The sequence below is a fragment of the Brachyhypopomus gauderio genome, chromosome 4 (assembly GCF_052324685.1).
Source record: "Brachyhypopomus gauderio isolate BG-103 chromosome 4, BGAUD_0.2, whole genome shotgun sequence".
In the NCBI taxonomy this organism is placed as follows: Eukaryota; Metazoa; Chordata; class Actinopteri; order Gymnotiformes; family Hypopomidae; genus Brachyhypopomus; species Brachyhypopomus gauderio.
In genome coordinates, this window is record NC_135214.1 from 2,739,876 (window position 1) to 2,974,385 (window position 234,510).

A 234,510-nucleotide genomic window follows, 5' to 3' on the forward strand; every position below is an offset into this window, starting at 1 on the left:
GTGGGACAAGAGTGCTTTTTTCCCTGAGGCTTATGTGAAAATATACCAAATATATAATGCCGTTGACGATGCAATCAAAAGTTCCAAAGACTGCACGTTGAAGGAATGTTACAAAAATATTGCATGGGCAGGATAGCATTGTCCAGCAGGACAACGTTGTCCATCTACCATCAATGTCTTCTCCTTTGGCTTCAAAACACTATCCACTATTTCCAGTGACCTAAAATCTGATGTCAGGGACAGGTTTAGCTGTGTGTTAGGGACAGGTTTAGTTTTGTGTCAGGGACAGGTTTAGCTGTGTGTCAGGACCAGGTTTAGCTGTGTATCAGGGACAGGTTTAGCTGTGTATCAGGGACAGGTTTAACTGTGTATCAGTGACAGGTTTAACTGTGTATCAGGAACAGGGTTAGCTGTATGTCAGGGACAGGGTTAGCTGTGTATCAGGGACAGGTTTAGCTGTGTGTCCAGGACAGGTTTAGCTGTGTATTAGGAACAGGTTTAGCTGTGTGTCTGGAGACAGTGGTGCTATGCATTTTTGGTCCATGTTTTGAGGGTGGGGATTCCATTTCTACATGTTTCTGAGAAAGTCCTGAAGGCTGGATGTTGCTGGCCAAACACTCCAGCAACGTACGTGTCCATTCTGAACTTTTAGCTTCCCATAAATGTCAAAAACATGAATCACATCTGTTCAAGAGATGCCATTTAAACAGATAAAACTCTATTAGACGGCTTCACAGATACACTGCATTACTTTTACAGATGTGCATTAACAGTATGTGGGCGTGCAGATGACTTTGTGATTACTTATCCATGTTGGTAATTAGACTACTTTAAAAAGCATGACTGAATGGGTACTGATTTACATTCAGGCAGTGCGCTTATGGGTAAGATGTGAGGATTCTGCGTGGGCAGCTGATGGCGTGGAAGCGTTCACTCTCTGACACTGTCCAGGGAAACTGAACACACTGCGGTGGCAAACATGAGCCGTGTTCAACAACACAGGCACCACACACCCTATTGGTGTCACAAACAAGCTTCATTTCAGCACATGCCCCAAACACTCCAACTGTAATGGAAATATTTAGTCGTTCTTCGTTAGAGATCACTGAAACACTGATTAATAACCCCACTTTGGAAGATTAAATGTGTAGCGTGACCAAGGTAAACACAGAGCCCCGATAACTGAACCCACTGAGCGCGGCGACTGTAGACACTCCGCACATGGAAATCGTGGCTTAACGCTACTCGTGAAAAGGTCCTGGAAATGAGCGTGAGTGATTTGTGAAGCCACCGCTCCATCAGTAACAAACTGAACACCAATTAACATGTTGTCCATGTAGGCAGGTCGCGTGAAACAAAATGCTGGAGCACAGATGTAAGTGAAACAAATCTTGATGGATTATTTCCTAATTGATTATTCCTGCTTTATGGAAATTGCTCTTTTAAAAACATTATGATAGGACTCAAACATGGGTTCGTGTTCAATCTCATATGATGGGTTTCTAATCTTTCTAAGTTTCTAATGATGCGAGCTTAGTCTCTGATTCATTTTATGAAAAAGTGGTTAGGATATGGTGATAAATGTATCTTCTTGATAATGACTAGCTGTTGATAGTGGGGGTAAATACCAGTGAACTCAGTCAGCCACTTACTCATCAAATGAGAAACAGAGACCCCGACTGCTGTAACCATCAGTCTGTTTTCCCCACACACCTTTCCCACCTTCATCAGTCTGCTGGCCACAGAGCCGGAGAGCCAGGCCTGTGCTCAAACATGAAGCTGAAGCTGAAGCAACAAAAGTTGCAGGTATTGTGTGTCGTTCGGTACCTCTTTCCATCCTTGACATCTCAGAGAGACTGGTCTATGGGTGTCTCGACAGCTACGGGGGCAGAATGATCTGGGCCACCACGGCTGGCCGTCTCAGGGGGACAGAACTCTGTCTGTGTCACCTGTCACACTTTCACAAGTAGCCACATGTCTCTCACCGCTGTGTCCTAGGATGGGAGGCTTTTAAATACCCTAGTAGCACTACCACAGAAATGATACCTTATGCTGAAGTCTGTCCTTGGTTAGTGCAATTGATGGAATCTAAAATCCCTATCGTGACAAATATGTTTGATGTTTGCACACAGCAACAGGCAAATAAGATCGCCTTTTTGACTGCACTAGGTTGACATTATTGCAACAAACTTGTTCAGGGGGAAAAAGCCTGAACAAATTAATATGACTGGAAAAATGTTTTATTGTGGTTAATACATATATGGAAATAATGATTTATAATAAAAAAATCTGTGGGCAAATACTGACAGCATATTGGATTAAAATATTTACAACAGAATATTAAAGGTATAAATAGATAAATAGTATAGATATTATAAATTAATGTGATTGGGGCTCAGGGTAGAAACACTGATTGGCTGTTTATTATAATAGTCTTAATTCACTGATATAACAGTTTTAATTAGCTGTTTATTATAATAGTCTTAATTCACTGAAATAACAGTTTTAATTAGCTGTTTATTATAATAGTCTTAATTAGCTGTTTATTATGGGAATATTCATACTGCTTGAATATTAAAAGCAATAAAATAACATTTACATCAATGATTGCCTTTCACTGGAATTTTAAATGAAGAGGTGGTTCAGACACTTTCTCAAAACGTCTGTCATACAGTCCCCTAATAGCCACACACTTCTGAAAACTTTTCCCCAGATTACGAAAGTGATACCCACTCAGTTGTGATCAGTACAAACTTAATGCCATACCAAACAATACGTCTGCCGGCACGCTGACACGCAGAGTGAACGATGGGTTGTAGGACGAAGGGATGCTGGGAAAGTTCTACTCTCATTTGGATGGTGAAGGGAATTCCCCCCTGTAATTTCACTGCTGTTTCAACAAAGACACATCAGCAAACCCTAACAGTGCCTATTATGAGCACCATGGAAATTATTCAAATTTGTGCTGAAGAAACTAAGACATGCTGATTTAAAAATCAAGCTTCCTTGATCTTATTTTATCTTATAGTTTGAGCACACAGTTATCTTTCCATTCCAAGAAATTCCCCTTGTCACAAGCTATTTAAATATTAGAGTAGGATATGTATATAAACAGAGAGGGGGGGGGGGGGGTTTAAGGTGCACTTTTAAAGTTAGAAGATATTAGCACAATTAAAAACATAATAATATGAGCTCAACATAGCACACATTACAGTGGTATTAATCATCAACAAAATCTTAACTTTATGATAACAACATCATGCATTACTGTGGTATCAATCATCAACAAAATACAAATTTTATAATCTCAACATAACATGTATTACAGTATCATATTGTTGTGATCACAACATCATGCATTACTGTGGTATAAATCATCAAGAAAATGCTTGAATCTCGGTATTACAGTGGTATTAATCATAAACCAAGTGATAATGTTAAGATCTGAACATAGAACGTACTACAGTGGTATCAATCATCAAAAACATCACAGAGTCTTAGCAAGACTCATGGTCTTCACGAGGAAAATGGTGCCTGCTTTTGAAAAACATTAGCTTTCCTCAAAACACTCTCTCATCTGTTCTTTCCTCTTCAGTGTACAGGATTGCACAAAGTCAAAGCCCAACATTTTAAACTAAACAAAAGCACTAATTCTTTGATTGGACATCTAAAGTACCTCTGGATTGATGTCTCACCAAGCTTGACCTCCCATGGAAACTGACACTTCCATTTTAGAGTTTAAAAGAGCAGATGATTTACTCAAGGGCAAAGTTTCACATAATCTGAAGCAGAGTCACTGAATTAGCATAGAAACTGATCCAGAGAGAAAAATAACATTTCATACAAAAGTCATAGAGATAGAATTAAAAAATAAAAGTCATAGACAGAATACAAAAATAAAAGTCATAAAGAGATTGAATTCAGAAATAAAAATCACAAAGAGATAGAATAAAAAAATAAAAGCCACTACAAAAGATTCCATGAATACCCCAGATTCATATATTTCAACACATATCTTTCATAAAACAGAGCAAATTTAACTACATGTGAGCAAACTACTACTTGTGAACAAATACCCTGAGAGTTTGCTTACATAAAGCATGTAATGTCTCCCGTGTTTTATCTAATTGTACTGATGTGGCTTTTAGTGCAATTTCTTTTAATTTTCTAATTCAATTGCATTTAACTACCCATATTTCAATGCTTTATCGATGCTAAGGAGAAAGTTACTTAGAATGAGAATATTGCTCTCACATTCAAACAGGCAGCCAGGTACCCCTAGATTTCATGTGAAGAATAGCTCTTGAATTGCTCTTGAGTGGTGTGTGTCACTTTTCCACTTGTTTGCTTTAGATATTCTTCTCACCTGCTGTTTTCTGGTGGGAGGACCTTCTGAGGGGTGTAACGACTGGCAAAAACCAACATGGTTTTAACGACAGCGAAGATCACAGATAAGCAGCAAAGAGACCCGCCTGTCACAACTGTCTGACAAGGAGACAATACTGGAGTGAGAGGCCGGGGAGGAGGGGGGGGGGGGGGTGCTCTGTGGTTTAGACACACCCCAAACGCAGAGTTCCCGCCACCAAAATCCAGTTCCTCTTGTCAAACAGTTATCCAGCCACAGTGGAGTTCACCTCACACAGTACCCAACAAGCCCTCAGCGCCCCCACCACCAAAGACATACTGGACATGCAGACCGGTAAATGAGATCAAACAACTGCAAGAGTGACGTTCTCACCCTGACTGTTATGTGCGTACGTATAAGGTGAGCTCTCCGTCTGGGCCACTGGGCCACGCCAGATCCTAGATGTCCCCCTGTCACGCTCATCATTCCGCTTCAGAATCTAGAGTCAGCGCAACTCACACACAGAAGGATGCTTTCATCAAACATACCGGTCACTACCGATGCAGAGGATGGCTAAACGTAGCTCAAGTGTAATTCAGTGTGTAAGAAAGGCTGATCTTACATCTGAAGTGATTATTATTTCCACTCTGCTCTATAGGGGACTTTTATATACATGCTGGACGTGATATGTGACATATATTGGGTGAAATGTATATAAATGTATAGTGTTGTTGCCCTAGCAGTCCTCCTTTATGCAATCTAAGCCAAAGTATTCTGCACATGCTTCCAAAAACTGTAAAGTGTGGCTTTTTGTACAGGGCAACTGAGTCCTGACAGGACCCTAAGGAGAGAGAATTCTGAGGAATGCTGACCCCCATCACCCCCGTCCACACACACACACACACACACACACACACACACACACACACACACACACACACACACACACACACACACACACTCGTCCTGTGTAGGAAACCTCCCTTTTTGGTTTTCCATCACCACCTAACCCTCCCTCACCCCTCCTCCACCACCTCACACAGTACATAACTCTCTCTCTCTCTCTCTCTCTCTCTCTCTCTCTCTCTCTCTCTCTCTCTCTCTCTCTCTCTCTCTCTCTCTCTCTCTCTCTCCGAGTGACCTATGACTGTGATCGCTTCACTTTTCCTCCTGTGGGGGGTTTTATGTGGGGTTCCCTGGCCGGCGTGGCCCCCCCTTCCCCCGACGGCACCCTGGGCGGACTCTTCTGATGGCCGAGTCAAAGCAGCTCTCTTCTCCCGTGCTCTGACTCACGGGGTGTGTCGCTTCCAGACCTCCACACTGCCGCTGTGTCTCCGGAATTAATGGATGGAGAAAGAAAATCTCCACCCGACATTTCCGGAGAAATTGTGATTCTTTCTTTCTCTCTCTCTCTCTCTCTCTCTCTCTCTCTCTCTCTCTCTCTCTTTTTAGCGCTAACAAAATTCCCGAGACCAAAACGGGAAGCACGTGAAGGATTCCTGCTCAGGTGCAACTGCACATATCGTAGCAACCACGGAGCCTATTTAAAGCAGGGTCTTGTGTTTAGAGAGGTGTCAGCCTGTTGTGATCGTGGAGAAACGGAGGTATCATGGGGCAGCACGGAGGGAGAGAGCTGGCAGGAATTAAGTCGCGATTTCACACATCAGCACACACTGCAGCTACGACGTGTGCCGAGATTCTGACTTTCCCTGCTTTCTGCTTCAGACTGCATAGTTACATCACTATTTCAAATTCAAACATCATAATACAGCTGCATGTCACAGTGCTGCAGAGTTGAGACACAAATGAAGTAATTACATGTTAAAAGAGTTTGAGATCCCCACAGCCCTTTACAGCACATCTAATGGCCGGGGGGGGGGGGGGGGGGGGGTGTGGGCTGTGTGGCACTGAGGGAAATACAGGCTGTAGAAACATTCCCCCAGAACACTCACATCTTTCCTTCTGCACATGGAGGAGCAGAAACCTTGAGCATGGCTCCAGACCTAGCCTGTGTCAGAGAATGTGTGTGTGTGTTTGTGTGTGTGTGGCTGGTGGCGTGGGTGTGTGGGTTTGGTTGGGCCGGGTGGGTGTGTGCAGCTGATGGGTGGGCTGTCAGTTGCGGAGGGGAAGAGAAGGGTGGAGGAGGACGTGGGTGGGTGCGTAGTTGAGAGCGGGTGGGTGAGGGCTGCAGGAAGTTCTCGCAGGGGCGAGCGTTTGAGCATGCATGCGTGGGTTCATGGTAAGGGCGGGGGAGGGCAGAGGGGCAGGGGAGGAAGTCTCCGTTGCTGGTGGGTACCACCCACCCAAGGTCCGTCGCCCATCCACCAATGGGAGAGCAAGCTGAATCACACACTGCTGAATCACGGTGGGGAGTGGTGGAGGTAGTCACTACACAAAGTGATCCTCCATCACTTCTGTTTCAAACTCAGGTTCTCCTTTCAAACGACGACGCTCGCTCTCTACCAAACGTTAGCAGTACCGCTCTACATCTTCTCTTAGCCCAGACAGTTTCCACCTCTAAAAAGTGACTTGCCTCAAAGTCCAACATAAAGAAAACCGGCAAGGCCACTGGCATAAAAAAATAACCCACTGAAAAGATGAAAGGTGACAGCGAAACCGTATGTTCTGTCATCCTGCCCTTTCACTTTAAACAACACGATCGTGCCGAGCTGAGATTTCACTTCAAGTATTTTTTCGCAAAGCCACAGCGCTGTAACCAACCAGAGTGGCGCTTCAGCGCAGCAAACACCCCAGCCCGGGTTCCTGGTCCCTGGGCCCCCCGGTGCAGAGAGTCCCTGCGGAGCTCAGCGGGTGTGCTGGCGGCCATGAAATGGCAGTGGGGGACCCAGAAAAGAGGCCACACCGTCGGGTGCTGCACCATCACCCCCCGCGCACCGCCTTTCACCAGGGCCACGGGAAACGCAGAGCAACGCCCACAGAGTGGCCCGGAGTGGCCCGGAGCGGCCCAGAGCAGCGGAGGATGAAAGTGAGTGGAACTTTGGGTACGCAGCCAAAGTGTCACCCACGAGCAGCCGGGAAACCACAACCAATTATGCAGAGAGAGAGAGAGAGAGAGAGAGAGAGAGAGAGACAGAGAGAGAGAACGTGATGACATGCTCTGGGAGGCAGGAAATGGAAAAGTAAAACAGTAGCAGACAGTAGACCTGCCAGGGTTTATTATTTATGGAGATATTATGTTTTGTGCTGTCCATTTCTCAGTTTGTACTTTTATTGTTGTTGCTGAAGGCGTAGAGTGTGGCGTAGGCGGAAGGCGTAGGCACAGGTGTAGGGTAAGGTGGGTAGAGTGTGGCGTAGGCGGAAGGCGTAGGCGCAGGTGTAGGGTAAGGTGGGTAGAGTGTGGCGTAGGCGGAAGGCGTAGGCGCAGGTGTAGGGTAAGGTGGGTAGAGTGTGGCGTAGGCGGAAGGCGTAGGCGCAGGTGTAGGGTAAGGTGGGTAGAGTGTGGCGTAGGCGGAAGGCGTAGGCGCAGGTGTAGGGTAAGGTGGGTAGAGTGTGGCGTAGGCGGAAGGCGTAGGCGCAGGTGTAGGGTAAGGGGGGTAGAGTGTGGCGTAGGTGGAAGGCGTAGGCGCAGGTGTAGGGTAAGGGGGGTAGAGTGTGGCGTAGGCGGAAGGCGTAGGCGCAGGTGTAGGGTAAGGGGGGGGGAGAGCACGGCTGACAGGTGTGCGTTGGTGAGGTGGAGAGGTGAAGGTGCACACCTTGCTCCAAATATTGACACAGACCATCATGAGCATGATAATCACGGGAACTCGGGCCAACCGTCTTCGCAGGACTCGATCTACAGCGGACCAATGGCTTCTTGGCGCATTTGCATTTGCACTTGCACTTGTCAATGGTTCTTTCCACCACCGTCACGTTTATGAATGATCTTATCTCTGGAAAGTACTTTTCTTTCTTTTTTTTAAAGTCAACATGGCTTTCAAGTCAGAATGGCCAGAGCTTCATGTACCGGGTACACATGGAACACTGTTCCCGCCCACTCATCAACCTTTAACATGCCTCTGTGTGACCTCACCGTTTTAGTGCTGCAGATGCCAGATTAAAAGCCTGTGTAGAAGTGCATGGCCTCTATCTGCTGTCTTTCAGAACATAAACCATTGCCTCAAGCCTAAAGCCTTCATTTAAGCCTAATGCGGTTGCCATGGGCCTCCGTCGTTTCTCTCTTTGAAAACCGTGAGGATCCGCGGCGCTGTAGGAATGTTGTCGGTGGCTGTTAGGTGTGTGTGTGTGTGTGTGTGTGTGTGTGGTGAGCCCGCGAGAGAAGGGACGCTAATGGCTAGCAGTGGATTTACATGCTTTGTTGAACATAATAGGGGAAGTAGAGGGGCCGTGAGCTTGGAAGGGGCAGCTATACTGCCCCCCCCCCTCCAAACCACCCCCCCACAACCCCCCCATGAAAACAGGAGACCCGTCACTCATCACAAGTGCCTCATTATCAGGCACAGACAGTTGTGAGCGAGTTGCCACCACGTTCAGCTACAGGAGCCTCACCACCACCACGTTCAGCCAAAATAAAGCACACCATCTGAACAGAACACCGCCAAGACCGTGGACCGAGAGAGTACGGAGAACCATACGCAGTCTCTAGGCAACAGTCCCTCACACCCCATACACCCTGAGCAGGATTTCCCCACATTTGGTGATTCGTCTCGAGGAGACCGTTTTGCTAAATTTCCTGAAGAGTGTAGATTTGTCTTCAATGGGAAGGAATTTGCGCATTGAAAGGGCCTCTAAACTGTACGCTACCTGTTGTAGCAATTTATAGGAGCGGCATTCATGCTTCATTCACAGACCTATGAGTGCTGATCGAGTGGCTCTTTCGTAAACAAAGCATTTGATGTCAGCTGTTGATGAGATTTATTACAGTGAGAAGATTGTGATGCATCAGCTCTATTGATACACCTGACCACGTTCACAAGCATTCACCAGCCACACATACACAACTAATGTATATACATATATACATATGTAAAATAGTAGATTTTACATATATAATTAACAGTAAAATTCCACATATTATACGTATATTTTCTATCATACTTATCAAAGTTTTTTCCATAATCAATGCAAAAAAGACTATAGTTCAATTTCCTAGTACAATTAGTCATAGAAATATACACATTTGCTAATCTCATATTGTGAGTTTGTATATATATGTGACCCCATTTGTTGGATTATCTGTGAACCTCTAGACTAGAGTCATTCTCTATGATAACCTCTCTTACTCACACAGATGTGTGAATCTTTAGTGAGATCAGTAGTGAACCTACATGCACACCAAGGCATTTGATTTGATGCACGGTGCGGAGGAAATATCCCAGATCACAGATCATAGATCACAGATCACAGATCCTCCAAGGATCAAACATGGAGATGTCAAATGTTGGTTGATTCTTGGGGTCGTTACACCTACACAAGCATGGCAGGATGCTACAGCCTTGCCAACAAGATTTTTGGAAGAACTGACAGAATAAAACTCCTACAATTATCAAAACAAACTCCAAAGATCTGGAAATTTCTAAACTGCAGTGAAACTTTGATTCAAACTGGGTTGAGTGATTAGACGGGATCAAAACAAGACTGCAATGAAAGTTAGAGATAATCAGAAAAAAACCTTTACTGTAAGGTGACAAAATCCCCAACATGTGGCATTGAACTTCGCTCTGTAAGGTATGGTGGTGGACCTACAAAATTGCATTTGCTGTTTTATATCCAGAGACCCTAAGAAATTACTTAGGCCGCTTCTACTGATCTGAGGCCAGCAGCTTATTAGACCGAATCCCAACAGTCAAGTGAATAACTCACGTCTTACATAAAGGAACAGGGATTTCTGTATTGCACTAATAGCCCACAGGCTGAACTTAGAACGTCTATGTCTCCACTCCTGTGCTGTTACTGCATTCTTGGTGTGGAAGTGGCACTGAATAAAGTAGGAATAAAATAAGCTGCTAAAGGGGAAGAAGCTGTAATATTTTATGTAATAAACCTTAAGGGAAAAGCATGATGGTCGCACGGACAGACTAGAGAGGTGCAAGCCTGCCTGGACATCTGTTGCTCTACTAAAGCCCGTGTTTTCCTCCAAGTATTCTGAGATGCTCCTCCACACTTCGTGGACTTTGTGAAGGGGGCACGTAGCAAACCTTCTTCTCCCGGACTGATGGTGCTGGCATGCTAGAAGACAGACCTACAAGACTGGGAACTGGCTCCGACTAATATTTGCTAGGAAATCGGTATAATTCATGAAACAATTTTTATTCAAAAAAAAATTATTGACGAGTTTTAAATATTGCTGGCTGCTGCCAGAGAAAATAAATCCTTTGGGTGCTAATAATATATGAGTCTTTGGCTCTATGTACGGAATCACAGACATTTGTTATCTCATTTCAAATTTCTGTCCTAAATGTGAAGTATAACCAGCTTTCGGCCATTTTGTTCGTTTTCTTTAAATGCACACACATGCACGCACAAACACGCACAAACACACACACACACACACACACACACACACACACACACACACACACACAGCGGGGGTGTTAGATTCACTGAATGCCAAATTGAAATGCACTCAGTGGATTAGCTCTATCTGAGAGAGGAGTGCCTGAGAGAGCTTGCGTTTGCCTGCGGAGAGGTGACCCGGGTCCGTCATGATTGCAGCCTCCCGGTTGTGTTACGCAACCGGGCCACAAGTGCAGTCAGACAACTCCTACAGCTGTTTCATGCCGGAGTCACGACTCCAACGTGTAGGCTCGGTGCTGCCTTTTGTCCGCTACCGCACCGGGTTTTTTTCTCTCTCCCTCCTCTGCGCGCCGGCCTATCGCGGGCCCCCATCCGCCCCCGCTAGCTGGGTGGTGTGGTGAGCCCCTCTTTTCAAAGCGAGGGGTTTTCAGATGGAGATGGAGGTGGTGGGGTGACCCTTCGGCCGAGCGTGGGCCGCGCCTTTGGGGGGGGACATGGGCTGATCGAACGCTCCACGTCTCCCCTCGGGCAGTAATGTTATATAACGCTTCAGACAGCACACAAGGGCCACAAAAAAAACTCAGCTGACCCTCGTGGCTATTATAGAAATGCGGCTCAGACAATAAGTACAGCATGCGAACGCTAAAGGCAAGTAAGGGGCTAATGAATAAATATTAAGCAAACCCCCACCACCTTGTTTGTTCCCAGCTAGCGACAGAAAAAGAATGTATAAAACCTTCCAGGTGATACATGCCGTCTTTGTCCTGATGGTAACGCTCTGTGTGCGTGTGCGTGTGTGTGTGTGTGTGTGTGTGCGAGTGTGTGGTGCATGTGTGTGCGTGTGCGTGTGTGTGTGTGTGTGTTTGTGCGAGTGTGTGGTGCATGTGTGTGCATGCGTGGGTGGGCTGTAGACTCCGTATTATTTCCAGTTCAACTATTCCTTCTCGTGAAAAGTGTTGTTGTGTGGTGTCTGGGGCTTGTTCGCCGTTGTGCATCACTTTTGGTTGCTCGCTGAAATGTCTCAAGGACAGAGCATGAGCCACAAGTGAGGCGGATGAGAACTCCCTTCGTCTCAGTTCATGAGAGCGTGATGAAAACTGAGAAAAGGACCTAGTATACTTTATTGTGGTATTAATACTGGCCAGAACGCTAGAGTTTGCAGGACACTCCACATGTTGACCTGTCTGCTGGACAACTACGAGCTTCTAGACTGACTCAGTCTGTGATGGACAAAAGGCATCTCTGCAGCCGTGAACCCTTGTTTGAACATTAGTGTTTGCTCGTACAGGTCTGCTGTGCCTGGATGCTTCTGTCCATGCTACTTGCTGCATTATGTCTCTGTGCTGTCTCTGCCGTTAACATGACTGGACAAAGGGGACACTATGGCATTTAAGGGACTGGCGTCTGCGTTCCCATCCTGTTACAATTTGCACCGCCCACACACCAACCACCATCAGTTCAAATTTGCATAAGATATTGGCCTTGAGCACTAGAGATCCGATGCTCTAGAACGTTTGACTGAATAATATTTGTACTTTCATTAGATAATTACACACTGGCTTGGATCTTGTGAACTCTTGTGCAAATTGTAAACTCACATTAGAAGCACGTTGAGGCAAATGCTTTTTTGTTTAGTTTGTTTTCTATGTTTAGCTAGTGTTAGGAGAATTCAGTTCGATGTGACATATTTCTGTGTTAAGAGTAAGGTGAGCTCAGTTCTTATTTTTTTTATTTCTTTGTTATGTTAGCAGCTTCTCAGCCTCTTAGTTTATGTTTGATTATCATTATGCCATTGCTTGTACCTGCTCAGTCTTTGATTCTAGCTGTGAAAACCTCTGACTTCAAAACGTAATATTTTCCTTGATCACGAGTTTAGTGCATTTGTTATTTAGTCTAGAAGCAAAGAATAATACGGTGTTGTGGTCTGAGCTACAACAGACTGAAATAACTTTATACCAATCCTGTACAGGATGTCTTATAGTTGTCAAATCTGGATATAAAGGCTGTTTATTTTCATAGTAGCTCTGCTAACAACCTTCTTAGGATGCCATGCTACACAAATCCATGCAGCTAGCACACTGCGTCTGTTTGTCTCGAATGCCTGACAGCTCCTGTCTGATGGACACATTCCCTTTATTTGGTGTACATCCTTTACAACTGGCATGTTTGGCACTTAAACTCACAGTTTGGAGTTGTTTTTAATGTCTAATTAACCAGGGTGTGCTTATTTGTTTTTGATTTTTGTTTAGGTTTTTTATCATTTGAATATAAAAATATAATAAAAATATGTATAGGCTACATTGGAACTGAATGTATATGAATCTTATTTTACATGTCAGTTATCTTTGTGATGACTTCCTGGTTGAATCTGTATATAAAACATCTAGACTTCATTGATTTGTTGTGGTAAAATGTGCATCAGATATTCTGGTATGATCTTATGTTACTCCAGCTCTATAAATAGACGTTGGGTTGATATTACACTCATGGTTAATAAGGTTACAGTATCAGGCCATTGATCAAACTCCATAGGCAGATGTAGGGAGTAAAGACTTCATCTTCACGTTCTCATCCTGAGAAAACCTGAAGGGAATTAATCAAGTATTACATCACATTTCAAATGTTTAATAATCTTATGGGAAGTGGCGGTGCATGAGGGATTTAGTATTTCCTGTAGTTACATGTCTGGAAAAAATGGTGTCTGATTCACTGGTTATAGCTAGGACACAGGTTTTGAAGACAATTAAAGATCTATTAAACTTTCTGAACAATTTTGAGCAAGAGGGGGTCTGCAATCAGTTTGACAGTGATGATAGAATTGGCAATGTCTGATTATTCAGTCCATATTGTAATGTGTCGGTTGTCGGTCAGAGGAGAGAAAGCGCAGATTTCTCCATAAAAAAATGCAGATTTATCAAAAGTTCCACAAAAGTTGACAGGCAGGAGAATGGACAAGCAGTCCAACACCAAACAGGACTGAGCAGGACCACCGAGGGGGGGGGGGGGGGGGGGGGGGGGGGCAGAAGGAGAAAGACAAGACAGTCTAACAGGATCAACAAAGGTTTGTTTGTTTGCCTGGCAAGTCTGATCAGTGGACTGCAAGGGGTCATTACAGTAAAGTTCAAGATATCTAACGCAGGCATCAAACACTGTTTCTCTGGGACCAGACCTCTGCCACACCATCAGGTACCACAAGTAACCCCCATATCACCACATGGACTGGACATTGTATACAGAATCACCATCCATCTCCAAGGGAGAAGAGGTATCAGGGAGAATCCCATAAGCCAAGGGACCAGGAGGAACTAGTCTGAAGAACGACACATGGATGCTAGGTGGCATGTTGTAAGTATTTGGCAACAATAACTTCTAGGTGTTGTTGGTGATTTGTTCCAGGATCAAGAGCCCAACATAATACGGTCTTAGTTTACAAGAGGGATCCACAGACCGGTCACCCGGTTTGTCACCATGGTTTGTTTTCCATTTTCTTTATGTTTTCTGGACCCTTTTGTCAGGCTGGTGTTGTGTGGAAGGAACAGGGGCTGATAGACTAAGGCACGCTGGGAAGAGGTAAGACCAGAGGAAGCATTATGCAATGAACTCTGGGCATATTGCACCCAGGGGAGGTTTTTGACCAACTCAGATGGTTTGTCATGACAATGGCTGCAAAGAAATCTTCCAAGCTCCTGCTTGTCCATTTCACTGGGGATGAAATTCAGAAGAAAGACCGATGGTCACATAAAGTTTGGTCATGAATGCTTTGAAACGTGAAACATGTGTAATGAACATTGGTCGCTGTCAGTCATGACCGCTTCAGGCACACCAAAATATTGGAAGACACACATAAATCAGCAATATGATATATGATATAATATACACGTGAGGTTGGCAATATGATATAATATTTAATATGATATACACGTGAGGTCAGCAGTATGACATAAATCAGCCCACTGGTGTGATGAAGCTACACGATCTAGACGAGTGGAGTACTACTACTAAAATGGTGATGAAGCTCTCAGAAACGGCAATATGAGTCACTAAATCCACTATGACCATGTTTGGGAACCAGAAGAGGCTGTTGTTTGCTTGCAGGTGTTTGCCAGGTGTTTTTGAGATCTGTTTTACGTGCAGCCCACCGGTTTTTGGCTTCTAGGGCTTTTTGTGTTCTTTTGATACCTGGATGATCTGTGGCAAAGGTCACTTTGGTTGGCACTTTGGTTGGTGAGAATGTAGCGGGAGCGAGCTCGGGTACTGGTTGACGTTTCATATAACTGGTGCTATCAAACAACAAGCTGGTGGAATAGAGACCCACGTGAGCTCTGGAGAGCGCACGCACCAGACTGACAAGAGATCTTGAAATCAAATCAAAGTAAAAAAAAACAGAGGCCACCTTACTTATCCATGGTTCATCCTCTTCGCTGTTTGGACATATGGCAACTGTTTTTATGGTCCATGAGAATCAAGAATGGCACAGAGGTCCCCTCAAGCTAATGTCGCCATGCCTCCAGCACAGGTTTGATGGCCAGTGATTCCTGGTCTCCTACGTGATAAATCCTTTCTGCAGGGGACAGTTTTTTGTAGCAGAATATACATGGATACATTTTTGAAGAGAAACCATGACTGCAAGACAGTATAGCACCTACACTGACATGAGAACACTGACACCACCTCCATCGTGAATTGGTTTGAAGGATCCGGACTCTTCAACATGGGGGGCAATGGGGAGATCTGGTTTTAATGACTGAAATGTCCAGCTTGGTATGTCTTCCCTTTAAGATGGCAGAAAAAAGGGGTCTGTAATAGAGATGAATCCTTGCATCAAATGCATGTAAAACATTTGTAAACCCCAAGAATTTCCAGTTTGTGTCCTGGTCAAGTTCATCTAATTTTCTTTGGTCAAATTTTGTCCCTCACAGGCTGAAGATGTAGCCGAAGAAAGAACTGGAGGTTTGGTGAAACAGTATAGCTGGTTGCCTTGCTTTACATGCTAAATATGTAGCTGTAGGTTAGGTGAACATCACAGTGTTATCAATGTAATAAAACAGCCACCCAGCATGTACCACAGGACTTTATAGAAAAATAACTGGAAAACCGAAGGGAAAATAGACTGACCATAAGGGAATGCAAGATATTCATAATGTCCAGTGGTGGGAAAAAACCCTTTTCCAACATTCTCTTTCACATATCCTAATCAAATTGTATGCATGTCTGAGATTAGATTATGTGAAGTGCATGGCTGCACACAACTGTTCAACATGTACCAGGGGCAAAGGATATCAGTACATTTTGAGCACAGAGTTCAGACCAAGATAATCTGTACTTGCTTTTAGATCACTGTCTTTCTCAGGAATGAAGAAAAAACATCTGATTCAGACAAAGGAATGCCAGGTTAATCCATTTTGCAGTGTGTGTAGTCCTCCATTACTTTAGTTTCAGACGGAGAGGAAAGATAAACCGTTGGACGTGGAAGGTGCCTGCCAGCAGACACTCAACCCACCCATACAGGCGCATGAATTATTTGAAGTGCAACTTGTCAACATTTTAGGTTGCTTTGGTGTTGTGAGAAAGTAACACAGCGGATGCTTGAGTTGAGGGACTTGTGTTTTCATAGGTTTTACACTTTATTTAACTCAAGAGAGAATTATCAAGCATTCTCTAAGACAAGCAGATGTATTTAAGAAGATTAGCAATATTGGACTATTATGGGTTTGTTGCCAAGGGAAACCTAGAAGGATCCTAATGGACATTGTTTGATTATTTGACTGTTTGATCGTTCCATCACCTACTGAATGATCATCACGTGCATGTAATGATGGGGGATTTTGGAGCTGGCATATGGGAATGGAGAGAGAGAGAGAGAGAGAGAGAGAGAGAGCACACTGATCTCTCATTGATAGAATTCCCTGCTGCTACGAAAGCTAAGAACATAGACATATATTGTCTGAGTGCCCAGGAGAAGACACAGGTACTGGAAAACATCATGAAACCACTCATGATATCAATAGCGAGAGGGCTTACTCGACATGGAGATCTTGTGTTTAGGAGACATGGATTCAACTGGGCAGTTGGCATCGCCACAATAACGACATAAGCCAAGCTGGGCTTGTCGACATTCCTCAGCAAGCACGAGCTGAGTAATGCCTGTTTACATGGGCTTAAGCTCTGCTGCACGTGGGACAGGCAGAAGAGCATGTTTAAGTCTTATCATGCAGTCTTTCAGCCATAGCTCCAAATGGATTACCTTTCTCACGAGGTCGTCTATGGACAGACGAATACGCAAGCCTACAAGCTCTATTTGCGCCCCCTTTTGAGAGATGGTTCAGAATGCAGGTTCATTCCATCCACGTCCTACAGACAAGGTTGTAGAGTAGAGCCTCGTCTGCTGCAGGCTGTGTACTTGTCTCGATTCTATGAGAGTTTTATCCTGCATCATTGCCCACTTCAGGATAATCAAAGACATTGTTCAATGAAATTGTAAGACAGCCTGCAGCTGTCGTCTTGCCCACACCGCTGTGGCCCGAACTAAGGTTCTGCCAGTATGCAGAGATGGAGCAGCGGCTATCTTAGTAGAAACCGTTCCTGATGGGGAACGTGCAAAGAAGAGCAAACACCGAAGCGTGATCCCTTTAAACTTTGCATGGGTAGCGTGGAACTTGTCAAGCTTGTAGTCTTGTCAGGGCAGGGCAGGGAGAGACAGGCGTGGCTGCAGGTTACAGAGGTGGAGCGGGAGTCCCGCTGGGCAACCCAGGAGCTTGGAGTTGCCGTAACACGTGCCGGATTTCCACCGTGCATGAGCCTATGCATGTACTGGGTGAGCTCTCTGTGATAGTCTCCTAACTGGCGTCGTTACTCTGGGAACGAGTCAGTGTTGAGCTCAGCACTGGAGACACCAGTGTGCATTGTTCACATGCTGCATCCATGTGAAAAGCACAGATTATTCAACCTTCCACAAAAGATGACAGGCAGGAGGATGATCCAGCGGCCAAATGACAAACACGCACGTGGGATCAATAATGGAATGCAAAATTGAAAAGTCAAGACAAAGCCCAATATCAAAACCAGGGGCCATCAGGAAAGAAACAAATGGAGGCAAAAATAAATAAATAACCAAACCAGCAAGGTCAAAAAGACAAAAGGCCAAAAGACAAAAGGCATGGTGATGGTGACTTGGGATGGGCACAACAGACTTTGCACAGGAGTGTTTGTGAACAGAGCTTATAAAGAGTCCAGGTAATGATCCATAAGTGCAATGAGAGGGTGTGGCGGGGGGGTAGTAGACCGGCAAGACTGATCTGTGGAGTGCAGTGGGTGTGACACATGTCACATTTTATCGTTCAGAGTCACTGCTCTGCTAATGTCTATTGATTTCAAAAATCACATTAAAGAAACTATTTGAATCAAATGTTAACCCCATGCTTTGCCTTTAACAAGCTCACACAAAATACAGTAGGTAGGAGCTAGAAAATTTTGATTTGATATCACACGATGTCACATTGTAAGAAAACTTACAGCTGCTAATCGTGTCCCGGCCCTAGCGTCAACTCTAACTTTTTATATTTATTCCTGAAAATTCGTCAAAATTTACAGTCATGTTTGTTTTACTGCCATGTTGGTGTTATCACTATTCCAATAGCATTACTTCACTGAAATTCATTTGCCATAGAGTTTCATTCGTGTGAGTAGTGGTTGAAAAGAAACACGTCACTGAATTAGGATGGATACCTTCGAGAAATGAAGAAAGTCATTGCTTTGACTTGCAAGCTGTACATTTCTGTTCTTCATCTTGCACAGGGAGAAGCTATTCTTTTACAAGGGAGCATTCTCTCCACTGGTGACTCACAAAGTAGGTTTCTCTTTCTTTCAAATCATAAAATCTGTGGCGAAACGCATTTTGTTTGCATTAACACATAATATTTCTTTTAACAGTGAGGTAGCATATTTTTTTAAGCAGGAGCTGACTATTCCAGTATAAAAACAATGTGGGCAGTGCAGTGCTGATAGAATGATAAATCTTGGGTGTTTTATCTGATGTACAGAGTGAGTCAGGCCGTTAATCGTCACCTGTGTGAGACAGGAATTTAACCATGAATGTATATTAAGAGAGAACATGAACCGACTGAATTCCTCTTGTTTGTCTTGAATGAACTTGTGGAGAATCTGATTACGCTTTAATGTGAGAGCTATTAAAGGCATAGCGGAAGAGGACACTTGGGGAGGGAAAATTAACGATTTTTTAAAATTGTGAATACATGTTAGTAGGCGAAAAAAAGTTTCAGGTAAATATAACCCATCATCCTCCGTGAATCAAGTTTGCATCATCCTGAATCTGAACTGTCCACCAGCAGTCTACAGTGTACAGCAGTCTACAGTGTACAACAGTCTACAGTGTAAAACATGGCAGACCCTAATCCAGCCTGTTCATTTGGTCTCGTAATGACTTTGAATTAGTTCATGTATAAAGGTCGTATGATGGAAACTGTACGATTTTGACATCCCGAAATCTGCAGCTGTTGTTGGTGCTGTGTGTATTTATATAAGCAATATATTTGATGTGTTATTTATTTATCATTTACTTACTAACCTTTTTATATGTAGGCATTTGTGTGTATTAGCCACTGAACAGTGTACATCAAATATTTTGAGGGATTGGTGAATGTTTATGTACAATAAAGGTCCACCAGAAAGGGTTTGTGTATGATCTGGCTTTCTTCTTTTAACTGTAAAATTGTATAACTGTAATTCTTTATTCTGTGAGGATGGCTACTGACTCAAGGGTGAGCACATGTGGGAGTGTGTAGTGTGTGTAGTGTGTAGAGTGTGTAGTGTGTGTTCACAAAGCACAAATGCTATGCAGAGAGAGTCACGTTAATTGAGCCAATAAGCCCCATTTGAAGAATAGTGATTTGTAACCCTACAGCTGGGTCTCCACACCGATCTGTCCCTTTCTGTAGGACTCTGGATGCTCGTCTTCTCCATCCAGACAGATACACAGCCAGACACACAGGTTAGCACAGCGGCGTACGGGGTGGTCACGGGAAGAGAGGTTTTCCAGTTAGACCACCTCCAGATCAGGTGCCTCTGTGCTCATTCACAGAGAGTCAAGCAGAGCCCCAAACAAAGGCGTTCTGAAGAGGAATGTATACAGAGCGGCCTGGTTTGGTGCCTCACACACATCCCTTCCCACATAAATTACACAGAGGCATGATTACCCTCTCACTTCCTCTGTTTACCCTGCCCGTGGTGATGAATGAGTGTAAAGGCACTCCCCTCCTTCAGCACTGACCACAGATCAGCAGATCCGAGATGGAGGAGACACCAGTGGCTTGCTGGTGTCTCAGACTGGGCTGCCTGCTAAGTGCTATGCCAACACCACCCCACCCCCCCCCCCCCCCCCCCCCCACCCCCACCCCCAGACTCCCATGTCATTATACAATAACTACAGTGCCTGGACATACAGCTCATTTCATTTGTTAGTCCAGCACGCACGGGAACGCGTCTAATTATCGTCTCCGTCCTGAATCCAAAATGCCGGCTGCGCTAGCCAGTCCAGGAAAGCTCGTTGCCTGGGCTACGGGTATTTGGAAGGGAATTGGCAGAGGAGGAGAGAAGATGAAAGTGTGGAGAGAGGCGTCATCTCCGTGCCTCCTCACCAGCTGCTCGGGAAGAGCTTGGCGCTCCACCGTCGGGGCACGGAGAGTGGGCCGCCTTGGCACGGGTACTTCTGGGCAGGGTCAGGGGTGAGCGCTCCGGGGACAGCCGTGAGGGGGAGTCCGTGAGGGGGCCGCGAGGAGCACGAAAGGCTCAAGTGCTGTAAGCTAGGTGGGAAGTTCAGCTTCAGAAAGAGAAGTTACACTGAGAAAGGCTGATGCAGCCAGAGCGAGATTTTAGCACACCGGTGTGTGTGTGTGTGTGTGTGTGTGTGTGTGTGTGTGTGTGTGTGTGTGTGTGTGTTTCATATCTGTGTCAGTGTGTATTTATTCAGAGAGAGTTCTCTGCCATGCTAATCACAGTAGGACACACAGCAGGATTTACACTATTCAGCTGTTCATTTTGGGCTGTTAGAAGAAGCTAGAAGATATTTGATTGAATATTAAATGTCCTTTTTACCTCCATAAATGCTCCTTCTGGGATATAAATCATATAGGTTCATGAACACACTTCCAGCACCACGCCACCGATGTCACACGTAGCAGGCATTATTCCCACGCCAGTCATCTGGGCTGAAGGAAACGTGAGTGATTTGTGACATTTGATGGTCTTCTTATTTTGTAAGCTCAGTACAGCTCTGTGAAGCCAGCAGCCGTATTAAGGAGGACCATATAGAGAGATGCAGCGAGTTGTAAACGAGTCGACGACCGCGTCTCTCCCTCCAGCGTTCATAGCCAGACGCCGGTTCTCTTCCTCCGCACCACACGCCTGGATAATGGGGGCACCTTCAGAACGGCGGCCTTCTGCGGGGGGGGGGAGTCGCTTCACCGCCCGCGTTACGTCGTCGCCCGGCTGGGTGCGTGTACCAGGAGGATCAGCCCGGAGACTCGGTGGATCACGGTAGCATGGCGCGTCTGCGAGGACAGGGAATGACGGAGGGAAAATAAAATCAGCAAAAAAAAATATCCAGGTCACATCGAATAGCTGTAAAGGATAAAGGGAATTTCTCTCTGTTTGGGGGGGGGCTGGTTTGCAGTGAGTCAAATGAGCTGTCTTTCTCCTTCAGTTGCCGTGGGGGATTATAGGGACGTGGCAGAGAGCCAACAGGCGTCTTTCTCTCGCACGTGAACCGTACCCTGATATCCGCACGGCCCTGGCATCTGCTGTTCAGGACAGTCCTGGCTGTACTGCACGAGTCCCAGTAAGATCACGTGCGCTGGTACCGCTCACCCGGCTAATGAGGCCGAACCCACAGCACGTGTTCACCTGTGCACCTCCAGGCGCGAGCCAAGGCCTCCGAGCACAGGCACCTTCTCCAAACCTCCCTTATTGCACTGCAGGCAGAGCTAAAGGGGTTTAGTGATGCTGAGGGGGACGCGGTGATTTATAGCCGGATGCAGGACGCGAGGAGTGTGAGAGGGGCAGCCGGCCAGATGAAGCCCCCTGTCCTCACATCAAACGCGCTGGGCGTCTTGTTTGTAGCGCGATCACGCCTCCGATGTCACATTCTCCAAAAAAAGTAAAAATTGCGGTGCTGGGAGCCGGCTGACAATTTTGAAATGACCAAGAAGAGAAGCAGTGATGGGGGGGGGGGGGGGGGGGGGGGGGAGCAGAAGAGGAGAAGTTCTATTCTTCTCCCTGCATGTCGAACGCCTCAGCTGTGGATTCCTGGGTTAGGGGCGACACGTGGCAGCAGAGAACACCTGGCTGAGGTGAATCAGGCAGAGAGTATAATTGCTCTGACATTTAATAATGATGAGCTAACTGCTCTGGCTATGGGAAACGTTTTTGGCATATATTAGCAATCATGTCAAAACATTTTACTTACACTTAGTCAGACTCATGCACTGTGAGACTCTTGCAGTGGTGTCGTGGGGTGACGCCCCAGCGCACTGCTGGTAGGTGGCGGACACTCTTCAAGCCTCCTGCGTTTTATCTGTCATGCTTCTCTTGGCAAGAATGTGTACCATTGACTCTAGAACATCTGAGTCTGAATTTATTTATGATGAAGACAACAGACTTCAAATGGTCTTCATACACAGGAAATGTATAATTGACGCCTGTCAGTCATTTTCAGTTTATAGTTATAATGGTAACACATCCTGGTATGAGCAAAAATCTAAAAAATAAACTTACTCTAAATGTCTTAATAGCAGTAAATACTATCATTGTATCATTGTGTCATTGTTGATGTTATTATGGACTGTCAATGAAACAAAAAAAATGCCCATTTGGTAAGAAATCTAAAGGGGTTAACTCATCATAGCTGTATTTCTGCCATATACTGTCTCTTTTTAAAATGTCCAACTGTGTCATATTGTGTCCTGTTGTGTTTTCAGTTTCTTCCCATCATAGTGATTCTTACTTTTAAAAAATGACCACAGAGAGAATTTCTCGTGTACACTCTGTGGGTGAGGAGACAATACACACGTCTCCCTTTCCTGGAAACCCAGACGCTGCTGATGTCACACTTCAGTAAAGTGCGTTCATTCTCTCACAGGTCAGTGGTAGCACCAACTGCCAAAAACATTATCTCACAATACAGTAACTGTTTCCATCGCCGATTTTGTCCTGTTGTCAAACACCCATTGTTAATTTTTTGCATTTACATTTTGGAAAATTGTAAATAAACAACAACAAGTATGTAAGGATTTTTTTTTTTTTTATCTGCCAACCATTTCTGTACTTTTTTTTCCAAATGTTTGAAGCTTAAAGGGGCCTACACGTTAACATAAAACAACATGAGAGTGATCTGAGGGTTAACCTTTGCTAACATTGTGATGTCAGTGCAGTTTAATTTGTATGTGGGATTGGGAAATTCTCAAAGTGGATTTTTTGATGATGGTTTTCTGCATAAATCTCTCTCTCTCTCTCTCTCTCTCTCTCTCTCTCTCTCACTCCTTTTCTGTCCCTCTTTCTCTTTCAATCTTTTTTCCTCCCATCACTTACATACAGTCAAATGTAGTGAGAGCCCTAGAAACCATGGCTGTTGCTAGGGTAACTGAAGCGAGTCTGTAGAGCTGACGGCCGTGATCATCTGTCCTTAAGAGGAGTCCAAACAGACGTGATGGTCACTGCGAGACGAGCTTCCATTAGCTTCACCATTTCCCAGCAAGTCTGCTCTGACAGGCCAAAATTGCACAAGATGTGGCACAACGGTGAACTTGATATGATGATTGAATTATACTTTGTCAAAGGAGGAAAACACAGTGCATACATATCACAGGATGAGCAAATGACACTGACTGGGGCTTTTACTGTAGCAGAGCACGCATGACGAATCATGGCACATGTTACTTGTCTTAATCTGAATTTCATTCTTTTTTTTTAAAGTATACTGACATTATAAAGTAGTACTAAGAGAGAAGTATGAAAAAAAAACCTTGCTTTTGATTTTTAGAGAAAGCTGAATATTGAAGACTATATTTGCCGAGTTCTGACAGAGCGGAGTGGTGAGGTGGGGAGAGGTATTTCTACATGTCGCTGTGTCTAAGTGTGTCATTCTTTAATGGCAGCTGAGTGGGTTGCTGCACATTCTCTGGCCTTATTCACGGAGATGGCGTGGGCGGGTAATTCATGTTTGTATTCACAAGATTTACCTAAGGGGGAAACGATTTATTATACACTCTCTTTGAAATCAGTGACTAATTGTTTTCTCTCTCCTTTTTTTTTTTGCTTCTCTGATGCATGGTCCATTTCTTGATTGCAGATTTTCTGGTGCGGGGGAAGGGGCATAGGGAGGGGGGCGGAGTTGGAGGGTGGGGGGCGGAGTTGGAGGGTGGGGGTGGTGGTGGTTGGTTGCTCACTGCGGGCGAGAGAAGCGACGCACGCAATACAAAGCGATCACCTTTGGGCTGCAGGCCTTGGCGTTTTAGCGCAAGGATTTTTCCCATTCTTCACCTTGCAGAAAAGACCGGCACAGGTCTTGCACGATCGGCACATACACAAGCCATGAGTCATTCAGAGAGAAAGTTCTGTCATTACTGGCATGCAGAGCCTTTGCTAAAAGGAGCAAAAGACAGCCAGGTTTCAGAGCCACACTGCACTCTGTTGCTGCTATTACAAAAAACGTCAGCTAATGTGTGCTAATAAACGTGCCCACTACATGGAAGAGATCGCACTGTTTTAGCTTATGATTTTATGATTTTATGCAGTGTTTAAGCTGTTTACAGCTGAGCCTTGAATTGCTTGAATTCTTACAGGAGTCACAATGTTATATTTTGTTAAGGAAACGATGCGGTGAGTGTGAGGAGATTTTCAGGTAAGTTTCACACTTTAGCTAAATCTGATATGACATTTGAAAGCAAAATGCATCCGCCTCCCCGTCTGATTTACACACTAAACAATGCAGACGCACATGCATACATACAAAGAGAGCTGCTGTAACATGTGACCTGCTTCAGCGAATCACGAAACTCGGAACACTTGCAACAAAGGCCCAGATGCCTGAGACTGCCGCAGAGTGCCCACGCCAAGAGCAAACAAGCCAGCCAAATTCAAACGGCAAATTACAACTGAACACCAAATGAGTCATCTGGGTTGAAGTTTGTCAAAATTTGTGAATGAATGTGACTTCAACAATGCCCTTGTCTTGAACCCCCCCCCCCCGCCATCTATTGAGAGGGACACTGAGGGCCTGGTGAAGTAAAGACATGCTAGCATGGAGGAAGACAAACACTACACATTCCACAATGACAGAAGTGGCATAACCCTCCTGCATGCATGAACCCGTCTGTCGGAGGCCGACGTCTCCGTCCTACCTTGGGCCGGCACGCCTGGCATTTTAAATCATTAAACGGGACGAGCCTCGAATGCAAATCTCAAATGCAAACACCCTCAGACGTTTGGCGTCTTTTCTCGGCAGAATTTTTGTGGCCGTGCCACTGCGGTACGTGCCTTAACGTACGCCACCTGGTGATGTTCAGACTGCAGTGTTTTTACCGAGAGAGAGTCTTGTTGTCCCGTACGCCAAGCTCTTTACGTGGAGATATGCGCGAGTTCCAGAAAGCTGTCTTCCGCGCAATAAGAGGCCAGGAGTTGGAGATGATTCAGAGAGAATAGTCTGTACCCGCACAGTGAATGTCATTAGCAAGACGTGGAATGTCCCCAACCTGAGAACTGACCTAATCACACTCAGCAGTCATGCAGGAGATACACAGTCATCTCCATCACCAAGTTCTAAAAGCATACCGACTGTTCAGATACGTACACATCTTATCATCTGTATCATATCATACAACCTTTTGCTACCATATTGTATGTTTTGAACTGCACATGCACGCTTTGGACAGTTTGAGCCTTCAGCAAAGAGTCAAAACAAACAAACAAAGCGTCAGCAGTATTTGGGTCACCGAGGGCACGGAGTCAGTGACTAAGCAGTTTTAGCTGTGATGATTACATGTGACGTATGTTTGTCACTGACCATGGGGTCAGTGCAGTAACCTGTGTGTGTGTGTGTGTGTGTGTGAGTGTGTGTGTGTGTGTGTGTGTGTGTGTGTGTGTGTGTGTGTGTGTGCGCACGCGTGTGTGTGTTTGTGTGTGTGTGTGAGTGTGTGTGTGTGTGTGTGCACGCGTGTGTGTGTTTGTGTGTGTGTGTGTGTGTGTGTGCGTGCGTGTGTGAGTGTGTGTGTGTGTGTGTGTGGGTGTGTGTGTGTGTGCGTGTGTAGCAGGCCAATGTCCTCCCAGTGCTGGAGGCCTCGGCACCAGACAGGCCTGTAGCAGCACCATCCAAAGTCAACATTGGTGAACAAACAGCATTGAGAGGCTGGAGCCACACTTATCAGTGCTGTTGATCTGCTAAACAACAGTGACGTTCAGCATACGTGGGTCCTGTGGCAGAACCAGCCGGAACCAGCCGGAGAAGAGGCCATCCGTCGCTGGTCTGGGCTCCATCCGTGCGGTCAGGGGCTGGTCACTCTCCAGCCATTGTGACCTATAACACAGGTGTCCTCTCATAAGCCACCATGCCCTCGGTCTGGTCCCTAGTGTTTGTTATCATGCACATAAAGGGCATCTCACCTGCACACAGGCCTGTCTGTCAGTGAAGGCGAGATAAACAATAAATCAGGTTCATCAGGAATCAAAGGCATACCTCAGAACACTTGCTTACCCTCTGATGATATGACAAAGTAACAGTTCATCACCCTTACTGAGCAAAATACTTTTTAAAAACATTCCAGGGTATTTGGGTATGTTTACAGTGCCAAAATAAATCTCAGAATGGCATAGTTGTGGTGGCATGTTGCTTAAACATGGCATGCTAAAGTTTAAACATGTGCAAAGGGGCGAACCAGTGGGCATAGCTGACCACAAGAATGAAAGAGTGGGAGGGGAAGGCTGGCCTGTGTTCTGATGCTCCACCAATCAGGCTGGCCTGTGTTCTGATGCTCCACCAATCAGGCTGGCCTGTGTTCTGATGCTCCACCAATCAGGCTGGCCTGTGTTCTGATGCTCCACCAATCATGCTGTCATCTAAGGTGATGAAACAGAAGAAGGCACATTACAGAGCCATTTTGTGTTTTTGTAATAGCACAAAGAGCCCTTAGGAAAGCAAATCGAAATCACAGCCTCAGGCCTGTTACCCGTGTTCCTCACTGAGGAAGATCAGCAAGTCATCATGGCCAAACGTTAGACCCATTCTAACGAGACTGATAGACTCAATTCGTCCGGCAGAATTCTGAGGCCCCGTGAATTTTTATCCAGCAGAATTCTGAGGATCAGTGTGTCGGGACCAATGGCAGCTTCTGTGCGATTGTAACGTGATCCAGAGCTCCAGTTACATCTCTACACATCTGCATCTAATACAAATGGAAAGTACACACTCACAAGTGGTTTAACTGAGAAGACATTCTTTCAGCCGCCCTATCAAACTATTATTTGACCAGCACTGATTCAGTCCACCTTCTCAAACTGAATCATATATCTAATATTTGTTTAAAATAAAAAATAATTTATTACAAAAAAAGTATCATTTCCTCATTGAGATGGTATGACCCAGTGCACTGAGGTTATATATCGAACACGCCTTATGTCATGTATTCTTCTTAAGGTGTTGGTCCAGTGTAAGGAATCTCTGACCTAATTTGCCATGCATAGATAAGATAAAGGTAAGTGCTTTACTGCAGAGATATGCTTAGCCATGAGGCATACACAAAGTGCAGGACGTTAGTACAAAATCTGAAGCACTCTTTGCAATTAAAGCTCAAAATTATGAGCTTTAGCTTAGAAAGATAACGCTGTAGGTTGTCTGAAAAGCTTGTTAGCTGCAAAATACAATGTCTGGTATTCTTTTACCATAAACTCCATCTAAGTTCAATGCTTGATTGCATCATTGACTTTATTGACCTTTTTTCTCTTAATATATCTATTTTGAGTATAAATCCATTCTGTCTCAATAAAATATCCAAAGTACAAAAATAATAAAAACAAAAGAAATTCAACAAAAAAGGTTATCGCAAAGGTTACAGGTGACGCACTGACTGCCTGTCTGAGCTAAACCCCTCGATGTTCAGCTTTCTGTGGTGAGCGTCAGGAGACTGGTGCTCTTATATAATACATGGCTTAAAAAGACCACGCTCTCTGCCCTGCACAGAGGACCTCCGTCGGGTCACTCGGGGGTATAAAGGGTGGTTGGAGGCTGGAGTGGTCCTGGCTGATCCACTAAGGGTGAGCTGATAAAGGCTGAGGCCCTGTTTACGTGGCCAACGGGAAATGCTTTCGGCACTCACCTTTCATGTGCCCATAATCAAATGGTATCAAAGGCCATGCAGGAAAGAATACCAGTGATAAGGATCCCTCCCCCCTTTCCATTTTGCTAGTCACAGGTCTATTTTATCGGCTCCGGCTGCTTTGAAGTATTTCACGAAGGTGACATGGTTATAAAAGATTTCTGAATATTGACCAAGTCAGCCTACGCACTACGTGAACATGCAGTTCTCCTTACTGCCTAAAACCAGCTTGAACTACTCATCACCGGTTGCTCTATGTAATATGTCACATTCCTCTATATAATACCTAGTTAAACACACTAAATTTCTGATTTCTAAATCAATTTAGAAATGATCAACATTATTAAAAAGAAAAAATAAATAACTATATAATAATAATAATATTCAAATTATTATTTATTTAGTTTGTTTTTTGTTTTTTACAAACCTCTCAGTTATTGGGAACCACAAATATGTAAAGTCAGAAGAAACCAAAGCACCATAAAAACCAAGCTGTCTAGTTCTGCTAAGATATTACTGAAAATATCACCACATCTTCCAGCAGTCTGGTTTCACAGTTTAGCCTCACTGGATCAAATGTCATTTCCAAAGGTTCCAGCACATTGTGGAGTCTTCAGCTATCAGCTAATTGCCCCTCTGCTAAAGATGCACAGCATGGGGCTGGTAAAGCCAAGCATGAGTGGGGTCACTGGTGAGCAGACCTTCAGGTTTTCTAGATGCCCCACCCCACCTTCTTAAAACAACCCCACCTGTTTGCCCCTGGTAATTTATTAAAGCCCTAATGTTCTGCATATTCTCCACTATGTCTTTAACCCTGTAGAAGCACAAACATAAATGACACGCTGAACACGTGTGTGTAGTACGCACTGAACACATGTAGTACATGTGGAAAGCGTGTGTGCAGTACACCCTGAACACCTGTGTGTAGTACACATTGAACACACGTGTGTAGTACATGCTGAACACATGTGTAGTACACGCTGAACACATGTGTGTAGTACATGCTGAACACATGTGTGTAGTACATGCTGAACACCGGTGTGTAGTACACGCTGAACACACGTGTGTAGTACATGCTGAACACATGTGTAGTACACGCTGAACACATGTGTGTAGTACACGCTGAACACACGTGTGTAGTACATGCTGAACACATGTGTAGTACACGCTGAACACGTGTGTAGTACATGCTGAACACATGTGTGTAGTACATGCTGAACACCTGTGTGTAGTACACGCTGAACACCTGTGTGTAGTACACGCTGAACACACGTGTGTAGTACATGCTGAACACATGTGTAGTACACGCTGAACACATATGTGTAGTACATGCTGAACACATGTGTGTAGTACATGCTGAACACCTGTGTGTAGTACACGCTGAACACCTGTGTGTAGTACACGCTGAACACACGTGTGTAGTACATGCTGAACACATGTGTAGTACACGCTGAACACATGTGTGTAGTACATGCTGAACACATGTGTGTAGTACATGCTGAACACCTGTGTGTAGTACACCCTGAACACCTGTGTGTAGTACACGCTGAACACACGTGTGTAGTACATGCTGAACACACGTGTGTAGTACATGCTGAACACATGTGTAGTACACGCTGAACACATGTGTGTAGTACACGCTGAACACCTGTGTACAGTACACGCTGAACACATGTGCAGTACATGCTGAACACCTGTGTGTAGTACACGCTGCTCACATGTGTGTAGTACACGCTGAACACATGTCTGTAGTACACACTGAACACGTGTGTAGTATACGCTGAACACATGTCTGTAGTACACACTGAACACGTGTGTAGTACACACTGAACACATGTGCAGTACATGCTGCTGCATAATCTGAACATGGTGCAGATCACTTGGGGCAAAGTTCAAATACTTTCAACCTGAACATAAACATAATACATCATGATATATTACCAAAATATTTGCTCTTTCTTTGTATGTGTTCATTGAAGTGTTGTAATGTAGGCAGAACAAAATGTGTCAAAAATATGGAAAAAATAAAAATAAAAATCTACAATCTATTTCTATATTAAAACACCTGAACAAACAATGATTGGAAAAGTTTGCAAAAGACAAGAGCTCATGACACACCGTCATGAGATGACATGCCATGACAACTCTCGGAATGTTGATGAGAAGCAAAACTGCATTGCTCAGTCTCTCGGTGTTTGGAAAATGCAATTCCTGAAAGCTAATCAGTGCAATGTTGTTGTGTTGAAACAAATGGGTTCTCTGAGGTTCTCCGAGGTTCTCTGAGGTGTCACTGTACCATCTTTCTTTTCAGCTTCTTCTCCCCGGGGCGACATCCTCCCAGCCAGTCTGCTTGTCTCAAGTGGGTCTTTTACATGAAAGCCGTGACATCTCAATGGCGTCAACGTCAATCAGATAGCAGAACTGAGAGCTAGCTTCTGTCGGTCAGAGGTGGGCAGCATGTGTGGGCCTGAATAATGAGGCCACCACCACCTACCCCCCCCCCCCCCCCCCCCCCAACAACCACCCCAACCCCCCCTCGCTCGCCACTGTGACCAACGCTGCCGGATGTCATCCACGTGTACCAGCGCTGGAGATGCCTCGGGTTAACGAGGGCTCGCTGGGATCGACTCCCAGCTCCTGACCCACCGGCCGGTTATGTGCTGGCGTAAACGGGCCGTGTGGTGCCGAGGAGGTTAGATCTGCTGCACCACCACCAGAAAGATCTGGGTTGACAAACCAATGAGTCCTACAGGTAAAAATTAAACAAATTAGAGTATTTGCCATTGGATATTTGTCTTGATATTTAAGATGCAGCAGAACAAAAAATGGAATATGTGTATATGTGTGTGTGTGTGTGTGTGTGTGTGTGTGTGTGTATGTGTGTGTGTGTGTGTGTGTGTGTGTGTGTGTGTGTGTGTGTGTGTGTGTGTATGTGTGTGTGTGTGTGTGTGTGTGTGTGTATGTGTGTGTGTGTGTGTGTGTGTGTGTGTGTGTGTGTGTGTGTGTGTATGTGTGTGTGTGTGTGTGTGTGTGTGTGTGTGTGTGTGTGTGTGTATGTGTGTGTGTGTGTGTGTGTGTGTGTGTGTGTGTGTGTGTGTGTGTGTGTATATGTGTGTGTGTGTGTGTGTGTGTGTGTGTGTGTGTGTGTGTGTGTGTGTGTATATGTGTGTGTGTGTGTGTGTGTGTGTGTGTATATGTGTGTGTGTGTGTGTGTGTGTGTGTGTGTGTGTGTGTGTGTGTGTGTGTGTGTGGGATCTGGGCACGAGGCAGCACCCTCCCCACAGTCATGTTCCCACAGCTGGGCAGGGCTGCAACAGGGCAGGGAGCCTCAGGAATGTGTTCCTCTACTGGGACTGTGGGGAGGAGACCAGTCCCTTGCTCTGCTACCAGCAGGATTATGTGCATTCGTTTAAACCTGTACTTGATAATGTCTTGCATGTGTGCAAAACAAACATTCTGTACATGTCACGTAGCTAAGATGTTAGCAGAAAACACCGTTTAAACAGATCATTTCATTCGTCGTGCTGCACCAGAGCGATTTGCTGTTTTGCTTTTCAGAGGCAAGTGTGATCTTTAAAGAAGCGCACAAATTCTTCAGGTTATGGTCAGTGTCATGGGCCAAACACCAAATGATCAAGGGCGAACAACTAACACTGCGACACTGTGCTGAGGATACAGAAGATGCCCAACTGAATTTTCACAGCCACTGCCTGTAAGGCAAAGAGAACTCAATATTTTTCTTCTTAAAAAAACAACAAAAAAATAAAAATAAAACAAGATAAATAGTTATGGTCTCTAAAGTGAGTTTGCTGGCACAGGAATGTAAAAATGCCACAACTGGCTTCCCTTCCAGCTACAAAAGAAGGGAAAAAAAAGGAGACCTTGGTGTTTTTCTCTCTTCAACACCTCTCTCTTCCCCCTCATGGCTCCATTCAAAGCTGTCTGTCTCTTCATCCTTCTTATTTGAAGTAGAATTAGCTTCCAAAAGTGTGGCATTGTTTCCCACGGCAGGCGTTGTAAGGTTATTAATGTGTGGGTGTAGTTTCGATCAGTCAGGTAGACCAGGTTTCTGTTAACGTGACTGCATACCTTTTAGCCAGATCGGGCCACACAGCGATCTGTGGAATTCTCTGCATGCCTGTCATACTCACGGCACTTTTCCAGAGAGCAAGCAGGGCTCACCCCCACCGTCTCCGCCTGCTTTTTGCATTTGCATTTGCCAGTCAAAGGTCAGATCTATCAGTATTCACAAACTGTTGGCACACTGAATTTAAACCACGTAATTCCTTCCTCTCACGGTTATCTTCATGTGTAAGAGCAGATGAATAGATGCCATTAAAGCATCTGGATTTCGGGCGGACCTGTGGTGTGTATGTTCACCAAATGCAGGGGCCTTAATGAGATTTGTGCCTGTTACCTGACTCCCTAATCACAGAAAAGAAGTTGCATTTTTTTGCCATTTTACCCAGGATGACGGAAGTAACGTTATTTATTAGGTATACATTCTCTGTATTACATAACATATGCATAACACTGAGCACAATGGCAAATATTCACATTCTCATGAAACAGACATTTAAGAGTAATGTTTGTCCTAAGATGGCCTTAGTAATTCTCACTGTCAGTGTCTTTTCCCTAGTAAGGCTTGCTGAGCATGGCCCAGTACAAGTTCATACAAGAAAGCCCTGTGAAATCCCACATTCAACCATTCAGCCGTTGGCGCTTCCTTTCATCAGCAGTGCACTAAGTTTCATGGCCACGTTTCCATTAATCAGTTCGTGATTGCACAGAAAAGGTCCCTTTTCCATTTTGCCCTTTTCACTCGACTCTGAAGACATGGGTGATTAGCCTCTCAGCTCACATACCACAACCCACACTGTAAAATCACTTCACTAAAGCAAATGTTAATTTCTAATGTCACTGTGCACAGTCACCGACCAATGGTAATACCTCGTTAAATCCTAATGCTTTCGTGGATAAAATATTTAGCCTCTATCCAGTGCAACATTTATGTCAATAACATTTAATTATAACATGAACGAAAAACCTTCACTCATTCCCCATTTTTGACCATGGAAGTCTTTTTTTCCATCCACAATCATTAATGAAGCACAGAAAAAAAAAACAGAGAACCCAGAATGTGAATAAAACCATCTCCGTGTGTCTATTGTCACCGGCACAAAAAAACCTCCTTCCAGATAAAAGTCTTCTTTGCTCCTCCGATTCTTTCTGAGCCTCTCGATGGAGGTGATTGAATCGCCCTGTTCTTTCCCGCAAAGGCCTACCTTGTTTAATCCTTTACGTGGCGGGTCACTCTGCTAGCGGATGCTGTGTAAACACTGCGGGCCCTTGATGCGGGGGCTCCCAGAGAAAAGTGCAGGGGCCAGGGGTTATGGAGTCTCCCAGCCCATGGGAACAATGGGTCTTTAGAATGTAAGGGCACTGGTGCACTGACCCCTGGCAAATAAGAACCATGTTTTGGCATTCCAGCCTTGATTGGCACTTTGTGGCTGGACAAATCTCAAAGGGACACAGGAAATGCTACTTTTGTAATGGGTTATATATTAGAGCGGCATTTTCTCTTTTTGAAGGATGGGAAATTCTTGGGCGACACTAAGGAAAAGCAGCCTGTTACTCTGCGGGCTGAGGTTAACCAGGAACAAGTGATGTTAGTTAACAGGTAAAACCTCTGGAGGCCTCAGAGAGATTACTGCTTTAGCATTTCTTTCCTTTTCTGGGTTTTTTTTTTCCTCTCTACCAGCAGAAATGGGAAATGTCTCTCTATTTCTGCATTTCTCCCTGACATGACAGCACATGGCAAGCTCATTTTAATCTGGATCGTGTGTTAAATTTGTTAAACATTTGCTAAATTTCTTACACAAAAAAGTCACAGCTGCTACAGCTGCTATTAAGTTCACCTGGTGTAGATATAAAGACCACCAAACTACAACTACAAACTACAACTTCTGCTGTGCACTTTAACTGAAACAGGAATTTTGCACATAGTCTCGTTCCAAATTAAGTGGAGAGCTAAAACAGAAAAAGGAGGGACTGTATTACTGTCAAATGACTTACAGGCTACAGTGCGTATGGCTTTGATACTGTAGGTCAAATCAATAGCTAAACCTCTTGACCCAGGGGTAAGAGACATCACTTCGTAAAGAGACAGCTCCCACTTCCTGGGATCTGAGGAAACAGTTAGCCATTGCTAGCCAAATGCATACCTGCAAATTCTCTTTAGCTGTTTGTCATTCCTATTGTAATAACATACATAATGAATAGGACTACAAGGGAAAAAAAATAAGAAAACTGCATTTCCCATAAGCAGCATCACCTCCCAAAACACGGCAGAAAACAAGTTTCTGCTAAATTTAGGTGAGAACCTCAGAAGTCAATGCCCCACAATAGTGACCATCACTAAGCAAAAGCAATGTATCCCATGCATCGACAAGCACACACACAACACACTCTCTCTCTCTCTCTCTCTCTCTCTCTCTCTCTCTCTCTCTCTCTCTCTCTCTCTCTCTCTCTCTCTCTCTCTCTCTCTCTCTCTCTCTCTCTCTGGAATGCGACCTGGGGGGAAACTACAAAAGCAGACCCATCTTCTCGTAAATTAAACAAAAGTTGTCACATTCCCACTGTCTCAGCCCATTAAATCCTAACCGAGACATGGGAACAGACTTGGACAGGACCAACCGCAGTCGCCCCCCCCCCCCCCCCCCCCCTCCGACACCCCTCCACCCTCCTCTCTCCTGGTTCCGCACGCCACACACACCTCCACCCTCCCTTCTCCACGAGTGGGCTGCGTGCGGCGAGGCAGCTGGGGGAACCATCACCTGCTTCGCGGCCTCTGACCGTGTGTTCCGTCCGCCGGTGCAGCCTCACTGCCGAGCTACCGAGCGCAGGACCGGATGAAGGCATCGCAGAATGTGTGAAATCGGGTCCGTGATTTCGCCCTCGTCTGCTGGCAGAAGATAAAGGATGGTGAGAGTTCCTCTGTAAGACCTCCATAGCTCACAAGGCGAAGGTGGGTACATGGACAGGGTGTTTAGAAGGAGGGCAGAGGTGGGAAACAGGCAGACGAGAGTGGCACAGACAGCCCGACTGTGACTCACCATTAGGGTTCAGCGCTTGGAGAAAGCTGCATATCAAAAAACCGAGTCTGTCTGGTCCACATTCACATACAGACTCATCACAGGTGATCTGATCTCTTCTAATACTAATAATATAATAAAACAGAAGGCAAAACCTCAAAGGAGCAGAGGTTAAGAGGTATGTGACTAAAGTCTCAGAGATTTCACAGCTGCTTAATACCTGCACGTTCTAAGCAGACACACCTACCTTGATGTCTTCAGGAACAGAACGGGCTGGGTGCATTTGGTCCATTTCTCGATGATTTGGTAAATGTCCCAAAGACTGAAACTGGATTAGTCATGGCTGATTCTGTCCTCTAGAAGGCCTTACTGGGAGGTGCAAATGCTCAAAACCATTGCTCACATATTTATTAAAGTCTTAATATGAGACCGTAGTCTCTGTTTCAGACTCATCCCAGGTTTCCCAGTACTAGAGCAGAAAGTGTCCATTTCTCCAAAGAGTTATGGTCTCTTTATGGGGCTGTGAGTGAACTCTGACATCCTGGGAGAGCTTTTAAAATGCCTCTGTAATCCCTTGTTTGAGCTGCCTGGAAGCGACTTGTCAATGCCTATCAGTGGCCAGTGACTGATACCTTGTGTGGCGACTCAAAGTCAGGCAGGCAGCGTAATCGGGAAAGTGAGATTGCGACGGCCTACAATTATTAATTTCGCAGCGAGGTGTTTTCGGACACGGCCCTGCTGCAGAGAGCTCCGGAGGCGGTACCAGGGGTAGTCCGCATGCCATCCCAGATGAATGAGGAAGGAATCCTCTTTTAAAACAAACCGAGCTGCTATCGAGCCTCTCGCCGTGAGAAGCTAGGGACGTTAAAGCATGGCTGACAGAAGGCAGAGCAGTCTGGGCTGAGCTCGTACGGCCCACCGTGCCTGCCTTTAAGAGCCCTTACTGGGCTGTAACGCTCATCTTTGAAGAACATGCCAAGGTATGCATGCACTTTGGGGAGGGGGGGGGGGGGGGGACCCGAGATAACTGGGGATATGACTCAACATGTTCTGTTTACGCCACAATAAGAGTCTGGATCCTGAGGAGCGCATGTCTGGAGGGGGGGCAGGACTGAGTGAGTCTGGGAGGGGGCAGGACTGTACCTGGGGTAAAGTGGCAACACAATAGAAAGAAAAACATTTTTGGTTATGTTGCGGTGAGCTCATGAAAACGGAGTGTTTTAATGCTAAAACAAATGATAGACTATTTAAGACTGTATTTTTGGTGAGAAGTGAGTATTAATCAAACGCTTATTAGCTCAATGCATGAAGGGTGTGGTGTTTCGAAAAATTAAAGCAAAATAAATGTATGACTGAAGTGAGGGCCAGCAATACTCGTTTGATGTTTTTATTGCTGTTGTTTTTGCTGCACCGACCTGGGTTTTTGTGTTACCATCCACACACCATCCGCTAGGCAGGTCCTCAACTACAGGTCCTCAACTACAGTGATGGTTCATGTGACAGAACTGACAGAAGAGAAACTTTTATTCGCATTCAAACATCCTGTATGCAACATCGCCATCACCTGTCAGCACTCCATAATGCATTGGCAAACAAACAAATAAAATATGGCTTCACCCTACATTTACTCTTAACTACACAAAATGGTAGACTAGACCTATGTTCACTTTCGTCGCTTAAAAGCAAGATTAAACTGTTTCCTCTATAAACGGACATGTACCAACAGATAAATTGTATGCTTTTAGAGTGACAAATGTTCTAAACCCTCATCACAAGATGATGTGTGACAACCGTGAAACCAGGCACTGAATTCCCCATCGATGTGTCTTAAGGACACTGATAGAACTATTAGAAAGAATTAAGTCCAGATCTTAACTAACACCTCTGCATCCAGTGTCAGTGCATGTCATGTCTAATAGTTTATTTGGTTGTTCGTTTGGATATTTATTTATTTAAGAGATTCTGCATAAACACTCTATGGCAAATTATTGATGTAGTCTATTCATTTACTGCGGAATAAATCCACTCTATCCAGCGAAATAAGGGCAAACAAACCTAAAAGCAGCAGTATTTCTGTGGTCTATCTTCAAGGACTTAAGTATAGCTCGTCGTTTAAAGTTTTACTTACCATGATTCCTTAAAATAGAAGGGAAACAGAATTGGGATAACGTATGTTTATGAGTGTTGGAGGTTATTGTCTGCAACTGATCATTGGATATTCCCAGAAACGTTCAAGCAATTTGTTATCAAATTTGAACCAGGAATTTCGCACGACAGGCAGGTTCGTTAATAGTTAATTCGGTCAGTGTTGGATTTATCAGCATTTGCAGGTTGCTCGAACGAATAAACAACGCACAAAGTGTGCAGAGGCGGTTCTGGTGGGTCATAGGTAATATCATATCATTATATTCTGTGGTATGTTTGTATAGGCCTATATGCCACAATTTAGCTATTCATCGTGATTATTTAAAAACTGTTACACACGTAAAATATGCCACTGGAAGCCTTTTGCGGAACTTACATTGTATCTTCTGTATACCTGGAAGATTAACGCTGGTCATTCACCAGGTGGCAGCACTAACGCACGAAACTACGATCATTACATGTCATCATTAACTGCAAGGCGAGGTTTAACAGTTTAATGCTTCCACTAAGAGATGTGACCTTCACCGTGTTAATCAAATCAAATCTTTATGACATAAAACATTTGTAAAGAAATCAACGTTTGGAAACGTTCCCAAACCAAAACATTCTGAACCTTAGTGGACCATATTTATCATATTTTTATACGGTTTTATGCGGTATACTGTTTTGTAATGTTATTTGAATGCCTGCCGTAAAAAAACTAATGTAGCCTACCAGAACATTTGAATTGTAACGCCTTGATGGGTAATTCATTTATTTTAGGACGGTAATAATAGAAACAACATAATCAAAAATATCTTAAACATATACGCAAACTGGTATCTTCATAATGTAGCTCAGACTGTTGAGTAAAGCTGATCTGAAAAAATTTGATCTGTAACTTGTTAACTCGTTTTATAGAATCTTCTGATAAACAAGAAAAAATATTTCATGAACGTTAAGAAAAACCAACACGCGGAACATTTACTTAACATTAATAAATAACATTCCTCTAACATTAGGGCAACATTGTTTGAAGTCGCTAGTTGTGGAAATGTATTTAACAAATATGAAAAGCCTATGAAAAGATAATTTGACTTGGCTTTATATGGGTGTGAAACTGGCGCCATGAAAAGTTATTCTACACGATTATTCGAATAGTCAGATGGCAACTGTTAACTATCTCTCCCGAGTCATCCGTCGAGTCCGAACATTAAATGGTCCAGTGTAAAACACGAATGCTCTGTGCTACATGTCTTTTTTTTTTTACTTTGGATCGAATCTGTTCACATCAAAAAAACGGTCCTAATGTGAAGGAATACCAGAACACAAGCCTGTTTTACAGACGTTTTCCATCTGTCCCAACCACGGGTTGAATGAGAGAATGAGTCACGTGAAGACTATTTGCCAGATCACTTCCATACTAGTCACTGGGAAGCATCTAGAAGACAACGCACCAGTCAAGAGGGCTGTTGGTTTTTCATCTGTCACTCTGACTAGGCTGTTATTAGAGCCATTTCGGAGTAAATGCAGAACGAATGAATGAGTGATTTGAGTCGATGAATAAACAAAGAACGAACGAATTTATTTGAGGAATTAAAAAAACTCAAAACACTGCACGACAACCATTACATACACATATATATACATGAAGAATAAAAACACAGCAATGCCCTAATTCTTATTTTCATCGTGGGAAAAGGCGGAAGGAGCAATACTAACACAATGCAGTGCAGAGGCTGAGAGAGAAAAATCGGAAAATCTACAAATTTTTTAAATACATTTCAGTTGTCAACATACGCTCTTTGTCTCAGTAGTAAATTTGATATTTCTTTAACTGGTAACCACAGGAGAGAATGCTACATTGAATGCTACTAAGAGGTTGTCCTGTTCTGTTTGACATTCAAATGTAAAAGAAAAATGTAAATTCACCCAAACGTGTTAACTTGTGCTACAGAAGCAGGAAAAAGACTTTACGTTTGATCCCTCCGCCCACACGCCTCCAGTCACACCTGTGGGATGACAGATCCCTCCGCCCACACGTCTTCAGTCACACCTGTGGGGACGCTCTCAATCCCGACGCCATTTTCTGTCGCTTGCTAACATGTGTAGCCTACAGCACTTTTATTTTCATCTGCAGTAACATCTACCAGGCAATCCCACCATAGTACAAGAACATATCAATATTGTTCTAGTCTTATTTTCCTCGTTTCAAATGTGAATATTATACTCACCATCCACACCATGAACAACCTCTATATAGAAACATGTTGTTGATATACAATTAGCGACATCTAGCAATGTACAGTTTCCAAAGAACACCAGAGGGGTTTCACCTCAGTGGTCAGATTCTGTCCACGCGTTTGCTGGTGCCTGGATATATCTGGGTGTTGGGACCATTCATGACCAAGCAGTGACCTCGACAGATGAACAAACCGTAACACCACTGCCATGTCTAGGCCAAACTCCGCCACAACAGCACTGCTGTGGCATTGTCAGCGCTGTGCTGAGTGGCCTGCCACTCAAGTCATCCCCCCAGCAGTGTTCATGCTGTCAGAAAGTGGCCGGCTGTGCAGGGGGGTGATGGACAAAGGGCACACTGTTCATTGTAACGGCCAGGCAGCAGTGTGTAAGTGCACACCTATAAAATGCGGCTGCAATAACCCGAAGCTAATAAAGTAGGCTGTGAGGCGCGTGGTGATAAAGCGAGTGGTGAGTGCCAAGAAAAGTGTAAATGTACATGTAAATGAGAAGAAGAATCTCTGACTCTTTTTTTTAATTTATTTTTAATTAGGGTCTCTGAACTCTGTCTGTGTGAGGCAGGTTTTTCTATGAAACCCAACACAAAAACATTTCTCAGTATGGAACATATTTCCACTGGTTTAATAAGTCAATCTTAGCCTGGGGACGAGCTGTGAGTACTCCGTAATGGAGTGATATACCGGGAGAATTGGGAAGAAGAGGTCTGTGTTTATACTGTGCTTCAGCAAACACTGGAAAGGTCAAACACCCTCAAGGAAGCCCATGGTGCCAGTAACACCTTTGTGTGAAATAGGTCATCATGATTTTATGGCTTTCTGTATCCAACTTATATTTATAAGATCATATATATATATATATATATATATATATATATATATATATATATATATATATATATATATATATAGCCTATATATATTACAATAGGATATACAAGGATATTTTATATATATATATATATATATATATATATATATATATATATATATATATATATATATTACAATAGGATATACAGTATAAAGTGCATTAATATGCATTGGGTGTGATGTCCTGATGTCCTGGAGTAAAGTTCATTATATCCTTGACATTCCAGTCAGTACAATATGTGGTACAATGTGTTCATTTAAATAGTAATGTAGCATGAAGAAGATCACAAGGATCATATGAGGAATAGTAACACAGGTGTGTGTGTTTGTGTGTGTGTGTGTGTGTGTGTGTGTGTGTGTGTGTGTGTGTGTGTGTGTGTGTGTGTGCGTGTGCGTGTTGCTGCTGTTATCAGTTCATGATAAAGATTTCCTTCTTTTCCAGCTGTGGATTTTTATGAATGTAGTTAAAGTTCTTATGGGGGAAGCTTTGCTGAGGAAGGGAAGGTTCACCCTTAAAATGGATTTCTTCACATTTGCCATGATTCATTCAAGGCTGGTGTCTGGCTTCATGAGTCACACATCTTCTGTGATTAAAAGCTTCAGTATTGGAAAGAATGTCTAGAGTGAGTAAGATGAATGAACTCTCTTTGTCAGTGTTGGCCTGAGTAGTTGGTGAACCCTGTGTGCTACTCTTGTAAAGTTATCATAGCAGAGGGCTGCTACATGCATTAGTAATCGTCAGACCGCATAATGTGAAATGCAAGAGGATGGGAAGTGGTCTGGTTATGCTATTAATTCTAAAGCACTAGCAAATTTCCTTCATATGACTGTTAGTCTCGTGTCACTCTGAGACCATGGCTGTTCTAAATAGAGAGCTAAAATGCTCGAAATGATATCAAAAGTACAAAGTTGATGCTTTCTGTCCACAAGAGACATGATCACACAAGTCAAGCCATCTTGAACAAGGGGAGCTTTTGGAGAAGAACTGAAAGCATTTTGGCTACATGCCCGTCTAAACAAGCAAAAATAGAGCCTCTCCAATTTTTACATATATAGCATTTGTTATATTTGCTGTGGTCTTGTAAAGTTAAATGTTTTGTTCATTAGTCTTTGAAGGACGGCATATTCTGTTTGTTAAAGACCAAAAGGATCAGATCGGCAAGTTGCATATGGTTTTAATCCTGCTTTCTCCAGAATTATTGGCACTTTTTAAACATAAGTGGATGTTTTTCTGTTAATTTCTTTGATATTACACAGGAAATGTGTGAGAAATAAAACCTTTCAATGAGGTAATTCATAGTCATAAGCACATCCTATTGTAGTAAGCTCCAGGGGCTGTAGATGAAAGTCTGGTTGTCTTCGTCATGACACGGGGTCACGATTGGGTCTTCTGCTTGGACCGTGGTAAAAGTGTCCTACAGAATGGGTGCTGTCTTAGCCTAAAGCTGTGGGCTGAGCTGAAGGGCTAGGGTTCTTGAAAAGGACTTCAATGAAGACATGGTCTCTAGTCCTTTTATGTGTGCTCCCACCTGCTCTAGTATTAGGAGAGAAGGTTCGGTGCTCTTAGCTTGAAGATTCAGCACTCTTCACTTACAGATAGAGTGCTGTCATCTTGAAGACTCAGTGTTGTCATGATGATTCAGCACTGTTAGCTTGAAGATTCATAGGTGTTATCTTGAAGATTCATAGGTGTTATCTTGAAGATTCATAGGTGTTATCTTGAAGATTCAGAGCTGTTATCTTCAAGACTGAGCAATGATTGCTCAGTGCTGTTATATTGTCACAGGGAGACAATATTTATAGAAGGATTCCCTTAAGTCAGAAGTATTTTTGGGGTTTGTTTTGTTTGTTTTGTTTTCATCAAGAAATTTACCTAACTGAAAGATCAAACTGATAAACTTCCACTTCTTCATTTCTTTTTTTCTCATTTTCACAATCATTTTGATGGTTTCTGAACATTGTGATATATCACTTGGGATTCTTGGGATCAGAAAAATAAAATGCAACAATACGTACACTTGCGCCCATGCACACGATGCTTTTGATCTTAACCATTCCCATCATTCCCAGGTCGTCAGTACAAAAAACCCACAATACACCACCAGAGAGACCCTAAACCACCATCCACAGGTCCTGCACTCTCATGACTGTGGAAAACAGCAGTGTTCATTCAAGTGATTGTGTTCCTCTGCGGTTACATTTGGCTGTACTGCATGTTATGTGATTTTGAGGGTTTGAGGGATTTTCAGGGCCAGTATTTCAGAGTCTGGGTGCTGTTCCTGGATCAGCTGAGCGTTTTAGCGCATGGGGACTAGAGAAATGTTTACGCAGATGTACGTGTGAACTTGCGCCGTGGTGAATAATCTGCGATGCCTACACAGGAAGTGCATTACTATACTCTCTTCGTGCATTTAAACGACAAACAGATCATATCCAAGACTGCAGAGTGGTGAGAGGGTTAGGGACAGCATACAATAATTGAACATCATCATACAACATCTTCAAGCGACACAAAGTCAGTGCTGGATTTTCCATACGCTAAACACTGTTTGCAACGTCTAAATCTGCCCCATGTTGAGAGGTGCTGTACTCTGGGGCTCAGTGCTGCCGTGACTGCCTGCCTGTCAGTCCCATGACGAGGAGCGAAACCACTGCTGATGGGTCTCATTAGGGATGCTCAACAAACTAGCGTCATCTCCGCAGACCTTCACATGTGACCGTTTTAATTTCACGAGAGCAGTAGATCCTCTGACAGGACCAACCAGCTAAGTGGAGTGTTTAACCTTAGGAAATAAGTCGGCATTTGTCATACGAGTTACCTTAGCATGTCAGTTGACTCTTATTTATTCACACTTTTCTGGTTTGATGTATGTCTGTACAAAAAAAAACAGCATGCAGTGGTAAGCCTGGATATTCAATGATTTAGAAAAGATGTCTATTTCTGTTCAATTACATGTGGATCAAGCTATAATGAAGCAACAGTGAAGTCATATACAAAGCATCTCATGCAATAGTACCAGACAATGAGAGAGGAGAGGAAGAGATAATTCAGGCCCTTCGATGCCATGATTGCATAAGCAAGCCACACTGAACACGAGAAGATGTGGAACAGATATTTGGAGTAAAAAAATATGGGAACCTGGGTGATTTATTCACACTGATTCAAAGCTGGTGTCATATTCACCGTGTTTCTAATATTCGTGCTCCAGTATGACTCATGGTCTTACTATGTCCTTGAGTGGGTCTTTTCACTCGGATACCTTTCTTTAAGGGTAGTGTGTCAGTGAGATAGATTCAAATGGATTTTTTTTTACAATTTTGTCTAAAATGTCTAAACAGAGTTGTCTTGTTTCATATTAACATTATTATTATTAATAATATTGCATGCCATGCCATGCCATACCTTTTTTCTAGATTTCACCTATCTGATACATATCTGATCTTTTACTTAAAATATTATTAGAAAATCTAATATTTTAGATGGAACATGATATTTGATAAAATAGCATTTGATAAAATGGCTCGAACATTCAATAAATGTTCGAGCCATTTTATCAAATGCTATTTTATCTTTTCATGTTAAAGAGAAAATAAACTGCGTTAAAGCTTAGGATTACACAATGACTTAAGGCTTAATATGCCTGTCACTCAAGGGATGCAATTAGGAATGCATGTGATGAAACAAGTAAGTGAACTGCACATGCTCTCTGCATACACCAGAACATGCACACGCAAGATATAACTAATCGTGGTGAAAACATAGATCATGTTCATACCACTCAGCTAATCTGATGCAGCTAATCAGTGATCGGCACACTTTGTACACTAATGGCCTTAACTGTATAGTTCACTAGTTAATAAATTGTAGAACTGGATACTAATACATGCCAAAATGAAAACTCAAGGGTAGCCATGTGTGTGTGTGTGTGTGTGTGTGTGTGTGTGTGTGTGTATGTGTGTGTGTGTGTGTGTGTGTGTGCAGTACTGGTCACTCGTCTTCGGAGCTTTGAATGGAATGTTGTTCTAATGCCTGGATGTGGAATGCTTTGTGCAAACACAGCGTGGTTCGAGAGTACATTTTCAAAATGTAAAACCACCCCCTTCCCCTATGGCAAAACAAACTGATAATTCTCAGGAGAGATTATACCACAGATAAAATGTTCTTTAATTTTAGGACACTGCTGGGAATGCGTAGGAATGTTAGCGTTCTTTCATATCTGTCAGTGGTGGTCCATACTGGCTATCCAGTAACACTGGAATATTAATTGTTTAAACAAACAACAAAGCCAGGCAAAAGTCACAAGGAGCTTCCAGGAAAATCTCTTTTTAGGCCACTGCTGAGAGTATCATGGTAACCCAGAAACCTCTATGAAAAAACTGAACTGCATTTCCGTGTTTTTGTTTGGGTGGAGTAGATACCACTAGACACTGGTTAAAGGGGAGTGTGCTGGTGTAACAGAGATACTGCAACCTGAATCTGCAGGTGATTGTCTGTCAGTGTCTAGAAAAGGTTTTGGCTGACAGAATGATGAATCTTCCCTCCCTCCTTCCTGGTGGACAAAAAGTAAGATACATGCTTACATGCATGCATCTAAAAAATGAGTACTAAATCTATTTTCATTTATTTATTTTCCTTTTAATCACCAATTCCCTAATGCCTTGTATATGGAGCAAAGTTTCTCACAAGCATTCATATGCAAAATTATTATAAACAGAAATAAATATTCTAAGAATGTTTATTTTTCAAATGCTACTGATAAAATCTCATCGATTTTGACATTGCTACACTGCAACCATAATTTCTGGAGATTTCTGTACAGTATATTTACTCGCCTGTCAGAGGATTTTTCATGAAGAGGAATAAACCCCTTTGATAGTGGTGGCCCAGAGGGAGATAGAGGCAAGAGGAGGCTAAGAGTCTTTTTTCTCCATCACCACTCAAGGGGAACTCGAGAAACAAAAACTGACGATGCGGCCGTGACAATTCAAAGCATCTGGAGACGTGTGTGAGACGTGTGTGAGACATGCGACGGATCTCCAGACCAGAACGGCAGGCAACACGCAGCACTGATGGCAGGAACCTCAGGGCGAGAATAATAGGGAGAATAAAAGAGGGCAAACAAGGAACAGGTGTGCGTGTGTGTGTGTGTGTGTGTGTGTGTGTGTGTGTGTGTGTGTGTGTGTGTGTGTGTGTGTGTGTGTGTGGTGGTGGGATGTCCCTCCTGCTGTGTGACCGGCGCACCGTGGAAACAACAAGCGAGTAATCAATGTCCTCACTGATGGTATAGTAAACCACAGGAGTGTGTCATCCATGCAGGATGTTAGTCATCACACTGTAACCTTGGTTACCACAAATCGCTACAATACACGATGCTGCACAAACGCACTGGGCTTTATCATAACCGGGGGAAAGAAAAACGAGTGATTTGTCTTCACATAATTAAATAATATCATAGCAGTGCATGACTACCACAGAAGAGGGAAAACAATGACCTTAATGGGTAACACAAAAACATCGTTTGAATAGCCAATCAGGGACAGGCTACAGAGGATGGAGGCGTGTTTACTGTTTTTAAATGGACCACACGGTTGCCCTATATTTTATCTAGAAGAATTCAAATAGGCTGTGATTTTCAATGTAAATTGCCTGTTCTCAACTGTGTTGCTGCTCTGCCTTAGTGAAAGAATATGTCAGTTAAAGGAAATATCCCAGATATGCATCGGTGTGATGTCATCAGCTTAATATTGTGTACATTTCTATATATACTTTCTATATATAAACCTACTATCTCTCTCTGTCTCTTGCTCTCTCTCCTTCTCCCTCTCTCTTGACGGATTGTCCAAAATGTCCTGTTTCTTTGTGAAGCCTCGTGTATTTCACTACAATTTTGAGTATTTCTACATCTCTAACCGCAGTGTACTGCAGGTCCTCACTCAGTGTTATGGTGTATTGGTGTGTATAGGTAATTCTGTGTATTTGTGAGCAGATGTCACACAGCAGCTGTGCCCACAATACATTACTGATAAAATCATCAAAGCATTACAGTTCTGTAGTTTCTTTACAAAGAGAGAAGGCACATTTTTGTTTGTTTGTTTTTATGATGTATTTTGTAAGTTTGATTTTATGATGTATCTTCCTAGTGTAATTATATAATTCTAATGCCATTTCTGTTGCCAATACAGTTCACCTTGAACACCATCAGTCGTGGTAACCTGTGTGTGTGTCGCGGGATGCAAACAGCAGAGGCTGGAGAAAATTATTAAGTGTTTGTCCTAAAAAAGTGCAAGCAATAGGATTAACAGTAATAGTACTTGTAAAAATGTAAAACGTAAACATTAGCACAGTTCGGCTCACAGCGTTTATTTGTTCTTGTAGAGACAACAAACCGTACAGTACAGACCACTAATGTAAGTGGGGCATCAGCTCTGTGGTGCGGTCAGGTCCATAAAACCCAAGCTGAAGGATTCAGCGTTGGCTCTGTTCAGCCATCCCACTCTGGCTGTTTTGGCAGACCCCAGACCGGGGGCATCTGTGGGCTTAGCAGCCTGGCATTACATAATAAATAATGAGTTATTTCTCCGCTAGAAGCTCCACTTCAGAAACAAGCTGTTAACTGTTATCTAATCAGAAGGCCTAGGACTTTTATCTAATCAGAAGGCCTAGGACTTTTATCTAATCAGAAGGCCTAGGACTTTTATCTAATCAGAAGGCCTTGGACTTTTATCTAATCAGAAGGCCTAGGACATTTATCTAATCAGAAGGCATAGAACTTTTATCTAATCAGAAGGCATAGGACTTTTATCTAATCAGAAGGCATAGGACTTTTATCTAATCAGAAGGCATAGGACTTTTATCTAATCAGAAGGCCTAGGACTTTTATCTAATCAGAAGGCCTAGGACTTTTATCTAATCAGAAGGCCTAGGACTTTTATCTAATCAGAAGGCCTAGGACTTTTATCTAATCAGAAGGCCTAGGACTATTATCTAATCAGAAGGCCTAGGACTTTTATCTAATCAGAAGGCCTAGGACTTTTATCTAATCAGAAGGCCTAGGACTTTTATCTAATCAGAAGGCCTAGGACTTTTATCTAATCAGAAGGCCTTGGACTTTTATCTAATCAGAAGGCCTAGGACATTTATCTAATCAGAAGGCATAGGACTTTTATCTAATCAGAAGGCATAGGACTTTTATCTAATCAGAAGGCATAGGACTTTTATCTAATCAGAAGGCCTAGGACTTTTATCTAATCAGAAGGCCTAGGACTTTTATCTAATCAGAAGGCCTAGGACTTTTATCTAATCAGAAGGCCTAGGACTTTTATCTAATCAGAAGGCCTAGGACTATTATCTAATCAGAAGGCCTAGGACTTTTATCTAATCAGAAGGCCTAGGACTTTTATCTAATCAGAAGTAAAAGCAAAAATACGACAACAAAAACAAAAAAATTACAAAAAATATGAGCATGGCAAAATATAGCACTATTGATAAGATTCCAAACACAAGGGATTCAAACATGTTGCTTTGATGAAACTCAAAACATGGTGGGCCTTTGTTAATAAAGGTTAGGAGATTTTCCAAATCTTGGCTTCACATTACATTTGGAGTGCTTGACTAGGATCCTGGCTCTTCCCTCTTCATTTGTGTTCTGGATGTGGGCGCATGAACAGGAGTGTAACATGTGTGTCTATTTTTCCTAAAGTTAACCGGAATATGATCTCACATCTGGACACAAGAGCAGCTGTGTGCTGAATAGAAAGGGCCCTGTTTCATCGCTGGGTGTAGTCGGGGCTGGTGGAGCTGACCTTATATGCGCTGTAGGCAGCTCTACCTCAAAAGAACCCTTTGGCAAGCTCTCAGTTCTTGTGAAAGCTTTTTACAGCTAGCTGCTGTACAGCTGTAATATAGAGTACCTTCTGCACAGCTATCAGCAATGCTTAACGCAGAACAAAGACTTCCTGTTAGGTGACAGACAAGCCAAGCCAGATCACCAATGCTATGTTGGAATCCTGTGTGTAGTTCTGTTTAATCAATTAAAACCTTTACAAGGGTATGGTTTTCCTGAGGGTACGGGTTTACCATGGTCTATGAATGTAAGCTTTCCTCACACCCCATTTGGCCATAGCTACAAATGGCACCAAACTCTTGGACTTGCTTCACTTCTACGCCATTATCAGTAAAACTGAGAGACCATTGTAAGGTTTTACAGCACCTCTCCTGGACTACTATAGCCCACACTGCCACGCTGGGTTTGGATTAAATGCTATAAAACAAGTGCCTTGATTATCCGAGGAAATGGACAAGCTGTGCGTTTTGGCAATAAAACACCTTAAAACACTTTTATCTAACACAACAGTGAAATCTGTGGTCATTAAAACACCTTCATCTTACACGATGGTCTAATCTAGGGTCATTATAACACCTTTATCTAACACAACGTAACAGCCGGGGATTGTTTTGAGTTTGTTTTCTCCTGATGTCGCGTCTGACAGCCAGGGCTTAGACGTTAGCTCACTGCCATACACTACAATATAGGGTTCAGTATTATATTGTAATCACTTGCTATTTATTAATTAAAAAGGTTAGAAGTGCTGTCTCTGGGATAACACATATGAACAGGACATCTGCAGAGATGCATATCTTCACAGCACTGATGTAGTCATTATCTGGATGGAAATATTAACAGTTTGTAACTGATGACTGACTGGAACACTTGGATATTTTATATGTGTTTGCATTTAGAAGAACTGGTTGATAAATGATTGCCTTTATATATGCCTGTGATCATTTAAAAACCATCTCCACCAAATACAAAGAGACATATTTAAAGCATCAGGAGGTCATTATACACTGAACATGCAGAAAATATGGTGCTAAAAATTAAGAGTTCAAGAAAAACCTCTTGGAGCAATCAATTAACAATACAACTGATTCACAGGAACCTGGACACACGATGTGAACCTCTGTTGTAAAAGCACCTTGTGCTTGAAGTCTGACAGTAGACATGACAGGGGTGTGGCCTTGGTCATGTGATTCACCCGCAGGAGAGGCTGAGGACGGGCCAGGACCACCAGATGAGCCACAGTCTCAGACTTTAGACTTTTCAGGAAATGCTCTTGCGATGATGGTGTTGATAGTTCGCATTTGGCAACCTTCATCCCCAGACCCTCTGGCAGGCGAGAGTAAACACAAATGGTTGACACCTTGCATAGACTGGAGTTTCCTTTGGTCGGGGACAGGTTTTATAAGGCTGGTCTGCACTCATTGACCATCTGGGCCATGTTACTGCTTGTCAAGGTTCAGCCGGGGACAGGCAGAGATTTACAGCGCTACTGTTTGCGAATCTACACCGTATTCAGCATTCAAGGAAGTCAGAGAGACTGAGATCTGTTTCCCATGTGCTGTGCTATCTGGCTTAATCTGTGCATTGAACAGCAAGAAAAATAAACAGGCTGATGACGGACTTGGTACCAAAACATTTGTGCTTTATCAGTGAGTCTAATAAATACATTGTAAATTATAGGAGTGCTGACTGTTCTCACCATTAATGTGTGCATTGCAATCAAGTTTGCAATCAAGTTTAGGCAGAAATTAGGCTTAATCTGCATATAGCAGTCATGTTTATGCCGGAATTAGACTTAATCTGTGCATAGCAATCTAGCTTCTCTATGCATCACTGGATCTTCAGACACAAATGGCTAAAAAGATGGTTTTGATAGCCTTCTTTCTTGAGTGCATAGAAAGATGTAAATTCAACATTTGCAATATTTTGGATGTAAAGTGAGAGACAATATCTCATTTACAACTAAGTAGTATTTACACTATTTAACTAAACCTGACCTTATTAGTTCTGAGCTCAGGAGATGAAATCTAGATTTTTTGTGTTGTTTGTTTGATTTTTGCATACAGCATCTTTATTTTATTGTGCTGAAGTTGTAGGAAGGTGCTTTTTAACAAAGTACTTTTCAGAGAATAGGCGAAATATTATAGAATACATATATAAAAACTGCAGAACTATTATAAAGTTCAAATGCAATTTAGAAAAACTGCAATAAAAAAAGACAAATACCTAAAATTGTAACGGACAAAGAACATGTGGGGGAAAAGGAGAAAGCAAACACTGTGCATCTGAAGCATTTTTATGAAACAAATGAAAACTAATAAAAAAAACAAAACGTGAAATAATGAAACAAATAAAAGCCAGTGTAACTTCAGTGACTGACAAGCATTCGTGAAAACAAAAATTATAAAAGGCAAAACATAATAAGAACCCACAGGTGGTGTGGTGAACGTGAGGGAGGTGTGGTGAGAAATCAAACAAATACACATGAATCAGAGGATGGCAGCAGAGGCCACACCATCAATGGAGCCCCTAACTAGTCAACTCAGTGCAAGGTCAGCACCTCCTTTCACTGACGGGGCTCAGCTGGGTGAACACAAGCTTGAAGAACAGGTTAACATGCCCCTGGGCAGCCCGACAGACCCCCCTCCCCCTCCCTAGAGTCAAGGGGGTACTGGAATCTGCAGCCTTAGGTGCTGAAGGTCTAGGTAGTGGCTCTTCCCCTGGAGTGGTGCTCACGTTCCTGGAAGAGGTCTTCTGGTGTAAGAAGCAACGGATGTGAGATGGAACCTGAAGGTCGTTTAGAAGTGCCGTGTGGTCGCGAGGCTGGAGTCCACACGAAAATGTTTCATTAAAATATCTGCGTTAAGATAATCGCAAATTTATCATTGGATATGATTATGGTTAGGATCATCAAAAAAGCTTTCATGGAATGTGTTTATGGAAACAAAGCCTTTTTTTACTCTGATAACATTGTGTATACTAGATTCATAAAGCTGTGAATTGATCAAAGTTGTTGTAAAGAACATAGAGGAATGTAACATTGAACTTCTTTCTTGTCTTCCTGTTATGTTCCTAGGTCATGCAATCAGGGACCAAGCACTAAAGTGAGTTTATTTGCTTTGTGAGTTTATGTTAAGAATCTGCACAAGATTGACATTATTCACTGTTTCTAAGCCACCGTTTTCCTCTTCTTCTCAGAGATGTTCTCAGTGCAATGTCCCTGTTTGCACCTCCCAGCTGCAGAGGTTCAGACACTATATTACGGACTGTTGTCTGAGCAGTGAACTCAAAATGAGAGTTTTAATTAGTTTAGCATCAGTAGGAGGAATTTTCATTATTTCCAGCTGCTCACTTTGTCACACTGCTTCAGAATCCCTTAAGGGAAGAAAAGACCATCTCAGCCTACCATGACTGTCACCGAAAGTGCTGAAATAGCTTTTTTCTTTCTTTTTCCCCTCTTTCTGTGCTTTGGGCTCTTAAGACAGGTTTTCACAGGCCTGACGGAAAATGGTTTGGAGCAGAGAAGCTCAGAATGACACGGTGAGCACTGTGAAGAGTCCCATGCTAGGAGCCAGGCTGAACTTGGCTCCTTTCTCCATCGGTGTGCAAGCAAGCAAGCACCAAGATGGTCCTGCTGACCCCTAGCAATGTTAGGCACTGTGGCATGCAGTTGGAATGAAACGTCTTGATCTGAGTAAATATATCCTTGTATGACAAATACATTATAGTCAATAATGCAAACTTATCATGCAAACAATTATCCTTTGTTTTCTAGTCTAGCCACATCAGAAACATAAGCCTTGCTGTAAAACTAAACAAAGCCGTATTAAACTGCTGCTATTCTGTCTTGAGCCTAACTGATTGATGTAAATTTGCCTATTTTTCTCCGCAATTGAAATGTGTCCTCCGCTTTTTACCCATCTGCACACAACACACACACTAGTTATTACTAGGGGAGTGTGGTGCCCAGAGCGGTGGGCAGCCCTAGCCCGGCGCCCGGGGAGTAGTTGGGGTTAAGTGTCTTGCTCAAGGGCACCTCAGTCATGGCCTCAGTTCTGGGAATCGAACCCACGACCCTCCGGTCACAAGACCTGTTCCCTACCACCAGATCATGACTGCCCTACAATATTTTCGCTTGACATCCAACATTTGAGTATAGAAACGAGATTTTCTTTCATTTGTGTGAAATCTGTGAATTCGGACTCAAGTCACTGATAGTAATGTCAATGGGAGGTTTTTTGCGTTCCGTGGGTTGCCAGGTATCAGAAAAAACGGCAAAAATGTCTTAACGTAAAGCCTACCTAATATAAAGTCTCTAATTACGCCTAGTGTTAGTAGTATTCAGAGCTCCGTGTCATCATTACTTGTTTTATTATGTTAGTACTTTTGTTCCTAATAGTTCTGGTTTGGACCACTTATTGAAATAATCGAGTCTAATGGCTATTGAAGCTATTTACAATCATCTAGTAGTTAAACGTATATCTGAAATGTAGGGAGGATTTGTTGTGAGGATTTACAGTCATGTAAACTGGCAACCCTGGGCTGCAGGGGTTGGTTCTAGCAGGGTGAACGGAGGACTCGGAGACTGAGGTTATTATGCTAGCCTGTGTGGGGTAGCTTTCTTTGATAAAAACCTGAAAACACTTTTCCGTTACTTTTTTTTCAGTTTTCGTCAAAAAGTGGACAGACCCCACTCCGCTCCGGCTTTTTCGTGCAACTCGAAGAACGAACTAAAGTTCGGAAAAGTTCGGGGGAAAGTCTTTGTCTCGCTTACGCTGAATATCGAGGATAGTGGATTGCGCTCTTTCAGGTGAACTGAAAACCACATTACTTCGTTCTGGGTCCAAAGACCGTGTGATATTATATAGAGTGAAATGGGGGGCAAATAGCGCTTTTTCCTTTGTGAAGCTACCAATGGCCCATCCACGGATCAAATGAATGCCACGTAAATTTGCAACAGAAATCACTGAATGTGCAAGAAATGTTCTCCAAATTAAGGCAAAGTTACAGGTAACGGCGCTGAACGTGCATGCTGTGCGTAAAACAAATGTTGTAAGTTAAATTATAACTGGTTTTCGTAATCAACTTGTTCTTTAAACCTGGAATCTGTCCTTAACGAACCAGATTAGATTTGCTTTTAATTCGGAGTGGTAGAGTGTGTATCTGAACTCAGTCATGGTCTGAAGTGTTTTCGGTGCCAGTCCTCGGAATTTGTTTGACCCGGAGGAAAATAAACTCCCACCAGTCCTATGACACTTTGTTTGATTTTTTTCCGAGAACCTGCGTGAATTTGTAAATATGAGGGTGAGACACATGCTGGCCATCGTGTTGTTGTGCCTGCTGGCATGTGAGGTGTGCGCGTCAGAGAGCGTCTCACCTGGCAAACAAGCACACCTCAGGCGCGTGCCCGCACGACGCGCGAGACTACACAACGCCGCGCGACCACCGGGCCTTTTAACGCGGGAGGGCTCGCGCTCCCGGGTCACCGACGCACAAGAGGAAATGCAGGGAGACGAAAGCACGAGCGCCACTAGGACAGGACAGGCGAGGAGAGTGATGGCGCGGAACAGACCCGTGCAGGGTGGGGTCCACGACGATGGCATACCTGGAGCGCGCGCTGTGGTGTCTCGCATGCCAGTTAGCGCCGGTTCCCCAAACCTCCTGGCGTCATTTGCGGGGAAGAACCGCCTGTTGGTCATCTCGGCTCCCCATGAGTCTGACGGCTACTACAGACTTATGATGAGCCTTCTTAAGCCAGACGTTTACTGTGAGCTGGCCGAGCGGCACGTGCATCAGGTTGTGATGTTTCATCAGGAAGGGGAGATGGGGGGGAAGATTAGACGAATTACAGACGAAGGCAAAGTCATGCAGGAGCCGTTGGACATAGCCCTGATCCCCAGGCTCATGAACTTCCTCAAGTTAGAAAAAGGGAAGTTTGGAATGGTGCTTCTGAAAAAGACCCTGCAGGTCGAGGAACGCTACCCATACCCAGTCAGACTGGAGGCCATGTATGAGGTGATAGACCAATCGCCCGTTCGCAGGATGGAGAAGATGAGGCAGAAGGGCTTTGTGCAGAAATGTAAGGGAGCAGGGGTGGAGGGACAGGTGGAGGATGGACAGGTGGTGGAGGGTGTTCCCAGCACGGGCACCCAGGTGGACTTGCCTACCGAGAGGCGACCAGAGAGAAAGGAGTTCCATAAACCAAATCGAAGACCAACCCACGCCACAACCACGCCACGTACCACTACAACGACAGCTAAAGCTACTACTCCAACCGTCCGGCCAACCACAAGCATCACAACCCATCCACCTCCCACCACCGCAACCGCCCGTGCTACAACAACCACCCGTGCTACAACAACCACCCGTGCTACAACAACCACCCGTGCTACAACAGCCTCCACGCGGGCCACCACCGTCTCCCCGAGGACGAGCAGAGCTCATACAGGCCTCCAGTGGATCCCCTCGCCCAAGACTACAGTTAAGTCTTCCTATTACCACCGTAGGGACCGGCCCCAGTCCAAAAAAAACGCCTTCGCGTCCACCACCCCAGCGTACTCTTACACGAAGGCCAGCACTGGGAAATATGGGGACAATCGCACTGACAGAAAGGACGACAGTCGCAAACAGGCTGGTGGTCTTCCCAGTCAGCACAAACCCGGCAAAACAAAACCACCCAAGAAGAAGAATGGCGATAAAGCACTGAGCAATGTATATGAGGACAAGCACGACGTGGGCAGACCCACAGACACGTACCCCAAAGAGAGAGAGGCTGAGGTCACTCCCACCAAAAGAGTCAAGAGCAACCCAGAGAAAGCGGAGAAAAAAAAGAAAAAGGACAAATCAGACAAGTCGACTAAGAAGGACAAATCAGAGAAGAGAATAAAAGAAGGAAAGGGACAAAAGAAGAACGGAAAGAAAGATTCCAAGACCCATGAAAAGGAAAAAGAAGAGTATCAGAAGCCTACAAAGAAGCCACAACCTACCAAAGGAGCTCTGGCTACGTTCTTGGAGTACTTTGAGAACAGAAGGCGGCTTATTGTAAGTATAAAAACCGGAATTGTTTGATACTGTTTGGTTCAGCAAGAGTTAAGTAAACAACTATAGTTCTCCGATGTATGCCCCATGGTCAAGTGCATTTATTTCAACACATTCAACTCATGTCAATATCTTTGTTTCTAGCTGATTACAGCCCCAACAGAAGAACATGGCATGTATGTACAACAGAGGGATGAGTACCTGGAACACGTGTGTGAGATGGCCATCAGGAAAGTCTCCATCATCACATTCTTTGGCAGCTTGGTCAACAGCACCATGAAAATTGACCATTACCAGCTTGGTGAGCCAAAGTTTCCATTGCTGGAATACTGTTATCATAACTTTATCGCCTTTTTTTTGTTCCCAGTACAGTGGTAGAAATGGAGTGTAATTCATCTTTACCTTTTTCACCACAGTAGAAAATCTCTCATTTTTATGTATTTGATCTCTCATCTGCCTTAGTCGTATGGGCTTATATCACCTGTTTAAAGGAGACTATGGAGAATATAGATGGCCTAGTGTACTGGTATTTAGGTGTACTGGCTTTTAAGCTTCCATTGCATTCCACTGCCAAACTAAACCAGGACCGCCCAGGAGCAGAACTCTGTGACATTTACAAAACGCAGCGCCCACTTCCTGTTCTCTCAGCACTTAATTGGTCTGCGGTTTAAAACTATTTGCTACTGGGCCAAACAGAGGTCATTTTCAGTGGCCCTTTGTTTTGTGTGGCGTATTGAGAGATTCAGAATGATACCCCTGCAGGAAGTCCCCTTTGATCTGTCTGTTGGCCTTTGGCTGTGAGCGAAAGCAGTGCCGCTTCAGACAGTGACCTCATGTGACATGGAGTGCGACAGAATGAGAACCTGGAGTTTGTTGTGAAACTGTAGGCGGCAGGGTTAGCAACTGTTGCAGAGAACTGCTAGATCAACCAATCAGAAGCAGAGGGCAGTGCGCCCTGGGGGCACCCCGGTCTATCCTGGCACACATCTCCCTTGGTTCATCGCAACAGACATGGGCAGAAGTGTGTTTCTGCCATGGATATCCTGACTCCGTGCTCGGAGAGTTTGAGCTCACAAAGACCCAAAGTCTCGGTTCTTGGCATAGCAGGCTCCTTTTAGAGAGGGTATTTATATACCTTCTTAAGAACTGGCTTTTATAACTAACATGACGAACGTGTAAACATTTATCAGATTTGCCAAAGTGTGGAGGTGGCAAGAGCATAAAGAATGAATTCAGAAAATTAAAAGAGTCTAGACTAAGAAGATATCCATATAAACATTATATAGTCTTTATATAAAGTCTTTATGTCCTTAGTTTCTTTATGCACAGTAATCTCAGACTGCACATGAATGCTAAATGAAATGACAATGGAGCCCGAACAGCAGCCTTTAATAATATATAAATATAATAAATATAATAATGAATAAATAATAATAATAGTAATAATAATGATAATAAACTTTGAATCCTGAGAGTGCTGTAAGCCAGAACTTCTGCATGTTAAACAGAGATGACATCACCTTGTCGGCAGTGGGCGGTCTAGCTCGTGTTCCAGTTCCCTGGCTGCTTTGGGTCATGTGACTATATGGCCGCTTCACTTTCCCTGTTCCACCTCTGTGGGTGAGGGGCACGTGAAGAAAGAGTAGGAGTGGAGCTGGATCAGGTGTTTACATGACCTCACTGTCCACCCACACCAGCGTCCACCTACATCCGACAGACGCCGAGCTGAAACTGGAGGATTCAGGCGCTGAGCACCTCGGTGTTGGGCTGGTTCACTGTTGGGTCCGGGCTAGTGCTGTGTGTGTTTTGGACTTTGACTCAGTGCTGAGTCTGAGTCTCAGCATGATGGGGGCTTCTGCAGGACTGAGTCGGGCAAGCTGAGTGGACCTGGGCCGATCTGGGCCACCAGCCCACCGGACCTGAAGCCAGTGCATGAGCAGGGCAGAAAGGAAGCGTGTCTGCCTGAATCAGCGGTAGCTCCCCAACCACAGTTAAAGGGCCATTACTGTGGTTCTATGTAGTTACACAACTACAGCAGCCCTTTTCATTGGGTGCGTCCACACTCTTTCATTTTCTAGCTCTGTCGTGGCTATGATGCCATTCACCATAACAGGGCGTTGTATTCGCTTACTATTTCAAGGACGTATAATAAGCAGCAAGCTTGCAAATGGTAGCGTGTGCCATTACTCAGACTAGCCGCACACCCACACACTTAAGGCTTATGCTACGCTAGTGGCTTATGCTAGTGGCTTATGCTAGTGGCTTATGCTAGTGTCCCATCAGCCTCACATTTAACCCCTCCAGCCTCCTGTGGTCACATCCATCCACGTGGGGCATTTTTAATCTTATTTTGGATGAGAGAGGAAGCTGTTACCCCTGGAGAAACATTCTAAAGCACTGGGGCACCACTGTATGTGCTGTGATTTTCCATGTAGACTAAAAATGACTGAAACAACAACAGCTATCAGGGAAGGCAATCAGAAACCGCCAGTTATGGTTTGAACTGGATGTCAAACACAGACAAATCAAAAACAGTAGAGCAGTCATGTGTTGTCCTACACACAATATGTGTGTGTTGTGCTGACTGGATTAACTCTCTTCACAGAGAACGACAGACCTATGAAAGGTCTAAGTCAAGAAGACCTGGTGAACCAGGACCTCATCACAGACCTGAGGAAAGAGTTCGGGATGACCTACAATGATTTCTACATGGTCCTCACTGATGTGGACATGAAATGGAAGGTAAAAGGATATGGTCAAATTCATAATAATTTATTCAGCATGGTCAAATGACAAGCCAGTGATAATAATGACTCAATGATTTACCTCACTTACCTCATTCTATAAAATAAATCCTTTAGTTATTATCTCTGTTCATTTATTAGTTCACCATAAGCCCTGGAATGTCATGCGTGCCTTTGACTAATATATTAATGTTGCAATAAACTGTTGTGTAAGAGCATTTGGAATACAATTGAACTTCAGAGCTGCCAAGAAAATATTTTTGGATTTGAATTCACACTTCTAGTACCCCTAGAGTTTCTAAACATTGGCTGAAGTTCCTGCTGGCTTTGATGTTAAGTGGAGAGCTACACTACCGTGTTGCTCAATGTACACGGGAGACCTTCTCCCATCAGCCTGCAATAGGAGACACCACATTCTTTGGCATCTGGCACATCACATTTACATCACGTTCCATTTCGCTAGCGACCCTCAGTAGTTCTCAACGGTGTGTTTGTGTGTGCTTGCGTGAAAACGAGGGCCTGTTTGGCAGCCCGTGTAAACAAAGAGCCCAGTGTGCAGGCCGGCTCGGAGACGCCTGGGTCCCTCAAACCTGCCCCCAGCCGTGGCGAGACACCCCCAAAGCAGTGCGCTTGCCCTCAGTGATGCAGTGTCAGCCAGAGGCTGTTCTCCCTGCAGCTCTGATGTATTCATTCAAAGGCTTTTTGAGATGGGATCGTAAGAAGAATGAGAGGCGAAGAGGGAAATTGGATATCTGTGTCTTTTTTCTCTGCTTTGGGTCTGGCTCTCACTTGAATCGCCTGTTTCTTGTGGTTTGTAGAAGAATCTTGAGAATTCTCTGGAGATGTGTTGTTGTGATGTGCCAAGTTGCACACATAATGTTAGGTTAGGCGTCCTGTGTCAGGCCACTCAGAAGGCACGAGAAAAGGTATTCAGACGCCTTTCACCCATTTGCATCCTCTTCTTGTTTCTGTGCTCCGTGTATTTGCAGCAATTCTATGAGGTGCCGATCGCTATGAAGGCGGTGTTTGACTATATCGACACATTCTCCTCTCGAATCCGGGACATGGAGCAGCAGAAACGTGATGGGGTGTCGTGTAGAAAGGAGGACAAACCACGATCACTGGAGAACTTCCTATCCAGGTAGCATGGACCCTTCACTGGGGAATGGACGTGTTAAGAAATTCCATTGAAATGCAAACACGCAGGTCACTCATTTGTTTATTTGATTTATTCCATGGATTCTGCGTGAGTTATATGCTCTAAAGTATGAAGCTCGTTCAGTGTGCAGTCATGTATGATTTGGGAATTACATGCTTAATTCCATAGCAAGAGGACGTCCTGTTCCCATTGAACAAGGCCACTGTGGTTTCAGAGGGATTTTTTTTTCTGTGCACGGTTGCATTATTTTTCATTAATCTCATAATGATCACTATGCACCTAGATGTAAGTCGTATCCATGGTTACAGTCTTGCGGTTCTTTTGATCTGTGATCTCAGGTTCCGCTGGAGACGTAGATTGTTTGTGATCTCAGCTCCCAACGATGAAGAGTGGGCGTATCAGCAACAGCTCTATGTGCTGTCCAGTCAGGCATGTAACATGGGTAGGTCTCACATGTAACATGGGTAGGTCTCACATGTGACATGGGTAGGTCTCCATGTAACATGGGTAGGTCTCACCGGTCTTTACAGACATGTAATATGGGTAGGTCTCACATGTAACATGGATAGGTCTCACCAGTCTTTACAGACATGGATAGGTCTCACCGGTCTTTACAGACATGTAACATGGGTAGGTCTCACATGTAACATGGGAAGGTCTCAGCAGTCTTTACAGACATGGGTAGGTCTCACCAGTCTTTACAGGCATGTAACATGGGTAGGTCTCACCGGTCTTTACAGGCATGTAACATGGGTAGGTCTCACCAGTCTTTATAGACATGTAACATGGGTAGGTCTCACTGGTCTTTGCAGGAATGTAACATGGGTAGGTCTCACCAGTCTTTACAGACATGTAACATGGGTAGGTCTCACTGGTCTTTACAGATATGTAACATGGGTAGGTCTCACTGGTCTTTACAGTCATGTAACATGGGTAGGTCTCACTGGTCTTTACAGGCATGTAACATGGGTAGGTCTCAACGGTCTTTACAGGCATGGGTAGGTCTCACCAGTCTTTACAGGAATGTAACATGGGTAGGTCTCACCGGTCTTTACAGACATGTAGCATGGGTAGGTCTCACTGGTCTTTACAGGAATGGGTAGGTCTCACTGGTCTTTACAGACATGTAGCATGGGTAGGTCTCACTAGTCTTTACATTTTAATCACTTTATATTTACATTTTAATGACTCTCTTCCCATGCATTGACCAACTTAGAATGCATGTGTGTACAAGGGAAAAAGTTTTAATTCAAGTCATTAATTTTTGTCAAAGGCAAGTGAAATGAAAGCCATTGTTACTGTACCTTAAACCCAGCAAGACAGCACAAATTCTGTTATATGTAACCTGTGAGTCCTTCAATTTATAATTTTTGAAGTATTATATAAAAGGTATTATAACTAAAGTATTAACAGGACTGTTACTGTGAACACTGGGCATGTAACAGCAGCCACATGGTTTTAAAACGTTCCTCTGTGATGAAGGGTTATATCATTATATGTTCTTACATTCTGGGTCTGGACAGCCCTCACCGTTTTTATGGTTGCCTAGTTTACACGGCCACACTCAAGCCTGCTGATGGTAGGGTGTGGCTGTGGTGATTTCACTCCTGCACACAAAAGAAAGACATTTTCCCCAAATGGTATCCGTGGACGTCATCGTATTCCTGGTCTTAAACTGCTTATTTGTCTGTTTTAAAATTAGTCAGCACAATTAGTGCTGGTTTAGAAAATATTAAAGACAGTTGGTCATCTTTACATGCTGTAATAAGCCTACATTTCCAGTTTAATAGCTACACAAATTATACTGTATATTTCAATCAATCAATCAATCAAATTTTATTTATATAGCGCTTTTTACAACAGTTGTTGTCACAAAGCAGCTTTACAAGTGCCGAGTCCTAGCCCCCAGTGAGCAAGCCAAAGGCGACAGTGGCAAGGAAAAACTCCCTAGTTTTTTGCATGAGGAAGAAACCTTGAGAGGAACCAAGACTCAGGGGGGGAACCCATCCTCCTCTGGCCGACACCGGTCACCATGACAACAACAACAATATAGACAGAATGTAGACAGAATGTAAAAGATGCAATAATGTCCATTTAGACCGAAAAATATGTAATAATGTCCATCATGGTGTAGGCATCCGGTTAGGCAGGAGGTGGCCGGCCAGGATGGATCGCTTGTCTCTCCTCATCTCATTATTCCTCAAGCAGGCGGGCAGCCATGTGGAGAAATGAAACAGGGAAAATTAGCTCTGTATGAGGACATATACAGGACAGGTAAAATTATAAACATTTCTGGAGTGTGGCAGCAACTCCGGCACTAAGTTAAATTATTACAGCCTAGCTAAAAAAAAAACAGGTTTTATATCACGAGTGTGGCATGTACTCTAAATCATGTAAAGTAATATTTAATCATAATAAAGTCAAAGTTAGTGACTTTAGTGGATAAATTGACTGGTCTTAGTGATTTTTAAGATGATTGTTTGCTCCAGATTAGTCAAGTCCTCGTATCTCCCAAACAGCAGCATCCTGAGCTTTATCTTCAGTCAGGCAAAGCCAGTTGTTAAAAAATGATGAGAACAGAGAACATTATTTTGGAACGCACAACTTGGATTGTAATGACTAGCCTATGAAGTTCAGGGCCAACAATGTCCCCAAAGAGCAAGTGGCCAATGGGCTTTGATGCATCAAAACTGGACTTCCAAGAAGTGGGGGGGGGGGGGGGGGGGGAGGTTCTGGGGTCAAACAAATCCATGTTCCTATGACATCATTCTTGTGGAATGAGCTACTTGATTGTGTGGAGGCCTCCTGTTTGATGTCAGCAGCACAAGCCAGTGGTGGCAGTGTGATGTTTTTCCAACATTAGGGCCCTTAGTTCCTGCTGAAGAATGTCTGGCTCATTCGTTGCTCCTCAAATTCAATATTTCGCAGCTGCTCTTTGAATGGACGCACAATAATGCCCCATGATACAAGTCACGCCTCATAACAGAGTGCCTGCAGGACGATGGCAGTGGGTTTCCGTTGCTTCCGTGGCTTGCTGTTTGCAGCAGGAGGCCGAACACATGCATTTGAAATCCTTGTCCAAGCACATTCAGGCAGGCCATAGGAGCACAACACACATTAACACAAACTAGGTAATGCACTACGTAGGTGTGCCTAATGACAATTGTAATTACACAAATTACTTAAAATAAATACTGTAATATACTGTATGGAAACAGTTGAACAGAGGAACAAGGTTAACGTTGTGATAATTAGTTGACAAATGTTTCTCCTTCTAATTGAAATCACATCGATTAATTACCGCAGCTGTGAGTGAATGTGAAGTTCACCTGCCTTGTGTACAGTCACCAAAACTCTGAGGACATCTAGGAAAATGAGTCCACACTTAGCAAAAACGTAAATGTTCAAACGTGCTAATTGGATGTTGTTAGTAGCGTGTAATAATGTTGTAATGTGTGTGTGTTTGCAGGGCTTCGTCATATATCTGTCCTGAAGCTAGTGGGGACCGACATGCCAGATATGGGAGGAGTGTTGGAGCTGTATCCCATTAATGGTGAGCGTCTTTACGCAAAGAATCTTGCCCATCAAACTGCTTCGAATTATATGACTGAATCTAAACCACAATACACGGTTTGTTGCTTTGTCGTCACCACCCCAACGATGCCCTTTTCTCCAGAAATACTACAGCAGTGTTAGAGTCTGAACAAACAGCTACCGGTCGGCCTCGGATGGGTGACCGTGTGCTTAACGCGATCTTGCGCTGCCGTGCTGTAATGAAAAACAGTCATGTGGGTTTGCTCAGCATACACGTGTTCAGGAGCTGCTTTCTGAGGGTAAGATCAGAGCTTTCCAGCCCCCAGAGGGTGGGTGGGTGGTGGTGGTGGTGGTGGTGAGGGCCTCACGCTTCCCCGCAGGCTGGACAGCGCTCAAAGTGGGAAAAGGTTCCAGAAGGTTCCAGCAGTTTCCAGCGATGGCTGAAACCGCAGACGTTCTTTGGTGTGCTTGTGCAGCATGCGTCTGAAAAGCTGAATCAGCAGGTATGAAGGACACGGCGTCCGTGACATTGACGGATCGAGCAGCTGTTTGAGTGAGCAACTCAAATAGGGATGACTACAGAAGCGGTCACCAAATCCTCCCTCCCCCACGAGCCATGAAAATACAGTTAAACTCTGTGGACACAAAACTCTTTCCAACACACATCTGTGTTTCACACGCGTGGACAGGGAATGTTTTCTTGCATTTTTGCGTTACATAAAAAGCACAGTGTTCCTCTCCTTAACCCATCCTGATACCTGAACGTCCCCGGGTGCTTCAGGCATTGCTGCATTAAACACAGCGACTGCTCTGTTAGCCTTGCCACTTCAGTATAAGAGCGTGTGGTCTTAATGCCTGATTCTAATCTAACATCAGCCCTTGTTGTGCGTCCCAGGCACTGCCGGGGTCGAGCGGGAGGGCATATCTGGCATGCTGGTGAAGGACATCCGGAACTACTTCCAGGTCAGCGCTGAGTACTTCTCCATGTTGCTGGTGGGCAAAGATGGCAACGTGAAGTCCTGGTACCCCTCACCCATGTGGTCCATGGCCATCGTCTTCGACCTGGTGGACTCCATGCAGCTACGCAGGCAGGAGATGGCTATCCAACAGAGCCTCGGTATGCGGTGCCCAGATGACGAGTACGGCGGCTACGGCTACCCCCACGGCTACCACGAGGGCTACCAGGACGGCTATCACCAAGGATACGGTTACTGATGGGCACTGGACAGAAATTCAGGGTCAGAGGTCACCCTTCACTTCCTCTTCAGGGTTTTTTTTTCCATCAGTTGTTTTACAGCTTATGGTGCTGGAATATACCTGTTCCTTTCCCTTCCTGAGGATGTATAGTGTTTAACACTTATAGACATATCTTTTGTAGAAAAAAGATGATAAACGTATGTATTTATTGGATATTTTCTTTGAGTCATCATTTTTGAGGATCAACACCTGCTTTGTTGAGGAAGCTTATTTTTATTATTACTCTATTATAAAGCACTGTTGCTTATATACTGTATCCTTATTTAAGTAATGATGCCAATAAAAAAAAAGTCTTATTTTATAAATGGTTCTTGAACTTTTTGGCAAAACACCAGTTTCACAATGAAGTGACAGGCTTTTTTCCACCAGTGTCTACATAGATCACTTCAGTTCCATTTCAATTCCCTTTACTAGATCACCCCCTGATGGACCTCTTATGTTTTGCAGTCCTTCACAACTCTGCATGCAAGACCTCCACACTTTAAGATCACTTTGTACAATCACACTGTTTATCACTTTATTAGAAATGTATATATAGCTTTGTTCTTACCCCTTTAATATATTCATTTGGACAATCTGATTAATTTAATCCAAATTCAAAATAGTTTATTTTTCGTAACATTTAGTGATTTAAAATTTTTTTAAGTTTAATGTACTAACTTAATTTTCATTAGACTGCTGTTTCTCAAATCAGCCTAATGAATGTTAGTGACGGGACCAGATCAACTCTACACATTTATCTCATTTGCATCATGGCAAGTAAAATGCACTGAAGAAATATCAGGAATGATCTAATTGATCCAAGCAGCTTCTTGTCCAAGTTAAATTGAAAGGTCATGCAACGGTTTTGCAGTATATAAAATATTTTCACAATCTTCTCAGTCAGGTCAGAGGTTAGGTAAACAAAGTGAACTGCTTGGTTAAAAATTGAATAACCCACGTAACACAGCAAGACTGATGTTGGGAGAACCATGCTTTATAAAAAATAAAAATAATCCTCTGCTGTACTCAAAATGTCTGGAGCACAGAACTGTTCATGAGCAGATTTATTTCAAGTGTTCTCCTAAAGTACCAAACAAAAATGCAAGCATTTCTGAGGTGAAGAGATGAAACGAATATTGCACAACGTTACCTTTCGAAAACTCCCCTGAAAGCATGCAGTAAACAGGAAGGAGGCAAGACGTGTAATACATGCAACGCAAAATGTAAACCAACATTTTGTAAGCAGTGCCTTAAAAATGCTCCCAAATGATATTAAAAAAGTACAAAATTCAAAGTGGCAACAACCGCAACATTTCTGTGTACCCTCCCCATTACAGCAAAATGCAAACAAATGCAGGTAGATTAATCAGTGAAGAGTAATTCATGTTTTTGAGGAAGGAAGTAGTAATGGAAGTACGAGAGGATGGAATAATGTAACACTCCACACATGTTGAGAAAGGAAACCTGCACATCACCCTGAACACCAATCACCCGTCCGTCAGCTTTCAGTGCTCTTAGCTGGACCATTTCCTAATTGCTGTTTTTTTTATTTCAGAAGGTTCAATGCTTGCAAAGAACTGGCACTTCAGATCAGACCTTTCAAAGACCTGGCACTTCAGGTCAGACCTTTCAAAGACCTGGCACTTCAGGTCAGACCTTGCAAAGACCTGGCACTTCAGGTCAGACCTTGCAAAGACCTGGCACTTCAGGTCAGACCTTGCAAAGACCTGGCACTTCAGGTCAGACCTTGCAAAGACCTGGCACTTCAGGTCAGACCTTGCAAAGACCTGGCACTTCAGGTCAGACCTTTCAAAGACCTGGCACTTCAGGTCAGACCTTGCAAAGACCTGGCACTTCAGGTCAGACCTTGCAAAGACCTGGCACTTCAGGTCAGACCTTTCAAAGAACTGGCACTTCAGGTCAGACCTTGCAAAGACCTGGCACTTCAGGTCAGACCTTGCAAAGACCTGGCACTTCAGGTCAGACCTTTCAAAGACCTGGCACTTCAGGTCAGACCTTGCAAAGACCTGGCACTTCAGATCTTCTCAGATTTAAAAAGTAGGTCAAACAGCATTACACACATAGATATCATACATACATTAATGTCATGTTTAACTCATATCAGCAGTCCATACAGTGTTTACACAGATAGAGACGCAGCTCCAGCAGGAGAACCACAGCGTTGTCCACACAGGCTCACAGAGACTCTTCAGAATCGCTCTCTGTGTTGGATTTTGTCAGTCTCTGTAACTCCTCCCCGTCCTACAATATGAACGGAAAATTAAGTTGAATCCAAACATATAAATCAAACACTGATCAAGAGATGTGTGTAGCATGAACGTCTTAACCTGATTGCGATTCTGTGTATTCACAAAAATCGTAGGCTCTGGAGTCATCTAATCAGCTAACTGCTAAAACAGTTTAAAATGAATCCTTTCTATCTATGATTATTAATTTCTTCTCTTTTTATTCAATTCCCAGTATTACATTTTATCTAATGAAGTCATCCAAACTATACCCAACCTGCTTTGAAATGCTATTTTGTTAGAAACAGCTCTGATTCGCCTTTTTCTAAATCATAATCAAGGGACACCTTGACACAAAGGAAACACCAGGGGTGTCTATATGATTAAACTGAAACCATAAAACTATGGCTCAGATAAATCATAAAAACATATCTGCATTCAGCCTGCAAAAATACACAAACAAGTGTTTATTTATTTGCTTATCTGCTTGCTTGCAGGTAGCAAAAAATCGATGTTGACCATTGATTAAGATGCAGTAGATTGCGAGCCGCCTGAAGTGTCCTGCGATGGTGAGCCAGGGCCCTTACCCCTCGCGACCTCTCGAACACCTCGCCGTTGATGACCCGCAGTCTCTCCTGCTGCAGTGCCAACTCCGGGTCCGCGGGCCGGCTGCTGTGGTAGATGAAGATGGCCAGCAGCACCACGGGCGCCTGCAGGAAGAAGTCCGGCGATGGGTGGAAGTCGAAGAGGAAGAGGGAGAGAGCGGTCACCACCACCGTGGTCAGCTGGCCCGTCAGCACGTGGAACATGTTGTCGCGGAACTTGAGGATGAAGGCGACGGAGAGGCCCAGTGCGGCCGTGACGACGACGAGCCCGGCCGAGCGCAGGCTGTGGCCGTAGAGCAGGCCGCAGCGGAGGGTCCGTGTCCGTGACTCGCCGTGCAGCACCAGGGTCAGCCCGTTGAAGGCCAGGCCAAACACGTACAGCTTACTGTTCTGTACGAAGATGCTCTCGGCCAGCTGCTCGCCCTCCTTCAGGATCTTCTCGTTGTAGATGTTGGCGAGCGCCGACGTGAAGCACTGGACCAGCAGCAGGGCGTAGCCCAGCCCCGACCCGCGAAGCAGCCGCGCCAGACGCCCGTCCCACAGCTCGGCCGCCCAGCCCAGGGAGGAGCTGTGGTTGCCATACGCCGTCTCCACACCGCTGACATTTAGGCAGCCATTGGGTTGGCCGGAGGTGTGCGCCGGGTGTAGGCCGTGCAAGGTGTGCTGGTTGGCGCCGGTGCCGATAGTCAGGGCCACGATGGAGAGGAAGAGGATGATGAGGGAGGCCCACTGCACCCATGACAAGCGCCTCCTGCAGTGTGCGGCGTGTAATTAACGCAGCAGCAGGAGAGAGCAGACACGGTGATGATCTACGTCGTGCGACCCATCAGGTATTAAACAACCATTTTGGCTAAATTGGGAAGTACAACTAACTAGTTCTTACTTACTTCAGAACAACCCGAAACAGAATCGCTGTGGTAAGAATGACCACGTTGGAAAACAATACGGCCATAGCCTGAGAAAGACAACAGAGCAAAAATAACACAAGCAAATATATTCAAGGTCCGTATTCACAGACACGCTAAAACAAGTGGCCCATATTAACATACAGCTGTTACAGGTCCCTAGCAAGAGCATGTGCATCACATTAAAAGCCACTGAAGTCATTCTTACAGGCTGCAGGTAGGTCATCACATAGAAGATAATGAGGTTGTCAAGGAAATACAGGAATGCAGGAACTGCCCACTTTAAACAGCTTAGAAGAGATGTACCCGAGGAACATCCCAGATCTTTATATGAGCGACCATCTGCAAAACAAACACACACCAAAGGACACAGAGAACTATACATTAAAGCAATGCAGCCGCCATCATTACTGGAGCAAAAACCATGTGGTTAAATGTGAGGACAGGACGCCATGACTTGGGTTGAGTGTGAAATAAAATTCAGTAAATTCACATCTACAAAAGACCTTCTGATATCTGTTTTTAATGGTTTAGACGGTTTCTGTGACTCAAAAGCAATGACCAAGACTCACCTCGAATGATAACTCGAACTGACATCCCTAAACACAACACCAGTTTGATGGCTTCTGCCATTAAATTCACAGACGCTGGGATAAAATCATACTTGTTATCTGGAAAAGAGGGCAGTACAAAAAGCTCATTGCCAGGTCACCACTGTCCTACTCTATTCCATAAGTTCAACCCACTTCTTCATTACCACTCAGGTAGTACATATTCACTACTGCAAGGTTGGCAACATACTTCAGGTAAGTACCAAATCAAGGTCACCTTCATTGGCAGAGAACTTGAGCAAGAGGATGCGGCTGGTGCCCAGCGTGACGAAGCCCAAGCCCAGAGCCAGCGTGTAGACAGAGGAGCGCGTGCCCAGCCAGGAACGAGGACGACGGCAACAGCAGTGTGATGAAGATGAAGATGGAGCCATTCTGCAGCACGTACGGGGGCTGCACACACACACACACACACACACACACACACACACAAACATACATAAAGAAATAAATACGAATGGTGGTGGTAGGGTGTGATCACAGGTGAAGATCACGGGAGGAAACGGGTAAGAAGTAACCGTTAAACTACAGTAGCTTCATACATGTATTTTGTATTCTTGGCCATCAGTGCTGTTGTGAATCATTATACACATGATAAGCCAGACACAAACAACGCCACCAAACAGGTTTGATTATCAGACGGGCCTTGTGATCAAAGATGACACACACTGTCCGGGTTCAATCACCTGTGGTTTCACCTGCAGGGCTTCACTCTGTCATCGATGGTGTTAGATGGCGATGAACCACCTGTATACACACACACACACACACATACATATCACACACCGCACACACATAACACAACACAACACACACACATATATCACACCGCACATACATTACACATCAAACACACACACACACATACATACATATCACACACCGCACACACATAACAACACAACACACACACATATCACACCGCACATACATCACACAACACACACACACACACACACACACACACACACGTTTCGCTTGCGGACTGAACTTCCACTGCTATACTCGACTTGCAAGCAAGAAACAAGTCTGACTACATGGCTAGCTAACTAGCTCATTAATAGACTGCAATTAATAGACCACAAAAACACTAGTTTGTTTAATCTACACCAAATCAAAGGTGTCGTTAACCTCCCACAGAAGAAACGATGGACTCAGTGATTCAGTCTCCACCAGCAGCGACCTGCTCATCACACCCCAGCCAGGCTAACCAGCTAGCTGACGCTTCAAAACACACCAACAAACTGGAAATGTGTTACAAGATACGTTATGTCATCTGCATCGCACTCTCCAGTAAAGAGAGTACAAGCGACATGAAAAACACGGCCGGCACGGTGCAGTGACAAAGCAGCTTTAGGTGAGCTTTTTAAAACTTTACCTGTCCACACACTCTTCTCTCAACCTGCTCCAGACAGCCGACACGTCACTGCGCATGCGCAGCGCAACCACTTCGTCATTAGGTCGTGCAGATTCGAGCGTAAGTGTTTTCCCTTTCCACAGTTTAAATATTTGTCTAAACAGAACAAAATTATTATAAATTATTATATTGTATTATAAAACATATTTTATAGAAAATGTGGCTGTGTGGCATGAAACAAATGTTCTAATATTGCGTTGGACAAGTGTTCTGTGGGATCAGATGTATTTTACTCTTTCTAAAGGTCTATGTGTCTGTAAAATATTTATCTAGAATAAAAATCAGTTTTTTATTATATTTGAATATTGTTGAGTATACTTATTTTTTTTTTAGGACAAATTAATCCTAGACATCAGGGCCCTACTATGAATCACATAAATGTAAATTTAGAAAGGGATTTATGTTTAGAAAAGCATTTGTTTTGGATCAGAGCACTTATTTTCAACTTTTATATTAACTTATTTTTCAAATTTTCCCAGTCTATGTGGCATTTTATTATATTAAGCAATATTTGTGCATGTCATTAAACCGCCACTTCTAAGCACAAACACATTTTCAAAATGCCTCAAGGGCAAATAATGATAAATTCCCAAATAACTCAATTTTGAGTCAACTGAAAATTTTGTTATTTAAATTGGGCAAGTAAATGTATTAATGAACAGAACAAGTTTCCTGCTTACTTTAATATGTCAGACATTTTGGTATGTTTTCACAGGAATATATTTTTAAGAGAAGATACCTGGTGCCTCAGTTCTATTTAGTGCCTCGTAGCCTTTAGAAGGAAAGTCATAAACATCCGTTGAAACAAACACTCACCATAAACTTTATATAAACACTTACCTTGTACCAACACTCTCTGGCCATGACACACACACTTTTGATCAGATATGGTATTTCTAGGTGTTTCTAAGTGACCAAGGAGTGCTTTTAATACAAGTGCAGGGAAAAATGTTAAAAGTAGTTTAAAATAATTCTATAATTTACAACATTCAATTATCAGTTAGACACATGGTTATATATCGAATTCTAATATATTTTATCATTAAATACTCAAGCATAAAATGAGCGAAGGCACAATATGTAGTCAGTAGTAGATTCTGTTTCCCAGATTTCTGTTATCATACTTTGAAAGAGAAAATTTTGTGTTATTTCCTAATTCAGCCAAATATGGGAAATGTGGATTTGAGTGCTATTAATATTTATCTAAAGATGTATATTGTTCTGGGATATGCTTGTCATCTTTCAGACTTTGAAATGTGCATAAACAACATTGAGAAGCTGTAACTAATCCACAAGATATAAACGTATTTCAGTTATATGAACAGTTCGACTTAAGGATTTCATGAAAGAAGGATTACATTATCTAGATAATTTATCTATATTTTAACCATTCATTTAGCTAGGTGCTGCCATACGTTCTTATATGCTACAGTTAGCTGAACAAAAATCACGTGGTTTCTGATCTGAGGTCACGAAAGAACATAGGTCATTGTTCAGGAAAAACATGTTGAAACTCTGTGTGTGTGTGTGTGTGTGTGTGTGTGTGTGTGTGTGTGTGTGTGTGTGTGTGTGTGTGTGTGTGTGTGTGTGTGTGTGTGTCTGTGCGCCCGCGAGTCTCAGTCTGACTCTGGAGGATGAGAAACTGCAGAGGAGGGAGAGAGAGATAAAGTTAATTGTAGCCTTGACATCAATATCAAACGTTTCTACGCTCTAGAAGAGTCAGTCTCCACCTGAAGGTACGGGCTGAGATATGAGGCCTCTCTCCTGGCCAGCGGCGTGCTGTGCTCCCCTGGCTCTCCTGCTTGCTCTGGTTCACTGTGGGACAGCAGTGGAGAGACACTACTACATCGCTGCAGTTAACATTAACTGGGATTACGGGGATCAGAGGTATTTTCATGTTTTGGTTCCAGATGTATTTTTCTCTTTTCCCCTCACAGATATATTTGATATACTGGTCAGTTCTGATCATCATTTTTGGAATTGATACTGAAGTACGATAGCTTAATTAGGCAAAATACGCATATACTCTTTTTGAAATGACAGTCAAATTAAGTGTAAATGAAAAATAAAATAAAAGCCTGCTTATTTTATATAAGATAATCTGCTGTCAAGATTGTCTTTATAGAAACCCAAAGAAAACATTCTTTTGTGTGCTGTGCATTTTATGAGTTAGACTGATTCTGTAAACTCAGTAATGATGAACAGTAAATGTTGCAGTGACTGTTTGCTTATTTCCCAGACAAGGATCCACCTTTAAAAAGACAGTTTACAGGGCGTATGATGCCGATTTCCAACATGCTAAGACTCATCCCTCATGGTTAGGTATTAAGATCTGTTTCGTCACTTTAAATAGTATAGCTAAGTAGTCACAATAATCGCAAAAGCCACTAAGAGGAATTCCAAGATCTGCAGGACTTGAAAACCTGTAGTTAATGAACACTGTCTCCAGGGCTGCTTGGACCTACACTGTATGGGCAGGAAGGAGACACTCTGGTTGTCACGTTCAGGAATCTGGCAGACCATCCTTGTACCATCCACCCACATGGCATCGCTTACGGAAAGCAGTCAGAAGGTGTGTAGACCCACCATCTGTAGACCCACCATCTGGCTGTGTCTAAATAGCACAAACAGCACGTCAGAAACACCATGAAGTTGCAATCGGGCTCTGTGGGAGCACTACGGTTCTGTCTTTCTTTAGTTTGTACTTTTCAAGGACAAAGCAAAAAAAGATTAGCGGCTGTAAGACCATTGTGTACATTATTTTAGTGCTGGTTCTTTAGTTAGGTAAACGACTGCCTGCACGAAAGGGTGTATTTGCCCTTTTTATACTTATTAACCAAAGGCTATGGACCTTAGTCCAAAATGAAGTCAGGGGGAAAAAATCATTTGTTCAGCCCAGTGAAGATCTGACACACTTCTCTCCTGTATTTTAACCTGGAATACCAACTTATTCACACAATGCTACTGAATAAGCTAAAGAACAGCTGTGCTGAGTCCTACTGGCAATGAACTCCTGATTAGCTGTGGCTTTTCACTGGCGTCCCCTCTCCCCTGTAGCATACAGGTGCTGGAACGTTCTGTCTTTCCCAGTTTCCTGTGGACAGGGGGGCAGACGTGTTGCTTATTCAGCGTTTTAATCAAACAGAACGTGTCGTTTGATGACACACAGTACACATTCGTTTTCACTGGATGCTCTTCTAGTCGTTTACATCTGCCATGCCAGCACAATGAGGGGATCATTGTGTCATGAAAGCTGTTGATGTCAGACAGCTTAAGTAAATGTGTTATGCAAAGTTTGCTGAGGTTAGAACACTGTGCTACAGTGTGCACATCAAAATATTTAAAGTTACTTGTTTAGCTGAGTAAACAACTTGCAAACATGAAGAGGCGTATTTACCTTTTTCATACATATTAACCAAAACCATTACCTAAGTCCAAAACAAGACCAAAAAAATCATTCATTCCCTCTCACAAATTTTTGATATTTTCGCTTGCGACATAATATAGCCATTTCTCCTCGCCATTCCTGTTGCCTGCTGAATGTGTAAACATTCACCCGTTAAGCTAAATATTCCTTGGCTCTGCCAAATGTTCACGTAGCTGCTGTGACTATTGAACCCTTTAGGGTCTTTATACTTCGACAACACCTCCGAGTTTGAGAAAGAAGATGATGTCATTTCAAGCGGCAGTGAGCACACGTATTACTGGGAAGTGACCGCAGACGTGGCCCCTAAAGACACGGACCCCGGCTGCCTCACCTACACCTATATGTCACACTACGACATCGTCAAGGACTATAACACGGGGCTGATCGGCACACTGCTGATCTGTAAGAAAGGTAAATAAGCAAGCAGTTTTATTGTGAATCGTTCATAGTGCTCAATCATTACAGAAACATGGGTAACATCTTCGGGCCCAAGTGACAAGTGGGTGAGCAGGGGTGAGAGATAAATTGGTTTGTTTTGTTTGTTTGTTGTTTTGTGGCCCACAGATAGCCTCGATGACACCGTAAAGCAACTCAATTTCCATCAGGAATTCGTGCTGTTGTTTGGCGTGTTTGATGAAAATCAAAGCTGGTACAGCAAAGGGGGCCCCCCAATTAATGAGAATGTGAAATACACCATCAATGGCTTCAGAAATGGCACTATCCCTGGTTAGTCGGTTGGTTTATCAAATACAACAGAATGTGAATCCTTCTTATCTATGAATCATATGCCATCTTGCAAAATCTCTTTGGATTTCCATCAGGTCTCAGTGTGTGTGCCCATTCTAAAGTCAACTGGCACCTGTTGGCTATGAGCTCTGAGCAGGAGCTGTTCTCTGTGCACTTTAATGGGCAGGTGCTTCAGCAGGGGGGGCACAAGGTGTCCTCGGTTGGCCTCATCAGTGGCACCGCCACCAGTGCGGAGATGGTGGCGGTCCACCCCGGCCGCTGGCTCCTGTCTTCTCACATCAGCAAGCACTTGGAGGGTAAGTCTGATGCTACAAGATGCTACAAGACCAATACTGTCATTCTTGCAGCCACATTGATCAGACAGTATATAGATCAGACAGTTCTTGCATGTGTGTATTTCACTGGGAGCTTGTTCATTCTTCCACTATACACTGCCTTCTACGGACCTGTTCACGAAAGCCTTCGGAGCACTTAAGATCACTTAAGTAGCATTCTTTAAATGTTATCAGCATGGCGTGTGGTATCTTATCATCGCAGTTGGAATGCACGGCTTCTTGACGGTTCACACGTGTGAGGAGTTTACTGCCCCAAAGCGAAGGCTCACCATCACACAAACACGCGAGAGCCAGGAATGGACCTACTACATAGCAGCAGAAGAGATCATCTGGGATTACGCACCCAACATGCCTGACAATATGGACAGGTGAGAGCACCACTAATCCAAGCCCAGTGGAACATCTCCCCATTTTGGTCGGGCACGTACAGGCACATGCTTCTTGCTCTTCCTCACGTAGGGATTTCCGGGCCACGTTCCTGAAACAGAGCTCTGAGCGGATCGGTAAGCAATATAAAAAGGCTGTTTTCACCCAGTATAAGGACGAATCGTTCAAAGAAAGGGCTGAACACAAGCAGAGAAAGAAGGAACTGGGAATACTCGGCCCTGTGATCAGAGCACAGATTAGAGACATAATAAAGGTAATATTAATAATATAATAATAATAATAATTAATAAAGAGAATGAGAACAAATCACATAATAAGCCTTGCCTGCAGCCTCTAATTCTGAACTATAAGTCCTCTCTTAAGAGTCAAAGATTTTGATCACGTTTTTTCTGTGTCCACAGATAGTGTTTAAGAACAAAGCATCACGTCCATACAGCATCTATCCTCACGGACTTACCATCGACAAAGCTGCGGAGGGAGCCAATTACCCTGAGGGAGGTGGGCGGACCGCTTATGCTCACTGCTCATGAGTTTGACATGAATATTCATTGAATATTCAGCAATAGATCATTTGGTTGGCCAAGATATCCAATTTCTGATAATTGTCTGATTATTCATGAAGATTCATGCTAATGACCGCTAACCTTATTTTGCCTTAAAAAAAAGCTTTTTTTTTTCATCTGCAAAGGGAATCAGAGCCACGCCGTGCAGCCAGGGGAGACGTACACTTACGTGTGGCGAGTCGTCGAGGAAGACGAACCTCTGGAGCGTGATGCCAGGTGTCTCACCAGGATGTACCACAGTGCGGTGAACACTCCAAAAGACATCGCCTCTGGTCTCATTGGACCTCTCCTCATCTGCAAGAGCCAGTCCCTCAACACCAAGAATGTCCAGGTGACTTCGGCGACTCACCTTGGTCACTCCGCCCCAGACTGATATTTCAGGTAACTCATTTCATTTGGAGAGTTTCTCTGATGTTGTTGTTGTTTTTAGCTCAGGGCTGATAAGGAGCAGCATGCTATGTTTGCCGTTTTTGATGAGAACAAGAGTTGGTATTTGCCCGAGAACATTAACACGTACTGTGGAGATCCAAAAAAGGTCAAACCAGACGACCCGGAGTTCTATAAGACAAACGTCATGCACAGTGAGTAGGACTCGGACTTCCCACACGTTAAATCAGTTTTTTTGAAGTGCATACAAATTTTATGAATGTCCACAGCAATCAACGGTTATGTGTATGAAAGTGGTCAAGTCCTGGGATTTTGCAACGGTGAGATTGTGACTTGGCACGTGTCGAGTGTTGGCAACCAAGATGACATCCAGACTGCTACTTTTTATGGACACACATTTGAACTGAACAACAGAGAAGAGGACATCCTTAGTCTGTTCCCCATGACAGGAGAGACCATTACCATGGGCATGGCCAATGATGGTCAGTATTCTTATAATGGTGTTCAATAGTAAAAAAGCATTTATTTGATTTTAGCTGGAATTGTTACTTAAAACAATTATAGGGGGCTCATGACAAATGTAAACCAGTATGCTTTTAAATGTTACTATAATGTGTGTTATGCTTATAGTTCACTGTTTGATCTATGTGATCAAATATTTTATTGTAATAATGTAATTAGGATTTACAGTTGCCCTAACTCTTTCCTTCTATAATTAAAGGTATCTGGCTCCTGGCATCACTAAACACACATGAGACCACCAAAGGATTAAGGGTGAAGTTTAAGGATGTTGAATGCTTTAGGGATTACGTTAAGGAAGACTATGGTGACTACAGTGATGAAGAAAAAAAAGATACAGATGATTATTTTAAGGTCTGGAAACCTGATGATGAGTCAGTGTTGATAAGTGAGAGAGAAAAACAACAAAAAAACAAGAAAATAAAATCTGTGGAAATTGACGAAGACACCGAGGCCTACGCAGATGTGCTTAATTTGAGGTCGTTACATAATACAGGAAATGGCACAGATGATGAATTTGATATTTCCTTCTTAGACCATGATGACAGTACAATCCCTCAAGACAGTGGTCCTAGCCTCCCTGCTGAGATCAAAAATACTACCCACCTTGGGGCAGAATATTCTGAACAGGATCGGACTGAAGCAACATTAGGAGAAAAGTTTGACACTGATGACAATAACTTTACGAGTAAGACTGTCCAAAACAACAGTACAGAAGATACACTGCTCAGTTTTAAAGACCCTTTGCAAGATTACGAGAGAAACATTACATCAGAAGACAGTCACAGTAGATCCCCATCCAGTACCTCAGAGGGTCATGGAGACAATGCAACAGAGACCGAGACACAGCTATCTGTGAGCATTGAGGAAGTGGAGGAAGATGATGACAGATCAAGTGGCATCTTTAGCTACAGTGTGCCTCCTCTTAACTCTCCACTCAACACAGCAGAGGAGCCAGAGGTAGAAGACATTGTGCTGCTGAAAGATGGTGAACTAGTGGAAAATATCTCCTACTCGCATTTAGATGAATACAATACTTTAACTACAGCACTTCACATAGACCCCATTCCAGAACAGCTGGGTGTTGCCACTCTGAACGTAATAAATAAGGACGTCCAAGTATTAAATACAACCAACATGAACTCAACATTAACGACTGAATTGATTCAACAATTAAATACCACCCGGATAGACTTGGAACTCTCCAGTGAGGGAGTTAATCAATTCAGTGGCACCCAGCCGGACTCCGAATTCTCAAATAAAGATGTTCAGGAATTTAATAACACCCAGGTGGACTCAAATGTCTCCAGTGAATTTATAATCATTGATGCAGACTCAGATTTTTCAAATAAGGATATCCATGAACTTAATAGCACTCAGTTGGATTCGGAGGTTTCAAATAAGAGTGCCCAGACATTTAATGGCACACAAGAATCAGATCTCTTCAGTGAGGAAGTCCATGAATTCACCAGCACACAAGACTCAACATATTCTAGTAAGGGAGTTCAGAAATTCAACAGCACCCAGTTGGACACGGAATTCTCCAAGAAGGGGGTTCAGGAATTCAATAACTCCCAAACAGACTCAGAAATCTCCAGCAAAGAAGTTCAGGAATTTATTACCATGGAAGCAGACTCAGGTTTTTCCAATAAACAGGTCCAGGAACTTAATGGCACACAATTGGACTCAGAATTCTCAAATCACAGTGTCCAGGAGTTTAATAACACCCAAGAATTAAACAACTCCAGTAAGGAAGATCATAAATTCAATAGCACCCAAGTACACTCCAAAGATTCCAGTAAGGAAGTTCAGAAATTCAATAGCACTCAGTTGGACACACAATTCTCAAGGACAGGTGTTCAGGAATTCAATAACACCCAAGCAGACTCAGACATCCCAAATGAAGAACTAGGGGAATTTATGACCATGGATGTAGGTTCAGATTTTTCCAATAAGGAGGTGCCTGAGCTTAACAGCACACAATTTGACTTAAATACCTCAAATAAGGATGTCCATGAATTTAATAACACCCAAGAATCAAACATCTCCAGTGAGGATGTTCAGAAATTCAGTAACACCCAACTGGAAGTTCAGAAATTCAATAGCACCCCGTTGGACACAGAATTGTCAAAGATGGGTGATCAGGAATTCAATAACACCCAAGCAGACTTAGAACCCTCCCATGAAGAACTTCAAAATCTTTCTACCATGGACATAGACCCAGAATTTTCCAATAAGGAGGTGCAGGAACTTAACAGCACCCAGCTGGACTCAGAGGTCTCAAAAAAGGATGTTCAGGACTTTAATAACACGCACAAGTCAAATGTCTCCAGTGAGGAAATTCAGGAATTCAATATCACCCAGGCAGATACAGAATTCTCTTCACAGAATGTGACATCATCTCCCTTAGAGGCCTTCACCAACTATGCCCGTAATGAGGAGTTAAAACCTAATATTAGCAAACTCTGGAATTTTTCAGATAAGTTAAATTCAGGAAGCCTGGAGAACACCTCCCCTCCTCTTATTTTTAACCTGTCATCTGAAGGCAACATTTCAAATGGCACATGGAAAAATGAGTCAATCTTTGATGAGGAAGGAGACCACATTAACGATACCCTACTGCCTAGTAGCAGTTCAGAGAAGGGATTGCCAGAGACTGAAGAGATCTATGAAGAAGAAATAATCATTTATCTGAAGGACCACAACAACACTGACGTCATCCTTACCACTGCTCTGGATCAACAAGCAGGAAACTGGAGCTATGAAGGCAAACACAAGCCGGTGACATTGGAGATCCCAGACGACATCAGCAAGTACATCACAGACATAGCAGAACTTAACGAGACGAGCACTGTAAAGGAGATCAAGAAGATAGTTCTCAAAAGATTGACACCAATGAAAGGATATGGACTGAAGACAAAAAAAAAGAAAGACTATAAACCACAACCGCAGAGTGCCATGTCCCCACGCCACTTCTCTCCGCGGGGTTTCGCTCCGTCTGTGTTAACTCCACGGGGAACCAGGCCTGTCTCCAGCGAAGATGACCTACAAGGGAAGTCAATAATCATAGGAGTGCCCAGAAGAGACTTCAGCGATTATGAACTATACATCCCCGATCAGAAGCATGATTTTGATATCGAGGACATCCCAGATCAAAACGAGGAATATGAATATGTGGAATATAAAGATCCATACAAAAAACAGAATCCTGTGCTTGATGATGGATCTATACATACTTTGAAAATGGCTGGCAACAAGGTCAGAAGCTACTTCATTACTGCTGAGGAAGTTGACTGGGATTATGCCGGTTACGGACACAGGTATTCAATCAATCAATCAATCAATCAAATTTTATTTATATAGCGCTTTTTACAACAGTTGTTGTCACAAAGCAGCTTTACAAGTGCCGAGTCCTAGCCCCCAGTGAGCAAGCCAAAGGCGACAGTGGCAAGGAAAAACTCCCTAGTTTTTTTGCATGAGGAAGAAACCTTGAGAGGAACCAAGACTCAGGGGGGGAGCCCATCCTCCTCTGGCCGACACCGGTCACCATGACAACAACAACAATATAGACAGAATGTAAAAGATGCAATAATGTCCATTTAGACCGAAAAAGATGTAATAATGTCCATCATGGTGTAGGCATCCGGTTAGGCAGGAGGTGGCCGGCCAGGATGGATCGCTTGTCTCTCCTCATCTCATTATTCCTCAAGCAGGCGGGCAGCCATGTGGAGAAATGAAACAGGGAAAATTAGCTCTGTATGAGGACATATACAGGACAGGTAAAATTATAAACATTTCTGGAGTGTGGCAGCAACTCCGGCACTAAGTTAAATTATTACAGCCTAGCTAAAAAAAAGGCAGAACCAGAAGGTAACATAGGCTTGGGGGCATTCTGAGACAATGGCATCCGTCCACTGCACTGTCAACAAACTTGAGTGACCACGAGCAGTGACAGGATGACAGCACCAGCACCCCAGTCTACCATAAAACCCTTCGTCTATGAACCCCTGGATCTGTACCTTTATCTAAGGGGGATATTAATTATCAAACGCTAGACTAAATAAGTGGGTTTTCAACCTAGATTTAAAGATTGTGACTGTGTCAGAGTCCCGGACACATTTAGGAAGATTATTCCAAAGCTGGGGGGCCTTATAAGAAAAGGCTCTTCCCCCTGCTGTTACCTTGTTAATTTGTGGAACTAATAACAGACCAGCACCCTGTGATCTTAGTTGACGTGGTGGTTCATAGTAGAAAATAAGTTCCTGGAGGTATTCAGGAGCAAGCCCGTGTAGTGCTTTATATGCTAATAATAGAATTTTAAAATCAATACGAAATTTAACTGGGAGCCAATGCAGGGCTGATAGGACTGGTCTAATATGCTGAAATTTTCTAGTTCTGGTCAGAACTCTAGCTGCGGCATTTTGAACTACTTGAAGTTTATTTAGATTCCTATTTGAACATCCTGACAGTAGTGAATTGCAGTAGTCTAGTCTAGAGCTAACAAAGGCGTGCACCAATTTTTCTGCATCATCCTGTGATAATGCATTTCTTAATTTGGCAATGTTGCGGAGATGTAGAAAAGCTATCCTAGTAGTATTATCTATATATTTATCAAATGATAGGTCGGAGTCGAGTATGACGCCTAGGTTTTTGGCTACTGTGCCAGGCGTAATGGGATAGTCTGCAAGATTAAGCATTAAATTTGGAATTTTCTGTCTTGCGGCCTTAGGGCCCACAAGGAGAACTTCTGTTTTGTCCTCATTTAATTGTAGGAAGTTTAGAGACATCCAGCATTTAATATCTCTTACACAGGCCTCAATTTTTCCTAAACTGAGTTTGTCATCGGGTTTGGCTGATATGTAAAGTTGAGTGTCATCCGCATAGCAGTGAAAATTGACACCATGTTTGTTTATAACTGTGCCCAATGGTAGCATATATAATGTAAATAATAGTGGTCCTAAGATGGAGCCTTGCGGGACCCCATATTTAACCATTGTACGTTTGGATGAAATATTATTGAGCTCTACAAACTGATAGCGATTTGTTAAGTAAGACTGAAACCATGAAAGGGCTGTGCCTGAGACTCCAACCCAGCGTTCTAACCTTTCTAGCAAGATCCTATGATCAATTGTGTCGAAAGCTGCACTAAGATCGAGAAGCACTAACAGTGATACATAGCCTTGATCTGATGCAAGGAGGAGATCATTTGTTACTTTAACTAATGCTGTTTCGGTACTGTGATGGGGCCTAAAACCAGATTGGAACTTTTCAAATGTGTTATTCCTATGCAGATATAGGCATAATTGCTGGGCAACAGCTTTTTCTATGATCTTAGATATAAATGATGTGTTTGAAATGGGTCTATAATTAGATAGCACAGTCGGATCAAGATTTGGTTTCTTGATCAGAGGTTTGATAATTGCTAATTTACATGATTTGGGCATGTGACCTATTGTAATGGATGAGTTAACTATAGTTAGAAGAGGTTCAGTTACAGCTGGTAATACCTCTTTTAATAACTTTGAGGGAACTGAGTCTAATGTGCAGGTAGTACAATTTAAGGAAGAAATTATTTTCTCTAATTCTGATTTTGGGAGTGGATGAAAAGCATCAAGTTTTTCTCCCGGTATGTAATTTAAATCAATGTCAACCAAACCAGATGACATACCAGTTGTATTGCTAATAAAGGGTTTTATATTTTGTCTAATATTCTCTATTTTATTATCAAAGAAATCTATAAATACATTACTAGTGAGGTTTACTGGAATCTGAGGTTCTGTGCCTGCTTGATTTTTTGTAAGTTTAGAAATAGTATTAAAAAGAAATCTAGGATTGTTTTTATTTTTCTCTATCAGTGAGGCTAAGTATACTGAGCGTGCTTTAGTGAGTGCCCGTTTGTAGTCAATAATGCTATCCTTCCAGGCACAGTGGAATACTTCCAATTTTGTAGATCGCCATTTCCGTTCTAATTTACGTGCTATTTGTTTTAAGTTTCTAGTTTGGTCGGTGTACCATGGGGCGAGCTTTTTGGATCTAGCTTTTTTATATTTTAGTGGAGCTACTATATCTAGAGCTGATCTGCAGGTATTCTCTAAGTAGTCGGTTAGACTATCTAACTCTCCTGGATCGGATGGCGAGTGGGCTAAAGCAGTTAAGTCAGGGAGGGTTTCAATAAACTGTGTTGCTGTTGATGAATTTATTGAGCGCTTTATACACTGCCGAGGAGACGGGCGGGTATTTATGTTAAGGTGAAAATCGAATTTTACTAAATAATGATCGGAGATTGCTACGGTTTGCGGGAGTATGTTTATATTATCTACGTCGATACCCAGCGTTAATATTAGATCTAGGGTATGATTTCGATAATGTGTAGGTCCTACTACGTTTTGTTTAATGCCGACAGAGTTCAATATAGAAGTAAAAGCCCTTGTCAGTGGATCCTCCGCATTATCAAAGTGTATGTTAAAGTCTCCTACCATTATTATTTTGTCACTACATACTGCTAAATTTGCTGCAAAATCGGTGAAATCGTTTAAGAAATCTGAGTAAGGCCCTGGTGGTCTGTATACATTAGTTAGGGAGAATGTACTTTTATTTTCAGATGGACTAATTACATTAATAGACTGCATCTCAAATGAGTTTGAGATATCTAAGTATTTCTGATGAATTTCTAAACAATCACGATAGATTATACATATTCCACCTCCTCTGCCTGACAGTCTAGGTCTATGTATATAACTATATCCCACAGAAGTGGCTTCGTTTAGAGTTAAATAATCACCAGATTGAACCCACGTTTCAGTTAGACAAAGAATATCAATTTTCTGGTCTGTTATAAGTTCATTTACAAAAACTGCTTTTGAGTTGAGCGATCGAATATTGATTAATCCAATTTTCAGATCGGTCATATAGGTTGTAATAATTTGATGTGAAGTCTGAATATTAGTTAAAAACTTCGGGCGGACTATTTTCTTATGATTTAGTTAACCCGGGGCACAGACACAGTCTCAATCCTAAGGGAACTTGGTGACGCCTCTAAGCAGCTCGCAGACAGGTTTAACCCGTTAGTCTGCGGCCTGGTCGCGACCCTGGACAGTCAGCAGCTCCTAGTGCTACTCTGCCGACTAGCTAACAGGCTATGGGCTATGCTGCAAGATAACAGGGCAGCGCCATCCCGGGTGGGGTGGACACCGTCCCTGCCTAAAAGACCAGGCTTGCCCTCGAACTCTTCCCAATTATTAATAAAGCCCACTTGATTTTCTGAACACCACTTGGACATCCATTGTATTGTCTTGTCAAAGTAAATACTTGAAAAAGTTCAACATTATTAGGAAAGGCTTTTTGATAAGATCAAACCTGTTTTTTCTTTCTTTTTTAAGGAGGGGAGATAGAACAACAGAAAAGGAGAGACCCACACTGTTCAAGAAAGTGGTGTTCAGGTCTTACTTAGACAGCTCTTTCACCACCCCGCACATTCGGGGAGAAGTAGATGAACACCTGGGCATCCTTGGTCCGGTCATTAAGGCCGAAATTGACGAGACCATATATGTAAATACAGCTCAATTAATACCTATAAATGAATTTGCAAGTCAAAATGTTTTAACCCACACAAAAGTCTTATAGCAGCGTGTCCTCCATTCCAGATAGTGTTCAGGAACCTTGCGAGCCGCCCATACTCCTTGCATGTAAACGGACTGTCATATGGGAAAAACATGGAGGGATTGAAGTACGATGACGAGTCACCTTACTGGTACAAGCAGGACGACGCGATTGAACCCAACGCAACCTTCATCTACATATGGACAGTAAACGCTAAAGTGGGTCCACAACAGGGTGAATCTGACTGTCGAATATGGGCGTACTATTCTGGAGTGAATCCTGTAAGTGCCAGTATGGCTTACGTCACACAGCTGGTGATGAGAACCTTCGATCCACCTTACGATGCCTGAACCCTTGTCTTTGCAGGAGCGAGATATACACTCTGGACTGATCGGGCCTCTCCTGGTCTGTAGGAAGGGCACTCTGAACAAAAATCCAGTGAACACACAAGAGTTCATGTTACTGTTTATGACGTTTGATGAGAGCAAGAGCTGGTACTATGAGAGTAATCGGGAGCGTCATGAGAAAACTAACAGAAAAGCTGTTATGGATCCAGATTATAAAAACAACATCAGGTTTTCTGGTAATAATCAAAACTATTTATGAGTTTGTGTTTCGGTTTCTTGATGGTGCTATGCATCTTGAATGTTGTGCCTTTGTTCGTTAAACAATTGAAATGGTAGATGATATATTCATAAATATTATTTTTTCTGCATAATATTAGATGAAATTTTTGTGACTTAACTGCTCCCATGTCTGTCCGTCCTAACCCCCCACCCCACCCCCAAAACCGGCCTAATACTGAAAAATACATTTACAATTTACTGACCTTTTCTCTCGGTTTGTTTTTACAGCAATCAATGGAATCATATATAGCCTTAAAGGCCTCCGCATGTACAGCAACCAGCTGATAAAGTGGCATCTAATAAATATGGGCTCACCGAAAGACTTCCACAGTATTCACTTTCATGGTCAAACCTTCCTGAACAAGCACATACATGACCATCGGCACGGGGTCTATCCACTTTTACCAGGTTTTTTTGGGAGGGAGGGTTGTTTTACTCTTTGTTCAAAGCCTACCTTGATTTCCAGGTCCAGAAATGATCTCCTAATTTCTCATTTACTTTCTTGCTGCACAGGAGGTTTTGCAACTCTTGAGATGTGGCCCTCAAAACCAGGCCTTTGGCTGCTGGAGTCTGAGGCTGGACTCTCCCAACAAAGAGGAATGCAGACTCTGTTTTTAGTGTTAGATAACGGTATCAAGACCTTCAAACATTTTTTGACATAATATATTAAGATCTTTGCATTTGAAATCATGGTGAATCTTGTCCTGTGTAAAATGTTTTTTATTTGACAGTTTGTGATCATGCTCTTGGTCTCAGCTCTGGAACCGTGAAGGACAGCCAGATAACTGCGTCTGACTTCCGCAGTAAGACGGCGATTTATGACACATGCCACAAACAGACAGCATGACTATGCTCAAAAAATAATTCAATTCATCTCTTTCTTTTTAAGGTTACTGGCTACCCAGTTTAGCCAGATTGCACAATACAGGCAAATACAATGCTTGGAGCTCAACAATCTCAGATGCGTGGATTCAGGTATTCTTAATAGCCGTCATACAACTCCATAAACTGAGATCTGGTGATAAGCAATTACTAGAAGACGTTGTGTCCTACTGTCCAGGTGGACTTCCAAAGGCCAGTGGTGATCAGTAAAGTGGCCACGCAAGGAGCCAAACAGCTCTTCACGTCTCACTTTGTTCAAAACTACACTGTGTCCTACAGCACAGACCGCAAAAGGTGGATTTTCTATAAGGGGGACAGCAAAGCTTTCAGAAAGGCACGTGACTTTTCAATTTCAATGCCTACATCCGTTCCTCTGCACGTGACTGCTTCCGCGCTTAGAACTGAATATACTGCACAGAGCAACGAGGATTTATTTATAATTATTATTTTATATATTTTATATATATATATTTTAATTATTTTATGTTTTATATAATTACTTTTTATTTATTTATTTTTGATTGTTTTATTTGTTTGTTTGTTTTAAGTTTGTCTTTTCCAATGTCCCCAAAGAATTTTGAAGGTAACAGGGAAGCCTATGAGGTGAAGGAGAATACATTCTTCCCCCCCATCATTGGCCGCTACGTGAGGCTTCATCCATCCGATTCATACAACTATCCAACCGTTCGCATGGAGTTCTTTGGCTGTGAACTAGATGGTATGTGGTCAAAAACGCTCATCCTTGCATGATTTTTGTTTCATCAATAGAGGTTTTGAGAATACACTGCCATGTGGGCAACATTCATGTGTGCAGGGTGTTCTGTGCCACTGGGAATGCAGAGTGGATTTATCAAAGACCAACAGATCTCAGCTAGTTCTGTAGTCACCAACTGGTACTCTGGGCCTTGGCAGCCTTGGTTTGGTCGTTTAGATAAGCAAGGGGCCGTCAACGCTTGGCAAGCAAAGGTACCTCATACACAAGCCAGAGTGTCCGTGTTTCCACCTCTCATCTTGTCATTTACTTAATTGTGGTACCATCACACCTTAACAGAGCAACGACATGCAGCCATGGATCCAAATTGAACTGAAGGTTGTCAAGAAGATCACTGGGATTGTGACCCAGGGAGCAAAGACACTGGGCACTGAGATGTTTGTCACTTCATATGTTCTGGAGTACAGTGATGATGATGGAAGGACGTGGACGAAGTACACGGATGATGAGGACTACGAGCAAAAGGTGACATGACTTATTAACCGGGTTCAAATGTACAGGTGCTGGTCATAAAACTAGAATATAATGTAAAACTTAATTTATTTCAGTAATTCCATTTCAAAAGTGAAACTTGTATATTATACTCAATCATTACTCATATTACTTAATGGTATATTTCAAGTGTTTATTTCTTTGACAATTTAATTTGATGATTAAAACCGACAACTAATGAAAACCCCAAATTCAGTATCTCAGAAAATTTGAATATTGTGAAAAGATTTGATATTTAAGATACCTGGTGCCACACTCTAAACAGCTAATTAACTCAAAACACTTGCAAAGGCCTTTAAATGGTCTTTCAGTCTAGTTCTGTAGGCTACACAATCATGGGGAAGACTGCTGACTTGATAGTTGCCCAAAAGACAACCACTGACACCTTACACAAGCAGGGCAAGATGCAAAAGGTCATTGCTAAAGAGGCTGGTTGCTCACAGACCTGTTTCCAAACACATTAATAGAGAAGCGAAGGGAAGGAATAGATGTGGTAGAAAAAAGTGAACAAGCAGTAGGGATAACTGCACCCTGGAGAGGATTGTGAAACAAAACCCATTCAAAAATGTGGGGGAGATTCACAAAGACTGGACTGCAGCTGGAGTCAGTGCTTCAAGAACCACCACACACACGGGTAAGACATGGGTTTCACATGCGTCCTTGTGTCGAGCCAATCCTGAACAAGAGACAGTGTTGCAAGCGTCTTGCCTGGCTTAAAGACAGAAAGGACTGGCCTGCTGCTGAGTGTTCCAAAGGTATGTTCTCTGATGAAAGTAAACTTTGACTTCCTTTGGAAATGAAGGTCCCAGAGTCTGGAGGAAGAGAGGAGAGGCACAGAATCCACGTAGCTTGAGGTCCAGTGTCAAGTTTCCACTGTCAGTGATGGTTTGGGGTGCCATGTCATCTGCTGGCGTTGGTCCACTGCGTTTTCTGAGGTCCAAGGTCAATGCAGCCGTCTACCAGGAAGTTTTAGAGCACTTTGTACTTCCTGCTGCTGACCAACTTTATGAAGATGCAGATTTCATTTTCCAACAGGACTTGGCACACAGTGTATTTTTTAATTAGTTTTAAGTAATTTCCAAATTTTCTGAAATACCGAATTTGGGGGTTTCATTAGTTATCGGTTATAATCATCAAATTAAAAGAAATAAACACTTGAAATATATCAGTCTATGTGGAATGACTGAGTATAATATACTTTATTATATTATAATAGTATAATAGTTTCACTTTTTTGAACGGAATTACTAAAATAAATCAACTTTTTCATGACATTCTAATTTTATGACCTGCCTACACCAGTTTAGACCTAAATGTGTTGTGATTCACTTTGATGCTCTTGGCAGTAATGTCTTCCTTCTTCTTTTCTTCAGACATTCTTGGGGAACTCGGATAATAACAGCCATGTGAAAAATTATATCTACCCTCCAATTTTTTCCAAATTTATCAGGATCATTCCTAAGAAATGGCAGAATGCTATCACCATGAGGATTGAGCTACTTGGGTGTGATTTTGAATAAGGACAATTTTATATCATCCTTCTGCGTAGATGAAGATGGAAACCATAAAAGAATGGGCATTTTGAACAGTTTTCTATATTTGTACTTAGTATTTACCACTGAAAATTCAGTACTGAAATTATCCACATAACTAAGCTATCATTTTTTATTTTACGTGCAATTTGTATGTGCTGAACGAAGACCTCTTGCGCCACCCAGTGGTGACCGGGCGCCTGTTCGCTCGCCGATTCCATTGGCTCCCAATCACACATGATCGTGCTGTAAAATAATGCGGGAACTTTTGATCTACTTTGGTGGTCCGTGTTGTTTGAATATTTGATTTTAAAACGACTACTTGTTTACTCAACAACAAAGGTCAATGTTAACTTTTTTTAAAAATATAAATGCAATAAAACGTGAAGTGAACTGCACGTCGTACGCGCAGGCCAGACCACCCAAGTGTCCGTGATTCACTTTCTGGGCTGTGTGGGGAAGTTTGAGGACGAGAGTAGCGACGCCATTGCGCCCACGGACGGCCCTCTTCACCCACCTCTACGTCCACCCCACCGCGGAGAAGCGCTTCTCGCTCGGCGCGGTGTGTGGAAAATGTCCTCCGTTATCGGTCATTCGGCTGTTTCTGTAATATAAACGCTCTCCCGGCACGATGAGGAGCTGAAGGTACTGCTGGTCGAGGTGAGATTGTGGGAACCGTCGCGTTTGTGGCGCTCGAGCTCGCTAACGCTCGCGCTGACTAACGGCCGCCGGAGCACAAAACGGCGGACTCGAGGCGGCGCGTGAGACCGTTAACGGCTGTTTTTCAACGGAGATGTGGTGTGAATTTGTCTGTCCTACTTTTACAAGATCTGATAGTGTTGTGCATGAATCTGCCCGCTGGCTACATTAGCGAACAACCCAGCCGGTCGCACTAATGTTTAGTCTAATTATCTGACTAACTACACCCGTTCATATGTAGTTTACACCAGTTTATATGTAGTTAACTACACCCAGTTATAACTACACCCGTTTATATGTAGTTAACTACACCAGTTTATATGTAGTTTACACCCGTTTATATGTAGTTAACTACACCCAGTTATAACTACACCCGTTTATATGTAGTTTACACCCGTTTATATGTAGTTAACTACACCAGTTTATATGTAGTTAACTACACTAGTTTATATGTGGCTAACTACAGCCAATTATATGTGGCTAACTACATCAGTTTATATGTAGCTGACTACACCAGTTATATGTAGTTAACTACACCCAGTTATATGTAGCTAACTACACGTAGTTAACTACACCCGGTTATATGTAGCTAACTACACCAGTTTACATGTAGCTAACTACACCCAATTATATGTAGTTCACTACAACAGTTTATATGTAGCTAACTGCACCCAATTATATGTAGTTAACTACACCAGTTATATGTGGCTAACTACATCAGTTTATATGTAGCTGACTACACCAGTTATATGTAGTTAACTATACCCGGTTATATGTAGCTGACTACACCCGGTTATATGTAGCCAGCCATTGCTCACATTTGTGCTAAAAATATAACTACCAGTGTCATTTAATCTTTGGTAATATATATGTGTATTTATATTTCACTATGCCCATTTTACCCAAATACTTTTATTTTTAAAAATGTAATTCGATAAATTCCATTTTAGGGTTCTTTGAGTTAATCGTAACTTTTAGTTAGTTAGCTGGATTAACTACCACATGGGACTAACTGATTGATTGCTCTGTGATTATGTAGCATGTGGTTGAAAACTGTCCTTCCGAGGTTTACTTTAACTGTAATCAGATATAGCAATGAAATAAAAGCTCATTTACATAGCTTAATTATGATTACAAAATATTAATTAAGCAGCCCAACAGGCGATTTCAAGACCGTAACAAATGTGGCATTGTATTTCTAGGAGTGTAATCCACAGGGATTTTCACTGGAATTCATCAGATGATCAGTCAGCCAACACGTTTTATCATGAACTCGGCTGACTAGCTATATTGTTCATTGGTGTTTCCTCTTAACTCACTGAACTACAGTGCCTCATTTAGGTTTCTTTCTTTCAGGTGCACAGTGGCTTCCCACAATGAACTGCAGCTGGAATGGGACAGTGGTGGGGGATAACACCAGCGCTCTGGGTGATGGCGTGACGGTGGTGTTAGAATCAGCCACCATCATCATCATCGCGCTGCTCATCTGCCTGGGGAACCTGCTCATTGTAGTCACGCTGTATAAAAAACCATACCTGCTGACCCCCAGCAACAAGTTTGTCTTCAGCCTGACGTCGTCCAACCTGCTGCTGTCGGTGCTGACGACGCCTTTCGTGGCGGTCAGTTCCGTGAGGAGGGAGTGGATGTTTGGGGTGGTTTGGTGCAACTTCACGGCCCTGCTGTACATGCTGGTGAGCTCGGCTAGCATGCTCACCCTGGGGGCAATAGCCATCGACAGGTCAGTTGGTTGTGCGCTTGGCGGTGTGCGAATGAAATTTATTTTTAAGAATTACCTGAAGACATTCTGGTGGTACCAGTCCAAGAATACCTTGAGAAAGAGCATTATGCATGATAAATACGGGGTTAACACTGGTTATGGAATTTTAAAAAGTCTATTCCAGACATGGAAAAGTCAAGGGGATTTGACTTGGGGTTATTTATTTATCTTGGATCAAGGAATGGAATATCAGGAAGTTGTTTTGTAGCATCTTTAAATTCATAGTTGCCTGCTATGAAAGTATTTTCATAAGTTTTCCTATAATATGAGTGGTTATAGGTACTGGTTGATTTTTCCACACCCATTTAATAAAGGCCAGGTTTTCTATTCGTTATAGGTCATGGGCATTCAGCTATTTAGTCAGTGAAAGCAAGGAAATTTGACCTTTGACTTAGAGGGGGAACTGTGTACATATATAAACAATGGTTGCATATTTTGTAGGCCAAAAATACGCAGCATGTCGGAAATCAGGCGTGTTTAATAGTTGTTCTTGATTCAGCAGTTTTACTGTTTCTAAAAAATATATATATATATGCACAGAGAGAGCCATTCAACTAGACTTCTGTCAGTATTCAAATCCAGGAGTCATACCTTTGGCGACTGAGTTTACAAGACATATGTGGAGTGGGTTTGTTTATGGTAGATGTAGTATATTACAAAAAGGGTTTTAACTTGTGTGTGTCTCTTGTGAGGAGCATGTGACACTTCCAGACTGCTGTTTTAACGTGGACTCTCCTATCTTAATTGTAGGTATTATGCCGTGTTGTATCCAATGATTTACCCCATGAAGATCACAGGAAACCGGGCTGTGGTGGCCATTGTTTACGTCTGGCTTCACTCGTTGGTGGGTTGCCTGCCTCCGCTGTTCGGGTGGTCGACGTTCGAGTTCGACCACTTCAAATGGACCTGCACGGCAGCGTGGCACCGGGAGATTAGCTACACGGCCTTTTGGGTCGTCTGGTGCTGCTTGCTTCCCCTGGCGGCCATGCTGGTGTGTTACGGGGTCATCTTCCGCGTGGCTCGGATCAAGGCGCGCAAGGTGTACTGCGGGAGCGTGGTGGTGGTGTCCCGCGAAGACGGCGGCTCGCAGAAGGGCAGTCGCAAGAACTCCGGCACCTCCACGTCGTCCAGCGGCAGCCGCAAGAGCCTCGTGCAGTCGGGCGGCCAGTGCAAGGCCTTCGTGACCATTCTGGTGGTGATGGGCACCTTCCTGGCTACCTGGGGGCCCTACGTGGCCGTGATCGGGACGGAGGCGCTTTGCGGGAAGGACAGCGTGTCCCCGCGGCTGGAGACGCTAGCGTCCTGGCTGTCGTTCACTAGCGCGGCCTGCCACCCGCTCATCTACGGCCTGTGGAACAAGACAGTGCGCAGAGAGCTGCTGGGCATGTGCTTCGGGGACCGCTACTACCGCGAGACGTTTGTCACGCGCCACAGGACGTCGCGGCTGTTCAGCATCTCCAACCGGATCACAGGCGAGTGGCGGCGAAGGGTTCGAGAAATGGGTTCGATCTGTGGGTCGCATTGGCCAATTTAGAGCCTTCTAGAACATTCCAGACAAAGAATAGTCCTAATCTTTAAGATGATGATGAATTCTTATAATTCAAGCAAGGCTCGGTTCATGTCCAGGACTAGAGTTTTAATGCCTCACTGAAGAAGGCTGTCAGGTTTCTGATGGTCCGAGCATCTCCGTTCAGCGTCTCCTGTATCCTGCAGACCTAGGGATGTCACCTCACCTGACGGCCATGCTGGTGGGCGGAGCTCAGCTTTTGGGGCCAGGCAGCAGCACCTGTGACACTGGGTTCAGCTACACTCAGGACTCAGGTATGTCCATCGTACGTAGGAACACTCAGCCAATCACGTCGCTGATAAAGAGTTCAAAGAGCTTCTACCCAGAGATGGTGACACTACAGGTTACTAGCAAAGTAAGGGGCTTTTTTTTTTTCGCTTTTTTATCACATTATTTAATGGTTGTTTATTTTCAAAACGCCCAATCGTAACGTCTTCACGTTCTCTCATGTTTCATCATGGAATTACAAGATGCTGGTATTTAACACAAAAGAACTGTTCAGTCAGACAGATATTTGTTGTGAAATGAAGTTACAATTTCAAGCATTTTCAAACACAAAGCAACATTCATTTGTTTGTTTATAAAAAAAAAATAAAAAGGCTTTAAAACGGAAATTAGCACTGTATCTGACTTTGGTATCGAAAATGGTATCGAATTTCAATATTTTTTTAAGTATCGTATCGAAGTTGTAATTCTTAGTATTGTGACAAGCCTAGGTGACACTACAGGTTACTAGCAAAGTAAGGGGCTTGGGACTGTTGAGAAAACACACAAAGATGTAAGTTTTAGTGCAAATAATTGAAGGTCCTATGAAGTTTAGGCATTAATTGTAACACTAAAGGACTGTAATTAGGATGCGATACATCCTGTGGTGAGGCTGTACAGATCTGCTGTTTAAAGATCTTGTGTGATCTTCTCTGGATGCTCTCCAGCTACAGACGTCATGCTGCTGGATAACTCCTCCTCCGACGTCTCCCAGTCCACACACTACAACGCCGTCAAGAGGCGAAGCTCCGTTACGTTTGAAGACCAAGTGGATCAGTCCTGCAGGGGTGCGTGTGGCCGATTTGCCATACAGACTCAAACATATTGAGGAGGTTACCGTTTTAATTCTTGACTATGGTATTGTTGAACATGTGTGTAGGTAAAAGCACCAACACAATATCACAGGGATGTCCTAATCGTATCTAACTGACGTCTTCCTGGCCCGCCTCGGTCTCACCTGCACGCCGATCTCTTCCCAGGTGACCCGGCCGTCGTGCAGGTGACCGCAGACGTTCACAAGTCTCTGGACAGCTTCGCCACCCGCCTGGCACAAGCCATCGAGAGTGACGCCAAGCTGCATCTCTTCGGGGAGAGAACGGGAGTTCCCAACAGCCTGCCGCCCGCACGCCAGCCGCAGCGAGGGGCGCGCAGTCTGGACGGACAGAGACTCCGCATGGAGAGCATCGATGAAGGAATAGTGAGGGACGACGGGCAGGAAGACGAAGAACGTGTCCACGGCGCGTCTGCATAGTTCGGTTGTGTGCTGCACTTTAGCGTATGGGATTGGACCGCCTGCCTTTTACGGCACCCGGTGTACCCAGGAGACCGGAAACGTACAGCTGTGCGTGTGATTGGTTAACTACACAGTGTCTTATGCATATATTACAGATTAAGAGTATAGTCTGATTGAACTGTTCATCTCTAGTGTAGAGATGCTACCTTTTTTGAGGGAGGGGGGGTGTGGGGGGCAAAACTGTTAGGAGAAAAGCATGGTCCATACGGTTGTCAGGAACGTCAGTCCTTTGTTTACTGCTTTCTGTTGGATGAGGAGTTTTTGTACAATAGGATGGTACGTGTATAAAAGCGAAAACAAACTTGATGCTATGGTTTGGTACTATGTCCATGTGCCTAGATGTTTTTTACAGAGCAGCCATAACCACTATATTTAGTAACGTCTTAATGGGCTACTCTCGAGGGAACTCAGACATGCTGTACTGAAGAAAGATGAATCAGGCACTCTTGGTCCATCATCTGTATGAAGATCCCAGGTTTTTAGACGCAAAGACATGCCACGTACTATTGTAAAGTTTCAGGCACATTAAACTGTATTATGACCTGTTATTTATATGTTGATTTTAAACGCTCAAACTCTACTATTGGAATAGGCTCATTCTGCCTGTGGTTTGTTACTATGCATAACAAATGGCATTAACAGTATTGGAGTGCAGGAACAGTAAATGTATTTTTCAGTTGCACTTCTAAACGGTATATAAGCATCTAAAGTTTGGTACGTTTTGTATTGCTACGTTGTAGCCAATTATGCGTTTGTCTTAATTGCATCTTGAACAAAGAGCAGTGTGTCCTACGTATTCCTGTGGAATGTTTGGAGAAAATGCATCGTGTATTTTTATACCAATCAGTGTTCATGTTCTGCACATTTATCACGAAAAGGCAATACCATAGAGATTGGGAATTTCTTGCAATGGTTTATTGTGATCAAAAAGAAAGTTTTGATTATCCATTTCAAATTGTCAATAAATCCTTTAAAAGGTACTTTTTAAAATGCATTCAGTGTCCATGTTCATCACAGCACATTCAATACCATAAATATTCATATTCTCCTCTACACTTTTGTGTCCTTGAAATGCAACTAAAACTCACGAGTATGGACATGGTGAACAAGCAGGAGGCAGCTTGCATTCCTAAACGGTGTGAAAGGACGTGTCCAGGGCACCAAGGGGGGGGGGGGGGGGGATTGTTGTCTGCCTCCCTGTAATCAGTGGCCACTTAGCAGAACACTCTGGCCTGCAGCTGCCAAAACACCATGCGTCCTGTTAGCCAGCAGCTGAGACCAGCCGGCCATTAGCCGGGAGATGGCGAGAAGCAGTGCGCAGTGGGCTGAACTGATCGGTCACGTCCACAAAAACCGACACGTCTTCCCCACTCACGTTTCGTTCCGCACGTTCAGTGCACTGTAATTCAGGCATGTCGGGATCCCTGAGGAGAGCACACTGCCTGATAGGGCTCACACAGCAAACGTCTGAGCAGGAAGGGGGTAGCTGGCGTGTGAGTCCATCTAGCGGGTTTCGTGGAAGAGTGAGAAGAAATCGTTCTGGTATAGAAAGCCAGTCTGCCTTTACAAAAACCACACACCGACTAGAAGGAAAACTATTTTCAACAACAAAATAAAGCATGATTTCATGTTTGACATGCATAACTCCAGGTATACAAGATTTGAATTCTTTTCCTGATACAAGGCTACAATAAAAATAAAAAAAAACAAAAAAAAAAACCTCACACCTAACAATGATCAAAGTTCAATCATTGGCGCAACAAAAAATATTGCACTTAAATATTCTCAACGACCCGTCGACTAGAATCCTCGTCGCATTTGTATATTTCATATATATATTGCCCTTGCTTGCTTTTATTCCTCTTTCTTACAGATGTTTAATCCCATTTGGGGGGGTGATCAGTAGGAAAGTCATCTTTAAAAAAAGAATACTAAAAAGTGATCTAACAAGGGAGTATTCTACACAATAACCTGTACAAATCTCAAATATTTGACTGTTTCAAAGCAAAAGAAACAGCTTGTTTAAAAAAAATACATCTGGGCAGGATTACTGTTCGTCCTCGTTCTCCTGGCCAGAGCCCTCGGAGCGGTCTGGGGGGGGAAGGGAGAACAGGAGACACGGAGAGGTCAGAGGTCAGAACGCTTTTGGATGCTGGATGCATGTGTTTACATATACAGCATTTAAAAATCAATACATGCTGAATGCATGTGTGTACACATGACATTTATAGTTTAAGTGTTGAGCAACAAATACTTTTATAGACATGATTCAAGTTGCAAGTAGACCAGCATTAAGCAACGTCAAGAAAGTAATGAGGTGGTCTCAGACATTACTTATCCAGCTACGACTCTGCGATGTCAAATATTATTATTCTCATTTTTTTGGTTTGTTTTCACAAGCTCTGTGCCAGGCCCAGGTTATCTCTGTAGAGCACTGCGGTGATGTCTCTGCTCAAACACACCCGACTCCAACACCCAGAATGTGGTTGAGCTCACCTGTGCGGCTGAGCGAGGAGCTCACCTGTGCGGATGTGGTTGAGCGAGGAGCTCACCTGTGCGGCTGAGCGAGGAGCTCACCTGTGCGGCTGAGCGAGGAGCTCACCTGTGCGGCTGAGCGAGGAGCTCACCTGTGCGGATGTGGTTGAGCGAGGCCAGCATTCGCAGCATGAAGGACGCAGGGACGGTGATGGTGTTTCTCGTCTCCTCCAGCATCAGTTCATTACGTGCAATCACCTGCAACCAAGAAACACATCAAATCCACTCCAGAGCGAAGAGCTTAACTCTTGTGGCCTCTTTGTTTCAGGTGGTCGGAGCGCAGAGGTTTGTCACCTCGAAGACCCAGGTTCGTAGCCAGGAGAGGTTTCTGCCTACACTGATTAAAGTACTGGCTATACCTTCACAAAACTACTTTGTGGTTTTAGGTCAGACGCACATCAACCAGGAGGGGCTGCCTCTGCACAGTCTGATTACCATCAACCTGGCAGGAGCATATAGCAGAAAGGTCTTGTTGGAGAGCGAGAGGTTCCCAGCTCCTTCGGGGTCCAACCATAATGTGCTGTTCCACGAGCTGAAGGGGAAGCCGCCTCACTGCCTCTCAGACAAGCTCCTCCCCCATTCATGCCACCAGCACCGCAGCGTGAACAACCGACTGAACAAGCTCACACTGGCATGACACACCTGACCCCAGCCTGCAAAGGAGAGCCAAGCTCTGCCGCCCCCTAGTGGCCACGAGGACAACAGCGATTAGCCGGGTGGAGGGGTACAAGTGGATCTTCTCCGTGTGAAATCTGAGCTGCGTGCTGCCGTGCTGCCTGTCAGTATGAGGGAAGATGGGCGAGTGTTGGCATAAACCCAACAGGCTTTTAAGAGCTGAAGAGAGGGGTATGTTCACACCCATATCTTTGCTACCTCAATACGGCAGTCATGTTCATATTAAAACAGGCACAACAATGAGCAATTCAAAAATGTGATATTTGAAGGAGAGAGATCGATAGGCAGAAAAACGTATTTCCTCTACCTCTTCAGCAAGGTCTCTGTTGAAAGACGCCGTCTGCTCAAGCGGCGACCAGAGTTTGATGTCGTAGTCAATTCCAGACGAGGCAAGAACTAACAAGAACATAAGGTGAAACGTTAGACCCCGGGTGGACTGGGACGCAGAGTTCTCCCGAGCACGCGGTGGGGGTTTGGGGGAGGGGTGGTATCTGCAGGACCTACTCGGGTCGTATGGGTGGGGCTGCAGGCAGTTGACCACATGATTGTCGGCCTCCAGCAGCATCAGGTGCTCCCCCGTGTGTCTGTCCCAGATAAAAATGTGGCCGCAGTCCGAGCCGCTCATCACAAAGTTGGTTCCCCAAAAACAGGACTCCTTTATCTGCAGAGGGAGCAAACACCGGCCAACAGGAGACGCAGGACACTCGTATTAGAATCACAATGCGAGTCTTGTGAGCGGTAATGAGCCCCTGCGTACAGTAGGGGGCGCTCACCATGGTCCTGGAGTTGCGGTGGCCCTTGTACATCATTTTAACCGCAGGTCTTCTGATGTTCTGGGTCTCACTCTCCTCCATCTCACGCCGTTCCTTCCTCCTGCGGAAGAGCTCTTGGATTCGGGCTGCCGCAGAGCGCCTGCACACACACGCACACACACGCGCGCACACACACACACACACACACACACAAAAATAAGGATCACAGTCGTGGCTTTTGAAGCCCACCTTTAAAAACAAGTGGAGCAAACAAAAAAAAATCTTATTTCATAATTGTAATATAAATTCATAAAGCAAACAATATACATTAAAACAAACACAGCATACCCAATGGCCCTTTAAAAAACATGTTTGTATTGAATTTTCAATAAACACTGTTTCCCATCATTTAGACCTGGTCCTAGCACAAACACACACAGAGCTCTAACTGTGGAACATACCAAGCCTCTGCAGCGGCAGACTGTAAATAGTCTGAGAATCTGCCTTCTGGTTCATTCAAAACATGTTGGAACATTTTGGAAAAATACCCGACATGCATTATTATCTTACAAATATCCCATTTGTGATAGGAAGATTTCCCTAAGCTTTAGGTTTAAACGAAGACCACCCTTCTCTTAAACGTGTGTACGCCCGTTAAGACTTTGCAGAGGAGTGGTACATTTCTCTCTAGTGAAGACATCGGTCACATCACGTTACGCACAATCACAAACCATCACAAACAACATCATGTCCATCACGTGAAGCCTCCACACTGTAATGTTAGTGTCCACGTCGTCCTGACCTGGTCACGTTCTTCACACCGAGTGGGTAAGTACCAGATACAACTTATGCACAGATTCCTTGTGAGTCTGATTAAATATAAGGCACAATTGCGAACACATGCGTGCCAGTCGATTGCGGGGTTAGTCACCGACTGAAGTGTCATTAAAACCTTCCCACACGGTTCATCACTGTACAAAACAAAGGTGTGCAATGCACAAATGTGCAGAACCACGCCATCACCAAGGTTACTGCAAGGTCAAAACCAATCAGCTGTCCACCGCTTGCGGTTAGGTGATTTTAGTGATGTGTTTGTCACTGCTGCAATACCTGATCATCCTATCTCCTACTGCCGAGCCTCGGAAGCTAAATCTATTGAGAAGAAGATAAATTCACAGCCATGTAATGGGTGTCCATACTCCTGTCACACTAACACTGCCTGCATGTGAACCATAAACCCAGAGGTGAACCCCTGTGCGGCACACAAACTCGTACGTACACAGCAGACGGCTGACGTCGACCTGGCGGGTCGCTCTTACGGGTCGGCCGGGTTTTTATAATTCTGTGTCCGTGCGAGTTTGGCTGCTGTGCCAGATGTGAAGTGAACGCGACTGAAGCGAGCCCCATACCTCTGTCCTGGAGCTCCTCTGTACCTGGCTGAGGGGATGAGGATGGGGTCGTCGTCGCTGTCATCAGAGTCCTGGTTACTGCGGGAGGGCTGAGCGGGACCCTGAGCGCCTTTGGCCGCTGGTTCGGACCTCCGGCAGCCCTCGGCGGTCTCCCCCACCGCCGCCTGATCGCCCGGGCTGGCCCCGCTCCCAGTGCACCCTGCCGACAGGGCCTGGGCTGGATCGGACCCCGCCTCTCCGCCCTCGGGGCCGCCCGGGGCCTGCCTAACACCGCCGAGGGCCTCACCCTCACTGGGCTGGCTGTCTACGCCCTGGGCCACCCCTTCAGAGCCTGCAAGGAAAGGACAGGAGTGGGTAAGGGATGGAGCGGTCTTAGGGACACGGCCTCAGTGAATGAGGGTCAATGTCTTCTAAGCATTCTGGTGGTATTGATATAGCATCCTACAATGAGTTGTACATCTGAGAGGGTCAGAGAGTCTACCTAACCAGGCCTAACTGGATGGTCTACTTGTAAAATGCCGTATCTGAGCTTCTGTCTTCCTACAGCTAGCTAATCACACTCATCCATCAAAGACCTATCTGACCAGCTAGTGCACTGCTTGTAGCTCAGTCAGCTGTACCATCTCCACTATCACATTAGCAGCAGCATATACAGTGGGGAAAATAAGTATTTAGTCAGTCACCAATTGTGCAAGTTCTTCCACTTAAAAAGATGAGAGAGGCCTGTAATTGACATCATAGGTAGACCTCAACTATGAGAGACAAAATGTGGAAAAAAAATTGAGAAAATCATTTTGTCTGACTTTTAAAGAATTTATTTGCAAATAATGGTGGAAAATAAGTATTTGGTCAATAACAAAAGTTCATCTCAATACTTTGTTGTATATCCTCTGTTGGCAATGACAGAGGTCAAACGTTTTCTGTAAGTCTTCACAAGGTTGGCACACACTGTTGCTGGTATGTTGGCCCATTCCTCCATGCAGATCTCCTCACGTTTCATCTTCATTGCCCTTGCTGATGGAAGGAGGTTTGCACCCAAAATCTCACAATACATGGCCCCATTCATTCTTTCATGTACACGGACCAGTCGTCCTGGTCCCTTTGCAGAGAAACAGCCCCAAAGCAGGATGTTGCCACCACCATGCTTGACAGTTGGTATGGTGTTCTTTGGATGCAACTCAGCATTCACTGTCCTCCAAACACGACGAGTTGTGTTTTTACCAAATAGTTCTACTTTGGTTTCATCTGACCATATGACATTCTCCCAATACTCTTCTGGAACATCCAAATGCTCTCTAGCAAACTTCAGACGTGCCTGGCTTAAGCAGGGGGACACGTCTGGCACTGCAAGATCCGAGTCCCTATCGTCGTAGTGTGTTGCTGATGGTAGCCTTTGTAACGTTGGTCCCAGCTTTCTGCAGGTCATTCACTAGATCCCCCCTTGTGGTTCTGGGATTTTTCCTCACTGTTCTTGTGATCATTTTGACCCCACGGGCTGAGATCTTGCATGGAGCCCCAGATCGAGGGAGATTAGTAGTGGTCTTGTAGGTCTTCCATTTTCTGATTATTGCTCCCACAGTAGATTTCTTCACACCAAGCTGCTTGCCTATTGCAGATTCAGTCTTCCCAGCCTACAATTCGGTTTCTGGTGTCCTCCGACAGCTCTTTTGTCTTCACCATAGTGGAGTTTGGAGTGTGACTGTTTGAGGTTGTGGGCAGGTGTCTTTTATGCTGTTAATGACTTCAAACTGGTGCCATTAATACAGGTAATGAGTGAAGGAAAGAGGAGCCTCTTAAAAAAGAAGTTACAGGTCTGTGACAGCCAGAAATCTTGCTTGTTTGTAGGTGACCAAATACTTATTTTCCACCATTATTTGCAAATAAATTCTTTAAAAGTCAGACAAAATGATTTTCTAAATTTTTTTTCACATTTTGTCTCTCATAGTTGAGGTCTACCTATGATGTCAATTACAGGCCTCTCTCATCTTTTTAAGTGGGAGAACTTGCACAATTGTTGACTGACTAAATACTTATTTTCCCCACTGTATGACAGTACCAAGTTCGTTACCATCCAATGTGGCTAAACGTGATTTAAATGTGGCCCTTCTGCTGACAGAAATAATAAAAATGTCATTATTTGTTTTTGCTATATAGCCTGTCTTTTGTAAGGACATTGTCATTAGGACAGATTCAGGCCAAGTCATCTCAGTGTATGTCGGCAGGTGCTGTAAAAGGTTCACCCTGTTCTGTCCTCGGTCCTGCAGTCTCCTGACTCTTGACCACCTCCATAGGCTTCTGTCCACCGCCTCCCGCTCTGGAGCTGGACGCTGGGCTACTCCTGCAGAGACACAGAAACGCTTCAAACATCTCGTTCCTGATAAATACATTTCGTTTTACACCAAATCCAAACTTCTCTCATCTCGTTACTGTGAAGAAACACAGCTGTGCGTTTGCTAGGCTTTTGCTGGCGCCACTCCACAGTGAACCCTGTGCAAATCTGCATGGGAGATTCGCGGAGATTCGGCTGGCGTCACAGACGGGATGCCCGAGATCTCACCACTCGTCGGTGAAGTCCAGCTTGATGGTGCTGGTGGTGGTGCCCTCTGTGCTGTAGTGCAGGCTGAGGACGGGCTCAGCCACGGACGCCCCCACCCCAGCCGCTCGCCCCGGGCCGACCGTCACGCCTGCACCGCCGCCGGCCGCCACCTGGGGGCGCTCCCCAGCTTCGGCACGCCCTTCGCCGGTATTTGAGCTTGCGTCGTTGCGAGCGCTCCCCAACGCCTCGGTGCCTGCTGAAATGGAGGAGAAGTGGCAGAGAGGAGGAGAGAATGAAGCGGGAGGCAGGGCGAGGACGGAGGTGCCCTTCATGTGACGGGCTGAACTGGAACATTCTCGCAACGCTCATTCATGAATATTAATCGCTTCTTAATGCCACATCCAGCCGCCAGTTATCACACTGGAACAGAGATCAAACTCTGGTGCTGGGCCATTGGTTCATATAAAACATTATAAAAAAAAAGAATAAAACAAGTGACTTCAAGCTAAATTCTGAACTTCATACAAACAAGAACGGAGATGGAATGTGCATATTGCATATCAGTGCAATATGGCGGCCACACAAGCCCTGTGCACGATCCAGACAGGAGACACAGAGGAAGGGAAGCACACTGCAACCACTACAAGTCTTTAGCTCCAGCATTTAACCACGGTGCAAGTTCTCAGGGCAACTCTGAGTGGCAGGAAGCTTTGTTTGGTCATCTCTGAAAGGGTAAAGGTACGTTCTCCAGTACGGCCAAACAAGGTCAGAGCTCATCAGCTCGGAGAAAGGAAAGACATCGTCCCGTGTCCCTTTGCTTTTTTTTTTTTTCTTTTATTGGAAAACACTTGCAAACTGCAGAGGGGAAGCCCTTGAAAGTGGGAAGAGGAAAGAGCGACTTCGTCTCCTCAGGCTGCGAGAGCTCGAGTGAAGAAGCACGAGTGAAGGCAGCACCTGCCAAGGTGAAGAAACATGAACCAAGACCAGAACGTGTTCCCGTCCCGGCAGTCTGGCGTCTGACGCTGCAGAGGAACCTTCCGGAAGTCTCGGGAACGCCTGTCCACGCAAGGCAGGCCCAGAAGACACGGCTACGCATACGGATTCCTCTCAAGAAGGCACGTCGCCCCGCCCTGACCAGGGGCGCGGGACGCTGGCACAAAACATGCCGGAAACGAGGGAAGGAAAAGAAGAGAGACAAAAGAGGAGGAGCAGAAGAAGAGAAGGCATGACGCACCCTGCTGCTCGTCCAGAGTCATGGATCCGAGCTGTTTGTTCACCGCGGACGAGGGGGAATCTGGAACACAAACGAGACATGCTGAACAAACAAACAAACAAACAAACAAGCAAGCAAACGAACGAAAGGCAAACGGGACAGAAGGAGCCAGACCGCACAAGCGATTACACTACGATGCAGGCAGCACACACACCCTGACGGATCTGAGTGCTGTAGAAATGTCAAAAACATTCAACGCAGGTCGCTTGTCAAATCCCACACGATTGGTCTGCACACGCTTAGGTCAGATCAAGAGACGCACACAACTCTACAAAACTCTACAAGCATTCAAACACAGCAAACCAGATTCAGAGTGTAGATCAGATCGACTGTTACAGAAAAGAACAGATTTCGAGGTAGCTAATACATGCTGGTCATTGGACATCCTCTGGAAATTAGTGCAGCTCATTTTGACACAAGACCATGACCAAGATATTATGAATGTCATATTCATGACCTTCAACCGAGCAGTCCTGTGAAACCACACCCCTGCCATCAAACATCAGAGGCTTAGTGTGGTTTAGATGGAATGCAGAAGCGGTCACACGGGAAGCTTGGAAATTATGACAAATCAGGTTCTTACTAATTACAAAACGCCTCTGCAAGAAGAAAACTCGGAAATCAACCCACAAACACAGCAGAAAGACGCTTTTGTGAGCTTCTGCATTCTCAAGGACAATCAGTAGGTGGCAGTATAACACAAAGTGGTAATGGCTGCGATAGCCACACTCACTGTGCGTGTGCGTGAGAGAGAGAAAACACTGCGTGTCGTGAGGGGGGGGGGGGGTTCAAGCAGTGCTCCAAAACCCCAAAGCCAGGCAGCACACCAGAGTGGTAAGAGGAGCCCAAGCGGGTGGATGAGGGGGAGGTTAAGTTGGGGAGGAGCTAGAGACGTGAGGGACTCGTGGCCAGGCAGCGCAGTGGAGGGTAACCTGCTGGGGGGCGGGACCCTGGGCGGGACCCTCTGAGCTGGAGGGCCTGGAGGGTCGAGAGGCTGAACGCTGGCCCTGCCCGGGGGGGTCGGCCAGGAGCAGGAGCCTCTGCAAACGCCTGCACACTAAACTTACCGGCAACCTGCGGGGGCCATATTCTGACAGGGGAGAAGAGAGAGAGAGAGAGAGAGAGAGAGAGAGAGAGAGGAGGCAAGATGAAGAGAACAAGCAAGGGGAAAAGAGCAGAGATGCAAATGACAAACAAGATGGACGGGAGACGAGAAAAAACGCAGAGGACGCAGGGACAGAAGCAGCAGCCGTGAAGATCTCGTACTCCACAACCTTCATGCTCTTCATCTCCACCAGCAGGCCGCTTAGTGTCTCCAGCACAAAGACCACTCACACAGGCACGAAGAAATACAAAATCCTCCACTCATATGGACACACACACACACACACACACACGTTGATATAACGGGGCACTCTCACAAGAAATGACAATACTGAAGAGAACATATAAACAGAAGACTAAAAGGTCTAGTTTCTTCTCTCCCTGGTCCACCTTAGCATGCCTGGTCTACTGCCCTCACTACCAGAAACAGACGTTCCCCGAACCTGAACACTACCTGAACTCTACATGAAGAGGAAATGAACAGTACATGAAAATCTGTACAGTTTTGGGCAGGCCAAAATCTGCTGGAGTCATAAGTAGAAACCAGATGTTGCTTTTTTTTAATCCTAATTAATGTGCTGATGTGAATGGCAAGATGCCTGAGTAGGTTAATAAATCTTTATATTTGGGTCCATTTTGCAGACACAGGCCAGGGTCTGGACCGCCAGTACTCCCCCCTGCCACGGAGCGAGACTCCTGGGTGTGTCTGTGGGGGGGGGTTGAACACGCCGTACTCCAGAGCAGGACGGTGAATCAGCGATGTGAGCTTTCAGCATAAATCTACGCGACCCACAAGATGCTGTATGATGTACCAGCACCACAGTGGATGGGGCGGTAGCATCTGGACCGTGCCCACGTGACACGCTTTCGTTTGGGTAGAGCTGCGTGTGACGTTGGGGGTGTCACACTTTGACACTTGTTCAGTGCGGGAGCAGCGGTGTGTTGACTAATGAAAGTTGTGTTGTAAAAGCGAAGCAGGTCCAGTTCGTACGGACAGGTAACGGGAACGAGTCTCGAGTAACGCCTGTAACCCGCGTGACACACCATACTCGTCAAATGCTGGAAAATAGGTCATCGTACTCTGTTGTATTATTGAAAGATTGACATGTGGTGCACTTATGTAATAATCACAAAGACGTGACCAACTGGCTGTTCACTGTGATTCTTGTACATACAGTAAATCTAATTAAAACATTTCCAGCAGTCACGTTTAATGTCCAATTACCAGCAAGATCTGATTTTAGCTACTGTATGAACACACAGAGAGTACATCGATACAGACGTGCACCACCAACCTACTGTGATATTCTTACCAGAGAGAACAGCCTCTGTTGAAGGGGTGGGCGTGGCCGAGCTAGTGGGCGTGTCCTCAACCTGGCTCTTCTGCTCCGAGTCTGGAGATGAGAGCAGTGAAGAGGAGCAGGCAGGAGTCTCCATGGAGGAGGAAGTGGAGTGGGGCGGGGCTGACACAGTGGAGGCGGGGCCAGACGATGGCGAGGAGACGGGTGGGGGCGGGGCCTGTGCAGAGGCGGCGGCAGAGGTAGAAGTGGAGGCAGAGGCGGAGGTGGAGGTGGAGGTAGAAGTGGAGGTGGAGGCGGAGACAGAGGCGGAGACAGAGGCCAGTGCTGGCGCGTTGTGAGGGTCAGGAGAAGCTGTCTCCACGTCCATGGGGCCTTCAGCACCCACAGGTTCCTGAGAAGGGTTGTCCGATGTGGCCGCCGTCTCCTCTGGTCGAGCCACAGTACCTGTGTGAGAACAGTTGTTTTCTTTCACTATTACTGCTTTAAATGCACATAACCACTTGTCTTCATAAAACCTAGGGTGTACTAGTTGTTTGTTTGTTTGTTTACAAATAAGTGTGTAACAATAGGCTTATGGTTTTATTCATGATACTGTGTCCACACTGATATTCTATTGACATTTTAGAGAGACATTTTTAAAAGCATTTAAAGTTAAAATGCTAGGATGTACTAGTTGTTTTGTTTTTGTTTGTTTGTTGCTTACAAATAGGAGTGTATTATTCTCACAACAAGCTTAAGGTTTTATTCATGATACTGTGTCCACACTTTAAAATGTTTCTGTAAAATGTCAATAGAATATCAAAGAGCATTTAAACAAAGTTAAATGACATTTGGGTGGACAGGCGTCCTGGAGCTGGGACTGTTGTAACAAACACGCTGTTTCGTTAATGGGGTTCGTTAATGGATCCAGCCCCCAGGGGGAGCTGCGTGCGGTACCTCTGGGCCGGGCCTGCGGGCGAGCCCTGCTGCTCTGGGCCTCACTGGCCTCCTCGAACCAGCGCGACAGCATGTCCGACATCCTCTGCATGAGCGACACGTTCGGGCTCTGCTCTCCTGTGACGGAGGGGGACGGGGGACAGAGGGGAGGAGTCGAGCGTCACTGGACATTAAAGCCTCGAGACCGTAAAACCCCCCCAGATATCAATGGGACTCCCTTCCGTGTGGGTGGTGGATTTTTTTGTTTTGTTTTGAAACTCGAATGTGTTTTGCCAACGGGGCTGTGGCACGTTGGAATGTCTGTGCTGGCGGTATGAAGTCGTTTTACCATCGCGTTCTCTCTCGCTCTCGGGCCTGGCGCGCGGTCCCGTGTCGGACCAGTCTCCCCTCAGACGGAGCCTCTTCACGGGGGGCTGCCTCAGCTGGGGGGGGGGGGGGGGGGGGGGGGGGAGGCATTGAGTACTTATTAGACAGGAAACTTAATCCAGCGGGTTAGGCAAAATCAGACCACTCATGAAGCAGATGAGGCGCGCACATGTGACGCGTAAGTAAGTGATGTCAGCGGCTGGTCCCTAAACACCGACACCCATACGCACCAACACATATCCTACACCTACACGCAGAGCCTGATTACAGCAGAGGGAGACGTAGCAGAAAATAAAAGAGGTCTATAGTGAGAGAATTACAGGTTTCCAAAGACACGCCATGCAGGGTCAGACCACATGAACTGGGTTTTAGGGGATGCTTAGCAACTCCCCTATTTGGGACCTCCGTGCGACACCACTGGTCTCTCTCCTCTGGCCACGCCACGGGTCACACACACATACTCGCTGCTCAGCTTTCAGTCATGACACTTCACTGGGAGCTCTCTAAACCCACCACGCCAGCACATTACATAGAGGGCACCATGAAGCCAGTGGCACCCTGAGTAGCGTGGAAGACAGCGGACCCATTAACGCACAGCACTGACTATCGGAGCAAACAGGACGAGCCTGTATTATCTATCGCTCTGTCCCATCACTCTGAGACGTTGGTCAACACACGGACTAAGGATGGGGCGGTGGCTGCCGACAGCTAAAACGGTGAAAGCAGCTTCAACACGGAGCTCCAACAGAAACCGCAGTGATGCAGAGTGCTTTCTGCACGTGCTCAGTGCAGCGGGACGGGGAGGTGGGGAGGTGGCGGCCGGAGACGCCAGCGTCTCCCCCCTCGGCCTCCCTGGCTGGGCACCCCGGGCGTCTATTCCTGTCCCCACGGTGGAGAGCAGGCTGTGGCTGCACCTCTATTTGGAAAGGAATGTGAGAGCGTGTGGACGTGGAGCAGCAGCTGAGGGCCTGGATCAGTGACCCAGCACATTTCTCTCTGTCTCACACACACACACACACACACACACACACACACACACGCACGCACATACACACACAAAGACGTGCACGCACGCACGTGCACGCGCACACACACACACACACACACACACACACACACACACACACACACACACACACACACACACACACACACACACACACACACACACACACACACACACACACACACACACACACACACACACACACACCTCTCCCTTTCCAAACCCAAACTGTCTAAATGGGGGTGACGAAAGGTCTAATGATTCGAGAGCCTTCAGTCAGGATCTAGTCAGACCACGGACGTGTTCTGGTTCAATACATTTCTCTTTCTCTTTTAGGTGAAAGTTCAGGCATGTCTTTGTCCTTGCATAAAATAAAACAAAAACACAGTCCCCATAATGTAGACTCGAAGTTATGACATAACGTTGAAGGCCCCCGATGTTTTGCACTTCCTGTTTGCAGTGACTCTCGTGTGAGTAGCCAAGGGCGGACAGAAGAGTGGCCACTTTCACCAGTGAGCGGACGCTCTAGTGCACACGCCATCTAAATCTGCACACGTCTAAACCTTTACATATATTCCTCATTTGTGCCGGGGGAAGGTTCATCTGTACATATGCTCCTCACGGTTCTCACCTCCTCTCTCCTCTCCTCAGACGGGCCCTTGAGCTCCCGGGCCTGGTCGTCTTTGGGGTCGAACAGGTAGATGTAGTCGGAGGAGTAGCTGACCAGAACCTCCTGCCCGTCTCCGCTGTAGCACAGGGACGTCACGCGGCAGGACTTGTTGGACAGGTGGGCGGGGACAAAGCGGACACACATGCCTGTGGTCCCACGTCCCATGTAGTTACCTGCAGGGCATCAGAAAGAGAACCTCAAACCAACCAGTCGTCTACGGTTCCAATAACGCATCCATCTTCATAGTTACACCATCTCTACAGTCGACACCAAGACAATCGTAGGAAACAAAACCTATCCTTCATGTGTTGCCATACACTGCCAACAGTTCAATGTAAGCGGAGCCACGACGCAAACCAATACTGCTCTCAATTAAAGCAAGACAAGCATTTCATTAGCGTGTCGGGACTGATGTTGACTTAAATGTCACCGTCTTATCTTACTGATGTTACCGTCGTCTCCCTGGCCTACAGTGAACGCAGCTCCAAACCACATTAGAAGGTGCGGCCCTCACCCGTAGCCCTCGTGCCAAGCATACGCCGGTCGTAGATTCTCACGGAACTGTCCGAGCATCCCACGGCAAGGTAGTAGGGCACCAGGGGGCAGATGGAGATCGAGGTAGCGGCTCTCCGACAGTTAATCAGAATATCCTGATTGCAGATGGACAAACAGAGAACAAAAGATCACTGGAGTGAAGAGAGAGAGAGATGGAGAGAGATGTATGTACACGTCAGTCTGAAGATGCTCTCGGTGTTGAGTGTAAAGGGCCTTTTTTTTTTTGTTTGAATTAACTCTGCACAAGAAGACGGTCAAGATGGGGGAACCCGAGGCAGAACACTCGTCTCTCAAATGGAGGACGTAGAGTGGCTGTGAGGTCATCAATAATGCATGGCACTCCAGATGGAGATTATGGGAAGGTACAACGTGCTTTCTGCACAGAGAAGTGAGAAATAAGGGTTTCAGCTCATTGGTTTGGGCAGGTCGAGGGGGAGAGCGTCTCGGCCACGTGTGGCATCTACGGTCCAGCCTCGAACGCAAAGTGAAGGAGCACAGTCTGTGACCAACATCTCACGTTATCAGCGCACACTTGAGGTGAAGGTTGTACTTGGTTTCTTGTTTTTGGTGAAGTAATCGTGTCCCGCTGATAGAGCAGAGGCTGCAGGACCGTCGGGCGTCTCCGAGCCGCTGCGGCTGCGGCGTTCCAGCAGGGGGCGACGCCGATTAAAGTTACGGGAGGAAACGTGATGGGAGATGAGCACAGCAGCCGTCCCAGGAGCTCAATTCCAATCGAAGATGTTTTAATGAGAAAAACAGCAAATGGGTACAGCAACTACGCAGAAGGCCGAGAGCACGCAGACGTGGGACTAGGTATTCTGCTAAAGACGGCAGAAAAACACGCCATACACTTTCTCCCCAGGAACTATTTCATTCTGAAGAAAGAGGCTGGATATAAAAAGCAGGCTCAGGGGTCACTGGGCCATTTACAGCCTTCAACTGCAAAGGGAGCTGATGATCTGTTACTAAATGATTCAATTACTGTTATATAATGAACTATATACACACACTATAAGGACTTTCGGGTACTTATAGTGTGCAATAAGGCAGCGACAGGAGTCTTACATCTTTACAGTCCTCCTTCGTGCAGCTCGTCTTCATGCGCAAATCAAACCACCGAACTGTGCCGTCTTCTCCACAAGACAGGAAGGTGTAGGGGTCATTGGGGACCGTCATTATCTAAAGAGAGAGACAGGAGGACAGAGAGGGACAGAAAGAGAGAGAGAGAGAGAGAGAGAGAGAGAGGGCAGAGTGTGAGAGGGAGAGAGAGAGACAGGAGGAGAGAGAGAGAGAAACAGGAGGTCAGAGAGAGACAGGAGGACAGAGAGTGAGAGAAGAAATTGCAGTCTGCAACTAAAGCCAAATGACATCTTTAAAAAGTTTCATACCATATACTATTTATCATATCAAATAAATGCTCACAGATCTAATGTATAAACCCATACCTGCCAACACTATGAACTGAAAAAGATTTTCTGGGCTATTGGCAAAAGGCCTACCCTCCAGCCCCCATATAGCCTATATTTGATTTGTCTCACTCTGTAATCATGAGATTCACAGGAGACATTACCAATTGGATAGCAAAAGAAAGGGTTAAAAATAGGGAGGTAGGTAGGAACAACCTCTTACCTTTGCAGCCTTTCTCGCACCTTACATGTCCTGTGTGATTAGAAGATTCACTCCTACCTCGCTCCTACCTTCTACCTCGCACCAACCTCACACCAGCCTCGCACCTCACACCAACCTCCTACCTCACTCCTACCTCGCACCTGCCTCGCACCTCACACCAACCTCCTACCTCGCTCCTACCTTCTACCTCGCACCAACCTCACACCTGCCTCGCACCTGCCTCGCACCTCACACCAACCTCCTACCTCGCTCCTACCTCGCACCAACCTCACACCTGCCTCGCACCTGCCTCGCACCTGCCTCGCACCTGCCTCGCACCTCACACCAACCTCCTACCTCGCTCCTACCTCACTCCTACCTCACTCCTACCTCGCACCTACCTCGCACCTACCTCGTAAGCGGTTCCGTAGTGGCAGGTGAACTGGCACTGTCTATTTGTGTCCGGGTTCTTCTCCGTGTGCGTGTAGTAGATGAGGCCGTCTCCAGAGCAGGACACGATCTGCTGGTCGCTGGTGTGTGGCATGAACTTTGCGCTGAAGATGTTGGCCCGGTGGCCTGAGCGGATGGTTGCTTTGACCTGAGGGCAGGGTGGTGAGTGCAAGGCAAATTGGGGTCAAGAGGTCACTCTAAGCACGTCTCCTGACCGACACTCTCCATTCTGTTCTGCTTACTCGGCATAGTAGCGGTCAGTAATGTTCTCAAGATGTCCCAGAGCTGATGTGTTCATCAAAAAGCATTTCAGCCTGAATGGATAACACCCTCAAAGGCCTCAAACCCTTAATAAACTTGGAGGCAATCTCATTAAAGCTAAACAATCATTGCTGAGAGAAGCTCAAGTAGAAAACCACTTACAAACAAGAACATAGCCGCACTGTATAAACAAAGCTGTAAATTTAGTATTTTTTACCCAAATGAAACAGCATTCATTGACACTAAAAAAACAAACATTTAAATCTATTCTAGCTTTCACTTTCTTGTACCATGAAGGAAACCACAGTCATTTCAGTATAGGATTACTATACTACCACATCTACAAACAATTTCATGCTACATAGATATTGATGCCATATATCTTGCTATAAATATAGCTTTAGAACTGAAATATCCACTTTTAAAGATTTTGACTTCATATTTCCAAGCAGGATTTAATAGAAGTTCACATGATTTTTTTCCCCTAGAGAATTCATGAACTGAGGGTTCTGGATGAGTTAGTATGGACTGAGGGTTCTGGATGAGTTAGTATGGACTGAGGGTTCTGGATGAGTTAGTATGGACTGAGGGTTCTGGATGAGTTAGTATGGACTGAGGGTTCTGGATGAGTTAGTATGGACTGGCCCTTCAGCAAACAGGCACTTGCAAGACCCCCAAGGGGACATGGAGTCTCTCTTTTGTTGTTTGTGTGTGTCTGTTTTTCCAGTTTCACCTTGGCATGCCTGACTGTATGATGCATTATTGGTTACAGGTCAGGAAACCAAAATCTAGATGTGATTTATACTAATAGCCAAGTCACTGATGTCCATGTTTCACAGTGTATATCCCACTTGCATAAAACATTATAGTCCAAACTTACCTTCCTGTTGTAGGGATTAGTAATAACCAAATTTGTGTCATCAGATCCTGACAAGATATATTCCCCTGTGTCATTCCAGGATATTGTATTAACCTATTTAAAAACAGAGAAAAGGATACCTGGTTATACTGATATCTGACATCACTCAAAGACGGAATTAAACGCACGCTAAATATAACAGCACAGATTGTCACAACGTGTCACCTAAATCTGTAGGATGTACAGGGACACAAACAATGGCCTCCCAGTAGTGAAATCTGGCGCAGAACAATGCAGCTGTCAAGCAAGCCTCGGCCTATAAGTGCCATCGATCAATATCTCATTATCCCGGTGCGTAAAGGCTAAGGAGTTCTGCTCCCCTCCGAGTTCTGGTTCCGATGCCCCGCTGGGTATGACTGAATGAGGAGCACCATTCACACGAACCTGCTCCGTTTCCCCTCAGCTCTTCTGAAGGACCATTGTTGTGTGTGGCTTTCATTTCCCTTCACATTTAATTTCGCAATTTCGCTCAGAAGAAAAATGCATTTTTTTTGTGGGACATGAAGGCGTCATGTATGTAATAATCACATCCCATTGAACTGTGTGTGAAAATACGGCATGGTGGGAGCCCTCACACAGCCGCTGGGGATGACTGACGTGTTGGCTTGTGCAAAGAGGACGCTCTAAATGTGGGAGCATGTCACGAATTGGAAACTGAAACGTTATCTACAATCCGCTGACAGGAGACACCTATCTTTGCTAGCAGACAACAAACGCAATCCAGACACTTTTTTTTTTAGCCTTCACACACAGAACAGCTCCCTCATCTCCACACGGCACTTGAGATTGGTTGAAGAGAAGCTGCAGCATTCCCTATTTTGAGTTTAAAAAAAAAATAGACCTGCTCCTTAAGGAGAAATTACAGACCAGTGATGAAGTGACTTGCCAACGGTTCACTCCCCCCCCACCCCTCCTGTTCAGGGTCTCCTTGGCCTGTCCACTTAACACGGAGGTGACATATTGAAAGTGCACAGCGTGAGCAACAGTGGGTAGACCACCTTAATGTGCTGCCTTCTGTTAGCTCTCCTCCCTCAAACCCGCCTGCTTCTCTCGCTGTGGGACAACCAGCGTCATGACACACTCTGCATACAGCAGCCCCACCGAGGCAACAGAATAATGAGAAGGCGCACAGAGACACTGGGGCAACAAATAAACAACCTAAAACTGCACACTGCAAGAGTGCATAACCACGTCCAGCTTCGGCTTGTTTTTGAGAACTGGCAGGGAGCCATGCATCCAATCCACAGCTGAATACCAACATTCAATGGCTTTGTACATGTGTGTGCGTGTGTGTGTAAGTAAGAATTTATGTTTATGCATGTGTGGGGTTTGTGGCCATTAGGTATATAGCAACACTGGCAGTCTGGTGTCTTTCAACATCATGTCATTACTAAATCAAGAATGAAGACAGAGTTCAAGAACACACCATATACACACACTCACACACTCATGCACACACCGACAGAAGCAGAAATATCTGTCCACTGAAATGTGTTATAATCTATATAGAAAGAAATACTGATTTGCTAGAGAGGGTAAACCCCTAGTGAAAGCCAAGAAGCAGAATGAGTTTTAAATACTCACACAGCCATCATGCACGTTGAGTATAGCTTCAAGCTTCAGACGCTGCACAAATTCTCTTCTACCTAAAAAAGGAAAATTAAGATTTACATGTTAAGCATCTCTTTTTGAAATTAGCTTAAACCTTTTTCCAGGAAGCTTCCAAATGCAGAGAGATATAGTATAGTATGAAGAATGCTTTTTATATTAATATATTATTGTGCTCATTAATTGCATGCTAAGGTTCTGTAATACGATTTCAGTAAACAGCAAATATATTAATTTGTGATTGCTTAAATGCATGATATTAGACATTTTTACTGAATTCTTGGTGTTTTCCTTTGTATACATAAACACTACAAACCAGACTAAACTAACAGCCTACTTCCTGATTTAATCCATTTGATCATAAATCATTTTGGCATCAAAATTTCGTGATAATGTTCTACATGACCTCCCCTTCTAATAACAATATGAAAAAATCTTCAAATTAAAAACATGGTGTAGCATTTATTCAGATGCTTCTGTGCATAACAAGATGTTTCATCATTTACGGAGACAGAGAGGGAACAGAACGACATCCCAGGGTTGGTAATGAACACACCCCTGTAGTCTTTGTGCTGGCAATCATCTGCAAGTGGCTAATGCCAAATTTAAGCACACTGCAAACCTTGTAAGCAGCTGGTGTTTTACAGCAAGATGCCTTGGCACACCTCAGAGATTCAGAATAAATACATGCAACATGATGAATACAGAAACAAGAAAGCAGAACTCTGCAAGACATCCTGTCTTCCTCAGTCAAGATATACTGTCTACAAGTGGATCCAATCTGCTAAAACAAAACAAAACAAAAAACCCCACAATCCCTCTATTTAATAATTCACCAACACAGGAATAGCTGCTTGGGTGGAAAACACTTGTAATGATATTGGAAAAAGGAAAGAAAAAAAAACTGCTTGACTCGACATGTTTCCAGTTGCACAGCGGTCTTGCAGCAACTTGAACTTGTGATTAGTCTTTGATATTGCCTGCAAGCTGTCGTAATTCACCCCTGCTCTTACCTCAGACTACACGTACTTTTAAGTCAAAGACTTTGGAGCGTTTGTGCCACATTCACTCCATTACAAACGTTGCAGCGATTAGCGCAGGACCTAGAACTGCACCCACCTCCAAATCCTCCCACTGCAATCACTGGAACACTGCTAAATTTAGTCACTGCAATCACTGGAACACTGCTAAATTTAGTCACTGCAATCACTGGAACACTGCTAAATTTAGTCTCCGCTCTGTGGATCACTTGCCTGGTTTTATTACAGGCACTTGTCTATTCCCTGTCGATTAGCACAGACAGGCCTAACAACATGTGGCCCGGCCAAGTACACACACACACACACATCACCCCACTACCTCACCAACGGCATTAATGTTTATATGAGATCTGAAGGGTTGTAGAGCAGACAAGGGGTTCGATTATAGCAGTGACGCAGCTGCACAACAATGAACACAGACTAAACTTAACCACTAATAAAAGACAACTATTTTCATAGCTGTGAGTGTGCATGGTGCATACCAAAAACAACAGTACCATCATTAGTTGCAAGGCAAATTATAACAATAAAGCTCTAAATATGCTCACACATCCATGCCTAAACTGATATGAGAATTGTGTAGCTTTTAGCTAATTGTTTGTTGTCAACATGTGCTTTTCACACAGCAGCAAAACAGTTCCCCACCAAACACCGTGATTAGTTAGGCTACAAGTTGTCTGAAGGGAGCTGTGGTGATCAATCACTGCTTGACAACACAAACTGTGAATGCTTTGGTTTGAAGACATGTTGGCATCACAAGCATCCTGTTTCTAAGATTTAATAATTGTTTTGTCCAAGTGTTCAATATGTGATTAATTAATCTCACCAAGCAATTCCAGACCCTACTATACACTTAATTAATTGAATTTCTAAACTAATCTGAACTACCTCAAGACCTTTAAGAACTCAACATACACATCTACAGTTTAAATGCAGTTAAATTGGAATTATGAGACTGTTTAATTTCTTAAGACCTTTTAAAAGATTGTAAACTTCACAACTGGTGCAACCAATGTTTAGGTAAAGAAACATGTAATTTGTAATTAGCGTATATGTATGCCTACACAATAATACAATACATATGGTTACAATGGTTACATGCACTCTGTGTATATTCTGGCTAAAACAATGTAATGCTTGATGTGTATTGGATTATTGATGGTTGATGCTTTAATGTCACTTAATCTGGTTTGACTAAAGAAAACTGACCATCAGTTCCGGTTTAAGGCAATTTTCACACCTTTACTTGCACTGAAAAAAATGTTTAACACAAAATGCTGCTGCCACACACTTAAATGCGTCACCTTTCCTTCACCTTTCTCAAATAAATATATCATTACTTGAAATCTAATGCTGCCGAGCTGTTGAACTGCAAGTTCCTGGCACTGTGCATCGCACACACAAGCAACCATCTGGACCAAGAGACTAGAGAATAGCACAGTTTACCTCGCCATGTTAGAAGAAACCCAAACACACAAACCAAACAACGGTGGCTTCTTGAATTTATACACATTATACCAGACCGCCACCCTGCCAAGTAGACCTGCCTAGTGTACTTATACACATTATACCAGACCGCCACCCTGCCAAGTAGACCTACCTAGTGTACTTATACACATTATACCAGACCGCCACCCTGCCAAGTAGACCTGCCTAGTGTACTTATACACATTATACCAGACCGCCACCCTGCCAAGTAGACCTACCTAGTATACTTATACACATTATACAGACCACCACCCTGCCAAGTAGACCTACCCAGTGTACTTATACACATTATACCAGACCTACCCAGTAGACCTACCTAGTGTACTTATACACATTATACAGACCGCCACCCTGCCGAGTAGACCTACCTAGTGTACTTATACACATTATACAGACCGCCACCCTGCCAAGTAGACCTGCCTGGTGTAGGAGGTGGTCAGCTCGCTGTGAGTTACTGCCCACGGTGTGTGTGTGTGTCTGTTGGTGTCTGGTTAAAGTTAGCTGCACTGTTAATGACCAAGAACACCAACTGAGCAAATACACCGCATGTGTGTGTGTGTTATGACTGAAATACCCCAAAGGACAAGGCGAAGTGTCACAGAAAAGGACGGATAGTTAGAAGGTTTGAAGCAGGCCAGTGGTGAGCGACTAAGATGTGTTGAGAGTAGTTTCAGACTACAAGCCGCACAGCTGTCAGTGTGTGTGGGCCAACTGAAGCACACACAACTGCCCCGACATGTCACGTCGTGCTCGTCTTACCCAAATAATTCGTTCTGACAACATTGGGGTTGTTGTATCCGATTGAACGTCTCCTCACATCCCAAATCAAGTTGTTAGAGCAAGACATGGCGCTCTCAGACGAGTCCTCCCGAGAGCGGGAGCGTTGAGCGGCCGAGAGCGGAACACCAGCCCGCCTAGCTGAGGGTTAGCCGGCTAGCTAACCGTCCTCTTCAGCGCTGGAGCTCCAGTGTTTGACTGCAGAAATGAGAGGACAACTAACGAAAAAAATCACTAAAATTAAAAAAACCCCACAGCCCTACAACGAGCGACGTCCAGTTTGCGTATCCATCACAAACCGCCCCCACCCTGAACAAAATGTGGCAAAAACAAATGTTGTTGTTGTTGTTGTTGTTTAGCTAGGTTAGCTGGCTGGCTAACTGCTCCAGGTTCTCTCCTGTGCCAGATCAGCCAATGAAACACGACGAACTGTGCGCGTGGAAATAGCCAAAGTACTTGAAAGGCCGTTGAAGAACATCAAGCATGCGCAGTTTTACGCAGAACTTGTTCTGGAACTTTTTTTTCGTACCGTACATATGCAGAATTCGAAATAACGTCATCGCTCTGTTTTTACAACATCCTAAATGGCTTGCGAGATATTCACTCATATGCAACATCGTGCGATGTGCATGGCGATGCCCTAATACAACATCAATATTGGTCAAAGTCAATGCTTGGTTGCCTCATCACAACTTGATTACATCAACATGAACCAATTGTGGATGCGAGACGTTCACTGACTATTAAACTAACCTTTAGTGTGTTTAACCTTTCTAAGACATTGATTAAACAACTACATGGACAAAAATGATGTTACTTCGTATTTTTTTGCACTTTGCTACCTCCAGATGGCCACATTTTGCTGAACAGCCATCTAATCTAGCATCTTTTATTAGGATTATAATAAAGTTCCTATTCCTAAAGAAGGGTGCGTGTCACTTTGAGGTATGGGCCAACTTGTTGAATTTTACTTAGAAATTTACCTTTGAAAAGAGTGCCTAAAATCCCCCAGTCTATTCGTCATGAACCACTGATAATTTTGCTAAGTAAAAAGGGTCTTTCTATCCACCTCTTCAGCACCCGAATGAAACACTGTATATATAGCACAGGAATTAAGGAGGATAATGACAATTAGAAGTGGAGAAATAAGATTTCTATACATGTTCTACAGAGATAAACAAATCATACAGTGAATATGTCGGTGAGATCAACCAGTAACTGTTAATCCTTCTCTGACGTGTTGGTGGGCTAAGTATAGCATTTTAAATGTCAGTCCAGATGGACAGAAGATTTTCTTTTAAACCGTTATGCTTAATACTGTGTTTGCAAAAAAGGCACATCATTTCCAACTGAGTGAAAAGCAGAAAGCAGAAATGAAAGATTTTAATGTGTCTGGAGTTGCAGCTTTGGTGCATCAACGAGTGTGGAAACCTGCATCAGATTTTACAGAAAATTATGTGGCTTAAAAGAGCAATAAGGTATTATTCCCCAATTATTGTTGGCATTACAAAACAGCCATTATACAGACACCTAGTGGCCTGGATGGTTCTGAGATTCCGTACAAATGCTGAATGTTTTGAAGTGCCTCGGTGCAGAATAGCAGATTTACCAGTAGCAGTATGATACTGTATTACAGGGTCTGTTTCAAAATTCTAAAAATGTTTTTTTTACTTTGCGAGGGAACGCAAAACATCATGTTTTTTCTGCCCGGTTCCTTTAAGGGGTCAGAGCCGGTTTCAAAATACGACTACAAACCGCGAGAGGGAACCCGCGAGTCATCAATAAACCTGGGCGACTAGAGATAAACGGCTAGACCGGAAAAATCTAAATTGTTTCGAACCACTTGGGCAGGTTTTTTGGAAATAATATACATTACACTGAAACAGCAAAATATAAATATTCCTACAGCAAATTGGTGTTGAGCAGCAGCATGTTAGCATTGAGCGTTCTACTTGACAGAAAAAGGAAACACGTACGTTTTTGGTTGTTCGTTTTTGCTATTTTAGTGTAAAATATACTTGTCACCAACGATAAAGGAAGATCCTGAGAAACTACGTCCAGTTTTCGCTCTTAGCTCCATTCACCCTCATTCATGTTGCACTTGCTTGGGAGCGCCTCCGGTGTCTTAACAGACCCGGAAGATATTACGGAGTGGTAATTCTTGGTGCATATTCTCTGACAAAGACCGTGCACCAAGTGGTGAACTTCTGCTGCGAAGGATTTTTGTGTCAAGTTTACATACAGCGGAATTCGGTTTAGGCGGAATAACTGGTTTTGTTTTCTAGCTGTAAAAACACAGATTCGAACGAACTCGCCGACCCCGCCCAAGTCCCGCCTTAAATCCCCCCTCACCAACACTCAGGACCAATCATCGAAAGGGGCCGAGATAAAAACAGCCAATCGGATGTGCCGCAAAACCGTCCGTCCAGGCGACGTCTTCCTGTCTCGGCTTCCCGCCTACCTGCCGGCCTTGAGCGGCAGCAGCACCGAGAGGAAGGTCGAAGGGGACGACGAGACCCACGTTACTGGGGGCAGGTTTATTTTGGGGGGAACGTTTTTTAAACCCTCGCCATATCCCGGAGGGTCGTGAAGCGGGACGAACCTGCCGTCGCCAGCTCTCCGTGGTTCGTGGTGACTGTTAGGCCGCTGGTTGGGGTCGGCTGTGATGGCGCTTGCGGGGCTGAGAGCCTCCCTGCACCGGGCGCTGGACAGGGTGGAGGTGCTGCTGCCCGCCACACTGAAGCCCCTCTACAACCACCCCGCAGGTGAACGGACCGCCCGCGTGTGACCCGAGCCGTCACCCCGTCTGTGTTGAGCACTACTAAACGTGTCTGTGGTCGGTTGTGTCCTCGACCTTGACTGTGCAGAAGCGCCGTGGAGCTGTTTGCACCGTAAAACGGGAGAAAAGGCACGAAAACGCACGTCTAGAGTCAGCGATGAAGTGTGTGTGTGTGTGAGAGAGAGGGGTTATTTGTCTTTAGGTTTGTAATATACGTCTGAAAGTTGTGTTTGCAGTTGCTCCCTGTCTGGTGGGAAGATCAGATCTTCTGTAGATGAGGCAAGGAGACTAGAAGATCCAGGAGCTGGTGCTGATGGACGGAGATAGGGCTCATTGGACTTATTTACTGATTTATCTCAACCTGATGAGTTGAGCGTTGATTCAGTGCGGTTATTCTTTAACTCAGCATTGTTTTGATGGTGTCTGCAGTATTAAAGCAGTACTTTTAGGCTCTGTTGGCCATGAGTCCAAAGTTAATACAGATATGTTAAATAATAAAGTGTAATGTGACTTTGCGTGTCGATAAAAGTATCTGTGTAATGTTTTCGCTTCTTAAATGGTGTTACAGGTTTCACTGTAGTGGTCTAAGATTGTGTACACTCATTTTTCTCTTTTAACTGATTCTGTGGCGGTTAATGTTTTTTTACAGCTCAGTCCAGGAGCTGTGTGTCTTTACTCATTATCCAGTATACTGTCAAGTTGAACGTTTAGTTGTTTGAATCTTTTTTTTTTAAATGTTTTTGCCATATAACCTAGACTGCAATGTATTTTAATCTTACTTAAGTATAAACCTAAGTGCCATGCAATAGCTTATACTACTTTTAATGCATTGTTTTGCATAGTTGTGTATTGAATTCTTTGATGCTTTTAAAAATATATATATATATATTATTCTGTCTCTCTTTAGGTCCGAAGACTGTTTTCTTCTGGGCGCCAATGTTTAAATGGGTACGGGCTTGTTTACTTTAAATTTTATATAAACAAAGACACACAGACCAAAACAGGGAGGTGTGGTGCAGAGCTAATAATCTGTAAATAATTATAATAAGTCAAGCCCAATGTAGATCCAGACATATGCACATGCAGTCTTTCGTGCTGAATTATGATCCTTATGTGGTCGTTGGTATTCAGAATGCTGCACAAACAGTAACAGAAAGTAAACAATTAGTGTTGACAATGTATACTGGTTCTATTTGCACAAACATAATTGCTTGCAATAGCCTTTAAGGGTGTATTTGTCCTCTTATTCTGTGCTTTAAAAAAAAAGAAGCTTATTCTCATTTAAAAGCCAGTAGGCTAAATGAAATAATAATTATTTCATACTTGTTTTCTACCAGGGTTTGGTGCTGGCCGGTCTAGCAGACTTGACTCGACCCGCTGACAAACTTAGTACATCCCAGTCTGCTGTCCTGACCGCCACAGGTACCACAGTGTCCGCCGACAGCAGCTCTCTCATTCGGATATATTCAAATACCTGTTTGTGGTTGTAAATCACAATGTTTTCCCTGTGTTTGCAGGTCTTATTTGGTCCAGGTATTCCCTTGTTATTATACCTAAGAACTGGAATCTCTTTGCTGTCAACTTCTTTGTTGGAAGTGCGGGTGGATCTCAACTCTACCGAATATGGAAGTGAGTCATTAGTAAACAAAAATAAACTACTGAACATTGGCCCTTATCTTCGAAACCAGTAACGTTTTAGCTGTTGCTTTTTTAATGCAGTAAAGAATGTGAATTGGTAATAATATGATTTATACAATCCACTCACTAAAGGTCCATTAGCTGTCCAGGCCACCTGTTTTTGACAGAACAGTCACAGTTCTGTTGAGCTTTAATAGTCAATCAGTAATTCACTGTTGTGCAGAAGAGTTGCAAAATGAGAGGAAAATAAACAAGTTGTTTATGAGTCATGAGACCCCTGGTTAATGAACAACATTCTTAACTGATGATGCATCAGCTTGGCCCAGTGACCCTAAATGGTACGCTTGTGACTAATCGATAATGAATTATAACATCAAAGCATAATTACATCAGCAAACTCCTCATTAGTATCAAGGGAGGAAAAGTGGTGGATACACATTTGTCATTGTTTACCGTAAAAGAACACGAAATGTTCTAACAACATGTCTGCTTTAATTATTTTTTTTGTTTTATTATTATGCTTTTATTTTATTATTATATTTGTATTTTAGTTGATTTCAAGACCCACAGTCAAGGTTTTGTTAGTTATTTATTCAAATAAGTTTATTAATGACTATCTTTTTTTTTTTGTGGTAAAAATGTGAATTTAACATTGAGGATATTAACTCATTTCTTCAGATACAAACAAGAACAGAAAGCAAAGGAGGGAGCTACAGAGGCCTGATATCCACGCCCCATCAGAACCGCCCCATCAGAACCGCCCCATCAGAACCGCCCCATTGGCGAGTCCCATAGAGCCTAATGTCCAGAAAACTACAACACCATCATTTTTCTTTTTTTTCCCTTTTTTAATCGTCAGGTTTTTTTATAACACTAGTTCTCCATGTAATTTCTTACTAGCATTCAAGTCCTCGGTAGGAAGACGGTTTTGTCATTAACGCACAACATTTTACTATCAAAATTCACGTGATTGTAATTTTCTGTAAAATAGGTGCTTTGTGGGAAAGGAAATGCTTATCCGGTATTTTTGGGTTGCCTCTGTACTACTTAGATCAGATTTCTGAAATAAAGAAATGTCTCCCAGTAAACTGATTCTTAGATATTTAAGGATGTTTAGTTGTAGACATTTCAGGTTATTTTCTTGTATTCCTTTCTTTTTAGGAATTCTTATCAGTAATCCATACCTTGGTAAAACTGTTGTACAAGCTATACTTGAATTGTCATCATGAAGTAATTTGACATTGAAAATAAATTTACTACAGTGCCATGGCCAGAAACATCTTGCTTCTGAATCACAGTGTAGTCTTCTGTGTTGAGTTTGAAGGAATGGTTTGGCCAAAAAAAGATGTTCCGTTTTTCCCTTTTTCACAATGGAGTCGATCATACAAAGTACGTTTGGTGTCTGATATTTACTTTTTAAGTTTTGTACTGGAGCTAAAGGTTAATGCAGCTTAAACATAGTAGGAGTCTACCACGGCAGGAATGTCTAAACACATATTAATATAAATATTCACACACTTGCCTTACTCGCGGTCCAGTGCTTGCAAATCCATGCAGGCCTGCCCATGTAGTATAAAGGACAATAACACCATGACTACAGATGAAAGATGTGTAACAAATGGCTAACCATCTTGGACAAAATGAATGCATAATGACATTCCTGTTGGTGGTTGCGGTAAGCAGACATCTTTATGGAAAAGATTACTGGTAAAATAGTTTTTTTTTTTTTTTTTTTTTGGCAATATTTGGCTCATGGCTTCGATGCCAAGTTGTTTTAGCCAAATTGCTTTTAATGATCTGCACCATAGCTGCATGACTGAATTGAACTTGACAAGTAAATTCTCGGTCATTTAGCATTAATGAACATGAAAAACACTTTGTTATTAGCTTTTGTATGGTCATTGTAATATTTTGTGTTGTGTTCAGGAGCACTTCAGAAGCTACACAGAAAAAAAGATGGTTAAAAATGAAGGGTTAAAGTGGGCATTATATATCTCACCATCCCCTTTTATTGAAATAGTATTCTGTACTCTACTAAACAACTGTTGTTTACATCTCCTTGAAATGGAAAATGTATTTAAAACTGCACTCACTATGCCCTACAGAATTCTGCATCACGCACTTTCCATAAACAGTAGCACTGCTTGGCCTCCCTGGTGCTCACACAAGGCCTGTCAAGAAAGCAACTTTATGCTATCCATCCTTAGGTCAAACAACTGGTCTAGCCCAAGTCTCAGATGGGTCCTGAACTGTTTAAGGATTGCTGAACAGAGAAGGAGTTTGTGACTAATAATGATAAGTAATAGAAGATATCTAAAATATGGGATTAAACTGTGATGGGAAGGTTTTACTTATTACATTATTTTAGCTATATTAGTTCAGGTTATATATATATCAGGTTATATATCAAGTCCCAGGTTATCTAGCATGCACTGTTAGTTTGTCTGAACATATTTAGTTCAAAAATACCATATGGTAAATTTGAAAATGAATTTCTTTAAAATGTCAGAGCTCAAAATCCATTTTATTCCCTCACAATCTCAGATATTGTAAATCCTGGTAGACGCGTATGTAAAATGTATGTATAAAAATTTTGGCATTGAATTGTCATGGCATTGAAACTATGAAATGATTAATGAATTTTTAGTAATGAAGTGTAGGCATTAAATTTGATCCATCTACAATTTATTTCTAAATTAAAATTTCCTTTGATGAGAAGATCCAGTTCTATCTCAGAGTAGCCCCCTTTCTGTGATTTAATTTGTACATTGCATTATGTGTGTAATGTCTTGATCTCCACATTTGGGGGCGTCCTACCCATTGGGAGCTGTGGGAGGTGTTTAAAGAAACGGGGAGGGTAATCTGAGGATTTAGACACTCACCAGCTTTGACCAGCAAGGCCTGTAATAGCGTGTGAACAACAGGACACTTTCTACATACAGTGGCCGGTAAGATCAGAGGCAGGCTATAGATATTACTGCATACGGACGCAGTCATGTGAGACATGAGAAACACAGGAGCACATCTTCATCGAAGGTAAGTGTCGAGTGCTTTAGTATCTTTAGTATCTGAGCGGTAACATCTTACGCAGGGAGCTTGTAAGAATAGCTGAACGCAATGGAAATTATTCTCTAGCTAAATTAAGCATCCGGAAGTCCTCTGAGATGTTTGTGTTTGCAGTTCCTTTTGTATCTACACAGCAAAACAGTCGGAGCGAGGCTGTGTAGCAGCGTGTTTTTTTACCCTATATTCTAGTTTAGGACCTTAAACCGAGTATGTGACACATTGTGTTCATTCGTCTGGGGTTTATTTTGTGTTCCGTCCTTTCTGTTAGGGCGTGAGTTTCCTCCAGTTATTGCTCATGACTTCGCGTTGCGTGCTGTGATGCTGTGGAGGATGGCACAGAGAGGCAGCCATGCAGGGACACACACCCAGGCTCGCCCCCGTCTTCATTCTGCTGGCTCTGTCGGGCTTTATTCTGCTCATTCGCAATATCACTTCACTGGAGGTGAGTACGACACCGGGACCGGGACGTGTTCACCACCGAGCCGGTGTATCGTGTCGTTCACTGCTCCGGGCTGTCTGCTTTTCGGCGTTGAATCTGAATTACTCTGGTTAAAGTTAATGCCAACATTGAACACATTTAAGAACTGAGTTATTTACATACTCGGAGAGTATGTTTGGGTCAGGTCCTCTCTACCACAATTAGTTTATTAAATGAAATACAAGGCTTATGAAATGTTGTCAGTACCTGTAGAACACCGTTTATTTCAGAAAAGCCTAATGTTTTGAGGATGTTTTTGTGTTTTCTGTACTGTTTCAGATAAAAAAAAAACAAAACAAATGTATTACAATGGTAGACATAAGAAAATGAAAGCACACACTAACTTATGTTAAAGGGACAGTTTGACCTTCTCACTAGATTAGAATCATAACAGGAAGGACTGGATTTTTATAATGAGTCTTTAACCCCCAAAGACTGAGGCTAAATGACAGTATGAATTAGGACCAAACGATGATTGTTTACAGCGTTGTATTAAATTGCATTGACTGGGAAACCGCAGCTGTAAAGGAGCCCACATTAGTTGGGAGAATGGAGATGTCAGCACTGTGTATACGTTGTCCTTAAGCATTTTGATTTACTTTCTAATTTCCTTAAATCCTGTGTTGGCTAAGGCATCAGAACTGCTTGCTGTCCGTTTTAATGGGACTGATTAGTGTAGTATTTTCCACAATAATGCAGCAGTCTTTACAGACACTGTAAGTTTACAGAATACAATATTACCAGGGTCGTTAGTAGCTTGTCCATTTCAATTAGCGATTCGATGTTTTGTGTCTCTTTGCTTGCAGAAATGGAACTGTCAAACATTGTCCACCTTCTACCAGATCCAAAACAGTGTCTACTCGGCCTTTAAGTCTCTCGAGACCTTGCTGCCAACAGAGTTCAACCACACGTACTGCGCCCGGCTTGGCCAGGCTCCCACCGCAGAGGAATCCAGAGAGGAACGCTACCTCCTCAACTCCATCGCCTGGCCTGGACCGCCCGTACCGGGCCTGCCCCTGCGCCTCAGCAGTGACCCGGCCCAAAGCTACTTCGTGATCCGGGGTCCAGCAGAGCGGCACGTGGGCGACCAGCTGGTGGTAGACGTCCACATGCTGAACTTCATGGGCCAGCCCAAGAAGCACGGTGGGGACTTTCTGCTGGCCCGGCTGCATTCGCCCGAGCTTGGCGCTGGAGTGGTGGGCCAGGTGCACGACGGCCGTGATGGCAACTACACGGTGCTGTTCCCGCTGTTGTGGGCCGGCCTGGTGCAGGTGGAGCTGACCATGGTGCATCCCAGCGAGGCCGTGGTGGTGCTGAAGCGTCTGCGTGAGGAGCAACCGGACCGGGTGTATTTCAAGAGCCTGTTCCGCTCCGGCTTCCTCTCCGAGACCACTCTGTGCAACTTGTGCCTGCCCCTCGGTGAGCAGCCTCTCTGCAACTACACGGACCCCCACACAGGCGAGCCCTGGTACTGCTACAAACCCAAAATGTTGGGCTGCGACACACGAATCAATCATTCGAAAGGTGGCTATAAGAAAAACCTCCTCACCAAATATGAAGAGCAGTTATTCCAGAGGTGAGCCAGCATTTGGGTTTTTTGTGCTTCTTGATTGGGATAAATAAAGTTTTAAAATCAATTTTAATTGAAAGCAAACAGAGGAAAGGGAGAAACCAAACAAATAATTGGTTTGATTAAATTTTAATATTTTAGGTTTAATGAAATGCTTGGGTCTTGAGACTTTCTAACTCTAAAAATAGAGTAGCGTGATTTTATTATTTTTCTCAATACTTAAAGTTTTATCTCTGGCAAGTAACAATAAGACATTTCTTTCTAATTTTGTATTTTTATTTCAGCGGAGTAAATATCAAAGTTCCTATTCATGCATCAGGGATGGACAACGTAACTGTATTACCTTCTGAACAAGGTGAGTTTTTAATTAACACGTAGTTCAAATAATGTGAACAAACATTCAGTCCCACTATTTACATTAGAAAGCTGTGAGTGCAACTTAATTATAGCGCCATTGTAATGAACTGATATGGTGCATTTCACACCTGCCATATGAAAGAATTAATAAGGTGGTGTTTGATGTATATTAACAAGTATATTTTTTCATTAAAAGCACCTACAGTAAAGTTGAACTGTAAATACAAATTGCTATCTTTCTGCAAGACAGGTCGGAAACTACTCAATGTAACCCCTTTCCAGATTTATTCCTGCTTATTCAAAGTGAATAACATTATTCAGTCATGTGTTTTTCCATCAGAATAGGCTGAAATCTGTTGATACATTTTCCTTACTACATTTCCCAACAGTAAACAAGATGTGCCTTAAGATCAGCAGTCAGGTAATAAATGTCATGATGTGCACAAATCTTAATAAAACTGAAGTCTTTTTTTTTTCATGGTTTTTGTTTCTTCACAGAACAACCCAAAGTGCGAAGCAATACCTTCACCCCTGCTGGGTACTATTACCACGATTCCTGGAGGCCTTTGACCGGTTTGACAAAGAATCAGTTCAATGACTCCTCAGCCATAACTCAGTGTCTTAAGGGGAAGATCGTATACATGTTTGGAGACTCCACTGTGCGTCAGTGGTTCGAGTACTTCAATGCCTTTGTTCCTGGTAAGAGCTTCCTATTCCACTGTTATTAAGCCTCTTTTTGAACAATCACGTCATTTGCTCCTAATCACTTGTTTCATTTTTTAGTTTTTTCCTCTCTGCTTCTCAGAGGTGTCAATTCCAGGTTCAGAAAGTACAAGTCCTCACCAGGATTTTGCTCAGGCTTCCTGGATTGTGTTGATTCCACTAATTTTACCTGGATTGCACTAATTAGAAAATCTAGCAAGCTTGAGCAAAATCCTGGTGAGGACTTTTACTTTCTGAACCTGGAATTGACACCTCTGCTGCTTCTTGCGTTTTTCCTTGCGTGCCTGACCACGTGTTCTTTCCAGAACTGAAGGAGTTCAACCTCCACAGCCCGAAGAACGTGGGGCCGTACCTGGCGGTGGACAGCGGGCACGGCATTCTGCTGAGCTACCGCTGCCACGGACCTCCCATCCGCTTCACCTCCGTGTCCTCGTCGGAGATGCACTACGTGGCCAACGAGCTGGACCGCATCCAGGGCGGCTCGGACACCGTGGTGCTGGTGGGTATATGGTCCCATTTCAGCACCTTCCCCGTGGAGGTGTACATCCGGCGTCTACGGCACATCCGGCGAGCGGTGGTGCGGCTGCTGAACCGCGAGCCCGCCACGCTGGTGGCCATCCGCACCGCCAACCCCCAGAAGCTGGACCCGGAGTCCAGCCTGTTCAACAGTGACTGGTTCTCCCTCCAGCAGGACGCCATGCTCAGGGCCATGTTCCGCGGGCTCAACGTGCACCTGCTGGACGCCTGGGAGATGACGCTCGCCCACCGCCACCCACACCTGCTGCACCCGCCTCCGGCCATCGTCAAAAACATGGTGGACTTGATCCTGTCTTACATCTGTCCAGTCAGGAAGAAAAAGAGGAGGAGTTAGAAACACAAAGCCTAGAAGCATCTGAGCTATCGAGGACCTGTGAAGAGAATCCTGCTTCACAGAAGCCAAATCGAGTATTAATTCCACAAGGAGCAATGAATGTCCTAATATATCAAGCAATTCTGAGAAATATTGAGTATTATTTTAAATATTAGGCAGTTTATGGTTGCTTAAAGCACATAATCTACATCAAATTTTCCAGCTAAGATTCCATCCAGCCATTCATTACTTTTTAGCAGTGTTCTACTGAGCTCGTTCATTGAGAGTCTTTATATATTAGTAATCTTCATATACACAAGCTCCAGTGCACCCTGGTCATCCTCTCAGCATTCTGGTCCCTTCGTCGAAGCATCTTTGTGCTTCATCTACACTGGACTCTTCGTCCTCCCCACCTGTGACAGAAGCGATCTATATCGGACGACGTTTTCGAACATATCTGTTGAGTAATAGCAGCAATTTGGTCTCACTCTGAACAGTTTCTGCTCAGGGCGAACCCAATTTTGCAGTCACACACAACAGTAATGGTCCTGACAAAGGATGATACCAAGAAATTTTAATCAAGCTACCAATATAACATGCTTTCATTGTAAAAAGCAGATGTATTGGTGATGTAATGGTGGCAAAATAGAATGCACAACGTTATTGCCTTTCTGTTTGGAATTGTGCCATTTTTAAATGATATTGGATTAGCTTGGAGCCTATGCAATTATAGTAACTAATAATTATGTATAATTAATCACTTGTCTTTCTGTAAGCTAGTGTCATTGGGCTTCCATCTCATAACCTCTCATTGCTATGTTGCTTTTCTAACCACAGTACATCCCTCTGAAATGGTCTAGGTGTTCGAACTGTTCTGATTTCGCATGGTATACACACCCTGCTATCTCAAAGTAGAACAGCAGATTCAAGAAATGATTAAAGGCATAGGTTCTTTTTATTATGGTATTGGCCCAAAAAGGGTACATTTGGAATTGCATAAGAAAATACCAGCTGATGCAAACAGATTTAAACCCAAAGTATTTCCTGTGTTGAAACAGGGTTATGACAGTTATGAAGTGATTTGATGGCAATACGCTTCTTGAATCCAACCATGTAATACCCTAGGAAATAGGTTATGATGAGCTCCATGTAAGTTGTCATGCTTTGACTTGAAATGATCTTTGTCATGTTAACTTAATACTGTGTTGTCACCACTAACTGTACCAGGTCTATAAAACAGCACAAATAAACAATCTGTCTTTTTCAAGTGGTTACTTGTGAGTTACTTTAAACCAGAAGGAAGCTTGAAGTTCCTGTGCATTGTTTGACGTTCCTCTGCAGTATGTGCGATAAATGTGCGGAAGTAATAACACTCATTTCTGCTCTTTCAATGTTCAGGGCACACAGTGTAAACATGAACAGTGTTCTCTCAACATGAACAAATACCAAGATTCAGAGGGAGGACCTTGAACACTAAAACAATGTCCTCTTAAAGCTACAAACTGTGGCCCTTGGGCTTCACAAGAGAGATGGTGTGGTTGCCAAAAATGATCTCACTACTCTTTACAGTTGCAGGAGCAGGAGGTTGACCAATGAGCAGAGGGGCGGGATGAGAAGGAGCAGGAGGTTGACCAATGAGCAGAGAGAGGTGGGGTCTGAAGGGCAGCTGCACTAATGTAAACATCTTGAGTTCATATGACTACCATTCCTTCAACAACACAGAAAAAGTTAAACGCACCCTGTCGGTGTTAACATTACTGCATGTACTGGACATAGCTTTCATAGACTTGTGATGCTGTTTGAACAAAAGTGCCCTCTAGAACCATTTATCTTCAAAGATGACTACCAGCAAAGCCTTCTAGGAGTGTATATGACATGAATGAAGTAGTCATTGACTACTGTTTGGCCTTCCGCTCTGAGTAGCAGCTGATGCAGGAAACTACAGTGTTCACCCTCAGCAAAACAATTCTTCACGCCATCTAGCTCTACCTAACCAGTCAATAAACATCAAAAGTGAAGGAGGTACCATGCATAAGTATAGTAGAATTTTCTATTCAATCAGCTTGATCTACAACATGATCAAATAAAACACAATTATTATGTTGTGTTATTACGTTTTCATTGTTTGTATAAATCTTACACTGTGTATATATTTATTGGCTTTGAGGTCACACAAAGGTGACCACCAATAAGGATTGCTTGCCTCTTCCTGTGTATCATTCCTATATCTTTACTGCTGTTAATTTGGTTTTCGTCAACAAACCTTTTTTCAGGACGAAAACGAGACGATTACTAAATACAAACTACATAAAATAATTAAAAACAATGGTGAAATTCATCGACACTTTTGTCAACCAATAAAAACGAGAGGAAAATGTTTGGAAGGGACAACAAAACCCAATTAGAACTGATTTATAGTGGCGAAAGGTACGGACAAGTTCGCAAAACAGCCAATCATAACTACTTCGGCGTATGTGGGGAGGCGGGACAAGCCGGTAGCCATCCAATCGAACATACACTTACGCAAATTTGATCCAAACCCGGGAAGACCGGTAAACTGTTTTTATTGTTTAGCGTTTGTTCAGAGAGACCACGTGTTGGTCCGACGAACCATCACGGCGGACACGGAACAGAAAAACTAGCCATATGCTTATGATTTTGATACCAGTTCTCTGTTCATTTGGCATTATATTTTAGCCATTATTCAAGGAGCATTGCTTGTATTTTTTATTTTTTGTTTCAGCTCTGTACCCAAAGATCCAAACAAGGACAGACAGAGCTGTATTGTATAGATTTCTGCTATAATAATCCAACAGTAAGTAAACAGACTTAGATTATAGGATTATTTTTGGTCACTCTCCTCATAAGAATGTCATGATTAAAGTGTTTTATTTCATACATGTCGTTTATAAAATACCGGTATGTTTTACAGTTTTGTACTTTAATTTTCAGATGCCTCCTAAAAAAAGACAAAAGACAGATGACGACAGTCCTCTATGTTCAACCAGGACTCACCTTCAGCAATATTTTTCCACTCTACCACAGAGCACATCATCATTAAAAAATGGACATGTCCTTCAAGTGTTTTTGTCATCTCACCGTAGCCGGGCTGAGACTGAGAGGAAGCTCCAGTCTGCGTTCCCCAAAGAAAGATTACCCGCTGTCCTGAAGTCGAGGATTAAAAGCCTTGGAGTGAGGAATTCGAAATTTCGGCAGAGAAATTTAAAAGAATTTGAACAGTTTTGTGAAATGTGCAATCAAACTTTTAACCTGGGTGAGACTTCTCTAGATGTAAAAGCAGGCACGGAAGAAAAACATGACAGTAACGGTGATGTCCCTGCTTCGGTAAAATGGAAAAATAGGACAATAGAAAAATGGAAATTAAAATGTAATTAAAATAAAATGGGTTTTTACTATGGAAAAATAGTTAAACTCAAAACATCAAAAAACAAACCAGCCAGAGTGAGAATTTCCTACTGACACTGTGGATATATTTTATATATCTATCTTGAATATGCTGCTGTCAATGCGAGCATTTTGATATGTAACAAGTCATACTTCGGTGAAATTATTAAAGCTGCTAATTTATTAATTATCGTTTCCTTTACCTAATTGTCAAGGTCATTTAAAAGTTAACCTTTCCAGATCTAATTGCACATATGCCTTGTGGGTCAGTCAGTGTATTCTGTAAATTTGAAGCCAAAATCTTTATCTGTTACAGAGATATTGCATTTTGAAAATGATAGAGCACATTTCTTGATCACAAAATTTCCTTTTGTTTTAGGTTAATTGCATAAAAATAGGGCCGATTTAAATTTGAATATCTTTGAACTGGCTTGATCAAATTTGACAATTAAGGCTTTTTTTTGTTATATTGTGCTGCATCTAAACTGTTATGTAGTCTAAACTATAATGTGATGAAGTAATGTTGAAAAAAATGTCCAAGTTACTTTCAATATTTTATGTTCCATAAGCAAGGGCAGGTAAATAAAGATGATGTTTGTTAAATCTGTGTGTGTGTGTGTGTGTGTGTGTGTATTGGTCTTTTACACATGAATAATGTTCCATAATTGGTTAACAAAATGTTAAATTTCATGCAAGTGTGTGTGTGTGTGTGTGTATAGCCTATGTATATAATGGCTTAAATAATTCAACTTAAGAAACTAAAATCAATTCAGATGACTAAATCATGACAAAAATAAATTTTAGACACCTAATCAAAATTTGCTGTCCAAACGAACACTTCACTGGCGGCTCTGCCGGGTCTCCTGCGTGGGCCCAGACAGCCCATCTACCTGCTGGAGCAGCACTGAAGCAGCATTGGGAGATAAAGTGTAAAGGAAACCACAGAGAAAATTGCTCCATATAACAGGTAGACTACAAGGCAGTTTCTTAAGAGTTTGTTCTTGCCTTATTTCCTTCTCTCCAATAGCCTACGTCACACATACATGTAATGGATTTGTTTTTATGAGTGTTTATTTAAAAGCTCCCCTTCAGACGTGAAAATAGACATTTCTACAGTGCAATGCTCAATGAATGAATGATGACACCGTCAATTCTCTAGACTGCACTGAGCATTGAACAATTTGTCGGCTTCTACTGAAAACGTGGGCAGCCCTTGACACATGGTCATTTTTTGTAGTAAAACAAAGTGTTGTCTGCTTTTGATGTTTTTGACACAATGTCCTTTGGCAAGCTCCTTATAAGACAACGTAGGAGTCTTAAAAACACACAGCAAAAAGACCCAGAGGCAACCCGCTTATAGCACCCGTGATGCTGTCTTATAAATAAATGAAGAGCAACATACACATTAGTTTTTTAGTGCCAAGTGACCGTTATGGTAAAAACGAACCTCTCACTAAACTGATAAGTATAGTGTGAATCGGTACTGGCCAAAAATAGGACTGGAAACAAAGGAGTGTTTAAAACTAGTTATTTTGCTAAAGCAAAATTAAGTTAAAAGTACTCAAGTACCTGAGAGAGTACTAAACATACTTAAATGTAAAGCAAATCATGGAGTGACACAAAACCCAATTATAAAAGCCACATAAAATTGGCCGTTGGCTAGACAACAGTGTACTGTTTTTTTTTACCTGTAGTGACAGCCATCACTCCCCTAACCCTTCAATGCTCATGTCTGCATGTCTCCACCTGGGCAGATACAGAAACTGCACCGTATCTAGAATCTGTGTGCCGTGGGAGTGTCTTAAGGGCAGTAGGGTCTACTGTTAACTTACTGAAGGTCTAGCCATAGAGAACTTGAATCCTGAATACAAAGCAAAAAAAAAAAAACGATTGTGAAGCGTGCTAACGTGTTAGACAAGAAACAGAAGGGCACGTTTACAGGGCTCTCAAAAGGAGGCGGGAAGCAACTACACGTCCTGGAGTGTCATGGCCTCCCTGGGCCATGAATAGGAGTCCAGTGTGAAGGAGTCATAGTCTGAATTGTAAACATGAGACAGCACAAAAGCTTCTTTATCCTTGGGCTCTGGATACCACGCAGCAATATTGTTTTCATAGGCATAGTCCACAATCTGTGAGAGCAGAAATACAGGCAGGATGTCAGAGAAATAGGAGCCTGCACTGTTTGAACAATGGCAGGAGAATGGTCTACTAAACTTGGATATCAGGTTATGCGCAGAAGCCTAAATAGTCGTATCCGCTGTCTGGGCCGGCTCTCCTCACAACCTAATTTACAATCGAGACCAAGATCTTAAAAAAGCTCCCTCTAATTACACCATTTTTATGGACACTAAGATGAAGGCGCAACACACACACACACACACACACACACACACACACACACACACACACACACACACACACACACGCACACACACGCACACACACGCACACACACGCACACACACGCACACACACGCACACACACGCACACACACGCACACACACGCACACACACGCACACACACGCACACACACACACGCACGCACGTTGCCCATGTTTAAACAGGACAGGGGATTAGTCACGAACCTTCGTAGCAATCTTGAAGGACACCTCCCTGATGGAACTCAGAGGCGGGTACAGTCTCCCCTCAGCCAGGTGTTCCTCTGTGACCATGTCGGCTATCGCCTGAAACACACATCACAACACTTACGTGACACGGCCTTTTTGTCTCGGTTAAAACGCGACAGTACACACAGAGTGCTGGGAACCGAAACTCGAGCGGGTACATTCACCATTCCAGCTTTCTTTGTGGTGTTATCATTGTGATCAGAGTGGATAATGTGAACACCTCACCTCTGCTGTGGTAAGGAAAATGTCATCAGATATGTGGCGCACCCCACAGGTGATGATTCCCAGAGCAACACCGGGGAACACGTAGGCGTTGTTGCCCTGGCCTGGGTGGAAGGAGCGACCGTCTGGAAGTGTCACCTTCTTAAAGGGACTGCCACTGGCAAAGATGCCCCGACCCTGCCACACACACACACACACACACACACACACACACACACACACACACACACACACACACACACACACACACACACACACACACACACACACACACACACACACACACACACACACGGCATATAGCAGACGCTCTTATTCAGAGTGACTTACAAAGTGCTTTGCATCTGATAACAGTATTCATCCTAGGTAATAGTACGGATAGAATGTCATTACCTAGTGTTTTGCAAGTTAGACATTTGCCAAAAAGCACAAATAACTATAGACATACAATTTAAGAACAACGGCAAGTGGTATCAGCAGAGTTAGTGCTCTGGTAAGAACTCAACAAACAGGTTGGTCTTCAGTCTACGCTTGAAGATAGCAATAGACTCTGCAGTCCTAGCAGCTAATGGAAGATCGTTCCACCACACACACACGGAAATTCTGAAGTGAGGGAGACCAAGCTGTACAATATATATATGCTTGTAGATGCTAGATTTCGGATGAGGTCAATATAAATCTGGAGGGGACATGTCCCCCCCCGTCCCCAGTGCCATCTGCGCGCGCACACACACACACACACACACACACACACACAGTCAGCGTCTCCTCAGCGTTCAGCTAAGGTGGAGGAGGAGGGCAGGCATGTGAAGCACGTGAGCTAGCAGGCGTGACGTTACCTGCGTCAATGTGTAGCACTGCTCTGCCGTGCATTCTGCCTTGCTGGTGGGATTGCTGAGGGCGAAGATGATGGGTTTCTCGTTGAAGGAGGCCATGTCCTTCAGGATCTTCTCTGTGAACGCTCCACTAATGGCTGCCACGCCTGCCATCGGGGAAAAAAGAAACCCTGTACACACCTTACATTCTAGTAACGTCAAGTTAAGCTGATTGCTATATTTTGTTAAATTACCGATGATGGCTGTTGGTTTGATGGTCTGCACCACCTCCTCCAAGGTCTTTATTTGGGGGTGATCATGAGCAAACACTTCCTTCTCATGGTTCAGGTGGCTTCTGCCCTGAAGTAAAAAAACAACACAGAAAAAAAAAAAAACCCAAAATGTTTGACATGCTCTGTACGGTACATAGAAAACCCAAACTTGTCCTGACAAAACTCCTTTAACATGTCTTTCAAGACTGTGAACATGCATTATTTGTAATTTGCAATGACATTGTGCACTCTAATCAAGTCATCACATGACGCCATTTGCAGGTATTGCATAGGACAGTTGCATCTCAGCACAATGAGAATAAATGTACGCCCACACGCTAGTTAGTGATTAACCTTTACCTTCACAATAAGGCCTTTAGAGTCCACCATCCAGATCTTCTTGACAGCATCAGCATGCGACACGCCCTCCTTCGCCATAGCCATTGTGAGGAGATGAGCAATGCCCAAAGCAGCCTGATCACATGATTAACAATAACCAATGAAACGTCCCAATTCCCCAATAAGTCCAATTAATACTCAAGATTCAAATAATGGAGCTAAGGCACAATTTGGAGGCCTTGTGTCTCATGAGAACAGAATTACGTATGAACCATAGGTCAGTAAAAAGACAAGAGTCTCAACTGTGCATTTTGTGGAGAAACGGTCAAAACGCTACCTCTCCTGCTCCCTGGAACACAAACGTGTGATCGGACAGTTTGTTCTTGGTGATCTTTAGAGCGGCCAGCACACCAGCGACCGCCACTGATGCTGTACCTGAAACACAAGACGTTCACTTCATGTACTTAAAGAAGACTTAACCGCCAAAAATGAGGCCGAACTCGAGACCAAATTCTGAATCCTCTTTATTGTCCTCATTATCTACCTTGGATATCATCGTTGAAAGTGCAATAACGGTTTCGGTACTTGTTAAGAATGCGGAAGGCATTGCTGTTGGCAAAGTCCTCAAACTGAATCAGACAGTTCATGCCATACCTGCAACACAGAACAATGTTAATCATTAATCAAGTTACCAGCTATAAAACAGACACCCCGATAGGCTGAACACCCTCAGTACTCACTTGTCTGTCACAGCCTGCATGAACTCATCGATGAGGTCATCATATTCTTTTCCTCTCACCCTTTTGTGTTTCAGCCCAATGTACAAGGGGTCATTCAGGAGGGTCTGATCAGAGAACAGAGAGTACATGACGCGAGCACTTTCTGCTGCGGCAGAAAGAAACTGCACCAAATCCTGTAGTTCTTTACAGCTCTTCATTATTGACCACACAAAATAATGTGCAGTAAAACTGAAAGTACAGTCAGGCAACATGAAGACATTCCGATACTGGCAGGCTCACTTCTAATTTAAATGAAGGCAGTTTTAAACAGTTTCCTCATTGCATTTTGCTAAATGACAAATCACAATTGCAAAATGTGGCTAAATCATAAATCGTTTTTTTCTCCTGGTCATATGAAGCAGCCTCAACCCGTCGGGCCGACCCACTGCAGTGCAGAACGCAGGAGCATCGCATACCTCGTTATCTGTCCCAACGTCGAGCAGCACAGGCAGGCACTGCTGAGGGTGGACTCCTCCACAGGCCGTGTACAGGGCCAGCTTACCCACTGGGATTCCCATTCCATAACTGCCCAGATCTCCCAGTCCCAGGATCCGCTCACCGTCGGTCACCACAACGGCCTGATGGCACACGCACACGGAGACGGGAAAATCCACACGAGACCCTTTCAAATCCCACCCCGCAACTCCGCAAGCGTCTGCGCTGTTGAGACACACACCTTGATGCACTCTTCTGGCCACGAGTTTAGCATGGAGGCGATGTGGCCTCGGTCGTGAATGGTGATGAACAGTCCTCTGTGGGAAGTGGACAGGAGCAGATTTTCATTTTGTAAAGAGAAAAATAAAAATGTTTTGTACATGCGAGAAGTGCGTCGGTATTAGCGGATTTGGGCACGTGTGTTTCTGGAGTGTGTGTCTGACCGTGGTCTCCTGAAGGCCAGGCCATACTGCTGACACGCCAGGCCCACCGTGGGAGTGTAAACTATAGGCATGAACTCCTCAATGTCAGAGGTCAACACACGATAGAAGAGCTTCTCGTTCCTATCCTGCAGGGTCATCAGCAAGATATATCTGAGAGAGAGAGAGAGAGAGAGAGAGATTTTTGTATTAAAAATACAAATTAATTATGTATAAGACTGGGCAGGATGATGTTTACAGATCATACGGCTTCAATCAAAGCTGATGGGATGTGCAAACGTTACTTGTCGAGGGGGTTGGTGCGCGTCTCGTAGCTTTTCATGACCCGGAGCACCTGGACGTCCTGGGAGAGGAAGCAGGGTGGCAGGAGGCCGTGAATGCCCAACTGCTGCCTCTCGTCCAGGGTGAAGGCCATGCCCTGCGGGTCCATATCACAGTCTAATGAAGCACCACTGCAAACATGCTCGTAGGGGGGCAAAAAAACGCACCATATCGGACCACAATCTGGTTTAAAACAGTTGCACAGTATATGGGACAGCTTCATGGGTGCCAGGCAAGCCTCCAGCAGGGAGAACAGACATAGCACATGTTGAGCCTATTTATTTCTGACCAATGGAAACGCTGAGTTTCCATCCCTCCCCTCTCACACTGCCTGCTCTGGTGCACTCCTCCATTCTCTTTCCTTCTCTCTCTCTCTGGATGCTATTATCCTCATTTACAGGTTTTTTTTCTTAAACAACATGTGCCTTATATAATGATTCCACCGCCCGCCTCCAACCTCTGGAAGCAGGATGCAGAGTGCAGGAGAACATTTAATTGGACAAACACTGACAAAAACACTGACTCATATCCTTCTCTGCAGCTCCCCCAGGTCAGCAAAGTCTGCCCGGTTGATTTATAGTACATTTTACTTAACATTAATAACAACGCTACAACACACTGTAGATTAGCACATGGGCATCAGATAAATTCGCTTTTATGGCATACGTTAAGCCATATACACATCATCACACTGACTGTACAGGGTCAGCAGGACCAGGACAGGTGCGATTGCAAGAATTACCTTTCCCTGTCTACAGACACCCCCCGTCTTATCAGAAGGAACTTTGATATTGCTGCTATACTGCATCTTTGTATGAGGACAATTCAGTTATGTAAAAATTTTTGTTGAAGGTTCTCTCATTCCTCAATCTTTAAATGTACCAAAAATGACCCTCAAATGGAGCAGCAACAACACACCCCCCACCACCCCCACCCAAATTAGGATTAAAAGCCAGAGGGAAGTGCATTACCTTGTTGAGGTGGGGGTTTCTAGTGATGTCGTATCCTCTTTTCTTGGTGTTGATGCTGGTCTTCACGACCCCGGAGTGACACCCTCTAAGGGCGCCGGGCAGGGCGCCTCCCCGGCCCACAGGCACCGCGGCGGGGCTGCCCAGCACCCCAATGGCGCCGGTGCTCCTTCTGCACAGCGACAGCACACGTTTACCGGCGAGAGAGTTCATGTTTCCTGGACAGAGAGGACACCATGGATCAACACGTTACGGGTCCAGCGGCTCCATCAAGTCCCCGCACCAGTTCAGCGGGTTCGCCCCGAACCGGACACCCACACCCGGCGGTACAACATAATCACGGGGGAAATACCTGAAAGATCAGATGCCTCGCTTCCTTCCTACGGCTCCCGAGTGCGTGTGGTACTGATGCCGACTGAGATCTGAACTCGCGGCGGGTTCACCGAGGCTTGATGTCGCAATCCGCGCAAACAGCTGATTCAAGCGTGTTTGACATTGACTGTTTCACTTCCGCATCCTCCCAGCGCGACCCCGCCTCTTCCGCCGCCTCTTCCAATAGGAAACGAGCCCGGTTCCTCAGCTAACTAGCTAGCAGCTCTTTGTTTGCAAGCCCCTACAAACCTTAGGGGGGGAAACCAGAGTACAAAAACCACCTGGGAAGGTATTAATATATTAATTTATCAAGGCCTCCCTTATTTCAACTTTGTTATTTAAATCGATGTGCGTTTTACCATTTGAACTTTAATGACATATGTAGCTAGCTAACTGATTTTTGCTTTAGCAAAATCTGTAAACTCAGACACTATGCATGCAATGGTAAACCTTTTTTTTCATGATTATTAGTGTAATTCTTTTTGCAAAAATGTGTACAGTGTAAACTGTACCAAAGAAAACATTACTTAATTTTAGGCCAAATATGAAGACTTGCATGTACACGCAGTCACAAGCTCAAACAATTGGTAAACACTGAAAAAGCAAGAAAGACCCAGAAAAAATTTGGTATGCATTTAATCTTCATTAGCATCAAACATGCTATCACTAGTTAAAATGCAAATTACATTCCACTTCATCTCCATACACAAGGCTACTGAATTAAAAAACATGTTCTCCTGTCTATTAGTACCAATATGCAGTATTTTGGTCTGAATTTTGGCTACACACAGACGTTCAGATATGAATGCAAAGCATTTTTTTTTTTGCACAGGGAATCACTTCCACTTCATTAATGTCTGAGAGAAAGACAACAGACCACAGAAACTGATTAAATGGCCATTGCTTTCTAAGTGCATTTCAAAAAGAAATGTTAGGAATAAGTGTAAGGGTATGGGTACAAGTAACCCTCCTTCATATTATACATAATAAAACAGCTTTAGGAATAAAAAACAAAAAACAAAAACCCCACCACCACACACTTATCAAAAACAGGATTCTCAGAATATACACTGAACATTTACATTGAATCATCGTTTACCAAGATACAACTAGTTATATATTATAAAATGTATAAAACAGCTGAATAACTGTCTAACTTTAAAGCACTCAGGTACCTAACTTCACTGGTATAATAGCAAAATAAAAACAATACAAAACTACAAAGCATATATATATAAGCTATATATAAATGACTGAAAGTGAATTGATCATTCAACCTTCCTCTAGTGTTGTCCACCTATTGACAATGTTGTAATTTCTAAAGGAAGTTGTAGCATCACATCCTCCTACCTTAAGTAAACATGCTAATGTACACAGTCACTGAGGCACTGGGGCAAAGACTGGATGAAGCTTCAAATCACCACAGTGTTTCCACTGCGAGAGCTCTTATCCTGAGAGGGAGAGCAAGCTGAAAAGAGAGGTAGGAAGGGGAAAGAGCATTCAGGAGATACAAGAGTATGAAAAAAAGAGAGAGAGAAAGACAAAGAATTTAGTTAGTCAGCAAAGGTACTCAATTTTTAATAATTTAATACCTTTTAATAAATTGAGCACAACCAGTCTAATCAGAATAAGAGGAGTGTCAGTGAATGCGAATGAAACGGAGTCCTGCGTCTCCTACTCATCACCAAGGGATTGTGGGATACGGACCTGAGTAGAGTATAGGATGCCCCGGAGAGGACATGCCAGAGCCATTGTGGGTGTAAAGCGGCCGGGCGTACAGCCATGAAGCCATGGTTTTCACAGCATTGCGCAACATTCTGTACAGCATCACATCTAGAGGGAAGAGATACAAGGGGGGGGGGGGGCATTTGGAGAAGGAACAACGATGACATCAGGGTATTTCATTTCCCCATTAGGTCCGTCTCCGTTGTGTTGGCCTGCATTTGTACCTTTTTCCGGGCAGCAGCACGTCTCCGGACAGCAGGGGCAGCGCACGTAACAGCAGCACTTTTGAGGGCAGCACTGGCAACTGCACACCCCCAGCAGGATGATGAGGAACACGCCCCCCATGATGATCAACAACACCGTCAGCCAATCTGGGACGGGAAGGCCGTGACACACAGGGCTCCTTCTCAATAAGCTACGTTCTGTCTGCGTTCACTGACGAGTCATGCCACGTTTATGGGTAAGTCATTGCTCTATCCATGGGGGGGTTGGCCCTTTAAGCACTGGATCATCGTTAAGATACAGAATTACGCTATCATAATTATCAGAGCTCCCACCTCATTACATAACAGGAGGAGAAATGGCCACTAATGGCTAGTAGCACTCACGGTACACAATTAGTTCGACCTCCTGATCAGTCTCTCCAATGGTGTCTCCAGCCGCATAAACTGAGCAGAAATACACGCCGTTGTCCCACCACATGACCTCTGTGATGACCAGGTCGGCCTCTGCACCCAAGTGCATTATGAGAAATAAACCAATGACCTTACAAGCACAAGAGAGCTAAAGCAAGAAACACACCACAGACAGACACCCCACTTGGTTTCAGTGGGGACGAGAGCGTCTGGCTGCCATGTGCCTCATGGTTTTTGTCCAGGCCCACACGTACTGTTCTGGAGGGTGATCTTGCGTTCGCGGTAATCCGGCCCCAGGGTGGGCTCCTTGTTGCCGTCCTTCTGGATCACTGTGCGGATGGTGCGTTGGCGGTCCGGGCAATCGTTGGCCGGGTTCTGGCCCAGAGTCAGAGCTGCCTGGTAGGCTGGACAAAAACAGATACAATGCAAGATCAGACCGTCTGATTTAACATCGCAGGACTGGTGGAGCCCAACAAGAATGAAGCTGTCAGAATTTGTACTCGGACAACCTGTATTTGTTGGCCGAGTATACAGATATGCAAAACACACAATTAGGCAACACTTTTTGACCATACAAAGTGCAAATATAGACAATCTTTAAATAATTAATGTAATAACTAATGTAAATGGAGTTTAAAGAAATCTGAAAGCCCTGCATGCTGTCTGGTGTTTCAACGGGCTCAACGAAGTCGTGTAGTACCTGGGGTGTAATATTGCAACACTGGGTCCAAACAGAAGGACTTGTGTATCCAAGTAACCAGAACACTTTGCGGATTGGCCGAGGTCGTGTAATTACAACGCAGGACGACGGAGGAGAACAACATCGTGCTTCTCTGAGTGGAAGGAACTGTCACCTGGATGGCAAACAACTCTAAAAAAAAGTGCAAAAAATTAAATATGTATTGTAAAAATTCTATTTTGTTATCAAGTACAAATATATTTGTGATGAGGCTATTATTTCTGTGGGGATGCAGTGTGATAGCGTTACCAGCACTACCAGCATGGAATTTATTTATAATGATTTATAATAATAATAAACAAAATGTGCACTTTAGTCTCTAACTTTCTTAAAGTAATAGGAAACTGTGTGAGCATGGGTGTCTGTGGATAAACTAGACACGACACACCTCAGCCGTGAGACTAGTGAATATTTTAAAAGTGGTTGTTATGTAGGCCAATTTGTCACGTGATCATGTCTGTTGTTTTATCATGTTTGATTATTAAAAGCATTTAAATGCATGTAGAATTTTCTAAAACTATATCAGGCTCTCTCTCTATGTTTTTAAGTACAACAATCTGACATTTTTTTGTATAAATAAATAAGGTCTGCATTAATGTACCTGTAGAAAGGCAGCAGAGCAACACCTGTAGCAGCGAACACTTGTCCATGGTTTCAACGTCACACGGAAATTACGTCCGATACTTTTACAAAACAGCACAAAACTTCATGATTTTCTTCAGGCTGTTATCTGACAGAGGAATAATCCATCGCAGGAAGATTCTCTCGTGTGGAGCTCGAAGAAAGTGTCCCGGTTTGAGGTCACACTATTTCCAGGTGTAAAGTTATATCCCAGTCCAGCTCACTTCCCCTCCCCCTGAAGATGAGCTCACTATTCTCACCAATCGACAGGTGTTCACAAGAGCTTCGCCAAAGCAAACTTTACGTTTTGTCTTTATTCGCCTACTACTAAAGTCGCTAAATTCGTAACGCTAAATGTATCGTGTCCGTGTAAACCTATGAGCTTTGTTTGTTTTGATAGGTCAAAGTACATATTGATGTTCCGTCATTTTCTAGCTACGACCACTAGGTGGCGGTGTATCGCTCGCCTGGACCTCGAAGAGACGTGAAACGTCGTAAGTAATCCAAGTTACGCCAGTATTATATACGCTCCTTTATCATACTGTGCATATCACACGTTATTGCACAGTCCGGATGTTTACCATATAAACATTTCCTTCTCTAAAGGCCTGCTTTTAAATAAAATATGTTGGAGCGGAGGGGTGATGTCCATATGAAGCTGTACGCACACCTGCGAGGCCCGATGTCACACAGCTTCCTCCTATTGAAATCTTATTTCCTGGACAACCATCCTTTCCTGTCCATTTCCTGCTTAGGTTTGGAAGCGTTAATAAATAGGCCACAAATTCACTACTGCAAAATGTGGCTTAGTATTGTATAACACCAGTACCAAGAAGTCACTGTGATATTCTATATATAATATTGTGTGTTTCTTAATAAAGGGGTGTGTTATATGTATATTTAGTAGTTTACACTGAAATGAGATAAGAAGCATACATATTTTATCGTTAGTAAACACCTGGTATCAGCAAGTTATTAAACAAACACATAAACCTCACACATTAGAGAATAAGGGTTTATATCAAAACAATCATTATTTCAAACAAGTGGCACATTATTAAAAGTAATTCATTACTGCCCTCAAAGGTCAACTGAATAACACTGAAATGAAAATTTACTCTATAGTGCAAAACTATAATAAAGGCCAGCATCCAAATACATAACGTAAGCTAAACAAAAGATTGGGGCTCTTTATTAGAAAAAAACACAGTCTTGTGAGACTTTTTGAGTCTTCAGCGGTTTTGTGGAGTTGCAAACTGAGGAAGCAACCAGTTTCCTTTGGTAAACACCAACGAGATGAACAGATAGCTGGGAATTCGCATCCATGTATGTGATAAATATGCATTTCACACACACACACACACACAGACGTTCAGATATGAATGCAAAGCATTTTTTTTTTGCACAGGGAATCACTTCCACTTCATTAATGTCTGAGAGAGAGACAACAGACCTCAGAAACTGATTAAATGGTCATTGCTTTAAAAATGCATTAAAAAAAAAATGTTAAGAATAAGTGTAAGGATATGGGTACAAGTAACCCTCCTTCATATTATACATAATAAAACAGCTTTAAGAATAAAAAACAAACAAACAAAAAACCCACCACCACACCCTTATCAAAAACAGGATTCTCAGAATATACACTGAACATTTACATTGAATCATGGTTTACCAAGATACAACTAGTTATATATTATAAAATGTATAAAACAGCTGAATAACTGTCTAACTTTAAAGCACTCAGGTACCTAACTTCACTGGTATAATAGCAAAATAAAAACAATACAAAACTACAAAGCATATATATATATATATATAAGCTATATATAATAATTTAAACGACTGAAAGTGAATTGATCACTCAACCTTCCTCCAGTGTTGTCCACCTATTGACAATGTTGTAATTTCTAAAGGAAGTTGTAGCATCACATCCTCCTACCTTAAGTAAACATGCTAATGTACACAGTCACTGAGGCACTGGGGCAAAGACTGGATGAGGCTTCAAATCACCACAGTGTTTCCACTGCGAGAGCTCTTATCCTGAGAGGGAGAGCGAGCAGAAAGAGAGGTAGGAAGGGGAAAGAGCATTCAGGAGATACAAGAGTATGAAAAAGAGAGAGAGAAAGACAAAGAATTTAGTTAGTCAGCAAAGGTACTCAATTTTTAATAATTTAATACCTTGTTGTTCATGACTGGAGATGCCTACCGAGTAGCGTTCATTGTGCCTTCCACCGTGTCCATGAGTGTCGATGGACGAGTAGCTCGGGGGTTTTTCAGTCCAGGCTCTGTCTTTTAATCTCTTGGATCCTCCATGACCACCAGCCTCGTCCTCTGAGCTCCAGGAGTCATGGTGGGGGCCGGGGGAGTAACTCCGGTCCCGCCGAGTACACCCCCGCCGCAGCTCGGCGATCAGCTCGCGTTTGCTGCGTGTGTGCGCACGAGAGCGCTCCCTGTAGCCACGCAGGATCCCACGCTGCGGTGAGTCGGGGTCACGCCGAGAATTCTCCCGCCACCGCCACCCCGAGCGGTTCGATCCGCTGCTGGACTGACTGGAGATGCGGTTTCCGCCACGCGCCTCCCCCGGCGCCCTGCGGGAGGACCGGCTCGGGGCCCGGCTCACGATCGGAGGCAGCCGGATGACCCTGCGCTCCACGCCGTGAACGCCCATCTCATCCAGGGCGGAGAGCATGCTGGGAGGGCCGTGGGTGAAGGGCACTGACTGGGGAAGGGCGTGTAAGGGCTGCACAGGCTGGAGTGGCAGGGGTGAGAACTGAGTAGGCGGGGCGTGAAGAGGGGGCGTCGTGAACCGACTCGTCGGTGAGGTAAGGGAGGATCCCACATCCATCCCCCTCACCTTACTCTCCACGAGGTCCAGCATCGGGGTTTTGCCGTGTTCACTTGCATGCACGCTCCCAGGCATGCTGCTATGGGGAAATAGCACAGGTGGGAAGTGTTGTGGCGTGGCCATTGGTCCCATCAGAATGCTGTTTTTTGAAGGATACTCGGAGAGGGAACCTGGGAAAGGACAATTTTAATAAATTGAGCACGACCAGTCTAATAAGAATAAGAGGAGTGTCAGTGAATGCGAATGAAACAGTCCTGCGTCTCCTACTCATCACCAAGGGATTGTGGGATACAGACCTGAGTAGAGTATAGGATGCCCCGGAGAGGACGTGCCAGAGCCATTGTGGGTGTAAAGCGGCCGGCCGTACAGCCATGGAGCCATGGCGTCCTTAGCATTGCGCAACATTCTATGCTGCATCACATCTAGAGGGAAGAGATACAAGGGGGGGGGGGCATTTGGAGAAGGAACAACGATGACATCAGGGTATTTCATTTCCCCATTAGGTCCGTCTCCGTTGTGTTGGCCTGCATTTGTACCTTTTTCCGGGCAGCAGCACGTCTCCGGACAGCAGGGGCAGCGCACGTAACAGCAGCACTTTTGAGGGCAGCACTGGCAACAGCACACCCCCAGCAGGATGATGAGGAACACGCCCCCCATGATGATCAACAACACCGTCAGCCAATCTGGGACGGGAAGGCGGTGACACACAGGGCTCCATCTCAATAAGCTACGTTCTGTCTGCGTTCACTGACGAGTCATGCCACGTTTATGGGTAAGTAATTGCTCTATCCATGGGGGGTTGGCCCTTTAAGCACTGGATCATTGTTAAGATTCAGAATTACGCCATCATAATTATCGGAGCTCCCACCACATTACATAACAGGAGGAGAAATGGCCACTAATGGCTAGTAGCACTCACGGTACACAATTAGTTCGACCTCCTGATCAGAGTCTCCAATGGTGTCTCCAGCCGCATCAATTGCGCAGAAATACACGCCGTTGTCCCACCACATGACCTCTGTGATGACCAGGTCGGCCTCTGCACCCAAGTACATAAACCAATGACCTTACAAGCACAAGAGAGCTAAAGCAAGAAACACACCACAGACAGACACCCCACTTCGCTTCAGTGGGGACGAGAGCGTCTGGCTGCCATGTGCCTCATGGTTTTTGTCCAGGCCCACACATACTGTTCTGGATGGTAATCTTGCGTTCGCGGTACTCCGCCCCCAGGGTGGGCTCCTTGTTGCCGTCCTTCTGGATCACTGTGCGGATGGTGCGTTGGCGGTCCGGGCAATCGTTGGCCGGGTTCTGGCCCAGAGTCAGAGCTGTCTGGTAGGCTGGACAAAAACAGATACAATGCGAAATCAGACCGTCTGATTTAACGCCGCAGGACTGGTGGAGCCCAACAAGAATGAAGCTGTCAGAATTTGTACTCGGACAACCTGTATTTGTTGGCTGAGTATACAGATATGCAAAACACACAATCAGGCAAGACTTTTTCACCATACAAAGTGCAAATATAGACAATCTTTAAATAATTAATGTAATAACTAATGTAAATGGAGTTTAAAGAAATCTGAAAGCCTTGCATGCTGTCTGGTGTTTCAACGGGCTGAACGAGGTCGTGTAGTACCTGTGGTGTAATATTGCAACACTGGGTCCAAACAGAAGGACTTGTATCTCCACGTAACCAGAACACTTTGCGGATTGGCAGAGGTCGTGTAATCACAACGCAGGACGACGGAGGCGAAGAGCATCGTGCTTCTCTGAGTGGAAGGAACAGTCACCTGGATGGCAAACAGCTCTAAAAAAAAGTGCAAAAATTAAATATGTATTGTAAAAATTCTATTTTGTTATCAAGTACAAATATATTTGTGATGAGGCTATTATTTCTGTGGGGATGCAGTGTGATAGCGTTACCAGCACTACCAGCATGGAATTAATTTATAATGATAAATAATAATAATCAAATGTGCACTTTAGTCTCTAACTTTCTTAAAGTAATAGGAAACTGTGTGAGCATGGGTGTCTGTGGATAAACTAGACACGGCACACCTCAGCCGTGAGACTAGTGAATATTTTAAAAGTGGTTGTTATGTAGGCCAATTTGTCACGTGATCATGTCTGTTGTTTTATCATGTTTGATTATTAAAATCATATAAATGCATGTTGAATTTTCTAAAACTGTATAAGGCGCTCTCGCTCTATTTTCAAGTACAACAATCTGACATTTTTTTGTATAAATAAATAAGGTCTACAGAAATGTACCTGTAGAAAGGCAGCAGAGCAACACCTGTAGCAGCGAACACTTGTCCATGGTTTCAACGTCACACGGAAATTATGTCCGATACTTTTACAAAACAGCACAAAACTTCATGCTTTTCTTCAGGCTGTTATCTGACAGCGGAATAATCCATCGCAGGAAGATTCTCTCGTGTGGAGCTCGAAGAAAGTGTCCCGGTTTGAGGTCACACTATTTCCAGGTGTAAAGTTATATCCCAGTCCAGCTCACTTCCCCTCCCCCTGAAGATGAGCTCACTATTCTCACCAATCGACAGGTGTTCACAAGAGCTTCGCCAAAGCAAACTTTACGTTTTGTCTTTATTCGCCTACTACTAAAGTCGCTAAATTCGTAACGCTAAATGTATCGTGTCCGTGTAAAGTAAACCTATGAGCTTTGTTTGTTTTGATGGGTCAAAGTACATATTGATGTTCCGTCATTTTATAGCTACGACCACTAGGTGGCGGTGTATCGCTCGCCTGGACCTCGAAGAGACGTGAAACGTCGTAAGTAATCCAAGTTACGCCAGTATTATATACGCTCCTTTATCATACTGTGCATATCACACGTTATTGCACAGTCCGGATGTTTACCATATAAACATTTCCTTCTCTAAAGGCCTGCTTTTAAATAAAATATGTTGGAGCGGAGGGGTGATGTCCATATGAAGCTGTACGCACACCTGCGAGGCCCGATGTCACACAGCTTCCTCCTATTGAAATCTTATTTCCTGGACAACCATCCTTTCCTGTCCATTTCCTGCTTAGGTTTGGAAGCGTTAATAAATAGGCCACAAATTCACTACTGCAAAATGTGGCTTAGTATTGTATAACACCAGTACCAAGAAGTCACTGTGATATTCTATATATATAATATTGTGTGTTTCTTAATAAAGGGGTGTGTTATATGTATATTTAGTAGTTTACACTGACATGAGATAAGAAGCATACATATTTTATCGTTAGTAAACACCTGGTATCAGCAAGTTATTAAACAAACACATAAACCTCACACATTAGATAATAAGGGTTTATATCAAAACAATCATTATTTCAAACAAGTGGCACATTATTAAAAGTAATTCATTACTGCCCTCAAAGGTCAACTGAATAACACTGAAATGAAAATTTACTCTATAGTGCAAAACTATAATAAAGGCCAGCATCCAAATACATAACGTAAGCTAAACAAAAGATCTGGGCTCTTTATTAGAAAAAAACACAGTCTTGTGAGGCTTTTTCAGTCTTCAGCGGTTTTGTGAAGTTGTAAACTGAGGAAGCAACCAGTTTCCTTTGGTAAACACCAACGAGATGAACAGATAGCTGGGAATTCGCATCCATGTATGTGATAAATATGCATTTTACACACACACACACACGCCTGCATTGTGTGTAGCTCCAGTGAACGCGTTCCTCTAGGTGCCTAGTGTGCGCTGCGTCGCTGGGTTCATAGCACCCCGTGTGTGTCCATGTGGACCGATGAACGCTCCCCTAAGAGTCCAGCCTGATCAGAACAGCAGCTACTCTGGTGCTGAGGAACCTCGGCCATGACTTCAAACAATGAGGGAGTCTCTGCTTAGATGATAGGTCTGTTAAAAAACACCAAGAGCCACACATTAGAGGGGTCACACACATGCAGCGAGAGCACGATTAGTGAGGCTGGGGATGGTGGTAGTAAGCCATGCTCCATTAGTAATGTCTGTTAGTAACATGCTGTATGACAAATGTAATGTATAAACCCATAAACAGTAAGTCTTCAAAATTTTTGCCACCGACACCCAAACGATTTATATACAAAAAAAAGATTTTATTTGGACAGGTTAGGTCTGTAACAATATAGAAATTCTCTTCTTATATATTTATATATGTACGATTTAATACTTCAGTTTGGAATAGTGAAGTTATATACATGTGTGAAAGTAGTTCAACTGCAAACACAGGCCTCAGAATATCCAGTTCATATATTCTCACAGAGCACATTACTGCACGACTGTTAGTCATAGCAGATACCTGATACATGAGCACCATCATACTTGAATGTCTTAATACATCTTGCTCCTGACGTCTCTCTGTCTCTAGGTTTGACTGCTCTTCTAATCTTGAGAATCTACACCCACGTGTATGAACGATTCTTCTCTCGTCTCTGACGCTTTGAGGAACTCCGGATGGAAGTTGCATTTCGTGCTTCTCTTTCATCTTTAGGATTTAGGTCTTCCACGACTCTGTCTTGAAGTGTGTGGAGAACCCCCACTCTGCAGGGCTGAACCCCCACTCTGAACCCCCACTCTGAACCCCCACTCTGCAGGGCTGAACCCCCACTCTGAACCCCCACTCTGAACCCCCACTCTGAACCCCCACTCTGAACCCGCACTCTGAACCCGCACTCTGAACCCCCACTCTGAACCCCCACTCTGCAGGGCTGAACCCCCACTCTGAACCCGCACTCTGAACCCCCACTCTGAACCCCCACTCTGAACCCCCACTCTGCAGGGCTGCATCTGCAGTCCTCCCCCTCAAGTCTCTGGTGAGGTTGCTTCTGAATGGAGCGGAGCCTCCTACAGGTAACTCACCATTTTCCTGGGCTTCTCCCTGTCCTCCCTGTGCTCCTGCAGGGTCTGCGAGGCGGCGTGTCCGGGGCGGGTGTAGAAGAACGGCCGTGGCGCATTCTCCACGGTGTGATAGCGCTCCCGTTCGGCCCCTTTCTCAGCCCGATAGCGCTCCACCTCACAGTACGGGGGCAAGGAGTCGTCCTCCCCTGCCCGGTAACTCGGCGAGCGGCTGTTCTTGGAGCTGTCTTTGGAGGGCGTGTCGCTGTCCTCGTCGCCCCACCCACTGCGCTCGCCCCGCCCCCTGGCCTTGTGCTCCAGCAGGGAGGCGAGGTAGGCGTCATCGTACGATTGGCTGCGGGTGGCCAACCGTTTGTCGCCGCCCACGTCACGCCTCTTTCGCGGTGACGGAGGAGGGCTGCGCCGGTGCCGCTCGTCTCCGCCATCGTCGTCGTCACGAAAACGCCGGGGCCCATCCCGGTACGCGGGCCGTGGGTCCTGTGGCCTCAGTTCCATTTCGAAATCTCGCGGAGGTCCTCGCAGGTCACCCCTCCGCCCTCCGCGGGGACCGCAGCTCCGGGCAAACTCCTCCAGTTCGTCCAGGGAGCCGGCGCGGGACCTGCCATCGAAGGCCTTCCTGTGCAGGTACTCGGAACGCGAGTTCCACCTGTAAGGAGTCACGGTGAGTTATCCCACACTGCATGGGACGTAAGACCACCATGAAAACATCACCATCTGCACAAATCAAAGAGTACCTGCCGAACTGCTCATCGTCGCGTGTGCTCTGATAGCGTGTTGACCGGAGATCAGCACCTGTGGACACCGTGTGGAGGTGTGGCTCATCATCACCGTCACCAATTGGTGGCAGAGCTTTCTTCTGCACCTGCCGATAGGTCTGCCTGAAGTCTACATCACCCTCGTGCAGGGAGCTCAATTCTGATAGGCTGCGAGCTGCTGACACAATAATTATGGAGGGAGGAATATTTATGTACAGATATAAATCAATAATGGATAGAAACAATGGACTGATCTCAAATCAATGGACTGATTTCAGTGACCTAATGTAAGGACCATTAATTCACAAGTCACGTCCACGTGAAAATGGAAATTATAATGACTGATTATGACGATGATGATGGAAATTGGACTCTTGATATTACATGATATTGCATATGCACACACACACGCCTGACCAAAGACGTCAGTGACCCTGTGAGCTCACTCTTTCTCGGTCTCTCACACTCAGACGCACGTATGTGGACTGGCGGCTCAGAAACATGCTAACTGCACACATGCTTACATGGGAGGCCGGAGCCCTTGGCTGTGTGGAACTGTGCCAGGTCCCTCTCTATGTAGTACACAACTTTCATAACGTCCTGACCCTGACTGGCGTGGAGACGATAGCCACTGCGTACTGTGGACACACACACACACGCACATACACATGTATGCTGTGTGTTGCAGCTGTGCCCAGACTACCACAATTAGCACAGATATATGCCACATTAAATATCTAGTAATGATCCATATAGACTAGGATAATGAACTAACTTAATTCTGTCCCTTTGAGGCTTAACTAGACACTCAAATGGCTCATTAAGAATTTGAGAGTAGCTGTTTATCAGTTTACTTGAAAACATACAACACGTTTTATCTCCACACTTGCTGTTCCCTGACAGACAAAAGCCCACTTACATTAATGAAGATGAGTGTGGAATTAGTAAGATATTAGAAGGTTTTTAAGCATCGAATGAGTTTGTTATGTGCTGTTTGCTATGTGCAATACATCACATACACGGTAATGATTGATGATGTTAGTATACTGTTAAGGTAACCAAGTCCTTCATTTAACATACAACGTACATTTAGTGCGTGGTAAACGAATTAGCTTGGCTTCCTTAAACCATTATGAATGAATTCATGAGGTTATATTTACGTAGCACCTTTCAAGGAACCCAAGATCATGTTACGATTAACATAGACAACTTCCACATCCAATCACACACTCTGCTCTTTTGTTTTTTGAAGTCCATGTTGCTGCTACTATATGTGCATACAGGGCAGGTTATGGAGGCCATTCTCACTCACCTCCAGTCATACTGTTCTCCACAGATGGGGGCACTGCTGCCATTGTGGGCTGGACACCAGTTGGCACCATGGGGACCCCCTGAATGTAGTAGGGAGAATACACGGCAATCTGGGGAGGCTGTACGCCCTTAGCCATCTTCCCTGCTTCGTACACTGGAGGAGGAATTCAGATCATCATTTAAGACAAAAGCCCACATCAATGCGTAACCATATAAGGAAGTAGGCCAATAAGTGTTTGTTCATCCATGTCTGTGTGTATGTGTATGTGTATGTTGATTACCCACAATGCTTTGGGCAGCAGCAGGTGTCCGGGCAACAGCAGCAACGTACGTAACAGCAGCAGGAATGTGGACAGCACTGGCACCAGCACACTCCAATCAATAACAGGAGCAGGACACCACCCAGGACTACAGATCCCACAAACACCCACTCTGAAAGACACAATGGGAGGGAAAGTGAAAGAGAAAAATGACTTCCCAACAGTAGGCTTTCCTCAGATGATTAACCAGGTATTACAATATTTCCAAATGTGAACGTTAAATATTATACAGACTCAGCGTCATATGATTAGGACAGTATATGTACTATATATGTAGGAAATCACCATGTGAGCACATCCCATAAAGTCCCCAAAACAGAGAAAAAACCAGAACGATTCAGTCCCAGCGCTCCTGTCTAGGTCCTTATCTGTAACGTCAGTCCCTGCTTCAGGACTAATCGTGCACTTCCTCAGGACGGGAGATAAACGAACAACGGCCATCGTCTCAAATCAGATCCCAAGTGACTGCTGACATGCTCGCTAAAAGGAGCACTTATATCTCTTCAGCTAACGCCGGCTAGAGTTATTTTGTTAGGCGGCTGTGCAAATGAGCAGGGTTCTTTTCTTTCTGACAAAAGAAAGAAGCTGATTTTGGTAGAAACTGATCGAGCAACCAAAAATCAGTATAAGCCGATTTCAGGAGCAAGGGTGAGGAGAAAGCCGGTTACGCTAGCTGCTAACGAAGCCGGTTACACTAGCTACCAACGAAGGAGACATGTTGTGCGGCAGGACGGACCGGCCGTGACTGCTGTACCTGGCATAATCTCCAGCTCAAACTCAGGCAGGACGTCATCCAGCGCACCTGTCTTACCTGCAGAGAGGAGAGGAGCACAGGTGAGCAGCAGCTGAAAGGTGAAAGGTCAGGGTCAGAAGCCGGGGGTTTAAGCATATAATTGGTCAGAGGGGTTGGGAAGCTCATGTAGGTTTAATCACCCAGCAGGAACGTAGGAAATGTCCCAAGAAAGGATCACTGGTGATCGGTTGCTTTTAGTCTAATAATTGATTGATTTTTCTGTCACGGTACAGAGGCCCCCTGCTGGCTGCCTCTGTCAGCAGTGGCAGTATTTGTGTTCGTACTGTTTTGTTGAGTTGTGTTCGTCCCTCAGGGGGGCGTGGCCCATTAGGGAGTTCACCACCTGAGGGTCGTTTTTCTGTCTATATATGTATTGTCTTTGTATCAGTTGACTGCTGGTTATTGTTTTGCTTTTGAATGGTCACATGTTTTGTGTTAGTGCACCTTTTATTAATTAAAAAATTACTGCCTGAAACTAGCGTGACTACTTCCTTTATTTTTTCACTGTCACATTTTCTACTTATAATATGAAACAAGATTGATCATACACAGGAATGTAAATGATGAAAAGATATAGAGGATTTGTAAACATATAAAAATCATGTCGTGCATGTCATGGTGAATGAACAGGAATCACATTTAAGGATATGTGTTATTTATTGCTAAGCAGCACTGCCAAAGACAGTCAACATGATTATGAAATCCACTCTGGATGCTATATACAGTATTTTAAGATCAATTTTACTTTTGTGTGAGTGCGTTTTGTGTGAGTGTGTGTTTATGGCAGTCAGGGGAGAGGTGTTAAAGGCCCTGACTGGCAAGGTGACTAATATTAGCAGGCTGCCGTGTTAGTGAAACATTCCAGTGTCACGGTACATGTCTTGTACATGCACACAGGCATACACGCTATTGCACGTTATACGCACATCACAAAGCATGACAAGACATGTCTGCAACCTAAACCTCACTAAAGAGTTTATGACATGGTGAGACCTCTGCTAACACTGAAACAACTGTAATACCCATCTACTAACCTAAGCTAAGTGCAGTCTATCTAAAGGGTCATTATTAGACTAAGGCATAGCTGCAGTAACATATTTCAAATCCAACTAATGTCCAATGATGCAACTGGTACGTGCATTAACTCCTTAACTGTGGCTTAAACATACAAAGAGCATGTACAACTAATGTGGCATCATTTATAAAAGTTCCCATATGATTCTAGATGGATGAGCTTAGTCTGTCTACTGCAAAGATTACAGATTACAAGTCTGCAAAGACGTGTAATCTAAAACTTCACCGAGCGCCACTAGTGTTATGCTTATCCCAGTGGAGTGAGCACTGCTGTCCTGTACATTAGTTAACGTTTATATTTAGCCTGATCCAGAAATCCAGATCTCTACATCAGTGGTTCCCAAAGTGGGGGGCGCGCCCCCTAGGTGGGGCGCGGAGCTATTGCAGGGGGGGCGCGGAGCTTGAAAGTAAAACGTGCACATGTGTCAATTAGGGATGCACCGATTCCGATATTAATATCTGAAAAAATTCTAGATCGGGTATCGGGGACAATGTGACCGATCCATAAAAACAGATCTATTCAGTCAAATTCTATGCTTGTACTGCTTGCCTTTCGGAGTTAGTTCAACCTTAATACTCGCGCTGGTGGTATTCCACTTATTTGCTGGTTGACCAAAATAAACCTGGGCTCCAGCAATACTTCACTGTTCATACATGAACTGGTGAGTTGTCCAAAGCTCATTTAATGCGTTACTTACAGAAATAAAATAAAGAGCAGTGGTCTGACTCGGTCTACGGCAGAAAGCTAAAAAAAAACAATATTCCATACGCGCGCTCCACTCGCTCCCTTAAAGAGACAGTAGCCTACACATATTTCTGGCCGTTACATGCTTTGTGCTCTGCGTGATGTCTGCGCTTGCAAACTAGCCGCATATGTATTGCTGTTTCTCTTATTTCATCTCCTTATTTATTTAAAATTATATTTAGAATTCTTGAACCATTTAAAAGGTTTCTTACAGTTTATTTTTTTCATGTTTAACCAAAGTTGTGAACCTATTGTTTTTGTAAGTTTTCAACACATCCCTAGTCAGTAATGGGGGGGGGGGGCGCAAAAATATTCTCATCTACTAAAGGGGGGCATGGCAGAAAAAGTTTGGGAACCACTGCTCTACATGGAAGAGGGAAGATGAGAGCAGAGGCAGAACCGGTGGATACCCAATCAGCAGGCCAAGCGGCAGAGAGCAAAGGATTATGGGAGATGAATTAGTTATTGGGACTCAATGGCCATCCAAGCAAGGAGCTTGTGTGTGTGTGTGTGTGTGTGTGTGTGTGTGTGTGTGTGTGTGTGTGTGTGTGTGTGTGTGTGTGGCGGCGGGGGGGGGCTTCATCACCATAGTAACGGCTTTGGCTTTGTTTGGAGATAGGGGTGTTCTGAAGCACTGTCCAATCAGCACTTAGCCATGGTCCATTTTCAAACCCTCTGCCTTAGAAAGCTTGGGTTGCCTCACACATACAGTGCAATTTACTCCGAGTGCACTTTGTAGATGCTTGGCAAACTGCCACAGTTAAAGCATAATTCCCACAGTGTAAACTGAGACTAATGTTCAATCTCACTTCACAATAAACCTCCACATTAGCACACGGGGGGGGGGGCTGTAATAAAAGCCCCCCCCCCCCCCCCCCCCCCTTCAATAGAAGCCTCACTGGGACCTCATGGCAGCTCAAATTCAAATTCAATTCTAATTACTGTTCTGGAGCACTGAACTTTATTATTTATGCAAATCAGATATCCATGCTTTCAAATGTATGCCATGCCGGCAAAGTGCGATGGTGTTTTTGGTGAAGCAGCTCCCCCTATCATCCCAAGCGGAACTCCTCTAAAGGTGAGGGGGGGTTTGTAAACAGCCTGTCAATAGAGCCGCCGTGCTGAGTTAGCAGAGCGTGGGGGATGGGGAGGGGTGGAGAGGGGGAGGTCAGGGGTCGGGGCTCTCTGATGGAGCAGGGAGAGAATTTCCTTCCCGCCTGGCAACCTCGTAAAACAGCCCAGGACAGTAACCGAAGAGGGGGGGGTACAGAGAGAGATAGAGATAGAGAGAGGGAGAGAGATAAAAAACTGACTGAAATAGAGTGAGGAGTGTTAGCAGGAGGTCTGCCGGTAAGAAGGTCTGATCTGGAGCAAAGAGAATCAACAGTGAGCGAAGCAGATGAGAAAGAGTCCAAAGTCGAGTCATCGGGAAAACAGCGAGTTTCATCTGGAGCGATCCTACGACCCCATCAAACACTCTTTGAATGTATCTGTCAATCTTCCCATCTCTTCCTAATCCTATTACAGCGTGCTTGCTCAGCGGCCACGGTGGACTGCCCCGGTCCCGAGAGCGCCTAACACTCCAGTCCTCCCGGCTAAGATTAGCTCTGACCATCTCCCTATATCTCTCCCTCCTCATTTTCTCCTCCACACGGCAGGGTAATAAACAAGACGGCCTGGCGTCGCTTGACCTCTGCAAAAAAAAAAAGAAGCAATGGCGGCTTAAATCCGCCTTCCACTGTCCATATCCATAACAGTTATTTAGATTTTGTCTGGTGGAGACGTGACTCTGGGAAACGCAGTGCCAATAATCCTGGGACGCGTGATTCTGACGGGTCTGAGCCCGGAGGACAAAGCTGCCTCTTATTAAGCAGCAGGTCCCCGTGGAGAGGCGTGTATCGCTGCTTCGTCACCACGGCCGCCCTTGCGAGGGCACTCAGGAATGTAGACCATGCTGTAAATGAAAACTATGCACTGAGAGCTCTCGTAGACACAACAGACAACGCCTAAATACACAATGCAGCTCTGAACTCCAAAGCCGACTTACTAAATTAAACATTTACTGGGCCCTTTGCTTTCAGAGACTGCCACAAGTGTATCTTACAAACATAAACGTAAAAGGCCATCAAAGACCATTTAACAGCTGCTTTGGAAAGGACCAAACGAGTTCTGCAGGACAATGTGGATCATTTCACATAAATTATCTATTTCTCAGCCTTTCATTCCACACTCATGAGTAAAATGTGCTCCAAATCTACCTCGCATTTGGCTTAAAGAGTCTTTTGTAAACCTGGAACCTGCAGGCTGCAGTGTGTGATGCGGAGGCCGGGTTTAACTCACCGAGCACCAGCACCTCCATGCGGCCTTCGGTCTCACCCTCCACATCGTCACCGATGGTCACCTCGCACGTGTAGACGCCACTGTCCCCCCACTGCACCTCCCCGATGTGCAGCTCCGCATCTGGACAGTAACAGCCACAAATTCTCCCTTAGCATCTGCATCCGGACCGGCCCTGCGGTTGCACTACCGTAGTATGGCTCCGACCGTACAAAATGACCCGATTCTGCTCCGGCGGTTGAAAACATCGCAAATCTCTGCTAACCTCGTGAATTCCAGCATAATTTTGTCATTCATGACATAATCATGGATAATATCTGGCACGAACGACCTTAGGCTTTGCAGTGTGGGTAAAGGGGGGGGGGGTGTCTTTGTTCAGTAGGGCCACAGGGGGAGTGTTTGTTTTTGATAGCGAGTGTTGGGGGGGGAGGTTGGTCAGGGTGAGTCTTCAGGAACGCCAGCTCCTGCCCATTGTGCAGTCCACAGAAAAAAGAGAACAGGATAAGCACAGCACAATCACTGCTGTTTCCTGTACGCCCGACGAATCACGCACGAAACCTCCGCCTTTGACTGCTGCCTCTAGATTTTGAATGAATTCTAAGAATAGTACAAGACTAGCAACAGCGTAATAATCTGGTCAGGTTTCTGCTAATGCAATATGAAATGAATATGATCATGAAATACAAATTCCCGCTGACTGGTGTTTTGAATATGGAGTCTAGACGGTTTGGTTTGCCTTTCATTCAGACATTGTGAAAGCCAGAATGACATCCCTGGTTAATAAATGACCAGGCCAAACCTTCGTTTCCCAGTCTTTATGTTTAGTATTACTCTACTCTCTACTGGTTACCTCCTGCCAATGGGAGCTGTGTTAACACTACTGGTCTTGGTGCTTGTAACGCTGGAAATAAGCTCCACCTTCAACAGAACTACATACACCCACAGAGGACCAACAGAGAGCCCAGTTTCCGGTCAACCGTCAAATTGAATGTCCATTCCAGAAACTAATCTCACTGCTAACATTATTCAACTGTAATAGAAAGTACAAGGATTCTTTACTGTTTATGATGGAGATGTCTCTGGATTTATAGTGCTCGGCCAGGGTGAACGAGGTCCCCTGTCGGGAAGCCACGATGCGGACGGTGCGGCTGGTGTCGGGACAGTCCAGGTGGCCCCTGCCATCCGGCTGGCCGCCCAGCAGCTTGGGGAAGGTGAAGGAGTCGCGGGTGCGGTCAGTACAGTAGGATCGGTACCACCACTGCACCACAGGGGTCTCCTTGGAATGGGTGCTGTACTGGCACGGCAGGACCACGGAGGAGAACAGCATGGCAAACTTCTTCTTGTCCTTCACCATCACATGCACACCGCCGCAACTCAACACTGAGGGAAGAGAAGGGGGCGGGGCCACAGTCGTAGAGCGCACGCCAGATGTTAATTCATGTTCATATAGTGATGCCACTATATTTGATTGAAGCAAAAACTCATGCCTGCATCTTCCTTCATGTACAAGAGCATTTTATATGCAATGTTGACAACAAATGTGGTGCTTTTTGCAAATGCATATATGATTATCTTTCTTTGGTTGCCTTTCTATACATGAAACTGACTAACCAGAAGAAAATTTCTGCTAAACAATAACTGGCAATGAGATAATCTGTATTTCAAAAATCTAAAATAAAACAGCATTCCCTAACTATTTGAGTAATTTTGTGTTCACAGCATGCAGTGATGATATCAAGCTCTCTGTAAATGTTTGTATAAGCTGTTACTTCTGTGGGATACAAGCCAGGAAGGATGACAACAATCTCTGTTACCAGAGGAACCCACTATCAGCAGCAGATCAGGGTGAGAGACGGAGAAGTGATAACCCAAAATCACAAACACCTAAAAACATCTGGATCTCCTCCTCCTCTGAGTGCATGTGTGTGTGTGTGTATGTGTGTGTCTGAGGTTGAAAGGGTGTGTTTGTCCAGCTGTGTGTGGGTGATTACTGAACAGTGAGCTGGACAGAATCAAAAGTGCACAGGGAGGTGGATCTGCTTAGTGTGTGTGTGTGTGTGTGTGTGTGTGTGTGTGTGTGTGTGTGTGTGTGTGTGTGTATGTGTGTGTGTGTGAGAGAGAGAGAGAGAGAGAGAGAGAGAGAGAGAGAGAGAGAAATGAAATTCCTGGCTATGTGGGAGGCGTGGAGTGGTAGAGAGATGTCATTTTAGAGAGAAGTCAAACTCTGCCTCACGCTGCTGTGAGTTTGATCATGGAGGGGTGGTTCCCGTCTTAAATTTCCCAACCAACAGGAAACTACATGAGTGTATGTGGGGTGAGTGTATGTGGGGTGAGTGTATGAGTGGGGTGAGTGTATGAGTGTGGCACTACTCCCTGGAGAGCTAGTGAGATTCACTTTAATTCACTCTGTGGAGAGGAAGAGGCCATCCCCAAATTCCAACCTGATTACTGAAAAACTAGAAAAGGAACAAACTGGCAAAACTGTCACGCCATTGGACAAGCATCAGGATTAAGCAAACCACCAACATGAACTCCATTCTCTACATTTTTATGCAGGGGCCATGCAGACTCTTCCTTTGTCTAGTTGCTGGTCTGACTCATTGTTTGGTGTAGTGGAGAACCCCCACCCAAAAAAACCCAGACCAGGAGGGGGTCGTTTAAGTCCCACCAATAAGATAAACCCAGTTGTCCATGAATATCCAATTAGGTATGAGAGATTTCAACAAAACCGTTACAGGAATGCCACGTTATCAGGACATGTGCCGGTGCCAAACTCTTAATATATTAACCTGTTAGAAAAGAGCTTTCTGTGGTCAGTATTCAAGTCACAATGAAGGCGCCCAAATATCTTCCATGAAGAAAATACAGCAATGTAATCTCATATTTAATCTCAGTCACCTGACCCGACCACTGGTTATTCCGCAGTTCGCTTCACTTCTCATATAAAGGCATGAAGCCTCATCCAGCAGAGAGACTGAAGCAGAGAGACTCAAGTGTCTCACACAAGATCCTCCAACTGAACAAGATTAGGTGTGAGACTGCGACTTAAAATAAGCTCATGGAGGCGAGCAAACGGACATTCTTGTGTCTTCCTTACTGACTAACATGTTCTCTGTCTAGATAACTGGACTTCCACAACGAACATGACAAACCTGAACTGAAGTATTACATACACTCTGCACAATAACTTATCAGCGACCACAGCACACTGAAACATATTATCAGAGAAGCATGCATGAGAATAAACAGAATGTACGTCTGCGTTTAATATAATATAGGCTAGTATATGAATAATATAAAGTTATACTTAGTCGTAAAGACTCAAACTCTCAGCTCGGAGGACTAAAAACAAAACCTGAACGCATTTTGTTTCTGCGCTCGGGGACCAACCTGTTGCATACCGTTATATATCCTCGATATTAACTATTACATAAAAAAAACTCACGTGAAAAAAGTAGAAATGGAATCCACCGACTCTGTAAAGCAGTCATTGTTCGAGTAAAGATAAATGAATCTACTGCTATATCATCCACTTCATCTTGTTCAGCGCTTCTCGTCCCATTCTCACGACCACTTGTCCACTGATGGATAAACTCAACGCGGCCAAGGAGAGTGGACTGTACCATTTTTAGAAACGGGTGTAAACATGGTTAAACGAGAAATTTCAAAAGAAAACATCGAACAAAGATAATATATAATGGGCAAAGCCACTACGTTTTTTAAACAATGTAGTATGTTTTTCTGACATAAAATTCAATTAATATCTGATAAGCTATCAAACACTAGGCATTTTCAACAAGTTTTTTTTTTCACTCTAAATCTTAAAATAGGCGCGTCCACGACGGGGAAAGAAAATTCAGATGGTTTTGCATTGAATATATATAGTATATTTATACAGTTTTTTATACTATGGGCTAGTCTTTCTGTCAACATATTTCTGATTTTCTTTGAGTCTCATCTTCTCTATAAGCTCAGTCAAATGCATGTTTTCTGACAATAATTAATAACCTCCAAAATACATTTTAATCTTAGATAAGTCTGTAATAAAGTAATAATATTAAATCAAAGCTGAAATAAAGCTGAACAGTATTGAAATTGGAGGCCAACTTCGAGAGAACTGAATTTAATTAGAAAATTTCTTTATTTTTTGTTCAATATCATGCAAACCACTTGAAATGGGAAAACTTCCAATCCAAATTTGAAATTGCAAAACTGAATTCAAAACATACACTTAAAAATATCAAAAAGACTTTTAAAAACTGTGCCAGAATTAGAAACATAGAATAAATATCTCTGTAAATTAACTTCAGGTTATAATTATCTCCATGTAAACATTCCCCCATATAAAGGTGGATTTATCCTGATCAAAACAGGCCAAAGAAACAGCCAAGACAAAGACTGACTGGGGGCACATAAAATTCCAGGCCTGTATTTAAAACGATGCATTTATAGTGCCTTGCAAACAGCAGTGAACCTCTTTAAAAGTCATCACATTCTTTTGTTTTGTTGCATATTTTATTTAAAAACCCAAATTGACACCCATAATTAATGAATACGGTATGATGTTGCTTTTAAATAAGAATATATCCTGCACAAAAATGCTGTTTCTGTACATATTCACCCTTATGCTGTGGGAGCTCCAAATTCCCACAGATGAAAATCGTTCAAAATCACACACATGTGGTTTACAAGTGGCCTCCACACGCCAGTTAATAAAAAGTCAACTTTTATTTTATGTATCATTGGTCATAATGGGAATCTGCAGGGACCAACGATGGAGAACAAATAAAGTTAGAGATCAGTTTATAGACATGCACAATATACATAGGAAATAAGGAACAGGCTACAAAATAATATGCAAATTTTTAGATTAGCCAGTGAGCATTGTTGGATCAGTTGTGAGAAATCAAAAGCTGCATCACGTCACCTAGGCAACCCTCAAAGCTTAGTGTCAGAGCAAGAAGGCGACCTGTGACCTGTGACCTGTGAGGGAACCACAGAGAGGCCTGCAAGCACTTCAAAAGCTGTTCAGAGTTCAGTGGAGGTGCACCAGTTATTCAGATCTGAATGGGAGGTTAATTAGAAACAAACAAACAAACAAAAACAACAAAACACTGGAGAAATACATCAAGCATGTCTAGAAAGCACCAGAGTCCCAATTAGAATCACTGCAACAGTGCAACAGTGAAGCAATGGAGAGACATCATCATCATAATATCATATCATATCAGCATCAGGGATGGTTTAACATACAGGGATATGCTGCAAGATATCTTGTATATGTCTAATAAATAAACCAAATTTCTCAATGGGTCTAGACGTTAATCCAGTGAAGAATCTGTAGTATGCAATATTGCAGTCTATAAGCATTATCCAAACAACTTGAACAAGTTGATTCTACCAAGTATTGGTCTGAAGGGACTGAATGCTTAAACAAACAGCAGTTTTCCATTTTTATTAACATATGTTGAATAATAATGAATTTTCTCTTTGAAAGCATAATGGTGTTTTAAAAAAATACAAAATGGAACAATCTGACCTAGGGTCATTTGTAATCTCATCGAATGGGGTTGAATTCTTATGCAAACTTTACCACAAACAGTTTTACAAGTTCACATGAGCACAAATACATTCATAACTGATGTGGGATTTAATGTAAGCATAAAGAGTTTCCTGACTGTAGTTCGTTAGTTATGGTCATCATAATTACCCTTTAGAGTTGCCCGCTTGAATTTCTGCGGTCATTGCGATCGCTGTAATCTTGGCGGTCATCATAACGATCACGACGGGCATCATAACAATCTCTGCGGTCATCATAGCGTTCCTGACGGTCATCATAATCTCTGCGGTCACCAATGCGATCCAGACGATCATTAGAACGATCTCTGCGGTCACCAATGCGATCCAGACGATCATTAGAACGATCTCTGCGGTCATCATAGCGTTCCTGCCGATCATCATAATGATCTCTGCCGTCACCAATGCGATCCAGACGATCATTAGAACGATCTCTGCGGTCATCATAGCGTTCCTGACGGTCATCATAATGATCTCTGCCGTCACCAATGCGATCCAGACGATCATTAGAACGATCTCTGCGGTCATCATAGCGATCCTGACGATCATCATAACGATCTCTTCGGTCAGGATATCGTTCTCTGCGGTCATCGTCGCGATCTCTACGGTCGCCATTGTGATCCTGTCGGTCATCATAACGATCTCTACGATCGTCGTAGCGGTCTTGTTCTCGACGGTCAACAGGTCTTCCCCGACGGTCATCATAATCAACACGCAGATTAGGATTATGATCACTGTCCTCAGACCTCTGCAGATTAAGTTCTTTTTCAGCTTTCTTTTCATATGTCTCTCTCTGGTCAATTCTCCCCTCAACACTCATCTTCCTTATATCTCCAGCATCATGTTCGTTGTCCTTTTCCTCTGGTACATCATGGAACTCCACCACTGGAGGTCTAAAGAACAGAGAAGCTTAATTATGCAAAAGAACACCAAAGAACGTAAAGGCCTCTGCAGAGCAAAGTCACAAAGAACGTTACAAAGAACATTACAAAGAACGTTACAAAGAACGTTACAAAGAACATTACAAAGAACGTAAAGGCCTCGTACCCCATTTCAAACTCTTCTGGCTTCTCCTTGTTTCTGCAGCAGCAGTAAATAATAAGCACAAGAACTGCAACTCCAGCCACACATCCTCCTATGATACCTGCTGCAGCACCAATCTTCATTGTAGCTGGATGTAGATGGAGGGGACATTAGCATGGAGAAGACTACAACCAGCTGTCACAACTTGCTTCATATGAAAATGTACCCCTCTATTATTTCCTTGGGCATTAGTGTAAAGCAGGGAGAAGTGAGAACAGAACACTCACAGGGTATTACTGATAAGGTGAGGTTGCATTTGGCAGTGTGAACTTTATTGGACGAAGTGCATACGTAGTAACCCGATGTGCCCATGGATACGTTGACCAGGGAAAGGACTCCATCTTCTGTTGGACAGTTGGGACATATTAACATATGTCATGGTTCAATATGTATGTAAAAACAGTTAGATTTGGTATATATAAAAAACCCAGGAGCAACCCCCCCCCATACATACTTTCAGATGTTTTGAGTTGGAATGGTCTTGGGACATTTCTGACATCATAGCTCTCCCACTTGTAGGTGGGAGCTGGGGAACCTTCCTCAGAGATGCAGGTCAAGCTGATATTCTGTCCGTACTCTGCCGTGCCTTTAATCTTACACACAGGTTCTGATGGCGGAACTGTTAAGCAGAAACAGACAACCCTGTACCGCATAAAGTCAAGGCCAGTAAAACACATCTTCTTCATAAGTGCTACAGTTTGTGAACTTTGCACTGACAAAGCCATAATCAAATTACACGCCCACACATTCAGCAACACCACACACCATTTACGAATATTAAAAAGTAGGAATTAACAATGTAGGGATGATCAATGTTTTCTCACCCAGTACCACAAGAGCAGCTGAAGCAGATGTTTTTCCTTGGTCATCACCAGGAATCTGAACACGACATTTTATGTTCCTGCTCTCCCTGAGAGTGACTTGTTTCAGGATTAATTTGGACTCTTTTGTGACCAGATTGCTTTGAATTAGGGCTTTGCCCTCATACATAGGATCGATGTCGAGGTGGTTCTCATTGGAGTAGAAGGTCCCAAATGTGATCTATATTAGAGGAAGTACACTTCTGTTATTTGCAAAGCACATTCTTGAAGTCACCTGGCACATGTAACAGAGGAGTGAAGATTTGACCTAGAGTTTAAGTTGCGTAATTTGTATGATTGTTTCCTTGGATCAGTAGAAGCCACTCGTGGTTCTCCACTTACCCCTCCATCGTCAAATGACCCATCAGCTTCTCCAGTCCAGGAGATGATAGTGAGACGATTCTCTGAGTTTTTAGGGTGAAAATTGCATGTAATGGTGACCTCATCACCTCGGGCAACTTCATACCTGGACTGTGGAATAGTAACTTCCAGTCCAAAAATGGTACACCCCACTGTATAAAAGTCAAAACAAGACACGTTTAATATATATTATAATTCACACATGATAAACATTCTTTTTATTTCCCTGAAAACGAGCACAGGAAGTACAGTTGGAGGTCATCATGGGGTCAGACTCATATGTTGAGTGACTGTACTGCTACTCCTATGATGAAAGGATATAGAAATATTCTACAGGGAAATTTATCAGAACATGGACCATTATCATATGCACCATAAGTGTGAATTTCTGGAAGAGGCAGTATTGTCATCTTTTTTATTGATATAATACACCTTTTACACAGCTACAACAAAGAAGAATCTCTACAGACATCTGGTTAAATTAATACTAATCAAATGGTCAAATGTTACCTGAAAAAAGCAGCATGCCAGGTCCAAAAAATCTCTGTTTCCATTTGTCCATTTTGCTGAATCCTGTTCAGTGTCCACAGGAGCGTCCTTCAGTCCTGTGGCAGAGCAAATGTCCCAGATACTCTGGTGCCTGCACACTTCCTTATGATCGCTGGGTCAACAGGTGTGCCAGTTACGTCTTACCACCAGCACTAGCTACACCTTTTCACCCTTTGGACTTTTAATGAGCTTTTTTTTCAAACATGGCAAATGCAAAACTACATCTATATATAAAGCATATTGTGTATTGTGTGGGTTACGCTGCATCAGTTCACTTAAGTGCAGTCCCAGTTTTACCAGCAGGTGGCAATATAATCTTAGCGTTTTTAATTACTAGGCCCCGTAGTGACGTTTGTTAGACTGTTAAGAGCCGGTGTGATAACATTATGAATTAACTTACAAACATAGGCATACAAAATTGCAAAATATAAACAAACTAACAAACAAAATCAGTAGTGCTGTCGTTTAATTGTATTCGCAACAACTATTTTTAGATTTTGATATTTAATACTTTGCTGACAATGCTTTTATTTTACACCTAATTCCACACCATCCCCACAGTCAGATCATTATTAAATACTGGAGATTCTTCCAGGTACACACGAACTGATTTAGGTGCATGTTCCGCTATTTATATCTTAGAAAAAATAATATTCAGTGTAAACTAGATCATTTAAACAAACATAATAACGTTTGGTTGAGAGTCAAACCACAGACACAACTTGCCTATCAAAGTCACAACTTAATAACATCACCGTATTTTCTATTCAGGACTCGTTAGCTCAGTATAACTACAAATTATTCCTGTTTGAGAAACAAATCCATCATGCCCGACCTCTAGATCTACAATACACTACACACGACCCAGAACATGTTTTACTGCAGAAGACATCTTTAGAAAAATCACAACACTACTTCAGCATATGTTATTAAGGCTTATAACCTGCTTTTTGTAAGTCTTAATAAAAATGTATAGCTAAGGGGGAAACTGGAAGATGATAGTTTTCTGTTTAATGGCCCATGTTAGTGAAGGGTGGAGGTGTGTGCACGGTGGAGGTCGATCATAATGGCCGTGGTGGTGTTTTCACCATCATGCGTGTGTCCTGCTCAATACGCGCTTCTGTGTTTTTGTAGCGTTGGGATTTGGGCTTAAATATTCAAAATGGCGGACGGAGGAGCAGCGAGTCAAGATGAGAGTTCAGGACCAGGTAATCATTACTGCATTTTACATATTCATATTCATATTCAAACACTCTTTCTCACGACTCGGACGAGCGCGAAGGACGAGCGTAAACAGGGCGGCCGCGGCGGCGGTAATAATCCGCAGCGTCTCAATCCGCGCAGCATATCGGGGCGATAATCCGGTGCGTGTGAAACTGGCACTGCGCTGCGACGGGGAATTAAAGGCAAAATGTCCCTTTGTGTGATCAGAACAGCGCCTTACATATTCATACCGCGGCCGGGCCGACGCCGTTTAGCATATTTTATTAGTAATCGGCGGCATGGTTGGGGATTATTCCGTGTCCGGGCGGAAGGTTGTATAATCTCGGTTATAAGAGGCTTGCAGGATGGCTAACGGGCTAAAGCTAACAGAGAGGCTTTGTGTTGTTACATTGTGTCGCCGCACAAAGGTTTACATATTCATCTCCGCACCACCGTCTCCGTCCGCGCGTGTTTACGGTTAAAACAACCTCCAAAACCCCCTTAAGTCCCCTAACGTGACCCACACCTGCCCCGGGGTGCAGTTGTGAGCGGGGCTTTTAGCGCAGCGTGATTTTCTGCCCCGTTCGGTTGCCTTTGTGCCCCGTTGCAGGCGTGTGTTGCTGCGGGCCTGGAGCCGCTCTCACCCCCCGTCACCCCCCTGTCACCCCCGGGGCTCCAGCGGGTCGCTACACATGTCGCCCTGTGCAGTAATAATAACACACAGACGTGGATACATGTATGATGTGTGTTACTTGTGATTAAACACACAGCTGCGGTCTTACAGCAGGCCGGGTCACGTTAAAGGGGCTGCGCGGACATTATGTGCAATATAACGCGCTTTGCTGGTATTTGGAGCAATTATTTAAGGTTTTTTTCACAAGCGTTTTTTTGGGAAATGCCCGTACTGTGAGAAGTGAGCGGGCGGTGTTGTGCATATAGCAGGCCAGCTAGCGGTCCAGTGGGTTGAACCGGGTCCGTGTGGCCGATGGACGGACGCTGCTCCACTTTATTAACGCTGGTGTCATGCAAGGGGGGGGGGGGGGTATTTCCCCAATCCAGAAATTGTGGGTGAGCACACACGGTTATACGTGTTTCCATAAAGTATTGAACTCATTGCCGTAAGCTGAATGAAAAAGTTGAAACACGGTCTTGTCCCGTCCAGGCGCTTCACCTGCGTGTGACTTTCAGCGCTAAAAAGTCCAACAGTGGAGCCCCGAAAAATCACCTCAGCTCCGGCTTCAAACTGGGCGCGTAGCCGCGGTGTGTTTACCACAGAGTCACACATGTTTAGTCTAGCGCCTCATTAGTCTCATTAGACTGTCTAATTCGGGGAGGTGTCGCGAAACGACGACAAATAAACGGTTCTTTTGGGTTGGAGGTAAGACGTGGTGATGTCTCTGCGCCTGTGGGGAGCCGTGTCGTGTCCCAACACGTCCGTGTCTGTGTTCATAACTCGCTGCTGTTTGCAGTGTTTGCCCCCTCCGTGTGTAATGGGACGCGCCCCAGAACAAGTGTCTCCGCACGGACTGTCCCGTAGTGGACAAAAGACGCGGGGACACGTAAAGGCAACAGGGTTTAAACGCAGCAGATTGTTTTTATTTTACTCATTTTTTGTAGACAAAGGGCTTAGAAACTCTCCAGTTTTTTTTTATCTCAACCGTGTATTGTAGTAATTGAACAATGGAAAAAAACTTCGTGATTTTAAAATGAGTTTTATTTCCTCGTAGTGCTTCACTCCCCCCTGTTTGACCATTAACATACACCGGGCTCTGAGTAGGGCGGCATGGCCATAAACAGAGTGCAATTCACAATAAGTACCTTTGATTGGCCCATGACATTTTAATTATACAGTAATTATGTTTTCCTTTCTCCAACACTTAAAAAGTTACAAATTATGGTCAACTTGATCAAATGTTTGCTTCCCCATTTATCCTACTTAATTTAGCGAGTAAATGGAAGTACTTCCATGATTTAAAAAAAATCTTTTTCATCAAGTATAATGTCAGAAGCCTTTACAGGTTTTAAAGGTGTTAATATTTTTAGTAAGTCTAAAAGTGTGTTCATATTTAGGTTAAGGATAAACATGTCAAATGTGCAAAACAAGGTTGTGTAGTGATTCTGACTCTGGCATGTACTATTCCTCAAAGTGAATCTATATGAAATGTAAAATTACTAAAGTATTAATTGTTTTATGTATATTAGGTCCAAATGGCCTTGATGGCTGTGCCTACTCTACCTTTTTATGCATGTGTCCTCCATAATCTAATTCAAATGTACAATTTGCATATGATTAATATTCTGTGTCCATGGTTACTCATATTGAAAGTCTCAACACTGTTTATCTTCTTCATAGCATTCAGTCCTCCTTTCAATAAAATGCCACTAATGAGTTTCATATTTAAAATTCCATGTTTAAAATTCTACGAACTAAGATATTTGCATAATATCATTACCATGACAGCTTGTGAAAGCATGTCAGCTAAGAGTTATTTTCTGCCTGTTTTCAGTGTTGTTTTTCCAAACTGCCTTTGGTACAGTTGCTGCTGTTTACTCTGGCAAACAAAGGTGTGAGGGGCGTCTTTTTTTGCCCGTCTCACCCTCTCCTGCATTTAGCTTAATTTGATATGTCTCTAAGTCAGATTCATCTTAGTCTATGTACGTCTTGGAGAGCAAGTGAAACAGGCTTTCTTTTTTAGTGTCAGGGTGCTCCATTTCACCTGTCTTTCACTTTTCTTAAAGCTTCAGTAATTTGCCTAATAAAGTCCATGAATAATCATACACTTGCTCTGACACTCTACTGGCAAAGTAATTTGCAAGAATGAATTAGGTTTTTTAAAAGAACAGTTAATGGGATCCGGAGTTAATCTGGATATGCTAATCACAGTGCGTGTCCCATGATGGAATTATGGCTACAGAATTGCCTGGATTCGATCACAGGGACGTGGAAGCCGCAGGGGGCTGAGATCATGATGCAAGAGAATGTCAGGTCATTTTACGGTCTCGTATGACCAGCACGGTCCAAAAATGCCTATTGGTGCTGTATGTATCCTAATAATTTTATTTCCAAAATTAGTCCATTGCCTTTGGATGCTTACAGGTATGAGCGTCTTGTTTACCTGTCCTACTAATTATAATGCCTGCACTCTGCTGGTAATTGGGCCTGTGTGGGTTCCACTGTGCTGTTGTGCTGAGCTGTTGAGGTTATTTCTCTCCCCTTCTTTTCTCTCTAAAGCCATCCAATTAATATGCTAATGAGATGATAAATATTTATGAAAAATGTAAATTATGCAGAAAGCTTTCAGAGCGCTGTGTGAAATGAATTGCTTGCAGGACTTCAAAGTGTTGCTCTGCTAACGAGGCAGAGGAGGATTTGCATACGACTTTAATCAGCTGAATACTGATTACACTTCATTATGGGCGCTGCCAGCTGCACGCTTTGTTTCTGTTCCATTCCGCGGGAAGAGGGGGTAAGAAAAAAAGTAGTAAAGTGTTTCACACTCGAGTTGTCGTGACGATCATGGCAGTAAGTGAGAGAGGGAGCGAGAAGGGAAAGAGAGAAAAAGAGTGATCGGAGGAGTCAGAGCGGTCTTCTCCACAGGCCTCGTGTAGAGTGCAGTTGCGTTATGCAGAGCGGCGCACTGTAGCTTCTGCTCGTCTGTCGGCGTTTCCCTCCCGCCTCCCGCCGGTCTGCTTCTCGAGCACCTCCAACAGGAGCCGAGGGCGTTTAGAGAGTTTCGGTGCCACTTGTTTGGTGAAGAGAGAGCTCGCCAGAGCTGGGGACGCGTGCGGAGACCATGCTGCAGAGGGCGAGCGCAGCTGAGGCCGGTGAGTGGGGCTTTGAGAGGGAGCGCGAGCGTTTGTTTGCGAGAGCGCGGTGAATGCCGGTTGTTTGGCCAGTCATTATGTAGAGAGGACATGTCTGTTAAATCATCCCTTCAAACAGATGTGTGTATTGTGATGCTGGTGCTTGTGTATGGGCCTGCTGCTACACAAAGAAGAGAGAAACGTTCCACAGCGCACGTGTAGGAAGGGGGCGTGCCCGTGTGCAGGTACCACCACGGTCCTGAGTGTCCGGGACCCGGTCCGTGTCTAAGGGGGCACGGAGCTTTGCTGCTGTGCTGCTGGCAGGCGGGGAGGTGGTGTTAAACCTCGCGTCTCTTCCTTCCAGATTCCAGAATGAGTAATCCGTCAGAAACGAGTAAATGTGCAATGGAGAGTGCAGACGGAAACACAGGTGAGTGCCCTGGCCTAGCTAACCGTCCACTTGATGTTCCTTGGGGCTCCTGCAGTGAAAACGATCCTCCCTTTACAAATGCGCTCCGTGCTGGCGGGGCTCGTGTCCGCCTGCCTCTGTAACACGAGCATACGCAGAGAAGTTTTGATACTGCCGTTCTTACGATACTGATGTCATGCCCCTTTAAAAGTGTGAGGTTATTTCGTTGTAGCCGTTTCTTGGCCTGAGATCTAATGCTTACATTTTGAATGTGCCGTGGAGCGTGGGGAGTCTTTAGGTTCAGAGCGGTCACAAGGTGTGCTACGCCTGTTCGGGGGGGGTTGTGTTTTGTTTAAAGCTGTGATCTGAGCAGCAGCTGTAACGTTTCCCTCTCTCCAGGTGCCCAAACAAACGGACTGGACTTTCAGAGGCAGACGGTGCAAACGACAAACACCATCACTAATGCACAAGCACAAGCCCTGCTCCAACAGGTACAACTACACCCCCCCCTCCCTCTCTCTTTCTCTCTCTCTCGCTCTCTCTTCGTCTCTCTCGTGCTCTCTGTGTTGCTTCTCTTTCTATTGCTTTTGTCCTTTCTTCCTTTCATACACACACACACACACACACACACACGCCAACTTTGAAGTTCATGAAAACGAACTGAAGAGGCATTTAGGACACACACCACGGGCATAAAGGCTCATAGGAATGTGCATGTCCCCAGGGTCATTATTCTCCACTGACATGATGCATCCTGTCTGGGCAGCCGAGCTGCTCTCTGACCCACTGTTATTATCATACCAGTGAATGATTGCTAGGTGCTGTCTGCTTAAACGTTTAATAAGATCATGATATGTTTGGTAGTTTGGTAGTAAGCTGGAAGACAATAACGCTGTGTGCGTCGGAGTGCGGTATGTCAGATTTGATGAAAGTGTAAAGAAAGACTTGGAGCCCCACAGATGTGCTGGTAAAAAAAAAAAAAAACATTGTTGCTGTCTCTTTTTTACAAGGGAAATTAATTGTACCCATATGCTAATTAGCTGCTCTGCAGTTGCTCGGAAACAGATGGTGGAGAATATGCAAATCTATGCAGAATTTGCATGCACTGCATAACCGTTTCTTTAATTAACATAACCCACCTCCCTTTCGCTTCAAGTCTCGGAGGGCTGCAGTGTATTTTTATCACCAAGACCATTAAGGCAAAGTGTTCTGAGGCATTTGGTGTTTTTTCTCTCTCTGTAGCTCTATCGCTCTGTCTCTGTCTCTCCCTTTCTCATTCTTGTTTGTTTTCTCTCGTATAGTTTATTTTCTCATGTCTTTGCTCATATTACAGCGGGAGGTAGACTTTTGGGTCATTCTATATTCTGCAAAAATAAAAAAACAAGACTTTCATTCCTCTGTATTTTTTATATATGTTTTTCATGCGGTCTTGCGAAGGCGAGACATTGTGGGTTCTTGGATCAACAGCCCATGCTACTGGCTTTAGGGGTGATATCTCGCGGTTTCCTGAGGACTTCTGTCCGCGGGCTGTCCCCCCCCCCCCTGCTGGAGTGCCTGCTCTGGTGGGGGCGGCAGAGCCCCCTGTGTCCACTGTGTCCACTCCGGCATCCCTGACCTCGCTCCGTGTTGTGTCCTCAGTGTAAGTCAGAGGATTCACCTGAGCTTCCAGCCTCCAGCCAGCAGGGGGCGCTGCCTCCCACTCAGCTCATGTTGGCCGGAGGGCAGATAGCAGTCGTGCTTCAGGTCTGACGACGCGCTACGCTGTAGTCCAGCCAGCAGGTCCCACAGGAGGGAAGCAGATGAAACATTGAGCTGATGGTCTTGCAGCATGTGTTCACCCGTGTGCTGGTCAAGTGTCCGTTCTGGGTTGACCATCCTGCTCTGTCTTCACGAGGCTTCGAGATGTTTTGTTTTGGGACGTCGGTGAGAGACTTCTTGGTTGGAGACCGTAATGACCGTGCATGTTGGTGACTGGAGTCCGGCATGTCAGAGTCAGACTGGTGCATCAAGTGTTGCATTTTGTATTTGATCTCGTTATATGTGAGAAGTTCAATAGACAAGTTTAACTGTGTCCAGCGTAACAGTTTCATTGAGATTTCTTCCTCCACCTCTCTGTGTCCCTCCCTCTCTCTTTCCCTCTTTCTCCCCCCCCTTTGCTTCCTCCTTTTCTTCCTTTCTCCCACTCTCTCTTTTTGCCTTCCCCCACTTTCCCCTCCCTATCCATTCTTCTCCTCCTGTGTTCTCCCCCCCCCCCCAGTTGACTCTGACTCCAGCCCAGCAGCAGTTGCTCATACAGCAGGCCCAGGCCCAACTCCTGGCCGCTGTACACCAGCACTCGGCCAATCAGCAGAGCAGCACCACGGGAGCCAACATCTCCGCCTCCGCTGCCACGCCCATCACGCAGATCCCCCTGTCCCAGCCCATCCAGATCACGCCCGTGAGAGCCCCGCCCACTCCTGCACTCACGCCCAGGCCGGCCTGGTCCGGCTCACGGGCCGCTGGCCCGAGTCTAGCTGTAACGCACAGCAGTATTCTAGTTATGGGATTAATGTGTGTGGCGGCACATGGAGCAGCTCAGCTCAATTCTGTGTGTGTGTGTGTGTGTGTGTGTGTGTGTGTGTGTGTGTGTGTGTGTCCTGCAGCAGTTACAGCAGCTCCAACAGCAGCAAAACCTCAACCTGCAGCAGTTTGTGTTGGTCCAGCCCGGCCACCCCATCGCCGCACAGTTGCAGCCGGCACAGTTCATCATCTCACAGACACCGCAGGGCCAGCAGAGTGAGTGCCCGCCCCTCATCCGCCCCGGCCCCGCCCCCTCGCATGCATCACTGCACCGCCCACTCCTGTGTAACTCCGCCCCCTCACTCACCCCCCCCACCATCTCATCCTGCGTGTGGTTGCCTGGCCTCAGTTTTTCTTCTATCTATCTTTCTTTAAATCTGTCCCTTTTTTAGGCCTCTTGCAAGCCCAGAATCTTCTAACTCAACTACCTCAAAGCCAAGCCAACCTCCTGCAGACTCAGCCAAGCATCACCCTCGCCACACAGGTCAGAGACTACACATCCCACAATCCCTCCATGAACTGGGCCTCTGGCCATGCGGTCAAGCCGTGCCTGTAGCAGAGCGTGCTCCCAATACTCCCAGCGAACAGCAAACACTGACACCGTCGACCTCTCTGCCCCCCCGCTGACGTTTAGCCCGCGACACCCACTCGCACCATAGCAGCTACCCCCGTCCCTCACAACCAGACCACACCAAAGCGCATGGACACCCCGAGCCTGGAGGAACCTAGCGACCTTGAAGAACTGGAGCAGTTTGCCAAGACCTTCAAACAGAGGAGGATCAAGCTGGGTTTCACTCAGGTAACACACACACACACACACACACACATTATGTGTATGTTGAGCTCTTGAGTAAAGACAGAATACATCAACCATGGTGTGTCTAGTCTAGGGTGTGTCTAGTCTAGGGTGTGTCTAGTCTAGGGTGTGTCTAGTCTAGGGTGTGTAGAGACGTGTGTTACAGACCTTTGGATTTTTCCTTGGTCTTTGCGTCAAACTTTGACCCCGGGCCGCCGCTCTGACGTAGCTTGTCTGTGTTGCCCAGGGTGACGTCGGCCTTGCTATGGGAAAGCTTTACGGAAACGACTTCAGCCAGACCACCATCTCCCGCTTTGAGGCCCTAAACCTGAGCTTCAAAAACATGTGCAAGCTGAAGCCCCTGCTGGAGAAATGGCTCAACGATGCAGGTATGTCTCTGAGCTGGCCTCTCGCCACACTGCCACCTGCTGGAGAAATGGCAGATGCGGTTATGTCTCTGAGCTGGCCTCTCGCCACACTGCCACCTGCTGGAGAAATGGCAGATGCGGTTATGTCTCCGAGTTGGCCTCTCGCCACACTGCCACCTGCTGGAGAAATGGCAGATGCGGTTATGTCTCCGAGTTGGCCTCTCGCCACACTGCCACCTGCTGGAGAAATGGCTCAACGATGCAGGTATGTCTCTGAGCTGGCCTCTCGCCACACTGCCACCTGCTGGAGAAATGGCAGATGCGATTATGTCTCTGAGCTGGCCTCTCGCCACACTGCCACCTGCTGGAGAAATGGCAGATGCGGTTATGTCTCAGAGTTGGCCTCTCGCCACACTGCCACCTGCTGGAGAAATGGCAGATGCGGTTATGTCTCCGAGTTGGCCTCTCGCCACACTGCCACCTGCTGGAGAAATGGCAGATGCGGTTATGTCTCTGAGCTGGCCTCTCGCCACACTGCCACCTGCTGGAGAAATGGCAGATGCGGTTATGTCTCTGAGTTGGCCTCTCGCCACACTGCCACCTAGTGTCTCACAAGATGTCGGCTAGGATTCCTGTCGTAGCTGATTGAAGTGAAGGATTTCTCCAACCTTACTTTTCCCAAAGATACATAGACTCCCTGTTTAATGTTTTGCGATCAGTGAATGCGTAGGTTAGGTTAGTTGTAACAAACGTACAAACTAAAATTAAGCTTATTCTTAGCTTAATTTTGTACATTTATTTTAAGCTTTTTTAAAAAGGTGTATATCATGGAGCAATCTTGTAAGAACTTCAGTGATGCCACCAGTGTCGTCTTTCTCCACTCAGTAATGGGTCTAACCCCTTCCAGTACTTCAAAGCAGAATGATCAAAGTCACTTAATTGTTCATTTGCAATAAGGATCTCGTTTGATCGTTTGGAGCGGAGCTGCGGGCGACGTAAGAGCACCACCAGGTGCTTATACCAGTGTGTGTGTGTGTGTTTGTGCGCGTTGTGTGTGCAGAGAACCAGACGTCGGACCAGGGCCTGTCCAGCCCGAGCTCCCTGGGCTCCCCCGGGCTGGGCATGGAGGGCTTGAACCGTCGCCGTAAGAAGAGGACCAGCATCGAGACCAACATCAGAGTGGCCTTAGAGAAGAGCTTTCTGGAGGTGAGTGACATCTCCTCCCCGACGTCTCCCTTAAACTGGCCGCACCTCACGAACTCGTCCTGCGAGCGTAGCGTGACGTAGCGTGGCGTGGCGTGGCGTGGCGTGGCGTAGCGTGGCGTAGCGTGGCGTAGCGTGGCGTGGCGTGGCGTGGCTATCTCATGCTGAGAGGGCGTCTGGTGCCTTTTGTCCTCTTCAAGCAGAATCAAAAACCTACCTCTGAGGAGATCACCATGATCGCCGACCAGCTGAACATGGAGAAGGAGGTGATCCGCGTCTGGTTCTGCAATCGACGGCAGAAGGAGAAGAGGATCAACCCCCCCAGCAGCGCCAGTGCGGCCAGCACCCCCATCAAAGCCATCTTCTCCCCGTCCACGCCCCTGGTACGCCGGAGAGACGCTCCACATGCCACAGACCGCACATTTCACGCACACCGCTCTCGTTTCAGAACGAATCGGTGCGTTTTTTTTAGAATTCGCAGAAACTGGACGTGGATGGATAGCTTTAAAATAAATACAGCACATTTCCACACTCCTTGTTACCACGAGTCGGGAAAGTTTTGCAAGTGGCGAATGACAGTAGAGCTTCTGCGTCCACCTGCCTCCTCTCTTCTAGGCGTCTACCACGGCCAGCCTGGTGACCAGTAGCACCCCGACCACCCTGACGGTGAACCCCGTGATCCCCCTCACCAGCACCAGTGTCTCCAGCACCGTCCTCACCGGTAAGCTGCCCTGCTGGGCGTCGGCAGGCCGCCCTGCTCTGCACGCGCTCCTCGTCACGGAGGCCACGCCCCCTCACTGCACCGCCTCTCCTTCCAAGGCACGACCTCCGGCCCGCCCACCAGCAACGCCGCGTCCGTCATCTCCACGGTGACGGCCGTCAGCGCGGCGTCCTCCTCCCCCTCGCTCAGCCCCTCCCCCGGCGCTCCTCGGACCTCGGTGGCGGACTCCGCCGTGGCGAGCCAGGAGACGGCGGCCGTCGTGGGCCAGACGGCCTCCTCGCTGGCCAGCGCGCTGGGTCAGGTGATGGTGGCCGCACCGGGTCTGTCCGCCGCCCTGCAGTCCGCCGCCCAGCTGCCCACCAGCGCCAGTCTGGCCGCCATGGCCGCAGCGGCCGGTCTCGGTCCGGGTCTCATGGCCTCTTCGCAGTTCGCTCCGGGGTGAGTGGGTCTACGTGTGTGTGTGTGTGTGTGTGTGTGTGTGTGTGTGTGTGTGTCTGGTCCTTATAAACCCATCACAGTGATGCTGCCTTTAGGGAAGAAGCAGAAATGCCATAAATTACATGATAGAAGAGTGTTCAAGTATGTAATGTAATTCAAGTATAAATTCAAATATCTTTCATTCTTTGTTGGTCCTCTCTAAATGGCCAGTGCAGTTTGACTGATAGTGTGTGTGTGTGTGTGTGTGTGTGTGTGCTGTTTCAGTGGGGCTTTGCTGAGTCTGGCTCCTGGAGGTCTGGGCAGTGCTTTGAGTCCAGCGCTGATGAGTAACAGCACCTTGGCCACCATCCAGGGTGGGTGAACCCCTCCCTCCCCCGTCCTGCCGTGACCTACGTCACTGGGCCCTCTTCCTCCTTCCTCTTCCTCTAGTTCTTCCACACACAGGTCATTTGCAGTGGTTCATGGTCTCTACCTCGGACCTATGATGTAGTACCTGCTAAAAAAAAAAGTTCATTTGTACTCGATAGCAAATGAGTTAAATTTCAGCAAAGCTTTAGTCTTCGCTACAGCACTAGTCCCAGCTCGGTATGTCTGTTCCCTGTAGATTTAGTCCTTCCTTTGACATGTTTTGATGAGTAAAAACACTGTGGTTCTTCTTCACAGCGCTGGCATCTAGTGGGACGCTACCCATCACCTCCCTGGATGGGAGCGGGAACCTGCTGTTTGCCAACACCAGTGGCGGGGGCGGGCCCAACCTGGTGACCGCGCCCCTCTTCCTGAACCCACAGAACCTGTCTCTGCTCACCAGTAACCCGGTCAGCCTGGTGTCGGCCGGGGCGGCCGCGGGAGCCGGGGCCCTCAACCTGCACGTCGCGGGCGATGGTCACCACGGCAATGCCGTCACCACGGCCACCATGCCCACCTCCACAATCGCCACCGCCTCCAAGGCCCAGTGAAGGCTCCGCCCACCCATCTCCTCCTCCTCCATCCTCACTTCCTCTCCCTTCTCCATCAGTCATTCTTTAATCCCTTTGCTACCACCAAAAATGACCTCGCTGAAAAGAGGTTTTTGTACTGTTGTATTTTGGTGTCCATTTTTCGTTCCCTTTTCGTACTTTATACATTTCACTTCGTTACGTGCATTTTGGACCTTGTTGCCCGAGTTGGATTCTCCGCAACAGCCTCCGTGAATGTTGGCATTACTAGAGAGCTTAGCGCTACGAGAGCTGATGATGAACTCTGAACTGTGCGCTGGCTCAGGCAGTAATACCAAACGGGCTTTTTTTGAGTAAGCTCGCTTCACTCCACTTTTCCATGTTTTTTCCCCATTTCTATCGACCTTCTTGCTCCAGAAAACACTCCTAACCAAAAACGCCTACTTTTTATCGTTTATTTTTCAACTGTCAGGTCATGTGTCCTCTATAATAGCATTAACAGTCATCCCTGTGATCATCATCATCATCATCGTCACGGTTTGATATGTTTCTCTTGGAGGAGCTGCGTTGCAGGCCTCCAGGACATTCTTCTCAAATCATCTAGAGGTCTTTCTTTAGCTTCCTCTGGTCTCTTGTATTTAATTCAGCTTTATCTCCTTCACACTTATGGTTACAAGGCTTTAAAGGAGTGAAATATGGCTGCGTACGATTTCATTAATTTAAGGAATCGTTTGACTGGTCTGTCTGGAAACACTGATTTAAAAAAGAAAAAAAAAGCGTGCCCTATTTTGGGTGTAGAGCGTGGACCCACATATGGGCTCACCTACATAATACTAATAGCTTTAAAAGAATGCATGAGTGGCCCATTGCAAATGGGGCTTTCTGAGACGTTGTCGGGCAGCAGAGACCTCGGAACCTCAGAGGAGCGAGATCTCCTGGGAGCGTCGCGCTTCTGTGGCCGAGCGTCATCCAGACTGTGGCCTGCGTTCGTCCTGCAGCCGCAGGTCTTCCCGACACGGGGCTACGTCGCTTTAGGTCGCGTGGGGCGGTGCCGCCGAACACGGACGGGCCACCTTAACGTCGCGAGAGGCGGAAGGCAACTCGGCCCGGAGCCGGATGGCTTGGTTGTCTTCTGTCGGGAATTTGGAAGGGTTTGATTTTCTACTTGTGCACAGTACCTGTACCAAAAAAAAAAAAAAACAACAAAAAGAAAGAAAAAAACTGGATTTGAAAACTGCAGTCTGCCTGGTCGTTAGGGGAAAGCAAATCTACCACTGATGCTTTGAGTAAGACGTCTTTTATTTTTTGAGGTCTTTGGCTGGCCTTGCTTTCAAGATATACCAAAAATATTTGTTGAAACCTGTTTGCTGTATATTACCATTGTAGCGTAGCGTTAAGTCTAAAATATTTATGAGCGGATGCTCTTGATAGACCACAGGAAATATTATAATGCAATATTTTGAAGATCATTTCCAAAGACAAAAGTTCTTGTTATTTTATTGGAGATCTGCTTCCCGTGCTCTGCCCTGTCTTGTCAGTGCAGCTAACCAAATAACCCAAAAGGGCGGGGGAGGGTGGAGCGTGAGGGGTGGAGCGGGTGGAGGCGGTCGGATCATAGTTCGGATGCGGTTGCGAGTGAGTTTGGAGGAGGGGTTGTAGTTGCCCCCACCCCCTCTTAATAAAGGTAATATATTTGAAAGCGTGGCGCGAGATGTTTGAAGCAGCGTTCGCGCCCACGCAGGCTCGTTTTCCCGTGCTTCCTCACTTGTTTGTAGTGCTCGGACAGCGGACTTCGTTTTGGGCCCCTCGGTAGACTGAAGAGTTCGTTGTCCACGCACGTTGAGGCCGTTGTTGGGAACTTGATAGGGGCGCTCCGCTGTTTTCATCCTACCAGTGTAATTCAGCCATGATGTAAAGCTTGAACCAAAGTCGTTTTTCTTGCTAGCTGCTGTGCCTGTGGGGACCAGTGCGACGCTGGTCACACTATCACCACTCTACACTACTGACGAACTTCATCTCTTCCTCATCCTCTTTACCAAAATCCAACACATGGTTATCGTACCGAATGGGTTGTGCTCAGCTTTAAAGGGAAATGTAGCTTCACGTGGAGCTAACTTGCTTTAGCATTTGACATCAAAGCATTTCCAGAGAGTATCTAAGGGCCTTGTCTCTGTGTGCTGTTCAGTCTGTTGGAGAGATTCCCCGTGAGTTCCCTTTCTCCCCAACAACCTACGTTTGAAGCAGTTTTAGGTCCTGCAGTTGTTGAGGGGGGCCACAGATCAGACAGTGTTGGGATAGCTCCTCAGACATCTCACCCTCAGGAGACTTCACTGGAATCCATTCACGGTTTCTGTGCTCTTACCACTGTAGCATGAGTAAGAGCCTGTGGAAAAGAAAAGGAAAAAACACAAAACCCCCAGAAGCTGCCCACAATTTGACTGACAACAACGTGACTGCCCCCTGGGTATTTGCCTTTGTTACGCTAAGCTTGGCACAGGACTGGCACACGCGTGTAAATTTGTAACGGTATGTCGTGTGATATCCAGAAAGACCACTATTTCTTTTTCAGCATTCATATAGTAGTGGTACACTAACAATGTTTTGTATTTATTGTTTTAAGTGGGCTTCTCGTCAGGTTGCTTATGCGTCCTGATTCTGGTCTCCTGTGGTCACACGTGCTGTAGTGGAACGCGTCTCGTTACGCTTCACAATTGCCGTCGTCTAGACAACGGAACGGACGTGAGCTTGAAACGTGAAACGACTGTACCTCTGAACTCTGACTGTTTGGTTTTTGGGTCTGAAGAGCTGACCTAGAGCTGGTTTTGTTCGACTTGAACGACCCGTCATGGCCTCATCACCTCTACCCCTCACCACTACACTCAACCTGCTTCTCTTGCTCTGTTTCTCACTTTGGTTACATTTAGAAGCGTTTTTTTGTTAAAACCTCCATTTGATTGACCTCATCAGCACTTAGAAGCTTCACTTTAAGCAAATGGCACCATCAGAGAACTCCAGAATGTAAACGAGCCGTTAATCGTTCGGTCCTCTTCCAAATTCTCAACAGTGCATCAACAGATACGACGAAATAACGTCAAGTCAAACTACTACTGCTATTTTTTTTTAAGTACTACTACTTTTAGGGTATCTCCAGGTTAACCAGTTATCTTATTATCCTACTTGCCAAAGTTTAAAGAAGCCTTCGTCTTTGTGGCTGGGTTGATGTCTTTTGCTGCTCACTCTGCTGGTTCTGTCCTGAGGCTGCAACAGGGCCTTATGGACCCGAGTTTTCAGTGTCGTTACGTATCTGTTGTTTTTGCGCAGTGGTGTGGTGACCAGTGCTGCCAGGACCATGGGAACTTACTGAAATATTTATCAGAGGAACGACTTAAAGAATTAGAGGAAGAACTTTTTTTCTAAATTCTATATATATACACATGTAATATACCCATATTTTATATTTTAACTATTATCAAGATTGAATGTAGTGTTTTGTCATTGCTTATTCACATAAAAGTAAAAAAATAAAATAAAAAAATTCTTTTTATGATAGCAATTCTGAAGAACTTTCAAGACCAAAAATTGAGACCACACCCCTTGGATGTAGGAATGGCTGTCCTTCATGCCCCTCCTACACTGAATGGGAGGGGCTTGCTCTGGTGCTTTTACTGTTGCTAGGGTAGTGGATACGGAAGCACCTGATCTTAATCTGGCTTTAAAATGTTTAATTTTTTTTTTTTTATGGATTTGATTTGCCATGCTGTTTTCAACAATCATGCAACCTTTGTTTACTTTACTGTCTATTTGTATAGCATGAGGGAGCAATGTCACTGGCTTTCTTAGTTTAACAAAATTAACTTATCATTTATGCCTTACTATTATGTTATAGGATTAATGCATTGTAGCAAACTGTAGTGCGAGCGTGTTGATGTGAGTGAATTTTTGCATCTGTGTGTTTGTATGAGTGACAGGTATACCCTAGCATGTTGTATGTCTAACTCACTCGGTGCATATTGACCGTTGAAATAACGCTGTGAGTATTGGACTCCCCCCCCCCCCTCCCTCCCCCACCCAGGCTGGACGTAGAAGAGTTGCTGCCCGTTATTTAGGTGTGACCCAAGCAGGTTGGAAACCTGCAGGAAAGCTTTAGACCTGATTCCAACTGTTGTGTAGATGAATGGGGTTAAATTAGTTCTTGGTGGTGGTGCATCAACACAAAGGTGATTCTGTTAAACTGAATTTCTTTTAAACTGCTTGGAAGTAAGAATTCTAACTATTGATTAGTTGGGGGGACAAAAACTGCTAAAAATATTTTTTTAAGCAGTATAGCTGTGTGATGCAATGGTGACCACTTGGCTGTAAGTCATATGCTTTTTAACCTGTCTGATTAGATAACGGGACCGGTGGAGTTTAGCATTTCTATAGCGGCTCTAGTACAGTTGCCATAGTTGAGGTGCAGTGTTACAGGTTGGACAGGTGCTTTAATGGATTCAAGCTTTCTCCCTTTGGCTTGTGGAGTGACTGGGAGACCTAGTCTGGAGCAGGCAAGGGTCACCGTGCACCAGTTGGGTGGGGGCGGCCGTGCACCAGCCGGGTGGGGCCAGCTGGCGTGGATTAAGAAACTGTTGTATACCTCATTTCTGACTCGAGACCGAGTAAAAACTTGCTTTAATCTACTTTGAAAGAAGAAAAATGAAATAAGAGAAGAAATAAAAAATAAAAACCCTTTGTCCTTGGAGAGAAGCCTGCAGGTGTCCTCTTAGCGTGGGGGGTGACGGTCTAGTGGCTGCTACAGTGAGACACTACACACACATACATCCATGATTATTAAACCTACAGAGTAGGACTCTTGTTTTAACGGTCCATTCTCAACTATAGCAAGTGCGTTCTCCGGCCATGTATTTATTTTGCACTTGAACTTTATTCGTTGTAATTACCCATGTAGTTCTTTTTTATGATTTGACAATCGTCTCCTTTTTCTTCGCTTGTGGCTGTAGAGTTTGTGTGTGTGTGTGTGTATAAGCTACGTGTGTGTATGTGTGTGCGGTGTGCGCATGCATGGACGTGCGCGCGAGCTCTTCGTAGTCTTCGGCTTCCTTGGCCCTCACCCTTTCCGTGGTAACCAAAGACTTACAAAGTGATTGTATGGATGAACCTGTCCATGCACCCTGCCTTTTAGCCGTAGACCTGACGTCATGGGGCGATCCCGGAGCCGGGTGAGCTGTGTGTTGGTCAGGGGAGAGATGGACTGCAGGCGGGCTTCTCCAAAGGACTGGCGGAGTGAACCCACGGTGGGGCTGAGTGATGTTTGTTAGTACACACTGAAGGGCGGCCTGCACACACCGCAACCTGCTCAGGACGAGCTGTCCGCTCTCTGGACTCCGTGTCTTTGTCTATAAGGCTGTAACTAGTCAAATCCTGTTTTTACAAGTGTTTTTACCAAAAAAAAAAAAAAAAAAACATATCTGTCGCACGCCATCCAAGGTTTCATTCATGTTCCGACGCGTGGAAAGTTCGGCGTGCCGTATGTGTGTGCGCGTGTTTTTTTTTTTTTTTTTTCGCCGCTGTTTTCCGCCACCGTGTCTGACCCTTTGTTTGACTGATCAGCTGTGCAACTATGCATCGTTGTCCTGCTGGCCACTGGGCTGTGTCTGCTAGACACCTCTCTGTACCAAATACGTCGTCGACGCCTCGTTCAGCAGCTCGATTCTGGGCGTGAGGTCGACAGATGTTACAAGCTCTATCCCAAAGCAAAAATCCAAATATTAAACGTTTGACAGACGCAGATACCAAAGATTACTTGACTTTTGATTTCTTCTCCTCCTCTCTTCCTCTCCGAGCCCTTCAGCATGTATATTAATGAACACAACCCAGCTCTGACTTTAGTCTTAACCTCAGTAATTCCAAAGCTTAGATGTATATTTTGGTATTTTTCTGAGATACTTATAAAAACAAAAACAAAAGTTTGTCATTTAAAATGTCTGATTTGTTGGATGTATTGCTCTTTTTCTGTCACAGCATGGAGTGAACTGCAGAACTGTCTTATTCTTAGTAGGTTAAACAAATAGTATTTTTATATGTTTTGCGTGTCAATGTATGTGGTATCAGTTTCACTGCCCAAGTTACCATTGTTTTATAATACAGAAAAAAAATAGGATTTTGTTTTTAAAAATCATGTACATACTGCTTCAGTCAAAAAAACTTTAAAAGCAAGTTGTCCTGTAAAATGGTTATTCTCATTTCATACAGCTCAAGGAACGTGGACCCCCCCCCCCCTCAAACCACACATTGTACTCAACGTCTCTCTCTTTGGAACTCTGTAACTCACTGTTGTCATAGTGATGGTAATTAGTTGGATCCTTGGTCACGAACAACAGGACTACAGTGACGCTCCCACTCCGTTACTGTACACATGCCAACGACTGGACTCTAAAATGGCTACGTCACGGTAGCTTAGAACGGAATGATTGTGTAGAATTATGTGAATCAGGATACATGGTAGATTTGATGCATTTGTCTGCTGTATTTTTTTTCATTATATATATATATATATATATATATATATATATATATATATATATATATATATATATATATATATATATACTTTTACTGTAACTGTACAGTTCTTTTTTTTTTGTTGTAAACATCATTAAACCATTTTCCAAGTGTTTTAATATTGAAAGCCTTTGAGTGTTGACATGTTTTGTGTATATTCCCACTTAAATGTGGCAGTAATAAGTGTGTTAATAACCTTGACCAAGACTGTGGTGCTTAAACAGTTAAACGGACAATGCGGTCACATCTTAGTCAGAGAAGTGAACAGTTGAATAGTCCTTCATATGTTTTAGATACTGGCTTGACCCAACCCCCCCCCCCCCCCCCCCCCCACAGTTCTGATTCCTCCTTGTTTGAAGGCATGTATCCTAATAAGCATATTTGTTGCATCTAAAGCAAAGGGCTTTGGCTGTATCAGAGCTTTACAGCATTGGGGATGGGTCAAATGAAACATCAGGTAAACAATACACTTGGCCATGGATTTGTTTATTAGCTAAATTAACTTCAATATAGTAACATTTGCTTTGTACCTCTTTACACATGTAAATTACATGTTGCCAGCATTGAATTTAATTTAGGAATTGACTTAAAAACTATTACATGATGGACTGTTCAGACATAAAATTCATTACTCAGATAAGCTCAAGCGTAAACCTGAGTCTGAGCGCATGTAAAGTGTTTGAGCTCATTCGGAAATCAGCCCCGCATTGAAATGTACGTTCCAGAAACAACTTCCATTTAAACTACATTACTGACTGCATCTAACTTGGAGATGAAACCCAGCATCTTTTAACTTTAAGTAGCTTGATTCCTGCCATTTAAACACAACACAAAAACAGATTACAATGTATCAGAATATTCCTGCATGTTTCCATAACGGCAGATTTAAGGTCATCCATTAGGAGGAAAAGCAAACAACAACAACACAAGCAAACAAAGTAAAAAAAAAAAAAAAGGAAAGAGTGTGTTTTGCATCCAATATCCCACAGTGAGAACTTTCATTTTCTTTGGCCAGAATATTTTACAATAATGCATGACAACCATCGTCTCAGATCTACAGCGCCACCTGTAGGACAAACACCCAGCTGGGCTGCTTCACATGGGCTACAGGTTTATCAGGAAAACGATATAAAATCGTTTATTAAATTACTCGTGACTCTCATTAAATGACCTCATGAGTCTCATGTGGTCATTCAGTTGCATAATCATTAGCATCATTATTTTGATTGGTTTAGACAATAAAATTTCCCATTTTATAGATAACTATACCTTCTCATCACCATGTAACTACAGTTAAGTCATTTTCAATTCTTATTTTTCTTAATTTTTATATCAGGTAATTCATTTGACTTAATACATACTTAATACATTCTTACAAATCTAAAGATAATTTGTCGATCGCTTAGTGACGGAAACACAACTTTACAGACAGGACCGAACTACCAGTGTCCTCCTGCTTGATGGACCCAGTCAGCAGGTATCTGGTGTGTCCCTGCAGACTGTGGAGCAGACCCGTGTGTTTATTTACGCTGTGGTAAAGGAGGAAGACTCTCCATCTCAATGGCCTCGGACGCAGCCTTCCTCTCTGTACCATGAGCCTACAGGGAGTAATGGTATGTTGATCAACCAAGCTTTATATAACCAAGCTACTAATATATTACTTATATATAATATAATATTACTTAAATATATATAATATTACACACTGAGACCCCCCCTATAAAGTGTAGAATGGATCAGTCCACTGCTACTGACCTCTCTGGTTTTGCTCTTGCTTTTGCGGGGCTGTGGAGAGACACACACAACACGTTGGACATGGTGTTCACAAACTCTGCTGGAAGATCCATGCTTACGTGCTATCTTACCTGCATGAAGAATAATCAGGCTCTCTGAACACATACCCTGCTTGTCTTTTTGATCTCCTGGTACTCGTCATTTGATGGTGTCCTCAGTGCCTGCAAATGTAACAAAAATGTATTAGTTTCACCACCTCCAGATGCTTGAGCTGATATAAACAACCACTGAAAGCACTTTACATGGATAAATGATGACACGCAGGCCTCCTGTACGCACAGGCCGCCTGGTCCACAGATAACTAGCGATACGGTTATCTGTAAGATTCACTGCGATCATCCAGGTGAGAAAAGAAGTTTGTGATATTGGTTGTGAATATGAAGAAGTTCGTGGGTCCTCAGCGTTGGAGAGTGAAGCCTATTTCAGGCCAGAGTTGACACAACGCACCCGATACAGACGTATGGATGGATGAATGGTGGCGTAGACGTGAGACAGAGATGTAACGGAGACAAGCGCAGCCCTGCAGTCACGCTGCTAACTGCTACTGCACCAGACACCAGACCTTTAATATGCTGTGGCAGGATGCTGATGAAAACCACAGCTCTCGTACTGAAAGATGCTCTCTGTAAGTAGAGGGGACGCTCAACACAACTGATCAGTGGCACATACGTCTCTCTGATGAATAAACAGATTTGTTGTTGTTGTTGCAGTTGTTGTATTATCAGTTATATCAGTCTTTTTTTATGTTGCTGTAAATATGGTTTCTTTTGTGAACCTTTTTTTGAACTGTATAAATATACAAAAAATTACAAATGTGTAATCTTTTATAAGAATAAAATATTAAATTCATAACAATTCAGTATTACTATTTGTTAAACAATATCCATAAATTGTTTGTAAAATCTTTTGTCCTAAAGTAATTTAGCTGGTTTTCACATGTAATTTGCCCCATTTAAATGTTTTAAATATTTTACAATTGTATTTTTCTTTCATAAATGCACTTTTCTAGAAAGATAAAAGTCTTCCCTTTCCCCAGTCAAACTTTTCCATATCAAAACAATGTTCCATAATAGCCTAATGCTTACATCAGTTATGGTATTGAGCAGATGTTTCACTTGTTGACAATTCTTAGTGTTTGGAGACTCTGGGCAAAATAAGAGCTTTTGACAGAGATAAACTGATGCTACATTTAGTTTCTTTCCTGGATATCATAGGTGTCTCAGTCCACATTTAGAAAGACTGGCGCTTTATGTTTTAATGACCGCCAGTAAAGAACAAAGTTTTCCTACCCTGAGTGTCCTGACCTTCAGGACTTTCCTAAACTTGAGTGTCCTGACTTTCACAGCAGGCTAGTTACTGAAAGGACCTTCATCTGTACAATACCATCTGTACAATACCAACTTTATTTCATCCACATTCGGGTTAAATGGTAGCACCAGCAGGTGTAGGACCACAGAGGCTGTTTGTGAAGGTACCCAAAGATGCTTCTTCAGTTTCAGAGTTTCATATTAGCTTTCCTGCTGCAGAAGCTCACACAACGTACTACACCAATACTGACTTAAAATCATGCTGCCATACAACATAAGCTGAACAGTTAACATAACCATTCAAATCTGAGCAATATCCAAACACACCACGCAATTTCCACAACACTACCTAATGTAAATAATACTAAGACACATTACCATGAAGTCCAAAATAAGTAAAATAATTTTGAAACATAATGTTCTTTTAATATATATAAAATAATGCTTCATTGTTATGAAGAGGAAAATATTTAAAATATTTTTGGAGATAAGAAAGTGCTTATATATCAGTAAGATAACTATTTATTATTATTTATTTATGTATTTGTGTATTTATGTGTGTGTGCGTGTGTACCTATGTTAGATGGCCATATTTCTACTCTATTGGTCTCTACTTAAGCTGCATTAATCAATGCATAGTGAGCATTAACTCTTCTGTATCATTCAACATTTTATCTACTTATTTCTGCTATCCTACATAACTATTGGAATTAAGACCTATTGACACAAAATGGATGTGATTGGTAAAATAGGCCATTTTGATATGTAAAATGTGTAATGTAGAAATTCTGAAACAGAATGCTGTAAACAGTAAAACGGTGCATATAAACTATAGATTGCCCAACTAGTGCTGTACATTCAGCTACACATTCAGAATGAACCGCAGTTTGATGTGGTTTCATTCACCTCATTCACTTTCCATACTATGGAAAATATTATTTCAATCCTGTTCAAATGGACTTTAAGCACACTTGTATATTGAAAGTAGTTTTTGTATCAATGCAAATGTGAATGTTTTAAAATCAAACTATTTAAGCTGTACAGAAATCACAAGTAATACCATGTCTGCACATGCATCATACATTGTAATAAATTGTAAAATTAAATTTTTTACTACAATTGTAGAGAGAGAAAGAGAAAAAGACAGAAAATTTCAAAATTGTAATGAAGTACACAAGGTTTCCAGAGAAAGGAACATTTCATATTTTGACCTTCATCAGCTGTGCAGTGTTTATCTGTTTCTCTAGCAACCTTGTGATCTTCACTGCAACCTCTTTTTCTTTTATATATGTTGGATGGGTGTGACTGTGTGTGTGTGTGTGTGTGTGTGTGTTTTATATGTATATATCCATAAATTATATATGTGTATGTTATGTATATCCATACAAATGCTTGTAAAAACTGTCTGGTCTGCATGCATAGGTGCTTAATTTGATGCACCTGTGGACATGGAGATGATTGGAACACCTGATTCCGATTATTTGGTTGGATGAGCGAATACTTTTGGCAATATAGTGTATGTGTGTTGTATACAGTACACACACACACACACACACACACACACACACACACACACTCTCTCTCTCTCTCTCTCTCTCTCTCTCTCTCTCTCTCTCTCTCTCTCTGTCTCTCTGATCTGATCTACTAGCATGTGACTGTGTACCTAACAGAGTTTTACAGCGTATGTGTTCTGGAGTGAAACATCTCCTCACCTCGTACGGACCTTCTTGTTTCTCTGCTCGATTCTGCAATGAAAACGATGCAGTTGTTTGTTAATCAGCATCTACATGAAGAACACACGTGGACCGTGTGGACCGCTAAAGGGAGATTATAACCTTATATGAGAAATGTTTACCCATGTTTGAATGATCAGGTTGATGATGAGTGCCATAAGAACAGGATGTCAGTGAGTTATGGTGTTCTTTCATTCATTATTAATGGATTGTATAGAAAAAGATTAAGCAAGACCTTAACGAGCACTTGCTATTTGGCTATATGGTGTAATCGTGTCCTGCGTGTCCTGTGTGTTTTTGTGTCCTGCGTGTCCTGTGTGTTTTTGTGTCTTGTGTGTTTTTGTGTCCTGTGTGTCCTGCCTGTTTTTGTGTCCTGCATGTCCTGTGTGTTTTTGTGTCCTGCATGTCCTGTGTGTTTTTGTGTCCTGCGTGTCCTGTGTGTTTTTGTGTCCTGTGTGTCCTGCGTGTTTTTGTGTCCTGTGTGTCCTGCGTGTTTTTGTGTCCTGTGTGTCCTGCGTGTATTTGTGTCTTGTGTGATTTTGTGTCCTGTGTGTTTTTGTGTCCTGTGTGTCCTGCGTGTTTTTGTGTCTTGTGTGTTTTTGTGTCCTGTGTGTCCTGCATGTCCTGCACACCTGCTTGGCAGGACCTCTAGCCTGGCTGGTTGACTGGTCCAGGGTTTGATATGCATCACTCATCTCGTTTGTGTTCAGACCCTGACAAATGCACACACACACACACACACACACACACACACACACACACACACACACACACACACACACACACACACACCATATATAAATAAATATATGAAAATCTTAATGCACAGACAGCATATAGTCAGGTCCTTAATAGCCAGTGCATTTTACTCTTAAAAGCAAACGCGTGTGCACAGATCATTTTTTTGCATGAAGACAACCATACAAGGTGTAACTCACTGTATAGACAGGCTCATTTTTTGCAGGGTCATCAGCCTGTAGCCTTGACAACTAGAATGTCAGAGAGAAAAATAATTAGACACTGGTCCAACACAGGAGCACTTTTTATCTACCTTGTGCTTTGACTGAATGCCTTGTCTGAAGTGTCTGAGAAGCCCCCTCACCTTTATTCTGAAGTATAGTGCAGTGAATACAATACAGTAGAGGAGCAAGACGGCATCCAGGATGTAGCAGGTGATGGGGTCGCTCCATCCAACGGCCTCTGCCAAGAGGTCAGAGGTCAATGGCGTTCAGTTCAGCTCTCTTATATATCAGTGTAGCACTGAGACAAAGTAGCGATGATCAAAAGGATTATTCTGTCTTACTTCTTCTGGTAAGAATGTGCATGGTTCAAAAGCTGCATTCAGTATGTTATAGTTTGGAGTTGGTGGACAGATGAGTGAATTAAAAAAACAATGAATAACAAAAAAAGTAAATCAAATAAAAGGTTAAAATGTCTGCCTTTATGCTGCAGTAATGGAACAAATAATAAATACAAAACAAAAATTAAAAAGTTTAGGACATTTACGCAGCTTTCAGTAGAAAATTAAGCATCCAGTAAAGCAATGTAATTAAGAAGAGAGTGTACACGCTCCTAAATTTAAACCATTAAGATTTCTGCTTTGGTTAAAATCAGTATTCATAAAAACACCAATAGAAAACATTACAGTTTTATATAATGTTATCTAAAAATATATAAAATATATGTAATGCCTTATATTGTTACTAACAAAATGTATAAAATAAATAAATTTATTGTGTACTGCTCTGCAAAGAATGCCTTGGAATGCCAGTAAAGTTTTATTCTATGGATTGCTCCGGATTTGGTGTAACCAGACCAAATACAGTGCTGAGACAAGCCCTCCCAGTCAGAACCAGTCCCAAGCGGTGCCGTGATCTGTCTATGGCTCTGGGTCTATATGAATGTGTTCCCCTGCAGAAATAACACTATCAGACTATTTAATACTGCGACTAGCTGCCATACACTTATTCAGAAAGTGCTCGGACCCCAAAGCCAAAATATCTCCCCATTACTCTAAAAGTAAATCTATCATTCTAAGACTTCAGAAGACCTTTGCAAGGTGTTGTCTATTAATGTTCTCAGTATTAGTGTTAGTACACACAGTGTAAACCTGCAATATATTTAAAAGCAACACAACAAACCGAAGGCTCTGCCGTCAAAGATGTACGATAAGTTCTCTATTGGTAGATGCGTGTCTTCCTGTTAGAGATCTGGCCGGGGCCTGATCTTCTCTGTGGTCTGAGTGTGAATGTAGTTCAGCGGTTTCCCTGTATGAGGTGTGTGCTACAGCGAGGTGGTGGGCCCCTCAGTAAGACCGGCTGGAGGTCCCACTGCACTGCATTTCATGGTCACTGTATATGACGCTGGGGATAAACGCTTCACACTGTGGCCGCACGCCTATGAAAGAGTAAATGAAATACAAGTGCGACTTGAAATTAAATTAATTGCAAACGATTAAAAGGTGTCGGAAATCTACCTCTGAGGAGAGTGTCTGAAAAGGGGGGTTTTGTTTAATGTCGGATCAGATGCAGACACACGCAGTCAACCATGCCACACACTCTTATGGTTGCAAAAACTTGCCTTTAGCTTATTTGGACTGGAGTAGTCTTTGAATAGCCCAGTATTTCGAAGAGTTTTCAAGGTCCGACATAGTGAGAAACTGTTGTCTTTTATATAAACTGTTGTGTTTATTTGCTATTATATAAAATCTAATTAAATTTTGAAATGAATCACACTTATTTTTTGTGCATGTTTATAAGTAAAAGCCCTCATTTAAAGAGTATAAATGGTTGTAGTGGGAAAAAATGGAACTAGGACATAAAGAAAATGCATAAAGATAAAGCAATTTTGGAAGTTATCAAGAATTTAAAACACAAATTATCTGAGAAACTATGATGGTTTTTAGCAAACTATTTTTAGTGTACACTCACACATCATACCACTACTTCTGGTTTATTCAATAATTCTGATATAACCAGATCCGCCTGACACAGTTGCCAAATTTAAAACAAAAACAACAATAATATAGGCAGACATAAATAGATCTATAAAAAACAGAACAGATCTACAGAAAATAACTAGCAAAAGTCTTTTTGTTAGAGTGTAATGATCTAAGAATTGTTTATTTATCTCTTTCAAACTCCACATCCTTGTGAGAGAACATTTTGGAATTTGATGCTTCATGGTGCCAGGAGTCTCATTACGCAATACGCACAACGCTTTTGTTGCATGAAAGCCGTTTCACATCAAAGGAGCTTTTTTTCCAGTGGCAGCAAAAGTGAAAAACAGTGAGTAAACTCACTGAAATATAATGAAAATTAATAGAACTATGAAGGCATATAATATGAGTAATGTTTTCTTTCCACTTTATGTTGTATAGCCAAATAAAATGTTTAGGAAAAAAGTAAATAGAAAATCATAAATAACACGAAACTAACTATAAACAAAACTTTCAGTCATGATTTGCTAAATACAAAATATAGATTACAAAATATAGATTAAAATATAAGTGTTCTGCCTGTTTATCTATAAGAAGTTTCACATTTTACATAAATGAATTGATTATTAAGCAAAACTATCCATTGTGATGCCCCGTGTGACTACTGATCTAAACGGAATACATTAGTAAATAAAAAGCTTTGAATATTTGCAGGTATGGTACACTGCCCTCGTGTTAAAAATCTGATCTGTCATTCTTATTAGGCCTCTAAAACGTTGTAGTATCTATCAAACTTTCCCTACTTTTTACTACAGTTTTACATGACCTGTTTAAGGTTAACTTTCTCCATTAAGTAAGGAAATACCAATGAAAACCATGAAAATTAAAAATCTCATCAAATTAGCATTTGAAATCTAGGCTGAGTTTATTCTACAGCTGAAAGGTGTGGTATATTACACTCCTAATGCCATCATGTTAAATGGTGTTGCACAATGGTGTTGCTCTGTTTAAGGGCAACTTTCTCCATTACCAGGCGAGGAAATAACAATGACGCTAAACATAGCATCTATCAGAATCTGAACTAGGTACTCTGATGTCTATAACGCTACAGATGAAAAAGCTCAGTGTAGCATTTTTGCAACCTCTGTATTTTCTGTGTTCTAGCCCTCACTGAGCGTTTTGCACTCATCTCTAAACAACTCTGTCTGACTCGCATGGCAACAGGCGCTCACAACCTTCATACAGAAGCGGAAACTCACACTCCATATTCATAACACAAAAACATATACCAGATTATTCCTGCACAGTGATGCCAATGGCTAAACTGAATAAATAAAAACAATGCATTTGTACACTGACAGCCTGTGGATTAATACTATAACATACAGGACTTTTGTAGACTCAGGGCCCCACTCTTCATCGTCCTCTCAAGCATCATTATTGTGTGTGTTTTTTCTGAAGAACTCCTCACGATCGCCTGTAGTCTGAAACTCGGTCTTGGCAGTATGTGTTGTGAGTTTGCGATGCTTTGCTATAATTTTACCCATCAGCCACACACTGACATGCATTTAGGTGCTCTTTAATATTAAAAATACTTTTCTCTCACCTGCAGAGGAGAGCAGTGGGACCAGGATGAGCAGGGTTTCTGTCCTCAACACAGCCATCACTTTCCCTGGCTTTACAGAGAAAAACAAAACTGGACGTCTCCCCTTCCTGACACCTGGTCTCACGGAGGGGCTGCGAGCCACACTGCCTTACACACTCGTCTGATTCTTGAAGCCCCTTCGCTAACAGGAAATGGCCCCAACATTCAGATGTGCTGGGCGGTGAGTGACACAGTTCTCAAACACCTCTAAACTCCCATTTCAGCATCTTGAACCCTCTCATCTCACTACCTGTCTCCACAACATTTCCTGTTCATTCAGATATCATTCACACACACACAGTCTCTCTCTGCTTATAGCACATGCGGTTTAATGGCATTATCTACTTTCATAATCTTGGGAAGAGGTATATGCTGCATGATTATCTAATGCAGGATACCATATGTGCCATATCATATTTATTTGAAATGGAAAGTGTGACACTAGCAACCCCCTGCCAGTTAAATATATTTCAGACACTTATTTGTTACAGCTTATGGTTCTCTACTTTAGTATAGAGGGTAAGACAACTTCAGTATGCCACAATAAAATCCGTATATTTTATTGTATCCTACAAGATGGGCTAATGCTTATTTCCTATTCCAGCATTTAGTCCTGAGATGTTTTACTAGCTTATGGTTTTACTAAGGTGATTTATTGGCAATGTAAATTAATTAAATTCTGCTTTGCACTTTAATGCAACTGATTGCGGTGCATTTTTTAGGGCATGTTATACAAAACGTACAGATGAGACCATTTTAGGTTAGAAGGCATCAAGACTCTTGCATCTTATCTGTCATCAGATCAGCGTTCACCTTGATATGTACTAACTGCTTTTTATTCTGTGTCCTTTAGAAAAAGAGGTTCTGATAAAACCAGAGTGTGAGAGTGAGTGAGTGAGAAAGAGAGAGAGAGCAAGAGAGAGAGAGAGAGAGAGAGAGAGAGAGAGAGAGAGAGAGATGTGTGGTTGAGTTTAAAATGTGAAATTATAATCTCATACAACCTCGTTTTGAGAGGTCAGGTTGCTTCAAAGAAGATTTTTGTCACATTATTGTTCATCATATGCTGAAATGGTTTATTTGGCTTAATGCTTCAGTTTGTATTCACTGATCTCACATGTGGAACTAGTTTGTCCTTAAAGTCGACCAAACATTATCAGGTGTAAGTGCAGAAACTCAGTAACTCCATGTAGGAACAGCAAGCGATTCAGAACTAAACTAAATCAGAACATGGCCATTGACTGTAAGAAGTCAACAATTAGGAATGTACATAAAACAACAGATGTTTACAGATGTTGGCAATGCCGCTGCATGTTTATTGCATGTTAATCTTTATTTTAAAAAGATGACACAATATGCTTGAAATTTTAACATTAAAGAATGAAACTATTGCGCGATTAGACAAAACAGGACTCAGAATACAAGAACTATATATTGTGTACTGGTGTGCCATTTTTACTCTGGTAATAGGCAATAAAATTTCATAAACATGCACATTGACAGACAGACAGACACACAATACATCCAATATTAACTCAGCAAGAGGAAAGGATAATAGTGCAAAAGTAAACACTCCAAGTAATGGTTTGCTTTACCCTAAAATCTGCATATAAGCAATTAAATATTTAAGATGGACTAAGCTAGTTACTGTCCGGATAGGTATTTTCAAGTGTAAGTCGCCACCTTGTGGTTAGGAAACGCGACAGCATATTTCACCAGTACATATTCTATATGTTAGGGTGACCATATTTTTGTTTGGGAAAACCAGGACACTGTGTGTAAGTTGTCGAGCAGGGGGGGGTTGCGAACTTAAGTTGTCGAGCGGGGGGGGGGGGGGGGGGGGGGGGTGGCGAACGTAAGTTGTTGGTTCTCAGGGATTCCGTGTCATACAGCGCCGTGCTCAGGGTCCTAGTGCCTGTAGAATTAATGGCCCGATTAACGTAATTTAAAAGCCAGGACATTTCCACAGTTTTAAAAAATATCCCGGGACGCCCGGGACAGGACGTGAAATACGGACATGTCCCGGGAAATACAGACGTTTGGTCACCCTACTATATGTAATAACGCATATAATTATCAGCACGACAGTATGTATGATTCTGGAGAAACCAGCGTGAGTGTTGTGGTTCTGGTTCTTGTCTACTCGCGTAGGTGAGCTGTAGCAGTAAGTCTACACCTCACTGTCCATGCACTTAGGCAGAGAAGCCCACTTAAGTAGGTAAGAAAAATAGAATTTAAATATTCAGTCAGTCCAAAGTGGGCCGAGTTGGACTCTGAATGGGACAGGACGTGGGAGGGAAAGATTTTCTACAACTGAGGTTGTAGAACTTCAAGGTCCAGGTCCGACTGGTTTCCCAGATCCCCTTTACCTTGTGAAAGCGCCCTACACGTTACGTGGGGCAAAAAAACAAACTTTAGCGGATTACAAAATAAAGGTCCGGAATTCGATTCGGGGTACATATTTGAATACCACTATTCTATAATGTTTTGAAAGTTGGTAAATTGCTCAAATAATTTGTTAAAACTATGCTTTGATTTTCCGTGACATATATTCTCATCTTTCTGGTCTTTTAGCTAAGGTTACATCGGCCTAAGTAGAGCAGACAAAATGCTTGTAGGCCTAAGGCGTATTCGGCAGTTTGGCAAAGTCATTGTTGACTATTTAACTTCAGAAGCCGCTCACAGAGATTTGACATCAGCATTGTCAATGTTTGAAAAATCGGGATTCGTTAAAAGATTTGCCGTTTGACTCAGTAAAGTTCACTACCATTATTATTGCTGCGCTCTAACCACGAAGAGCTGGCGAGGTCAACGAGTGGTTGTGCGCATGCGCGGGGTGGTCCGACAGCGCATCTGCGCCCCGTCCGCTCACATGATTCGGGAGTATTTCTTCCTAGTGCGTTTATGAGAAGTCATCGCCGGCTATGAGAAGAAAACAAACCAGCCTAATGCGCATATATGATCAACAGCTAATCTAAATATAAGATAATCATCAGAAAAAAACGATTGCAGCCGGTTTTAAACCATCGCAAGCGCTTCAAGGAACATTTGCGCGTTTTGTGGCAGATCTCTCCGTCCTAGAGCAGCTGCCTTCTGTGAGGGCCCAGTGTGTTGTGATTGAGGTGTGTTTGATTAGTCCACTCGCAGTATGATCAGTTACGCCCGAAAACAGCCCCTGCCCGTTGGGGTAACCTTCCTGCTCGTCTTGGGTGAGTTACACTACAATATAACGCGCGTTCAAGTCCATTTCTGCAGTTACTGAACGTGTTGCGTAACAGCGCCTGGTAACTAAAGCCGAGGGGCTTTGCAACGAGACCATCCCGTCCAGAATTTGGACCCGTAATGGTGCTAGTCCAGTACGTACTGCTTTGTTTTAAACTGTCGGCAAAGTGACCAGGGTCCCTCGTCATGTCTTGCGTGATAACCTTGCCAAGACGCCACATACTGTCTCCAATATTTTACCTGCCCTTTTATTCTATATGTTGTAGCTACATTCTAACATTACTGTACAAAAACCTTGCATATACCAAAAAAGCAAATCTTTTGTATTTGTTGTACATTCTATGGTGAATAATCCAGAAAATCTGTCTGTATTCCACATGATCTGCTCTTAAACAGGCCAGTAGGAATGTGTGTGTACTGATATGCACACCGGCATATCAGAAATCATGACGTAAACACCAATAATGTTGTACACCAATAATGTTGTTACAGCTGTTACGTTACGTCCGAGTTTCTCCAGTGATGCCGTGACCACTACATCTCCTCCGCTTCCTCCTCCACCTCCCAGTAATCCTGAGCGAGGAGACTACAACATTACCAACAATGGCACAGTCTGCCTCATGGCCCACATGGGGTTACAGCTCAACATCACGCACCTCTCTCGCTCCACCACCAAGGTATACACACACGTTCTTAACCTACACAGAACCGTGGCATGCGCTAGAGGGCTATATGGTTTATACAGGACGCTGTTTAAATCGTTAGTTTAGTTGTACCAAAACATTGTCAGCCTTCTAACACCAAGATGCTCCCGGCAAAACAAAATGTTTGTTCAAAGGTGAACCCAAGTGGCAGGATGAGGATATGGGGCGTGATAGCAAGACAGGGTCATAGTCGTGGAGTCACATATGTAGTTTACATATTTTTTTTAGAAGACTTTATATTTATATCAGGAACTCAGCAGTTTGACTTGATGGACTAGAGCTGAGCAGGATAGCAAACTCTATACTATGAGCATGAGAACTGGGAGTTGTATATGATCTCCTCAAACACCCTTTGCTTGTGAAGGCCGTTCAAGTGATTGTGAACCTGCACCCGAACCTGACCACACCTTCTGGAGCCTGTGAGGCCGACAGCTCCACCCTCAAACTGTCAGAGGAGAACATTAACCTGACGTTCATCTTCTCGTTGGTCAGTCCAGTACCTCACACCAAATCTCACTCCTTCATTGTGTTGTGTAATCCTTATTCTAACCCAAGTACTCACTCTCCTCTTTCCTAATCTGGTCAGCCATGTTTACATTTTCCCAGTGTTTCTTTTTTGAGTTTTTTTTTTTAAGATGAGTCATTCATATATCATGTGTAAGCGCACCAAAACACAAAGAAGCTTAATTAAGAGAAAGAAAGGTATGTTTAGACATGTATGTGGGGTATGTCTTTACAGGACCATTGTCTTTGTGTAAAGAATTCGTTACCGAGGTGTGGTCGACGCTTTCTTGTTCTTATAATGCTTTCTTCCTTGTACTTCAATTGTCGCTCATTACCCTTCAGAATTCTACAACAAACAAGTATCACCTGAGTGGACTGCAGCTGTCGGCCAACCTGTCGGACATGGCTCGTGAGTTATTATGGAGCAATTACATGACCTCACCATTAAATCGTTGTCGTGCAATTGCATTGAATGGAACGATCTCCGTGTCCATGCAGAGCCCTTGATTGTTAGCAACTCTAGCCTGGACTACCTGAGTGGAACTCTGGGACACTCTTACATGTGCCGTGCAGAGCAGACCTTCAGCCTTGGGCAGAACTTCTCTCTCAACACCTTCCAGTTGCAGGTGCAACCGTTTGGAGTCACTGGAGATCAGTTTGGAACAGGTAGGCTTTTTTCATTCTCTTTTGTTTTTTTTAACCATGGGTCGCAAGCTTTGTGTACTGCCCGAAAGAATGAGATCGCGAGTACAGGTTTCCTCAGCAGGGTGTCCGGGCTCTCCCTCAGAAATAGGGTGAGGAGTTCGGTCATCCGGGGGAGACTGTGAGAAGAGCCACTGCTCCTGCGTGTAGAGAGGAGACAGTTGAGGTGGTTCGGGCCTCTGGTTCTGATGCCCCCTGTGTGCCCCCCTGGTGAGGTGTTGGAGAGATTACATCACTCGACTATCCTGGGAACGCCTCAGAATCCCCCCAGAAGAGCTGGAAGTAGTGGCTGGGGAGAGGAGACCTGGGCCTCTTTGTTTAGGCTACTGCCCCCGTGACCCAGACCTGGCTAAGTGGATGTAAATGGATGAATGGATTTTTACAAATTCTTCACCGTTTATCCCCTTTTTGGCTTCTGTTATTGCCCTTTAGCTGAAGAGTGTGATCTGGATGAAGACAACATGTTGATTCCCATCATTGTGGGCACTGCTCTGGCTGGCCTGGTGTTTGTTGTGCTTGTGGCCTACTTGGTCGGACGAAAGAGGAGTCACGCCGGCTACCAGACCATCTGAACCTTCTCACCACCTCCCCAGCCAGACTGTGCAGCCGCAATCACTCAGTGGACTCGACACCACCACAGATCTGTCCGGTCCTCTGCTGTCCTTCCTCTCCCATTACCTCTGCTGCCTCGTGTGGAAGTGCATCCTCTGAACTTTTAGTTCTTCATAAAATAGAATAGAATACATAATCTTGTGCCACTCGGGATAGACATTTTGGAGTGGGTTATATCACTACAAGGTCTAGCATTCAGGTCCTAGATTAAGTCTAGGACTTAAATGTCTCTACATTCAGTGTGGTTTTCAGTAAAGGTTAAAATTTGGGGACCACAGTAACAATCTTTGCTGGGCCAATGACAAGCAAACTCATGGATTTATGTAGGGGGAATGTTGCTACAACTAAAAGGGAGTAGTTAACACTTTAATTGTGCCCATATCTTTTAATATATGCTGGATATGAGGATTGAGAGGGTGTAAGGTTGGTGGCCTGAAAAAAAAAAAACTATAGGTACAGACCTGCTAAATGTAGCAGCTAGTTTAGGGATCTTTTGTTTACCAAGATTTAAAGATGCAGTAGATAGGTCACCGTTTGTTTATATTTCCACTGAGAAGCAGATGGAATTTGCTAAGTCAGAGGAGTGTTCATACTCGGTTGCTTAAAAGGCTCATGTGTCTCATATCTGGAGCAAATCCCTTTACCTCATAAACCCCCTAGACACTCATTTAAAGGTGCTTCATGCAAGCTTAAACGGGTAATGGGACCAGTCCCCAACCTGTAGGCATTACATTTACAACATACTTGTTGCAAACACTTGCAGCAAGAGGGAGTTTATAAGGAAAGACAAGTTGACTTTTCACATGTATCTGAATGTGGCATGAGCGCTTGCCTAGAAATTTTGAGACTACGATCACATGTAATGAGCAAGGATACCGTGTTATTTAATGCTGTTTGCAAGAATTTTATGAATATGTCACTAAATGAAACACATTTTACATGTAGCTCATAAGTTCACTTGGTTGTTGAAGTGTAATTTTCTCACTGTTATCCATAAATTCTTCCTCCTTCCCAGCATGCTTAGGGCTTGTGTACATTAAGAAGAAAGGGAGACATTTTGTTACACTGACATGAGCTCACTGGCCATTCAGCGGGTAAATGAGGGTTTGTTAAAACACTAAAATTACAGGATTGTTATTCTAATACAATAATGCCAAGTAGTGTTTGACACTAGATATTGGGGGTGGGTGTGTGTAGAACAATAACTAATTCTCATAAAGGATGCACTGAATAAGGAGTATTATAACCTGTATCTGTGTGTTACTTTCTCTGTCCGTGTTTGTTGGCCTTGGCATGAGAAGCTGTTGAAAAGGGTGTTGAGAATAAAGGCCATCTATCACTATCAATTATCATTATTGTTTGAATATAGGATCTGTTCATTTCCAAGTGCAGTGATCAATAAAAGAACGAATGGAGTTTAATTGGTTTACTGGCATTCGTAACTTTTATAATGTGTAATGGAAATAGTAATACATTTTTTAAAAACACTACATACATTTTCCAGGTGACGGAGAACTGGCATGTAGACCATCAAACACAAAAGTCAATCTCAAAAACACAGTAAATATAAACATTTGATAAACACTTGGAATTGTTACTGTTACAACTATTCTGCCATAGTTATTGTTTAGAAAGGTTTCATTCGCCCAGGAAGAAACCACAATAAAGCAGTGAAAAGAACTTCTGAAATGATAATTCTTTATATCTTTTATGTAATTTTGTGTCAGGTTGCATTTGCTAATACTTGGACATTACACCATTTAGAAGTCTGAAATATAATGCTAAATTAGGAAACAAAATTTAAACCACACTGACCAAGGGCAAAACTGAAAGATGACACTGGATCAATGACCTCCTGGTCATGGGCAAAACAACCTGACACACGGAGTGATGAGGATCTTACTCCATTGGTGATAAAAAAGCTGACAAAGGCTAATAAGGAATTGTGTGTGTGTGTATGTGTGTGTGTGTGTGTGTATATAAAATTCACGTTTAGGGGTCGCCACAGCGGATCAAACTCCATCTGGCCCTGTCCTGAGTGTCCTCCACTGACACACCAGCCACTCTCATATCCTCTACCACCCATCCATAAACCTCCTCTTAGTTCTACCTCTCCTCCTCTTGCATGGAAGTTCCATCCTCAAGACCCTCCTACCAATATACCTCTCCTCCCTCATCTGTACATGTCCAAACCATCTCAATCTCGCTTCTCTAACTTTATCTCCAAAACATGCTACATGTGCTGATCCTCTAATGAACTCATTTCTGATCCTGTCCTTCCTCGTCACTCCAAATGAGAATCTCAACATCTTCATCTTAGACACCTCCATCTCCCTCACCTGTCTCTTTGTCAGTGCCACTGTCTCCAGTCCATACAACATAGCAGGTCTCACTACTGTCCTATAGATCTTTCCTTTCATTCTAGCCGACACCCTTCTATCACAGATCACCCCAGACACTTTATGCCATCCACACCACCCTGCCTGCACTCTCTTCTTTACCTCTTTCACTTCCTCCATTACTCTGTACCCTCGACCCTAAGTAGGTAAACTCGTCAACCTTCACCAAATCAACTCCTTGTAACTGGACCTGTCCACCGTCTGCCCTATCATTCACACACATGTACTCTGTTTTACTCCTGCTCACTTTCATTCCCCTGCTCTCCAAAGCACATCTCCATCATTCCAAGCTCACCTCCACCTGCTCCCTACTCTCACTACAGAACACAATGTCATCAGCAAACATCATAGTGCAAAGGGACTCCTGCCTAACCTCGTTCGTCAGTCTGTCCATGACAATTGTGAACAGGAAGGGACTCAGGGCTGATCCCTGATGTAGTCCTACTCCCTCTTTAAACCCGTCTGTCATTCCTACCGCACATCTCACTGCTGTCACACTGTTCTCATACATATCCTGCACTACCCTCACATACTTTTCTGCTACTCCTGACTTCCTCATACAATACCACAGCTCCTGTCTCGGTACTCTGTCATAAGCTTTCTCTAAGTCAACAAACACACAATGTAACTCCTTCTGTCCTTCCCTATACTTCTCCATTAACACTCTCAAAGTAAACATAGCATCTGTGGTGCACTTAGCTGGCATGAAACCATACTGCTGCTCACAGATCTCTACCTCTCCTCTAAGCCTAGCTTCCACTACTCTTTCCCAGATTTTCAGGCTGTGACTGATCAACTTTATTCCCCTGTAATTACTACAGCTCTGAACGTCGCCCTTATTCTTGAAAATCGGCACCATTATGCTTCATCTCCACTCCTCAGGCATCTTCTGACCTTCCAAGATTCTGTTAAATAACACAGTCAAAAACTCTGGAATATCATCCGGTCCAACTGCCTTACCACACTTCATTCTCTGAATTGCAGCCAATACTTCCTCCTTGCTTACCTGAGGCACTTCCTGATTCACAACCTCTACCTCTTCTAACCTTCTTTCCCTTTCATTCTCTTGATTCATCAGTTCCTCAAAATACTCCTTCCACCTTCCCAAGACACTCTCCTCACCAGACAACACATTTCCACCTTTATCCTTTATCATCCTAACCTGCTGCCCATCCTGCCCATCACAGTTTCTCTGTCTGGCCAATCTGTACAGATCCTTTTCCCCTTCCTTAGTGTCCAACTTCTCATACAGCTTGCTATATGCCTTCTCTTTAGCTTCTGCCACTGCTCTCTTTGCCTTGCGACACATCTCCTTGTACCTCTACTTTCTTCATCTCACTGAAAATCCCAATTCTTTTTAGCCAACCGCTTTCCTCTCAAACTTTCCTGAACTTCCTCATTCCACCACCACGACTCCTTGTCTATCTTCCTCTGTCCTGAGTTCATACCAAGTACCTTCATAGCCACATCCCTCACTGCATATGAAGTCTCATCCCAGGTATCCAGAACACCACCACCGTTCCCCATTTGCCAGAAATAGACATTAAAGGTTTCAATCGATTAAAAAAAAACAGATCATAGTCAACTAATTCTTAGTTAGATTCTGGTAGAAAACCAAAGTGCCTTGAGTTTAAACGGCGCTGAAAGCATAAATTGCGCCAGCAGATGGCGCTGCAGACTGCAGTGATGGCGACGGGAACCTGTCCCGTCAGTAGCTCTTAGGTTAACGCCGAATAGTTTTCATTTAGGACATTTAGGCTCCGACAGGCTGTAGTGTCTGTGGTTGTTCGTCAAGGTCCTGGTGGAGTATATTGTCCACATTTATCCACTCTGCTCCTTCACCCACAGTGGCAGCTGCCGCGTTGGAACTTAGAACTTCACGACTTGGGCACGCGCACGGACGTGCTAGCCAATCAGGGCCAAACGTCGTGTGACGTTTACGGAAGTAGCATTTAAGCGTTTTCTGTGTTGCGATTGATGGTCGTCGATTAGCTAGCCACTTAGCATAGATAAAAAGACATACAAGTTAGCGGTGTATAAAGTTTACTGATTTAAACACGCTGGGTGGCGGTTTTATATATGCGCGGAACAACGTTTTGCACGCCTACGAGTCTCAGTTTCCAGTCGATTTGGCGATTAGCTGGCTGCTAGCTAGCAGCACTCGGGATGGAGCCGTGGCCTGGTGAGTTCAGCCTTTAATGTCCGTGTTTGTTTTGTTGATTAAACTTGCTCAATATCGACTGACTAGACAATTATGTGTCCAAGTTGTCTTGTTAACGAAAGTGAACAATAATCTTTTTCGAACCGTGCAATAGTGTTGGATGATTTGAGTGGCGTTGAGTGTTAACGCCACCAAGGGGCGCTGTTGTCGGCCTGCAGCACCAACCAAGGGCAGATGTGTGATAACTAACCTGCTCATTCACTCTCTCTTATTCCAGATGTGTGATAACTAACCTGCTCATTCACTCTCTCTTATTCCAGATGTGTGATAACTAACCTGCTCATTCACTCTCTTATTACAGATGTGTGATAACTAACCTGCTCATTCACTCTCTTATTACAGATGTGTGATAACTAACCTGCTCATTCACTCTCTTATTACAGATGTGTGATAACTAACCTGCTCGTTCACTCTCTTATTACAGATGTGTGATAACTAACCTGCTCGTTCACTCTCTTATTACAGATGTGTGATAACTAACCTGCTCATTCACTCTCTTATTACAGATGTGTGATAACTAACCTGCTCATTCACTCTCTTATTACAGATGTGTGATAACTAACCTGCTCATTCACTCTCTTATTACAGATGTGTGATAACTAACCTGCTCATTCACTCTCTTATTACAGATGTGTGATAACTAACCTGCTCATTCACTCTCTTATTACAGATGTGTGATAACTAACCTGCTCGTTCACTCTCTTATTACAGATGTGTGATAACTAACCTGCTCGTTCACTCTCTTATTACAGATGTGTGATAACTAACCTGCTCGTTCACTCTCTTATTACAGATGTGTGATAACTAACCTGCTCGTTCACTCTCTTATTACAGATGTGTGATAACTAACCTGCTCGTTCACTCTCTTATTCCAGATGTGTGATAACTAACCTGCTCATTCACTCTCTCTTATTCCAGATGTGTGATAACTAACCTGCTCATTCACTCTCTTATTCCAGATGTGTGATAACTAACCTGCTCATTCACTCTCTCTTATTCCAGATGTGTGATAACTAACCTGCTCATTCACTCTCTTATTCCAGATGTGTGATAACTAACCTGCTCATTCTCTCTCTTATTCCAGATGTGTGATAACTAACCTGCTCATTCACTCTCTCTTATTCCAGATGTGTGATAACTAACCTGCTCATTCACTCTCATTACAGATGTGTGATAACTAACCTGCTCATTCACTCTCTCTTATTCCAGATGTGTGATAACTAACCTGCTCATTCACTCTCATTACAGATGTGTGATAACTAACCTGCTCATTCACTCTCTCTTATTACAGATGTGTGATAACTAACCTGCTCATTCACTCTCTTATTACAGACGTGGATGCCGTGGTTGAGAATATTGGTAAACTTCCATCTGAGCTGTTTGCAGAAACGGTAGGAACAGACTGTTTGGTTTGCTGTTTCTCACTTCATGAGGCCAGTCTTGTAGACGCTGCGTGGTTGATCATCAACACGTTTCTATGATCTGATTTTATTATGGTTGCGTATTGTGTTTGCAGTGTCACGAGATTCTTCTCCATCTTCAAGGACAGAGACATGTGATCGACGTGGTTGAACAACAAAACGTAAGCACTGGCACACACTTATATATTTTTCAGTGTTTGTTTTATACATTTTTACATGGGCTTCCATGGTGACTGTTATCTGTTTGCCCCCATAGAGACTTCAAAATGCTGGGTTAAATCTTGACTGGAAAGCTGTTCAGGGTATTATAAGGCTGTTATTGTTTAATTTTAGGTAAGATATGTTTCAAATTCCAAGTAGTTGTGGTCTTCAAGCACGTCTTAGTAAGCCAATGGGTGATAAGTCTTTTCAAACACAATTTCAATGATTGTTCAGGTATTTGAATGTTTGAATGAGACTTAAGCATTACAAATGTGCCACAATCTGTTAAGGTTTGTGTTTCACAACAGCTTCTGTAATTTCTTATAGATCGGCTGCAAAGAGCAAGCTGAATGCTGATGTTCTGGTTACTAAATTAGGTGAGGGCAGCAGTAAATGGTCTAAATCAACTTTACAAGTCGTGCACCAGCTGTGGTCAGAGCATGGATCACGTGTACAAGCACACCAGGAAGAGAAGGCCATGTGTGTCACTGGCCATGTAAGTCACACGCTGACACTGCACAGAATAATACTGTAGAAAAGTGATCAGAGGCAAGACCAACTGTGTGTAACAATCTCCTTAATCTTAGCTGGTGGACATACAGTGGAAACTGGGGATGGCTGTGAGTTCGGACACATGTCGGTCCTTTAATTCCCCATACGTCTCCATCCTGTTGAAAATGGCAGACGACTCTGGGGAGATTTCTTACAAGTCTTTTGAAATGACAGTTCCTCAGTTCCAGGTTTGCTTTCATTTTAATTTTTCATTATTCAGTAATAATCAGTTGATGTGTGTGTGGACCAAATTAATTTACACCTTTCTCTTTCCTGTCTTGTTTGATTTTACTTTCAGAACTTCTTTAGACAGTTCAAGGAAATGGCATCTGTTTTGGAGACTGTGTAAGAATTCCGTTTCATATGGGTATCATTTTTATTCTGGACTGTAGAACCTTTCAGTATTGACCATCTGTCTACACACAAGTTGATTGTTATTATTTGTGATATTGTGGGATACTTGCCATTTTTGCACAGGAGTGTGCTTCATATCTCCAGAGCAACGTGTGGCTAGCACTAAATAAAATAATAGAGGTTTTGAAATGGTTTGCTTGTAACGGTTTCAAATATTCCAGAAGGTACACCATCAATCCATTCCAGAAGGTACACCATCAATCCATTCCAGATGGCACACTGTTGATCCATTGCTGGTGTACACTCACTGTCAATGGTTCATGCATTTTTATCAGATTATATTAATAGTATTGTAAACATTTAATGATCCAGGCAATGTTATTGTGTTTATATTAAACCATTGCCCTTTTTAAATGAATGAATGAATTACTTGGGTTTTTATGTCTGTCACAGCTTTTTACATGTGTGTATATATATATTTTTAACAGACATTGTCCTAGAGTAATTATTTACAATGTTTATCTATCCAGCTGCTATAGTTATTTGTTTTTGTTTATTCATGCTTTTTGGAAGTGCATTCTTTCTCCACTATGTCCACTGCGTCATAAATACACCATTAGACACTCAAACATCAAACCACAGCGTCATCCATTGTGTATACTGAGATATTTTCAACAAATTCCAGTTCTTCTTCTGGGAGTGAGAGATATCAGTTGTTATTACTTAAAAAACTGCATTCCATTAGATTTGCAGAACCATGAAATTCACTTCCTGTGAATGATCTATATAGTTTACTTCAACCCAGGAAAATAAGCTAATAAAATCTTTGCTTTTTATGACTTTTTATTCATCATGGATTTTCATGACATCCAGTACATCTCTGGAAGATCTGTGCAACTTCATGCTGAGGCCAGTCGTCACATTGCTTTACAGCAGGAAAGAGAGAAGTGGACTGAAAGAAAACAGGTCTGCTTGGATTTTGATTTTGACTGCGGTGGTGCGAAACGTTGCACCTGGGAAGCACCTCCTGTGGTGTGGTAGGACACAGAGTGTCTGATGGGGTTACATGTACTGCATGTAGCTATTTATGGGAGTGAGAGCATTTGCATCTGGCATCTGGTTACAAGCAGGGCACTAGCAGCAATCTGGGCTATTAGCATAGAGCTCTGATGAGAATAAGAGCACCTGGATGCATCATGAAACCAAACTTCTCACAGTAAGAGCATGTCGGTTTGTTCAAATGACTGAGCACAGCACCCTTCAGCGTTATTAGCAATGTTGGTGGTCTGATTATTAATAGCAAACTAGATTATATGAGGTGACATGGAAACAAAACTACACAAAGGAAGTGGGGCAAAAGATTGTTTGCCTTCATAAATCAGGAGACGGGTCTACAAAACCTGCCTGAAAACAATTGAAGCTCTGAGGACGATAAGATGTTGAGGTGTGATGAACGTTGTAAGCCTGGAAGAGGATGCTAGTCCATTGTAACTAGCAATAAACAGGATGGTTCAAGACGCAGAACTTTCTTCAAGGCTCACAGATAAGGTTACTGCCAAGAAAGTATTTGGGAGGTTTGTCAGAAGAAAGCTTTTGCTATCGTCAGTGTAAAGAGCAAGCTGAAGGAAAGGGGGGAATTTTGTACTGAGGAATGGCGTCAAGTTCGTTATTAGTAAACAAATTAATATAAGGGTGTCAATAGTTATAAAAGATGTGCATTGGTTGGAAAATAATATTTATAATTGTCATGATTTAGAGAGTCTATAATTCAACATTTAGCCAATAACCTATATGCTAAGCATAAGAAAAGACTCCACCAAAAATGCATATTCTTTACATTATTCAGTAGTGTTGTACAATGATGATTCTTTAAACAGACTTAGAGCAAACTGGCACGAATAACTGTGTCGACGGGTTATTGCATACTGTTTACAAATGCCCAAATAAATTAATAGAAAGATAAGCCAAATTTAAGTTTTAAGGGAAACAAATTTGGCTTGAATTTGGTTTATCTTAATATTAATTTATTTGGTCATTTGTAAACCCGTAAATACGGTTATTCAAGCCAGCTCGCTTTAAATCTGTTTACATTTTTGACGAGATATCAAATCTTTACAAGCAGGATATGTAATTTATAACAAAAAATTAGGAAATCATGAGTGAAACCACATTACCGCTTTCTCGTTTAAGCGTTTGTTTTGGAACACCTGTTCTACGTTGACGTTCACGCGCGTGCTCGCTCGAGCCGCCCGTGCAGGCTGCGAAGAGGCACGCGGAGTCACGTGTGCGCTCTTCCACGCGCGCGCCCCAGCGCGAGGACGTCGGTGGGAAGCAGCGCTCCGCACACACGCGCTCGAGCCGTGGCCACTCCTCCTGGAACTGGACACGGTGGCGACGGGGCGCGCGGAGCTGTCGTTAGACGCGGCTTCACATTAGTTGCACGGGATGAATAAATAAATGAAAGTAGCGAGTTTAAAGGAGGTTCGCGGTGTGCTGCGGTGCAACAGTGGCTCGTGCAGCTGTGGAGGGGAGCGCCCTGCACGAGACCCAAACGCTGCCGTGTGTTTACAGTGCATGCACCAGGCGCCACGTTGTAGTAAGATACGGGGCAGTTGTCTAAGCTGGAGCTGTTGCATTATCTGAGTGGATGCTTCTTTCGTCAAGTTGATCAGTGCATTTGGAGAAAACTAGAAAACGACAGTGTCTCAAGAAATGAAGCTTATTTCAAGCAGGAAGGCATGTCCTAACTTTTTCTGATCTTCCATCAAAGGTTGTTTGAGTGACGTGGGCTACGTGTCAGTGGTACCAGTAACGTGTACCGGTCGCGTACGTCGGATCTCCACGGTTTTGGTGTGATCTTGCTGGAGTCCAGCCGCACGTTTGCGGAGCAAGCAAACGGGTCGTTTTCTTTGTCCTCGGTCTGAAGGGAGATGGGGGGATCGGATGACAAAGGGAATAATCGAAACCCAGACAAGATGTTCGCCCTCTGGTACCTGGGCTGGTCCTCGCTGGACCGGCGCACCACGCTGCCGATGCTCCCGTGGCTGGTGGCGGAGATCCGGAGGAGAAGCGAGAAGAACGAAGCGGGTCCCGCACAGGCCAGAGAAGTTCAGCTGTGTCTCACACCTCCCCTCGTCCGCTGCGTGCCCGCCAACAGCACCAACTCCTCCGTCTTCATATTCGAGCACAAAGCTCAGTTCATATCCAGATTTATCCACAACAGCCACGACCTTACCTACTTCGCATACCTCATACGGAGCCAGCCGGACAATCCGGAGTCCGAAATGGCATGCCATGTGTTCAAATCATGCGACCCGAAGCAGGTACGTGTCCAGACTGCAGTTGTCCCCAAACCTCCGGGACACGGGCCGTCTGCGTGGAGCGCCTTCAACTGTCTGATAACTGCAAAATGTTCATTTCATAATCAGTGTTGGCTCAATAGGGAATGGGACAGGCGTGAAGATACAGCAGTGCCATGAACCAGGTCCTGTCATTTACTGGTTATCAGGATACACACACACACACACACACACACACACACACACCCACACACACACACACACACACACACACGTTGTGGTTTAACCAAGTATGCACAACAGAATCGAAGCGCATAAACACACCTATAGATTTATTATAGATTTATTGAAGAGATTAAATAGCATTATAAAGACGAACAGAGAATCCATACTTTATTCGTCACTTTATGCCATAGCGTACCAGCTGCAGTATTCTGGATATTTAGTCTATGCAGGATTCTAATTGTGTAATTCTGCACAAGGTTTATGTGCACAAAATGCAAAAATGAAGCACGAATAGATACATTTGTTCTTAAACAACATATTTTGTTCAGTGCAAGTTTCCTGCACGTATATTTACTTTTTATCTGTTCTCTCTGAGCTTGGCTTTAGTTCATCTATAACGACTGTTAACTTTTATGTTGTGTAAATACAATTGTGTATAAGCTTAAGTTGCCTTAGGATAGTTTTAGATTCACTAATGCTATAGCAGCAATCTTACATTTCAATGATATCTTTAGTTCTGTTGGACAAGTGTACCTTTTGCATTCCTTCAAGTGCTACTTTTTGAGTTTGATCAATCATATTAATAAAAATATTATATGATTGAGGTACACTTTATATTTAATTTTTTTCCAGATGTCCTTGCTAGGTTAGGTTTTTAAGATTTGTGTATGCATAGAAAAACAGTGTATTTCTGGTGTACAGGGGCCATGTTGAGCACATGGCTTGTGTGTGCTCCTGGTCTGAAGGTGGGGGGGGGCTCTCTGTGGGGGGGGGGGGTGTCTGACACTCTTTTCCTGGAGTGGAGAGCTTGGTGGGAGTGCACGCAGTGGTTTGAAGCAGCCATGTGCACCTCAGGGCTGTAGCGTTATGCAAGAAAAACTCGCTGGGTAGCACCGCATGCCAGACGGAGCGTGAGGAACTTCTGCTCCACCCCCTGCAAACTCAACTGCGTGTACAGCCAGTGGCTGAGGCACTTGAAGCTCCCCTGGACTTCCTCTCTGTAGCCCATGGTAGTGCTACAGAACGGGTTTCAGATCTCACTCTTCTCAAGGAAGGCTTTATTTTCATAGAAACCACTACAGAAATGATCCTCCAAAACAGAGCAGTTGGGGAGCTGCCCCTTTACCCCTGGCTTTGCTTCATGTGTGTTCAGTTACACAATATGAACTGAGTGAAATGAAACTCGTGTTTGCGTAGTGCAAGAGTTTAATTTGTATTCATGAAGCCACCACACCATTCATTGTCCACTCCCTGTCCTGAAGGAATTCACACTACTGGACCTGGCTAATGTCTAGAATGCTTTTGGTTCTTTAGCTGTGTTCCGTTCATGTCTCCTAATTCAATTATGATTTCTTTCTGATACGCCAGACGTGGATTGTGAAGGCTGCGCCTTGCGTCAGTCCGAGTCATGTCTGGCCGTTGACCCTTTGCATGGATCTTCGCCTGCTGTTGACGGGTCACGACCCTCATGGAGCGCTGAAACACGAGACACACACCACAATCGGGAGCCAACAATAGTGTGAACCCTGGCGCGGCCCTGCCCTGCCTTGCGCCATTCGGCTGTGCTGTGGGGCTGCACGCTGATTCATTTTCTGTTTGAATATTGATAAAAGGAATTCGGCAGCAACCAGTGAAATTGCTCGCAGGTCATGTTACCTCAGATAAAACTGCAGTCTATAGGTCAGCAAATGTTTTGGCACCCTTTATTTGTCAACCAGAAGAGTATCGTCTTTGTCATAGATAATGACACTGTGTCACATGTTGGCCCTCACCATTCTTATTAAATCAGTTTCCCCAGACTGGCTCAAGCAAGCACTGGCCTGTTATTGTATAGTCCTGCACTTAAATGTCAGTCTTAGTTCCGTGTCACAATTAGGGGTTAGGACTTGTGCACGTTTGGTTAAATCAGGCTGTGCAGTTTCATTACATGAAGGTAAAGAAAAAATAGTGTAAAGGATTTAGCGCTTGGTGTTTTTAGAGTACTGCTCTGAGCTTCAAACAGGATGTTGGAGCAGGAACTATCTTTGCCTTCTGCATTTGAACATGGCTCATTGTTTGGGACTTGCTACTAACTCTGTAGTTACTGCTATGGTAAACTATTATACACATGCACATTTAGAACATAATGCAACTTGGTTAACCATAATGTCAGAGATTTGTTGGAAAACCTTCTGTGTTCTCTGGAAACGAGCCAAATGTCAGTTTAAAAACATGCAGCCACACCCTTCATTCCTGCTTCCACAAGTCAGCCCTTTTGCGAAAGATATTTAAGTCCGAGGTTTGCTTTTTGCCATAAACTCAAAGAGCCTTTTGTACCTGACTCAGTGTGATTTTCCATAAGTTATCCTCAGGGTTCAAGTAAAGTCCGAGCTCAACATGAACTGTGTTTATTCATTGAGATCTACCTCTGAATGATGCATCTATTCTCTTGTTTCGTGTCTGTGATGCTATATGAATGACTTGTTTTTCAGGGGTGGTCATCATGTCACACAGCTTTTCCTTGGACATGGAAGTGTGTCTGTAGTGTTGGTCATAGTTCCTCCGGTTCTGGGGCTGAACATTGCAGCATTAAGCTCTCTTTTCCTGCAGGAACCCTTTAACCTACACAGCTGAATGCCTTTTTTACAAGCTGAATTACATTTGTCCAGCAAACCTGCTGCTGGTTATCTTCAGCGGTAGTACGATCCTGCCTGGCATGCCGTAGTGTTTAGTTTACTCTCTGTTACTGCCTTGAACAAGTTATCCATTTGACCTTGATGCCAAACGGGCTTTATGAACCCAGGGTGCTCAGTCCCTTCATTTCAGGGCTGTTTTGTCTGACACGTTCACCTCGGGAGATTCGTATTCACTGGGTTTTTCAAACGAAAGCTTCTCATTCTAACATGGTTTAATGGAACATTATCCCTCGCCTGTCGCTGAGGGGCCCGAGTACCTCAGCGCACATGTTGACGTGTTCAGTAACGGCACAAACACCTACAGGGACCTTTTTAGGAGTGTATGGGAGGCTTGTATCCAGTTTGTAAGAACTGTTATGGTGTCTGTCTGCTGCCATTACTACACCATTAAGGGAAAAAAAGTCAATTTTGCATCACCTCCGAGACACTCTGGCTCCTGTCCCAGTTCTGACACCAGAGCACTGTTTGAGTGTTGCCAGCTAGACCCATCCTGCTAATGTAAATCGGTTTGGTTTTGTATGCCAAGCCTTGTATGTACATGGATTTAAGTGAAGTGTAAGGAACTCCTGAGTCTTGGGGAAGAGGCAGGTAGCCAGTATAGCCCCTTACCCCTCACGCTCATGTTATTTTCTACAAGTTACCCAGTGACAAAATGTGTAATCTCAACATACACCATGTTTATTCATTGAGATTTATCTCTGAATGACATATGTAGTCTCCTGTTTTGAATCTATGAGATAAAATACCAGACATAATAATATTGTGATGCTATATGAGTGACCTTACATGCAGTCGCAGTGTTTCTTGTTTTTTCATGTGTTACTACTTCTATGGAAAAATGTCTGTGACACCCAGGAACGAGTTGGCTACCTTCTCTTAGATTTATGTGAATATTGCATGTATTGCACTATTAGCCAACTTAACACCCAACAGGCACCCTGACACTGTTCCAAGACACTGTTGTTTTTTTTTAGCCTTTTGAGTTTCGCTTTAGGTTGCTGAAGGTGATAAATTATATTTAACATTGCAGTCAATGTCAGCTTGCTGATTGTGAAGATGTGTGTGGCTGATCTAGCTTCTGGTAGTGCATGATACCGTGTAGCCTAAACGTTATCTTCCATTTTGTTTTGCTTCATCTTTATTTAGCCAGTGGTTGAAATGTGAACGTTTATGATGGTGACCCCTTCAGTAGACGCTCCTCTGTCTTTCAGCTGTGCAGTAATCAAAATGGCTTTGGTTTGTTCTTTAGTACTGATGTGTTTAGGTCAAATGCAATATGGCTTCAGGGTTGCTGAGGGGGGAAAAAGTTGTTTCTAGCTGGCAGGATTAAAAGGATTGCTGAAGCCTTGGGTGTCTACAGTCAGGCAGATAGTTTACACAGGGAGAAATTTGGCACCCTGGCTGTTCTGTCTAGAGTCCTCCAGGGATGTAAGAGCAAACTGCCGAATCCTCACACAGGTGGCAAAAAGCACTAGAACGATGGTGAAGGATTTGCAGGTGTCTTTGGTTCACGATGATGCCTCTGTTTAAACGCTAATAACACCCCTGCGTGCTTACACCATTTCTTCTCTTGTTCCTGCAGAGATTCAAAAACATTAAGGCCCCACTATATGTAATTAATATGTACCATGATCCCATGTCTAATCTGAAATTTCTGCAAAACAGCAAATCACATATATCCCATTATATTTCCTAGAAGCATGGAACTGTCACATTTTTTCATAGAAACAAGGCATGCAAGGCTAAGTGAAGAATACAGTTCAGTAATCATAAAAGTAGAAAATATAAATGATGACAGTACAGCGCATATATTTATATTTATATATACATGTGTGTAGATGGTATTGTTTCTGGTAGGCATCCGCATGCATATGGCGATGCTCCTGCCAGTTTCTTCATGGAAATAAATGTAATCCCAGAACACCCTAAAATCCCCCTGTGAATCGGCTCCAGGACAGTTCTGGACCGGTTTGTGGAAGTTCTTGGCTGTTCTTGGCTAGGTGTGGAGACCACAGGCGTGCTTGCTGGCCTTCACAGTGAAGCCTCTTGTTCTCGAGCAGGTCCCCGAGGTCATCAGCAGCATCAGGCAGGCGTCTAAAGTTGCGCTGAAGGAGGACGCCAAGCCCAAGCAGGAGGGGGACGAGTCCTTTTACAACTCTCAGAAATTCGAGGTGCTCTACTGTGGCAAAGTGACGGTGGGCCACAAAAAGGCCCCGCCCTCGCTGATCGACGACTGCATCGACAAGTTCCGCCAGCACGAGCTGGAGCGCAAACGCCTGCGTCTCCTCAACGGCCAGCGAGGCTCCGGCGACGCCAGCGTGGACTTCACCATGGGCGACGACCCGCTGAGCGCCTCGCTCGACGAGGCCCTGGAGGCGGGGCCGGAGGCGGAGCCTGGGGGCGAGGCGGCCGGGCCGCGCGGCGTCGCCTTCCCAGAGTGCATCCTGGAGGACTCGGGCTTCGAGGAGCGGCAGGAGTTTCGCACACGCTGCAACAGCCTGGCTGGAGGCCAGAGGAGACCCCGGGAGGCGGGGGCCCTGGGACCCGTACGCAGGCGACACGCTAGCGCCCCCAACAATGTCCAGCCCTCGGACGCTGAGAAGAATCGCACCATGCTATTCCAGGTGAAGCCGCTCGTGCGTGTGTACTGAGCGTGTGGCCATGTAGGCCCAAACCAGCAGAGGGCACCACTGTGGTTTTCCATCATAGTGGATGCAAATGATTTTATTGGTCAATCAGTGCCAGCTACTGCACTTTAAGTAACACATTACACCACCATATGTACAAGACTTAAGTGTTTAGATCAGTTCCCTTTTAAGTAATTTTAATGTGATCAAACTGTCCAGACGAATCTGCCTGGATGGAATGGAATAACATTAAAGGCATTATGAGCATTAACTGAGCAGTAACTGAGCATTAACTGAGCAGTAGCTGAGCTGTTCTTCAGATGGACACACAAGGCCGTTTCTTCTGAAGACCGGCTGGTGCTCACAGTTTTATAATTAATTTGGCTGTGGGAAGTGAGTTCTGTGGCCTCCGTGACCGTGTGTGTATGTGCGTATGTGTGAGTATTTCAACTGCTGAGGTAGCTCTCAACAGAACGTGCTGCTTATCATGAGATGAGCATCAGCAGACATGGCTTGTATGTGTTCGGCTCTGCCGTTCTTCACGTCGGCGAGCGAGTGGACCACCTCTGTCTCCTGTGGCCTCAGGTGGGCAGGTTTGAAGTGAACCTCATCAGTCCGGACAGCAAGACCGTGGTGCTGGAGAAGAACTTCAAAGACATCTCGTCCTGCTCTCAGGTGTGTCACCTGCCGTCAGCGACTTGGTTTCTCTCTTAGCACTTTCACAGTAATCAGTCAAGCATAATTTACTGAACTGAAATTCACCACTGGTGTGTAGTTTGATGCCAACCTTACTGTCTTTTTATTCATTTGCAGCTGTATTCCTTACAGTCTTAAATATAATTTCTTTGCTAAGGTTATTGGGGGCTCATGCTGTGTATTCACTTGTCCTGATTTTTCGCCCTGTCTTGCCTGCTGTGGTATCATAACGCTCGAGGCCGTTTGTGTCCCTCCCACACACGGCAGGGAGTGAAGCAGACCGACCACTTTGGCTTCATCTGCCGGGACACGACAGAGTCTGGGCCGAGCCAGTACCTCTGCTACGTCTTCCAGTGTGCCAACGAGTCACTGGTGAGCATACACGGTCATACATAATCAGCTAGCATGAGAACAAGGGCAGTGTCCTGCCTGTGGTGTGAACATAACCCACGTTCAGTGTGCAGGCAGCAGCAGGTCAAAGGTCATAATAGGGGTCAAATAGGGTTCACAACGGTGCTTTGTTGAATTCTGTGCCACTCCCTTTACTCGAACAGCCTCCGAAAGAGTAAGCGTGATATCTTAAGCGTGATATAAACAACATCTCGCTGGTGCACGTGTGTTCGGTCGGGCTAATCAGCGGACCCGTCCCTGCTCCACGGGGGGCGTGTCATCCTCGCAGGTGGATGAGGTGATGCTGACCATGAAGCAGGCCTTCAGCACGGCCGCCGCGCTGCAGAGCTCCAAGACGCAGGTGAAGCTCTGCCAGGCCTGCCCCATGCATGATCTGCACAAGCTCTGCGAAAGAATCGAAGGTGCAGCCCCGCCCCCAACCCCCAGCTCCGCCTCCAGCCACGCCCCCAGCCCCACTGTATCCACTCAATAAAAACACTGGTTTATGGTGTTTTTTCTTCCTTTTTCCGGGCCTCAGGCTTGTACCCTCCAAGAGCGAAGTTGTCCATTCAGAAGTACCTCTCCCTGCTGAGCGACAACGAGCAAGCGGACATTTTTGAGCGTGTGCAGGTAAGCGCGGAGGGAGGCGCTGCTAACGAAAGGCGACGGCGCCGGTGTTTGTCCTCATCGTTGCTCTCCCGTTCTGTGCCTGCGTGACAGAGGATGAAGCCGGCGTGTGACCAGGAGGAGAACGAGCTGGTGATCCTCCACCTCAGGCAGCTGTGCGAGACCAAACAGAAGAGCCACGTTCACACTGGAGAGACCGCTCAGGTACACGCGCAGATCTGCTCCGTCCTGGAAACTCCACCTTCATGAACAGTGATCATCAAAGCTGAATTTTGAGTAAATCGATATATTTGGCCTGTTTGGGGAGTTGAATGTTATTGTTAAAATATGAATGCTGTATCTTAAGCCACGCTCACGCTGCTGGTTTTCCCGCCGCTCTGCTAGAACGCGTCCGCGGCCCACGGTGCTGGATCTGATGCCTCCAGCGCGGCTGGACGAAATAAGCTGGACCTGCTGAAGAACAAGGCTCGCACCTCCCTCACCAATTCACTGGAGAACATCTTTTCACGGGTGTGTGTGTGTGTGTGTGTGTGTGTGTGTGTGTGTGTGTGTGTGTGTGTGTGTGTGTGTGTGAGAGAGAGCTTGACCCATTTGTGTTTTTGCTTTTGTGGTGGCTTAATAATGCCATCACAAAATGAAGAATGACGTTTAATCTCTCTCTCCACCAGGGGGCGAGCCGAATGCGTATGCGTCTTGGAAGCATGGGCAGCTTTGATCGTGTGAGTAACATCTCGTGAAACGGCTCCCTTACGCGTCCCACGCCAATCCCACGCCATCCCAGAAATGCTACTTTACTCTCAGTTCAGTTGACTCGGGACCCCCTGCTACCACATACCACAGTATGGAGCTCCATGCTGACAGGCCGAAGCGCGTGGGATGTCTCTCTGTGACATACTGCTGCTTTGCCGACATCTGTTGGCGTCTCATAAGTGTGCGGCTGCTTGCTGAGTGCACCTCTCTGTCCAAGGCTGGTCTCTCTCCTGGACTCGGCGTCTGGCAGGGTGTCTGTGTCGGCATATATCACACCAGTGTGTGAAATGTGAGCTCGGAGTGTGCCTGCGACCTCGGGTCTCATGACCTGCTCACCATGGTTCACGCCCCCCCCCCCCCCCCCCCCCCCCCCCCCCCCCCCGGGTGTTATGGGGGGATGACGGGAAACAGACTCAGGAAGAGAGTCGGGGACAACAAAATGCAGCAATGCCCCCCCCCATTGTTCTCGGGACCGCTTCCGCCCACGTCAGTCTGTGCGATGTCTTGTCTCGTAGTCACAGGACACAGGCGTAGTCACAGGACACATTAGCATACAATTGATCCCAGCGCATTAATACACACGCACTTCTAGTGTGCCCAGTACAGTGTCCACACGTGGCAGTGCCCACAGAGAGTGCTGTGGACGGGCGAGTTGGGCACTGCCAGCGTCCAGGCACCTGTTTTGTGTTTTCGGTCTTGGGTTCGCCCCGATGGCGTCTGGACCTGGGTGCTTCTCTCGATCGCTCGTTACGGTGAAGTTCCTGCCCGCCCTTTTGAGGTCTGCTCACTGACCGCGTCGCCGTGTTTCTGGTTCTGGCCGGCAGCCGGACGACTCTCCCGGAGACTCGCCCCCCGGCACGCCGCCCGCCTGCCTGGACGAGGACCCGGACGCCCCCCAGTTCCGCCGCCGTGCCCACACCTTCAGCCATCCACCAATCAAGAAGAGGATCTCCTTTACGGAACTGCCCACACAGCCCAAAGTTCAACTACACAGGCAGCACTCGGTGGCACCCGAGCTGCTTCAGAGCAGGTAACGCATCACTTCCTGTTTGCCCTCGCACGATCGGCTCGGGGCTGAGCGTCTGTTCACCGCACGTCTGGCTAGCACACTCTTGAGATTCGGTTTAGAGGTGAACTGCAGATTACTCATGAATCGTGATCTTCGAGTCATTACCTGCTGACTTTTCCATTTGTCTGTCGGGTGTAGATTAGATCTGGACAGCATTAGTTTTGCTCTAATGCGCAAATAGATTTGGCTGATATAGTGACAGTTGAATTAGGAAGGATGTAGACGCGCGTGCTGAAATAGATGCTGAGTCATTGGCTTGGTTTCCTCTTGTTTGGAGAAAGGATGTGCATCTTCATACGATCAGTAAAAGACTGCTGACTTTAGCATGTATGCTAACATGGATAAAGAAGTATGAAGCATGTTGCATCACTGAATTAACACTAATGGCAAACAAATGATCGAATCAGTGGGACACAAGTGATTGAACTTTAACTGCCATTCTGATTAAGATTTGTTATATTATGTAAAGATATTAAAAAGGGAGCAAAATATTTAATATCTGTCAAAGATATTTTTCAGTTGGAGCAAACGGAGAAGCTTGTATTAACAAGAATCGAGAGATGGGTAAGATTGTTAGCAAAACAGTTTTGGTAAAAGCAGTGTGTTTACTTTGAAAGAACACTCGGCCTCAACACGCTCAGTTGAGGGACAGTGGCGCTAGTCTCGTACGCAAACGGGGCTGTTTGTCTTACGGTCCTGCCACAGTGGACTTGTTTCGTGCCTGTCGTAATGTGTGTGTGTATGTGTGTGTGTGTGTGTGTTGTGGCACTTCTTTTAGCCCGGCGCGTGTCCAGAGAGCGCGCAGTGTGTCTGAGGGCGAGTCCTCCTTCTCCCTCCCCACCTCCTTCACCACCTCCACTTTCCTGAAAGGTTTTAACCTGGGCTCCCTCGGCTCACTGACCCCCCTGCCGGACAGTGCCAGCCTCAAGAGGTGAGCGTGGACACCCCCCCCCACTGTCCTGGCACCAGAGCCGCATGGTGACGATGCAAACACCCCCCCCCCCCTCCCCCAATCACGACACTACGACGGCTGCAACCTTCTCTACGTCTGTGTGGTCCTCACCCCACCAACACGGCTACGTAGCTTCTCAGAGGAGCCGCGTGTCTCGGTCTCTCTCTGTCTCTTCGCACGGCCAGACTGTTTGTCGGCGTCTACGGGGAACCGGGAAACCTGATTGGTCAGAGGCTCCCTCTGCCCCCTGCATGCTCCGCCTCCAGGCTTAACCCACAGAGCCACACGCTTCCCTCCCCCTCACAGCGCGAGCAGCACGTGGCCGTCCTGTTTCCAAACTGACCACCGCTTTCTACTAATCAAGGCTACCTTCTTTCCCCTTTAGCTTTTTAATTATTTCAAAGATGCGACTGTAGTGAAATTAACACATGGCCGTGTCTTTATAAATAATTTTAAAATTCCGATTAATGATAGGAGCTTTGTAGTGTGCCGTTTGTCATCTAACATCACACGCTAGGTAGCGTCACATTGGGCTGCCCTTTGGGTAGATGTAGTTTACTGGTAAAGGTGATGTTTCTGCATTACTTTACGGTTTAGGAACAAGAACACTGATGTGAATGTCCAGAACTTTTAACTCACAAGAGCTCTTGTTCATTTTTAAATAGTAAACAAGTAATAGTATTGTTCTGAAATTTTGGAGGCTTCTCTGCTTGTTTAGAACTGGAATCCTGTAGGTACCTTGAGCACTTAACCCAAGCCCTGCAACATTTAATAGCACATTCTCCATCATCATGGATACGGATACTGTTCTCATTTCAGTCAACAAAACGACAGCTTGGAAATAGATTATTCTAGCGGGCTTCCCCTGGACCGTTTGATGCTTTTACATAATAGATGATGGAACACTGTGGCGAAAGAACCAGAGAGCAGGTTGAATTTGAAATGGTACAACTTTCATCAAAGATGATACCCGGTCTTGATTTGCCTGTGTGTTCCTTGCTGACGTCCCTGTTGTTAATTTCAAGTACAGTGTGCTGTCTTCTTGGATACAAGTCACTGTTTGTCTTTGAGGACCATCAATTATCATAAAATTGCAAAAGCATATTTTTGTTTGTTGAGACATACTGAGTCAATCTTAGATGAGGTAGTTTGAGCTTGGTAGTGGACAATGGCGCCAGGGTTCTCACAGTTTAAAGAGACGTTTTACCTCACGTTTGGTGAGGTTGCACGTCTGGCTTTGCTGCTGCCTGCGTTGGCCAGAGTAGAGGTGAGTTAGTCGAGCCGAGTCCTGAGGGAGTCTGGGGGAGTGAGTGAATGAGTTTCCTGTAACTGTGTTGATGCAGGTCGACATTGGAGAGAACCCCCCAATGGGGCTACAACAGTTTTATTGTCATATATGTTCAAGTTCAACAACGGGCGTGTTGGTCCAGTGACGTGTATTTTCATCAGTAGTCACTCAGACGCAATAATGTGTTGCTACTGGACATGCATATAAGTAATCTAAATATAGGCCTGCAGTGATGCTTTGTGTTTTAGCCACAACAAATCTGCCCATTAACCTCTAAGTGGAGGTCTGTGCACATACACTTGTCTGTTATGCATGAAACCGTTTAACATTTTTGGACTCTGTGTTTAATAAGTCTCTAATAGTTCTGTAACTAATTGTGTTTTAGTGTTTGGTTTTTGTCTTTCTGTGCATAATTAGGAACTAACAGTAACATAACATTAAAACCTTCAGTCCCGGTCAGAAGGTTGGACACACCTGTTTTTAAAATTAATAAAGGCATTTTTAATCTAATGAATTATGCTTATATTTGATTCTGAAGACATGCTATTTGGGAGAGGCCTATGTATGAATACATTTTCAAAACACACAAATTTTAAATACACTTTAAGCAATTGGTTTAAATTGGTTTAATATGAGAATGTCTACAAGAAAAGCATTCTGGGTAGCTGCCTCGTGAGGTTAAGTGAAGTATAGCATATAGTTATTTAAGATGGTCAAATTATATTCATCACCATATTCACCACCATGTTTTTTAATGTAGCAAATGTTAAAGATAAACAACATGTTTGACTGGTACTATATGGTGTCATGAACTTTGCCTTGAGTTGCTAATGGCAGCCTGCATGTAGTGCAGGGCTTGAGGCTTCTGTTTAATTATTAAAGTAATTCTACTTAAAATATTTAGCTATTGTTTACTTAAAAATTCAGAAGAAAAACCATTATGTAACCACGTTTCCAAACAAAATCACTGCTTATTTCCTGGGTGATGCAAAATGCACCATTTTAGAAGTTATAGGATGGATCAAATATGGTAAAAATGTTTAAAATCATTTAAAAGTTCAAATGTTTGTGTTGGACAATATGACCAAAAACATGATATTCAAGGCAAGGATGAAAAATATATTTACTAGGTGTAATTCCACTTTATGGAAGGATATATATGTATGTATTCACAATTGGGGTGCATGTGTTTGCGTATTTGTATGTGCGTGCTTGTATGTGTGTGTGTGTGTGTGTGTAGTAATGGAGAGAGCAGGAAGAGGAGTCTCTCTGGTTCTGACTCCCTGACTGCTGTGACTCCACGTCGAGTGTCTTGGCGTCAGAAGATTTTTCTCAGGGTGGCGTCGCCCCTTAACAAGGCCTCTGCCTCCACCCTCAGTGCTGGTGGGTAAACACACAAACAGACGTGTGTACAGTCAACACGGGCCTCCTCCTTCCTGACGCCGTGTTTATAGTCAACACTGTTGTTTAGTTCATGCTGCCTTTAATGCCTGTGTGCTTCTGTACAAGTTCTTCTCAGACTGTATCAGCAAAACCAAAATGAACTTATGGCGCTTAATGTTGACACTCTTCAGCTTTCACTAAATTACTGTACCAGTGTCCGTCAACCGTGAGTGAGTGAGTGAGAGGGTTTTTTGGCTGTTTTGTAGACATGGATGCCCAGGAGTTGCTGCCCCTCTCTCCTCGGCCCTTAGACCAGGGGCAGGACGTTGTGGCGTGTTTGCTGGCCGGCGAGCCCCCCGGGGGGGAGGGGGGCCACCGCACCCCCGCTGACTACAGGGCGCTCTGGAGGAAGGCCATCCATCAGCAGATACTGCTCATCCGTATGGAGAGGGAGAACCAGCGCCTGGAAGGTCTGGGTCACACACACACACACGCTAACACACACACGCTAACACACACACGCTAACACACACACGCTAACACACACACGCTAACACACACACACACACACGCTAACACACACACTAACACACACACACACACACGCTAACACACACACACACGCTAACACACACACACACACACACAAGATTAGTGCACCATCTACGTGTTTATCTGGGACTGGACACGTGTGGTGTTATCGCTGCAGTAGGGGCCCCTGCAGTCACACCTACTCCAGCTACGCTGTGGTTTCTCTCCTTCTCCATTTGTCCATGCATCAGTCGCTGGTGCCTCAGCTTCACATTCTGGGACACCGATATATTTAGACCCAAATGCCCGGATTAAGTTCCAGGATCTCTAAGAACCTTTTTTAATTTCAGTGGTCTCCTAGCTGTGGTGTACTATTTACGGAGGACAGCTTTCTAAACATATTACTCTTGTATCATAAACGCTTACAGTCAAAGCTGCCTGTTGTAAATGTAATCGCACCTTGAACGGTTTGTTTATATTAAAGGGAATTGAATTAAGTTTGTGGCTTGTGAAATATTGCCCTCTGTTGGCAACGAAAGCCCACACTAAGCCTCGTGCTCCAGTCACGGCTATTCTCTCTTCCACACACACTCTCTCCCTCGGCCTGTTGGGTTGGCGGTTCGAGTGCGCTGTGGGGACCTGCACAATTAAGCAGAAGGTAGGAGAACTTGGTGGAGGCGTGGCCGTAACGGAGGCGTGGCCATAGCACGAGACCAGCACAATGCCATACTGCGACTGTAGTGAACGCATGACCTCGTAACAGTAAGAGGCAGACGAACTAACTGTAAAACCTACACGTGAGAGAGGCAAACTGCACTCGCTCACACGCTAGTCTGGCTAGTTTGGCTTGTGCTTTAGTTTGTGCTTTAGTTTGTGCTTTAGTTTGTGCTAAAGTTTGTGCTAAAGTTTGTGGTTTAGTTTGAATTATTGAATGTGTAGATTGAATTTCCTTCGATGAGGAGCTTCGCTGCAGTGTGTGTGTGTGTGAGACCTTCCCAGCTTCTGATTGCAGATGGGTTGTTTGAGCACTGCTGTGTGTTTCACTAGCGTGTGAAAACGCTGTTTGCTTCGCTGCTGATGGATGTAGAATGACCCCATCACTCGATGCAACTATGCAGCAGCATCTGAAGTTGCTATGGCATCTGACTCCTCTGTCCCCATAGTAACAGCAGGTGACTGGGTCTAGGATACTTCCTCCTGTCTCTCTGACGACCCCTTAAGTCCTGCAGCCTGAATGGTTTTTCTACACACAGCTCCAATTGTATGAATGTCTAGCTAGCATGGTCCACAGGGTAAAAACAGAGCGTGTGTGTGTGTGTGTGTGTGTCCTCCCGTGTACAGCCAGCTGTGATGAGCTGCACATCCGTAAGGTGAAGCTAGACTACCAGGAGGTGGGCGAGTGTCCGAAGGAGGTTCAGGCCATGTGGGAGAGGAAGCTGAGTGTCCCCTGCAGGACCAAGGTCCAGTGGGACAAGGAGGAGACCGCTGCTGCCCTCTGTCAGGGTAAGTGGAGCCTCCTCTCCTCCCTTCTCCTCCCTTCTCCTCTCCTCTCTTCTCCTCTCTAATTCTTCACGCTGCTTTCTGTGTTGCTGATTCTTTGCACACTTGAGTTTGTTTACAGAATCAATTGTTGAAATGTAAACAAGCATTAAAGAATTTAAATCCTGTCCTTTGCTTACGAGACATTTTTATATCTGTCTATAAATATTATTACATAATTCCTCAGTCAACCTTTCCCAAACGGTCCTAGTGCATTTCATTCGTACAGACGTCCGTTATAGTGCCAGTGGTGTGTTTTAACCTCCCTTTTGAGATTAAAGTGTGTGTGTGTGTGTTCGTTTGTTTGCATACCTACGTGTGTGTGTAGGCGTCCCTAAAGGTCGTCGTGGGGAGGTGTGGCTGCTCCTGTGTCAGCAGTATCGCCTGCGTCAGCGTCTGCCCCAGCGTCTCCAGTCCCCAGACACGCCGTACCAGGACCTTCTCAAGCAGCTGACGGCCCAGCAGCACGCCATCCTGGTGGACCTGGGTGTGTGGCCCACTCCCCCCTCACCCCGCTCTTCCTCTCATTACATATCCAATAATACATTTTCACTCACCTGCCCTTCCCCCCGTGACATGCCCCACCCCTGACTCCGCCCCCCCCAGGCCGAACCTTCCCCACGCACCAGTACTTCAGCGCCCAGCTGGGGGCGGGCCAGCTGTCCCTCTACAACCTGCTGAAGGCGTACTCGCTGCTGGACGCGGAGGTGGGCTACTGCCAGGGCATCAGCTTCGTGGCGGGTGTTCTGCTGCTCCATATGAGTGAAGAACAGGCCTTCGACACGCTCAAGTTCCTCATGTACGACCTGGGCCTCCGGCGACAGTACCGGCCCGACATGGTCTCTCTGCAGGTGCGGGTGTGGGCCCGGGGCCTTTTCGTTCCGTCTGAATCCACAGATTTTGCCCGTGTATGTCGTGGTCATCAAGAATGTAGCTGGACAGCTTTTTTTAATGACCACCCCAACCGGCGCCAGTACCGGCCCGACATGGTCTCTCTGCAGGTGCGGGTGTGGGCCCGGGGTCTTTTCGTTCTGTCTGAATTCACAGATTTTGCCCGTGTGTGTCGTGGTCATCAAGAATGTAGCTGGACAGCTTATTTAAATGACCCCCCCCCCAACCTATAATGTAAGCTGAGGGTTTAATGTTGAGAAGTTACTGATTTACCTTCAATGAGGTACGTGCTTCTGTGCGGTAGCTGCTGTAATAAATACTGCATTGTAGTTTTGGAATGTAACTTTGGAACTCGTGATTTGAAGCTTGTAAGAAGCTTTATATGTGACCGCACAATTCTGATTCGTCCATTCACCTTGGGCCACACCCCTTTCACCCCACTATGAATACTCTCCACTTTCTAAAGCAAATCACACACATTTGCACGTTGGAGCCACACCCCCTGTCCAAACACCTCAGTCAACCTCCAGTCTTCCACTCTCGTTAGCCGCACTGCTAACGTTTAGTCCTCAGGACAAGTGGGTGAGCCAGCTACTGCTACCCTGCACTCACTATCTCTACCTGGCCAGAACTCATCCTCTCTCTCTCTCTCTCTCTCTCTCTCTCTCTCTCTCTCTCTCTCTCTCTCTCTCTGTCTCTGTCTCTCTCTGTCTCTTTGTCTCTCTCTGTCTCTCTCTTTCTCTCTGTCTCTCTGTGTGTCTCTTTCACTCTCTCTGTCTGTCTGTCTCTCTCTCTGTCTGTCTTTCTTTTTCACTCTGTCTCTCTGTGTCTCTCTCTCACTCTCTTTGTCTCTCTCTCTCTGTCTCTCTCTCTGTCTCTTTCGCTCTGTCTGTCTGTCTCTCTGTCTGTCTCTCTCTGTCTCTCTCTCTCTGTCTCTCTCCAGATCCAGATGTACCAGTTGTCCCGTCTGCTGCATGACTACCACCGTGTGTTGTACTCCCACCTGGAGGAGTACGAGGTCAGCCCCAGCCTGTACGCAGCACCCTGGTTCCTCACGCTCTTCGCCTCACAGTTCCCGCTCGGCTTCGTCTCCCGCGTCTTCGGTGCGTTCGGCCCTCCTCTCCCTCCTCTTCCTCCTCGCCCTCCTCTTCCTCCTCACCTCCGCGCCTCCACGCTCAAGTTTTGTGAACGCCTTTCTGTGTTGCGTATATCTCGCAGATCTCCTGTTCGTCCAGGGCACGGAGGTGATATTTAAGGTGGCTCTGTGTCTGCTGAGTAACTGCGAGGGGGAGATACTGGAGTGTGACAGCTTTGAGAGTATTGTGGACTACCTAAAGACCACCATCCCCACTCTCACACACAACCAGATGGAAGAGACCATCACCAAGGTACAACAGAACCCAGCTTAACCTTAGTGTATTGGGCCAGTGCAAAACCACGCCCTGTGCACTGCAGTTAGCATGTAATCACAGACGTAGTACCATGTGACCGCTGAACAAACAGACAAAGGTATTGTGGTTCTTTTATTGTGCAATACTTCCTACTGTGTCCCGTGTTTGCCGTGTTTGAGCTGATAACAGGAACTCTACTCACTAATCTACCACTCATGACCAGCTTCAACTTTAGCCATAAGTTTTAGTTCGCAACAAAATTTAGTTCACAAGATTTCATCCAATTGTTCTTTGGAGACTGATATCCGCACCACTCGTAGTAATGGCCAGAGGGCGCTGTTTCCCGGCAGGCTTTAGAGATGGACATCTCCAAGCAGCTGCACGCTTATGAGGTGGAGTACCACGTCTTGCAGGACGAGATGGTGGACAGCGCTCCACCCTCGGAGGACTTGGAGAGACTGGACCGGCTGGAGAAGACCAGTGTTCAGCTGAAGAAGCAGAACATGGACCTGCTGGAGAAACTGCAGGTTTGAGGGGGTTTGGCTCTTTTGCTAAGGCTAATTGCTTTGTGATTGAAAGTTGCTATTAAGAGCGGTTTGAGTTTAAACAATACGGTGAAGGCAAGCCGGTAACTGTGCTGAAGAAGGAGGAAACAGGCTTTTAGAAAAGTAGAGTCTGTGGTTACATATGCACAGGTAGGTGGCAGCATTGTTCAGTTTTTGCTGAGCTCAGAAAGGACAAAGGAACTCAAACATCTCTGCCAGCAAATGTTCTGCCAGAGATTCGTCCATTGATCCAGACTTTTGAGAATCCTTCAGATATATTCACTTGCAGATATATTCACTTGCAATCTCTTTCTGTTCACTTATTTCATTAAGAAGCACTTTGAGGTCGTCTGCATGTTTGTGTTAGTAGTTTGCATTTGTGTTTTACCTGCCAGACATGAAGTCAAGAGAAAAAAAAATTAAATTAAATGGTGTTGATCAAAATTTGGATTACAATGGTGACGTGTCACTAAATATTATGAGGTTTGAATTACCCCCATAGGGGAAATACTGAAAGATGATCTCATTAAAGGTAATCGGTCTTCAGCCAGACATCATCCATCTTAATGTCCCGTGTTCTCCTCCCCACGGTTGCTAACGGCCAGGAGGTCTAGCGTGCCTTCGGTAGACCACAGCTCTGTAGATACCTACAGTAATTGACGCAGGCTTACAGCAGTCTGCTAGCTTGCGGTTCTTAGTTGTGTGTGTGTGTGTGTGTGTGGTAGGCAGCGCGGGTGAAGATCCAGAGCCTGGAGAACAGCGTGGAGAGCTTCCTGGCCCGTGAGAGCCAGATGAAACACCTGATCCGCTCTCTGGAGCAGGAGAAGGCCTCCTACCAGAAGACTATCGAGCGCATGCGTAACAGCCTGCCCGCCGAGGTTGTTGCCGCTGGCGACGTGGAGATGACCCAGCTCAAGGCTAGCGGCACCAGCAAAACCAAAACAGCCAGCAAGAAGCCCTGAGCAGGCTGGCTGGATCCAGACAGGTCACGCCCCCACCCCCCAACCCCCCCCACCAATAGGAAACGAGGGCGGGAAATGAAAGGTCCTGTTTCCTCCGCTCTCATCCCTCTGTTTTAATCCACTTCAGCTTCAGTGAGGAGGTTCTCCTGGTCTCCTCATTTATTGACCGCTGCTACTGTTTCTGCTGTGTGGCAAATACTTGAAAACACTACGAATGTATTTTTTTCCCCCCAAAGAACAGTGTGAGTCACGGCTGAGGGAAGGTTGCCTTGATGTCTGTGTGTGATTTAGGACGGGGAGGCATGAGGAGGCCAGTTTGTGTGCGCCGGAGAGCTTCTCATGATGGAGTGCCACAAAAGAGACAGTGATGCATTCTGGGGGAAAAAACACAAACAAATATTTGGCCTATCAGATCGACACTGTGCTGGAAGAGCTTAACCCAAAGTTCAGGCAGGAACTGAAAGTGTCTCTTCATTTCCTCTCCGAGCTGCCGATTGTCATCCAAATTTAACCTCCTCTCCAAAACCTTCTGCTGGTCGGGTGCTTCACCCAGAACTGAAGGGCCTTCAAGACAAATGAGTCACATTGGGAGACGCGAGATGTTCACCTGCCACAGCGCTGGGTTGGCGTACGTGCAGTGGGCCGTTGCTTTTGCACAGAGTGTTTAACATATGAGACTGTTTACTGCAGCTTCACAACTTCTGCAGTGGGGGGGGGGGGGGGGGGGGGGGGGGGGGGGGGTACACACACAAAACATCTAACCCCACCTCTCCCAAAACCTGTTTCTCCATCTATAAACGACCATTGTCTTTTGTGTAGAGTCTTTTTGCGTGTTTTCGGTGTCCAGGACTGGTGGTCGTCTGGCAACCCAGCATTTACGCAGATGTCTCGCGTTGTAAATGGACGCTCGGTCGCTGTTGCTATGCAAAGTGTTGTTACGCTTCAACCGCAAAATTCTTGTTTTGTTTTTTTTTTTCCCTCATCCTGACGATAAAGTAAGACCTGTTCCCCAACTGCGGCCATGTTGTGAACAGCGGTTACCCGGTGCAAATGAATAGTTGAGTCATCATTCCCTCCGCTCCAAAGGCTGTGATAAGTGTGGATTCCTTTATTAAAATTTGATTTCAAGAGCAATGAATGTTGCAGGTTGTAGGAGTGGAGAGAGGGGAGAGAGAGAGGTGGGTTAACGTGTTTTTCTGTGATGAGTGGCTGCAGTTGTATGTGCTGTCATCAGGTGAGGTGTACTTCCTGGTCGATCTCATAAGCCCCGCCCTCCCATGTGACCAGCAGAGAACCAATCAGGTGGCTGATGAGCAGAATGGGAACCTGTTGGATTCTGTTGTTTTCCACATGTAAAACCTTCACGAAAGCGGTCCGAAGAACATACATGTGTCTGACGAGGAATCTCTCATCGACAGCGCCAACGCCTCAGACGGTGTGGGGATGCCTGGAAAAGGCTGCGCGCTCATATCGGACATTTTCTCATTTCTCAAGGGTTTGTTTTGCTCCAGTTATCAGTTATCACCCGAGATCTACACGTCCGTCCACTCCACCATCACAGGGCTGGGCGGCACACACTGCTGTTGTCTTACGCTCACAGTTAAATGAACAGTTGGCAGAAGTTGGCCGGGCTCTGCAAACAGACACAGCACCACGCTTCATCCAGTCCTGGGTTTATGTGCGTTTTAGTTGATTTGTGGCCAGGGTAATCTCCTGTTGCTGCCACAGAGCTGAAGGGTTGCAGATGGGCTACTGATTACTGTTATGAGTGTGAGAGGGTTTTTTTTTTTTGTATTGTACCTTTCTTTTTTTTTTTTAAGTCGTTCTAGAAATCCTCAAGTGTATTATACTTTCCAAATTGAACTCGAATCAAGTATTTTTTCAGATCCCCCCCCCCCCCCCCCCCCCCCAACCCCCCAGTTGCTTTTATTGGTCGTAAATAAATGTATATTTAGGAGGCCAGTGGTGACATTTTGGAAACAGTCAGTTTAGTTTGTCGTGCATTAAAAACGCGGACAGGCTCTGTAGGTGTCTCCTTGTGTCTGTTGACAAGATAATTATTTGAATGAAAAGGCCTAATCCAGTAGACTCTGGTCTGTTGCTTTTAAAGTGTGGAGCGACTGCTCAGTAGAAATCATTGATGCAGGAGGCGAGTTGCTCTCGACTGCACATACATGACAAGGGGCTCTGGTGGCGAGAGACATTGGTTTTAACTCACTTCTAACGTAACGCATTGTGAAGCACCTGTTAACATACTGATGGCAAATACTCCCAGCAGAGTGAATGTATTTTTTGAGGCTTTGTCTCAGAGTCCCTCTGGTCTGCTTGGCTTCTGTTCTGAACAGCCGGCAGGCCATCGGGCATCATGTCTTCACTCACTGAGACTCGTTTCAGTCCAAAAGTGTCTTATCGTATTTACAGCAGGTTGTTGAAGTCTTCTAAAAGTTCTTGTGTCGTCTGTCTCCTGATTCGGCATGAACATGGGTGCTGAACCTGGTCCTTCTGTCCTGTGTCTGGTAATCCAGTCCAGGTCCTTCAAGGATGAGGGGGGTGCACAAGCCCCCTTTGTAGACCTGCGTCAACTGTAACTTCGTATGGCCCTTGAAGTGTGTGCTAAAAAACCAACATAGAACCGATAAAAAAAATATACATGACAGTTAATCTCATGCTTTCTGCCGCTCCATATAGAAGGTGCCAAATGCAATATTTTCTTATTAATGTCTTTCATAAAGCGTGAGTCATGGTCACAGTCTGAAGGTCTCTTATGGTTTGTTTTTCCATTGCATCAATGTTCTTTGATCATCACTTGTCTGTTGGTCAAGACCCTATAACCTATTAAAACATGTGTCTCACTGCCATTTTATACCTCGACCTTCAAGTTCTTTCCAACTTGCTGTTTTCCTTTTGCTTTAAAAAAAAAATACCACTGACTTTTTTTTTATATACATGTATAGGAAAAATTGTTTGCCCAAGGGAGGAGCAGTGGTATTCAGAAGGGCTTTATTTTCATTGCTTTACAGAATCACAGAGGGACGGATGGATACTGAGATGCAAACTTGCCCCTATGCTAAATGCATCGCAGTAATGTTGAAAATTACCCCGAAGCAATAATAATCTTTCCGACATCCTCCACGGAGAATGTCAATCAGCACAGGAAGCCACCGATGTGTTCATGTGTACACGGTGATTTGCGCTTGTGGTTGAATGCTAATTTGACCTCTGAAGTCTCAAGGTCTTCAGTAGTCAGTTCCGAGACTACCGCCGAGACGAACGTTGTGTTTTACTCCAGACTGGAGATGGTTTTCCAAAAAGCCGTGAAGCTAAAAACGATTGGCCTTTGCTTACAAGTATTGCCGGTCACCATGGTTGCAATGCCTGTGATTGATCCTGCATTTATTTATTTATTTATACAGAAACTGCATGTTTGTAAAACTCAGCCCGAGGCTGGTGGGAGAGATCTTCTCTGGTTTGTGTGTGTGTGTGTGTGTGTGTGTGTGCGTGCGCGCGCACTGTTCTTTCATAGTACCTTCTTTGTTACACTTGGGTGGAGAAGGAAGAGTACAGATGATTTCACAGCGAGTTCAACCAAACACAGTAAATCAGATTACTACGATTGCTCCATAGTTGAATGCAAAACTGCGATTGTGATTTGAGTATGAAAATCTCCTGGCCTATTTGTATGTAGCAGTGATGCACATTATTATAGGTGCCAGAGCAGTAATCTGGAATGTACGTGTTTTGCCTTTTGAGACTCTGATGACCCTGATTATGATTGTCAAAAAGTATTAAGTGATTCATAACCAAAGGTTTTAGTCCACAGAGTGATTACAGGTCAGAGTTTGGGTAAGACGTTCTAGAGGTACCGTCTTGGAGAGAGTAAACAAAAATAAATTATGTTTCCCTGTGAGGGGTTGAACTGTGAGTCACTACAGCAGTGAAGAGACACGGACACTTTATGCTTCTAGACCCTCTTGTTTATTCGAGACTCCTTTTGGTGGCCAGGACTGCCTGGCCGGCACCCCGACGAATATCATACTCTAAACAAAAGGTCGCATTCCATGCGTGTTCCTGACTGAGGTCACTTCCTGTACAGGGGACTGCTAGAAATGGCTTCTGGGAGGCGGCGAGCGCCTGCCGTATGTAGCACTTCCTCTGTGTCGTCTTATCTGTTTGTTTAATAGCATGTCCGCCTCCCCACCCCACCCTACCCCACCTCAAGATATGCTGTGCAGTGGCTCATGTCAAAGACGGGGGGGGGGGGGGGGGGGTGAGAACATTGTACTTAGAAGGATGAGGTTTTGGGGAGGAACATCGAGAACTTTTGCTTATTTGTCAACATTTCTAGATTTACATCTAGACCTGAGCTTTAGCTTCAGGTCTCTTTCCTTAGCGGAACATTTTAGATGAAGCTCAAGTCCTCAGTGATGCAGAAATTCTGGGAATAACTCTGAGATTCCACGTTGCACGCAAAACGGCCACAACGACTAGCCTGGCTTCTTTGTTCTTCCTCCCTACGGATCGCTGTTCTGGGCGGCGCCTGGGGACAGGGCCACTCCCAGCACTCCTAAGTCTGTGTCCGTGGGCGGGGCCAGTTAAGGGTCATCGTCACGCGAGTTTGTGCCGGAGGCTGGCTGGTGGGCGGGGTTGGGGATGTTCGAAGGCCATGGGGGGAGGGGGGAGGGGGAAGCTCCCCTCCTGCCTTATAAGGTGATT

At 44.4% G+C, this 234,510-nt stretch overlaps 17 protein-coding genes and 2 long non-coding RNA genes across 53 annotated transcripts; 10 read left to right on the forward strand and 9 right to left on the reverse strand.

The window, feature by feature from the left end:
* Positions 1-52,927: 52,927 nt before the first annotated feature.
* ccdc80 (coiled-coil domain containing 80) lies at positions 52,928-64,407 on the forward strand. Its single transcript, XM_077001476.1, has 7 exons — positions 52,928-55,428; positions 55,570-55,726; positions 58,031-58,167; positions 59,159-59,310; positions 59,667-59,770; positions 62,798-62,881; positions 63,758-64,407. Exons 1-7 carry the CDS (start codon positions 53,686-53,688, stop codon positions 64,075-64,077), a joined length of 2,697 nt encoding a protein of 898 aa, XP_076857591.1. The 5' UTR covers positions 52,928-53,685; the 3' UTR covers positions 64,078-64,407.
* A 670-nt stretch (positions 64,408-65,077) lies between these two features.
* slc35a5 (solute carrier family 35 member A5) lies at positions 65,078-69,955 on the reverse strand. Of its 9 annotated transcripts, none has more exons than XM_077001482.1 (9): positions 69,844-69,955; positions 69,597-69,709; positions 69,152-69,212; positions 68,686-68,858; positions 68,430-68,528; positions 68,066-68,199; positions 67,840-67,907; positions 66,935-67,703; positions 65,078-66,363 (listed from the first exon to the last, which is right to left on the reverse strand). In XM_077001482.1, exons 4-9 carry the CDS (start codon positions 68,837-68,839, stop codon positions 66,298-66,300), a joined length of 1,290 nt encoding a protein of 429 aa, XP_076857597.1. In that variant the 5' UTR covers positions 68,840-68,858; positions 69,152-69,212; positions 69,597-69,709; positions 69,844-69,955; the 3' UTR covers positions 65,078-66,297. The 9 variants fall into 9 exon arrangements, with proteins under 9 accessions (XP_076857597.1, XP_076857599.1, XP_076857593.1 ...); XM_077001484.1 differs by having other exon boundaries at positions 69,597-69,689; positions 69,844-69,874; XM_077001478.1 differs by having other exon boundaries at positions 69,152-69,709.
* Positions 69,956-70,100: 145 nt separating this feature from the next.
* LOC143511840 (uncharacterized) lies at positions 70,101-79,099 on the reverse strand. The gene is made up of 5 exons (XR_013130290.1): positions 78,974-79,099; positions 72,883-72,976; positions 72,348-72,496; positions 71,613-71,697; positions 70,101-71,524 (listed from the first exon to the last, which is right to left on the reverse strand). It is a non-coding gene; the product is annotated as an uncharacterized LOC143511840 (long non-coding RNA).
* f5 (coagulation factor V) lies at positions 71,377-88,138 on the forward strand. Its single transcript, XM_077001487.1, has 25 exons — positions 71,377-71,769; positions 72,122-72,204; positions 72,332-72,454; positions 73,508-73,720; positions 73,874-74,035; positions 74,131-74,352; positions 74,594-74,759; positions 74,851-75,031; positions 75,180-75,276; positions 75,467-75,672; positions 75,772-75,922; positions 75,998-76,210; positions 76,450-79,567; positions 83,627-83,795; positions 83,891-84,127; positions 84,213-84,429; positions 84,701-84,880; positions 84,986-85,102; positions 85,204-85,275; positions 85,362-85,447; positions 85,533-85,688; positions 85,928-86,072; positions 86,169-86,320; positions 86,406-86,591; positions 87,992-88,138. The coding sequence occupies exons 1-25, from the start codon at positions 71,633-71,635 to the stop codon at positions 88,136-88,138; spliced, it is 6,936 nt and encodes a 2,311-aa protein (XP_076857602.1). The 5' UTR covers positions 71,377-71,632.
* A 535-nt stretch (positions 88,139-88,673) lies between these two features.
* On the forward strand, positions 88,674-94,651 carry gpr161b (G protein-coupled receptor 161b). 2 transcript variants are annotated; one of them, XM_077001497.1, is made up of 6 exons: positions 88,674-88,810; positions 90,206-90,587; positions 91,377-92,098; positions 92,340-92,447; positions 93,126-93,245; positions 93,438-94,651. In XM_077001497.1, the coding sequence occupies exons 2-6, from the start codon at positions 90,226-90,228 to the stop codon at positions 93,707-93,709; spliced, it is 1,584 nt and encodes a 527-aa protein (XP_076857612.1). In that variant the 5' UTR covers positions 88,674-88,810; positions 90,206-90,225; the 3' UTR covers positions 93,710-94,651. The 2 variants fall into 2 exon arrangements, with proteins under 2 accessions (XP_076857612.1, XP_076857613.1); XM_077001498.1 differs by lacking the exon at positions 88,674-88,810 and adding an exon at positions 88,829-89,709.
* Positions 94,650-117,540, reverse strand: dcaf6 (ddb1 and cul4 associated factor 6). Of its 8 annotated transcripts, none has more exons than XM_077001489.1 (20): positions 117,003-117,529; positions 113,692-113,753; positions 112,069-112,161; positions 110,890-111,075; positions 109,935-110,048; positions 108,829-108,964; positions 108,276-108,487; positions 106,601-106,694; positions 106,273-106,389; positions 105,349-105,780; positions 102,893-102,952; positions 101,680-101,911; positions 101,363-101,460; positions 99,123-99,453; positions 98,824-98,865; positions 97,735-97,873; positions 97,466-97,622; positions 97,269-97,357; positions 96,379-96,484; positions 94,650-95,842 (listed from the first exon to the last, which is right to left on the reverse strand). In XM_077001489.1, exons 1-20 carry the CDS (start codon positions 117,088-117,090, stop codon positions 95,799-95,801), a joined length of 2,832 nt encoding a protein of 943 aa, XP_076857604.1. In that variant the 5' UTR covers positions 117,091-117,529; the 3' UTR covers positions 94,650-95,798. The 8 variants fall into 8 exon arrangements, with proteins under 8 accessions (XP_076857604.1, XP_076857606.1, XP_076857603.1 ...); XM_077001491.1 differs by having other exon boundaries at positions 99,147-99,453; positions 101,680-101,914; XM_077001488.1 differs by having other exon boundaries at positions 101,680-101,914.
* Positions 117,541-119,413: 1,873 nt separating this feature from the next.
* Positions 119,414-122,714, forward strand: mpc2b (mitochondrial pyruvate carrier 2b). 2 transcript variants are annotated; one of them, XM_077001500.1, is made up of 6 exons: positions 119,414-119,785; positions 120,707-120,747; positions 121,137-121,221; positions 121,317-121,428; positions 122,116-122,182; positions 122,224-122,714. In XM_077001500.1, exons 1-5 carry the CDS (start codon positions 119,686-119,688, stop codon positions 122,159-122,161), a joined length of 384 nt encoding a protein of 127 aa, XP_076857615.1. In that variant the 5' UTR covers positions 119,414-119,685; the 3' UTR covers positions 122,162-122,182; positions 122,224-122,714. The 2 variants fall into 2 exon arrangements, with proteins under 2 accessions (XP_076857615.1, XP_076857614.1); XM_077001499.1 differs by having other exon boundaries at positions 119,429-119,785; positions 122,116-122,714.
* A 1,584-nt stretch (positions 122,715-124,298) lies between these two features.
* On the forward strand, positions 124,299-129,748 carry nxpe3 (neurexophilin and PC-esterase domain family, member 3). Its single transcript, XM_077001509.1, has 6 exons — positions 124,299-124,473; positions 124,772-124,945; positions 125,788-126,557; positions 126,836-126,906; positions 127,407-127,607; positions 127,937-129,748. The coding sequence occupies exons 2-6, from the start codon at positions 124,853-124,855 to the stop codon at positions 128,500-128,502; spliced, it is 1,701 nt and encodes a 566-aa protein (XP_076857624.1). The 5' UTR covers positions 124,299-124,473; positions 124,772-124,852; the 3' UTR covers positions 128,503-129,748.
* Positions 129,749-132,939: 3,191 nt separating this feature from the next.
* On the reverse strand, positions 132,940-139,319 carry me3 (malic enzyme 3, NADP(+)-dependent, mitochondrial). Its single transcript, XM_077001501.1, has 14 exons — positions 139,110-139,319; positions 138,102-138,235; positions 137,821-137,970; positions 137,619-137,694; positions 137,359-137,520; positions 136,904-137,007; positions 136,708-136,817; positions 136,501-136,598; positions 136,185-136,298; positions 135,807-135,912; positions 135,577-135,719; positions 134,741-134,914; positions 134,474-134,572; positions 132,940-134,015 (listed from the first exon to the last, which is right to left on the reverse strand). Exons 1-14 carry the CDS (start codon positions 139,317-139,319, stop codon positions 133,854-133,856), a joined length of 1,842 nt encoding a protein of 613 aa, XP_076857616.1. The 3' UTR covers positions 132,940-133,853.
* A 777-nt stretch (positions 139,320-140,096) lies between these two features.
* Positions 140,097-143,821, reverse strand: LOC143511846 (immunoglobulin-like domain-containing receptor 1). 2 transcript variants are annotated; one of them, XM_077001513.1, is made up of 8 exons: positions 143,179-143,821; positions 142,539-142,709; positions 142,093-142,242; positions 141,812-141,931; positions 141,516-141,574; positions 141,428-141,449; positions 141,186-141,311; positions 140,097-140,946 (listed from the first exon to the last, which is right to left on the reverse strand). In XM_077001513.1, exons 1-8 carry the CDS (start codon positions 143,225-143,227, stop codon positions 140,891-140,893), a joined length of 753 nt encoding a protein of 250 aa, XP_076857628.1. In that variant the 5' UTR covers positions 143,228-143,821; the 3' UTR covers positions 140,097-140,890. The 2 variants fall into 2 exon arrangements, with proteins under 2 accessions (XP_076857628.1, XP_076857627.1); XM_077001512.1 differs by having other exon boundaries at positions 141,428-141,574.
* LOC143511848 (uncharacterized) lies at positions 143,333-144,119 on the forward strand. The gene is made up of 3 exons (XR_013130291.1): positions 143,333-143,468; positions 143,599-143,692; positions 143,805-144,119. It is a non-coding gene; the product is annotated as an uncharacterized LOC143511848 (long non-coding RNA).
* Positions 144,120-144,199: 80 nt separating this feature from the next.
* Positions 144,200-148,457, reverse strand: LOC143511845 (immunoglobulin-like domain-containing receptor 1). Of its 2 annotated transcripts, XM_077001511.1 has the most exons (9): positions 148,318-148,457; positions 147,683-147,853; positions 147,237-147,386; positions 146,966-147,085; positions 146,671-146,729; positions 146,583-146,604; positions 146,343-146,468; positions 145,408-146,216; positions 144,200-145,241 (listed from the first exon to the last, which is right to left on the reverse strand). In XM_077001511.1, the coding sequence occupies exons 1-9, from the start codon at positions 148,364-148,366 to the stop codon at positions 145,203-145,205; spliced, it is 1,545 nt and encodes a 514-aa protein (XP_076857626.1). In that variant the 5' UTR covers positions 148,367-148,457; the 3' UTR covers positions 144,200-145,202. The 2 variants fall into 2 exon arrangements, with proteins under 2 accessions (XP_076857626.1, XP_076857625.1); XM_077001510.1 differs by having other exon boundaries at positions 146,583-146,729.
* An 888-nt stretch (positions 148,458-149,345) lies between these two features.
* Positions 149,346-161,794, reverse strand: ildr2 (immunoglobulin-like domain containing receptor 2). 6 transcript variants are annotated; one of them, XM_077001503.1, is made up of 10 exons: positions 161,677-161,794; positions 159,291-159,611; positions 158,235-158,354; positions 154,037-154,093; positions 153,248-153,394; positions 152,964-153,116; positions 152,176-152,289; positions 151,631-151,826; positions 150,900-151,542; positions 149,346-149,918 (listed from the first exon to the last, which is right to left on the reverse strand). In XM_077001503.1, exons 1-10 carry the CDS (start codon positions 161,720-161,722, stop codon positions 149,883-149,885), a joined length of 1,833 nt encoding a protein of 610 aa, XP_076857618.1. In that variant the 5' UTR covers positions 161,723-161,794; the 3' UTR covers positions 149,346-149,882. The 6 variants fall into 6 exon arrangements, with proteins under 6 accessions (XP_076857618.1, XP_076857617.1, XP_076857623.1 ...); XM_077001502.1 differs by having other exon boundaries at positions 151,631-151,829; XM_077001508.1 differs by lacking the exon at positions 154,037-154,093.
* Positions 161,795-162,827: 1,033 nt separating this feature from the next.
* On the reverse strand, positions 162,828-167,723 carry gpa33b (glycoprotein A33 (transmembrane), paralog b). The gene is made up of 7 exons (XM_077001523.1): positions 166,622-167,723; positions 166,094-166,263; positions 165,716-165,932; positions 165,346-165,510; positions 165,119-165,235; positions 164,856-164,979; positions 162,828-164,701 (listed from the first exon to the last, which is right to left on the reverse strand). Exons 1-7 carry the CDS (start codon positions 166,671-166,673, stop codon positions 163,945-163,947), a joined length of 1,602 nt encoding a protein of 533 aa, XP_076857638.1. The 5' UTR covers positions 166,674-167,723; the 3' UTR covers positions 162,828-163,944.
* On the forward strand, positions 167,717-184,605 carry pou2f1b (POU class 2 homeobox 1b). 8 transcript variants are annotated; one of them, XM_077001519.1, is made up of 14 exons: positions 167,724-167,868; positions 172,032-172,097; positions 172,476-172,567; positions 174,334-174,513; positions 174,719-174,851; positions 175,028-175,119; positions 175,270-175,434; positions 175,679-175,820; positions 176,860-177,005; positions 177,206-177,385; positions 177,618-177,723; positions 177,822-178,161; positions 178,426-178,514; positions 178,825-184,605. In XM_077001519.1, the coding sequence occupies exons 1-14, from the start codon at positions 167,823-167,825 to the stop codon at positions 179,115-179,117; spliced, it is 2,070 nt and encodes a 689-aa protein (XP_076857634.1). In that variant the 5' UTR covers positions 167,724-167,822; the 3' UTR covers positions 179,118-184,605. The 8 variants fall into 8 exon arrangements, with proteins under 8 accessions (XP_076857637.1, XP_076857636.1, XP_076857634.1 ...); XM_077001516.1 differs by having other exon boundaries at positions 174,722-174,851; positions 175,679-175,819; positions 176,850-177,005; positions 177,203-177,385; XM_077001518.1 differs by having other exon boundaries at positions 167,725-167,868; positions 177,203-177,385.
* Positions 184,606-186,118: 1,513 nt separating this feature from the next.
* On the reverse strand, positions 186,119-195,247 carry cd247l (CD247 antigen like). Of its 2 annotated transcripts, none has more exons than XM_077001524.1 (8): positions 195,030-195,245; positions 191,588-191,685; positions 191,424-191,474; positions 191,118-191,198; positions 190,465-190,497; positions 187,553-187,606; positions 187,407-187,436; positions 186,119-187,249 (listed from the first exon to the last, which is right to left on the reverse strand). In XM_077001524.1, the coding sequence occupies exons 1-8, from the start codon at positions 195,085-195,087 to the stop codon at positions 187,172-187,174; spliced, it is 483 nt and encodes a 160-aa protein (XP_076857639.1). In that variant the 5' UTR covers positions 195,088-195,245; the 3' UTR covers positions 186,119-187,171. The 2 variants fall into 2 exon arrangements, with proteins under 2 accessions (XP_076857639.1, XP_076857640.1); XM_077001525.1 differs by having other exon boundaries at positions 187,182-187,249; positions 187,517-187,606; positions 195,030-195,247.
* A 2,675-nt stretch (positions 195,248-197,922) lies between these two features.
* lamp1b (lysosomal associated membrane protein 1b) lies at positions 197,923-201,309 on the forward strand. Its single transcript, XM_077001530.1, has 6 exons — positions 197,923-198,274; positions 198,780-198,964; positions 199,356-199,478; positions 199,838-199,904; positions 199,994-200,161; positions 200,630-201,309. Exons 1-6 carry the CDS (start codon positions 198,214-198,216, stop codon positions 200,767-200,769), a joined length of 744 nt encoding a protein of 247 aa, XP_076857645.1. The 5' UTR covers positions 197,923-198,213; the 3' UTR covers positions 200,770-201,309.
* A 3,585-nt stretch (positions 201,310-204,894) lies between these two features.
* Positions 204,895-208,764, forward strand: commd6 (COMM domain containing 6). Its single transcript, XM_077001531.1, has 7 exons — positions 204,895-205,390; positions 206,762-206,820; positions 206,946-207,011; positions 207,107-207,183; positions 207,379-207,547; positions 207,639-207,791; positions 207,902-208,764. The coding sequence occupies exons 1-7, from the start codon at positions 205,375-205,377 to the stop codon at positions 207,950-207,952; spliced, it is 591 nt and encodes a 196-aa protein (XP_076857646.1). The 5' UTR covers positions 204,895-205,374; the 3' UTR covers positions 207,953-208,764.
* Positions 208,765-210,265: 1,501 nt separating this feature from the next.
* Positions 210,266-230,525, forward strand: tbc1d4 (TBC1 domain family, member 4). 3 transcript variants are annotated; one of them, XM_077001527.1, is made up of 20 exons: positions 210,266-211,280; positions 216,217-216,780; positions 217,369-217,458; positions 217,747-217,851; positions 218,159-218,291; positions 218,408-218,499; positions 218,590-218,700; positions 218,881-219,006; positions 219,165-219,215; positions 220,071-220,276; positions 221,094-221,246; positions 223,796-223,938; positions 224,205-224,408; positions 225,811-225,972; positions 226,337-226,495; positions 226,615-226,859; positions 227,843-228,002; positions 228,118-228,287; positions 228,641-228,817; positions 229,561-230,525. In XM_077001527.1, exons 1-20 carry the CDS (start codon positions 210,888-210,890, stop codon positions 229,795-229,797), a joined length of 3,681 nt encoding a protein of 1,226 aa, XP_076857642.1. In that variant the 5' UTR covers positions 210,266-210,887; the 3' UTR covers positions 229,798-230,525. The 3 variants fall into 3 exon arrangements, with proteins under 3 accessions (XP_076857642.1, XP_076857643.1, XP_076857644.1); XM_077001528.1 differs by lacking the exon at positions 221,094-221,246 and having other exon boundaries at positions 210,267-211,280; XM_077001529.1 differs by lacking the exons at positions 210,266-211,280; positions 216,217-216,780; positions 217,369-217,458; ... (11 more) ...; positions 226,337-226,495; positions 226,615-226,859 and adding an exon at positions 226,986-227,009.
* Positions 230,526-234,510: the final 3,985 nt, after the last annotated feature.

Bases quoted from the DNA above. Each gene is read 5' to 3' on its own strand.
- cd247l (XM_077001524.1), bottom strand. From the start codon at position 195,087: ATGGCTGTGTTGAGGACAGAAACCCTGCTCATCCTGGTCCCACTGCTC. The intron at 187,437-187,552 runs GTATGTGTTCAG...GTCTCTCCACAG, and splicing joins AGATCAAAAAGACAAGCAGG to CCCCGCAAAAGCAAGAGCAA. The intron at 187,250-187,406 runs GTCAGTAGCAGT...TACTCCCTGTAG, and splicing joins GCAAGAGCAAAACCAGAGAG to GCTCATGGTACAGAGAGGAA.
- LOC143511846 (XM_077001512.1), bottom strand. From the start codon at position 143,227: ATGGACAAGTGTTCGCTGCTACAGGTGTTGCTCTGCTGCCTTTCTACA. The intron at 142,710-143,178 runs GTACATTAATGC...ACTTTTTTTTAG, and splicing joins GCTCTGCTGCCTTTCTACAG to AGTTGTTTGCCATCCAGGTG. The intron at 141,575-141,811 runs GTGAGTGCTACT...TTCCCGTCCCAG, and splicing joins GGTCGAACTAATTGTGTACC to ATTGGCTGACGGTGTTGTTG.
- ildr2 (XM_077001502.1), bottom strand. From the start codon at position 161,722: ATGACTGCTTTACAGAGTCGGTGGATTCCATTTCTACTTTTTTCAC. The intron at 152,290-152,963 runs GTGAGTGAGAAT...GTGTGTCCACAG, and splicing joins GGAGAACAGTATGACTGGAG to TACGCAGTGGCTATCGTCTC. The intron at 151,830-152,175 runs GTAAGCATGTGT...TTATTGTGTCAG, and splicing joins CAAGGGCTCCGGCCTCCCAT to CAGCTCGCAGCCTATCAGAA.
- pou2f1b (XM_077001514.1), top strand. From the start codon at position 167,823: ATGGCGGACGGAGGAGCAGCGAGTCAAGATGAGAGTTCAGGACCAG. The intron at 175,120-175,269 runs GTCAGAGACTAC...GCTGACGTTTAG, and splicing joins GCATCACCCTCGCCACACAG to CCCGCGACACCCACTCGCAC. The intron at 177,386-177,617 runs GTACGCCGGAGA...CCTCTCTTCTAG, and splicing joins TCTCCCCGTCCACGCCCCTG to GCGTCTACCACGGCCAGCCT.
- dcaf6 (XM_077001488.1), bottom strand. From the start codon at position 117,090: ATGTCTTGCTCTAACAACTTGATTTGGGATGTGAGGAGACGTTCAATC. The intron at 110,049-110,889 runs GTAGGTGCGAGG...CTCTCTCTTTAG, and splicing joins ACTACGGAACCGCTTACGAG to ATAATGACGGTCCCCAATGA. The intron at 106,695-108,275 runs GTGAGAACCGTG...CCCCCCCCCCAG, and splicing joins CTGAGGAGAGGAGAGAGGAG to CTGAGGCAGCCCCCCGTGAA.
- lamp1b (XM_077001530.1), top strand. From the start codon at position 198,214: ATGATCAGTTACGCCCGAAAACAGCCCCTGCCCGTTGGGGTAACCTTC. The intron at 198,275-198,779 runs GTGAGTTACACT...ATGTTGTTACAG, and splicing joins AACCTTCCTGCTCGTCTTGG to CTGTTACGTTACGTCCGAGT. The intron at 200,162-200,629 runs GTAGGCTTTTTT...ATTGCCCTTTAG, and splicing joins TGGAGATCAGTTTGGAACAG to CTGAAGAGTGTGATCTGGAT.
- ccdc80 (XM_077001476.1), top strand. From the start codon at position 53,686: ATGAGGGTGAGACACATGCTGGCCATCGTGTTGTTGTGCCTGCTGGCA. The intron at 55,727-58,030 runs GTGAGCCAAAGT...CTCTCTTCACAG, and splicing joins AATTGACCATTACCAGCTTG to AGAACGACAGACCTATGAAA. The intron at 58,168-59,158 runs GTAAAAGGATAT...GTGTATTTGCAG, and splicing joins ATGTGGACATGAAATGGAAG to CAATTCTATGAGGTGCCGAT.
- slc35a5 (XM_077001482.1), bottom strand. From the start codon at position 68,839: ATGGCTCCATCTTCATCTTCATCACACTGCTGTTGCCGTCGTCCTCGT. The intron at 67,908-68,065 runs GTAAGAATGACT...TGTCTTTCTCAG, and splicing joins TGATGACCTACCTGCAGCCT to GCTATGGCCGTATTGTTTTC. The intron at 67,704-67,839 runs GTAAGTAAGAAC...CGCACACTGCAG, and splicing joins CTGTTTCGGGTTGTTCTGAA to GAGGCGCTTGTCATGGGTGC.
- tbc1d4 (XM_077001527.1), top strand. From the start codon at position 210,888: ATGGGGGGATCGGATGACAAAGGGAATAATCGAAACCCAGACAAGATG. The intron at 216,781-217,368 runs GTGAAGCCGCTC...CTGTGGCCTCAG, and splicing joins ATCGCACCATGCTATTCCAG to GTGGGCAGGTTTGAAGTGAA. The intron at 217,852-218,158 runs GTGAGCATACAC...TCATCCTCGCAG, and splicing joins AGTGTGCCAACGAGTCACTG to GTGGATGAGGTGATGCTGAC.
- mpc2b (XM_077001500.1), top strand. From the start codon at position 119,686: ATGGCGCTTGCGGGGCTGAGAGCCTCCCTGCACCGGGCGCTGGACAGG. The intron at 119,786-120,706 runs GTGAACGGACCG...GTCTCTCTTTAG, and splicing joins CCTCTACAACCACCCCGCAG to GTCCGAAGACTGTTTTCTTC. The intron at 120,748-121,136 runs GTACGGGCTTGT...GTTTTCTACCAG, and splicing joins GGGCGCCAATGTTTAAATGG to GGTTTGGTGCTGGCCGGTCT.
- gpr161b (XM_077001497.1), top strand. From the start codon at position 90,226: ATGAACTGCAGCTGGAATGGGACAGTGGTGGGGGATAACACCAGCGCT. The intron at 90,588-91,376 runs GTCAGTTGGTTG...TCTTAATTGTAG, and splicing joins GGGGCAATAGCCATCGACAG to GTATTATGCCGTGTTGTATC. The intron at 93,246-93,437 runs GTGCGTGTGGCC...ATCTCTTCCCAG, and splicing joins AGTGGATCAGTCCTGCAGGG to GTGACCCGGCCGTCGTGCAG.
- f5 (XM_077001487.1), top strand. From the start codon at position 71,633: ATGAGGCCTCTCTCCTGGCCAGCGGCGTGCTGTGCTCCCCTGGCTCTC. The intron at 72,455-73,507 runs GTGTGTAGACCC...TGAACCCTTTAG, and splicing joins TTACGGAAAGCAGTCAGAAG to GGTCTTTATACTTCGACAAC. The intron at 74,353-74,593 runs GTAAGTCTGATG...TTATCATCGCAG, and splicing joins CATCAGCAAGCACTTGGAGG to TTGGAATGCACGGCTTCTTG.
- nxpe3 (XM_077001509.1), top strand. From the start codon at position 124,853: ATGCAGGGACACACACCCAGGCTCGCCCCCGTCTTCATTCTGCTGGCT. The intron at 126,558-126,835 runs GTGAGCCAGCAT...TTTTTATTTCAG, and splicing joins GAAGAGCAGTTATTCCAGAG to CGGAGTAAATATCAAAGTTC. The intron at 127,608-127,936 runs GTAAGAGCTTCC...TGTTCTTTCCAG, and splicing joins CTTCAATGCCTTTGTTCCTG to AACTGAAGGAGTTCAACCTC.
- LOC143511845 (XM_077001510.1), bottom strand. From the start codon at position 148,366: ATGGACAAGTGTTCGCTGCTACAGGTGTTGCTCTGCTGCCTTTCTACA. The intron at 147,086-147,236 runs GTATGTGTGGGC...ACTTGGGTGCAG, and splicing joins CAAGATTACCATCCAGAACA to AGGCCGACCTGGTCATCACA. The intron at 146,469-146,582 runs GTACAAATGCAG...TCTTCCCTCTAG, and splicing joins GTGCTGCTGCCCGGAAAAAG to ATGTGATGCAGCATAGAATG.
- gpa33b (XM_077001523.1), bottom strand. From the start codon at position 166,673: ATGGACAAATGGAAACAGAGATTTTTTGGACCTGGCATGCTGCTTTTT. The intron at 166,264-166,621 runs GTAACATTTGAC...ACTTTTATACAG, and splicing joins TGGCATGCTGCTTTTTTCAG to TGGGGTGTACCATTTTTGGA. The intron at 165,511-165,715 runs GTGAGAAAACAT...TCTGCTTAACAG, and splicing joins AGCTGCTCTTGTGGTACTGG to TTCCGCCATCAGAACCTGTG.
- commd6 (XM_077001531.1), top strand. The intron at 207,012-207,106 runs GTAAGCACTGGC...TTGCCCCCATAG, and splicing joins ACGTGGTTGAACAACAAAAC to AGACTTCAAAATGCTGGGTT. The intron at 207,548-207,638 runs GTAAGTCACACG...CCTTAATCTTAG, and splicing joins CCATGTGTGTCACTGGCCAT to CTGGTGGACATACAGTGGAA.
- me3 (XM_077001501.1), bottom strand. From the start codon at position 139,319: ATGAACTCTCTCGCCGGTAAACGTGTGCTGTCGCTGTGCAGAAGGAGC. The intron at 137,008-137,358 runs GTATGCGATGCT...TTCTCTGATCAG, and splicing joins ACGTTGGGACAGATAACGAG to ACCCTCCTGAATGACCCCTT. The intron at 134,016-134,473 runs GTTCGTGACTAA...CTGCTCTCACAG, and splicing joins CCTTCAAGATTGCTACGAAG to ATTGTGGACTATGCCTATGA.